General features: G+C 45.5%; 6 protein-coding genes across 23 annotated transcripts; 5 read left to right on the plus strand and 1 right to left on the minus strand.

Moving 5' to 3' along the window:
• Positions 1-2591: 2591 nt before the first annotated feature.
• URM1 (ubiquitin related modifier 1) lies at positions 2592-20198 on the plus strand. 2 transcript variants are annotated; one of them, XM_049895879.1, is made up of 5 exons: positions 2592-2670; positions 6777-6847; positions 17013-17094; positions 18692-18740; positions 19104-20198. In XM_049895879.1, the coding sequence occupies exons 1-5, from the start codon at positions 2636-2638 to the stop codon at positions 19170-19172; spliced, it is 306 nt and encodes a 101-aa protein (XP_049751836.1). In that variant the 5' UTR covers positions 2592-2635; the 3' UTR covers positions 19173-20198. The 2 variants fall into 2 exon arrangements, with proteins under 2 accessions (XP_049751836.1, XP_049751837.1); XM_049895880.1 differs by having other exon boundaries at positions 19555-20198.
• An 18036-nt stretch (positions 20199-38234) lies between these two features.
• Positions 38235-50407, plus strand: CERCAM (cerebral endothelial cell adhesion molecule). Of its 5 annotated transcripts, none has more exons than XM_049895875.1 (13): positions 38235-38251; positions 38820-39716; positions 41428-41545; positions 42125-42259; positions 42427-42631; positions 44639-44758; positions 45071-45147; positions 45233-45339; positions 46299-46431; positions 48158-48285; positions 48465-48668; positions 49069-49321; positions 49671-50407. In XM_049895875.1, exons 2-12 carry the CDS (start codon positions 39514-39516, stop codon positions 49319-49321), a joined length of 1683 nt encoding a protein of 560 aa, XP_049751832.1. In that variant the 5' UTR covers positions 38235-38251; positions 38820-39513; the 3' UTR covers positions 49671-50407. The 5 variants fall into 5 exon arrangements, with proteins under 5 accessions (XP_049751832.1, XP_049751835.1, XP_049751830.1 ...); XM_049895873.1 differs by lacking the exon at positions 38235-38251 and adding an exon at positions 41157-41267; XM_049895874.1 differs by lacking the exon at positions 38235-38251 and adding an exon at positions 41157-41267 and having other exon boundaries at positions 39641-39868.
• Positions 50408-68593: 18186 nt separating this feature from the next.
• Positions 68594-109209, plus strand: ODF2 (outer dense fiber of sperm tails 2). 6 transcript variants are annotated; one of them, XM_049895894.1, is made up of 21 exons: positions 68594-68757; positions 71633-71723; positions 72599-72715; positions 72996-73121; positions 78588-78758; positions 79749-79909; positions 80809-80938; positions 81495-81626; positions 84754-84825; positions 85985-86056; positions 86169-86285; positions 87156-87341; positions 87859-87968; positions 89836-89971; positions 95501-95611; positions 95766-95870; positions 96830-96988; positions 98328-98428; positions 99944-100106; positions 100518-100643; positions 106844-109209. In XM_049895894.1, exons 1-21 carry the CDS (start codon positions 68594-68596, stop codon positions 107030-107032), a joined length of 2739 nt encoding a protein of 912 aa, XP_049751851.1. In that variant the 3' UTR covers positions 107033-109209. The 6 variants fall into 6 exon arrangements, with proteins under 6 accessions (XP_049751851.1, XP_049751852.1, XP_049751854.1 ...); XM_049895895.1 differs by having other exon boundaries at positions 72996-73064; XM_049895897.1 differs by having other exon boundaries at positions 106848-106964.
• A 498-nt stretch (positions 109210-109707) lies between these two features.
• Positions 109708-153230, plus strand: GLE1 (GLE1 RNA export mediator). 2 transcript variants are annotated; one of them, XM_049896085.1, is made up of 16 exons: positions 109708-109880; positions 116465-116686; positions 123236-123346; positions 125131-125279; positions 125966-126026; positions 126282-126536; positions 132605-132839; positions 133383-133495; positions 133658-133727; positions 144533-144675; positions 144779-144969; positions 145614-145743; positions 147162-147266; positions 148747-148829; positions 149534-149597; positions 151801-153230. In XM_049896085.1, exons 1-16 carry the CDS (start codon positions 109782-109784, stop codon positions 151816-151818), a joined length of 2049 nt encoding a protein of 682 aa, XP_049752042.1. In that variant the 5' UTR covers positions 109708-109781; the 3' UTR covers positions 151819-153230. The 2 variants fall into 2 exon arrangements, with proteins under 2 accessions (XP_049752042.1, XP_049752040.1); XM_049896083.1 differs by lacking the exon at positions 151801-153230 and adding an exon at positions 149858-150908.
• Positions 153231-157236: 4006 nt separating this feature from the next.
• On the plus strand, positions 157237-218183 carry SPTAN1 (spectrin alpha, non-erythrocytic 1). 4 transcript variants are annotated; one of them, XM_049895298.1, is made up of 56 exons: positions 157238-157392; positions 167775-168014; positions 169339-169464; positions 173315-173455; positions 173837-173983; positions 175363-175496; positions 175705-175849; positions 175928-176082; positions 176759-176894; positions 178124-178225; positions 179102-179239; positions 179738-179848; positions 180631-180708; positions 180825-180980; positions 181221-181425; positions 181968-182149; positions 182479-182722; positions 182919-183041; positions 183608-183825; positions 184423-184515; positions 184825-184959; positions 186208-186356; positions 187406-187465; positions 188600-188798; positions 191001-191105; positions 191554-191577; positions 192089-192124; positions 193343-193390; positions 194414-194505; positions 194869-195013; positions 195128-195309; positions 196119-196218; positions 196370-196567; positions 196673-196819; positions 197499-197602; positions 197787-197949; positions 200014-200145; positions 200367-200504; positions 201416-201520; positions 203646-203854; positions 205368-205488; positions 205735-205856; positions 206233-206365; positions 207683-207781; positions 209407-209566; positions 210251-210327; positions 210961-211170; positions 211572-211868; positions 212333-212445; positions 212927-212944; positions 215467-215521; positions 215997-216193; positions 216325-216378; positions 216472-216618; positions 216710-216857; positions 217721-218183. In XM_049895298.1, the coding sequence occupies exons 2-56, from the start codon at positions 167778-167780 to the stop codon at positions 217844-217846; spliced, it is 7419 nt and encodes a 2472-aa protein (XP_049751255.1). In that variant the 5' UTR covers positions 157238-157392; positions 167775-167777; the 3' UTR covers positions 217847-218183. The 4 variants fall into 4 exon arrangements, with proteins under 4 accessions (XP_049751256.1, XP_049751257.1, XP_049751255.1 ...); XM_049895299.1 differs by lacking the exon at positions 212927-212944 and having other exon boundaries at positions 157237-157392; XM_049895300.1 differs by lacking the exon at positions 193343-193390 and having other exon boundaries at positions 157237-157392.
• Positions 218184-218185: 2 nt separating this feature from the next.
• DYNC2I2 (dynein 2 intermediate chain 2) lies at positions 218186-239027 on the minus strand. 4 transcript variants are annotated; one of them, XM_049895304.1, is made up of 9 exons: positions 239002-239027; positions 227868-228116; positions 221856-221965; positions 221157-221314; positions 220443-220552; positions 219741-219908; positions 219344-219576; positions 218845-219002; positions 218186-218584 (listed from the first exon to the last, which is right to left on the minus strand). In XM_049895304.1, the coding sequence occupies exons 1-9, from the start codon at positions 239011-239013 to the stop codon at positions 218346-218348; spliced, it is 1437 nt and encodes a 478-aa protein (XP_049751261.1). In that variant the 5' UTR covers positions 239014-239027; the 3' UTR covers positions 218186-218345. The 4 variants fall into 4 exon arrangements, with proteins under 4 accessions (XP_049751261.1, XP_049751259.1, XP_049751263.1 ...); XM_049895302.1 differs by lacking the exon at positions 239002-239027 and adding an exon at positions 238699-238899; XM_049895306.1 differs by lacking the exon at positions 239002-239027 and adding an exon at positions 235052-236776.
• Positions 239028-257266: the final 18239 nt, after the last annotated feature.

Here is a 257266-nt window from a genome sequence, read left to right on the forward strand (position 1 = left end):
AGCTAGAGGACCACTTGCTTGTTGAGATGTGCCATCTGCATCCTCACCTCCACCTCCCATAATACCCTGTAGACTTTAGCTTATGTGTCACTTCCTCTGGGAAGCTTTTCCTGATCTCAAGCCTGGAAAAGGGGCTCACAGGCCCAGTGCTGTCCCTTCATAGCACTGATTGCACTGTGTGGTCCATTTCTCTATGGCTTCTAAAACATCAGTCCTGGAGGGCAGAAACTCATGGGTCTTGTTTACTATCATGTTCCCAGCACCTGCACTGGGCCTGGCATGTAATAGGAGCTCAACGTTTGTCAAATGGATGAAGCTCTTCTAAATCCTCCATAGACCTCTTCTGCTCTGGGAGGTGGCAGTCCCCAGGGTCAGGGGAATATTCAGCTTACTTTTTTTTTTTTTATGGTGTGGGGTCAGGCTTTAAAGGTTTTTTTTTTTTTTTTTGGAGCACCTTCTAGGTAGGTTGGCCTTTATCTTGTTGGCAAAGGGAGGCCATTAAATGCCTTTGAGCAGGAGAGAGTGACACTGGTTCATCCATTCACTTCACTCATTCATTCAACAAGCATTTGTCAAACCCCTACAATGTGCAATTCCCCTTACTATGCATATTAAGGATCAAAGATGAACTAGGCAAGGTTTTTCTTTCTGGGAGGGGCTAAGAAGCCAGTGGAAGAATCTTAGAATATTTTTGCTGAATGGACCTTTAGAAATCACTTGGTTCCAAAGAGTTTTTACAAATTGGGGAAACAGAGTTCCAGAGAGGGGAAGTGACGTATCCACATAGCACGGAGAATGTGGGCCTTTCTATTTTACCACAGGATTCCTTTGTGCTTTTTGAGGACCAGGAATGTATCAATTTTGTCTTTGTTTTGCCAGTGCCTTGGAACAGTGCCTGGCACATGGAAGAGGCTCAGAGCTGTCCATGGAAGTGAACTGTACAATGAAGCCAAGGCTGGAGGGAGGAAACAGGCAGGCCGGAGAGGAAGCAAGTACAAGTGAAAGGTGATGAGCTGGTGGTGGTGGTGGTGGAAGAATTGGGAGTTACAAAATCAAGTTAGAAGGGTGGCTGATCGAAATTTGGTGACAGGATGTGGGAGGTGAGGGACAGAGAATTAAGAACAATGTCCAGGTTTCTTGCTTGTGGTGTCCCTGAGAGGGGGAACACAGGAGGAAGCCTTTTTCAGGGAAAGAGACATTGTGCTAAGAAGTCATTTAGTCCTCACTACAACCTTATGAAGTAGGGGTTGTTATCCTCATTTTACAGATGAGGAAACTGAAGCATAAAGATGTTAATGGACTTGCCTAAAGACACTTAGCCAGGAAGTGGTTGAACCTGGATATAAAACTGGCAGTTGAACTCTGGAGTCTTTGCCATTACATTATTCTGCCATTACCCACCAGGCTACACACCATCACACTCTAGCAATGCTGAGCTTTGGAATTGTTGCGGTATAGATGCCCGTGGAACATCCACTTCTCTTCACTCCATCATCATTTCTGTGTTGGGCTTTTGTAACAAGCTCCAAATGGCCACTCTTGTCTCTTTTCTTGTTCTCCAAACCATCTCCCACATTATAGCCAGAAAGGATATTTTAAAATACAGTTCTAATAATGACATTCCCTCCCAAAACCCTTCAATAGTCTCCCATTACTCTCAGAATAAAGATTGAAATACTTATGTGGCTTACAAGGTTTGCTCCCTGGCTACCTTTCTAGCCTCTTCTCCTACCAGGCTCCCTGTTCCCTAACTTCCACTTTCCTCTTTTGGTGCTCTAGCATGTTCTCCCACTCAGAACTCAGAATATTTGCACCTTGTGTTTTCCCCACTGGAATGCTCCCAGGGGTTTCTCTCCCCAAACACCCAGCTAAGTTACCTCTACTCAGACCTTAGATATCATCTCAAGCCCAGTCTGGTCAGTTTCCTTTTTGAAGTTTCTATAACTTCAGGTCTTTATATTTGAGATTTTACATTTAGTATGTTTATAGATTAAAGTTAGTCTCTCCAACTAAACTGAATGCCCTAAAGGCAGAAGCCCTTATTCTGTTCACTACTGCATTCATAGCACCGACCAAAATGCCTAGAACTTGGAGGAGGTGCAATAAGTATCTCTTGAATGAATGAAATACAAATCGACATCCAAAAGAATGGTTGGATAGCGAGTCAAGAGCTCAGGAGAAAGATTTTTGAACTGGAAATAAAAATGTGGGCGTCACTTATACTTTAAGTTAGAGAAGTGGACGGGCTCGCCCAAGGCAGAGTGTTGACTGAAGAGATGTGTAACTAATGCAAGGTAAACAGTAATGTGGCTCACAGTCATTTCGCAAGGATGCTGGGGGTTCTCCTCCGCCTAACTGTGGCGTTGTACAAGTCAGTTCCCACTCTGGGTCTCAGAGCCCTGTCTGCAAAAGGCGGAAGGTAGCCAACTCTGAAGCTCTCTTCAAGACTGTAACCTGCCCCATCAGCTACTCCCGTTCTCCTCCCCGCCCCGCCCCGCCCCAGCCTCCATCCAATAGCTTAGGAGAATGACTCCCTAGGTACCACCTCTTCCGGCTGTTGCACCAAGCGATGACCGGAAGTGGAACTGTGCGCCGGAAGTTGACGGGCGTTTCCTGCGAGCTTGGCTTCCCCAAGATGGCAGCGCCCTTGTCAGTGGAGGTGGAGTTCGGGTGAGTCACAGAGCTGGGGCGCCGTGGGGATGGACTGAAGTCTTCGGGCCTGGAACTCTCCTCTCTCTGCCTTGAGGCCTGTCACGACCGAATCGCTGAGGCTCTCGGTGCCTACCCTGAGCTACGCCGTTCGCCTTGGGGAGTTTGAGGGGCTCGGCCTCTCTGGCGACTAGGTCGTATGTCCAGGAATAGAGGCGCACGTTCGAGCGGGGAGGTGCGTTCTGGGTACTCCCTGAAGCCCTGCCGGACTCCAAAAGGCGTGATGGTTAGCAGGCAGCCTCTCTACTTTCGTTAACAATCCCATTAGTCTGGAATCTGAGACCCTAAAACCGAGAAAGCCTACCCTTCAAGCCCTGATTTCTTCTTTTGGGCAGCAGTTTCCGCTTACACGGTTTTGGGGGCCCTATTAGTCCTGGGATGTGTGGCCAGAATGGGACCCCTTTCTTCTCGTCCCCAAGACTTGGGTGCTAAACAGATCTGAGCCCCTTTCGGGACAGTCAGTAAACTTGCTCAGTGCCTTCTGCACACCTTGAGTCGCGTGGAGATACGGGGATAAATAAGATAACAGTGATGGAAACTAACACTGACCATATGGTACACACAAGATAAAAAGTGCAACCATTGGGGGAACATACCAGTTACTGAAGAAACACAGCTGGGAGGAAATCTCCTCGGGGCACTATTTTCTATCTCTTATAAACAGAAGCAGCCAGGGTTTATGGTGTTGCATGGTTTCAGAGCTGGAAGAAGTAGCAGAGCTCAGAGAGAAGGCAAAGAAACTGAGGCCCTAAGAGACGGGTGTTGTAACTTCCAGAGTCATATGGAAAATCTGGGACTAGAGTGTGAGTGTGTGTGCACGTGTGTGGGTGTAGAAGATACACAAGTGAAGCTTACGTGAAGGAATAAGTCTGGGATTGGAATCTAAAACCTCTGCCCATAATGCCTTTCCTTCCATTGGATGCCTGCAGTTTCTTTCAGTTTTCCCTTCGTTGGATAGTTCATTCACTATTTATTGAATGCCTACCATGTGCCAGGCAGTGAGCCAGACACTGAGAATACAAAGATAAATAGAACTCTGTCCATTCCTTCCAGTGCTCAGCGTTTCTGTCCTTTAGAAGAGAGTAGTCTCAAGAATGCTGAGTGTATTTTAGTTGATGGTATTGTCTGGTCCCTGGATCCGATTAGAACTATACTGGTCTGGCCTCCTGATTGTTTTGCCTCTCTAACCTTTGGCTCAGCTGTGCCCCCAAAGAACTGGGAGTTCTAGAAAGTTCGTTGCTGTCTTCATAGGCCTCAGCAGAGCTGGAAAAGGAGAAGGTGGAGACTGCCCATTCAGATTTATCTGTACTCAACTTGCCTTTCATCCTCACTCAGTCAGACCTTGTATTCGTTCATTAGAAATGTCTTTTATGTGCCAGGCACTATGCTGGCAGCTGTGAAGAAGTCATATGAGGAAGATATGATCCTTATCCTCCAAAACTTATAAAAAAAAAACTTATAGATCAGCATAATTGCCCCTTTTCTGGCTTGACCATCTCTACCCTCAAGTCTCCTTTACCCTCAAGAGCAATAGTGACCCCCAGCAAGGCAGGACAATATTCCTCCACCTACCACCACTGTGTCCCATGAGAACTGTAGCTTCTTAGGAAGCAAGAATACCCAAGATGTTTGCCAAACCCAGGTTCCTTTTCTCTTTATTCTTGTCTCTGTGCAATGTTTTTGCCCTTGGGCATTCTTTCATTTCCTATGTACCTTTGCACATTCTTTACCCTTCACTCTGAACTTCAGCAGATTTGCCAAGGTGATGCCCACAGTTCTCTCCCTTTTGTCTCCAAGTGGGCCTCTGGAGCCTCAAAGAATCTGGATTAGGACTTGGCGTCTTCCCCCTGAGCAGATGTAGCCCACTTGGCCCTACCAGCTTTGGTAGACTTTATAGAAGGCCTCTTACACCTTCCTGTATCTTGTTAATGACCAACTCTGCCATCCATTGTCTTGCCTTGTGAACTGCCCTCAGCAAAGCATTTTCTCAGGTCACACAAGATTCAAATATATACTACAGATGTGTTTTGTGTCTCTGAGGTCCAGGATTTAAAGGCTCAGATATAAGGTTCCCTCGCTCCCTTTCTTTTTCCTGTTTTCTGAGTCTGGGAGGTATAGATAAAGAGAGGGAATGCCATTGAGATCAGAGAATAGTGGGAGAAATGGGCATTTTCATTCATTCAGCAAATAATTGTTGAGTGTCTGCTATGTGCTAGACACTATTCTAGGCAGAGCTTGCATTTTAGCCACGGAAGGAAAATAAAAATATATAAGATGAAAAGAATGAAGATAAACTAGAAAAAGCAAAGGCAGTTTTGGGATTGTCTGTACCTGTCACTGGTACCAGCAAGCACTTTCACCAACAATTGAGGGGTGGAGGGAAGGTGAAGTGTCTTAAGACGTAATTCCTTAGTTGAGTTTGAATAGAAGATCCTGTAAAGCATAAGAGGGTCTGGCCTTGGGTCTCTTCAGAGGCCAGAACAGGCCCCGTGCCTGCCTCCGAGAACCACCCCAGAGGCTGGGCTTGTACCTTCCCACTTCTAGATGTACTGACAGCAGCAATGCCAACCTCTCCCTTGAGGGCCAGTGAACCCAGTGGTGATGGGTCACTCACTGAGCCAAATTGGTTCTTCCTTCATTGCTTGTAACGGAAAAACAGACTTGGCCTCCGAGCCTGGCACCACCAGGTTTGGCCACTCTTGGTTGTTTGCCTGGGTTCCAGTGCCTCCAGTTCCCACCCGTCTTCTCTGACCCCCCACTCTTGAGCCCCTAGACTGTCACCCTCCCCCACCCCAGCTGCTGTGTGTGCCAACCCCCACCCAGGAGAGAACAAGGCTCTTGGAAAGGAATAAATGGAGGCTCTGTGCAGGCTTGCAGCTGAAATGGCGCTGCGTGCAGCCACAGATGGGCCTTCTCTCCCCCTCCACATTTCTGCATCAACAAAGCGTGACCTTGTTTGGATGACAGTCGCCCCATGTTTCCCCCATGACAATGCTTTCCTTGCCTTTACCTCCCAGTGGGTTCTCTCAGGACATCTCTATTCCCTGAAATTGGGAAAGGGCAGTGGGGTGGGAAGCACTGCATCCATCAAAAGTCTGTTAAGGCCTCAGTTAAGACCCACATGAACTCTGAGATGGAAGTTAGAAGACTCAGAGGCAGAAGCAGCGTGGGACACTGAAAGAGCCTTGGTCTTACGAGAAGCCCTGGCTTCTGGACTTGGCTTGAGTATCTCCGCTGACCCAGCCTTCCCTTGACTGGTGCTAGACACAGACGTAAACCAAATTCTGCCCTCAAGGAGCTTTCTGACCTTTGGGGAATCTTGGTTTTTTTTTTTTTTTCTGCCAAGGCTGCTGGGGCTGAGCAGGAACCAGTTAGGATTCAAATGCTGGCTCAGCCATTGCCTGTGTGACCTTAGACAAGTCACTTAACCTCTCTGGGCCTCAGTCTGCGTCTCTGTCAGACGGAGTTCATAATGTCTATCTCCTTCCCTCCTTCCCAGGGATGCCGTGAGGATGAAATGAGATAAGGAACGTCTTGTAAATGGTGAGGTAATATGTGTAATTATTATTAGTTGGTACTAAGCCCAGTAGACTCTCTTGCATTTCAGACCCTCACCTGGCTAGAAGAAACCTCCAAAACACAGGGTCTCCAGTGTTCCTCATGTAACTTCTCAACACTTCTTGCAGATGAAAAGACTTGAGGCTTGAGAAGATTGAGTCACATGGCCAAAGTCTTAGAGTTAGGCAGCAGTGGAGCCCTGTCTCCATCTTGGGGCTCACAGACTCTAAAGCCTGTTCTCTGAGGAGTGAAAATGAAAGTCTGCAAATTTGGGTGCCTTGATTATTAGTAAAAATTATTTACATCCTACTTTTTTACCACATCAGGATGTCACATCTGAGAATCAGTCTCCAGTATCCACCATACGGGTACCCAAGGCGTTCTGAACCTTGGCGTCCAAGTCTTTTAGGCTTCTAATTCCGACTCCAGCCTCATTGTTCAGTTTCAGCTGCTTCCGCCTGTTTGCAGTAGCTCACCTGGCTGTCTTTTTCTCTGACCCTCCTTTCCAGAGGTGGCGCGGAGCTCCTGTTCAATGGTGTAAAGAAGCATCAGGTCACCTTGCCTGGGCAGGAAGAGCCCTGTGAGTATTGGCTTTCTGAGCTCCTTTTTGGGGGTATTGGGCAGGAGACAGTCTGCCAGGATCACTCCCTTCTGTTCAGGTGGGAAGGGGTAGGAGTTTCCAGGACAGACCGAGGAGAGAAAAAGAGAGATGATCACTAGGGTTCTCTCCACACCCCCTTCCTCTCTGGAGTCAGGCAGCTTTGCAAGAGGGAGGTAGTGTAACCTAGTGCTTATAAGTGTGGGATGTATAGTTAGACAGACGAGTTTAAACCCTGTTAGAACTTTAGGCAAGTACCTTCACCTCTCTGAGCCTTAGTGTTCTCATCCGTGAAGTGGGGATGGTAATGCCTATCTCTCAGGGTTGTTAAGAGGAGCAAATAAACTATAATATATGTCTCTATTGTTTTTACATGGCAGCAGAGTGATGTTCTCAAGAAGATGGTAAACTTTATTGAGAATGGAATAATGTGGATGAGGTTACTTTATGGCAAGAGCATTTAAATTAGAAGAGAAACCCCCAGCCAAAAAGGATACCAGTCAAGAATGGCTAGCTAATGTGGCAAAATGTTACAGTTACTAAATTTATATGAAGGGCATATGGGTGTTGTTCCTTGACTATTCCTTTAGCTTTTACATAGTTCAAAATAAAAAGTTGGAGAGTGGTTGATTATGGGAGATAATGGATTTTTTTTAATTGTTCATTCAAATGCTTTTTAATTTTTTCATTAACAAACATACCGAGTACCTCTTCTGTGGCAAGCCATGTACCGGGCACTGAGGGTTAAGCCATGAACAAGAGTCAGCCGCAGTCTTCAAATTGGGACTTTTGCAAAGACTTAACTTGCAGAGATCCAGCTGGGGAAATGTTGGTGTAGCCTAGAGGCAGGGGACTGGATATTTTGACAGTTTGAGATCCTTTGCAACCCTAGCAGTGGATCTCAGCAAGAGCAGAATGCTCAGGAATAGAGCCCAGTCTCCACTTATGGTTGAGATACATCCAGAGAGAAAACGGAATCAATCATGTGAGGAGGTGGAGGATGAGGTTTCGAAGGTGGGCAGTAGAAAATGATCAAGTGAGGTTTAATGGAATTCTTCTGGAACTGAACGTTCTTCTGCCAATTTGGGCAAACAGTTGTTGCTCAAATTCACTGACTGGCTGCCAGTGGGCCTCTCTGACCTTCCTTTAGGCCAGGGAGCAGTGGCACAGGGTAGGTCTCTCTGCCACACTCAGAAACTAGGGGATATTTACCAAGGAGCAGGGCACTGCCCACATTGAGCTAGGGATGGGATTGTGGGATTCTGTGTGTTTCTGGTGGGGGAAGGCATGGGGTGGTAAAGGTGACTGTGCCTTAGTTTGACAGGTGGCCACACAGCCTTAGCAGCCTTGGGAGGGAACAAGGAGATCTCAGAAGAAGCCTTTCAAGGATTCATTCTTAAAGGCCTCATTGGGAAGTTTATCACTCTCACTAAATCTGTTGCCGTCGAGTCAATTCTGACTCATAGTAGTGATTTATTTCCTCCTGAGTTTGGTTGGCATGAAAGTTCACAATTTTTCATAATTACAGCCCCATTTTCATTCATTCATTGACTGAGTGCTCACCAAGTGCCAGGTATGATAATAAGGACTTTAGTCTTTCGTTTAGTTGGCAAATATTTTCTGAGTGCTTCCTTTGTGCCAGGCACTATACCAGTTACTGGGTATTCAATGTTGAGCAAAACAGATGTGATTCTTGTGATAATAGAGCTTACAGCGTAATGGGGGTGGAACCAGGCAATAAACAAATAAACAAATGTGTAATTACATCATTACACATTGTAGTAATTGCTATGAGGAGAACAAAAGGGTGTTCTCAGTGAGACTAACAGGTGGTCAGGGAAGGACTATATAATGTGGTGATGTGGAAGCTAAGGTCTGAAGGACGAAAAGCCAGCCTAACGAATTGTGGAGGGAGAGCAAAGGTGCATGGAGGCTGTTTGCAAGCAAAGGGACAACACTTGTGGAGGCCTCAAGGGGCAGAAGGGTTTGGGGTGGCCAGAACTACAGGAAGGCCAGTGTTATAGGGGCACAGGCTGAGTTTCGAGCTGTAGTCAAAGCCCCAAATTGTTTAGCATATAATCGTCCCAACTGGGGATAAACCAAACCCATTGCTGTCAATAGCTACCATTATTATTCCCATTTGAAAAGGTGGAAACCAAAACTCAGAGATGTAAAAGGTCTTACCCCAAGTCATACAGTTATTTAAATGGCAGAGCTAGAATTCAAACTCAAGATTTCAGGGTCTCTGAAGTCCTTGTACTGTGCCTCTAACCTGTCATTATTTATGCCAGAAGGCTCCCCGAATCACTATAACATCTCATATCTGTAATATATTTTACAGTTTTTAAACTTTCATTCATTGGTTTATTCATGCGTTATTATTTATTTTAATTTCATAATGACCCTGGTAGGTATTATCAAGGAAACCAAACCTCAGAGAGAGAGACAGAGAGTGACCTATGTAGAATTACCCAGGTGGGGAGGGGTGGAAGCTGGGTAGGACCCAGGGTTTTGACTTCTCATCCACTATTCACTGATTAGAGGGCAGTTGGGGATCTATCCTTCCCCTTCTGGGATAAAAGAAAGGGAGGAGGGGAAGGAAGGCCGAAATGGCCCCTTTCCTCAATTGTTGGGTCCTTGGCTATGAGTCTCTACTCCTGGTTCCCATTTGTGCCCTGCTGTGCCCAGAGGCATAGGTCACATCGCAACCACAGAGCTATGTGGCAGCTGCCAGGCTCTACCCTGGCATGTGGGCCCAATGGGAGGGCAGAAGTCTTACTCTTCCCTCATGCTTGTGCCCAGAGCTCTTGTCTGGCAGCCTTCCCAGCTTAGGGGCTGCCACTTCGCCAAGCAGGTCTTGGAGACTCCAGCAGAAAAAATAGCAGCCATAAGATTATGGGTTGTGACAAGTCTCACAAACAAGGGCTCCATGGCCCTGGGTCCTGGGCCAGGAGAGAGCTTCCAGATGGCCAATTTGAGAGAAGAGAATGTGAGACAAGGAGGCCAAAGTGGGTGTGACTGTAAGAGAGGAGCCACGACAGTGTGGAATTGCAAATCAGTTATTTCTGGGAGCCTCTTTTTTCCCATCTATAAAATGGGGAGTTAGAGCTAAGTTAATTGTTTATTGAGCTAGATATCTGTCTGACATCTACATTTTCAAAAAGGTTGCCTCCAGCTCAAAAAAAAAAAAGTCCAGTTGCCGTTGAGTAGATGGCAACCCCATATGTGTCAGAGTAAAACTGCTCCGTGGGGTTTTCAGTGGCTGATTTTTCAGAGGTAGGTCCTCAGGCCTTTCCTCTGAGACACCTCTGGGTGGACTTGAACTGCCCACCTTTGACTCCCTTCAAGCTCTACGTATATACAGTTCTGTGAAGCAGGACATGTTGATCCAGTGAGAGGTTATTTATGTGTGGCCGGGAGATGTCTTGACAGCAAGCCTGATGAAACAGGCCATCCCCTTGATTGGTGGTGTTGGTAGGCACTTAGGAGGTTGGTGGGCATTGTGGCTTTTGTGACTCAGGGATCCCGTCAACTCAAGGCTTGCCCACCCTTGATATTCTGAGCTTCCACATGCTCTGCCCAGTGGCCTGGCACCCTGGGGACATGCTCAGATAGCGTTGAAGGGTATGGTACAGTCAACCAGCCTGTGGTTGTCAATGGCCTGAAGTAAATCCAAAATTTCGGAGGGCAGACTGTCCCGGTGGAGGGCATTACCTGCCTTGGCCCCCAGCAGAAGAAATGTCTCCTTCACCTTTCCCTGCCTCTTTCTCTGCCCTGCCATTGTGCCCCCTCTGCCAGCTCTGCTCACATTAAAGGGTGGCTGGCGGAGGAGGGGGAAAGCTGCACGGGAGCTCCTGGGCACTTTAAACTGCTTAGCATGCGCTTCACAGCCTCTCTGAGGCCAGCTGTTCCTTTTTCTGCTCTCAGGGCCTGTTTGCTGATCCCCTCCCTACCTCCCTCTCCCCCCCACCTCAGCCCCTGTGCAAAATTGCTTTTGAAAAGATCCACTTTCTGCTTAATTAAACAATGAGGAGCGTCCCCTCGCACATCTGTAAACCTCCTTCTGAGGCCAGTTTAGCCCACAAACTGCTCCATTCTTACCCCCATTCACTTGTAAATGGACCCTCTGATGTTCTCTCCACCCCCTCTTCTCTTCTACTCCCCTTTCCCAGCTCTTTCTTCTCCCTTTTCAGCTAAGGCCTGGGGTGTGGGCTCCTAGAAGAGCCCTGTCTTGGAGCCTGGTGGACTTGGTGGGACGGGCGGTTTAACCAATAGTAGAGAGGCTTAGGAGGTCAGTCTCTGTCTTCCAAATCTGAAAGGCCGTCCACATTTATTGGTGTGGTCCCCGTGGACCGACTCAGCCCAGTGGGTAGAAGTGACAGAAAGACAGAGTTTTGCTTGGGAAAAAGATCTCTTAGCTGTCAGAGCTGCTCCACAGGGGAGCTGACTTCCCTGTCCCTGGAGGTGTTCTAGGAGAGACTGGATGAGGACTCCCTGGGTCTCTTGCAATGGGGATTCAAGAAGGACCTTCAAGTTGTTCCCTTCCAGCTCCAAGGTGCTAGGTTTCACATCTTTGGGGGCCCTGCCATAGTGAGTGGTTGGTGTCCATCAGACAAGGGCACGTCCACTGGGGTGAAGGATTCTGGTGGAAGCTTTTGTAGATACTCTCTCAAACAGGCATGCCATGGTGCCCATTTGCCAGCAGCCTTTAAGAGAGGGTCTGGCAGCTGAGAGTAAGGAATCCAAAGTCATTGTGCCTATACAGCTCAAAGCACCCATCTGTAGAGCACATCCTGTGTTTGACGCTGTGGTGGGCGTGCTGCTACCATCCTCATAGCAACACCTTGGACTTCAGATCATTGTTTCCACTTGTCAGAGGATGACACTAAGACTCAGAGAGGTGAAATGGCTTCTAACCCAAGTCCTTCTAGTACAGCCCAGGTCTTTATGGCTCCAGAATCTGACCTCTTAGCTATTCTACCACAGAGCAGTAAGTCCTGTTATAAGTTCCACCCGAAATGGGCAGTCCAGGTCCCAAGGCTCCCTGCACTGAGAACCTCAGATTAGGGCTGTCGTGTCCCTCTTCTGGTGCTTCTTGTCCAGGGGCAGTCTGGCTTCCAGCTCTCACAGCCTCCAAATATGATTCCTTCATGGGCTGTCCTAGGAGCATTGGTCAACCCCAGACATATTGTGGGTCTGAGTGTCTAAAATAGAGGGAAGGCTAGTGTCTGGGACCCCCTCACCACTCTCTTAAACCCCCATTCCCTCTCCAGCTTCTGATGGGAAGGCAGTGTACCCCACAGAAAACACCAGTTGCAGTACTGTCTTATTAGTGGTTGACTGTACCCTGCCCTCCAAAGCTGCCTGAGCATGTCCTCAGGGTGCCAGACCACTGGGCAGAGTAGAGTATGTGGAAACTGAGGATATCAAGGGAAGGCAAAGAGTACAGGTTCCTCCTCCAGGTCATAGAATACACCTACTCCTCACTTATCAACACGGTTCGGTTCCAAAGACCAGGTCGTTAAGCAAAAATCAGTGTTATATGAAAATGGAGGATTTTTTTTCTGTTTTCAGACCATCTATTTGTCCAATTTTTTTTATTTAGAAAATGGGATGATAGAAATGATAACAACTAAGATTTACTGATGTGCTCATCACTGTGACGAGCCCTGTTACGGATTACCGCTCTGTGCAGAAGGAGACTGGGAGGAGACAAAGCTGGGGAAAGGTGGCCTGTGTGACTAGAGGGCTTATGGCGTAACCACTTCACCTTCCTCCCGTGCTGGGTCAGAGCGTCCCCCTCAGAGCCGTGTGTAGGGCTCCATTCTACCCCTACAAGCCCTACGTTCACGATTCAGGAGCCTGCTCTGCTCTCCAGGCCTGGTGAGTCACCAAGGCTTGGGGCTTCCTGTGAGTGCGCTGGGAGCCTGGCCTCGCACCTGGAGGTGGAGGCTTCAGGCCCAGTTTAGCTTGCTTTGGATTATTAAACTTGCAAGCATTTCTTCCAAACACCTCTCCTCTTTCTTTCTTCCCTTCCTGCCCTACAGCAATTTTGAGCTGCAGGGCTTCAGACCACATAGGAGCTGGAAACCCAGAACAGGCGCCCACTGGTTCAGTACTGCCTGCCCGTCCACCCAGCCCCTCAGCAGCTGGACCCCAGCGCCCTCGTCAGCAGGAGGGAGCGGAGGGCACAAGTCAGTGCGGCCCATCTTCCTGGAGGCCACCCAGAGGCTCCACAGCTTTTGTTGACGTTCCTTCCACCTCATTAACGTGCAAAATAATTGAATAGTAGTTTTTTTACTATTGTCCTAAATGCGAAATTTCACTTAAGGAGATAGTTGATGAGTGAGGAGTAGGTGTAATACAACATGGGTGTGCCAGGCATATAGCCAAGATCATCTTATTTGATCTATACAACAACCCTGTGAGGCATTCTTACCATCCACATTTGACAAAAAGGGAATCCAAGGCTTAGAGAGAATTCCTTACCCAAGGTCATAAAACCAGGAAGTGATAGAGTTGAACTCAAAACCAGGACTGATGCCAAAGACTGTGCTCTTAACCAGTCCCTCCTCCCTCTGCAGTCGCTCATGTATTCAATAAACGTGTCCGGCATTTAGTGTGTGAGGTCCTGTGCTGTGTGCTGTGGCAGGTGCTCAGAACACACTCAGCCTAGTACAGGCAGTCCCTGGATTACGAACGAGTTCCATTCCTAAGTTTGTCTTTAAATTGAATTTGTACTTAAGTTGGAACAGTTAGGCACGGTTCGTATCTAACAGTAGTTAGTCATATGTTTGTCTTAGGATATAGTGTACCTTTCTGTACATAAAAAACATTAAATACTTCTAAGTGTACTAAAACATTTTCAGCATAATAATATGGTAATGATGATGTTTGGACATGTGTGCAAAGTAGTGCCCACTTGTTTTTACGAACCATTGTATGTACCTCGATTTTTTAATATAATAGGCTTTACTGGGTTGGGAGCCCCGGTGGCAAGTGTTTAAGAGCACGGCTGCTAACCAAAAGGTCGGCAGTTCGAATCTACCAGCTGCTCCTTGGAAACCCTCTGGGGCAGTTCTACTCTGACCTCTAGGGTCTCTATGAGTTGAAATTGGCTTGACGGCAGTGAGTTTTACAGGCCTTGGTTGGACGTTTGTAACCCTGGGGACTGTCTGTAATAGTAATGCCCTGCATCTGAGCCGGGTCTTCGTACCTGTGTCGAGACAAAGGAACATGGGAGTACAGGCCAGGGCAGTGTGGGCTCGATGCCCAGGGAGCAACACACGTGGTAAAGAGCCCTGGCATTCAGGAGGAAGTAGAGGCCTCTTCCAGAAGAGACTCCTCCTCAAGGCCTGCAAGGCCCTCCATGATCTGGCCCCTGGCTACTGCTCTGGCCTTATCTCATGCTGATCTTCCTGCCCTCTGTGTCTCAGTGTCTTGAACCTGCCAATTCCACACTGCCTCAGGTCCTTCCATATGCTCTTCCTTCTGTCCGGAATGCTCTCCCGTCCTACCCCACTCATCCTTCAGTTCTCAGCTTCAATGTTAACACTCCCTGAAAAGCTTTTCCTGATCCCAGACCAAAGGCAATCCCTTGGTAAATACTTTCACTGTCCCTTGAATGTTTTTGTAGCATTTATTACAACTAGTTAAATAACTGAATGTCTGTCTCCTCTGCTGGCTTGTCAGCTCCATGAGGGTAGGCTCTGTGCCTGTCTTAATTCACTGCCATCTCTCTGGTACCTGACACCCTAGTAGTTGCTCAGTAAAGATTTGTCCTGTGAATGATTATGTGAGATCCCAGGAGGGATACCACCCTCAGTAGAAATGGGAAAGCCAGACACACGGGGAAGGTGAAAGAGATTCCCCAGCCCCCCATCTATCCCAGAGCCATCCCCAAGCCACCAGCCTCTGACTCTGCTTAACCCTTCCTCCTCCCCTGGGCACCTTTGGAAGCCGACCATCTGGCTTGAAGACTATTTGCATATTGTCTGGGCCTCAACAAGCCTAGCAAGAGGTCCCTGGGGGTGTGTTTTAGGCCAGGCCAAGTGGCCCTTGCAGTCTGTGAAGGGAGCCATGAGTTCTACCTCCCCCCACCCCCAAATCCAGGCTTGGGGAACAATACGGGTGGTGATGTGGTGGCCTCACCATGGTAACAGGCTGTCAAGAATGTGGGAAGGCCTTCGGAGGGTGGGGGCAGAGGAGGAAGGAGTGACCTCAGCAAATAGGAGCATCATGATAAATGAGCCAGCACCGGGCAGCAGACTCACCCCCAGCCCACCCCTCTGGGACTCCATGATCGTACCTTCGCTTGGATGGCCCCAACATGACCACTAGCTTTCCTCCTCACCATCCCAGCCCTATCCAGAGTGGAGCAAAAGTCCTTTCCTTTTGGAGGGAGCCAAGGCTGTTACTCAATGGAGTCCTGTTTCTGTTCGGGCCAGCCTGGGCCATGGAGGTACAGCTGGTGGCCCTCTGGACGGGCACTGCTCAGTCCTTCTCAGTGCCTCTGCACATACAGGCACCCCGCCCACCGAGGCTGGCTGATGGATGTGTCAGGCCCCGGCAGTTCTATCGAGTGGCCACAAGATGTATGAGCTGGCAGCCCACCAGACAGTGCCAAAATGGAGGCCAAGAGAAGACAGAGCCAAAGGGAAACCTGTGAAACCTAGGCCTCAGGGAGGAGCCCAGCCAGGAGTCAGAATGGACAGCAGCTAGGCGGATGCCACACTCCCATCCCTGCCTGCTCCAGGGTCCAGAAAGACCAATCTGCTTTGTTTAAAAGTAGAAATTAAGATTGAAAGGCAGCAGCCTCAGTCTGTGGACCCTTTGCCCATGGCCCTGTGCTCTGCTGGCATGCAATCAGGGAAGTTGGCACAGAGCAGAGTGGACTAGTCCATCCAGCATGCAGGCCTAATAGTACAGCCTGCCTGCCTGCCCAGGGGGCGCCCCACAGGCCCGTGAGAGTGCTTTAAAACACTGCTTGTGGCAGGTGCCGTGTGTATATGTGTGTGTGTGTCTCACACACACCGTCAGGCCTAGACCGGAAGCAGAGCCGTGGATGACCTACATCTCTCCTCCAAGCAGTCTTGCCTCTGCCGTACTCTAAGACTAGCCCCTAGGCAGGAAAACCATAGCCTGGGCCTTTCTCCAGTTTAGCCCCTGGGCTTTGTCTCAGCCATGGCTCCAGGACAGCAGGCCCCTCTGAGACACTGACTCAGAATAGGGGGTGATTAATCCCAAGCCCCTGCTGGTGTTCCTGAGCTAGTTGTCTCCTCAGGCTTGAATGACCAGTTTGAGGAATGGATAGGTGAGAGCCATGGGCTTTGAAGAGTTTATGGAGCCAGATCCGAGTGTACTGTGGCCTGCTCCTGAGAGTCCTTCAGACCAAAGAGATGTAACCCCAGGGACAGGTACCTCTGAGCCTCCCTACCATGTAGGAAGAGACTGGTGGCTGTCCCAGAACCACAGGGAGGCAGATGTTTGGGTTCTGCTGAGCAGGAGAGGCTCTTTCGACCCTGGGCCACTTGCCTCTCCAGGGAGAGTTTTCAGCAGCCCTAGCTTCAGGGTGGCCACCCCAGACCCAGAGGGTGCCAGGAGTAGTTGAGCTGTGATTTGTCAGCATCACTGGTGAAGGAGCCTCTCTCCCTCTGCCAGAGGAAATTAACTGATGCTATCGCCTCAGCAATTGTTTTTCTTCCTTCACAAAGGGAAATGTATGCAGACCCCTCCAAGAGCAGAGCCGAGTCCTCCCCATCTGGGACTGGCTGGAGATATAAAGGTGGAGGGGCTTTTCAGGGCCTCTCAGAAGCCTATCTGTAGCATTTTCAGACCATTGGGGGATCTGTCTCCCAACCCTTTCGGGTGCGACAGTTCCTCCTGTCTGCCTTGAGTCCACCTCCTATAGGTGAATGCCACCACCTCTTCTTCAGGCCTTCAGCATTGCCAGGTGCCACTCTTCTCCAAAGACCCCTCTGGCAAGTCCCTGGCCTTTCCTAACCCGTGTCCTCACCTTGGGAATTCACAAGTTTGTGGCCATCACAGCCTAGTCCACAAGAGGCCATATGAACCCCATATTCACTTCCTTTGGGTCAGGGGAATCACTTAGGGTTGACAGTGGTTTGTCCTGTGCCTTCCTCTCCAGGGGACATCCGGAACCTCCTTGTCTGGATCAAGAAGAATTTGCTAAAAGAGCGGCCAGAGTTGTTCATCCAGGGAGACAGCGTGTGAGTCCCTTTCTTCCGTTCCCTGAAGAGACTGGGAGTGGGGGAGGGAAGGATGTTTGAGCAGCTGTCTTTGGGCTCATCCCCTGCCTTCTCTGAGTTTTGTCCTCCCCTCACGTTTCTGAGGAAACAGCTTCTGTCTAGCTCTGTCTGAGATCTAATTTAGTTTTCTTGTTACCACACTGGACTGTTGGGGATTTTTAAAAAGCCTAGATGAAAGGAAATTCGTAAATTTCTCAAAAACTTGAGTTCAGCCATCTGGTGGCCTCAGATTTGCTGCGGACCCTTAAGTAAATTACTTCCTTTCTCTGGGCCTCAGTTGTTCTCTCTGTACGGTAAGTACTGAGAGGACAACACTACTCAAGGACCCTTTCGTCCCTCGATAGTCCAGGACAGTACTGTTCAACAGAATTTTCTGCGATGATGGAAATGATCTATATCTGTGCCGTTCAATATGGCAGCTACGTGCTACATAGGGTTATTGAGTCCTTGAAATGTGGCTAGTGTGACTGAGCAACTAAATTTTTTATTTTATTTCATTGTAATTTAAATGGCCACATGGGGCTAGTGGCCTCCATATTGGACAGCACAGGTCTAGGATTCCAGAGAGTCACTGTGTGCAGACATGCGTGTTTGCGTGCATGCGTGCACGCACACACATACACCCATATGTTCTTGCTCACTGTGGGCACCCCTGCCCCCAGCCCAGCACTTCTATACCTGTCCCAGGCCCAGCACAACCTCCTTAGAAAGGCACCAGATTCCGTGTACCAAGAAATAACTTTATTTCTAAAACAAGATCAGCCTAATGTGTGAAAAAGGTGGGCAGAACTTCTGTGGGACACGTTCACCTTTCCTGGATGCAAAGGTCACCAACAGGCCCTGTGAGCAAGAGCTGCCTTTCAGCCCCTGGTTCAGGTCATGGTCTAGCTGTCTTAGTGGCCATCCACCAGGGACAGCAATGCTCCTTGGGCCGCTGCCAGCAGGAGCCCGGCCATGCTGCCCTTCCAAATGTTGGCCCACCCTGCCCACGCCAGACAGGGCTGCTTTAGAGCATTCAGGTGCTTGGTGCTGCTGGCAGCCTCCCCTGCTCCAGAAGAGTTGAGATAGCCTCCTCTTCAGGATGGGGACGCAGGAGGCCTAGAAGCCAAAGTTCTTCATTTCTCAGGCCAAAGAGAGTGCAGTCAGACCCCTGGAGTGATACACTGCTACTAAGGGTTACCATGACACACATAGAGGCAAGCACGTGCCTCACAAGTGTCATGCATCTCATCCTTGCACAGACTTTGTGAGGAAGACAGTATAATTTAAAACACACTATTCTCAGAAGAGGAAACTGATGCTCAGAGAAACAGAGTGCCTTGCCCAGGGTCCACTGGTGGTACTAAATTCACACCCAGTTCCAAAGAGCACAACTATCTGAACTGGTTTCCTTTAGATGCAGACTGTAGCCTCTGCTTCCTGGGAGATCTTTAACTAGCCCCTCAGAAGGAAAGGCTCCCCACCACACTCCCCTTTGTCCCAAGGAGTCTAAGGCTCTCTACTCCTTGACCGCCTCCTGACCTTTACTCCCTACTACTCACCACCCTCTTTCCCACAGGCGGCCAGGAATTCTGGTGCTGATTAACGATGCCGACTGGGAACTGCTGGTCAGTACCTTGGGACATCCCTCCCCCATCGCCTACCCTCACTGCTTCAGCAGGAGAGCCTTGGGCCTCTTACCTGGCCCACATGAAGTGGCTGGGTAATCCTCTGCCCCACTCCAGCCCCCAAACTGAGGTGACTCAAGTCTCCTACCCCCAAGTTAGGAAGGAATGGGTAGCGGGGAGAAGAGGTGAGCTCTCCATCCCAGAGGTTTGCAGGTTAACATATAGGGTACTCATTTTTCTGGTAGATTCTATCTTTCTCTCCCAGAACAGCAGGCACCTCTGTCCCTTCCCCTCCTAATATCTGGGAGAGAAACTGGAAAATGTGCCCCTGATGGTCTCCCCCTCCTTTTTCTCCCGGACCAGGGTGAGCTGGACTACCAGCTTCAGGACCAGGACAGCGTCCTCTTCATATCCACGCTGCATGGAGGCTAAGGGCCCCTGTCTGTGCCTGGGCATCCTTGGAGTGGGGAGAACAGAACAATCAGATGTCCCCTTGGGCCCTGCTTCCAGATCTCATGTCCCTCTTGGCTGCTTTCTTCCCTGCTGTGTCCCCTGAGCTCCCTCAGGGCAGGGAAAAGAGGCCAGGTGCTAAAAATGAGCCTTTCTCAGGCACGTGAGCAGGGGAAGGGAGGCAGGTGCCTAAGCCCAGCAGTCCCTCTCCCAGCAGCTGAGGTGGGGGGAGGGTGTCCCTTAGGTTTGTCAGGAGTGGAGGGGGCTCTGTGACCAGGTTACCCAGCTGCACTGGGGCCTAAGAACAAGCCCTGCTCCGTCCACTCCTGTGTCTCAGTCTAACCATGGAGTGACTGCTCTCCAGGCCACAAGGTTTCCATGGGGAAGATGAGTGGATCTGAAGTGTTGATGGAGGCCCCTCTCTTCTCAAAGATCGAAGTCTCCGCCTCAGTTTCCCCATCTGGATAGCAGAGGGCTCCGCCTGTCCCCTACTGATACCATTATGGAACCCCAGCTGGGGTCCCCTATTCAGTGCTGACCCCCCCCCACCCAGCAGCTGCTCTTCCAACCACACCCCTCCTCCTGCTCCCCCAACCCCCAGCCCTTGACCCTGGCTGGCCTCCCCCTACACAGGCCACCAGATGGGCTCCTGAGACCCTCCCCCAGCAAAAGGCTGCCTGCCTGCCACTCATCCTGCTGGGTGGGGAGGAGGAGGGAGTAATCTAAACTTTGGGCCAATAAATAGAGGTCTGGCAGGCTCAGTGTGCCTCAGTTTCCTCTTCTATAACGATGTGGATATTTATCATTATAAATCAGCTCATCTGATACTTGATGGCACAAATGTAGACGATCTCCCTTCCTGCCTCCTTGCTGGAAGCAGGGTGGGGGCAGACAGTGCTGGGTAGGCAGGATGATTTGCCCCTCCTCCCTCCATCCCTTTTGGAAGTCTGGGTCCTCAGTGCCTGCAACAGCTGTCCTTGGGCAAATAAAAGACTAGGTTGTTCACTAGCCTTGCTTGGAGCTTCATCCTTAGAAACAAGTGGGCACCCCCACATTTCCCAGTCTTGGTCTTTGATGCAAGCTTTCTGTCCTCAGCCTAGGGCTCTCAGAGCTGCCTTTGACCCCGAAAGAAGGCAGGGGAGTTGTAACCCAAACTATCCAGGAAGGGGTGGTTTGGTGGAGAGGGTGTGGCAGACCAGCCTGGGTCCTGGAAATGCTTTCCTACCCAGCCAGCCAAGGCCATGCTTTGGCCCACCAGCTGCAGCCAGCAGCCCCAGAACCCAGAATGGGTGTGGCATAGATAAAGCTGGGGAGCCCCCTTTGCTTTCCATGACCTGGAGAAAAAAACCTTTGTTTGCTGGAGAGAGATCTCAAAAAAATTAGACTATTATTAACATCCCACTCAAAATGTTGCTTTTCATTAAATGTCAGTAGTTATAAGTTGGAATTTCTCTCACCCTGTGGAGATGAGAGCGCCGAATGGTTTTCCCAGCAGTATTGGGGGCACACTGTTCTCAGGGCTTAGAAGACAGATGACCCCCCGGCTGGTGAGCTGCTCTCCAGCACTGCTGTCAGTGGAAGCCCTCTGCTCATGTGTATGGGTAGGAGGGGCCGTGTTGGGACTTGGGTAGGAGCTGGCCTGGGTGCGAATTCGGGGCAGTGTTGGGCTCTGAGTGCTTCCCAGAGGGACTGTATGACCAACCCTAACTAGGTGCTGAGGTCAGCATCTCCATGTTAGGGAACAGAGCAGGGATTTGAATGGCCTCCCCTATGGCCACATTTTAGAGGGTCAGCCTGTCTGGATTATTGTAACCTGGAGGTCCCTCCCTGCCTCCAGCCCTCTTAAGGTGCCTCTGTGGCCCATCGCCCCATCTGGGATTTCTGGTTCTGAAAATCAGGTGCTGGAGCACCTTTCCCTTTCACTGCATGCAGGAGTGGTGGAGGGAGATGCAGGATATTCCTTCCCGCTGCGCGGCACCCCAATTAATGCTGAGAGTAGGGCAGGAGGACACACTGGGAAAACCCGGTTCTCAGCGCGCTAGGGATGCGTGCCCAGAGGCGGAAATTGGCAAGGGCCAGGTCACTTGGGACCATTTCAGGTCATTTTTAGACTTAAGCCCGGGATGGAGAGGGGTCAGGGACAGGTGAACCTCCTCAGCCACAGCAAATCCGAACTGCCCCCTCCCCCCAGCAACTCCTTTTGAGTTGGCCCTGGCTTTTGAGGAAATAAATAAATAAACCCCACTATCTCCGAAGATTTTTCTTTAATGAAAAGGATTCATTTGTCCAAGTTCTAATTCCAAAGCCAAGCCGACTGCCGGGCTGGAGCGCATCATTCCCGACTCTTCTCAGGCTTCGGGGCTGCTGCTGGAGGCGCAGCCCATCATCGGTCGGAGGGGCTGGCGGGAGGGGTCGATGTGCTTGGGATTTAGGGGTTGGCTTACGCTTTTTTTTGTTTTGGGGATATTGGTGAGGGGATAGGTTAGAACCAATTCAAAACGAGTTAGCGAGCGTATTCCGCTGGCATCTTCTTTTGCCCCCGACTTCCTGCGGCTCTGGCCAAGGCGGACTCCCCTGACCACGTTCGGCTCCGCCACTGCGTGCCAGCTTCGTTCCCAGACGAAATTTGAAAGGGGGACAAACGACGCGATTGACTGGAGAACCCCTCCAGCCGGGACCGATCACCCGCAGAAAAGAAGGAGGAGGATGAGGATGGCGGCGCTGGTGGATGGGTCGGGCGTCCCTCCTCTGTGCGCCTGGCGGGGGCCGCGATCCTCGCACTGGGGCCAGCCAGCCACCGCCCCGAGGGGTCTCGCCTGCTCTGAGCTCGGCCCCTGCCGACCCGGACCCTGTTGTGCCGGGAGCTCAACCACAGATGTCCAGCCACAATTCTCGGTTGGCCGCAGACTCGTACAAGAATTGCGTTTGGACAATCAGTGGCGAAGCCCCTGATTTAAGGGCCCCGGTTTCCTGCGGGGTTGCGTTTCGCTTCTTAAAAGCGCCGGACCAGGAAATATCCGGAGCCGTGTGTCCGACTACCTCGCAGACGCTCAGCGGTCGCGGCCCAATCCCACGGTAAGGTGGACGAGCAAGCACGCGGATCCCGACCCTGAGTGGGTATCCCTATACCCCTGGCGTGTGTTTCCATCAATCGCGGCCCGGGGTCCCTAGAGTTGCCCGCGTGAGGTCTCTGCGCCGCCTCAGGTCGGGCGGAATCTCTTCTGTCAGGCCCGGGGAACCCCGACACCCCTCTCCCTGTCCCCAGCCTGGGCTTCCCGGGCTCGCTGGGAATCCGGAAAGCGGGGGACAGAGGCCGGGTTGTGTTTCCGAACCCAGGGTCCAGGCTGCTGGACTCGTGGGTCCCCCGCCCTCGCCCAGCCCCGCGCACGCACCGGCTCGGGCGCTCTTCGTTTTCCTGTAGCTGAGTCCCGGCGGGTGTGCCTGCGGTGGCTGTAGCGGTGGTGGCCGCGGCGGCCCGGGCGGCGGGGAACGCTGGAATGCGCCGCCGGGTCACCTGCAGCGCCCGGGGAGCCGGGCTGGAAGCCGGGCGGGCTGGTGAGGCGCAGGGCAGAACCCGAGCGGGCGCCTCTGGCGGCTAGGGGCCGGGGCGGGCTTTTAGTGGGCCGCTCCAACAATACGGGCCTGGCGCGGAGAAAGGGGCTCGGCTGCAATTGGTACTGGATTTGAATAACGCCACGGGGCCATCAATGGTCATTGTGTCGGCGGGTAATGAATCTCCGCTGTCTCTCGGGCTGGCCTGGCAGCTGCAACCTGCGCTCAGGCAGCTCTTAAAGACATAGCGTGCCCCTCCCCAGGGGCCGCCCCCCACCTCTGCACCGGCCGGACCCCTCTCCCTCCCACCACCACCCTGAGCCCTTCATGCCTGCTGCCCCGCCTGCTCCCTTGGCCTGTCTCCTTTGCCCATCGCCCCCTCCCTCTTTCTGGACAGGCACCTGCATCTCTGCCCTGCACTTCTGTGGACCTGACTCAGGCTCCTGGCCTGGGCTGAGCTCCCCAGGAGTGCCCAGGGGACCCAGAGTCTTTTAAGGCCCAACCCTGCCTTCCATCTGCATCTAAACATGAAGCCTCTGGAGCCTTCCTTTCTCGAGCTCCTGACCCAGAGCCATCTAGCTAGAGGGTGAAGGGGAACAGTCTGGAGGTCAGAGGGTCACCCCGTTAAAAGGCTGTGTTGAAAAATAAGAGAGAAGGGGCAGCAGTCCCAAGCCCCAGGCTGTGGATGCCATCTCCAGAGACCACACCCCCACTGGGGATCAGGAGACTGCTCCCTCCCTCCACCAAGGACAAGGGCTTGATTCCCAGGCTCTTGCAGGCTCCTGGATACCTCAGCTCTAGCAGTGGGGGGTGGGGAGGGGAGCAGGTGGGTGTGAGGGGTTGTGGAATCTATTAATACTTGTCCGTTCATTGTCTCTTCCTCTGAACAGCACACACATCCTGGAGGGCAGCGGCTCTGTTGTAGATCTGCTGCGCTCCTCTACCCTCCTGGTCAAGTCTGGCACAGAGAGGGCGCTTGATCTACTGGGTGAATACATCCCAGTTTCTCTCCTCCAGAGCTCAGCCTGTCTTTCCCAGTGAACATCACATCCTGGAGGGCAAGTGTCTGGCCATTCCTCCCATGCATTCTCCATCCACCCAGGATTCCCCAAGCTCCTGAAGCACCCCTGCCTCCACCCATGCACACCGTGCTGCCCTTGCCCTGCAGTGCCCTCCTGGCGTACCTCAGCACACAAGTTCTAGGCAACATTCTTGCCATGGGCCCCTATGGAATTGTGATTGTTGTATCTGGTTCTCCTCACTAGGACAGGAAGTGGGTCCTACTGATCCTTGTGCCTCCAGGATTAAGTGCAGTATTCCCTCAGCCAATCATTATATTGTCAGTTGATTGGATATATGCCTCGTGACTTAAAAATAAGCCATATAACCTTAGAGTTTCTTTAGAAGTTGAGAAAATATGGCTTCTGGAGAGTAATAATTGAAGTCGGGATTTTATAGAGAGGGAGCCCCACTTATCAGATCTCAGCCCCTTGGAATGCGCTATTTTATAGTAATAATAACAGCAGCCGCAGCAGCCAAGCACTTCAAAGGCCCTCATGGACTCTTCACAACAACCCTGGGAAGTAGATACTATTATCAGTCCCGTTTTACAGATGAAGACACTGAGATTGGGGGCAGTTAAGTCCCTTTTCCACAGCTGGTAGGTGATGGAGTCAGAATTGGAACCAAGGTTTTCAAACTGTAGTTTCCCAACCTTTACTTAGCAGACACTGAGGGGACTGGTGTAAATGCACACTTAAAGTGGCGAGGCCCATGAGACACTCTGCCCCTTATAAATCCAGCCTCAGCCCCACGCCAGCCTGGCAGGAACACAACGATGACATGTATCTTGTTGTTTGGTTCCGTTGAGTCGATTTTGACTCGCAGCCACCCAGTGTGACAGAGTAGAACTAACACCAGAGGGTTTTCTTGGCTGTAATCTTTATTGAATCAGATCACCAGTCATAAAATATCAGTTGATTTTTCTCCCTCGAAACTGCTAGGTGGGTTCGAATCACCAACCTTCTGGTTCGCAATTGAGTGCTTAACCACTGCGCCACCAGGGCTCCCTTTGAGTATCTTAAACCCAACCAAACCCGTTGCCATCTAGCCCATTCCGACTCATAGTGACCCTGTGGGACAGAGTAGAACTGCCCCATAGAGTTTTCAAGGAGTGGCTGGTGGAATCGATCTGTCAAACTTTTGGGTTATCAGCTGAGGTCTGAACCACTGTGCCACCAGAGCTCCTAAAACCCATTGTTTTTCAGTCGAATCCAGTTTCCAAGGAGTGCCTGGTGGATTTGAACTGCCGACCTTTTGGTTAGCAGCCTTAGCTCTTAACCATTACGCAATCAGAGCTCCTTAAAACCCGGCAGTCCTGGGCAGAGAAAGTCGTTTCCCCTCATTCTCACCCTCAGGGAAATTGAGGCATCAAGAAGGATCCTACTGAAAGTCATTGAGCGTTTATAGAATGCCTACTGTGTGCTAGCTGGGAACTCAGTCGTGGACAGATACTCCGCAAGGAGAGGCACTGTGTGCAACAGAAGGGAATCGCAAGGAAAGAGGAGAGCTGCCCTCAAGGAGCAGGGAGTTAGGTGAAGGTGGGCGGGACAGTGAGGCTGGGCACTGTTCCAGGTGGAGGGAACAGCAAGCTCCAAAGCCAAAAAGCAAAACAGAGCTTGGTGACTTCTCAGGAAGGAAAAAAATTCGGTGTGGCTGAACGGCAGAGAGGAAGAGGAAGTACAAGATAAAGCTGGGGTCAACCCTGCCGGGCTCTGTAAGACTTTGGGAGGATTTGTGATTTTATCCTAAACGCAGTGGGGATTCTGAAAGGCCTGACAAGTTCAGATTTACATTTTTAAAGGTTCGCTAGGGCTCAAGTGTGGTGAATGGATTTGGGGGGAGGAGGGGGGTGGGGTAAAGGGACTTTGAACGCAGTGAGACCAGTTAGGCTGTTGCTGGTTTGCGGGTTGAGAGCTGGCGGTGGCCTGGGCTCAGGTGATGTCAGAGCAGGATCCCTAGCTCTACACTTGACAATCTGGGTGGCCTCAGACAGGTCACTTGCCGACCAAGCAACATTTGCTGAGCACCTGATGTATGCAAAGTACTATGTGTATGCTGGAGGCTGGTGGGCGGGAGGAGAAAGATGAACAGAATCTGATGTTGCCTCTCCAAAAGTACCCATCTGGAGGACAAGTGGATAGACAGACACACAAATACCCAGCTAACTCCAGTGAAAGGAGCAGAGCCACAAGAAAACTCTTTCGCTGAAGTATTAGCAAAAAGACCTCTGTGAATGTAGAAGACTGAGAAGTTCATTCCAAGAGGGAGGATACAGGACAACTTCCTGGAGGAAGCAGCATTGCCTTAAGCTTCCAGGGCAAAATTCCAATAGAATTAACCTTAGTTATAAACTCCGTGGAAACCCCTGGTAGTGTAGTGGTTAAGTGCTATGGCTGCTAATCAAGAGGTTGGCAGTTCAAATCAGCCAGGCGCTCCTTTGAAACTCTATGGGCCAGTTCTACTCTGTCCTGTAGGAATCTACTTGAAGGCAGTGGGTTGGGTTTTTTTATGGCCTCTGTGAAGTCAGGCCCTTATGCCTGTCCTGCCTCCCTAAAGGTGGTAGTCTTATTGTGAGGATCCACAAACACTTTTCATTTGCTTGGAGGGCGTAAGGTATTATTGCTTGTATGCACACGCACGTGTACACACATCCCTACCCTCCACTCTCTCCCTTTTCCCTTATTAAAACTAACTCTCGGGAAGAAGGTAACAGTCGCCACACTGCCCGGTGAGACTGACTACTGGTAACGTACCCTTCCCACCAGCACTGGCATTTTATCAAGGATTTGACCAAACACGGAGCCCGGCACAAAGGACATGCTCAGTAAATGCATGTTGAATGAATAAATGATCTGTTTATTGAGGTAATGATTAAGTGAATTGGCGGATGGACAGACAATGGATGAAAAATGGACTTGTGGATGATTGAATGAAAGATGAAATTAATGAAGAGTTGACAGTGGAGCATGAATGTCTGCAGCCAGTTGAGGTTGTGTCATGGAACTGGAGAAACTGCTGGGGTGGGCTCATTTGAAGGGAACTTCCATCAAGCTGTGGCCTCCATTCTGTGCTTTGAAGGCGGCCCAAGACACATGACAGACAGGTGTCTATGGAGCAGCTATGGTAACAGGTAGGTCAGGCTTCATCTCTGTGCCAGGTATTTCCAACTCTGGAGTCCTTTCCCCAAGTGCTCCCATCAATCCAGGTTTTACTGCGACCCGGCCCAACAGCCTGGAATGGAGGAAGGAGCCCTGTCTCTATTTAGTATGCATCCCCAGGCCAGATACCCACCTGCTCTGGGCTCCGACCTCCCCATTAATATGAAGAGAGTTCTCCAAGAGGTATCAGCAGGGCCTGCTATCCCAGCCCCCAGTAAGGTAGAAACATCGGGTTAAGGATTGGGGTTCAGATGCTGTAGGATTCTATTTATATAACATGTCCAACCCCCTCCCAAAAAAAAACCAAACCCCTTGTCATCGAGTCGAGTCGATTCTGACTCATAGTGACTCTGTAAAAACGTCGTGTAGGGCTTCCAAGGAGCGGCTGATGAATTTGAACTGTGCCACCACAGGGCCACCAGGGCTCCATGACAGGTCCAGAATTAGCAAATCTGTAGAAACAGAAAGCAGAGTAGTGATTACCTAGAACTGGGATCAGGGGGAATGGGGAATGACTGCTAATAAGTATGAGGTTTCTTTTTGGGACGATGAAAATATTTTAAAATTGATTGTGAACATACTAAAAACCATTGAATTTTACACTTTAAATGGGTGAATTGTATGGCATATGCATTACATCTCGTAAAACTGTTATTTAAAAAAAAAAAAGGGTTGGGCCTCAGGAACCCCACCTCTGCCACATACCTCCTAGGCACATGATTTCACATCCCTAAGCCTCAGTTTCCTAACCCGTAAAGTGGGAAAAATAAATGTTGCATGGGGTTAACGTGAGGATTAAATGAGCTAATACATGTTACTACCCCCCCTTTTATCAAGGAGAAAACTTAGGACTAGAGAAGGGATGGGCCTTGGCCCAGATCACCGAGCTGGTGACAAGTGGGGGGATTGGGCCCTTGTCTTTTGGAACTACCTCTTCTTTTATCATTATCTAGACTGGATCAATGTCTGTGCATCGCACCTCCCATCATCACCACCACTGTTCCATCTTCCACCTTCTCTCAGGCTCTGGGGCCCTGTCTCCCCTCTGCCCATGTCCAGAGCAGAGTCAAGGTAGTACGGTCCCTTGGAACACTGGATACTTTCTCCCCCAGCCCCCACCCTGCTCCCCTCCTGGGGCCATGATGCTGTCTTGCTTTTGCTTGTAATAAAGAAAATATCTCAGTTACCCTTCCACGGTTGCTTGGCAACCCCAAGGGGGGGTGGGGAGGGGGGAGGGAAAGGGAGGAGGAAAGGGGAAGGATTCTGGAGCCAATCTGGAGACAAAGAGTAGGATTTGGGTGACACGGAGCCAGTTCTTAGTGCTAACCTGGCCTGGCCAGGGTGGCGGGTGGGGGCGGGAGGCTTCCTCCCACCCCAGTGTCTCACACCAATAAATATGGATTAGGGAAATGGACAGAGTTTTTCCCACAGGCCTGAAAGGCCACATCTGACCTTTCTACCCCCTTTATGTACCAATGTGACAGTCACACCAAAGAGCAGGACCCCCTGAGATGCCCCCCTCCATGGCCTTCTGACTTTGAGAAACTTTTCACCCGCCTCCTTTCACCAGCCCCAGACCAGGTCACAGCCCTGCCTGAGCCTCTGTCCCAGTGATGAGGAGGAGGCTGGTTTGGGGGCTGGGGTCAGGAGCTCCCAGCCTCAGTGTCCACCTCAGGCCCTGCCCACCCTGACTGGCAGAGGGCCAGGCAGAAGGCCCTGGCCAGTGTCTGTAAAGGCCCTTCCTGCTCCACACATCCCCATTCCACTCCTTGGGCCCCATCTCTCCCTAAAGCAGGAGGGCCATTCTCCCACCAGCCCCTCTACCTCCCTCTCCTCTTTCCGGACCTTATCTCTCTCTCTCTTTTCCTACCACTTTCTTCTCCACTCTGTTTCTCTCTTCTCCTCTTTTCTTCTGGAATGGCCCCCCTCTGCCCCAGGCCTCCCTACCTCGGCATCCCCCCCCACCCATGAAACTAGGAAGCCCTGTGACTGATGTCCCAGAAGAGAAGATGGCAGGAAGGGTGGTGAAAGAGGGGAGGGGTGGTGATCTCTCTCCCTGGTGCCCTGGACTGCTGGCCGGTGGCTGGGGGTGGGGATCACAGCCTCTGAATGGAGTCAGTGTAGAGGCAGGAAAAGCAAACACCTCAGCCTGAGCTGGGCCGGCCTGCTTGGTGGGGGTGGGGAGGATGGGGCAGGGGCCTGTGCTCTCATCCCAGCCTTCCCCATCAGCCCTCTCCTGTTCCTGAGGGCCCCATAGCTTTTCGGACCCGTGTCCCAAAGCCTCCAGGATGGGAGTGGGGTTAAGGGTTAGGAATAAGCCCTCTAGGAGACACCTTCTCAGACCTTTCTCTGCCCCTCTACCCAATCCCTGGCCAGTGCCCTTCCTGCTGTGCAGATGCCAGGAAAATCTGTGCCTGGGAAGGGCGGGGGGGTCTGGCACCTGAGTGCTGGCCTGACCAGCCCTTCTCAGCAGCAGGAACGGCTAGTGCCAGAGACTCCCCAGCAGTGTTATTCGCCTCCTGGCCGAGGGGGAACCCAAGATGCTCTGCCTAGGTGAGTGCTCCTTCGGCCCCACTGCCAGGCAGGAAGGGAGGCGAGGCTGTCCTTGTGGGGGGGCTCCCCGGACCCCCTCACAATCCATGAGCCCCAAGAATCCATGACATTGTTTTGTCTGCCTTGCCCTCTGTCTGTGGCTCATGTGTCACTCATGAGTTTTGGTGAGGGGAGTGGAAGGGATGGTTAGAGAAGCTGGAGGTGAAGTCTGAGGACTAGGAGGGGCTGGAGTCTGGGGTGTAGAGCTCCCGGATGGCAAGCCAACTTTTTCATTAGACTTGTGGAACCACAGAGATTCCTATGATAGTTTCTTTTGAGCACTTCAGATTCTAAAAGACTTTGGGAATGAGCTCAGAAAGGGGCGGCAGCTCATCCTGGGTGGCAGGGCAAGTTGGTGGGAAGGCTGGGACTCAAACCAGCCAGGCTCCATTACACCCCTGAAGGCAGCACTGTTTGTGCAATGTGAGGCGCCACCCACGGTCATCTTTTTCTTCCCTCTACACATACTCAGTTTATTCCTTCTGGATTTAAGGGACCTAGGGTTGCAGGGAAGACTCGGCTGGGTGGCAGCACCTCCCAGGGCCTCCTTCCCTTCCCGCCTTTCCCCAGGCAACATGCCCAGGGCAGCAACCCCTGCCTGGGCATCAAAGAACCTGCAACTCTCCTCTGACTGTCCCTGAGAAGCCACAATCAGCCTTTGCCTTACATATCCCCAGAGAATAAGGCCTCCTTTGAACCTAAGGTCTAACCACAGTCCCTCATGCTGTAATCAAAGCCCAGCTACTGCCTGGAAAGCAGGGTCAACAAGTGATTGCATATCACAGCATCCCAGCAATTCCCACATTGAGGTGTCCTGGTATGTGGGACCTGACTTGGAGAACCTCACCAAATGGTCACAGGCAGCACTGAGCCCTCACTGAGTCAGGCACTGTCAGGCGTACCTCACTGAATGGTCACCACAGTCCTATGAGGTAGATACAGTTTTACAGATCAGAAAACTGAGGCACAGATAGCTGAAGTAACTTGCCCACAGACACCCTGCCAGGAGGAGTCAAAGCTGGGATTTGAACCTGTATTCTGGCTCTGGAGCCCAAGCCCTAAATGTTCTCTTATACTGCCTCTGATTCACAGGTGGTCTCCACTAGAGGTCATTGTGCATATTCGCCTGCATTTGGATATCCACCCAGCTCAGGCCAAGCATCAATCTAGTTTTTAAAGGCACCTGCTCCGAGGATGGAATCCCCCCTGGGAGTAATCAGACATTAATTTATTCATAGCCTTCTGGCTGGGGAGGGGAAACCCTCCCACCCAGAACTCACCAGTAGCCAGCTGCCTCAGTGCTCGTCACTCTTTCCCACTGGAGTATAATCAGGAGTGAACTAGTCTTGCCTCTAGTCTTGGCTCCCCAACTTCCATGTTGTGCGGCCCTGGACACATGATTCAACTTCCCTGAGTCTCAGTTTCTCAGCTGTAATTATACACCTGCTTTGTGAGGTTGATGAGGATTAAATGAGAAATGAGGATGAGGGCCAGGAAGGGCTTAGTTAGCACATAACTTGGCTTCTATGAAGTGCCTAGAACTAAGTGGTAAATAAATACTTCTAATCACCACTATCATCATCATCCTCATTATTATACACTACTAGTATATTGAAACCCTCTGCCCACGAGACCTTAGCCTCCTGCTTTCAGCCTTGTAGTTTAGCCTCCTTGTTACAGAGTGGGGAAGGACTTGCTCAGGGTCACAGAGCAAATTAGTGGTGGAGGGGGAAGTAGCTCTCTGGTCCTCTGATTCCCAGTTGGATCCCCACATTTCTTCTCTTTTGCCGCTTCTCACCTTGTGTCCTCCCCAGCTTGCCTAGGGGCCTGGGCGCTGGCACCCAGACCTGCCTGCCCAGTGGAGCCCCGGGAGAGAAGTGAGCAGCGCTGGAGATATAGGCTCAGAGGCCCGGCGAGCGTTCTCAGCCCCAGCCCTTTGTCTGCTGCTTTGTGATGGTAAGTGCTGCTCCTAAATCAGTTCTGTGACACTGTTATTGTTGCCCAGGGCGCGAAGAGTCTAAACTTTTCCCCCGAGGTCAAGAATGTGGCCGGTCCCCAAGCCGCCCAAAGCCAGGCCTGGGTGGCTGGGGGTGGGGCTGGGGCCTCACCCTGAGCTGGGGTGAGATATGGGGGGGGGAGGGGGTCAGCTGGGAACAAAACGCTTTGAAAATTCCTCCTCTCCATCACTGCCAACATTGTCCTCTGCCCGCGGGGGGCCTGGCACCGCCTCGCCGGAGCTCCGGCCCCCAGCCCTGGCCAGACCCTGCCCAGCATCAGAAAATGGACAGAAGGTTATTGTCCTTTCCCCCAGCCCTTTGTCTGCCCCAGTTCCAGATGTCTAGGCTGGGACCAGGGAACTGACCCATGGTGGGCAGGGGAAGAGGACAAAGGAGGAGAGCACGGGTCACTGAGTCCTACCTAAGGGATCGTTCCCAGATCCTGAGATCCCACCCAGCCGTGGCCAAGTCACCTTCTGGGCTGTCTCAGTCCTGGGATTGTCCCTGTCCCTATCCTTGCCCTCCCCTCACCAGGCCAGGGCTTCAGCCTTGGGAGAAAAGGCCGCAGGGGTACAGGGGTTAAGATCAGGGGGCTTGGGAGGCCCACAGATAGGGTCAGCACCCCAGCTCTACCCTGGTAACTGTGATCTTGGGCAAGCTGTACCCTCCCTCCGAGACTGCTTTCCCCATCTGGGGATCCAGGTACTCATTCACAAGTAATGACAGAACCCTCCTGTCTGTGAGCCCTGTTCTGGGCTGGGGGCAGGGGGGGGGGTGGGGGCGGCACAGTGGTGGGTGGGTCCTTTGGATCCTTCCAGATTGTTGTCAATAGTCCTAATAGCAGGAGGTTGCATTTCTTGCCCACTTCCTCTGTGTTGGGTACTGGGATACCCATTTTACCTGCATTATCTCAACCTTTTCATAACAAAATCAAAGACCCAGGTATTGCTGTTATCTCGTTTTCTAGCCTTCGAGACCAAGACACTTGCCCAAAGCCAGGCAGCCAGGATCCAGTAAAGCTAGAATTCTAGAATTCTAGCACAGGCTGGCCGCTGCCACCAAGAGGTGGAACCTGATAGTAACTATTTCGAGGTGTTGAGCACAGAGCCTGGGACGGATCAGGACTCAGTACACTGGAGCTGGTACTGTTGTTAATTCCATCCATCAGTTTCCCCATTTCACAGATGGGGTTGCCGAGGCCCAGACCAGGGAAAGAGAGCTTGGGCCAAGGAAGCACAGGGAAACAAATAGCAACACTAAGGCAATTCCAGAGCCACCACGGCTGGCCAGAGAGAGGCAGGCTGACCTAGGTTCAAACCCCAACTCTGTGAGTTTGGGCAAGTGATTTTAGGTTTGCCATGCCTCAGATGAGTCGGAATCGACTCGATGGCAGCAGGTTTGGCTTTTTTTTTATGCCTCAGATTTCTCATCTGTAAAATGAAAATATTCCCAACTTCACAGATTTAAAGTACTTAGCACAATGCCTGGAGCCCTGGCAGCTCACTGGTTAAGGGCTACGGCTGCAGTTAGAGTCCACCAGCCATTCCTCAGAAACCCTATGGTGCAATTTTACTCTGTCCTATAGGGTCGCTATGAATCAGATTCAACAGCAATGTTTTTTTTTGTTTGTTTGTTTAGCACAATGCCTGGCATACAGCAAACAGTTAATGAGAGTGATTATCACTACTGTTATTATAATTATCTGAATGGAGTTAATATTTACCCCTTTGAATTTCCCACTTGTCCCCTCACCTGGGGTCACCTGAGGACAAGGCTGTGTTGAGGGAATTTTGGCAGTTGTTAAGGGTGGTGGGGATAGGAACAGTCCTCTTCCTGGGGTCTCTAGAAACCTTGAGACAGGCTACCTCTGTGGGGAAGGGGTGAGGACAGAAGGGATCGATTGGGGCCGGGCGGGGGAAGGGGCTGCCTGGGCCCAGAGGAGTTAACAGTTCCCAGGCCCTGGCCCAGCAGGGCTGCCACGCTGCAGCCGCAGCGCAGCAACGGTTTTAGCAGAGGAGCCAGGACTGCTTCCTGATGGGCAAAACAGCTGGCTGCCCAGGGAGAAGAAAACAGCTGGCCTGGTCCCAGCCTCCTAAGGACAGAGGCAGAGCCTCAGAGGAGGACAGACAGCTCCACATCTGGGGTCCTGGAAGAAGAGAGCATGGCCGAGAGGGAGAGGGTGGTCCTTGGAAGTGTGTGTGGGTGTTGGGTGGGACCCCCGGAGATGAGGGGGGCGTGTGCGAATTCCTGCAGCAGGAGCCAGGGTATGCTGAATGGACAGGGATTCCTCCAGCTGGGATTGGGGGGTCTCAGTCTCCTCTCAAGTGGGAAAGATGAGGGGTAGGAGACCAGATGGGTCAAGTCTCTGTTCAACCTTGGGTTCTCTTGGACTGGGTTTGGACGTGAGGTGGGAAGGGAGCCTAAGCTGGCTTTTGGACTCCCATCTGTGGAGCTGCACCCAGAACCAGGAGTGGGACGTGGGCCCATCCTCTGGCCAGGATCCTGGGCTCCCTTGGCTACAAAGCAGGACAGGGGCCCAGAGAGCCCCCAACTCAGGAGCCGTGAAGCTGGCAGCTGGTAAGAGCTTCATCATAGCACTTCCCCCCTCTTGTACCCCCACTCCCAGCCTGCTTGGCTCTCAAGCTGTGAGGACTCGCAACCCCGGGGGCATCTCTAGGCTGGCCCCACCTATTGGTAAGGTAGCGTAGCGGCACCTGGGTCTTTGCATGAGAAGATAGATAGAGGGTTGATGAGGGTGTGGCCAGAGCCCACTGGACCAGGGCCACGGGCCTGGGTTCCGGACCCCAACTCCCACAGGCCCCAATACCCCTAATTTCTCTCCAACCAAAGGGGCTCCTCTTGCCCCCTCCTTAGCCTCCTGAAAGAGGGGGCTGGTCCCCCAACTGGGGGTATGCTAGCCTCAGTGTCCCTCTCCCTGCTGAAGGTCATGCTGCAGAGCCTTCACCAGTGGGCAGGCCTTGGAGCTGAGGCTCCCAGAGGGGAGAAGGCGCTGGGAAGGGGGTAGTTCTTTCTGGGTCTCTGGTTCTGGAAACCAGAGTAAAGCCTGAGGCGCAGGCGCCACCACCTGGCCTTGGCCAGAACTGCAATGGCCAAGGGATGGTTGTGGGGAGAAACCCAGAGCTAGGTTTGTCCAGTCTGGGTCCTACACAGCCAGACGGCCCCAAACAGTCATTTTTTCCAGGTGTGGTACCATCCATGACCTAGAGAATAAGGCCTTACACTCCATAGGCCAGGAGCTTCAGACTTGAGCCTGCATCAAAGTCACCTGAAAGGTGTATTAGATTGCTTGGTCTCCAACCCTAGAGTTTCTGATTCAGTAGTTCTGAGGCAGGACCTAAGAATTTGCATTTCTAACAATTTTCAGGTGAGGCTGATGCTCCTGGTCCGGGCACCATGCTTTGAGAACCACTGCCTTAGAATTCCTGTGAACTGGGCCCAATAAAATAACACCTTTGCAGTGTATTATTATTATTATTATGACAAAAAACGAGTGTAAGTGGGAGTATAGGTGCTTGGTCAGCCCACCAAAGCCAATGTCCAGTCACATTTACATCTGGAGCCCACTCCATGTGCACTGGGGGTCTGCTCTAGGGGTAAGGGATGTCATGGTGAATGAGATAGGATGGGTTAGGTCCCTGTTTCAGAATCCAGTCTAGCTAGGAGATAACCAGGCAACCAGGCAAGTATAGCATGTGATCCTTCCACCTGGAGGTATGAAAAAAACCTAACCAAACCCATTAGCATCGAGTCCATTCTGACTCATGGCAATCCTGTGGGTTACAGAGCAGAGCTGCTCCATAGGGTTTTCTTGGCTGTAATCTTCACAGAAGCAGATCATCAGGCCTTTCTTCCATGGTACTGTTGAGTGGGTTCAAACTGACAACCTTTAGTAGTCAAGAGCAAACCGTTTGTGCCACGTAAGGACCTGGAGGTCTAAAAGGCAGCTCAAAATAATGCCCAAAACAGAACCCAATTTTCACATCCCACCTGCTCCTTCTCAGGTGTTCCCCAGTCAGCAAACATAACACCACTATCCAAACCAGTTGCAAAGCCTAAGTAGGGATCATCCTTGATTCCTCCCTCTCTCTCCCATATCCGATCACACAAGGCCTGTCAGCTCTGCCTCCATTATACAACTCAGTTTTGTTCACATCGTCTCTTTCTGTCCGAGCATCTCCATCCTTGCCCCTGGGCCACCCTCTGCACTGCAGCCAGAACGGTCTTTTTAAAGACAGGTCATGTCACTTCTCTGCTTATGCTCAACAACACTTTCCTATTGTGTTTTTTTTTTTTATAAAAAAGTTCCAAAATCATGCTAGGCTTCTGGGCCTTATGTGGCCTGGCCCCGTCTACCTATTTACCCTTACCTCGTAGCACACTCCCTTTGCGCCTTTGCTCCAGCTATGCTTGCCTCCCTGCCTGTTCCCACTTCAGGATCTTTGACCCACCCATGCCTTCCATCTGGAATACTCTTCCCTCAGATCTTTCCTAGGCTGGCTTCTCCTGCTCCGGAATGTCTTCCCTGGCCCCTCTATCTACATGTTGCTTCCCACCCCCTACTCTCTATTCTTATTTACTTGTTTTGTTTTGTTCATAACACTTACCGTCCTTTGGAATTGTCTTATTTGCTTCTCCATTTGTTTATTTCCAGCCTTCCTCACCAGAATGTAAGTGTCCTAGGGGCAGAGACCATGTCCGTCTTGTGTGCCTCATATTCCCAGTGCCTAGAGTTGTACCTGCACATAGCTGGTGCTCAATATATTTTGTTGAATAAGTGGGATCATATAGGATGCCATATAGGGTCCCGCAGACATGACATCAAGGATGGCTTTCCAGAGGAAGTTTAAGCTGATACTGAAGGGCTTATAGGAGTTGGGCTGGAGGAGAAAGACCAGTCTAGGCATCGTAGGGACCAAAAAAATAAAAAAAGCATGCAGTTTTCTGGCAACTGTGAATAGCCCAGTTTGGCTAGAGCAGAAGGTTTAGTGGAGAGAAGAATGGAGAAGCAGAGGAGTTGGAGAAGCTGCAGGCCAGCCATGCAGGGCCTCCCTGCCCTTGATGGGTTTGAGCTCTATGCTGAGGGTGTTAAATCAGACATTTAGAAAGGGCTGCTGAGTGTGGATGGTTTCCAGGGAGAAAGCCTGGTGGTGGGGAGGCCTGGGAGGTGCAGTGGCCCAGGTGAACAATGCTGATGTCCTGAGCCAGGCAAGTGGCAGTGCAGAAGGAAAGTGGCCATGTGCAGGAGACACTGAGGAAGTGACCCTGCCAGGACAAGGTGATCGTATGGATATATAGGGTTAGAAAGAAGGACTTGTCATCAGTGACTCCCAGGTCTTCAGTTTGAAGGACTGGATGAGCGGAGGTGCTATTTCCTAGGGTGGAGGGGCACTGCAGGGGGAGCAGGTTTGGGGGAAAGGTGGGGGTTCTGTTTTGGACAGGTAGAGTTTGGGTCTAGGTGGGCAGTTGAGATACATGCTAAGTTTCCACAAAGAGGGAATGGCCCATGTGGTCAGCTGCTGTTAAGAGGCTGAGCCCTCTAGGATGAGGAGGACGTATCCCTTGGGGGGAGTGGCAGGCAGAAGCAGTTTGGCTGGAGCAGGCTTTGTGTATGTCAAGCAGTGAATGGAAGTGAGTCAGTGAGACAGGGAGCAAAGCACAGATCTCCCCCCACCCCCCACCCCTTCAAGATGTTTGGCCTAAAGAAAGGAAGAGAGTTAGGGCCACCACTGGGGGCAGGGAGGTAGCCTGGTATTTTCTTATTTTAAGTTGGGGAAGATTTACATCTTTTGGAATGCCGAAGGAAGGAACCAGAAGAGTGGGAGGTTGATGATAACAGGAGCTGTAAGGGGATGGCATTGTGGTCATTTCTTTGAGAGGAGGAAGATGCCTCTTCTGTTGTAACAAGTGGTAAGAGTGGAAGCTGGTTTGTGGGCAAGGGGTGGAAGACTTGGAGGCTTCAAATGAACGTTCCCAGGTGGTGGCTTCTATTTTTCTCCAAGAAGTAGCAGGGAAATTCTTGCTGAGGTGGGAAGTGGAGTTGGGCTTCAGTTTGGGGGGGGGGGTGTCATTTGAAATGCCACTAAGAGGGGCCAAGGAGCATAGGGAATCAACATGGTGGGCTTGGTGAGAATCCAGGTGAGGATGGATATCATGAGTTTGCAGTGGCCCCAACGTCCCCACAAGCAAGATGGTTATACAGTTGGGTCTTCTCCAGGAGGGTTGATGGGAGGACCCCAGGATAAGGGAGTCAGTGACAGGTTGGATCATTAGGTGGGCTGGGGAGGGAGGTGTAAATGGGAGGGGCTGATGCATTTGGGAGAAGGAAGAAGACTCAAGGCCAGGGAAGAATCTGGAAGACCCCATGACCAAGAGGATGGGCAGAGGCTCAAAGACATGGAGAACTCTGGGATGACTCTGGGATAAGTGAGGTAGAGAACACTGCTTTGCTGTGTCTGGGGTTGGGAGTGCCTTCTGGCCAGAGGCTACTAATGCAAGGGAGGGGATTCCTGAATCTCCCCAGGATGCTTTCTTGGGGCCTTGGGCCCTTCTCATTGTAGGTCACTGGCTGGGAAATGGCCTTACCTGGGAACTTTGACCTTGAGCCTGATGGAGGCCTTGGAGCTCAGCTGGAGGTCAGGACTCAGGAGTTCAACCCCCCTACAAGCTGTCCCATCACTAGGTAAGTCCATTCCTGGCTGGGCCCCATGGCTACCAGCAAAGATAGTGTGCCCAGGCCTAATCTGCCTACCTGACTCTGGGAGGAGGCTGAGAGAGAGAGTCAAAAGGTGCCTGAAGGAAAGCAGATCGTCCAGGTGAGATGGAAGGGTGAGTATGTGGGGGAGATGCCTGCCTTTCCTGGGGCCTCCTCCGCCTGACCTCTCTTCTCCTGAGCCCTCCCTGTGTTCTAGACTTCCCACAGAAGCTTCAAGTGCATTTATTCTCTCAAGGAATTCTTGCAAACCCTTCAGGTGTTATAGGCCCCATCTTATCCATGAGAATGCTGACGTTCAGGGAAGTGGCCTGTCTGAGATAGGCAGTACATACAAGGCTAGAAACCACCGTTAGTGCCTCCAGGTCCCTCTCTTTTTTGCTGCAGACCCATTCCCATCCCAGCAGGGTCCTAAGGACCAAGGCTCTGCTCCAGGGGAGGCTGGAGCCCCTGACTTGGAGGGGACTGGGTCGCTGTGAGGGGCTCTGTGGTGTTCAACAGTTCAATCAATCGAAGTGTGGGCTTTGCTCTCTTAAAGGGTCGAAGCAGCGGAGGTGCTGGAGCGGAGGACGACGACGCGCTGGGGAAGCCAGCCGCGAAACGCCGCGGGATGGCGCGCCCAGGCCAGGGAAACCCTCTTCCCGCCCTCCAAACCGGGTCTTCCTCTCAGACCTACGCGTCGCCTCTCTGGTCTGCGAAGCTCCCATCTGGACCCGCCAGAGGGCGCCCGGGGGCAGAGGCGGAGGCGGGCGCCGGGGAACCCCGGAAAGGTAGCGGCCGGGTCGGTGCTGCCCTGCGGGAACTGCAGCTAAAGTCCGAGGGTTGGATGACCAGAGAATCTGGATTCAGGCGCGTCAGACGCCCAGTGAAGCCGGATTCTGGGGGTCGAACGATCAGGGATTTGAAGAGTCGAGCGCTCTTACACGCTCGGGCGGCTCCAATGCCGTCACCCCAGGCCCTCCCCTTCCCTTCTCCCCATTCCAGGGTCCCGCGCAGGCGGGGGGGCCTGTTCCTGGGGTGCGTCTGGGGCGGGTCTCCCGGCCCTGGCCCTCCCGACGCCCCTGGCCCAGGGGCAGAAACTCGAGAATCCGGGCAAGGGGTAGGGAAAGGGGCTCCTAACCCTCCTCGGCTCCGCCCCGCCCCGGGCCCCGCCCGCCCGGCCGCCCCGCCCACTCCCCTCGGCCCGGCGGGGAGCTCCGGGGGCCGCCACTGCCGCCGCCCGAGCGCCCGCCATGCACGCTGCTCCCGCCGCCCCGCTGCTGCTCCAGCTGCTGCTTCTCCTGGGGTCGCGGCTGGTGGGTACGGGCACCGCGGAGCCGCCGCCGCCGCCGGCCGTGGTCCTTGTCATCCTGGCCCGCAATGCAGAGCACTCTCTGCCCCACTACCTGGGCGCACTGGAGCGGCTGGACTACCCCCGGGCCAGGCTGGCCCTCTGGTGAGAGAGACCCAGGCGTTGGTACCCACGGGACATCTCCCCCCAGCCTCCTAGATGGCTCCCGGCCCCGGTGGCCTCATCTGCTCCCTGCCCAGACAGGCCCCACCCTCGCAAACAGGCCCTCCAGAGTCCCAAGCCCCTGGCTGGCAAAGGTAGACCTAGGTCTAGGCCGTGGGGGTGACCCAGGGACACCCACCCCTTCTTCCAGCCCCCTTCTTCTCCTCTTGGGACCGCCTCTGGGTGTTAAGTTGGGCCCAGGCCCTCTTACCTCAGCCCTTGGAGCCCAAACTCAACTCTGTGGGACCTGTGGTTGGTTTGACTTGGAGACACTGGACCGGCAGGAGTCCCCTGAGGCTGGAATCCCCTGGGGCCTGACATGGCTGGAATCAGCAGGACTGGAGCTTCCTGGGGAGCAGGTGGGAGTGCTGTCAGCCCTGGGCTGCATGCAGTTCTGCAGGGGAGTCAGACTGGCTCTCCTCCAGCTGAGCTAGGCCCTGTCCGCCAAGGACTGCACAGCTGGGGACTGTCCCTTTCCTGGAGTCTCTCCCCGCAGGCATCTGCATACAGCACTGGTATCAGAGACCACAACCTCCAGTCTCTGGAAGCCAGAACAGGGAGGAGTCCTGAGCTGAGGCTGCGGATAAACTAAGAGAAATGACAAACTACCCCCCCACCCCCACCACCCAAGACACCAAAGTTGGAGGTGGAGCCGTGGCCTGGGGAGGCTGCCCACAATTACCACAGTTTGGGAGTTAGTTCCCACCCCTCCAAGACTTGACACGTAGTTAGTCTTCACTCCTGGGGAATTGGCTTAAAGGGGCAGCATCACTCAAGCTGGGGCTCTTGGCTAAGCCCTGCTTCTCTGTCACCGGAGCCCCTTCCCCAGGAGAAGAGACCTATGCTCTGAGGCACCTGGGCTTGGGCTCATCAGCACTTCTCCAGGAGCTCAGAGCATGGTTTGACCCTTATTACAATTTGCCGGTGGAGGGAAGCAGCACTGTTCTGTCCAGTCCTGACAGGGAAAGGGACTGACCTGTGGTCACACAGCAAGGAGAGAAAGTAACCAGGGAATGTAGCAGGTGTGCTCCTCAAAGTCGAGGTACCTTTCATTTTTCAAAACACATTTACCTTCTGTTCTCTCAGCCCATGACATGGTCAGGAAAGCTTATAGCAACAGAGGGAGAAACTGAAGTCAGAGAGGGAACAGGACCTACCTGAGGTTACACAGCCGGTCACAGAGCTGTGATTGGGACCTGGCTGTCCTGCCTCCAGCCCCTCTTCCCCCCGCCACTGTAGCACACCTAGCCTCAGTGCCACCCTCCCCTGTGGCCTGGGGTGACCAGCCTTATAGGTGTTGGTGCTCCAGGGGTCAAGTCTGGGTTTGGCCCTTCTGTCCTTCTGTGGCTGTGACCTCTCACCCTTCTTCCTCTCTGTCCCCAGGTGTGCCACTGACCACAACATAGATAACACCAAGGAGATGCTGCAGGAGTGGTTGGCTGCTGTGGGCAATGACTATGCAGCTGTGGTCTGGAGGCCCGAGGGGGAGCCCAGGTGGTGACCTGAGGGGAAAGGTTCTGGAGAAGATGGGGAACAGTTGTAGCCCAGAGAGGAAAAGGGATAGCCCAGGGCCAGCCCAGGGCTCTGTCCACTGCCCTACAGACAGGGAGAGATACCCACACCATGAGAACATGTCATGTCTTTACTCCCTCAGGTCCTACCCAGACGAAGAGGGTCCCAAGCACTGGACCAAAGAACGGTACCAGTTTCTGATGGAGTTGAAGCAGGAAGCTCTGACCTTTGCCAGGGACTGGGGGGCTGATTATATCCTGGTAAGGAAGCCTGGCCTAGGGTTGGCTTCTCACTGGTGATGGTATCTGTCCCTGGCAAAAATCTCGATGTGACTAACCACTCCTGTAGGCTGGATTCTTCGCCTGGCAACCTGGGCCAGAGCCCAGATCAGCTGTTAAGCTTGGATCCCTAGGCTGAGCTTGGACTAGGTACTAAGCCTGGATCTCTGAAATAGATCTTAGGGTATATAAATAAAAAAGTGGGCCTAAATTCTGGACCAGAGCCCAGGGTACAAACTGAGCCTGGGTTCATGGACTAGAGCTCAGAGTAGGTTTTTGGATTTGCTCCATAAGCCGTATCTCAGAAAACATTCTTAAATCGGCAACTCAGGTCCAGTCTCTGGACCTAATCCCTGAACCAGCACCCCAGACTGGATCTTTGGTCCAAAGACAGATCTACTGAGTTCATTGGTTAGACCTCTTTAAGGGAACTCCCACTGGATTCTCGGAACACTTTAGGTCTCTGGCAGCCTGGTGGGACCCTATTCAGTGAATTCCTTGGTGGTCTATAGCCCGGACAGGGCCAAGGCATGTGATACCCCTCCTCCCTCACCCTCCCAGTTTGCAGACACAGACAACATTCTAACCAATAACCAGACGCTGCAGCTTCTTATGGAGCAAGGGTTGCCTGTGGTGGCCCCAATGCTGGATTCGCAGACCTACTACTCCAACTTCTGGTGCGGGATCACCCCCCAGGTGAGGCCAAGGATGGGGGCCTTAGGAAGTCTGAGGTCCTGGGAGGAGGGACAGACCAGAGAGCAGAGAGTCTGAAGGTATTGCGGTCTGTGGGCCATGGCAGGAGGAACAGTTGCTGGGAATGGAGGGAGGGGCTCTTTACAACCTAGAGCACCCCCCTTCCCCAGGGCTACTACCGCCGTACAGCCGAGTACTTCCCCACCAAGAACCGCCAACGCCGGGGCTGCTTTCGTGTCCCTATGGTCCATTCCACCTTCCTGGTATCTCTGCGGGCTGAGGGGGCAGCCCAGCTCGCTTTCTATCCCCCTCACCCCAACTATACCTGGCCCTTTGATGACATCATCGTCTTCGCCTACGCCTGTCAGGCAGCTGGTAAGGACCAGCCCTCCTTGAGCATCCACTGAAGGCCTCTGGGTCATCACACATGCTGTTCCCCCTGCTTAGCATGTCCTTTCCCACTCCTCGCTTCATCCTATTACCTTCTGTTTGTCCTTCTTGAAGGTTGTAGCCCTTCTTAAGCCAGTGGGTTAGATGTCCCTTCTCTGGCTGTCCCCATCTTGGCACTTTCATTTATTCCTTCATTACACAAATATTTATGGAGTACCTACCATGGAAATCCTGGTGGCGTAGTGGTTAAGAGATACGGCTGCTAACCAAAAAGTCGGCAGTTCGAATCCACCAGGCACTCCTTGGAAACTCTATGGGGCGGTTCCACTCTGTCCTATACGGTCGCTATGAGTTGAAATCGACTTGACGGCAACGGGTTGGGTTTCTTTTCACCATGTGCCAGGCACTGGAGAGGCAGTGGTAAGTAAAACCAGGCAATCCCTGCCCTCCTGGAACCTCCAGTCCGGTGTGAGACAGATGTCAATCAAAGCATCAGACAAATCAATATCCAGTCCACAACTATGACAGAAAGGAGAGCTTCTCAGTTCTTGGTGCTTTGGGAGCTTAGACTGGAATCGACCTGCTCAGGGAAGTCTTCCTAAAAAAAGTGACCCTTTGGGGTGAGATCTAAACTATGAGTAGGCATTAACGACAAACAGAGCAGGAAAGAGCATTTCAGTCAAAGAGGCCAGCAGGTGCAGAGGCCCTGTAGCAGCAGGGAGCATAAGAAGATAGCATAGCTGGAACACAGTGAATGAGGAATACGGTGCAGGCCAAGGCAGGAAAGGTAGACAGGAGCTGGCATGACTGACAAGCACCTAGTCTTTTGTCTGAGAGCACTGGGTCACAGTGATTGGATTTACCTCAAAGGGTTACATGTTTGGATTTACACGTTGAAAAACCAGTCTGGTGTTAGTTATTTTTAAGATGAAAGTTACTAGAAAGTTTTGGGTATAGATGGGAGGGAGCCAGTCTTGAACAAGAATTGAAGTTAATGAGAGAGAGAGGGACGAGCACTGGAGCAAGGCTCTTGAGAAGGCCACAGAGAATGTAATTTGGGGTGTGAATTGAGGGTTGGCCAAGGGCATGAGGCCTATCTGGTGAGTGGAGAAGAGCGTTGATGATCAGGGTGAATGACCATTTAATCACGAAGTGTTGCACCTGCCCCAGCATAATAGGTTGCTTTGTGTACAAGGTGCAGTTTCTCTTCCTGGGAAAGTCTGCAGTGTGCAGAAATGCGAGAAGGAAAAAAAAAAATCATTTCATGTGCAAAAAGTGACAGTGGAACAAATAAATGGAGAAAATGAGAAGAGGCAAAAGTGTTCCCTTATATTTTCATTGCTACCACTATATCGAGTAACCCCTGCTGTTTCTTGGTCAGTGACTTGAAGGAATTTGGTGAACTGTAGGTATTTCTCCATCATTCATGCTTCCAACATCCAGGTATTGGCTCCCTGCTTTGAGCCAGGCACCTTGCTTAATGCTGGGCATGGGGTCAGCTTTTAAATAGATACAACGTTCCGGCCCCCGAGGAGTTCACAGTCTATAGAAGGTGAAGAGTAAATAAAGGTGATGGTGTGTGGATCAGGGCGAGGGCAGAGGGGATGGGCAGAGATGGGTGAGATTTTCTTTATAACAGGGCTTGGTGGCATCATATGGCTGTGGTTGCTGGGGGTTTGCTTCTTCTTCACTGTGGTCTCCTAAGGGCAGGGACTCCATCTGTCTTGCTCACCACCAGGTAGGGCCCAGCACAGGGCCTGGCACACAACAGGTGCCCTAGGCACATTTAAGTGAATAAGCCACCTGAGCAGAAAGACCCCTTAGATATTACTGGATCCAAGCCCTTTTGCCGTCTGATCACACAGGTAGGGAAAGTGAGTCCCAGCGAGGACTCACACATTGGGTCACTGGTACAGCTGGGCCTAGGACCTCTCAGCCAGGTTCTAAGTGCTCTGCCCCCCACTCCAACCAGAATTCGGCCTCTTTCCACAGGAGTCTCGGTCCATGTGTGCAACCAGCACCGTTATGGGTACATGAATGTGCCTGTGAAATCTCACCACAGTCTGGAGGACGAAAGGGTCAACTTCATCCATCTAGTCTTGGAAGCACTTGGTGAGGGCTGGGAGCCGGTGCCACCTGCCTGCCGGCATTGCTCCCTGCCAATGCCGCCATAGGCCCTGACCTTTGGGGGGATTGAACTTGGGGTCCCACCCTTGCCCCTAACTCGCTCTATGACTCTCCCTCCACCCTGGGCCTCAGTTTCCACATCCCTGTGGGGGGGTGGTTGGATTCTGTGGTCTCAGAGCACCCTTCTGGCTGGGCATTCTGCGAAGAGGGCAGGAGTGAGGTGGTGGAGGGGAGGCTCTAGGACTCCAGGATGGTGCCAGCAGGGACTTGTGACTGGGGCGGCGGTTCCCTCTGCAGTTGATGGGCCCCCCATGCAGGCCTCGGCTCATGTGTCCCGGCCCCCAAAGAGACCCAGCAAGATGGGGTTTGATGAGGTAAGTCCCCCCAACCTATGGGACTGGGGTTGGGAGGTGTGTAGGCCTCCCGCCCCTCCCAGACCTGTATCCAACCCCTGCCCAGGTCTTTGTCATCAGCCTGGCCCGCCGGCCTGACCGCCGTGAGCGCATGCTGAACTCGCTCTGGGAGATGGAGATCGCTGGGCAGGTGGTGGATGCTGTGGATGGCCGGTGAGGCTTGCTGCGGAGGGACTGGGCAGTTGCGGGTGCAGTGTGGTCCATCCTTGAGCAACCTGGCAGTAGGAAAAGCAGATGGCTTGGATGAGATTCCTGTTCTAGGAGGTATTCAGACAGGGTCTAAGTGATGTTTGTCTCAGGGGCCTTGAGGGAGGATGAATACAGGACAAGATGGCCCTCTAGTGGGAGGGAAAAGAGTAGGTAAGGCCCAGGATCTGGAGCTTCAGGGCTTGGGTTTCAGCTCTGCCACTTTCCAGCTGTGAGACCTTCAGCAAGTAACTCCCCCACTGCATCTCTGAGCCGTGTTTCCTCATGTGCAAAATGGCAAATGCTTGTGCCTTGCTCCTAGGGGGTTTTGTAAGGGCTCAGTAGAGATTTAGGTAGGGCCTGATACATAGAAAATATCCCAAAGTATTAGAAATTTTCCTTATTATTATCATGATGATTATTCTCTATTGTGGATTTAGGCCCCTGATGGGTGGGGGTGAGGCAGACAAAATATCTCCCTGGGGGAAGCCAGAGACCTGACCTATCCAGCCATCAGAGTCACACATGGCCCCTTGTGCCTGCTGCTCTTTGTTCTGAGCCCCCAGCCCTTTTGACCACCAATGTCCATCCTTTGCTTGGCCTCCTGCCCAAGAAGTATTGACCATGTTCCCCACATCCTTCCTAGGGTGCTTCCCCCTCAGGCAGCCACCCTGCCTTGTCCCACCCATACTGCTGCCCCCTCCCTGAGGGTCACCCCTTGTCTCTGTTACTGGCTTCCTGAGGTGACCATGGTTCTGCAGGTCTAGTCAATGATGATGTTAGGCCACATAAAGGAGTTCCAAGGCTGAAACCTTCAAACCAGACTCTAATGTGACTGTTCCCAACGTGCACAGACCAGACCCTTCTGGGGGGTTCCCCAGCAGGCACTCCTTACTCAAGCACCCTGTTACACCTGTCTCCCTCAGAACCCTCAATAGCAGTATCATCAGGAGCCTTGGCGTGGACCTGCTCCCTGGCTACCAGGACCCCTACTCAGGCCGCACATTGACCAAGGGAGAGGTGGGCTGCTTCCTCAGCCACTATGCCATCTGGGAGGAGGTGAGCACCCCCACCCCCTTGGTCATGCCCTTCGGGGTGATCAGGGACCGGGTTGTTCTAGCACTGCTCTATGCCCAGCGTTGGGTGAATGAAGGAGTGTGCTAAGATGTTAACGAACACCAGGCCAGTGGCTTTAGACCTCCTGTGTGTTCAGCACCAGACCAGGCTCCACTGAGGGGCACCCTTATTTATTTATTTTATTAGTTTCCTGGTTGCTGCTGTAACAAAACCCCACAAAATAGGTGACTTATAAGAACAGAAATTTATTGTCTCACAGCTCTGGAGGCTAGACGTCTAAATCAACACGTCGTCTGGGTCATGCTCCCTCCAAAGTGTCTTGTCTCTCCCAGCTTCTAGTAGCCCCAGGTGCGCCTTGGCTTGTAGATACCTCCTCGTGGGGCTATCCTTTCTCCGGTCTCATCTCTCTTTTTTTCAGTTTTTAGTTGTTAAGAATATGTACAGCCAAATGTATACCCATTCAACAATTTCTACATGTACAATTCAGAGACACTGATTACATTCTTCAAGCTGAGGGGCACCCTTATTTATTGTAGTCTTTCTTTATGAAGCACCTACTGTGTGCCAGGAGATGTTCCACTCTGAGAATACAGAGGTGAACAAGAAAAATACAGTCCTTGCCCTCCTGGGGTTCATGGCCCAGAGTGGGGCACAGAAATCAATAAAGAACCAAGGGCATGGACTGACACAGCTCCTGACCTGATGTGAGGTCAGGGCAGGTCTCGCCATGGAGGTACACGGAGAAGAGCCTTCTAGGCAACTGGGGGCAAAGGTCTTGAGCAACAAGGAGCTCAGTGTGTCCAGGACTGGAAAGAAGAAAGGCCTCGGAGTTGGCGCATGCTCAACACTTGGTCAGGAAGCGTCAGCCTGGGGTCTGGGGGCAGGAGACCCCAATGAGGGGTCACTGTCTGGACACCACTGGGGAGACCAAGTGACTGGGCCCTCAAATAAGTATCCCCTCTAGGAGACAGTGCAAAGACTCACTCCTTGTTTTCATTTTCTGTGTGTAGCCAAAATGTACATATATGTGTGTGTGTTCATGCTGTTTTTTTGCTGTCCCTGGACAAATTGAAAGACGATTCATATTTCATCATTTGCTGAGCTGATTTCATGTTCTTTTCACATTCTCAAAAGTTACAAAGTGCTTTTTTTTTCTTTGGGATGTTGGGGGTTGGAGTCTCCCCCGTTCCTTGCCCTGCCCAGCTACCTTAGCAGAGCTCAGGAGGCTGAGATGAAGAGCTGGGCCCTGGAGTCCAACAGATCCAGGTTCAATCTTGGTTCTGCCGCTTCCTGGCTATGTGGCCTTGGACAAGTGGTTTCACTTCTCTGCGTCTCTGTCTCCTTATCTACAGTGTGGGGATCATCATGTTTCCTGCCCCTTGAGGGTCCCTTGAGATAAGCAGTAGGACTGTGGCCCCTGGGATATAGTCATTGCTCAATGAATCGTAGCAAGGATTGTGCTTGTCATCATGATTCTAATTGGAGGCCTAGATTGGGGGCCTGGAGGGCCTTGAATGAGGCATTGGGATTTTAGTCCCCAGACAGAGGGAGCCACAGCAGGCTTTGGAGCAGCTGAGTGATGTGGCTAGGGTTGTGTCTTTGGAATATAACTGAAGTCACCAAGAGCCTATTGGCTTCACAGGTGGGAAGGGGACAGCCCAAATCTGAAGAGCCATCTCCCCTCCCCCACCCCCGCTGTGTAATACAGGTGGTTGCCAGGGGTCTGGCCCAGGTCGTAGTGTTTGAGGATGATGTGCGCTTTCAAAGCAACTTCAAGGGACGGCTGGAGCAGCTGATGAAAGAGGTGGAGGCAGAGAAACTTCCGTGGGACCTGATGTAGGTAGCCTGTGCCCCAGGGGCAAGGGAGGGGGTGGGCCTCTTGGGGTCTGCCTCATACTCTGGGAACGCTGGCAAGTCCCCCTCCTGAGTCTGGCCCTGTAAGGCGGAATTGAGGGAGGGGTCCTGGGATACCCCAGGGTCTTTGGTGACTCCTGAGACCCTTGCATCACCTACAGCTACCTCGGCCGGAAGCAGGTGAACCCTGAGGAAGAGGCAGTTGTGGAGGGGCTTCCACACCTGGTGGTGGCTGGGTACTCCTACTGGACGCTGGCATATGCCCTGAGCCTGGCGGGGGCTCGCAAGTTGCTGGCCTCCCAGCCCCTGAGCCGGATGCTACCTGTGGACGAGTTCCTGCCCGTCATGTTTGACCAGCACCCCAAGTGAGGCTTAGTCAGATCGGGGCAGGGCAGGGGGCATGACAGGGGCATCCCGTCCCAGGAGCCCACCAGCAAGTACCAAGTCCACGCCCCTTGCTGGGCAGTTCGGAAGACTGAGGCTGATGAGGCCAGGTCATTTGTACCAAGTCACCCAGGAATAGCCCACCCTAGCCCTGGAGTCAGACCGACCTAAGTGTGAATCCTGTGCTGCCCATATTCTGAGCTTCTGTTTCCTCACCTGGAAAATGGGGATAATAGAAATTCCACTCCCCAGGCTGCATTGGGGATAGCTAGGGTGGGCAGGGAAGTACTTTGGGCAGGAGAGGTACCCAGCTCCAGGCAGACATATGGTCTGGGACAAGGCCCTCCGTCAGTCCTCCTGAGCCATGCTCCTACCTCACAGCGAAAAATACAAGGCACACTTCTGGCCACGGGACCTGCGGGCCTTCTCGGTCCAGCCCCTGCTCACTGCTCCCACCCACTATGCGGGGGATGAGGGGTGGCTCAGTGACACGGAGACATCCTCCCTCTGGGATGACGACAGTGGCCGCCTCATCACCTGGAGTGGCTCTCACAAGACCTTGCGTGACTCCCGCCTGGACCTGGTCAGCAGCAGCGGGCACAGCCTCCATCCTCAACCCCGGGACGAGCTTTAGGTGAGGGCAGGGCTGGGCCCCAGCCCTGCGGGCCTTGGTTTTCTCTCACTTTCTGTGGTGTGAGTCTGTCAAGTCTCTGCTTTCCCCTCTCAGCCTAGCTTCTCTCCCTCTTTCTGACTCTACCTCTGGCTTTGTCTCTGTCCCTGCGTCTTTGCCTGTCTCTGCATCCCTCTGTCTACCTCTAGCTTTTTCTCTTTCTGCCTGTCTCCTCCTCCTCTGTCTCTCCCTGTCTCTGACTACCTTTGTGTCTGTTTCTGTCAGTGTGTCTGGCTGTCCCTGGCTGTCTCTGCCTCTCACTGTCCAACTCTATGTCTTTCTATCTCTCTTCCTACCTCTACTGTCCCACCAGGTCCAGCTGGTACTCACTAAAGGTATGCCCAGGAGCAGGCCAGCAGCTTCCCAGGGAGGAGAGGAAGAGATCATGGCAGGAGTTGCCCCCAGGAACCACAGACCCAGTAGAGACTTGGGACCACCATAAGCATGGCCGCTCTGCCCTCTGGACCTTTCTCCAGTCTTATAGAGGGAGATACCACTCAGAGATGAATCCCATTCCCATAGATCACACAGCAAAAGGGCAGGACCTGTGGGCCCCCTCACCCTGCCTGTCCTGTTTCAGGGCTTGGGGTGGGGGGATGGAGAGAGGCTCTTTTAGACCCCAGGAACCCTGTTCTCCCTGAGGACTCAGCCACTAGGGCTATTTTGCCCTTCTACCTCCACCTCACCTCCCCACTAGCTTGACACCTGGGTCCTTCCTGCCCAGGCCCACCCTCTTCCCTGGCCTGTGGGAAGGACAGGGAAGTGGGAGGAGGACTCTTGCAAACCTGGTGCCTACACACAGAAGGTCCTCAATAAAAGCTTGCTGGTATTTATACTTTATACTTCTTTAACTCCTGGTTGAGCTTTTTTGCATCTCATCTGGCCTGGAAAAGAGGCGTTTCTTGATGAGCAGTTGGAGGGGCAGAGAGGGAAAGTACAGCGTTGAGAGGAGTCAGGCCAACCTGGGCTCCGCTCCTGGCATCACTCCTCACTGGGGCATATTGGGTGGGTATTATCCCCTCCCTGGACCTCAGTCCACTCATTGGTAAGGTGGGGTAGGAAGAAAAGAACCATCTCATGGGATGGTGGGTACAAAGTGGCCTGGTCTGGAGCCTGGCCCATAGTGAGGGCATACCACATAGGGTGTTATAGTCGTCACCAATGCCATCTCCAGCCCAACTTGATTATCATGGTTACTACCAGGCTGGTCGTGGTGGACTCAGGCCCGAAACAGGGCTGCTGATGTCCCCCTCTTTGGATCTTCATCTGTGCAGTTGGAACCATAGCTTAGGCCCCAGGCCCTCAAGGAGGCCAAGAATGAGTGATCCCTCCACTGGGAAGGGCTTGGGAAGAGCAAGGGCTCCCGTCCGGCCCTAATTAATGTGGCCGCCAGAGGGCGCAGTATGGCCGAGCCTGGATTTTGTTGGCCAGGGCACCCTCTGCTGGGTGTGGGGCTGACAGCAGGGAAGAGAGCATGGCATGTTTGGAATCAACCCCATCCTGAGGGGCCAGCTACAGCAGCTTCAGGTTCTTCTGCTGGGCACTCCTGGCTCTCCTGTCATATCGGGCTTCAGCAACTGTCTCCGAAGCCTGCGCTCTGCAGCTGGGGGGAGGTGGTGGCCCCTTACCTTGGCCTCCACTGACCACAGGACCGTGGCACCAGCATCTCCAGGTTTCCTTCTTCAGAGGATCCCATTCCCAATGCTCTCCAGTGGCAGCCTCTCGACTGGTCTCCTGAATACCCTGGTCCTTGTAGAGTCTGATGGGCACCCCCAAGGTTGGGCCTCCATGGGGATGTCCTGGGGATAAAGTCTAGCTGGCCTGGCTCTGGTTCCAGGACCTGGCATTGCTGCGGGAAGGTTTCCAGGCCAAAGCTGTGGGCTTGGTGCTTTGTTTAAGAGTGAAAGCTATTGATTTGGATGGCTAAGACCTTGAGCAAGTCACTTTCTCTCTTGAGGTTTCTGATGCCCTCTTCATTCCGTTAACATTTATTAAGTACCTCCTCGGGGCCAGGTTAGTCACTGGGAATTAAGCAGTGAATAAAACTCACAAAAAATCCCTGGCCTTGAGCTGGCATTTTAATGCTGGAGACAGACAAACACAGGTAAGTAAACATTATCAGTTACCATTGAGCTGATTCAGACTCATGGCGACCCCTGTGTGTTGCAGAGGAGAAGTTAACTGAATGGGGAAGAATGTGGGTGGTGCTATTGTGGGGGCAGGTTGGGAACTCAGTTCTAGATGTGTTAAATTTGAGATCCAGGTGAGGGTGTCAAATAGTAGTTGGGGATGAGTCTAGGGTGGAAGTAGAAGCTTGGAATCCCCTTCCTCACCCAGAAGTCCTGGCCCCAAACTGCACACTCCACCACTGGTTACATGAGGAGCTTGTTAAAAGGAGCCGCAGCTAGGTTTGCTAAGCTCACTGTGTCTGTCCATGCTCCCTTCACCAGAGACTCGAACAGTTGACAAAAGTGAAGCCCATCACTTTATATGCCAATATAGAAATATATTTTTTTAAGTCAGGTGTACCGAGGTATAATTTACACATGGCAAAATTTTAAGTTTGGTGAGTTTTTTTTTTTGTTGTTGTTATAATTTTTATTGTGCTTTAAGTGAAAGTTTACAAATTAAGTCAGTCTCTCACACAAAACTTATATACCCCTTGCTACATACTCCCAATTACTCTCTCCCTAATGGTACAGCCTGCTCCCTCCCTCCACTCTCTCCTATGGTATCCATTTTGCCAACTTCTAACCCCCTCTACCCTCTCATCTCCCCTCCAGGCAGGAGATACCAACATAGTCTCAAGTGTCCACCTGCTCCAAGAAGCTCACTCCTCACCAGCATCCCTCTCCACCCCATTGTCCAGTCCAATCCATTTCTGAAGAGTTGGCTTCAGGAATGGTTCCTGTCCCGGGCCAACAGAAGGTCTGGGCGCCATGACCACTGGGGTCCTTCTAGTCTCAGTCAGACCACAAGTCTGGTCTTTTTATGAGAATTTGAGGTCTGCATCCCACTGCTCTCCTGCTCCCTCAGGGGTTCTCTGTTGTGTTGCCTGTCAGGGCAGTCATTGGTTGTATCCGGGCACCATCTAGTTCTTCTGGTCTCAGCATGATGTAGTCTCTGGTTCATGTGGCCCTTTCTGTCTCTTGGGCTCATAATTACATTGTGTCCTTGGTGTTCTTCATTCTCCTTTCATCCAGGTGGGTTGAGACTCACTGATGCATCTTAGATGGCCGCTTGCTAGCATTTAAGACCCCAGACACCACTCTTCAAAGTGGGATGCAGAATGTCTTCTTAATAGATTATTATGCCAATTGACTTAGATGTCCCCTGAAACCATGGTTCCCAAACCCCTGCCCCTGCTACGCTGGCCTTCGAAGCATTCAGTTTATTCAGGAAACTTCTTTGCTTTTGGTTTAGTCCAGTTGTGCTGACCTCCCCTGTATTGTGTGTTAAAGTTTGGTGAGTTTTATTGAACAAAATTGAGAATCCAGACAGAAATCTATCCACATACCATCGGCTGATATTTGACAAAGGCTCAAAATCAGTTAACTGGGGAAAAGACAGTCTTTTTAACAAATGGTGCTGGCATAACTGGATATCTATCTGCAAAAAAATGAAACGAGACCCATACCATGCACAAAAACTAACTCAAAATGGATCAAAGACCTAAATATAAAATCTAGAATGATAAAGATCATGGAAGAAAAAAATAGCGACAACACTAGGAGCCCTAATATATGGCATAAACAGTATACAAAACATTGCTAAAAATGCAGAAGAGAAACCAGATAACAGGGAGCTCCTAAAAATCAAACACCTATGCTCATCCAAAGACTTAACCAAAAGAGTAAGAAGACTACCTACAGGCTGGGAAAAAGTTTTTAGTTATGGCATTTCCGATCAGTGCCTGATCTCTAAAATCTACATGATACTGCAAAAACTTAACCACAGAAAGACAAATAACCCAATTAAAAAATGGGCAAAGGTTACGAACAGACACTTCACTAAAGAAGACTTTCAGGCTGCTAACAAATACATGAGAAAATGCTCATGATCATTAGCCATTAGAGAAATGCAAATCAAAACTACAATGAGATTCCATCTCACTCCAACAAGGCTGGCATCAATCCAAAAAACACAAAATAATAAATGTTGGAGAGGTTGTGGAGAGACTAGAACACTTATACACTGCTGCTGGGAATGTAAAATGGTACAACCACTTTGGAAATCGATTTGGTGCTTCCTTAAAAAAACTAGAAATAGAACTAGCATATGATCTAGCAATCCCACTCCTTGGAATACATCCTAGAGAAATAAGAGCCTTTACACGAACAGATATGTGCACACCCATGTTCGTTGCAGCACTGTTTACAATAGCAAAAAGTTGGAGGCAACCAAGATGCCCATCAACGGATGAATGGATAAATAAATTATGGTATATTCACACAATGGAATACTATGCATCAGTAAAGGCCAATGATGAATCCATGAAACATTTCATAACATGGAGAAATCTGGAAGACATTATGCTGAGTGAAATTAGTCAGTTGCAGAAGGACAAATACTATATAAGACCACTATTGTAAGAACTCGAGAAATAGTTTAAACAGAGAAGAAAATATTTTTTGATGGGGGGGAGGGAGGAAAGGAGGAAGAGGGGTTTTCACTAATTAGATAGTACCCAGTCCCAGTGCTGATAGTAGATAAGTTTTATTTTAGGTGAAGGGAAAGACAATACACAATACAGGAGAGGTCAACACAACTGGGTTAAACCAAAAGCAAAGAAGTCTCCTGAATAAACCAAATGCTTTGAAGGCCAGCAAAGCAGGGGCAGGGGTTTGGGGACCGTGGCTTCAGGGGACTTCTAAGTAAATTGGCGTAATAAATCTATAAAGAAAACATTCTGCATCCCACTTTGGAGAGTGGCATCTGGGGTCTTAAACGCTAGCAAGTGGCCATCTAAGATGCATCAATTGGTCTCAACCCACCTGGAGCAAGGAAGAATGAAGAACACCAAAGACACAAGCTAACTATGAGCCTAAGAGACAGGAAGGACCACATAAACCAGAGACATCAGCCTGAGACCAGAAGAACTAGATGGTGCCCTGCCACAACCGATGACTGCCCTGAGAGGCAACACAACAGAGAACCCCTGAGGGAGCAGGACAGCAGTGGAATGCAGACCCCAAATTCTCCTAAAAAGACCAGACTTAATGGTCAGACTGGGACTAGAAGGACCCCAGAGGTCATGGTCCCCAGACCTTCTGTTAGCCCAAGACAGGAACCATTCCCCAGGCCAACTCTTCAAACAGGGATTGGACTGGAATATGGGATGGAAAATGTTACTGGTGAAGAACGGGCTTCTTGGATCAAGTAGACATATGAGACTGTGTTGGCATCTCCTGTCTGGAGGGGAGATGAGAGGACGGAGGGGGCCAGAAGCTGCCCATATGGACACGAAAAGAGAAAGTAGAGGGAAGGGATATGCTGTCTCATTAGAGGGAGAGCAATTAGGAGTGTATAGCAAGGCGTGTATAAATTTTTGTATGAGAGACTGACTTGATTTGTAAACTTTCACTTAAAGCACAATAAAAATTAATTAAAAAATGTTTGGTGAGTTTTGACAAATGCATACAGTCATATCATCATCACTACAATGAAGATATGGAATATATACATTTCCCAGAAGAATTATCCGTGGGGCCCTTTGCAGTCAATTCCCTCCTCCCACCCCAGCACTTGGAAGTCATTGATCTATTTTCTGTCCCTATGGTTTTGCTTTTTTCCAAACTGTCATATAAATGGAATCATGAAGTATGTGGCCTTTTGTCTAGCTTCTTTTATCCAGCATAATGCTTTTGAGATTCATCCATGTTGCATGTATCAGTATTATATTCCCTTGTACAGCTGAATAAACCAAACAAACAAACAAACCAGTTGCCACTGAGTTGATTCCAACTCGTGCAACCCCATGTGTTTCAGAGCAGAACTGAGTTTCAAAGGGTTTTCAATGGCTGTGATCTGTTGGAAGCTCACCAGGACTTTCTTTGAACGTGCCAACCTTTTTGTCAGAAGTCGAGCACCCGAATAGTAGTCATTATGTGGATCTATGACAATTTATTCCGCCATTCATCACTGCTGAACATTTGGGTTGTTTCTATTCTGGGGCTGTGGTGAAATGAATTCCTTTATGTGGCATTTTGCCTTGTTCCTTTGGAAAAACAACTTGAGAGATTTTTCCCCTAAACCCTGAGGAGTTACCTTTGCTCTAGTTCTTGTCCAGGTTGATTGACTTTTCCTGGGTAAGCTGTAAACAACTTGTGGTTTGGTACTTTTTGTCTGGTCCTGGGCTGCATGCGGCCTGCCCTGTGATTGGCCTATTTTACACACCTGGCAGGAATTGGGCAATATACTTATGTAAATAAGGTAACTATAGCCTACTATACAAATGAAATGTCTGTAACCTACCGAGGGGGAATTGGTCAGTTTGTGGCCCTGGTGGGAGGGCCATGCCTTGAAATTGACCAGGAATTTGCTTTTATATGCCACCAACCTCATAGAGATTGACAAACAGAAGAAGGAAGAAAGAAGCAGGAAAGGAGAAAAGGCAAGAGAAGCAAGAAGAGAGAAGCAGAGAGAGAGGAGGCAAAGAACCTAAAACAGCTATAACACAGTCAAGGGCTGTAACAGTGAAAACAGCAAAAGGCCAGGAAGGGGCTCTGCGGCAGAGCTGGTGATGATGGCAGAAACCCGTTGCTAGGAATGCAGCTAAGAGAGCTGAACAAAACTGCTATGCTGGCTACAAGCTGTGTCAGTTAGCAGTGAAGAGGCCCATGGCAGGGAGGCTGAAGGCAGAGAAGTCTACAGGGCTGACAGGAGGTGTACATAGCCAAAAGGAGGTATATCCTGGAGGGGCTGAGAGGAAGCCTGTCCTGAGGGGGCTACGAGGAGGCCTGCACAACTGAGAGGGGGCATGTACATCAGAGAGAAGGGTCTGCTTGCTCGCACAGTCAAGAGGAGCTGAAAGAGCTGTCTTGCATGAAGAAGGGAGGGCCATGTTCTCCTCTTCAGAGGAGCCTTCCAGACTGCCTGCATGTTTCTTGATCCTGAGTTGTAGACTGTTGATCCTGACCCCAAGTTGTACCCTGGTTACTTCCTTAATAAACCACTTAACTATAAGTATGGTCTGTGAGTTCTTTGTGGCCATTGCGACAAATTATCAAACCCAGCAGAGAAGTAGAGAGTGCCATGGAGGGGAGAGCTGGTATCAAAATTGGTAAAAAGTTTGGAGAATGGAGGTATGCCTGTCATTATCCCCTGTAAAATGGTGCTAGTAGTAGCTTCTGAACCTGTCAGACTTCAGGGATGATAATATGAATCAGGAGCCCTGGTGGCATAGTGGCTAACCAAAAGTTGGCAGTTCAAATCCACTAGGAAACCTATGGGGCAGTTCTACTGTGTCCTATAGGGTCACTATGAGTTGGAACCAACTGGACTGGCAATAAACAACTAACGACAATGTAAATCGAGATCAGCCCAAGGCTGATCCCTATGAAGTGGAGGTCAGACATACCTCCACCCCCCAATGTTTTATCAATTCTGACACTAGCCGTACCTCCAGTGGCACCCTCTACTTCTCTTCTGGGTTTGATAATCCGTTGGAGTGGCCATACACAGAACTCACAGACCATGCTTACAGTTAAGTGGTTTATTAAGGAACAGGCTACAACTCAGGATCAGAATCAGGAAGCATGTAGGCAAAGTCTCCCTTCTTCAGTGCAGGACAGTTCTCTCAGCTCCTTTCAGCCATGGAGGCTTCCTCTCAGCCCTGTTGTCTTTTGCCACCAGCTTTCCTGTTGGGCCCCTTCCAGGCCTATCATTGCCAGCTCTGCAGCTGGCCCCCTTCTATGCCTCTCACTGTCTTCAGTGTTATAGGCTTTGACTGTGTTACAGCTCTTCTAGGAGGTTCCTGGCCTCTTTCTTCCTTGTCTGTTCTTTCTTCCTTTGGCTTCTTTCTGTCTCAAAAAAACCATTGCAGGGTTGGCTGTTTAAATATACAAACTCCTTGTCAATCTCAAGGCGTGGCACTTCCACCAGGGCCACAAACTGACCTATCCCTTACAGACACTTCATTTGCATAGTAGGCTACAACTCACCTCATTTGCACAGTCTATTGACCAATCCCTCTAAGGTACATACCAATCACAGGGCAGGCTGCAGATCAGGACCAGACAAAAAAGTGTCAAAACAGGTTGTTTACAGCTTACCCAGAAAATGTCAGTCAACCTGGACAAAAGTAACAAAACCTCCAGGGTAGAGAACTAGGGGAAAGGTAACTCCTCATGGCTTAGGGGAAAAAATCTCTTGAGCTGTTTTTCCAAAGAACCAAGGCAAAGGCCACATAAAGAAACTCGTTTCATCACGTCCCCCCTGAAGTTAGGCAGGTTCTGATGCTACTACCACTGTTTTACAGGGCTGTTATACCTAAAGCTAGAATCCCTGGGTGGTGCAAATGCTTGAGCACTTGAATACTAACCAAAGGCTCGCAGTTCGAACTCAGTCAGAGGTCCCTCAGCAGAAATCCCTGTCAATGTACTTCCAACAGATCACAGCCATTGAAAACCTTATGGAGTGCAGCTGTGCTCTGAAACCCATGGGGTTGGTGTGAGCCTGAATTGACTCAAGAGTAACTGGGTTACTGGTTTTATGAATTAAAAATACTATGAAGATTAGACATAGGTCTTCATGTGGATGTAAGTTTTCATTTCTTTGGGTAAGTACCTAGAGGAGAAACAGCTAGATCAAGAGGTTAAGTGTCAGTCTAACCTTATAACACACTGCCAAACCATTTGCAAATCTTTTAAAACTTATTTACATGATGGTTTTTCTAGAGTTTATTTCCTTGCCTTCTGAAATAGCAAATAGTACCGTCTCTGGTTGACTCAGAATGGTAAGTGCTTCTGGGCTCCTTTCTGCTCAGGCGTATGGGTTGTCTGTCCGTTTGTTAAATGGCCTTAAGCTGCTGTATTTTCTGAACTCCTTTGCTTTTAAAGTTCTCTGCCTCCTCCCTCAGTGGCATGTTGCCCAGCAGTGCATTGCCAGGATAAAAAACATGGTCTCTGGATTATGGTGCACATGGGTTGGACTTCTGGCTCCCTCATGGGAGTTATATGAACTTGGGCATGTTACTTAGCCTCTGTGAACCTCCATTTCCCCATCTGCAAATGGAGAAACACTGCCTTGCTGTATGCAGGTAATGCGTAGTGAGTGCCATTGTCATTTTATCATCCTGTCTTGTTGTGATTGTCTCAGAGCCATGAGTGAGGATGCTCTCTGTTGCAAGGAACAGAAAACCCAAACTCAAGCTGGCTTAAATAATAAGGATGTATATTGGTTGACATATCTGAGAGTCCAGAGGCGAGGTGGGCTTTGGGGTTGACCTCATCTCTGCTTTCTTGAGACTATTTTGGGCCCTCAAGCTGGGGGTGGATGGGTGTTGCCATTCCAGATATCATGTTCTGGTATAAAAATACATCCAGTGGAAAGAAGAAGGTTACTTGTAGAAGCTCTCCCAGAAAGGACCCCAGCAAACTGAGTCATGTGCCTATCTCTGAACCAATCATGGACAATCACCGACAACGGGATGGGATTACTCTTACACCAATCACATCCATCCTCAAAGCTAGGCTGGGGTCAGCTTCTTCTCAGGCAGAGTTCCCAGCCAGTGTGCCACAGCATCTATGGCAAGTGAGCCAAGAGATGTTGGTCTGCTCCCTTAGGGCAGCTGGGCAGGACCTATGGTAGCCCTGCATGTGGCAGGGTCCTATGACATGTGGCACCTGTGGAGTGAGCATGTTGTCCTGATGAGCTGGTGTGGCCAAGGTGGTGTTCTACCAGCCACCCTGGACAGAGGACCTATGGACTCTTGCTGAGGAGGAGTTCCCTTCCCATGTACCCAAGGAGCAGGGACTGCAACCGCAGGAGCAGCCAGTCCAAGGAGAAAGAAGCCAGGTGTGCTCCTCGCTTGCATAGCTCCAGGTGGCTCCTCACTTCCATCTTTACAAAGGTCAGATACTCCTGTCTATCTGCAGTTTACCTGTCCTCTTAATGGCATCTGAAGTGACTGCAGGTGACAGTTTTAGCAATGCATGCACATTCTGCAAATCCAAGCTTCATCATTATTTTGAGATTCTCGACAGGGAAAAGTGTCATTGGATGCACAGTCTGTTCATGGGAATTTCAGCATTCTATTTTTCAACTAATAAAGGGAAGCATTGTTTAAGTCTCAATAATTTTTGTTATAACTATTGGAAAATTTTGAATGGTTAATAATCATTTAAATTTTGAATCACCTTTTTATGTGAACAAAGTTCTCACTAAAAGTGACCATGAAGAATTTGAAGAGACTACATTTACAAAGTCTTTTCCCCCCATTAAAAAGTCATGAACAGAAAAGATTCTATACAAGAATCCTGATCAACAAAGGAGAAGGATGAACACCAAGGACACAAGGTGATTACGAGCCCAAGAGACAGAAAGGTCCGCATGAAACAGCGACTACATCACCCTGAGACCAGAAGAACTAGATGGTGCCCAGCTACAACTGATGACTGCCCTAACGGGGAACACAACAGAGAACCCCTGAGGGCACAGGAGAGCAGTGGGATGCAGACCCCAAATTCTCATAAGACGAGACTTAATGATCTGACTGAGACTGGAAGGACCCCGGTGGTCATGGCCCCCAGACCTTCTGTTGGCCCAGGACAGGAACCATTGGACTGGACAATGGGTTGGAGAGGGATGCTGGTGAGGAGTGAACTTCTTGGATCAGGTGGACACTTGAGACTATGTTGGCATCTCCTCCCTGGAGGCGAGATGAGAGGGTGGAGGGGGTTAGAAGCTGGCGAAAAGGACACAAAAAGAGAGAGTGGAGGGAGAGAGCGGGCTGTCTCATTAGGGGGAGAGTAATTGGGAGTGTGTAGCAAGGTGCATATGGGTTTTTGTGTGAGAGGCTGACTTGATTTGTAAACTTTCACTTAAAGCACAATAAAAATTATTAAAAAATAAAAAATCCTGATCAAAAGGGGGGAAATGCAGAACAGAATTTCAAATCACATGGAATCCAGGCTTTCTGGAGCAAGCTATTGTGTTTTCAGTCTCCTTATATGCATGCGAAAGCTGGATGATGAATAAGAAAGACCGAAGAAGAATTGACGCCTTTGAATTGTGGTGCTGGTGAAGAATATTGAATATACCATAGAACGAACAAATCTGTCTCGAAAGAAGTACAACCAGAATGCTCCTTAGAAGCAAGGATGGCAAGACTATGTCTCACACACTTTGGACATGTTATCAGGAAGGATCAGTCCCTGGAGAAACACATCATGCTTGGAAAAGTAGATGGCCAGTGAAAAAGAGGAAGACGCTCAACAAGATGGATTGACACTGGCGCAGGACTGGGCAGTGTTCCGTTCTATTGTATATAGGGTTACTATGAGTCGCAACTGACTCAACGGCACCTAACAATAACAACCAAAACTATTACCCTGAGATAATCTTTAAACCTTGAACCTTAAACCAAAAATATCCCCTAAAGTCTTCTTTAAACTATAGTTTAGCTTAACGAGTAAACAGTGTCCTTCTTGAGCATTGTGCTTTTTTAAGATTTACATATTTTTTACCTATATGGTATTTTCTCCCATAACTCCCATCAGATCACAGGGTCTGAAACCTCAGGGTCTTTTCTTCTCAGGTCACCTAAGAGGCAAAGTCACTGTGGGACACAGTTCCTTTTCCCCAGAGCATTGCTGTACAGGTTGTGTCAGGGCCCTAGAGGAGGCGCTCTTAGGTACAAATAACAGGTAATCAGGCCCTTGGGCAAGTGGAGAAGGCTGAGCCAGGAGGACTCAGCTAAACCTCCCTGTTGTGAGTTGTATGCAATGCTGGGGCCCTTGCTCTGGAGTTGACAGATCTTCTTCATGTGTGGTTCTTTATTTCTTCCTTTTTTTTTTTTTTTTTTAACATTTTAGCAGCTTTATTGAGATAATTCACATGCCACACAAATCACCAACTTAAAGTGTACAATCTAGTGGTTTCGTAGCATATTTAGAATTGGACAGCCCTTACCACAGTCAGTTTTAGAATATTTTCAGTGCCTCGAAAATGAACCCATAACCTTTAGCTATCACCCCCTATCTGTCTGTCTCTCCACCCAGTCAAAACTGACCACTAGTCTACTTTCTATCTCTATTGATTTGTATATTCTAGACTCTCATATGTATGGAATCATATAGTTTACAGTCTTCTGTGACTGCCTTTCTTCGCTTAGCATGTTTCCAAGGTTCATCCACATTGACATGTGGTTATTTCCAACAAAGGGGCCCTGGTTGTGCAGTGGTTAGGGTCACTACGAGTTAGAATTGACTTGATGTCAACAGGTTTTGGTGATTTTTGGGGGGTTTATTCCTAAATGGCAAGAGAAGCCCATGCTCATCATTGAAATTTAGAAAAATGAAATGAGGGAAATAAAGTAGCCAACGTTAACATTTTGAGATAGTGCTTCTGGTTATTTTCTTTGGTTTTATCCCTTTTATTTCTTAAGACGGATGGTAGATCCAGTGTTTGTTTTATAATCTTTAAATTGAACAGCTGCATTACATATACTTAAAAAAAAATTTGCTTCACAAATTAAAAAAAAATTCAAAAATACCAGAAAGAATATATATGAGTAATTTAAGAAACCCCCATATGCCCTCTATCCAAAATTTACAGTGTTTTCTCTATGTATTTATACCAACATCCCCCCCAACTCCTGTAAGCACGTAACTAGAGTTATACTTAACTTATTGTTCTATGACCTGTTTTTTTCAACCAATAGATCATGAATATCTTCTTTGACAAGTTTTCAATCTGTTAATTTTATTCTGACTAGAAATATATGCTTTTAAACAACTATTTAAACCTTATAGAAATTTATAATTTAGAAGTAAAAACCTCCCCATATCCAACGTCCAGAAATAATCAGTCCTAAAGTTTCAGTGAATATTCCTCCAAAATGTTATTACATGAATATATTAACATATATAAATTATTTTCATATAAAAATGACATCTTGTTCTACTTGCAGTTTTGTACTTTGCCTTTAATTTTTTTCTCTTTAATTCAGTGACAAAGATTTATTGAAATCTTGGAGATCTTTCTTTGTCTGAATGATAGACCTCTCTCATTTTAATGGCTGTATTGTATTCCATCTAATATATACAGCTTCACTTATTAGGCAACTGGAAACCCTGGGCATAGTGGTTAAGAGCTACAGCTGCCAACCAAAAGGCTGGTAGTTCTAATCCACCAGGTGTTCCTTGGAAACGCTATGGGGCAGTTCTACTCTGTCCTACAGGGTCACTCACTATGAGTCCAGCTCAAATGGCAACAGGTTTGGTTTTTTGGTTTTATCTGGCAGCTAGAGTTTTTCATCCTTTCACAAATAATACTCATTTTAATTAGGCCTCAGATTAGATAGACCATGAGTGTACTGGAACCTGGGATCCTGAGTCTGTCCCTGCCCCAACTACCCTCTGCTTTTTGCTGCACCGCACCACTCATCCTTGTACCAGGTTCCACAGACAAATAATATGCTCAGGGCATCCCCTGGGCAAATAAATGGTTATTGCTTGTTGTTAGTTATCTAGTCAGTGATCCCTACAACAGAATGAAATGTTGCCCAGTTCTGCGCCATCTTGGAGTCCATTGTTGAGGCCGCTGTAATTTGAATGCCTTCCAAACTAGGGAGCTCATCATCCAGCGGTATATTGGACAATATTCTGTGATCCATAGAGTTTTCATTGGCTAATTTTTGGAAGTAAATCACCAGGCCTTTCTTCCTAGTCTGTCTTAGTCAAGAAGCTCCACTGAAACCTGTTCACCATGGGTGACCCTGCTGGTGTTTGAAATACTGGTGGCATAGCTTCCAACATCATAGCAACATGCAAGCCACCACAATACGACAGACTACAGGTGGGTGCTGAATATTGCCTGGTGCTAAGAGGCTTTTGGCCCAAATCCTACAAAATCTCTGATCCACCAATCTGGACAACATGGAATCCTCTTTTTGCTTGGCTATCGAAAAAAAAAAAAACAAAATAGGACTTCTTTTTCCCTTTCCCCAAGTCTCCCACCCACTTGACTCTCTGAGGATGAGGAAGGGTCAGTCCAAGGAAAAGCACATTGAGGAAAACAAGGGCTGAAAGGGAATTTCTCTTTGGTTCCAAACCTTTGCACACATCCTTGATTATTTCCTTAAAATACATTTCCAGAAGTGAAGTTGCTGGGTCAAAGAGGATGATCATGTTCAAGACTTTTGCTATAAAGCTGTCCTGTCAACCCAAACCCAAACCAAACCCACTGCCGTTGAGTCGGTTACTGACTCATAGCAACCCTATAGGACAGAGCAGAATTGCCCCCATAGAGTTTCCAAGGAGCGCCTGGTGGGTTCCGACTGCCGCCCTTTTGGTGAGCAGCTGTACCTCTTAATCACAGGGTTTCCTGTCCTGTCAAAGGTTACATTAATTTTTAAACTTATCAGCAATATATAAGACTGCTTCCCAATCGCCTTGTCAGTGTTGGGTGTTGCCCTTTAAAAACAGGTGGCCAATCTCACATCTCAAACCTGATTTCATAGTGTGGGTTTCATTTGCATTTCTTTGGTAACTGGTGAGACTGTATTGGCCATTTGAATTTTTCTTCTTCTTCCTCTTCTTTTTTGGTGAATTACGTGTTGCTGCTATATTTGGCTCAGAGGAGCCCTAGAGGCTCAGTGGTTAAGTGCTCGGCTGTTAACCGAAAGATTAATGGTTTGAATCCCCCGGCTGCTCCACAGGAGAAAGCCGAGGGGCAGTCTGCTTCCATAAAGATTACTGCCTGGGAAGCCCTACGGGGCAGTTCTACTCCGTCCTATAGTTGGAATCCACTCCATGGGCAATAAGTTTATGTTTGGCCCATTTTCCTTTGCAGCTGTTTGTCTTTTATTTGTAAAAATTCTTTGTGCATGTGAAGGTTAGTGAAACTTTTTATATACATTAAAAATATTTTTCATAATTTGACTTTTACCTTTCATTTTTGTTTAAGAGGTTTTTTTTTTTAATTAACTTTTATTGAGCTTCAGGTGAACATTTACAAATCAAGTCAGACTGTCACATATAAGTTTATATACATCTTACTCCGTACCCCCACTTGCTCTCCCCCTAATGAGTCAGCCCTTCCAGTCTCTCCTTTCGTGACAATTTTGCCAGCTTCCAACTCTCTCTATCCTCCCATCCCCCCTCCAGATGGGAGATGCCAACACAGTCTCAAGTGTCCACCTGATATAATTAGCTCCCTTTTTTTTTTTTCATCAGCATCTCTCTCCTACCCACTGTCCAGTCCCTTTCATGTCTGCTGAGTTGTCTTCGGGAATGGTTCCTGTCCTGTGCCAACAGAAGGTTTGGGGACCGTGACCGCCGGGATTCCCCTAGTCTCAGTCAGATCATTAAGTATGGTCTTTTTATGAGAATTTGGGGTCTGCATCCCACTGATCTCCTGCACCCTCAGGGGTTCTCTGTTGTGTTCCCTGCCAGGGCAGTCATCGATTGTGGCCAGGTACCAACTAGTTCTTCTGGTCTCAGGATGATGTAGGTCTCCGGTTCATGTGGCCCTTTCTGTCTCTTGGGCTCTTAGTTATTGTGTGACCTTGGTGTTCTTCATTCTCCTTTGATCCAGGTGGGTTGAGACCAATTGATTCATCTTAGATGGCCGCTTGTTAGCATTTAAGACCCCAGACGCCACATTTCAAAGTGGGATGCAGAATGTTTTCATAATAGAATTATTTTGCCAATTGACTTAGAAGTCCCCTTAAACCATGGTCCCCAAACCCCGGCCCTTACTCCGCTGACCTTTGAAGCATTCATTTTATCCCGGAAACTTCTTTGCTTTTGGTCCAGTCCAATTGAGCTGACCTTCCATGTATTGAGTGTTGTCCTTCCCTTCACCTAAAGCAGTTCTTATCTACTAATTAATCAGTAAAAAACCCTCTCCCACCCTCCCTCCCTCCCCTCCTTGTAACCACAAAAGTATGTGTTCTTCTCAGTTTGTACTATTTCTCAAGATCTTATAATAGTGGTCTTATACAATATTTGTCCTTTTGCCTCTAACTAATTTCGCTCAGCATAATGCCTTCCAGGTTTCTCCATGTTATGAAATGTTTCACAGATTCGTCACTGTTTTAAGAGGTTTTTATATTCGGAAGTTTTAAATTTTTACGTAATTAAATCTCTATAGTTTTTTTCTGTATGGTTTTCGTCTTCTGATATGCACAGAAATGTCTTCACCCCCAAATATCCATTTATATTTTCTCCTGAATAGTTAAGTGTTTGTTTTATTTTATAGAGATATATATGAATTATATAAATATATTTATTTTAATCTATGTGGAGTTCTTTCTGCCTTTTTTATCTGCTCTGGGGGATAAAACTCATCCTGGCCTACCACACCCTTCATGATCTGGTCCTGCTGACCTGGCAGGACTTCTCTCATTACTATCTCTGTAACACTTCAAGGGATTGAAGTACTGATGTTGAATAAATGTGTTCTCTCATGCCTCGATGTAATAACTTTGCACCTGCTGCTCTCGGCTCATAATTCTCGCCTCTAATTGTCTGTATGGCAAATGAATACTCATCCTTCATGGCTAGCTCTGATACTGCCACCTCTGGGAACCCTTTTCTGCCTGCCCCCGGCAGACTTGGGCTCTTTTTCTTCTTCTCCTTGCCTTGGACCTTGTACACAACTCTATTAGCACAATTGCAAAGACACTGCAATACTTTGAAAGCCATCACTCACTGGCCAGGCACAGGGTGGTTAGCATTTAGAAAACATAGTCCAGCAATCCAAAGTAATGCCAGAATAACTCAAGTTCTTTACTTGGACTTCTCAAACACCACAAAAGGGACAAGACCACAGCTATACTTCTTAAAATTCCCCTGTCCCATCCTACATTCTTCACACACTACAGGTGCTTCTGTGCCTCTGTTTTCGGCAACCCCCTCCTAATATCTGTTCCTAGACTGCTTTCCTTTTCCTCTCTCTCACCCAGCTCTTCTGCGTGTGTGTGTGTGTGTGTCTGTGTGCGTGCAAAATGACTTCTCAGTCCTGTCTATTCTTGAATCTTCCATCGCGAAGGCCCCAAAGAACTGCAATAGCAGGCAGGACCCTTCTCAGAAGTGTGGAGAGGATGAAACCACATAAGCAAAACCCCTTTGGTGGGTGGGAAGGGGAAAACTTTAATCATTTTGTTTAGTTATATTAGAAAGGTCATTCATGAGTTCCTTGAGGACCTGGATGGGATTGTTGGTCTTTGTACTCTAAGCACTGGACTTGGCACATACCTAAACCGAATCCATTGCCATCAAATCAATTTCAACTCATAATGACGTATAGGACAGAGTAGAAGTGCCCCATAGGGTTTCCAGGGCTGTATATTTTTATGTAAGCAGACTGCCACATCTTTCTCCCATGGAGTGGCTGGCAGGTCCAAACTATTGACCTTTCAGTTAGCAGCCACATGCTTAACCACTGTGCCACCAGGGCTCCTGCTTTGCACATAGTAGGAACTTAATAATATTGGTTCAGCAACTGTAAGAACACTGACAAATCATCAACAATTCTGTCTTGGGGATGGAAGGGACAGTCTACAAAGATGTTTGACCTAGTCATTGAAGCAGGAAGTTTATCTTGGGCAGCAAGAAGCACATCTCTTCCTGTGATGGGCAGACTTAAGGATGAGGGAAGTTAAAGGTGGGGGAGGGGTTAGGAGAAGGTTGGGGGAATCCCATTTGATGGCTTAATTTTTCTCTGAAATGGGGAATTTGGGTATGGGGTGGAGAAGAGTCAAAGGTTTGGAAAAGGCACAATGGGGAGTAGGTTTCTAGAGAAAAAACAATTGCTGGGCAGTGTTGAGGACTCAGCTGAAAGTGGAGGTCATTGCTTCCACATTGTGGATTTGATCTTTGCAGAGCTCTAGATAGTTGGGTTACAACAGGAATTAGGGATCCATCATTTATTCAACAGGAAGAAAATGAAGGGGTCAAGGGAGTGGAGGGCTCCCTAACATTGAAGAACAAATATGGTAGACATTAGGCTGCAAGAAGGCAGAAAAGCGGTTCTGTTTGGAGATGGAGGAGCTGGAATTTAGGATTTCAGGTGAACAGTTGTGTGACCCTTGGGATATGTGTCTGGTGTGGTGAGGAATGTCAATGGAAATGAGTATTTCAAGAAACTAACAGGCCAACTATTGTTTAAGGGCTGTCCCTGAGAATGTTAAAAGTCTCCCAGAATCCAGGGCGGCACCTTGAGCCACGTGACAGTCCCCGCATGATTGGTTGGCTGTGATTCAGAGCTGAGAAGATGGCGGCCCAACGTGAATCTCAAAGGGACAGGTCTGTACACACAGCAGCACAATGTGCAGAAGGGCGGTGACAAGCAAGGGGAATGCTGACTCTTCCTCTTTTTTGGGCAAAGGCACAGGCGATGTGGAAGGAGGAGGGAGTCTGGGTGGTCTGCAGAAGCTGGCTCTTTCTCTGCACTGATAGCGAACTAGGAATGGGGCGGGATTTCCAGTGCTCAGCCCAGAGGGAACTAATCTGGCTAGGTGTGCTATCCGGCCCCTGTGACCCTTCTCTGAGCCTCAGCTTCCCAATATGTATCAGAGGGAACAAGTTCTAAGCGAATCTTAAGGCACCTTTAAGTTATAGGAATGAGGAGGACTGAACCAGTAGTTGTGGAGTCTATTCCAGCTCAAGGAAGACTTAAACCAAAAACCAAACTAAACCTGTTGCTGTTGAGTCGATTCCGACTCATAGCCACCCCACAGGGTAGAGTAGGACTGCCCCATAGAGTTCCCAAGGAGCGTCTGGTGGATTCGAACCGCCGACCTTTTGGTTAGCTGCTTTAGGTCTTAACCACTACAGCACCAGGAAGACGTAAGCAGGGGTAAAGATGGCGGACGCGGGAAGCCAGCCCTTGCGCGGCGGGACAAGACCCAGCAAGGTCCTGCTGGAGGCGTCGCTTTGTCTCCATGACCACGGAGCGCGTGGCCCGGAAGTAGGCGGAGCTTCTGGTGGGCGGGGCATCTCTGTGACGCCAGGGGCTGGGTCTAAATGGCGAAACCCGAGCGGCTCACGGGGGGGTTTGAACTGGCCAATGGGCGAGCTGCCGACGGGGTGTCGGAAAAGGAGGCGGAAGCGGGGAGGAGTCGCCGCTGGAGCTGGACTGCATCCGCCGCGGCGTCTCCATGGCACGACCCTGGCCTCCGACTTCAACGACTTCATAAGGAGGCGTTTCTGGGCGCAGCCGTGTCGTTCCTGGTGAGAGACCGCCGGCAGGCGGGACCCAGGGCGCTCTGGGGCGCCCCGCGGCCGCCGCCTGGCTCTGTCCCTGCGGGCGGGATCGTGCGCTCCCCCCCACAGTCGCCCTCCGCCGGGGTCGCCTGGTCCTCCTGACCCCGCCGGGGTCGCCCCCGCCTCCAGCCCTCTGGCGCGCACGACCCGCTCCTGTCAGAATCTGGCCCCCCTGCCCCGCCCACCGGCGCGGGGCTTCTCCTTCTGCTAACGGGCGGGCCGGCCGGCCTTCCTCCTCTGTTGCCCTCTGGCAGGGCTTCGCCCTTCTCTCTATGGGCAGAAACCGGTCCTCTCCTGCCTGCTGGTGGGTGGTCGTCCCTGCTCTCCACCGACGGAGACTGGCCCCTCACTGTCTTGCCCGCCGGTGGTCTTCGCCTTGTCCGTCTCTTCTTCCCAGCGGGCCTACGGCCCGGATTTCATCTCTGCACAGCAGTTATTTACTCGCTCCTCGTAGGCAGTGCTGTCCCCGCGACAGCCCCGGGAACCGCCTCCGAGGCGCCTCAACTTCGCTGGAGCGAGTTTACCCGTCCACGGGGCCTCGCCCGGGCGTCCGCCCCACTTCCTGAACAACCTTGGGTCTAACCCTCTCTGACACGGTTATTAACTCCCAGCCGGCCCTTGCTGAGCCCGAGAGGATTTTTCCCTCCGCCTAGCGCCCATTTTTCACTGGGAGTCTCTGCTCCTCCTTCTTTCAAATACCATTGGCCTTCTCAGGGTTTTTATTCTGCCGGGAACGCCCCTTCTCCTAGGAGACTGTTGCCCAGGCCCCGCCCCGAACATCTCTCCCGCTCCCTGCACGGGTCCCGGCCCCTTGGGGCCCACTAGGGGCCTAGTGGTTCTCACTCGCCCTCTTCGCACGACTGCTAGCAACTCAGGTTTTACCCCTTGTAGCCAACCACTTTACCTCCCGGTGGAGCTTGGGCGTGGTGGTCTGCTTCTTCTCGGTTCCACCTCTTTCCCTCCCTGAGAAGGGGAGTGACTCCCCCTCCCACTCGCCTACTGGCCGCCCACCTGCCGCCTCGCAGGTCGTTCAGCCTCCCCTATCTCCCCCCACTTTGGCAGGACAGTTGCTGTGCGACTTGGACAGTAGAGGAGCGCCTCCCAAGTTTTCATCCAACTGCCACTCCCAAAGCTTCCACCCTCCTCCCCTCAAAGAGGACGTTTGATGCGGGGCCCCTGAGATTCTCATTGACAAGCCCCTCTGGGTCCCTCTGAGCAGAGCGTGCTGACCCAATTGCCCACCTTTGCGGCTTTGATGCCTAGCCATGTCTGCCTCATCCTCAGGCGGCTCCCCCAGGTACTTACTGCCAGTGTGGGGGGTGCCCCTGCCTTAGAGCAGGGGAAGGCCAGGGACCCACAGGCCAGGCTCGGGGTCCTGGAGGCTTCTCTTTTTCAGCTTCCCTGTTCTGTGTTCTGAAATAATGGACCAAAACATTTAAAAATCACTTTTAAAAGGAAGGCAAGGAACACACACAATCCCAGGTCTGCCTCCCTCCCTCCCTAGGTGCCATAGTTTCTTGGTAGCAAACAGGTCGCCAAGGAATGGTTTGTCTCAATGGAGTACTAACCTCAGATCCTTTTTGAAAGGATGCCAGGTGTAAATAAATACAAGTGCTGTAGGAAGTGGATGCAGCAGTCAGCAAGGTGGTTTGACATGTAGCCCAAAGAGGGAGAGATTTTCCAAATCTTTTGGCTTTTAGTGAGCAGAAATATTGTGTGTGTATGTGGGGGAGACAGTCTGTCTTCTCAGATTTGATAATTCTCAGCTAACTGATTGGTAGGGCTCAATAACGATTTTTTTGTTTTTAATCAAGGTGTAATATACAGCAAAGTGCATAAAATGTTAAACATCTTTGTGTTGCATTATTTTCCCCCAGCATTTGCGGGGAGGGCAAAATAATATTTTGGGGCTATCAGGAGGCAAGGAGCCCTGGTGGCACAGTGGTTATGTGCTTGGCTACTAACCGAAAGGTCAGTGTTTCAAACCCACCAGCTGCTCCGAGGGAGAAAGATGTGGCAGTCTGCTTGCATAAAGATTTACAGCCTTGGAAACCCTCTGGGGCAGTTCTACCCTGTCCTATACAGTCGCTATGTGTCAGAATTGGCTGGACGGCAGCGGGTTTCGTTTGGATCAGGAAGCAATGGGATGGACTAAATGATCTTCCCAAATCCTTTCGTGTCCTGGAATTCTTAGCTGTGCTGCTGCCAAAATTTTGGAGCAGATTAAAATTTGCTATATTTACAAATCTCACAATGGGGCCTGTATGTGTATAAGCAAAGTGAATTATATGTTACATCAAAAACAAAAAGCCTGGTCCTTAGGAGCTTGAAGGACAGCGAGCGGAATATTTGGAGTAATACTTCATGTCCTGAGTCTTGCTTTTATGAGTATTAGTCGCAGTGACTTTTCGTTCCTGAACCTGCCAAACGCTCTGTCTTGTGTCAGTCATTCACTGAGCATCTCTCTAGGCACTGCCCTGGGTACCTTGACCCTTGGCCAGGCTAATACCTTGGCTGTTCCTCGTGTGCTGCCTGCTTTTTGTCACCTGACAGGATGACAGCTGGTCTTTTCAGCAAAAGGTCATAATACCTGTGATGCGATGGCAGGTTAAAAGGCCAGCCATGCCGATGCCCATCACCCCCTGTTTCCATCCCACTGCTGGGGACACCATGCATGTTTGTTGCTTGTGTAAAGGGATCCAAGTAATTCCAGACTCGTTCTCCTAGCTGTGAACTTGTTAGCCACCATATGCAGTATGTATTGTCAGGAGGTCTTAAGATCCAAGAAGTAGAGAGAGGCCTAGTCTTCTGCTTATAATCTGGTTCTTGTGCCCGGATGCAGGTTTCCATCGTGCGGGAAGAACGGAGTAACGAGTCTCACGCAGAAAAAGGTCTTGAGAACACCTTGTGGAGCGCCCAGTGTAACCGTGACGGTAGGTGACGTGCATACAAAGCAACCTTCTCTGGTTTGTGGCTCCATCAGACATGCTTCTGCAAATGTTTTCTAGAAGCTACCTTAACCTGCCAGGCACCTGTGATGGTCTGAATATTCTCCTAAGTGCTGTCATATATATTCTGCTGATATTTTTTTTTTTTGCCTGTGGTGAGGCTGCTGGGAGATGAGGAAGTTGTCTTAACTATATCTTTCCAGACAGATTCCAAAAATCTTTAGAACAGATTTTCCCTCTAAAAAAGGAAAAACAAACAACAAAGAATTGGACTATGGTCTGGTGGTGGGAGACAGGTGTGTCACTGGGGTTCTGCCTTGCTTGTTTTCTTTAGAATCTATACCACAACCTTCTCATCCTTGGCATTTCCTCCAGCTCTCTGTTTTCATAGTCCTTTACTTGTCTGCTGCCTGATTCATTTTGCATCCTAATTATTTTATGTGTTTCCCGTGCTAATTCTCATGTTCAGTTCAGATTACAGTGTAGAAGCCTCCATCTGCTTTCCAACCGTGTTGCGTCAAATCCCAGGAGGAGCTATGCATTCCAGCAGGCTTGAAAGGAGATTCAGCTCTGGGGGTCCTGGGGCCTGGCTTTGGGCTCTTTTGTAGAACCGGTGGACTCACTGACCCCTCTCTTGAGTGGACCTGATCTCCCTTGTGGTCCTCAGCTGAAATCTCTACAGGAGCCTGCTGAGTAGCACTGCTGCCTCAGTTCTCGCCTGCATGCCAGTAGTTGGTAGCTGTCCTGCTCGCTTGTTGGCTAGGCTTTCAGTGGCCCCCAGAGGCTGTCAGCTGATTTTTATGCCCAGTTTACTCATCCACAGATCAACCTTTTTTGTGTTGTCCTCCCCCGCCTGCCAGAAGCGAACCATGAAGGACCGCTCTTCAACTCCCCCATTACATGTTCACGTGGATGAGAACACCCCTGTCCACGTCCACATAAAAAAACTCCCGAAACCGTCAGCAACCAGCAGCCAGGTAGGAGCATGCCAGTGGGCCGAGGTAATGGCTGTGGATTAGGGCAACACTGCTTTGCTCAGCCTCCTCAAGCTCCTAACTTCAAAAGATTGGGAGACAAATGCACTGCCTTTTGGTGATCAGTTGTCCAGTTGGAAGGTAGGCAGAACTGTCATCCAGAACAGAAGTAGTAACCTTAATCAGAGGAGGCTCCCTTGCAGAGTTTGGAGGTGGACACCACTAGAGTGATGCCATAACCAGCCATGCATGGAAGTGACCCTGGGTTTGTCCATTTCCACAGAAATCTCATAAGCGCGGAATGAAAGGGGATACCGTGAATGTGCGGCGGAGTGTCCGGGTGAAAACCAAGGTACCTTGGATGCCCCCTGGAAAATCATCTGCCCGGCATGTGGGATGCAAGTGGGAGGTAGGCTCATTCTTGTTCAGGCCTTTCTTCTCGGACTGGTCAGATTCTAGCAGGCCTCAAATTCGGTATGATTCAGGGTCAGCTGTGACCTAGAGAGAGACCTCCCAGCAGGCCCCATTTATTGAGCACCACGTTAGACACTGAACATATGTTAGTCTTCTGAATCCTTACAGCTTTGCTACAGCATTGCTCTATGATAGGTTCTGCTATCCCAATTTACAGATGAGGAAACAAAGTTTCAGAGAGATGAAGTGGCAGAGGCGAGATTAGGACTCAAGGGTGTGTCATTCCAGGGGCTGTATTCTTAGCCACTCTGATTATATGTGAGGAGCCACAAAATGTCTTTTCCCATGTAATTGTTATAGTATCTGAAGTATAATTTAAAGAATATATGTATACCAGAAAGTACTTATCCAAGAAAGCATTGCCTCTCTTAAAGTAGTCATCCAAGGTACCTTGGTTTTCACCTGGACACTCTGCCGCACATAAGAGATCACGTATACATTCCATAGATACCATCAAGACTATTTTTGGAATAATCTCCTTGGGGAATTAGTGACTTCAGTATTAATTATCAAGGTGCCTAAGAGCCTGAATCTGTTTGAGTTGGAACTGACTTGATGGCACCTAACAAGAGAACTGGTCTCTTTTTTTAGCCATACCTCAACATGTATTTTCTTTCCTTCCTTCCTTCCTTCCTTCCTTCCTTCCTTCCTTCCTTCCTTCCTTCCTTCCTTCCTTCCTTCCTTCCTTCCTTCCTTCCTTCCTTCCTTCCTTCCTTCCTTCCTTCCTTCCTTCCTTCCTTCCTTCCTCCCTCCCTCCCTCCCTCCCTCCCTCCCTCCCTCCCTCCCTCCCTCCCTCCCTCCCTCCCTCCCATCCATCTTCATCCATCCATCTTCATCCATCCATCCATCCATCCATCCATCCATCCATCCATCCATCCATCCATCCATCCATCCATCCTCATCCATCCATCCATTCATCTTCATCCATCCATCCATCCATCCATCTTCATCCATCCATCCATCCATTCATCTTCATCCATCCATCCGTCCATCTGTCCATCTTCATCCATCCATCCGTCCATCTGTCCATCTTCATCCATCCATCCGTCCATCTTCATCCATCTTCATCCATCCATCCATCCATCCATCCATCCATCCATCCATCCATCCATCCATCCATCCATCCATCCATCCTTCCATCCATCTTCATCCATCCATCCATCTTCATCCATCCATCCATCCATCTTCATCCATCCATCCATCCATCCATCCATCCATCCATCCATCCATCCATCCATCCATCCATATCCATCCATATCCACCTTCATCCATCCACCTTCATCCATCCACCTTCATCCATCCACCTTCATCCATCCACCTTCATCCATCCACCTTCATCCATCCACCTTCATCCATCCACCTTCATCCATCCACCTTCATCCATCCACCTTCATCCATCCACCTTCATCCATCCACCTTCATCCATCCACCTTCATCCATCCACCTTCATCCATCCACCTTCATCCATCCACCTTCATCCATCCACCTTCATCCATCCACCTTCATCCATCCACCTTCATCCATCCACCTTCATCCATCCATCCATCCAACCATCCATCCATCTATCCATCCATCCATCCATCCATCCATCCATCCATCCATCCATCCATCCATCCATCATCCATCCATCCTTTATCCATCCATCCATCCATCCTTTATCCATCCATCCATCCATCCTTTATGCATCCATCCATCCTTTATCCATCCATCCATCCTTTATCCATCCATCCATCCATCCCTATCCATGCAGCATACATTTACTGAGAGTCTTCTCATGCCAGGCATTGCTGGGACCTGGAGTTACAGTTGTGAACCAGGCAGACATGCCCTCATTATGCTTACATTCTAATCAATTGCAATAATAAAACCCATGTTTTATACGAAGATCTCATTCTTGAGACAAATAAAGGACTTTGGCCTACTTTAAGATGATGATGCCTGATCTGTTTTGAAAGATTCAATCTTTTTTCTTATAGTGTATTACCTTTAAAATTAGAAATCAAAAGTAAAAGTAATTACTCTGAAGTTCACAGTTGTACTCCCCTGTTTTGATTTACCAATTTATCCCTAAGAGACAAAGGGAGAGTGGGGTATTCTAAGGAATAAACGCAAGTCTTCTGGCACATATATATGTATACGTACGTGTGTGTATATGTATGTACATACACATATATATGTATAAAATGCAAGAAGGATTGAAATAAAAATGCTGTCTTACACTGTTTACTATGTGAACCTCACTAATAATCAGTGAAATGTAAATTAAAAACAATTAACAATATATTTTAAAAACAAAAATGAGTTACCATTTTTATTGAATAGAAAAAAGTTTAAAATATTCCAAATACTCGTGTCGGCAAACATGTGGAGGCTCAGCGAACCTTTTTAGCAACTTTCGGCAGGTCTGTGAAACTGGTTCAGCCCTTCCAGGGGGTGGTTTGGCAGCATCTAGCCAAACATGGATTCTGCAGTTTTACTTCTAAGAATTTATGCCAAAAAAGTCGTAGAGGAATGCAAATGCAGGGGTCTGTATATACAGATGTTTGCTGCAGCATTGCTTATAATAGAGAAAAATTGGCAGCAACCTAAATGTCTCTCAGGAGAGTATTGGTTAAATTACGATACACTCATACAATGGAATACCTTACAGCAATTAGGAAAAGTGAGATATTTATATATGATGATGAAGCACAGAGCAGCCGAGCATGTTTGACCCTATCCGCAAGAAAAAGGGTGTTAATGTATGTGTGTATGCGTAACATTTTCTGTAAGGATATACCAGAAGTGGTAAGCAGTGATCACCTCTTGGGTGTGGGATATGGGGGGATATTTTTTATGGACTGTTTGAATTTCTTTATAGCAAGCATGCATTTTATAACAGTGGCTTTTTAAAAAGTGAAAAGACTTGGTAGTTTCAAAATGTAAATGAAAGATATGCTGCTATGGGAATTAACTTCCTGTTGACATGGGTTGCTAGGAGCTACGATCCCCTCTGGAAGGCTCAATACCAACTTTTGATCCTGAGGCTACAGAATCGTAGAGATGGAGGCCCCAGAGAGGTGACTTGTCCAGTCTCTCAGCAGCTTAGCCAGTAGCTGTCTTCCATGCTTTCTTTCTTGGCCAACACTTTTCCACCTCCCAGTGGCTATTGCACCTCCCCACTCCTGTGAGGCCCTAGCCTGATCCTTTCCATTGTGTAGACAAAGGGGAGAAAGACCCTAGGAGGTGAAAGTTTGGGGGTGGAGCTGGAAATGGAGCCCAGAATCCCCTGTGTGCATGTGTGGTTCTTGCTTGATTTTCTAAATCCCATCTGGTACCTCAGATTGCCTTTGGGAGAAGGAAGGTCAAGATTTTTTCTTCTCTCTATTATTAAAGGTAATCAATCTACTTTTATTATGGGAAGTTGAAAATACAGAAAAATAGACAATCACCTGTAATCCTATTACTCAAATCTGGCCACTACTAAGTTTTAAAAACTTTTTGCTGAAAAGTATGGAAAAGTACACATATCATCACACATTAATCAATGAATTTTTACAAACCGAATATACCCGATCACTGTGTAACCATCACCCATACAGAAACAGCATATCACCAGCTTCCCCAGAAGCTGCCCTCTGGTCCTGTTCCTGGTACCACCTACCCCTCCAACACCGAAGGGTAACCACTGTTCAAGACTATTAGTATTTTGTGATATTTACTATCACACTTTTTTCTGTGTAGTTTTTTCTTTTACTGTAGTGGTAATCATGGTATCCATAGATTTGTTATTATACTGCTTTTGAAAATTGAAAATAACTTTCTTACAAAGCAGTGTATAGTCATTGTTGATTTAGAGAATCAAAATCAGCACAAAGAAAGTAAAAAACACCTCTAATTTCACCCACGTAATAGACCCATGTAAACGCCAGGTGGGAAGCCTTCCTGAGCTTTTCTTATGAATAGGCTCATTCTTTAAATTTTTGTGAAAATGGGATTATGTTTTACTTATTGATGTACATCATTCTTTTTTGTTTCACATATTTTGATCATATCTGCACTGCACATGGTTTTTTAAGGCAGCATTCCATTGTGTGTATATTTGTACCATTATATATTTAACCAATACTATCTTGTTATACGTTTGGCTATATCCTTGCGTTGAATTTAGACATGGATTCACATTCTTAGTTACTCATAATAAATCCCTGGAAATAGAATTGCTGGGGCAAAGGGCACATGCATTTTTTTAATCATACCCAATGAGAGTCCTACTTGTTTGATTTAACAGTTACACTCTTACTGAACACTCTGTTTATTCCTGATAGCTATCATCTTCTGGAAATTGACACAGAAGGTTAGCCACCTCAACTTAAGAGGGCAAAGAGCTGTGCAAATAATGAGAAGTGGCAGTTAATGCATCAGAATAAATTTACAGGATGAGAGTCTAGTTCAGTATATCAAAAATCCATGGAAACCCTGGCTCCCAATTACATCCTTTTTTCCCCCCACCCAGTGGAATCTTAAAAGAAAAGTATTATGTAGCTTTACATAAACTTTACTGAGAGACGCATGCATTAAAAAAAAAACAAAAACTTTCTTTTAGGCTAAAGTATTTTAAAAGTATTTTGCAGACCATAATACCATTTTACCCCTAAATAATACAGTATGCATTCCTAATATTTTTCTATATAACCAAAATAACAGTAATTAGTCCTATAAACTTAATTTGTTAATATCGTATAATCCCCAAAACCAAACCCACTGCCATCAAGTCACTGCCGACTCATAGCAACCCTGTAGGACAGTGTAGAGCTGGCACATAGAGTTTCCAAGGCTGTAACTTTATGGAAGCAGACTGCCACTTCTTTCTGCCGTGGAGTGGCAGGTAGGTGGGAACCGACCAACTTTTGGTTAGCAGCCAGGCACTTTAACCACTGTGCCACCAGGGCTCTGTTAACGTCATATAATACCTGATCCATATTCAGATTTCCTCTCCTTTTACAGTAGATTGGTCCGTGCTTATAATTAAGCCACCATTGATCGTTCTTACTCATTTAAAAGACTTTTAGCATATTTCACTTCTACCCAATAGAAGACATCTATTGCCCCAACTTTTGCCAACTTTGGATATTATTTTTCTCAACTTATTATAATCTTTCCTTTTTTCAACTTAACATAGTAATGAAGCTTTTAAATTCTATGTAAGAACTTATTTAAAAATGTCATTTAAAAATGGGTGGGTAAATGGTCCATTAGGTGGGCACAGTGTGTTCTCCCCTGGGTCCCCGTGGTTGGACATTGAGCTGTTTTAGCATTTCCCACCTAGTAAAGAAGTGAGCCTCCAGGAGACAGCCAGGCGTGGTGGAACTGATGGCCGAGGTTTTGCCTTATGAGTTCATGTGTCTCTCCTGTATGTCAGAATCCACCTCATTGCCTGGAAATCACTCCACCATCTTCAGAAAAATTGGTCTCAGTGATGCGGTTAAGTGACCTCTCTACAGAAGATGATGACTCGGGTCACTGTAAAATGAACCGTTATGATAAGAAGATTGACAGTCTAATGAATGCGGTTGGTTGTCTCAAGTCTGAGGTGAGGGGTGTGGGGGACTGGGACAGCTAGTGTGTGAGGATGTGTGGGAATGCCTAGTGGGTTCCTAGTGGACCCTTCCCTCAGGCTGCCTTTGCTGCCTTCCATCCTCTTCAAGGTTGCTCAGGACTTTGGATGCCCCTGGGGAGGTAGTTGGAGGAACTCCGGATACCATCATGATGATAAATTGCCATCCTTATTGAGCACTTACCTCAAGGCTGGTACTTGTCTTACCTTGTGCTGCACATGGATGGCCTGTTTTGATTTTTTTACAACAGCAAATGAAGCTGGGGGTATTATTGCCCCCATTTTAGAGATGAAGTAACTGGGAAACTTGGGCCTTCACTTTTCCATTTTACATAAAAGTTTAACAACCACCAAAACAGCCCCAAAGAGGCAAAAAAAAAATTTGTCCTTAGTTGCTTAGCTGTCACTTCGATTGGGATATGGCAATGGAATTAGAAATAGAACCTGAATGTCCAAGGTCCCTAACTAGGAAGTTGATGGAGCTGGCATTAAATCCAGATCTTGACTGCCAACATGGCCCGTGTCTTTAATCCTCCACCCTGTGCTTGAGGCCCATGGAGCCTTCTGGAGAACCTGGGGCTGGCTGCCTGGCAACGGCCCCTCGTTTCCCCTTAGCCTACAGCTGCAGGGTACTTTTTATGACATCTTTCCTGCTGAGGTAGCTAGTTGAACCACACATGGTTTACCTCCTGGCTCCGTCCCCACTAGCTGAGTGACCTTGGGGCAAGTTGCTTACCCTCTCTGCTTGATCTCCTTGTCTACAAAATGAAGAGAGGAGTGGTATCTATCCAGAGAGGCTTCGTGAGGATTAACTTGAGATCGCTCCCGTAAAGGACCTGGCACAGGGCCTGTGTAGCAACATCGTTCTCAAAATTGAAGGTGCCCTTATTTTGGTTCAAAGTGATGGCAGTGGGCGAAGAGGAAGAACCTCCCCTCATTGGCCCCTGCCTTTATGGCCTTGTGCAGGTCAAGATGCAGAAGGGTGAGCGCCAGATGGCCAAGCGGTTCCTTGAGGAGCGGAAGGAAGAGCTAGAGGAGGTGGCCCAGGAGCTCGCCGAGACCGAGCACGAAAACACGGTGCTCAGGCACAACATCGAGCGCATCAAGGAGGAGAAGGACTTCACCATGTAAGGCAGCAGCCTACCCCACCCTGCAAGTTGATTCCTTCATTCCACACCTCTCTCAGGCCGGGCTGCCCTAAGCTGCGAGGGAGATGGGCGCAGCCACTGCATCTATGTGTTGGGGCACAGTCTAGCCTGGGGGACAGCTGTTCAGCACAGTCACACAGGGAATTACCCCCTTGCATTTGTGATTCACACTTTGAGGAAATAGGAAGACCCCACTGAGTGTAGTTGGCGGGGGAGGCTTTCTGGAAAAGGTGACATTAAGTGGAGTCTTGCAGGATGATGAAGTCGGGGACAGAAGCATGCTAGATAGTGGGAACCATCTCGTGTGAAGGCTCCAAGGTGGGAAGGTGTTTGCGATTGAGAGATGGAAGGTAGGCCAGAGCCAGGGAAAGAAAAGTGGGCAGAGAACAAGGAGTGCCACACAGGTTGGCAGGGGCCTGCTCTCAGAGGCCACTTTAAAGAGTTTGCATGGGGGCCAAGGAAAGGTTTAAAGCAGGGGAATGGTGTGACCAGACTTGGCTGCAGTGTGTCCGCGGTATGGAGAGCAGATGGGAGGGCTCAAACATGAATCTGAAGATAGTGGTTAGGAGGCTGTGGGAGTGGCGGGTGGGAGAGGTGACAGTGGTGAGAACTAGGATGGTGACTGTCTAAGAGAAAAACAGGGCCACAGGTAGCATAATGTCATCTGGTGTGGAGGCCCTGGTCTGATGCTTAGGTGGGGTGTAACTTTTGATCCTTGTCCTTGCAGAAGGTACTCGGGGCAGAAGGGCCATTTCTCCCCTCCCCCACTGTTCCTTGACCGGGATCTGAACCTCATAGACCATTGTGAGGCGAGCCTTGGAGCTCTGGCGGGCAGGGGCCCAAAAGGGCTCACAGAGCCCTATTCTTTCTGGCCCCAGGCTTCAGAAGAAACACCTCCAGCAGGAGAAGGAGTGCCTCATGTCCAAGCTGGTGGAGGCTGAAATGGATGGAGCTGCTGCTGCCAAGCAAGTCATGGCCTTGAAGGACACCATCGGGAAACTAAAAACAGTAGGTGGCAGGCAGGAGAGGCGGCAGCCCCAGGCTGGGGTGGAGTCTCTGTGCAGTCATCAGGCTGACTTTATGACATAACCAGGCTGGGAGAGGGCATACTTGACTCCTCAGCCCCTACTCCCTACTCATATTCCCCAGACCCCTATTCCTTGAAGATGACCTCTGGTGGCCACGGCCTCTGAGGAAACCTCATCATGGGTCCCCTGGGATCATACTGAGTCAAGGCATGCGGTCGATTCCCGCAAGTATCAGCCACCAGGTGTCGTCTTCCTCCCTCACGACCTCCAGGAAGCCTGCTCTGACTGCACCCACCCACACTGAGCTCTCCAGTTCTCTTACCCACCTCTTGCAGCAGACTCAGGTCCTGTCCATCCTTCTAGTTCTGCCTCCTCCAGGAAGCTTTCCCTTGACTACCTTGATCCTGCTCACAGTCCCAGCTCTTCTTACCTAGGCATCTTGGCACCCAGCACTTCTTAAGTACCCACAGCACCTCTCTCTGCTGCCTCCTCCCTTCTCCATCTGCACATTGTGAGACTGCCAGATTGTCTTTTAGGAGAAACAAATGACCTGCACGGACATCAACACCCTGACGAGGCAGAAGGAACTTCTCCTGCAGAAACTGAGCACATTTGAAGAGACCAACCGCACCCTCCGAGACCTGCTAAGGGAACAGCATAGCAAAGAGGTGAGCCCCTGGCCTCTGTCCACATCCTGGGCAGGAGGGTTCAGACTCAGCTGCACCCTTCTGGTGCTACGTGCCAATCCTGTTTGTGCCTCCGCCTCCTCACTTGTAAAATGGAGAGAGTATTTTAAAAAGAAAATAATACTGGTGCCTGGCCTGAGAGGCTGTAGAGAGATTTAATGAAATCATTCACGTAAAGCGCTAGGCACCTAATAACTAGAAACAGCCTTAGTTGTTGTTGAAGCTGAGCTGGGTGGCACGTGAAGGACCTTAGAAGTCAGAATACGTGCAGTGGGGAGTCAGGGAGGGGTTCAGCCCATTTTTGAGAGTGTGTCAAAGCTGGGAGAGTACTTACTGGACCCGAGTTCTGGTCCCTTTTTTTAAGTGGAAGCTTGTTGAAGATATATAACATAATGTAAACTGGTGTACGCATTGCCCCACTTTAGAAATAAAACCTGTCCGTGTGGTTAAATCCCGCTTGTGTCTTCTTTTTCCATAACATTTTCTCCCCCCCTTCAGAGGGAATGTTTATCTTGAAATTGATGGTTTTTATGACGTATGTATCCTTAAGCAACATACAGTATTGTTTGGCATGTTTTTAAACGTTACATAAATGATTATCGTTCCATATGTGTCCTGAGTTTGCTTTTCTCGCTAACATTATTTTTATTAACTTGATCCATTTTTATCCTTGAGGTCTAAGATCATTACCTTTCTCTGCTGTTATCCATTTATGACTATCAAAAAAACCCAAACTCATTGTTGTCGAATCGATTCCGACTCATAGTGACCCTATAGGACGGAGTAGAACTGCCCCATAGAGTTTCCAAGGAGCGGCTGGTGAGTTTGAACTGCGAACCTTTTGGTTAGCAGCTGAGCTCTTAACCACTGCACCACCAGGGCTCTATGTATATCTGTGCCACAGTTTATTTCTCCTTCTGTTGATCTATATGTATGTTTCCAGTCATTTGCTATTACAAGCAATATTACTTTAAGCATTCAAGTACACCGTCCTAGTATACTTATTTGAGAGTTTCTAGAATATTTCTATCAATTTTACTAGTTATGGCCAAAATATTCTCAAAAATACTTTTATGGTATCTGTATTGTTTCTGGCTCAGTGACCTGGGACAGATTTTTTCCTCTCTAGGTCTCCATTTTCCCACCTGTAAAATGGAAATTGCATTTTCTACATGGAGCTGATATGAGAACTAGCAATGATGTGTGTATGGATGAGGGACTTGGATGCTGCCTAGCACATAATAGGTGCTTGATAAGTGGCAGATGCTGCTGCTATTTGTGCTGAGACCAGTGCCTTCAGAAAACCCCTTCTCCTTTTAAACTTCCTGGCTTCCACCATCCTGGAATCCCAGAATCTCCAATTGGAGACGAAGGGTTAACTAATTTGGACTCACACCTAGAACAGGTGTTCCTGTTTGGTTCCAGGCTCTCATCTCCTCAGTGCCCATCTGGCACTCAGTACCCCTCCTACCCCCACCATCTGAGTGCTTATTGGGAAGCCCTCAGCATTATGGGGAACTACACTTAGAGCTGGCTTCAGGGCCCTGGCTCTGCCATTTCTACCTGTGTGACCTTGGACAGCTTACCTCACTTCTCAGAACCTCAGTCTCATCTGCAAAATGGGAATGGCGATAGGGCGTGGCTCTCAGAGTAGGGGATTTGGTGAGATCGTGCGCCTAGTGTTTCCAAGGAGCAGCTGGTAAATATGACTGCTGACCTTTTGCTTAGCAGCTGAACTCTTAACCACTGCACCACCAGGGCTCCATTTATGTCTATACCACAACCTAGCAGAAGACTCAGTTTGTTTCATGTCCCCCGGAGGCAGGGGAGGGCATGGGTAGAATGGGCAGTGAGAGCAGCTTCAGGCTCTGGGTCCTTGGCCTAGGCTTTCTGTTCTGTGCATTTTCTTGTTGCTGGAGAAACCACAATGCTATCTTCTGCCAGTTCTCAGGCCCCAGAGAAACTTTGGGATCCAGGGAGCCTTTTTTTCTTGACTTGTGAAGAGGGCACGTAGGAGTGAGGAGGGAATGGTAGGGTGGCCTCTTTCAAGGGACACTTTGTTCTGGTGCTCAGGAAGAACAGGGATGGCTTATAAAGACTCAGCCCTGTGGGCAAGGATGTAAGCAGGCAGTTCAGAAAAGAAGAAACTTAAATGAGTAGTAAGCATATGAAAAGATGCCAAACCTCACTGGTAATTAGAGAAATACAAATTAAGCAGCAGGACTGGCAAAGACTGGCTACAGGCAAAGGTTGGCTACTATCCTGTGCTGGTGAGTATGGGGAATCCAGTGCTCATGCCCTGCTTCGGGCAGTAAGAGTCATTGCAGGCATTTTGTTCAGCAGGATCTAGTACAGGCACAAATCACAAACCTTCAGACCCAGTAATTCCTCTTCTTGATATCAACCCTGGAGAGATACTTTGTACATGCCCAGTGACCATTGCTACAATGTTTATAGTTGCAAAACTTGGAAAACAAACCCAGTACTCATCAGTAAAACCAAAAACCCGTTGCCATCAGGTCGATTCCCATTCGTAGTAACCCTATAGGACAAAGTAGAACTGCCTCACGGGCTTTCCAAGAAGTGGCTGGTGGATTCGAACTGCTGACCCTTTGGTTAGCAGCCAATTGTTTAACCACTTTACCACCAGGGATCCCTTAATAAGGAAGAGGTAAAAAATGCAGGGCCATATCCATAGGTTGAAAAGCTGTGCAGCAACAAACGAGAATGAGGTAGATTGACTTTTATTGCTATGGAAGTGTCTCTAGACATATTGCTAAGGGAAAAGAAATCAAGTTGTAGCATAGAAATACAGTATGATATCATTTTTGTGAAAACACACATGAATTTCTCCTTACCTACCCCCCTAAAAGAGAGAACGTTTTTCTAGGTGCAGCTACATGTAAATGCATAGAGAAGAGATGGGAGGAAAACTCATCAATTTGATAGCAGTTGGAGGTGGCGTGAGGGTGACTTTAGTGTTCACTAAATATTTTAAATCGATGTATTCATTTATTCTGTAATTAGAGATACAGTTTTTGTGAAAGGAAAAGATTCAATACAATGTAGACATCTGAGTTTATCGCTTTCCTTTTGGCTTCCCTCGAAGGATTCTGAAAGGCTGATGGAGCAACAAGGAGCACTGCTAAAACGGCTGGCAGAGGCAGACTCAGAGAAAGCGGTAACAGAAAGCACCCCCCGACCCCTGCCTTAGTTTCATGATCTGTAAAATGGGCTGATGTCTCCTGTCTTGCCTGCTCCACTGGGTTTGTCTAGCTGATCACTTGAGAGCTTGGACCACAAAGCTGGACACCACATGAAAGATAGCGATAATGACAGTAGATTTATAGATCATCAGGGTTCTGTTACCTGGATTTCCTGGTTTGTATTAGGGGTTACAAGTCATCAAAAGTATATACCTTTTGACTCAACAGTTCCAATTCTAGCAATTTCTCTTGAAGCAGCATGCTCCAAAGACTGTTTCATATAACCCTAAGTTCCTCAAGATGTTAATGGGTGGAAGCAGCAAAAGGTCTGGAGGTTCCATGGCCGTATGAATTTGTGAAACTACTGGCTGGCCTGAACAAAAAGTTCAATAGGTTTCTTAAGACCTTTAGGAACCCTGGATATATTCATGCCCACTCTGAATCTCCAAGAGAGGAAAGGAAGATGGAGGCCATGTTTCCCAAGGTTTGGCCCTCGGCCCTTGATGCCTGGCCAAATATCACTGTCAAAATGTCGACTGGAGGAAGGCATGGTGATTCAGGAGTCCTGGTGATAATTCCTAAACCTGTATTCACAGCTCAAGAACTTTTTTTGTTTGTTTGCTTTTAATTGTGGTGAATATATAGATAGCAACATTTGCCATTTTAACAGACTTCACATGTACAGTTCAGGGACATTAAATATGTTCTTCATGTTGTCAAGAACTTGTTAAATTATGATACATCAGTAAATTGAAATATTAAGTAGCTGTTTCAAAAGATGTAGAAGATTTAATCACACTATGGTAAACATGAGATTGTAGGCTATCGAACAGAATATGTTCATGACTTATGTAACATTTATTAGCAGTGGTTATCTGGGTGGGGGATTATAGGGATTTCTGAGAGATTTTTGGGTCTTTTTCAATGTTTTGCACAATTAAGGCTTCTTTAAAAAAAATAGCAAAATAACATGCTTGTTAAAAAAATTAATACAGATGGGTTTCTGCAACAAGGGCCAATGTTCTTGGGACCTTGGGCCTTGGTAGGCAGACATTCATAGGAGCCTTCTTGCCCTCTGGGTTGGGTCTCTTTTCCCTTCCCAGAGAGCACATGACAGTGTGTGTTCTCTCCCAGCGCCTGCTATTACTACTGCAAGACAAGGACAAGGAGGTAGAAGAGCTGCTCCAGGAAATTCAGTGTGAGAAGGTACTGTCTCTTACAGTTGTTCCTTTTTATGAGCCAGTGAAGCCTAGTGTACCCCGGAGTTGGAGAGCTGGATTCCAAGCCCAGCTCTGTTACTTTCTCTGTTTCTCCAAAGGCTCAAGCGAAGACAGCATCTGAGCTTTCTAAGTCCATGGAGTCCATGCGTGGGCATTTGCAGGCTCAGCTTCGGTGCAAAGAGGCTGAGAACAGTCGCCTGTGCATGCAGATCAAGGTACCTGCTGGCCCTACAAGTAGGGAAGGGAGGAGACAAGGGCCTGGGAATCTAAGGAAGGTGGCCTAGCCATGAGTATCACTCCCAGCAAGGCTTTGTCCCAGAGGTTTATGGGGCAGCTGCTGTCAAAGCACTCATGCTTCAGAGACACTCTGGGGGCAGTGGCCAGAGCAGTGAACAGAGACCCTGGAGGCCTTGGGAGCCATGCCCATGGGCCAATCACTTAATTCCTTAGGCCTACAATTCACCTGACTATAATGCTGGAGAGCAGGATGCTCTCAAATGCTCTTTGTATCTGTGAGCCCGGTGATCTCTGAGGCCACAGCCTCTGTCTTTTGACTAATATAGCCCTGCTGAGTACCTGAGGGAGGGGAGAGGGGAGTGAGTACAGGGTGGGCTACCCATTCCTGAGTTGGCTTCTTTCCCTTACTGCCTGTGCTGTGGGCATTCACACATATGAACAAGCCTAGCATGGCACCTGCCCTCCCCTGGGGCAGACAGAACCCAAGCCAGCAATTACATCCCAGTGTGCTAAGTGCTGAGATGGAGAAGAAATGCCTGGGGGAAGGATTCCAGAGGTGTTCTGTCCTGACATTGAGACTCTGTGGGTTAAGAAATGGGAAGGTGCCAGGTGGGTGTGGGGAACTAGAAGGAACTGTCTGTGGTCTGCGTCAAGGGAGCCCACAGCTGCCACACAGCTGATGACTGTTTTCGCTCTCTTTCTCTCTCTGCTGTATTGCCTCCTTTTGCTTGTCTCTCTTTCTCCATTTCTCCTCCTGACTCTCTTGCCCTGCCTTCCCCCAACCTTTCTTGTCTCTTCCTTGCTTCCTTTCCCTTGCCCTCATTTGTTCCCTGGCCTCCCCTCCCCAGAACCTGGAGCGCAGTGGGAACCAGCACAAGGCGGAAGTGGAGGCCATCATGGAGCAGCTGAAGGAACTGAAGCAGAAGGGAGACCGAGACAAAGAGACCTTGAAAAAGGCCATCCGAGCCCAGAAGGAGCGCGCTGAGAAGAGCGAGGAGTACGCCGAGCACCTGCATGTGCAACTTGCTGACAAGGTAGCAGGCCTGGGGTGACCTGACTTCTGGCCTGCCCTGAGAAGGGTTGTATGATGGTGGAGGTGGGGTGGATCAATAGATAGGTAGCAGGTGGGTGGGTGAATGGAGTTGGTTTGGTGGATGGGTAGGTGAGTAGTGGTGGAAAAGCTAGACAGAAGTGACCAGGTGGTGGTAGAAAGGGGGCATGAGCTGGTGGGTTGGATGGTTGGCAGAGGGGGAGGTAGTTGGTGGAATCACGGTGGATGGCTGAGGATGATGGGAGGGGTGGCTGGACAATTTAACCACATAAATATTGTGATGGGTAAGGAAGGATTTGCAAACTGGATGTGTGGGATTGCTGGCAGTCTAGGAGCTGGGCTCCTTTTACCGCTGTCTGTGTTCTCCAGAAAGGTGAATTGCAGGAGTGAGATTTCAGCTGTTAGGGTCAGGGATCATTTGAGGCAAGGCCAGCTCCTGGCTCCCTGAGGCCTTGTTGCTGACCACCAAGCCGACAGGCCCCATTGTCCCATGTTCCCAGGATCTTTATGTTGCTGAAGCTTTGTCTACTCTGGAATCATGGAGGAGCCGCTACAACCAAGTTGTGAAAGACAAGGGAGACCTTGAGCTGGAAATTATCGTCCTGAACGAGTACGTCTTTGTGTTAGGAGAGGGAGGGTGGGCCAACTGAGAGCTGGGTGTACAGGTGGAAGGAGCCTGGTGGTCTGGCAGCTCACGTGGCTGCCATTTGGTCTCCGCTGGTCAGGGACTGCATTGGCTGAGATGTGGGCAGCCGTGAGCCAGGCTTGCTGGTTGAAGCTGGGGTGCAGGCTCTGGCCATGCCCTAGCAGGCACTGCGGGGAGGGTGGGCTTCTTTGGTCAATCACAGAGGCCTGAGCCTGACTTCAGGGCCTGGACCTGAGCTAGGCTCTGCAAACATTGCCTTCTGTTCCCATTCAGCACAGCATGGGAAACAGGCACACTGCTATTCTCATTCCTCTTTTTGGGTGGTGGGGCCACTGATGATCCCTGTGTCTTCAGTCTATTGTTTTGCCAATGCCGGGCAGTCAGTAGGTCAGTGCTCTTGGATAGGAGGGGGCAAAAGTGGCCTTCAAGTTGCAGGTGACTTCAAGTCACACCTTTCTTGCCACTTACGAATTGTCAGAAGTAACCATTCAGTCATTCTCAGTGTCACCTGTATTCATTTGTCCCTTCATTCATTCAGAATATTTATTGAGCATCTACTATATGCCAGACCATGTGCTGGCCTCTAGAGTTACAGCAATAAAAGACAAGTGTGGAGCTACCCTAAACTGTAGAGGAGACAGGGCTACAAGAAACCTAGACTCTCTGGGCTAAGGACGGATCACAGAGGGAACTAACGTAGTCTCCAGGTCAGGTAAATCTTCCCTGAGGAGGTAGATACACAGATATATCCTGAGAACCTGCTGTGTGCAGGGGCCCATAGGCAGGTGCTACCCTCAGGGTGTTCTCAGTCTAGTGGGATAAACCAGATAATTAAAGTAGAAGGTTGCATAGTACAGAGGAAGAAGGGTTGGGGAAGATGTCCTGAGGAGGGGAAGTCCTCAGAATCTGAGTAGGAGTTTGCCAGATGAGATAGCACAGTGTTTTTCTTCAGTCTAGTCAGTGTTCAATAAATATTTGCAGAAGGGTGAACTGTAATTGATCAACAGTGAGAGCACATACTATGCAAAGATTCTGTGCTGGGTCTGTGATCAAGAGAGGTCCAGAGGCCTGTGAGCCCCAATGATCTCTGAGGTCACAGCCTCTGTTGGGAGTGAGGATAGGGTAGGCAGCCAGCTCTTTGGTGACTTCCTTCCCTTTATGTATGTCTTCATGCATGCACACTCCTTGCAGTTCCTGCCAGTGCTAGGTGGACATTCACGCATATGAACTAGCTAAGCATGGCACCTGCCCTCCCTTGGGAAAGAAAGAAGTAAGCCAGCAATTACAAGTTAAGCCAGTGTAATTAGTGTTGAGATGGAAAGGAATGCCTGGGGGTATCCCTGACCACCCAGCCTGGGAGTTCAGGGAAGGATTCCAGAGGAACTCTGTCCTAACATTGAGATCATGAAGCTGACAGGCCCTATTGTCCTACATTCCAGGATCTTCATGTTGTTGAAGCTGAAGGGATTATAAGATCTCGGGAGGTGCTGTGAGGGGCTAGGAAGGAAATGTGTCCGAGGTCCTTGCCTTCAGAGAGTGTCTCAACCTTATTCTTATTGTAGAACAATAGAGGACTTCTTGGAGGGGGTGGTATGGGAGACAGATCTTAAAGGACATTATTCAGAGGTGGGATACAGACACAGGAATGCCACAAGCAGCAACACCAAAGAAGAGCAGTGCACCTACCTCTTGGGTGAAGATTGGGGAGCAGGCAGAGCACCAAGAGGCGTGACGTGGCATGGGTAGCAACACTTGGCCCCACTCCACACAAAGACCCTGGTTCTCAGAACCTGTGTAATTGATTCTCTCTGTCTGCTTTGTGACCTGCCAGCCGGGTGACTGATCTGGTAAACCAACAACAAACCTTGGAGGAGAAGATGCGAGAAGACCGGGACAGCCTGGTGGAGAGACTACACCGTCAGACTGCTGAATATTCTGCATTCAAGCTGGAGAACGAGAGGCTGAAGGTCTGTAATGAGGCAGGGTGTGGGACGGTGGGTTGGAGAAGAGGGCTTGAAGGCTGGGCATGTGTAGGTGGGCATCAGAGCTGAGCAAGAGGGGCTTCAGAGGACCTGGAGGCAGCAGCATGACTCTTGTAATTCAAGTCTTGTCTCTGCCTCTTACTAGCTCTGGGACCTTGCAGAACATTTCATCTTTTGTTTCTGTAGTTTCCTAAGTGGAGGAAATGAGGCCCTTTTGAGAATGTGGTAATACATGGGAAATCCTTAACATGACACACTCAGCACACGCTCATAAAATTGAACTGAGGTAGAGGTTCACATTTACGCTACTGGGGCACTGATGGGAACTTCACATGCATTGATTCTCACTTGTTGCTAGGTGCTGTCACAATCAGTTCCAACTCCTAGCGATTCAGTGTACACAACGAAACACTGCCTGGTCCCATGCCATCCTTAAAATCGTTGCTATGTTTGACCCCATTATTGAAGCCACTGTTAGAGTCCATCTCATTGAGGGTCTTCCTTTTTTTCGCTTACCCTCTACCTTACCAAGCATGGTGTTCTGTCCAGGGACTGGTCCCTCCTGATAAGATGTCCGAAGTATGTGAGACGAAGTCTCGTCATCCTCTTCCAAGGAACACTCTGGCGGTACTTCTTCCAAGACAGACTTGTTCGTTCTTCTGGCAGTCCATAGTATATTCAATATTTTTCGCCAACACCGTAATTCAAAGGCATCAATTCTTCAGTCTTCTTATTCACTGATCCGCTTTCACATGCATATGAGACAATTGAAAATACTATGGCTTAGATCAGGCACACCTTAGTCTTCAAAGTGACATCTTTGTTTTTTTTTAACATTTTAAAGAGGTCTTAGCAGATTTACCCAATGCAATGTGTTGTTTGATTTCTTGACTGCTGCTTTCATGGGTGTTGATTGTGGATCCAAGTAAAATTAAAGTTCTCGACAACTTCAATATTTTCCCCATTTATCAGGATGTTGCTTATTGGTCTGGTTGTGAGAATTTTTGTTTTCTTTATGTTGAGGTGCAATCCATACTGAAGGCTGTATGTAGTCTTTGATCTTCATCAGCAAGTGCTTTAAGTCCTCTTCACTTTCAGCAAGCAAGGTTGTTAATGAGTGTTCCACCAATCCTGATGCTACGTTCTTCATATAGTCCAGCTTCTTGGATTATTTGCTCAGCATACAGATTGACTAGGTATGGTGAAAGGATACAACCCTGATGCATATCTTTCCTGATTTAAACCACATAGTATCCCCTTGTTCTGTTTGAATGACTGCCTTTTAGTCTATGTACAGGTTCCCCGTGAGCACAACAATTAAGTGTTCTGAAATACTTATTCTTCCCAGTGTTATCCATAATTCATTAGGACCACATAGTTGAATGCCTTTGCAAAGTCAATAAAACACAGATAAACATCTTTCTGGTATTGCCTGCTTTCAGCCAAGATCCATCTGACATCAGCAATGATATCCTTCCTTCCAGGTCCTCTTCTGAATCCTGCTTGAATTTCTGACAGTTCCCTGTCAATGCACTGCTGCAACCATTTTTTAATTATCTCAGCAAAATTTTACTTGCGTGTGATTTTAATGATATTGGTTGACAATTTCCTCATTCTGTTGGATCACCTTTGGAATGGGCGCAAATATGGATCTCTTCTAGTTGGTTGGCCAGGTAGCTGTCTTCCAAATCTCTAGTGCTGTGTCTGTTTGTTGAAACATCTCAATTGATATTCCATGAATTCCAGAAGGCTTGTTTTTTGCCAGTGACTTCAGTGCAGCTTGGACTTCTTGCTTCAGTACCATCAGTACTTGATCGTATGCTACCTCCTGAAATGGTTGAACGTTGACTAATTCTTTTTGGTACAGTGATGCTGTGTGTTCCTTCCATCTTCTTTTGATACTTCCTGTGTCATTCAATATTTTGCCCATAAAACCCACCCAGTGCTGTCTCCTTCAAATTTGTGCCTCGAGACTTGAATTTTTTCTTCAGTTCTCTCAGCTTAAGAAGTGCCAGGTGTGTTCTTCCCTTTTGGTTTTCTAACTCAAGGTCTTTGTACATTTCATTATAATACTTTGTCTTCTCCAGCCACCCTTGAAATCTTCAGTTCAGCTCTTTTACTTCATAATTTCTTCCATTCACTTTAGCTACTCTACATTCAAGAGCAAGTTTCAGAGTCTCTTTTGACGTCCATTTTGGTCTTTCTTTCCTGTCTTTTTAATAACCTTTTGCTTTCTTCGTGTATGATGTCCTTGATGTCATTCTACAATTCGTCTGGTCTTTAGTCATTAGTGTTCAGTGAGTCACATCTATTCTTGAGACAGTTTCTTGTGAACTTGTTATAATTTTCTTCAGCTTCAGCTTGAGCTTGTGTATGAACAGCTGATGGCCTGTTCTGCATCAGCCCCTGGCCTTATTCTGACTAATGATACCGAGCTTTTCCATCATCTTTTTCCACAGATGTAGTCAATTTGATTCGTACATTTTCCATCTGGTGAGGTCCACGTGTATAGTCACTGTTTATGTTGTTACAAAAAGGTATTTGCAATGAATAAGTCGTAGGTCTTAAAAAATTCTGTCACGTGATCTCCGGTGTCATTTCTATCACCAAGGCCGTATTTTCCAACTACAGATTCTTCTTCTTTGTTTCCAACTTCTGCGTTCCAATCACCCATAGTTATCAATACATCTTGATGGCATGTTTGATCAATTTTAGACTCCAGAAGTTGGTAAAAATCTTCTTCATCTTTGGCATGAGTGGTTGGTGCGTAAATTTGAACAATAGTCGTGTTAGTTGGTCTTCCTTATAGATGTTTGACCATTATCTTATCACTGACACCATTGTACTTCAGGATACCTCTGGACATGAGGGATCTGGAAATGTTCTTTTTGATGATGAATGTGACTCCATTCCTCTTCAATTTGTTTTTCCTGGCATTTTAGACCATATGATTGTCTAATTCAAAATGTCCGTTACCAGTCCATTTCACCACACTAATGCCTAGGGTATCGATTTTTATGCATTTCATTTCATTTTTAATGACTCCCAACTTTCCTAGATTCATACTTCCACGTTCCGATTATTCATGGATGTTTGCAGCTGTTTCTTCTCACTTTGAGTCATGCCACATCAGCAAATGAAGGCCCTGAAAGCTTGACCACATCCACGTCATTAAGGTCAACCTAGTTTGAGGAGGCAGCTCTTCCCCTGTTGTATTTTGAGTGCCTTCCAACCTGAGGGGCTCATCTTCCACACTATATCAGACAATGTTCTGCTGCTCTTCGTAAGGTTTTCCTGGCCAGTTTTTTTTTTTTTTAGAAATAGACCACTGGGTCCTTCTTTCTAGTCTGTCTTAGTCTGGAAGCTCAGCTGAAACCTGTCCGCCATAGGTGACCCTCCCGCTGTTTGAAATACCGGTGGCATAGCTTCCAGCATCACAGCAATATGTAAGCCCTCACAGTACGACAAACTGGCAGATGCATGGGGGATTCTCACTGAAACCTCCCCAAACCAAAAAAATAAAACCAAACCCACTGTCATCAAGTCAATTCTGACTCATAGCAACCCTGTAGGACAGTAGAACTGCCCTATAGGGTTTCCAAGGCTATAAATCTTTATGGAAGCAGACTGCAGTGTCTTTCTCTCTCAGAACGGCTGGTAGGTTTGAACCACAGACCTTTTGGTTAGCAGCTGAGTGCTTAGCTATTGTGCCACCAGGGCTCCTCTTAAACCTCCCAGCCTCCTAATAATTTTGTTACATCCATTACATAGAATAAGAAAACTGGGTCTTAGGGAGAGATCAGATTTTTTGCCAAGATTTTGCCCTAGAATTTGAACCCGAATCTGACTCCAGAGTTCTCAGTCTTAATCCCTCAATATATACCCTTCCAGCGTGCTAGGGGTGAGAAGCACCTGAACAGAGGTTAACCTTCCAGATCCAGGTTTGTCTTGGCTTTTTGTTGATCTGGGCAGTAACATCTAGATTTTTTGTTTGTTTGCTATGATAGATTGATTTTAAGCAAATGTAATATGCAGAGATGTACACAAATGCTAAAATTTTCATAAAGTGAACCGACTTTGTGTATCCATCACTCTGATAAACAATACTAACCCCTCTTTGCAAAGATAACCGCTGCCCTGACTTCTATCATCACAAATTAATTTGCCTGTTTTTAAACTATTTATAGATAGATTTGTATAGTTCATATACTCTTGTACCTGGCTTCTTTTATTCACCATTATGTTTGTGACAATCATCCATGTAGTATATCAACCCAATATAGCAGTTTATTAATTTCCATGTCTCTGTGGTATCCTGTTGTATGAACACACCACAACATAGCTATCCATTCTACTGCACATGGACACCTGAGTTGTTTCCTTAGTACTATGAACATCTTTGCATATCTTTTGGTCCACATATTTGGTGCATTTTTATTGTTTATATATCTTGAAATAGAGTTGTTGTGTCATCAGGTAGTATGCATAAGTTTAGCTTTGGTAGATGTTGCCAAATAGTAAAGTAGTTGTACAAATTTACACTCCCATCAGTGGTGTTTGACAGCTACAGTTGTCCTTGTCTCCTCATCATCACTTGGTATTCTTTTTAATTTTATCCATCTTGGTGGGAATGTAATAATATGTCACTTGTACCCTTGTTGGGTAAATTGAAAACAACCTTCAAGTTTAAATTAGGGGACTTAGTTATATCATGATATATACGTATAGTATAATAAATACATTGTGCCCATTCAAAATGATGTTTATAGATGTGTATTTTCTTAAATATTATAATTATAAAAGTAAAATATGTTCATAGTAAACACTGAAAAAGTTGAAAACACTACAGAAATGTGATATAGAAGTGAAGGTATCTGGTAATCCCATTTCTTAGAGGTGAGCGTTATTAACAGCCAATGCGTATTTTTCGTTGTTTTGTTTCCTGATACTAATGTATGTATTCAAACACATACACATCAATCCATCCCTTATTCTGCAGCTTACTTTTCTCAATCATATTTCATGGGCATCTTTTGAGGTCAGTTTATAGAGCTCTATCTCTTTCTTTTCAATTACTGCTTATTATTGTGTTGTATGGAGACACCACATTTGATTTTGTGCCATCTGCTAAGGTGAGCATTTGGGTTGTAGGAGGGTATTTATTAACTTGAGAAGAGCATTTTTTTAAAAATAAAATAACTACACACCTATAAAGATAAAAAAAATAGATACATAGTCATATATCAAAGCACTACACATTATGTTTTCTTTTTTCTTGGTCTTCATTTTCTTTAATGATTATGTATTGCTTTTGTAATAAGAAAAAAGAAAACACAGAAGTCATTTACTTGGGTTGGTCAAGTCTTACCCTGTTACCTCTCGAAGCAGTATCAAACCCACAGTTGGGTTTGACTAGGGGGCTTTCCTCCACTAGCCCTTTGAGTAGGAATTAAGCTGGGATGGCCGTGTAATCCAGAACTTTCCTGCTGGTTACTTACAAGCCACCTTTTCTAGGCAAGCTTTGCCCCAATGGAGGACAAACTCAATCAGGCGCACCTTGAGGTCCAACAGCTGAAGGCATCAGTTAAGAACTATGAGGGGATGATTGACAACTATAAGAGTCAGGTGAGTCAAATGCCTTGCCCCTCCCCCCCTTTAAGGGCAGCAGGTACCTCCTCCACTTTCAGGCTGGGAGGCTTCCACATGCCTATATTTGGAAGGTGTTTTTGACCAAAACTTGGCTCTGCGGGAGATGGCCTGATACATTGTTGTTTCTTAGGTGATGAAGACCAGATTGGAGGCTGATGAAGTGGCTGCCCAGCTGGAACGCTGTGACAAAGAGAACAAGATCCTTAAGGACGAGATGAACAAAGAGATTGAAGCGGTACTCCTCCCTTCCCTCCCCTGACAGAGCTATCACCTTGTTTGCCTTTGACCCTCCCTCATTCAGACACAAAGACTCATTTCCTTATTGGTGGTCTGGGGCACTCTACTGTGTGTGTGCTCTCTTCTTTTCTCTTGTCTCCTCTTTCTGCTGCATCTTTTTCCTTCTTTCTGCTCTTCATTTTCCTTTTAAAAAAAATCTCAAATCTACAGGGATTATAGATTTTAGGCATGCCTACTTTATTCTGTGTGGTGTCTTTATCCTGTGCCAACCAAAAATTATGCCTCCTGTCCCCTTCCCTGAAGAGTGTTTTTTGCCTAGAAGCAAAGGGATTGTGTTACGGCAACCCTGGAGACGGGTTGAGTCTAGGTTTGGTTACTAACTTGTTGCATGACCTTGGGCAAGTCACCCCTCTTTAGTTCTCAGTCTTCTTGTAAGTATAATAAGAGTACCTTCACCTTTGACATTTGATTTGGAAACCCTGTAGCATGATGATTGCATTCCAAGTGGCTTTAGAGGCAGACGAGATTTTAATTCTGGCTCTACCAGTTTCTAGCTGAGTGACCTTGGGCAAATGACTTTGTTCCCTTGATCCTCAGTTTCTTTATCTGTAAAATGGGGATAACAACACCTACTTTATGAATTAAATGAGCAGTTGCAGACAGCTCTTAGCTCAAGACCTGGATCCTGGTGCTTACTACATGGTTGCTGTTGTTATTCAGTGATTGAACGAGTGGCAAGCTCAAGTGTCAAGTCACACCCAGTTGTGTCCCCTTCAGAGAGCAGCTGGTTACTTGCTCAGTGGTCTACAGTGAGGACAGGCCAGACTCCTGCCTGTAGATTTTGAAGGATCCTCTTTTGGGGACTGAGGGCAGCCTTTCCCTAACTCCAAAGGACTCTGCCTGGCTCCACGAGCAGCCAGGCCCTTCCCAATGGTGGGCATTTCTCCCCTACTCTAGGCACGTCGGCAGTTCCAGTCCCAGCTGGCTGACCTGCAGCAGCTTCCTGACATCCTCAAGATCACGGAGGCTAAGCTGGCTGAGTGCCAGGACCAGCTGCAGGGCTACGAGAGGAAGAACATCGACCTCACAGCCATCATATCAGACCTGCGCAGCCGGGTAAGGGACTGGCAGAAAGGGTCCCATGAACTAGCCCGAGCAGGGACTCGCATACCAAGATGAGCTGCAGGCCCTCAAGGGAGGAATACTTCCTTTTTCTTGGCTGCCGCTTTCTGAAAGGAGTGAACTATCATCAGTGCTGTGAAATAAAAGTCTGGTGTGCCAAATGCCTCGTGTTTGCACATAGTGATTGTAGTCATCGGAGCCGTCACTCGTTTGGACTTTTGGGCCCTCCTGCTATTGCCTGCCTGAGTGCTCCAAGTCTCTGCTTGCCTCCTGCCTTCGCACCCTGCTGCTGTCCTCAACCACACACCCACACGTGCAAGACACCAGCTGACCCCAAACTATTGAGTTTTTTTTTCAGGTTTATCTCTTGCTTTAACAAAGCGTTTCTTATTCTTAACAGATCCATTGCCTGAGATTCTGTCCTGAAAGAGGGCTCCCTCTCCCAGAAGCAACCTGCTTCGGGTTACTAGTACCATGCCTACGCTGGCCAAGAAATTATCTGCCACTCATTTGCAGTGTGACCTTGGGCAAGGCCGTTCCCCTCTCTTGACCAGTGTCCTTGTAATAAGGATAAAAGTAGCTACAGTTGTTGAGTACCAGCTCTGTGCTTCACGTTGAATAAGCAGTTTACCAGCATTTTCTCATTTAATTCGCCCATTCTACAGAAAAGAGCTCAAGGCATAGAAGGGAAAAGTAATTTCCTAAGGTCGCAGAGCTAATAACATGAACGCCAGCTGTATCTGGTTCCCACACCCCTGCTCTCTGTACTCTGAAGTTGCCAGTCTTCTCTGTTGCATCTGAGCATTCTCAGGGCCTTTCGAGCTCTGATGGCTGAGGCTTCTCCTTAAAGCAGCCCTCTGGATGACTTCTCAAACTTGCCAGCCTAAAAGTATCAATAGATTTCCTGTTGCCTTGCCTGCACTTGTCTCCAGTTAGGGGAGGAGGAAATCAGCAGTATTAACAACGTAATTGGTAAAGACAGCAGCTCTGTGGGGGTGTCATGTGGGCCACCTAGGCTACATCTGCTTCTGCCTTCTTACGTCTGCCCCGGATCCCAGATGGGCCTTTATGTGGCCCCTCCTCATCAAGAAAGCATCATTGTGGTTCTTTAGGATCAACCCTTGCTTCTCTCAGGGCGGGAAAGCCTTCAGCCTTGGGAGTTGGGCCTAACATTTCCCTGCTCTGCTCTCTTCTCCAGGTTGTGCACTGACACTTGGACGCCTGCTGAGGGCAGTGTGCCTCTTTCCTGGGTGTGGATGACAGGTCATAGGGAAAAGGGAGGGCTGTACTGGGAAGTTCTTTCGTAAACCAGTCTATGTTCCTGTCATTTTAGATCGAACACCAGGGGGACAAGCTGGAGATGGCGAGAGAGAAACATCAGGCTTCCCAGAAGCAAAATAAACAGCTGAGTCTGAAGGTGGATGAACTGGAGAGGTTAGAGGCACTTGGTCCCATCTCTGTCCTCTTCCTAGGACCTGAGACTTTCAGCCACTTAGCTGCTTTGTGCTTAGTGTGCTGAAGTGTTTGAGGGACTCAAGGCCCTGGAAGGTACTAGGCAGACCTCAGAGGAGAAGCTGCCTCCATTTCAGTGGTAAGCATCATGGGAGAGAGAAAGGTGGTCTCTCAGCTTGAGGGAATGCCGCACAACAGTGTGATCAAGATCAGACCACCTCTAGGCATCAGAAAGACACACTTCATCCAAGCGGGGCCTGGCCTGCGTGGAGCAGCCAGTACACTGTGCTAGGGGGCATTTCTCCCTCATTCTGCTCTTTGTTTCCAATCGTCCCTCCCTGATACCTTTTTGGTCTGAGTCTTCTGTTACTAAGGACTGTTGGAGCCAATCAGAGGTGAAGAGTTCACCTGTTCGGATCAGAAGCCCTGGCCTTGAGTCCCACCTCTGCCACTTAACCTGCTTTGTGACCTTGAGCAAATCATTTAACCCATTTGAACCTCAGTTTCCTCATCTTGAGAAAGGGACCAAGATAGGGGTAATAATCTAGCTTATTGTGAGTCTTCAAAATAATGCCTCGTAGAGACATGGAGAAATGTTCAATATATGCTAGCTGGTATTATTCCGATTGTAAATATGAGGAAACTAAGGCTTAGAGAGAGAGTGACTTGCCCAAGGTCACACAGCTGTACCTGGCAAAGTTGCGACTTAGACCAGTGACTGCCTTCCTTCAAAGTTTGTGGTAGCCTCTGTAAAATGCAATCTGGAGACCCCTGGCAGTGGTCTGGCCTTAATTTCAGAAATGAAGGGCCTGAGGTGGTAGGAGGCTGTAACTGCCCCGGCTGGTGGACTAGTGCATCTGAAGGCAGGGACTTGAACCAGGTGGTCTCTTTCTGGGCTCCACCTCTACTCTGCTATGCTGGTCTTGAGGATGCAGACAGATTCAGCAGAGCTTACAGAGCTCCTTCAATTGGAAGGTGCTGTGGAAGTGCGTCAGAATGGTCACTGCTGCTCCATGGCCAGTCACATGAGATGTTGAGAGGTCCAGCTGGAGCCCTTTTGCTGAGGGAGGCAGCAGCGAACAGTAGAATTTGAAAGCATGGGTTTCGGAGACAGACTTGCCACCTGTGCTGACCTCGGGCCAATGACATCACCTCTCTGAGGCTCAGTTTCTTCAGTAAAATGGGGGTAATAACGGTACCCACCTCCTTGAGCTGCACATTGCTGTATTACATGTGATGATACGCATGCTTAGCACAGCCCACGTCAGTGCTGCCTGCTTTTCCCACTTTTCCCACTGCACTCTAACCAGCTTTTCCAGTTGCACAGTTCCTTGGTCTTCTTGGTGATCTGCAGATCTCTTTGGCCTATTCCTCTGGCTCCTTGGAGATTCTTGGCACGATGAAAGCCCCGATCCAGGAGTGGCTGACAGCCCCCTGGTGGGGGTGGAACAGGACAGGTGGGGGTATGAGGAGATCTAATTGACTGCTTTCACCTAGGAAACTGGAGGCGACTAGTGCCCAGAACATCGAGTTCCTACAGGTGATTGCCAAGAGGGAGGAGGCAATCCACCAGTCCCAGCTACGGCTGGAGGAGAAAACTCGGGAATGTGGGACCCTGGCAAGGCAGTTGGAGAGTGCCATTGAAGATGCTAGGAGGCAGGTCAGTCTCAGTTCCATTACTACCTAGCTCTGTGTCCTGGGGCAAATCACCTAACCTCTCTGAGCCTATTTCACCATCAGAAACACAGGCATAATCATAGTACCTGCCTCATAAGTTTGTCGGATGAATGAGATGAGTAATTACTGTAGAGGGCTTAGCACCTTATTCCTGACGATTGTGATTTAATTGTTGCTCACTTGGGATTCAGGCAGGTTCCTCACATCTTAGGTGATGACTCGTGGGGCATTAGGAAAGGGCAGGTAAAGCTGGGTTGCAGAAGTAGTCCCTTTAGTTTGCTCCTACCCTGAGGCTCCAGGGGCTCTGAGCTGATGTGCAGATGCTGTCGGTGAGACCCAATAGTGGAAGTGGCCCAGCGTTCTCTTTGCCAGATATCCTCTGTGTCCTCTGCAGGTGGAACAAACCAAGGAGCATGCAGTCTCCAAGGAGCGAGCAGCTCAGAACAAAATCCTGGACCTGGAGACCCAGCTGAGCAGGACCAAAACAGAATTAAGCCAGCTGCGGCGGAGCCGTGATGATGTGAGTGGGCAGGGGAGGAAAGAGAAGAGAGAGTGAGATTTTAGTCTTCCTTGGTGCCCGCAGGGCAAGGTGGTAGTGGTGTTGCTTTAATGAATATGACATGGCACTTTCCCATCCCTTAATGATATCTTGGGCAGATACCCCTCCCCCTGTTTTAAACAATTTTATTAAGGTAGCTTTTACATACTGTAAAATTCACTCATTCAAATTGAACAATTCAGTCTTTTTTAGTGTATTTACAGAGTCGTGAAGTTATCACCACCATCTTAGGTTCAGAACGTTTTCAAAAACAAACTCTGTACTCATTTAGCCACGTTCTCCTCCCACAGCCCCTGGGAACCATTAATAAATTCTCTATGGATTTGTCTATTCTGGACATTTTACATAAATGGAATCATACAATATGTGGTTTTTTGACTGGCTTCTTTCGCTTAGAATGATGTTTTTAAGGTTCATCCATGTTGCTGCATCAGAACTTCCCTTTTTTTAAACTGTCACGTAATATATGGATATACCACTTTGTGTTTATCCATTCAGCAGTTGATGGACATTTGGGTTGTTTCCTCTTTTTGGCTATTACAAGTAATGCTGCCATAAATAATGCTGCCATGAACTGTTTTGTACAAGTTTTTGTGTGGACATATTTTTCATTTCTCTTGGTTATATACCTAAACCCAACCAAACCCAAGGTCATTGCCGTTGAGCCAACACTGACTCATAGCAACCCTATAGGACAGAGTAGAACTGCCCCATAGGGTTTCCAAGGATTAGCCGGTGGATTTGAACTGCTGACCTTTTGGTTAGCAGCCAAGTTCTTAACCACTGAGCAACCAGGGCCCCGGTTATGTATCTAGGAGAGGTTATATACCTAGCAAGGTCATATGAAACTATGTTTAACTTTTTTGAGGCGCTCTCTGTTTTCCAAAGTAGCTTCATCATTTTATGTTCCCAATAACAGTGTATGAGGATTTTAGTTACTCCATATTCTGGACAATACTGGCTTTCCATTATTTATTTATTATTATTTTTTTTATAATAGCCACCCTAGTGGGTATGAAATGGTATCTCATTGTGGTTTTGATTTGCATTTTCTGTAATGACTTACGATGTTAAGCATCTTGCTGGCCATTTGCATACCTTCTTTGGAGAAATGTTTATTCAAATCCTTTGCCCATTTTACAGTTGGGTTGTTTTTCTTTTTATTGTTGAATTTTAAGTGTTTTTGTTTATTCTGAATACAAGCTCTTATCAGATAAATGATTTGCAAATATTTTCCCCCATTCTGTGGGTTGTCTTTTTACTTTCTTGATGGTGTACTTTGAAGCACAAACATTTTTAATTTTGATGAAGTGCAATTTATTTTTTCTTTTGTCTCCTGTACTTTTGTTGTCACATCTAAGAAATCATTTCTTAACTCAAGATTATGAGATTATTCTTTCTTCTAAAAGTTTTACAGTTTTAGCACTTGCAGTTGGGTCTGTGATCAAGTTCGAGTTAATTTTTGCATAGGGTGTGCGGTAAGGGTCCTGCTCCCTTCTTTTTTGTTTGGATAACCAGTTGTCTCAGCACCATTTGTTGAAAAGACTATTATTTTTCCTTTGAATTGCGTTGGCACTCTTATTAAATATCAGTTGACCATAAATGTAAGGGTTTATTTCTAAAATCTCAAATTTATTCCATTGATACATATGTCTGTCTTTATGCCAGTACCACATGTAGTAAGTTTTGAAATTGGGAAGTATGAATCCTCTGGTTTTGTTTCTCTTTCTTCATGATTGTTTGGCTATTTTGGGTCCCTTGCATTTACATAGGAATTTTAGGATCTACTCATCAATTTCTGCGAATGAGCCAGCTGAGATTTTGCTAGAGATTGTGTTGTCTCTAGATTAGTTTGGAGAGTATTGTCATCTTAACAACTTTGTCTTCTAATTGATGAACATAGAATGTTTTTCCATTTATCTAGGTCTTTAATTTCTTTCAATGTTTTATAGTTTTCAGAGCATAAGTCTACTGCTTTTGTTGAATTTATCCCTAAGTATTTTATTCTTTTGATGCTATTTTAAGATTCCATATGTTTGATCAGTTTGATTTCATTTCCTCCCTTCACCTTAGCTTAGGCTTGACCTGAGGCTTAAGAGATCTGCATGGGGGAGGGCCTTTGGTCCATTCTTCCTTTTCCTGTTTCCTTTGGCTGTAGGTCTTCTTTTGGGTTCTGGAAGGAGAGAAAAGAAAGGGGGCCAACATGTCTGTATTTTGCTGGGCCTACAGTTCACCCTCTCCGGTGGTACCCCCCATCTGTCAGTTTATTGTACTGTGGGGCCTGTGTGTCTCTGTGGTGCTGGAAGCTATGCCACCAGTATTCAAATACCAGCAGGGTCACCTATGGCAGACAGGTTTCAGCTGAGCTTCCAGACTAAAGACAGACTAGGAAGAAGGACCTGGTGGTCTACTTCGGAAAAGAATTAGCCAGTGAAAACCTTATGAAATAGCAGCGGAACATTGTCTGATATAGTGCTGAAAGATGAGCCCCTTAGGTTGGCAGGCACTTAAAATACGACTGGGGAAGAGCTGCCTCCTCAAAGTAGAGTCGACCTTAATGACGTGGATGAGGTCAAGCTTTTGGGACCTTCATTTGCTGATGTGGCACGACTCAAAACGAAAAGAAACAGCTGCAAACATCCATTAATAATCAGAACCTGGAATGTACGAAGTATGAATCTAGGAAAACTGGAAATCAAAATGAAAATCAAAAATGAAATGGAACACATAAACATCGATATCCTAGACACTAGTGAGCTGAAATGGACTGGTGTTGGTTGTTTTAAATCAGACAATCATATGGTCTACTATGCTGGGAATGACAGCTTGAAGAGGAATGGCATTGTGTTCATTGTCAAAAAGAAAATTTCAAGATCCTGAAGTATAACGCTGTCAGTGATAATATCCATACACCTACAAGGAAGACCAGTTAATATGACTATTATTCAAATTTACTCACCAACCACTAAGGCCAAAGATGAAGAAATTGAAGATTTTTGCCAACTTTTGAAGTTTGAAGTTGATCAAACATGCAATCAGGATGCATTGGTAATTACTAGTGATTAGAATTCAAAAGTTCGAAACAAAGAAGAAGGGTCAGTAGTTGGAAAATATGGCCTTGGTGATTGAATATTGCAAGTCCAACGACTTCATTGTAAATACCTTTTTTCAATAACATAAACAGCGACTATACACATGGACCACGCCAGATGGAATACACAGGAATCAAATTGACAACATCTCTGGAGAAAGACGATGGAAAAACTCAATACCCTCAGTCAGAACAAGGCCAGGGGCTGACTGTGGAATAGACCATCAATTACTATATGGAAGTTCAAGTTGAAACTGAAGAAAATTAGAAGAAGTCCACGAGAGCCAAAGTACAACCCTGAGTACATCCCACCTGAATTTAGAGACCATCTCAAGAATAGATGCACTGAACACTAATGACTGAAGACCAGATAAGTTTTGGAATGACATTAAGGACATCGTATGTGAAGAAAGCAAGAGGTCATTAAAAAGACAGGAGAGAAAGAAAAGACCTAAGTGGATACCAGAGGAGACTCTGAAACTTGCTCTTGAATGTCACGTAGCTAAAGCAAAAGGAAAAAAAACGAAGTAAAAGAACTGAACAGAAGATTTCAAAGGGCAGCTCGAGAAGGCAAAGTATTATAGTGACATACACAAAGAGCTGGAGGTAAAAAAACAAAAAGGAAAGAACACGCTTAGCATTTCTCAAACTGAAAGAGCTGAAGAAAAAATTCAAGCCTCGAGTTGTAATACTGAAGGATTCTACAGGGAAAATATTAAACACAGGGAGCATCAAAAGAAGATGGAAGGAATACACAGAGCCGCTATACCAAAAAGAATTGGTCGATATTCAGCCATTTCAGGAGGTAACATATGATCAAGAACCAATGGTATTGAAGGAAGAAGTCCAAGCTGCACTGAAGGCAGTGACAAAAAACAAGGCTCCAGGAATTGAGGGAATACCAATTGAGATGTTTCAGCCAACAGGTGCACTGCTGGAAGTGCTCAGTCGTCTATGCCAAGAAATCTGGAAGACAGCTGCCTGGCCAACCGACTGGAAGATATCCATATATATGCCTATTTCCAAGAAAAGTGATACCACTGAATATGAAAATTATTGAACAATATCATTAATATCACGTGCAAGCAAAATTTTGCTGAAGATCATTCAAAAGGAGTTGCAGCAGCAAATAAACAGAGAACTGGCAGAAATTCAAGCCAGATTTAGAAGAGGACGTGGAACCAGGGATATCATTGCTGATGTCAGATGGGTCCTGGCTGAAAGCAGAGAATACCAGAAGGATGTTTACCTGAGTTTTATTAACTATGCTAAGGCATTTGACTGTGTGGCTCATAACATATTATGGATAACATTGCAGATTATGGGAATTCTGGAACACTTAATTGTGCTCATGAGAAAACTGTACATGGATCAAGAGGCAGTCATTCAGACAGAACAAGGGGATAACCAATTGGTTTAAAGTCAGGAAAGGTGTGTGTCAGGGTTGTATCCTTTCACCATACCTATTCAATCTGTATGCTGAGCAAACAATCTGAGAAGCTGGACTATATGAAGAAGAATGGGGGCATCAGAATTAGAGGAAGACTCATTAACAACCTGCATTATGCAGATGACACAACCTTGTTTGCTGAAAGTAAAGGACTTGAAACACTTACTGATGAAGATCAAAGACCACAACCTTCAGTATGGATTACACCTCAACATAAAGAAAACAAAAATCCTCACAACTGAACCAATAAGCAGCATCATGATAAATGGAGAAAAGATTGAGGTTGTCAAGGATTTCATTTTACTTTGATCCACAATTAACACCTGTGGAAGCAGCAGTCAGGAAATCAAAAGATGTGTTGCATTGGGCAAATCAACTACAAAAGACCTCTTTGAAGTGTTTAAAAGCAAAGATGTCACCTTGAGGACTAAGGTGCCCCTGACTCAAGCCATGGTGTTTTCAATCACCTCATATGCATTTGAAACCTGGGCAGTTAATAAGGAAGACCGGAGAAGAATTGACGCCTTCGAATTGTATTGATGAAGAATATTGAATATACCATTGCCTGCCAAAAGAACAAACAAATCTGTCTTGGAAGACGTACAACCAGAATGCTCCTTAGAAGCAAGAATGGCGATACTATGTCTCACATACTTTGGACATCTCATCAGGCGGGATCAGTCCCTGGAGAAGGACATCATACTTGGTAAAGCAGAGGGTCAGTGAAAAAGAAGACCCTCAACGAGACGGACTGACACAGTGGCTGCAACAATGGGCTCAAGGATAGCAACAATTGTGAGGATGGCACAGGACCGGATAGTGTTTCATTCTGTTGTGCCTAGGGTCGCTATGAGTCGCAACTGACTTACGGCACCTAACAACAACAGTGGTACCACTGACTGGTATTGATGCCCTTTGTATGGCTGAGCTCCTTGGGGGCTCGGCAGAGCCTCCGTGCTCCACAGTGCCCTGCTGTGGGAGACTCAACTCAGAGCTGATTATCTCTTTAGCTCCTGGCCCTCTGGTGTTACTCTCTCAGCTTGTCCTGATGGGCTTCCTGGCAGGCCAGTTTTTCACATTGTTCTTTCATAATGTCATTGCCATAATGATTATTAGGAATTTGGGTGTTTTAAGTGGGCTGAGTACTAAAGTTGTATGCCCATTTTACGAATACAGAAACTTGTGTCTTAGAGAACCCAGGCAGTATGACTGCACAGTTTACATTAATCATGACGATATAACTTCTCATTCAACCAGTATTCACTGAATCTTGTTTACCCTGGTCTTTACCTTTTTGCCTCTGAGAGAGGCTCCTTTGAGATTCTGATGAAGGCCATGGTACTTACTATCCGCCCCCCCCCGCCCTTTGCAAATATCCAAACATCTCCAGTTTTGTATATAATTTCAGGGCATTACATACCTCAGATTAAAGGCCCCTGGTAGGCCGGGCACTGAGGAATGTGGAGATCAGAGGTGAAAAAACCCAGTGTCTATGGGGAAAGACAGAAAAGTGAAACTGATCATTCCAGTCAGTGGATTAATGCTGTCATAGGGAGAAGGGACTGACCTCTGCCTGCACTCCCTGTACCTGACCCATGCTTTCACTGTTTCTCCTCTTAGGCAGACCGCCGCTACCAGAGCCGGCTGCAAGACCTGAAAGATCGCCTGGAGCAGTCAGAGAGCACCAATCGCAGCATGCAGAACTATGTCCAGTTCCTCAAGTCGTCATATGCCAATGTGTTTGGGGATGGCCCCTACACTACCTACCTGACCAGCTCTCCCATCCGCTCCCGATCTCCTCCTGCCTGAGGCTACCTGTCTTGGACCAGGAGTCGTAACTGTTGCCATGGACAGTATGGAGTTGCCAAGCCATATCTGGAAAGCCTGTTGGTTTTCCCCTCTCTTCCAGTGATGAAATGTGTTCAGGGTCTTGTCCTTAGCTACTGGCTCCAGAAAAGTCCCTAAAGCAACATGGGGATGAAGCAGTTCTTCATGACCCCACTTGGTTCTCTCTTCCCTGATACAGTCACCTGATGGAAGTTTTTAAATTACCGTGACAGGCCTTAAATTTACTCCTCTAGTGTACCAGATTTCAACTCACCATGACCTTGGTCATTCCTTTCCCCAGAGAATGTTTGGACTGAGCCTGTTCTTCCAGTCTCCTTATAGCCCTCCCCTCTTGAGGAATCTCCTTCTTCCTGGGTTTCCTCTGACTTGAATCAGTAGGAGCTGTTAGCCAGAGGTCTGCCTTCCTCCTCATTCCTTCTATCCCTCCTGGGCTATGAGCATCTTCAGTTGCTGTATTTCTTATTTCAATGGTGTGTTTTTCCCAAGGCTCCCTTCCCAAGCTCAGTGGCAACCTCTCATGCCTAAGAGTTTCCTTGAGGTCACTTGCCCACAAGCACTTCACAAGAGATACTCTAGGGCTCATGTCCTATTGGACTTTAAAAGTATAACCCCAATCTGATTGATTTTTTTGTTTTTCTTTTCCTGGTTTGTATCTAAGGAATGCATTTGTTCTTGAAAAATTTGTGTTTTACAAAAAGCTTTTATAACCAGTATTTAAGGCTGTATTGGATGATTTCCATTACATACCCCATCTCTTTTCTAAAAATGATAAATAAAACTCCAGGAATCCTTTCATAAAGTGCTGTACGTGAGCCAGTACACATTTTTAAAATAGTTGGTACATGGAACATTAGGTTTTTCATTTCACTTTGGCCCATGTTGGTTCTTTGTCCTTTGTGTGCTTTCACGTTATAATCCTATGAGATGTCTGGAGGAAACAAACTGTAAGGTATTGCTCAGTGTTTTGAGGCAGACCACTTTAGCTGTTAGGGGGAGGTAAGATGTATATATATTACTTATATTTAAAGAATGTTAACTGGTTTCTGAAAGTTAAGGTTATGGGCCATTTTTGTTCTCTTCATACTTCGTGTTTAAAACAAAGAAAGAAAAACTTTTTTTTTTTTTAAACAAAGAACAAATTTGGTGCTGCTGTGCTCAACTCTAACCTTTCCTTTCTAGCTGGTTTCGGCCTTCTGGGTGATCCAGTCATGTCCTCTCTTGTAACTCTAACCCAAGTCCAAAACTCTAGAGAATCCTTCTTGTGTGCTTGATGGCAATGGATGCCATTCAGATAACTGGATTTCATAGACCATAAAAATCCCTTTGCCCCCCAATTTTGGGAATATTTAGAGTTTTCTTTTTTTTTTTTTAACTTAGCCAAGGAAAAGCATTTAAAAAGCAATCTATCAGCTATCATTGCCACAAAATCAAGCCCATTTTCACACCCTTAAGGTAAATGGACTTAAACTTACAATATCTGAAAGTTCTTCCCAAGAAAAGATAGTTGGCAAACTTAACACAAACATGCGTACGTACCTGTGTAACTCATTTTTCCCTACTGGTGAACACCTTCTCAAAGGCATTGGTGTATGACTCTGTGTGGGAAACACCTCTCTTGGAGTCTATTGCTGGGACTCTTCTCAAGACATTCTATTTTTCTTTGTAAAATATTTTGTCACAAAAAGTCCAAGGAGTTTGTAAAATATAGGAGAAGAATAAAAAATGTTTATATTGCTTCAAACTCCAGAGAGAAGCCTTCCTACCTCAAACTGAGAGCCCATAAAATGTGGTGCGTAATAGAAGGGTCAGAATGGGTGGGTTCCAAGTTTAAAAAGCTGACTCTTGGTAGTTGTGAATTTATTTTATTTTTATTGAGATATAAAATAAACTCAAAGTGTACAATTCAGTAGTTTTTAGTGTATTCAAAGTTGTACAACCATCACCACAATCTAATTCCAGAACTTTTTCATAACCCCCAAAACAAACTCTCTTACCCGTTAGCTGTCACTCCCTATTTTCCTCTCCCCCCAATCTCTGACAACTGCTAATCTACTTTGTCTCTATGGATTTGCCTATTCTAGACATTTCACATAAATGGAATAATAAAATACGTGGACTTTTGTGACTGCTTTCACTAATGTTTTCAAGGTTCATTGTTGTAGCGTGTATCGGTATGTCATTCCTGTTTATGGCAGAATAATATCCCATTGTATGGATAATACCACATTTTGTTTATCCATTCATCAATTGATAGACATTTGGGTGGTTTCCATTTTTTGGCTAGTATGAATAATTGTTATAAACATTCGTTTACAAGTTTTTGTGTGGGTGTATTCATTTCTCTTGGGTATATACCTAGGAGTGAAATTGCTGGCTCATATGGTAACAATGGGTAACGTCTTGAGGCACTGCCAGACTTTTCCACAGAGATTGCACCCTCATACACTTTCACCAGCTTTGCCTGGGGGGAGCGAGGGGTTCCAATATCTCCACATCCGGGTCAACAACACTGGATCTTATACAACACCGAGCTAGTGCTCAGACGTGAGAGCGTGAGCAGCACACACTGCTGGGGGCGGGGCACGCAGCAGTTAGTAAAGGGGATTCCGGTCTCGCGCCCCGGAAGCGGAAGCGAATGTCCGTTTCCGGGCGGCTGATTCGAGGGCTGACTTACAAGCCGCTCCTCAGAGGGGCTGCATCCTGTAGGGTCATGCCCTCCGAAGGCCGATGCTGGGAGACCCTGCAGGCGCTGCGCAGTTCCGACAAAGGCCGCCTCTCCTACCACCGTGACTGGCTGCTGCAAGGCGAGGTAAGCAGATGGCCCGTTATGGGGTAGGACCTTTCGCCGCTCGAGACACCCCCCCGCCTCGAGCGGGACCCAGGTCTTCTCAGCTCTCGGCACACCCTGCCCCGCGGGTCCCGTGAGTTTTGTCTAACAATTCTGCGTTTGTTTCTTGACTCCGGTGTGTGTATCTCCCTGTCTAGGGTCCACGCCTTTCCCAGCTTATTCTGGCTTTTCGGGAAGCTGTCCTTCAGAGTTGCTTTTTTCCTTGAAGGCTTCGTTGTTAACCCCAGCTAGAATTATGCGCCACTTCTTTTCAAAGTACCTCTGTCCTCTCAGCGTCATTTAATTTACTGCGCGTCTCATATGGTAGGTTTTGTGCTGGGAGCTCTGGATTTAGCGCAACAATTAAACCCGAAAAAACCCAGTGCCGTCGAGTCGGTTCAGACTCATAGCGATCCTGTAGTACAGAGTAGAACTGCTCCATAGAGTTTCCAAGGAGCCCCTGGCGGATTCAAACTGCCAACCCTTTGGTTCGCAGCTGTAGCACTTAACCACTACGCCACCAGGAACAATTAGCTTGGTGTAATCCATTGCTGCCAGGAAGAGGACCAAATTTTTAGATATTGAACAGACCTGGAAAGTTCACGGGGCGTGGTCACTGTACCTAATATTTGCAGAGCCCTGTACTAGATAGCAGGGGTGTGTGTTTGGGGGTAGGGGGGACTTCAGTTAAAGCATATCTTCTGTTCCCGACTTGCTTGTAGTGTAGCGACAAATACGATGTTGTGTCTCTTCAGACTTCCCTGTAGAACAGTTCTAAAGTATTTCCCTTTTGATAGTTTTAGAGACTACAGGCCATACATTTTGTAGGATGACCCCAGCATGGATCTGTCTAATGTTTTCAAACGACCAGACTCAGTTTATACATTCTTGGCAAGAAAATCAGAGAAACGTGGTGTGTTTTTCTCAGGAGGCACATAGATGTCAACCCATGCCAACACTGGTGATGCATACTTTGATCACCTGCTCACATTGGTGTCTGCCAGGTCATTCCCTTAAAATTCATTATTTTTGTTTTTGTAATAGATTAGTGTTTTGTGGGGAAGTATTCCGAGATAACACCAATATCCTTCTTCTCATCATTCTTCCACCCACCAGCCTTAGCATTGGTTGATAACATCTGTGATGTTGCTAAATGGTGTTTCTTTATGGCCATCATTCTTTCTGCATTGTTAGGTGGCATACTTTAAGGGAGAGGTTTCTTTATTCCTCTGTTTATAGCAGTATGGACTCATGGGTTCCTATTCATTCAACGAGTTGTAATTCTTTACTATCATTATTTATTTTGATGCTCAAAATGTCCCAGATTTGGCCAGTGGGAGCCTCTTCAAGCTGCCTCTTGTGTCCCTTTGACATGTTGCGTCATTAGTCCAGCATTTCTTTACTTTTTGGCACAAAAGTGTCCCAAGAACATGTTGTACTTCCTCTGCCCCAACCCTGGAATCAGCCATTTCCCAAAAAGCTTGATTCCTTTTAAGTGGAGGATGGTATTTACAAACCCAAGATCTGGGAGCTCAGTGTGCTCATTGTTACTCAAGTACTATTGCCTTTAGGCCTTCTCAATGCACAGAGCTAGGAAATACATGTGTGTGTATCCGTATACATTTATATACATGCACACACTCATTTATTATCTATAACTTTTCATATCCATCTGTACATACATATTTTAAAACTATGAGTTCATACTGATAACCACCACTTGCAGTCCAATATCTCAGGGTTCTTTTAGCCTTCCCCCATCAATGTTCGTAAATATGTTATCTGGCAATAAGAACCTTGGCCCTGTTAACCTCAGTATATTTATTTATTTGCTCAATTAGTTTATATAGTTAATTGTAGCAGTCTCCCATCCACACTGGTTATTTCCTTCACCAGCTTCCCCCTGGAACCAACCAACCCACCCACCAAACAGCCCACCACCTACTTTGCTGCATCCTCAGCTGCTTTGCTGACTCCTCCATCCCCAGGGGAACGAAAAAGGGCCTCAGCAGTCTTTGAACATTTTTTTTCTTTCTGGCACAACAGGATGTTCCAGGCTCATCTTATGTTTCCTCACCCCCAGCTCTGGAACCTACCATTTATGCAGGGACCCCTGGTGTCTTTTTCATGTAAAATGGTATTAAGAAACTAATACATGGGAAGGCAGAAGGGGACAGGAAAGCTGGTAATAGGGAACCCAAGGTTGAGAAGGGAGAGCGTTGACATGTCTTGGGGTTGGTAACCAATGTCACAAAACAGTATGTGTATTAATTGTTTAATGAGAAGCTAGTTTTTCTGTAAACCTTTATCTAAAGTACAATTAAAAAAAAAAAGAAAGAAACCAATAATTAGGCTGTAGATGTGCCCAGTACTACTATAGGGGTGTCATTGCTTCTAGAAATATATGTATGTATTTATATACCTATATGTGCCTGTGTGTGTGTCTATATCACTTCTATATGTATGCGTGTATGTACACATGTATATTAAAAAATGATGAGTTTATGTTGATATACATACACACATCTGTATCTGTTTCTCATATATATGCAAGTACATGAATATGTGTTTATGTGTATATAAGAAGCCCTGGTGGCCAGGGGGTGTCACTAGGGTTCGTGTCAATGAGTGCAGTAACTCATGGTGTTACCCTCCCATGCTAGTTACCACAATATTGTAGCTAAAACACCAGAAAATTTGACAAAACCAGCAACTGTAAAAATACTGGCAACAACAGAAACAACTGTACATGTGTATAGTGCATGCAGATGGAACCATGTGATTCAAAGCATCATTATAATTGGGTAATAATTACAGCTCTGACTGGAACACATTAGAAGGTTCAAAAAGTAAATTAGTATAGAGTTTTATCCTTGTAGATATATTAATACATGTAATGTGGGCTTATGAAAAATTTTTTTGGTGTTATAGCTAACTACAGTGATAGTTTTATAGAAAGTAATAAATTTCTCCAGAAACACTGCACGAAACTTTATAGACAGTCATTTTGGTGTCACCCCCTCTGACAATGTCAACCGGTACAGTCCTCATCCCCCATATCTCCATGGTGACACCATTGCTGGTGACAGTGGTTGAACCCCTCTGACAATGTCAACCGGTACAGTCCTCATCCCCCATATCTCCATGGTGACGCCATTGCTGGTGACACAGTGGTTGAACGTTTGGCTGCTAACTGAAAGGCCAGCAGTTTGAACCCACCGGTGCTCGGTGGGAGAAGGATGTAGCAGTCTGCTTCTGTAAAGATTACAGGCTTGGAAGCCCCATGGGGCAGTTCTGCTCTGTCCTATAGGGTCACTGTGAGTTGGAATCGACTTGACAGCAATGGGTATGTGTATATACATACATCTGTATCTGTTTCTAGATTTGTATTAAAAACCCTGAGTTTATATTGAAATCTTCAATTTTTATCTAAAACCAGAGCATTCATTCTACCCTTCCCCCTTTTCCTTCTCTGACAGTGAGAAACCTGACCCCTGTATCCACAACATATTTGTTTACCCATTTTTTAGAATATGTAGAAAATAGCTTTTAAACTTTAGAATTTAGAATACCTCTGTGAAAAACACATCTACTAAGTAGAGTTCAGTTTTTGTTTACTGTTTGTTTTTTTTTTTTCTTTAGCCTGAGAGTTTACAGTCAAAATGCTCTGTTCAGAAGTTATTTAGATTAGTTCTACCTCTACTTCCACCTCCTGCCAATGTGGTTGTTTTATTCATTTGAAATATACTAGTTAGATCTGTTTGTTTATATTCCCGTCTAGGCTTTTCCCCCCGTTCTTGTTAATTTTCTTTATTTTGAGTATGTGAAACATTAAGATATTTATGAAATCAGAACTGTACAAAAAGATATACCCAGAAAAGTGTCACTCCTCCCATCTCTTTCACAGTTTCCCAGCTAGTCACTGCAGGTAACCAATCTCATTTCTGCTTGATCTTTCCTGTGTTTCTTTTCTTTTCTTTTTTTGCGTAAATGAGCAAATATGTGTATTTTGTCTTATTTCCCCGTCTTTGTACACAAAATAGGTAATTCTTTTGCACTTGTCATTTTTCACTTCACATAAGATTCCCACCCTCAGTTGCATAGTATTTCTTTGTGTAGAGGTACCACAGATAATTCAATTACTCTTCTATGTATGGGTATTTAAATTATTTCCAGTATTTTGCAATTGTAAGCAATATTACAATGAATAATCTTATGCGTGTATACTTTCATTTGGTAGGAAGTATATCTTCAGGGTAAACTCTGAGAAGTGAGATTACTGGGTCAAATGGTAAACACATATAGTTCTGTTAGCTCTTGCCAAGTTCCCCTGCGTAATCAGTGTACCAGTTTGTGTCCCAATCAGCAATGCCCATAGCCTTGCCAACAGAATGTATTATCATACTTTCTAGTTTTTTGTTAATCTAATGGACAAGAATGGGATCTCAGTGTAGTTTTAATATGCATTTCTCTTATTTTGAGTGAGGTTGAACATACTCTTACATGTTAATCAGTTTTTTATCTATGTTTGTGAATTGCTTGTTTATGTCTTTTGTCCGTTTTTCTATTGGAGTTTTGTTGTTTTTCCCCCCAATTTTTAAGTTTCTTTATGTATCAGGGATAATAGCCCTTTATCTGTGATCTGCATTGCATTTTTTTCTCCCAGTTTGCTGGTTGAATTTTTCTCTTAGTTTTATGGTGATTTCTGTATGCATGGCTTTATTTTTTTAATTTGAAACTGTGTCCTTGAAATTTATTTTGATGTAAGAAATGACTAAAAAGTGTTGTCTCAACATTATCTTTAATATGCTTTTAAAATCAACCTCATTACTGTATAAAGTGTGTGTATCAGCATATTTGCTTTCGTATCCAGATTGTTTGCTGTGGTATGGACATCTGTTTATTGTACAGGTGATATGTACCCATGATCTAGATCAGGGTTTCTCAACCAGGGCACTGTTGACATTTCGGGCCAAGCTGGATAATTCTGTGTTGTGGGGGACTGCTGTCTTGTACATTGTACAATGTTTAGCAGTATACCTGGCTTTTACATACTATATTGCCAGTAGCACCTCCCAGTTGTGACAACTGAAAATATCTCCAGACATTGCCACATGTCCTCTAGGGGGTAAATTTAGCACCGCTTGAGAACCACTGATCTAGATAAAATCATAGCTTGCAGTGATTGAGCAGTTGTTATGTACCAGGTGCTATTCTAAGTTCTCTACATTTATTAGTTATTAATCCTCCCACAAGCCTGTGAGGTGGGTCCTTTATTATCCCATTTTAGAAGTGATAAAGCTGAACCACAGAGAGGGTAGGTAACTTAAGAGGAATGCAGAGATGGAATTCAGACCTGGAAAGGAAGGTTTCAAGCTCAATGCTCTTAATCACTATAGTACTGTTTCTCTGAATTGTCCTTAGCCTTCTGTGTTATCCTGGTAATATTTCTTGACATTGAGTAAAGATCCCAGCCGAAATTTGCCGTGTACATTTTAATTAGAGTTAAAATGGTATAAGCTCTGGTTAAAAGCACCGTATACCAAACTAGTTACCTGGTACAGTTGAGTAAGTTGTCCACACAGATGCTAGAGACTATCTAGGACCTGTTTTAGACTTTCTATTATAAATCCTGTTTTATTCAAGCCATAGGCTTTTAATCAGTAAGCACATCTCTGTCTTTTTTGATATGCTTCTCATTTTCATTTTTAGAATCGTAGCATATTTATTAAAAAAATTAGAAGAAATACAGAAAATTAGAACACATTGTTCAGGCATAAGTTATGATATATTTCCTTTATGTTTTTTAATACAGTAGCATTTGTTTTTACTTTATGTAATTGTAATATTGTTGTATTTATGTTTTTTAAATTTAAATTTATTACATTGGATTCACAATCAGTGTTTTTAAATGACTAATTATTGATTGACACAATCAGTATTCTTTTATTATAGTATAATATTGATTTTGTATTTTTGGCGCCCTGGTGGTGCAGTGGTTAAGCATTCAGCTGCTAACCAAAAGGTCGACAGTTCAAATCCACCAGCCACTCCTGGGAAACCCTACAGGGCAGTTCTACTCTGTCCTATAGGGTCACGATGAGTTGGAATCGACTAACAGCAACGGGTTTGGTTTTTTTGGTTTATACTCTAAATTACTTTAAAATTCTTCTAGTGTTCCCTACAAACAGGAGACAAATCTAGAGATCCCAGGGCGCAGGTAAAAGGGGGCAAGACTACTACAGAAATAGCTGAAATATAGGTAGGAACCCTCAGGAAAATAAAATAAAAGGAAGTGAGAAAAGTTTTTTTTCTAGTGTTCTATTCATTGTTTATTTAGATTGTTTTCAGATATACTTTAATGACAATCTTTGTGCTTGTTCCTTTTTCTTAAAGTCAGGGTTAGTCTGATATTCTTTAAAAGAACAGTAGTTAGGGTCGTTATCAAGGGATCACTGTACTTTCTCTTCATCTCCGATTGTTATAATTACTTGGGTCTTTGGTATTTTCATAAACCTTAGGCTTTCAATAAGGCACATTGGGCTTAACTTTCTTTTTCTCTGTAGGATATTTTAGAAGAATGTATGTCTCTTCCCAAGCTATCCGCTTACTCCGGATGGGTGGTAGATCATGTCTTACCTCATACACAAGAGAACTCACCTCCCTCTGAGACATCAACATCATCTGGATCTACTTCAGCCCTAGACCAACCCTCCTGTGTTCCCAAATCTCCTGTCAGAAATGCTACATTCTCACCAGCCTCCCTCACAGCACCAGATGAAACCAAGGTAAGGTTTCAGTCATCTTAAGACCAAAGACATAGTGGCTGCAAAACTGAAGTGTTTTAATAGTGACATTGATCTTACTCTGGGGAAAATTGCTTCTTGTTGCACATGTTCTTAGGGACATTGCTTACCGCATCACCTAGTGTCCTCTTTATAAACACCCAGAGGTAGAAATTCCTGTTCTTAGTAACAGGAAAGTAATGAATTTCATGAGTGATAGTTTTTTCTCGTGAACATTGCAGTTGTTTAACTGATAAGGTCTTCCCTTTTATGTTGGCTGCTGGAAAGCTTAGAGTCAAATTTATAGCCCATTCTTAAAATTTAAGTACTTTATTATTGGTTCTGTATGAGTTTTTATCCTAGTGCTATGGTTTTTTGTCTAGGTTGTTATGTTGCTTTCCAAATGGATTATTTCAATATGTGATATTTGTATACTTACAAGTTTGGGAATTCCAAAGATCCTCTAACAGACTTCTGACTTGCTGTTGAAAAGTATGTTTTAGGTTATAGAGTGTAAAATACTGTATTCTTCCTTTTAAAAAGATGGGCTTCTTCATTCAGTTATTCATTCATTCATTTAATAGATTTATTAGTAAGTACTAGACACTGTGCTAGGTGCAGCAAACCCACTTTTAAGTATCTATTCCAAAGATAAAAACTGTACCCATTGCCATCGAGTCAATTTTGACTCCGGGAGAGACCACATAGAGTAGAGTAGAACTGCCCTATAGTGTTTACAAGGCTGTAATCTTTAAAGAAGCAGACTGCCACATCTCTCTCCTGAGAAGCAGCTGGTGAGTTCAGACTGCAGACCTTTTGGTTAACAGCTGACTACACCACCAGGGCTGCTAACCCGAAGGTCAGTGGTTCAAATCCACCAGCAGCTCCAGGGGAGAAAGTGTGGCAGTCTGCTTCTGTAAAGATTTACTGACTTAGAAACCCTGTGGGGGCAGTTCTACTCTGACATACAGGATTGCTATGAGTCAGAATCAACTTGACAGCAACAGGTTTGGTTTCTTTGTTGTTTTTACTCCAAAGATACACTGGTAGAATTACATAATAATGTACAGTCATGTGCTGCATAATGTCCGTTAGAGCATCATCTGACCACATATACATCCATGGTCTCATAGGGTTATACATACATGGTATATATTTTACCTTTCTATGCATATAAAATGGAAACCCTGGTGGCGTAGTGGTTAAGTGCTACAGCTGCTAACCAAAAGGTTGGCAGCTCAGATCCACCAGGTGCTCCTTAGAAACTCTATGGGGCAGTTCTACTCTGTCCTATAGGGTTGCCATGAATTGGAATTGACTCAATGGCAATGGGTTTGGTTTGGTTTTGGATGCATGTAAAATACTTAAACACTTCCAAACCTCACAGTATTTTCATCAGTGTCACAAAGTAATGCACGTGTTATTACGAACCGTTGTACTCAACTCAAAATTTTAATGTAATAGGTTTTATGGCAGTCCATTCTTAAGTATGAGTTGCCTGTAAGTCGGATGTTTTAACTCAGGGACTGCCTGTGTATAACATGGTGTTAGCACAATGTCCAAATCACATAACGTTCTATTTCATAGAACGTATCGTGGATATTAAGCAATGCGTGACTGTATACTTAAAGCTATCATAACAGCATTAATTGTAATAGCAAAAGATAAGAAGTGTCAAAAGTCCATTAAAAGGGAACTGGTTGAGTAAACTCTGGTACCTCTGTGTAGTGGGAGTACTATCTGACTGTAAAAAGGAATGAGAAAGATACTTCATAGTAATATGGAGTGATCGCCAGGATGTATTGTAAAATGGGAAAAAACAAGGCGCAGAACAATATTTTTAGAATTCTACTTTCTGTGCCAAAAAAAAACCCCTAAAAATTGATAACAAACTCAAAGAAACCTAAGTTTATAATAAGTTTTGATATAACCCACAGAGAGTGACTTTAAAACACAGTACTTAGTGACATTTATTCTAAAGACAGAAAGAACCACAAAAAATTAAGCTGCAATTGGTAGTCTTAGTAGTATTATTGTTATGACTTTTGATGCAATTATAGGAATATTATAGAACAAATAATGTTAATAATTTTAAAAACCAAGGTCTTCAGCATTAAAAGAGATACAAGTGTAAAAATCAAAGATGATAAGTAAAAACCACTGTAATCTTACATCTGCATTGAAAACATTACTATAAACTCATGATTTTTAAAAATTTTCTTTAAAAAAAAAGTATTTCTTATCTCTGTCCAATGCAAGACCAAGAAGTAATTATAACCCAGTAACAATGAACAACCTTCGTATCCACATCAAAAAAAAAAAAAAAAACAACAAACCGAACCCATTCCTGTTGAGTTGAATCCAACTCATAGCAACCCTATAAAACAGTAGAACTGCCCCACAGGGTTTTTGAGGAGCTGTAGCTTCAAACTCCCGACCTTTTGGTTAGCAGCCAAACTCTTAACCACTGCACCACCAGGGCTTCAGTATCCAGATGGAAGTCTTTGAGTATCTCAGATTAAGAGCAGCCAGAGATTTTTGGGTAGATGGTTGACTGCAGTGCTAAAGTGAAAAAATATACAAGATGAACCTGGGACATCTTGTAGTGCCATAAAGCAAGGAAGCTATCAGGGACCACTGACCACTGTTCTGTTTCCTTTCCAGGCTTATTTTCTTCTCTTGAATATTAACATTGGAGTTCATGAGGGTTTAGTCCTAAGCACTTTGCTTCTTAATGTATAGTGTTTTGTTATGCAGGTCTCATCCCTGGCCACTTTTCTATATATAGGTAATTCACAACTTTATTATCCTTACCCCAGAACCAAATGTCCAACTGTCTACGTGTTATTTCCTTTTGGGTATCTTAAAAGCTTCTTGAGTCAACATTTCTAAAACCAAACTCATAATCATCTATCCTTCTGTAGCATCACCCCTACCTTGGGAAAAAACAACAACGAACCCACTGGACCTCTGCTAGCATTCTCCATCTCAGGAGTTTCGCACTTACTGCCCACCAAATTACTCAAAGCAGAAACCTGGGTGTCATCTTTAGTGATTTTGTTCTCTTTATCCTCCAGATCATTATTAATATTATTTTAATTGTGTTTTCCAATGAAAGTTTACACAGCAAATTAGGTTCCCATCTGACAATTTCCGTACACATTATTCAGTGACATTAGTTACATTTTTCACAATGTGTCAGCATTCTCTTTAATTATGTTCTGGTTGTTCTGTTTTCAGTACTCTAGCTTTCTACTCCCTTATCTTCTCATCTTTGCTGTAGAGTAATTGTTGACCTTTTGGTCTCATACAGATGCCTTTTTTAGTGGAGCACTGTACTTATGGATAATATCCTTAATTTTGTGTGCCAATCTGTTATTTCACTAATAGGTTACCTGGGAATAGTTTCAGTTCCAGGTTTAAATAGGGCAGTAGTTTCAGGGAGTCCTCTAGTCTCAGCTGGTCCCATAAGTCTGACCTTTTTAAGAATTTGAGTTCTGTTCTGTATTTTTCTCCCATTCTATCAGGGTACATCTGTAGTGGCCCTGACCAGAATGGTCAGTAGTGGTGGCTGGACACCATCTATTTCTTCTGGCCTCAGGGTAGATGAGGCCATGGCTCGTGTAGGCTATTAACCCTATAGACTAGTTTCTTTTCTGAAACTTTGGTTTCCTTCTCTCTCTTTTGCTTCTAACGAGTAGAGACCAGTATCTTAGGTAGCTGCTGCAGTGTGATAGGTCACTTGTGGGGCCTTTCCCGCCATGGTCATGTAACTCCCACCTAAGTGATTCAGTGGGACTGTGCAGATAAGGTAATTGTGGCCCACCAAGGAGTTTGGTCAGTTTTGCCATCCTGCTAGGCTTAAAACGAGCCATCCCAGAGGCAGGAAGAGAGCATCTCATCACCACCAATGAAGAAGAGCCAGGAGAGGAGTGTGTTTTTTGGACCAGGGATCCCTGTGCTGAGAATTTCCTGGACCCAGGAGACAGAGAGGGAAGGAAAGAGCTGTGATACCTAAGAGCAGCAGCAGCAGAACCAGGAAACCGACAGGAGACTGCCCAACCCAAGGAGCAAGAAAGCTGAGTGCCTTCAGGCAGGAGGGTTGCTAGAGGAGTAGGGTACCTCTGGGCACTTAGCAGCCGAGCTAAAAGCTTTATAACACTTGGCTGAGCAGGGCAGAGGCTGAGGGGCCAGAGAGGCGTACCTATGGGCACGACTGAGAAAAGGCTGTCGAGATGGAAGAACTGTATCCTGAGCATTCCTGAACCTGAATTGCAACCTGTTACTTCCCTGATAAATTCCATAATTGTGCATATTGTCTGAGAGTTCTGTATGGCCGTTGCAATGAATTATCAAACTCAGCAGAGAAGCAGAGAGTGCTGTGGGAGGGTCATTTGGCGTCAGAATTGGTAAAGAAGGCAGAGAAAGGAGGCATATCTGACCTTGGCGTCGTAGGAATTAGCCTTGGGCTATTGGTTTTGATTCTCCCTGACCCTTGTGAAGTTAGAGGCGGTCGTTCCTGCGTTGTTTTTATAGCTGTTTGCAAGGTTTTAAGACCCCAGTTGCTACTCTCCTCACTAGGATGCAGAACATGAACTTTGTGAACTATATTATGCCAAATGATTGAGTTGTCCCGTGAGACCTAAGATCCTAAGCCTTCAAACCCAGAAAACCATTCTTATAAGGTGTTTGGTTATGTCTGAGAAGTTAATTCATTAAACCCAGTTTATTTTTATGCAGGACTTTTTTTTTTTTTTTTTTTTTAAACCTGTTGCAGCTATGGTTAGGAAATCTTTATTTTCTTTATAAATAAATATGATTTTATGTTGAGAAATAAATAAGCCAAACCTGTTGATGTTAAGTTGATTCTGACTGACAGCAACCCTATAGGACAGAGTAGAACTGCCCTATAGAGTTTTCAAGGCTGTTCTCTTTTCAGAAGCAGACTGCATATCTTTCTCCCTTGGAGCTACTGATGGATTTGAACTGCTGACCTTTGGGTTAACAGCCAAGCACTTAACTACTGTGCCAGTAGGGATCCTATTCTCAAATAGTTACATAATGTATGATTCCATTTATTTAATATTCTTGAAACAACAGAATTAGAGATGGAGAACAAATTAGTGGTTTCCAGGGATTAGGGATGGTGGGGAGAAGTTGGGTGTGGCTGTAAAGAAAGAGCATGGGGAGCCTGGTGGTGATGGAACAGTTTTGTGTCTTGGTTACGGTGACTTACGTGAATCCACACCTGATAGAATTGCATAGAACTGTACATACACACAAATGAGTGTGTGTAAAACTGGTGAAATCTCTTCAGATTGTGGATTGTACCAATGTCAGTTTGCTGTTTTTGATATTTTACTGTATTTATGAAAGATGTTACTGTTGGGGGAAATGGTGTAGAGAGTATGCAGTCCCTCCCTGTGTGTTTTTGTAACTTCTTTTGAATCTGTAATTATTTCAAAGTAAAAAGTTAAAGAAAATTTCTATGAACAGCCTCTCAGAGGAAACAGGGTGTGAAAGAGGGACCCAGGCTCTAGTTCGAATCTTGCCAGTATTGTGGCATGCCCTCGGACAGGCCTTTTTCCCTCATGGGCCTCAGTTTCTTCATCTGTAAAGCTGATAACTGAACTAAATTGTGGAGTTCTTCTCTAGGCGTAGAATTCCATAATTCTTGGGGTTTAAATAAAGTATTTGGATGGTTTTCTATAACAGATTATTATATCATTTAGGCACTTTCGGTGCGGAAGTAACAAACCCAGTTTATACTAGCTTAAACAAAGCAGGGGACAGGGGAGTTCATTGGCTTATGTACTAACCAGGAAGTCTAGAAGTGCGTCTGGAATTAGGCAAAGTTAGATCTAAAAGATCTGCATTATACTTGTCTCAGATGTTATTTCTGACTTGATCCAGTGACTTACACACAGGCTTTGCCTCTTTGCGTCCCTCCACTCTGCCTAACTCTTTTTGGTTTCATTTTTAAGATAGATTCTATGTGGTAAGATGGCTATTGGTAGCCCCAGATACACATCCTCTTAGGTTAGCAACTCCAGAAGAGTAGAAAGCCTTCCTAGATAGCTCCATTGGGAAAAGTTCAAGGATAAACTCCGACCGAGCCTGGGTCATGTGTTACATTCCTGAAGTAAATCTTGGGTACAGTGGGATAGAGTACTTGGATTGCCAGGTGGGTTATGTGCTTACCCTTGAGTCCAGGAGGGTGGAAGAATTGGTATGTGAGTTGGAGTTGGCGCCATTTGAATCACCCATCTAAATGGGCACTTACCAGAAGAAAGGAGAAAGATATGCTGGACAGAGCACAGCAAGCAAACAAGCAAAAAAAAAAAAAAATCTAAACCACTGAAAGCAACAGACATTAATTTACTAAGGAAAACAATTAGAACAAATTCACTATCATGAAACACACACTGGTTCTAACCTAAACCGTTTTATTGTTGTTGTTCGTAAGTAGGGATGTGGTCTTTGTCTAGAAGGGATAATAACAGCTTTACCACCTTAAAAGTTTAGTTCTTTTTCCATCTTCTGTCTATACAGGGCAAACATGAATCTCAACATACGGAATCTATGCTACTTCAGTCCTCCCGGGGAATCAAAGTGGAAGGCTGCATCCGAATGTATGAGCTGGTACACAGAATGAAAGGAACAGTAAGTGAGCCATGAAGTAAGGCAGACCTGACCCTGGAGAGCCATAGTTTAATGTAGTTCTCTAGGCTTTATGAAAGCTCACCTTATGCTATCATTATGCTTCGCCTCCTAGGAACTCAGAATTCAATCAGAGGGGTAGTATAATGTAGCGTTTAAGAGTGAATACTCTAAAGTTCTATCTGGCTTCAAATCCTGGCCTTCTATTCATGTGTGACTTTGGGAATATTACTTGGGCTTTCCTGGCTTCCCTTTATGGAAAATTACTCAGACTTTCCCGGCTTCCGTTTATTCCTCCAAAATTTGGAGATAAATATATTATGTGAAAATTAAATGAAATAATGTGTATAAAGCACTTAGCACAGGACTTGATTTTCAACATTTGAATGCTTGCTGTGTGTTGACCTATGTTCACGGCTATGGAGATATGGTTGTGAACAAAGCATAAGAATCCCTGCTGTCATGGAGCTGAGGCAGACTATGAGAAGTACTGAACTACTGATTCAGCCAATATGCTCTAGGAGTGTTGGGCCGAGTTTGTTTATGTAGATGAGCTGGAACATTTACTTTATTATGAAAAAATTTATTGGTCGTATGTTAGCAGCGTATTTTGAAATCCCTCATGATAAGGACTATACTAGATTCAGATGTCGTCCATGCATGTGAGGAAATTATAATAAAAATGGAAGAGAAGAAAGATGCTTTAGATACTTTCTGAGCACAGACTGTATAAGGAAATAGAGTTATAAAGCAGTGCTAAATACCTTCCTTACTGTTAGTCTGCTCACAGCCAACTGGTAAGGCGGAACATATACATAAAAAACTTGTAAGTGCCTACTGAGGAGAGGCATGTAGTTACTGCTGATACTTAGTAGTACTGTAGGAGTTCAGTTCAGAGTGAGATCAGGATGGGCTGTGGTTGTCAGATAAGGTTATACTGAGAAAATGGGACCTTAACAGGCTCTCGAGAAAAAGAATAGCACTGTTTTAAAACATTTATTTGGCTTTATTTGTTTTTGTAATTGGAAACAATGCACGCTTTTTGTAAAAAGAATTTTTCAAAGAGTATAGTTTATAAAATGAAAGCCTTCTAGCATCTTCCCTCATATATTGATTTATTTATACTATTTTATAATATATATTGAACACCTATGTACTGGACACTGTCCTAGGTGCTGTAAATAAACACAAATCCATGCTTTCCTGGAGCTTATATTCTTTTGGGGAGACAAAGACATAAACAAGAAAATAAATAAAATAGATAGTGTTTTAATTATGCTGCGTGACATAAGTCAAAAGGACAAATATGTAGAAACCAAAGTTTATTAGTGTTTACCAGGGGTGGGAGTGAGGGAGAAAGGGGAGTCATTGCTTAGGGGGCACTGAGTTTCTGTTAATGGCAGTGGAATACCCACCCTGTGATTACATTGGACCCATGCAGGTAATGCAGGATGATCTCCCTATCTCACAATTTTTAATCATGTCTGCAAAGTCTCTATTGCCACATAAGGCAAACATATTCCCAGGTTCCGGGGATTAGGACTGTCCATTCCCAGCTTATAGCGAAGTAATATAAACCATATTGGGTAAGTTGGAAAAGCTTCCCAAAACAGTTGAGTTTAAAGAGCAACTCGAAGGAGAAAGGTGACTCTTGGAAAGGTTCTGAGATAAGAGTGGATGATCCCTTGCCCTTGAGTATCTCTGATGGTGTCAAGGACTGCTGGGATGGTGACCCACAGAGGTAAATGAGCAGGGTACCCCCAAGAGCATGTGCTGATCCTTTTCAGGAGGGCCTGAGGCAATGGCAGGAGGAACAAGAGAGGAAGGTGCGAGCCCTCTCAGAGATGGCATCTGAACAACTGAAGCGGTTTGATGAACGGAAAGAATTGAAGCAGCATAAAGAATTCCAGGACTTACGGGATGCTATGGAGAAGAGGTGAGTCTGAGTTATGACTGAGAATATTGGTGTGTTAAACTGAAACACTTTCCCACGGGGAAAAACTTGAACTTCTTCTGAGTCCTTATCTATCAAAATAAATAGCCAAAGAAGCTTATTACCTAGAAAAATGAACAACCTTGGAAAGATGACCAATGTAAAACAAAGAGGGAGACTTTTAAAAAATTTTTATTGTGCTTTAAGTGAAAGTTTGCAAATCAAGTTGGACTCTTATACAAAAATTTATAAACACCTTGCTATATACTACTAATTGCTGTCCCCCTAATGAGACAGCACACTCCTTCCCTCCTCTATTTCTTTTTGAGTCCATTCGGCCAGCTTCTGACCCTCTCATCTCCCCTTCAGACAGGAGATGCCAACATAGTCTCATGTGTCTACATGATCCAAGAAGCTCATTCTTCACCAGTATCATTGTCTAGCCCATAGTCCAGTCCAATCTGTGTCTGAAGAGTTAGCTTTAGGAATGGTTCCTGTCTTGGGCTAACAGAAGGTCTGGGGCCATGACCTCCAGGGTCATTCTAGTCTCAGTCAGACCATTAAGTCTGGTCTTTTTATGAGAATTTGGGATCTGCATCCCACTGCTCTCCTGCTCGGAGGAAGCCTTTTAGGAGAGGTAAAACAATTTTAGGAAGCATCCCTGACTATTCCTCCTGTTTTTCATTCAGTACCAAAGAAGCCCTGGGGCTCCAGGAGAAGCTGAAAGCTGAGCATCGACATAGAGCAAAGGTCAGCCTGGGAGGATCAGTGTGGGTGTCAGTTTGGTGCCTGTTCGTAATCTACTGGAAGAGTCAGATTCTGGCAGACAGTCATGGAGGACCTGGCTCGTATGTTTCTGTGTGACTGCCTTGGGGAGTCCTTTTACTGCTCTGGGCCCATCTGCCTGTTTGTGAAAATACCTGCCTCACATAAGGCTTGAAGAATGTAGAAGGAGAAAGCCTAGGAGCCCTTTGGAAGAATTAAACTTAATGACCCTTTCTGTAGATTCTGAACCTGAAACTGCGGGAGGCAGAGCAACAGCGCCTGAAGCAAGTGGAGCGGGAGCGGCTTCGGAAGGAAGAAGGCCAGATTCGCCTGCGGAGCCTCTATGCACTGCAGGAGGAGATGCTGCATCTCAACCAGCAGCTGGACTCCTCCAACCAGCACAAAGACCTGCTCAAGATAGACCTGTCTGCCTTCTGGACCCGAGGCAACCAGCTGTGCGGCCTCATTTCAGGGATCATTCGGGCCGCTTCTGAGGTGAGGGGGGCTTCAGAATGACTCTTCTCTCTGTGAAGTGCAGAACATTAAAAACAAAATTGTTTTCTGATTTAAAAGTAATACGTGCATATTGTAGGAAATACTCAACATTACTCATCATTTTCATACTTAAAGGTAACTGCTGTTAATATTTTGGTATGATTCTTTCCTGACTTGTCTGTATTTGTCATCCCCATCCCAAATTGTATAGGTATAGTATTTCATATCTTGGGTTAAAAAAATGAATTCTTTCTGATTCCAAAATACTTTAGTTCATTCAGTAATGTACCTGCTATGCTTATGGTAAAAATTAAAACCTTACAGAAATGTATATTGTGTTTTTCAGCTAACATTGTATTTTGAACATTAAACCAGCCAGTTGCAAGTGTTGCCTTAACACGTAATAGGCATTTAGTAAATATTTGATGAACGGGTAAAATTGGATATCTCTAGTATATAACCGTACCAGAATTGATTGAAATGCCTGTTCATCGTGCCTGTTGTTGAACATTTAAGTCTCTGCATTTTCAATGCCACACATAACACTGCAGTGATGTTATTTTATATACATTTTATCTGTATTTCTGATTATTTCTTTGAGATAAACTCCTCAAAATGAATTTACTTGGTCAAAGAATTTTAAGGTTCTTGGTTCAAATCACTTTACAGAAAAGTTGTACCAATTCACTTTTACTAGCAGTGTCTGGGTGCCATTTTTCACAGCATAAGGGTATTACAAATTGCTTTTATCTTTGCCCTTTGAGTAATATACTTTTTGGTTATAATTTGTGTTTCTTGGATTACTAGTGAAATTGAATGAAATATTTTTCGTATTTTTTAGCCTTTTATGTTTATTTTGTGAATGCATGCTCTTGTCCTTAGTTCATATTTCTGTTAGAAAAATGTGTTTTAAAAAATTAATTTATATGAGCTCTAGATATTAATATTAATGATGTTAAGCATTTATCATATTTAAGACAAGTTTATTTTTGTAGTTTATTATTCTCTTCAAGTTTTCTTTATGGCTTTTGTTAACTTTTCTTTTTGTAAAATTTTAAACCTACACAAGAGTATAACACAATGAACCTTTATGCACCCATTACCAACTTAAACAAAAATCAACACAGCTGTCTTCTTTCATTTCTACCTCCACCTGCAACTTCAGTCTCAAATTGTTTCACAGTAAATCTCAGCTGTGTTATTTCACCTGTAAAATACTTTAGTACATAATTCTAAAAGATCAAACTATTAACATAACCAAGATACTAACATCACACCTAAAAAATTAATAATTTCTTTAATATGATCAAATATCTTGTCAGTGTTCAAATTTCCATGATTGTCTCAATTTTTTTTTTAAATGTTTTAGAAATTAGCATCCACACAAAAGTCAAACTATTATATTTGGTTGATAAATCCTTAAGTTTTTAATCTCCAGATTCTACATCTTTTTTTTTTTCACTTGCCATTTATCAGTGAAGAATCTGGTTCATTTGTCCTATAAAATTTCCCACATTCTAGATCCTATAAAATTTCCCACATTCTAGAGAATTCTAGAGTGCGGTTGCATCCCTGTGATGTCTTTTAATATGTTCCTTTATTCTCTGTACTTCTTTTGAACTGGTAACTTCATCTTGGGCATCACTGCCCAATAGAATTTTTGTGGTGATGAAAATGTTCTGTATGTGTGCTGTGCAGTACAGCAGTCACTAGTCACATGTGACTACTGAGCGCTGAATTTTAATTTTTAAAAAATGCAATTTACTTAGAAAAGTGTTTTAAAATTAATTTAAATTTTCATAGCAACTCGTATCTATCTTATTGGAAACCACAGATCTAGAGGCTTGATCAAATTCAGGTTCAGTTTTTTTTCTTTTTGCAACAGTACTTCGTAGTTGGTACTGTGTACTTGTTACTGCATCACATCAGGAGGCAAGTGATATCTGATTTTCCTTCCATTTGTCAGGTAAAGATTGACCAGTGGCTTCAGGTATTGTCAGCCTTATTTTCATTATAAATATCCCTCTGACCCTTTAGCTAAGGATTTAGCATCCATTGCTGATCCTTGCTTATATCTGTTAATTTCATTAAGGGTGGCAAAATTTCAGTTTTTCTGATTCTCTCATTTTTTCCTGAATTTATTAGCTAGAGTTCTACGAAGAAGAAAGTTTTCCTATGAACTATTTATCTTGATGTACAGTTTGTACAGGAAAGGCAGGATAAATGTTTGATTCTGTCCCCGTACCAGTTTTCAGAATATGAGTTTTCTAGCCTTCATCTTAAAGTGACCAATGAGGAATTGTTGTTTTTAATGTCATTGAGAGCTTACGGGTTTTTATATATTTGATGTGTAACACGTTTCAGTCTGTTACAATTTTGTTGTTCTTTAGATTGTCCCATCTTTGGCCAGTGGGATCCACTTCAAGTTGGCTCCTGTCCTTTTGACTTAGCCCTGGTAGTATTTATTGTAACAGAAAGCAAGTAAACTAAGATGTTCCTACCTCATCTTGAATATTTTCTTCCCCAGACCTGGAATTAGCCATTTCTTCAAGGAGTCCTAGTACCTTTTTAGTGGGAAAAGGTATTTAGAGATCATGGTCTAGTTATTAGGGTTTGTCATTGTTTCTAGACCTTTTTAGTGGACAGAGCTAAGAAATACCTATTTTTAAAGTGAAAATACATCATTAGCTCATACTAACCTTTTCCATTCAAAATATAGGATTACACCATTTTTTTCTTAACCTTTTTGATTTTATATTTCTATCACCTTCCTCCTATGCTATAAATCTTGATTCCTAAAGACATTAACATTATTTACTTTATCTTACTATATGTGTCTATACACACGCACATACACACGTATGTATTGCGTATTTTATATGTATATAGCATAACATGTAATTTCAGAATAATACCAATAGTAACAATATGATTGCTGGAAACAGTTTAAGATTTCTAAGTAGCTCTTTTTCCTTAAGGCTCTAGGTATGTGTAATTAAATTACTATTTCATTTCACATTAAAGAATTCTCTGTGTTGTTAAGCTACCAACTTCATAAATGATTGGGCTTATTTGTTTCAGTTTTAAGAATTTTTTTCAACAATATGAAGAAATTTTGTTTCATAATTACGAAAAATATTTACATGGTTCCAATATCAGAACTACAAAACAAGGTATTTTCAGGGAAGTCTAATTCCTTCCCTTTTGCCCCCCCCCGCCCAATTCTTGTCCTTTCTTTAAATGACCATTTCTATTAGCTTTTGGGTTTTGTGTCATTTAAAACAAAAGCAAATATATGTATCTCCCCCTCCCAAAATAAAAGGTAGTTTCCTATGTGCACTCTTCTGTGCCTTGCTTTTTTCCACTTAACAGCATATCCTGGAGATCCTTTTTAGCAACATATAGAATTTTCCTCATTCCTTTATATAACTGCATAGTACTCTTCTGGGAACATAACGTCATTTATTCAATCATAGTTTGACATTTTTGATATAAAGAAGTTATGGGTTTTTTTCCTTCCTTTAGCCCACCTGAAATTTATTTGATGTTTGGTGGGTGATAAAGATCTTTATTTTTAAAAATAGTTATACTATGTTTCCACCACATTTCCTTCCTGATTTGTAAATACTCTCTTACCACACTAAATAGTATCCTGGCTGTCCCTCAGTACTCATTTCTGTTTCCTTGATCTGTGTTTTTATTCTTATTCAGGATCATCAGATTTTAATTGCTGTGGCTTTATAATATATTTTAATATCTATAGAGAAAGCTTCTCATGAACTAATAGTTAAATCTTCAGACTAGAATTTACTAGATTAGAATTTTTTTCTTTGTTCTTTCATTATCTTGTGTGAGTTGGTTTAAAATCAGGTGTGAATGATTGTAAAAGCAAAACTATTAAACATTTGTGTAGGACAGAGCATAGGAAATGGTGCAGAACTTCTCATTTTATCTTCGTGTTCTGATAATCAAACCCTGACAAAATAACACATAAATAAAAGAAATTTGCATGTCAGTCTCAAATGCAGTCTCATTTATGAGCAGAAGTTCTAGATAAAAGATTAAACCAAAACAAAAAACACGTTCGTGTCCAATTCAGACTCACAGCGACCTATAGATAAAACATTAGGAAATAAAATTTATCAGTGCATCAAAAGAATAATCCATTATAACCAAAGAATTACTATTCTATGAATAATGTAAAACTGATTCAGTTGTTATGAAATCTAGTCAGGAAATTTATTTCACTAATAGGTTTAGGGAGCAAAATCATGTTTATCTCACCAGATATTGTAAAAGCGTATTCTAAATTTCAATATCCTTTCCTGCTTTTAAAAAAAAAAAAAAAATTTGAAGTAAACTAAGAATAAAAGTTCATCCCTCATTAACATGGTGAACTGTATTTATCCACCTAGAACTATATTTAGATATCTCATTAAAGTTGGGAAAGAAATAAAAATATACGGCGTTATTGCTGTTCCTCAACATTAGAGAAATTTTAGCCAACATGAGGTATTAGAAACAAATGAAGTATAAATATTCAAATGCGGCTACTATTATTTGGTGACAGTATGTGATTGTCTACCTAGAATACTAAGAAAAGTGAAACTATTAGATTTTTTTTAATGAGACTTTAGTAATGTGGCCAAAATTAAAAATATGCCAACCAAAAAAAGTTAAAAGTATAATGGAATATAAAATACCTAGAAATAAACTAGCATGAATTGTATGACATTTATATAAAGAAAAGTATAAAGTTTTATTGAGTTTATAAAATGAGACTTGAATAAATGGAAGGATTTACTATGTTCCTGAAACCTCAATATAGTAAGCTATCAAATTTCCCCAAATTTAGTGAAATTCTAATGAAAATCTGTTGGACTGCTTCAAAAAGAATAGTAATGGAGGACTTAAACATTAGCAAATACAAAAACATTTTCTAGCACTACATTTGAAATGGCTTGTACTTGCCTGGGAACACAGCATGATTAGTAGAACAGAATAGTAAGTCCAGAAAGACAAATTTTATGTGAGTGATTAATATATTATAAAGGCATCATTTCAAATCAGTGAGGAAAAGATGAATTATTTAGAAAGAGGAAACCATAAAAATAAAGACTGAATTGGTACCATATTTTCATCTTATTAATTCCATATTACTTAGATATTTGAATGTAAAACAGAAATACTCAGAAGGAAATGATTAAGGTCAATGGAGAAAATCTAGGTGAATATTTGAATTATATTACGGTAGGAAAGACCTGTGTAAGTATAGCAATAAAGGCAGAAGTTATAAAGGAAGAGTTTGGTAGATATGAGTACTTGAAAGTTAAAGACACATTATAAATTAAGGAACATTTTTTGGGGGTTATACAGCAGGTAAAAATTTAATATCCTCAATTAAAAGAGAGCTCATGGAATTTATAGGGAAAGAGATAAATAAATCATTTACACTCTCTACCTCCATCCCACTAGTGGAAAAATGATCAAAGTACAGGACAGGCAGCTTGTAAAAGCAGAAATATAATTGTCCAATAAATGTGAAAATAAGTTCAAGATCACCTCTAAGATATAACGTATTAAAACAGTTTTTTTAATGTAGTATATTATCATACATATATTTTGTAATTTGTGTCGAACAGTCCATACTTAAATGCTGTGGATGTGATACTAAAATGCTATTATCTTTAAGAGAACAGTAAAGCAATAGGTATCAGCATGTTAAATGTGGACATTCCATTGGTGCAATTCTAGGAATCCATCCTAAGGCAATAAGTATGCAAAAATGTGTAAGTAAAAGTATTCATTTTAGGGTTAGCTATGATAGCAAACAATTGGAGACAAATGCCCACTGTAAGGGCTGTTTAAATCATTTATGGTATATCCATACAGTGGTTCATCATATAGCTATTAAAAACGACCGTGATGTAGGGGTGGTCGTGCGTGGGCGTGTGTGTGTGTGTGTGTGTGTTGTATACACTATAATTATTGATTTGTGTGAGGTATAATTTAGCCCCACAGGGTACCTAGGAAAAGGTCACTAAGCTCTGCCTCTGTAACTTTGGCAGAATGACTTTCCTACAGCAGAGGACCAAGCTATGGCTGAGCAAGCTCTGCAGGAAATGCGGGACCTCCTTACAAACTTGGATCAGGAGATCACCAGAACCTGTGAAGACAAGCGAAGGCAGGATGAAAAGGAGGCTGTCCAGGTAAAACAGCGAGAATCACAGGCGCAGCAGAGGCCAGAGGCCCAGAAGGAGTCCCCAGCTCCCAGCCAGGGCACAGGAGGGAAACAGAATGAAGGTGGGTTTTGGTGTGGCGTGAATATGGTCGTTTAAATCAGTATACGTTTTAGAATGTGAAAGGAAACAGAAATCCATTTTGAATATTATGTTAAGCTACAGTACAATTAACCAACCAGGACCTTGACACAGTACATTACATTCAGTTTTGGTTGATGTAGGGCCTGACATCAGATTCTAACACTTTTTATGAGGACATGAACTTCTATATAATTCTAGTAGGATGTATTGTTCATGTATTGCTGCTGAACGTTTTAAATAAATATATATGTTCATTTAATATATATGAGAGTCAGTATAGCATACTGGCTGAGAATGCTGGCTCTGGAGCCCAGATCAGTGGGAATCTAATTCTACTTACTAGCTATGTGATGTTGGACGAATCACTTAACCTTTCCGTGCCTGTTTCTAGTATCTACTTCATAGGGTTACTGTCACACTAAAAGCAGTTAAGACATATGTAAAGTGATTAGAAGAGTGCCTGGCCCATATTAATTGTTTGACAAATACTAGCTATTATTAAAGCCTCTCTTCTATTCCTCAGACCTCCAGGTGAAGGTACAAGACACTACAATGCAGTGGTACCAGCAGCTGCAAGATGCTTCCAGTCAGTGTGTGTTGGCCTTTGAGGGACTGACCAGCAGCAAGGACAGTCAGGTAGGGGAGAGATACACACTGGGAATTCTCTGAGCCTGGAGTACTCCCCACAGCCTCATATCCCGAAGAAACGTAACTGGAATGTCACATTCCCTTATCCTAAGTGGTGTCTGCTCATCTCTTCAAAACACTACCTACCTTCTCACTGTTCTCTTCTGGCAGACCAAAAAGATAAAGATGGACCTCCAGAAGGCTGCCACCATCCCCGTGAGCCAAATCTCCACCATTGCAGGTTAGTTAAAAGGATTAAGAATGTGGCTCTTCATTTTATTTTTTAAGACTCTAAATCTATTCGTATGTAAGCATCCTATAAACAGCATGCTTGAACAAATGTTAATAATTGGAATAGGTATATATGTTATACGTGTCCTGTTTTACTCTGCTCTGTTTCTTCTTCAGTGCCTAGAAGATAATCAATACATGTATGTTGATTCATTTTTTAAGAAAAATTTTTATTGTGCTTTAAGTGAAAGTTTACAAATCAAGTCAGTCTCTCACACAAAAACCCATATACACCTTGCTACACACTCCCAATTACTCTCCCCCTGATGAAACAGCCCGCTCTCTCCTTCCACTCTCTCTTTTTGTGTCCATTTTGCCAGCTTCTAACCCCCTCCACCCTCTCATCTCCCCTCCAGGCAGGAGGTGCCAACACAGTCTCAAGTGTCCACCCGATCCAAGAAGCTAACTCCTCACCAGCATCCCTCTCCGACCCATTGTCCAGTCCAATCCATGTCTGAAGAGTTGGCTTCGGGAATGGTTCCTGTCCTGGGCCAACAGAGGGTCTGGGGCCTATGACCACCGGGGTCCTTCTAGTCTCAGCCAGACCGCCAAGTCTGGTCTTTTTATGAGAATTTGGGATCTGCATCCCACTGCTTTCCTGCTATCTCAGGGGTTCTGTGTTGTGTTCCCTGTCCAGGGCAGTCATCAGTTGTAGCCGGGCACCATGTAGTTCTTCTGGTCTCAGGATAGTGTAGTCTCTGGTTCGTGTGGTCCTTTCTGTCTGCTGGGCTTGTAATTGCCTTGTGTCCTTGGTGTTCTTCATTCTCCTTTGATCCAGGTGGGTTGAGACCAATTGATGCATCTTAGATGGCTGCTTGCTAGTGTTTAAGACCCCAGACACCACTCTCCAAAGTGGGATGCAGAATGTTTTCTTAATAGATTGTATTATGCCAGTTGACTTAGATGCCCCCTGAAACCATGGTTCCCAAACCCCTGCGCCTGCTACACTGGCCTTCGAAGCGTTCAGTTTATTCAGGAAACTTCTTTGCTTTTGGTTTAGTCCAGTTGTGCTGACCTCCCCTGTATTGTGTGCTGTCTTTCCCTTCACCTAAAGTAGTTGCTATCTACTATCTAATTGGTGAATACCCCCTCCCACCCTCCCTCCTTCCGCCCTCTCGTAACCACAGAAGAATGTTTTCTTCTCAGTTTAAACTATTTCTCAAGTTGTTATAATAGTGGTCTTATACAATATTTGTCCTTTTGCAAGCGACTAATTTCACTCAGCGTAATGCCTTCCAGGTTCCTCCATGTTATGAAATGTTTCACAGATTCCTCACTGTTCTTTATCGATGCATAGTATTCCATTGTGTGAATATACCATAATTTATTTATCCATTCAACCTTTGATGGGCACCTTAGTTGCTTCCATCTTTTTGCTGTTGTAAACAGTGCTGCAGTAAACATGGGTGTGCAAATATCTGTTTGTGTAAAGGCTCTTATTTCTGTAGGATATATTCCAAGGAGTGGGATTGCTGGATCATATGGTAGTTCTATTTCTAGCTTTTTAAGGAAGCACCAAATCGATTTCCAAAGTGGTTGTACCATTTTACATTCCCACCAGCACTGTATAAGTGTTCCAGTCTCTCCACAGCCTCTCCAATATTTATTATTTTGTGTTTTTTGGATTAATGCCAGCCTTGTTAGAGTGAGATGAAATCTCATTGTAGTTTTGATCTGCATTTCTCTAATGGCTAATGATCGTGAACATTTCCTCATATATCTGTTAGCTACCTGAATGTCTTCTTTACTGAAGTGTTTATTCATATCTTTTGCCCATTTTTTAATTGGGTTATTTGTCTTTTTGTAGTTGAGGTTTTACAGTATTTTGTAGATTTTAGACATCAGGCACTGATCAGAAATGTTGTAGCTAAAAACTTTTTCCCAGTCTGTAGGTAGTCTTTTTACTCTTTTGGTGAAGTCTTTGGATGAGCATAGGTATTGGATTTTTAGGAGCTCCCAGTTATCTAGTTTTTTTCTGCATTCTTTATAATGTTTTCTATACTGTTTATGCCATGTATTAGGGCTCCTAACGTTGTCCCTATTTTTTCTTCCATGATCTTTATCGTTTTAGATTTTATATTTAGGTCTTTGATCCATTTTGAGTTAGTTTTTGTGCATGGAGTGAGGTATGGGTCTTGTTTTATTTTTTTGCAGATGAATATCCAGTTAAGCCAGCACCATTTGTTAAAACGACTGTCTTTTCCCCCATTTAACTGTTTTGGGGCCCTTGTCAAATATTAGCTGCTCGTATGTGGATGGATTTATGTCTGGATTCTCAATTCTCTTCCATTGGTCCATGTATCAGTTGTACCAGTACCAGGCTGTTTTGACTACTGTGGTGGTATAATAGGTTCTAAAATCAGGTAGAGTAAGGCCTCCCACTTTGTTCTTCTTTTTCAGTAATGCCTTACTTATCTGGGGCCTCTTTCCCTTCCATATGAAGTTGGTGATTTGTTTCTCCATCTCATTAAAGAATGTCGTTGGGATTTGGATTGGAATTGCATTAAATGTATAGATAGCTTTTGGTAGAATAGACATTTTTATAATGTTAAATTTTCCTATCCACGAGCCAGGTATGTTTTTCCACTTATGTAAGTCTCTTTGGTTTCTTGCAGAAGCGTACTGTAGTTTTCTTTGTATAAGTCTTTTACATCTCTGTTAAGATTTGTTTCTAAGTATTTTATCTTCTTGGGGGCTACTGTAAATGGCATTGATTTGGTGATTTCCTCTTTGATGCTCTTTTCGTTGGTATAGTAGAGGAATCTAACTGATTTTTGTATGTTTATCTTATATCCCGATACTCTGCTGAACTATTAGTTTCAGTAGTTTTCTGGAAGATTCCTTAGGGTTTTCTGCGTATAAGATCATGTCGTCTGCAAATAGAGATACTTTTACTTCTTCCTTGCCAACCGGGATGCCCTTTATTTCTTTATCTAGCCTAATTGCTCTGGCTAGGACCTCCAACACAATGTTGAAAAAGAGCAGTGATAAAGAGCATCCTTGTCTGGTTCGCGATCTCAGTGGGAATGCTTTCAGGCTCTCTCCATTTAGGATGATATTGGCTGTTTGTTGGCTTTGTATAAATGCCCTTTATTATGCTGAGGAGTTTTCCTTCTATTTCTATTTTGCTGAGAGTTTTTATCATGAATGAATGTTGAACTTTGTCAAATGCCTTTTCTGCATCAATTGATAAAATCACGTAATTCTTATCTTTTGTTTTATTTATGTGGCAGATTACATTAATTGTTTTTCTAATGTTGAACCATCCCTGCATACCTGGTATGAATCCCACTTGGCCATGGTGAATAATTTTTCTGATATGTTGTTGAATTCTATTGGCTAGAATTTTGTTGAGGATTTTTGTATCTACGTTCCTGAGGGATATAGGTCTATAATTTTCTTTTCTTGTGGTGTCTTTACCTGGTTTTGGTATCAGGGATATGGTGGCTTCATAGAATGAGTTTGCTAGTATTCCGTCCTTTTCTATGCTCTGAAATACCTTTAGTAGTAGTGGCGTTAACTCTTCTCTGAAAGTTTGGTAGAACTCTGCAGTGAAGCCGTCCGGACCAGGGCTTTTTTTTTGCTGGGAGTTTTTTGATTACCTTTTCAATCTCTTCTTTTGTTACGGGTCTATTTAGTTGTTCTACCTCTGTTTGTGTTAGTTTAGGTAGGTAGTGTGTTTCTAGGAATCCATCTATTTCTTCTAGATTTTCAAATTTGTTTGAGTACAGTTTTTCATAGTAACCTGATACGATTCTTTTAATTTCAGTTGGGTCTGTTGTAATATCGCCCATCTCATTTCTTATTTGGGTTATTTGCTTCCTCTCCTGTTTTTCTTTTGTCAGTTTGGCCAGTGGTTTATCAATTTTGTTACTTTTTTTTCAGAAAACCAGCTTTTGATCTTGTTAATTCTTTCAATTGTTTTTCTGTTTTCTATTTCATCTAGTTCAGCTCTAAGTTTTATTATTTGTTTTCTTCTGGTGCCTGTGGGTTTCTTTTGTTGCTCTCTTTCTATTTGTTCAAGTTATAGGGATAATTCTTTGATTTTGGCCCTTTCTTCGTTTTGGTTGTGTGTGTTTATTGATATCAGTTGGCCTCTGAGCACCGCTTTTGCTGTGTCCCAAAGGTTCTGATAGGAAGTGTTTTCATTCTCATTGCATTCTCTGAATTTCTTTATTCCATCCTTAATGTCTTCTATAATCCAGTCTTTTTTGAGTAGGGTATTGTTCAATTTCCAAGTGTTTGATTTCTTTTCCCTGCTTTTCCTGTTATTGATTTCCACTTTTATGGCCTTACGGTCAGAGAAAATGCTTTGTAATATTTCAGTGGTTTGGATTCTGCTAAGGCTTGCTTTATGACCTAATATGTGGTCCAGTCTAGAGAATGTTCTATGTGCCCTAGAAAAGAAAGTATACTTGGTTGCTGTTGGGTGGAGTGTTCTGTGTATGTCTACTAGGTCAAGTTGGTTGATTGTGGCATTTAGATCTTCCGTATTTTTATTGAGCTTCTTTCTGAATGTCCTGTCCTTCACCGAAAATGGTGTGTTGAAGTCTCCTGCTATTACTGTGGAGCTGTCTATCTCACTTTTCAATGCTGATAGAGTTTGTTTTATGTATCTTGCAGCCCTGTCATTGGGTGCATAAATATTTAATATAGTTATATCTTCTTGGTGTATTGTCCCTTTAATCATTATATAGTGTCCTTCCTTATCCTTTATGATGGATTTAACTTTAAAGTCTATTATGTCAGAAATTAATATTGCCACTTCTTCTCTTTTTTGATTGTTGTTTGCTTGATATATTTTTTCCATCCTTTGAGTTTTAGTTTTTTTGTGTCTCTAAGGTGTGTCTCTTGTAGGCAGCATATAGACGGATTTTGTTTTTTAATCCATTCTGCCACTCTCTGTCTCTTTATTGGTGCATTTAGTCCATTGACATTCAGGGTACTTATGGATAGGTATGAATTTAGTGCTATCATTTTGATTTTTTTTTTTTGTATGTTGTTGACAGTTTCTTTTTCCCACTTAATTTTATGTGCTGAGTAGATTATATATTGTCCTTTCCTCATATTTGTTGTTGTTGATTTTGTTTCTGCTGAGTCTGTATTTTTCCCTTGTATTTTATTTTGATGAGTAGGATAGTGTGTCTCCTTTGTGGTTACCTTATTATTTACCCCTATTTTTCTAAATTTAAAACTAACTTTTATTTCTTTGTATCACCGTGTCTTCTTCTCCGTATGGAAGGTGTATGATTACATTTCTTAGTCCCTCTTTATTATTTTAATGTTGTCTTCTTTTATATAATAACATTGCTGTTACCCTGTTTTGAGCTTTTTTTTTTTTTTTTTTTTTTCCGTAATCTTGCTTTGTTTTTTTTGTATATCCCTGTCTGGGTTGAGTTCTGGGTGCTCTGCCCAGTGTTCTAGTCTTGGGTTGATATGTGATATTATTGATTTTCTAACCAAAGAACTCCCTTTAGTATTTCTTGTCGTTTTGGTTTGGTTTTTACGAATTCCCTAAACTTGCGTTTATCTGGAAATGTCTTAATTTCACCTTCATATTTAAGAGACAGTTTTGCTGTATATATGATTCTTGGCAGGCAATTTTTTTCCTTCAGTTTTTGAAATGTGTCATCCCATTGTCTTCTTGCCTGCATGGTTTCTGCTGAGTAGTCTGAGCTTATTCTTATTGGCTCTCCTTTGTAGGTGACTTTTCGTTTATCCCTCGGTGCTCTTGTAATTCTCTCTTTATCTTTGGTTTTGGCAAGTTTGATTATAATATGCTTTGGTGACTTTCTTTTTAGATCTGCCTTATGTGGAGTTCAGTGGGCATCTTGGATAGATATCTTCTCATCTTTCACAATATTGGGGAAGTTTTCTGCCAACAAATCTTCAACAGTTTTCTCTGTATTTTCTGTTATCACTCCCTGTTCTGGTACTCCCATCACTCGTAGATTATTTCTCTTGATAGAGTCCCACATGATTCTTAAGGCTTCTTCATTTTATTAAATTCTTTTATCTGATTTTTCTTCAGGTGTATTAGTGCCAAGTGATTTATCTTCGAGTACAGAAATTCTGGCTCCTACTTGCTCAATTCTGCGCCTCTGACTTTCTATTGAGTTGTCTAATTCTGTAATTTTATTGTTAATCTTCTGAATTTCTGATTGTTGTCTGTCTATGGATTTTTCCAGGTTATTAAACTTTTCATTATGTTCCTGAATAATCTTTTTGAGTTCTTCAGTTGTGTTATCTGTGTGTTCCTTGGCTTCTTCTGCGTATTGCCTCATTTCCTTCCTGGTGTCTTGAAGGGTTCTGTGTATAAAACTTTTGTATTCTGCATCTGGTAATTCCAGGAATGCACTTTCATCTAGAAGATCCCTGGATTCTTTGTTTTGAGAGCCTGTTGAGGTGATGATGGTCTGTTTCTTTATGTGACTTGACATTGACTGTTGTCTCCAAGGCATCTTATAAGTTATTGTATTAGCTTATGCTTGCTTACTATGTCGTAGCTGCTTGCATTGTTTTATTTTGGTATACCCCATGGGTTACTTGAGTGAGCCAGCTTGATTATTTTCACCTTTGGAGCTCTGGTATCCAGTCCCCAGCTGGCTACAGCTGTTACCAGGTATATCAGTTTAGGAGTCCATTCAGTTTTCTTGTATGAATTCAGCTCAGGTTTCCAGGTAGCTGATATCAAGTGTGTGGTACAGGCTCTTTTCTACAGTCTTAGAGGGGTAGGGGTGATTGGCGTATATACGGGTATCTGATTGCAGCAGGGGGTCATGCTCTGAACAAGGCAGGGAGCTGAGAGCTGACCCCCGAGTTTCTCTGAGGAAAACACATCCCTGTTCCCTAGAGCGTGCTGGTGGGTGGGTTCTGCAGACGGACCATGGGCACCCAAAATTTTTGGTTGTAAGGACTGGGAGGTACCAGTTATCTTTGGACCCCTGTCATGGGTGGCTTGGTGACCTGAGTGGAGGTACCAGTCCTTAGGTCCCTGATGTGGGTAGGTGAGGACCTTGTTTAATAAGCAAAGCAATGTCACACGTCAAACACCCACCTCTCCATATGGTTGGAGTTTGCCAACAAGGGCCTATTCTCCCGAAATAGGTCCACACAGGTCCATGCAGAAGGGAAAGGTGCTCAAGGTCCTTGGACAGTTTATGCCTGGACAGGAGCCACTTCTGTCCTGAGCTCCCCTCGTTAATGGAGCTAGCAAATTATCTTTTCCCCCAACTGCAAATTTTTTCCTTCCCCAAGGCCAGGAGGATGGCTCTAGGTGCTCAACGGGGTCTATTTCAGGCCCAGGGATTCAGCTACTGAAGCTGGCTTGGGGATGGGACGGCGCAGTAAAATGTATGCAAGTACTTAGCTTTTGCCAAGAGCGCCATTCTTCTCAGGTTCCGGAGGTGTGAGTAGGCTGTGTGTCTGGCTGCTTCTCCCTGAGGAAACGGCGGCTGAACGCTAGTACCAACCCGCCACCTCCGCCGCCTCTCCGGGAGTGGTGCCTGAGGGCTCCCCACGATTCAGGTCCGGTAACTCCTCTCCACTTCTGAACGGTCTCTTCCTCCCCCTGCCCCTCAGTTTGTTTTCTAAGCTTGTCTTTGATGCCCAGGGCTCCCAACTTGTCACAAATATATTCATTTCACTTGTCGGGTCTTTGTTGTAAAGAGGGCTCACTGGAAGCGTCTGTCTATTCCGCCATCTTGGTTCCACCTCCCTGATTCATTTTTTATAAGCTATATGTTAGCAGCTTTTAGGATGGGTCTTAACTTTAAAGTTCAAAGTTATTGCTGCAGACATAACTAAGGGACTCTAGGATATGACTTAGATTCTTTGCTTTTTTCTTTCAGCATTAGCTTTTCCAAACATGAAGCTTGTTTATGCTTTAGGATTTGTTTTGTCTCTAGAGAGTGAGATTTAGAGAGTGAAAACCAGACGGGGGTGATCCCTCCCTCCCTTCTTTAGAACAAGAGGTTTATTTTTTGGAGCTCCAGATCTGGAAGCCTCGAAATTACAGACCATGCTGCCAGTTGGCTAGGGAAATGTGTACAACTGGCAAGCTTCTCTAGCTTATTATGGGTTCCGATTCCCCCATTGAACTTGCATTTATTGTTGCCTAAAAAGTATAGGAAAGTTGGCAGTTCCTGCCCTTTCAAAGTTATATGACAAAATATACATATCACTTTGCTGCCTGAAATTCTTTCTGGAACAGGCAAGTTATAAATAAATAAACGCATATCAGTTTCTGGAATTTGAAGTGCAGTTTCCTTTGATAGGAACACCAAAGGGAGAGATCGACAGTCATTTCAAACCTTTACTTTGTAGTCTCCTCAAGCCTATCCTGGATCCTTACCCCCTGGTTAACATCAGACAACTTTGCCTCCTCCTTCATCAGGAAAATGAAGAAATCAAACGTGAGATCCTCAGATCCTGCCCCTCCTACCTATACATAGCTGTAATTTTCACATCATCTTTATTTCCTAGCCTCCCTTTCAACAGATGTTAAGGTGTCCTTCCTGCTCACACTTACTCTTCTGCCTCTGCCCGTCTTATCCTCTCCCATCTCCGTCAAGACTTTGGTTCATCATTTAATACCTCTCTCTTCTGTTTATTGCAATTACTCTCTTTTACAGGCTCCTTTCCCTCAGCCTTTAAATGTTCGGAGTCACTCACATCCTAAAATACTTTTCTCTTAATTTTGTATCCTCTGATTATTTTCTCATCTCACTCACATTTCCATTTGGCACTTTAGATTATTCCTTTCTTTTTGAAACTCTCTACTCCTTTGGTGTCCATGGCAACTTTACTTTCCAGGTTCTCCTCCTACCCCTCTGAGTCTTCTTTCTCTTTTGTGGGTTCCTCAGTCTGTTACCACACTCTAATTTTAGGGACCCATTCTTACCCACCGTTCTTTTAATTCTACATACCCCGTGACATTGAACATTACCTGTACGTTTGTATGATTCCCAAATCTACCTCTGGTTCATTGCTCTTCCCTGAGCTAAAAGTTCTTTAGCTCCAGCTACCTCAAAGACATTTTTGCCTAGATGTCTCTCAGATGCCTCAAGTTTAATGTGTCCAAAAATATAAACTTACCATCTTCCTTATGCCTGCTTTTTCTCCTGTTTTTTAGAAGTAGTACCTTAGCTAGAAACCTGGGAGTATCTCCATGACTGCTTCCTGTGTTTCATTCTCCACATCACCTTAGTCTGTAGTTTTGCTGTTTTTCATTTTTCTCCATATTTTTGGAATGTGTCCCTTTGTTGCCATTATATTGTAAGACCCTTAAGACCTTACAGTCCAGTTAAACCTAGAGTATGCTCTAGAGTTAGTGCTTAGTAAATGTTGAATAAGTGAGAGAAAAAAATGACCTATTTCTTGTCTCCCTAAGACAGGTGGCTGTCCACAAGCAGATAGATTTGGAGGAAAATTTAAATAAGGATGTGTTGCTGGTGTGGCAGATGGGAAGTAGGAGGCCATTTCATGCATGGAGCTGGGAGCTGATTTTCCCAACTGAAACGGAGTGGAGAGAAGGACTGGGGTTGGGAGGCAGGGATGTAGCCAATGGAGTCCTTTGAAACCTTCTGTAAAGTAGTAATAGAATGTGACTTAGTAGGAATATGAGTTAGATAAATTTTTATGGAACTGTGCATATTTTAACATCCCAGTAAGGTTTCGGTCTCTTTGTGTTTCTGGAATTCCTAGCCTTATTGGAGTTTCTGTGGTGTCTCTTTACTTAGTTCTTGGTTCCTTCCTGCTTTTTTTTACTTCCTAAGAAATATGGTTGGCTTTTTTTTTTTAATGAAATTGGTGATTTTGAGAGGATATTTCTGAGACTTGTAACATTTCTTGAAGTATTTAGGAACTTGATAGGGTGTTTCGAAACTGGAGATGCAGTATTAATTAAAACTTTGATTGCAGGTGATGATAATTAATTCAGGTCTACTTATGCAAAAAAAAAGGACATTTATCCTAAAGATAAAGGGGTATTTCATACAGCTCAATGGTATGAATGGGTTTAGGTCTTAGGAGCTAGAAACTTTAGGCCCCTTTTTCTCTCTCATCTCATCTTCCCTCTGTACATCTCCATCCTTATTTTATAGACTGTTGTTCCTCGGTCCACATGGCAAGGGCAAGATGACTACACCATTGCCCATGAGTGTGCGTGTCACAGGGCCAGCCGCTTCTAGGAATTGACTCTTAGTCAATTGGCTGATTGCCTCAGCTTGACTACCCCTAATCTAACTGTGGCCACTGTGGGAATGGGACACACAGGATCTTGTAATACCAATATAGCTGTTAGGATTCATTCTATGTCTCTGAGGATGGAGAGAGATATAAAGAGGGCCGGGGGGGAATCATTATGAGATAGGAAGATTCTTTAAGAGGTTTCTCCTAGAGATGCAAATTACTCCTATAGGAATATCAGCTGCAGCTCTTGGGATCTGTACACACAATGCCTGTTTCTATATTATTGGTCTCTTTGTTTTTCTGTGTCTGTTTCAGAATTATTTCATTCCCAAATGGGTTGTAAACTCCTTTGAAATACTATCATGACTTATATTCTTTTGCATCCCACAACATATTTTTGATTGTCATGTATTTTTCTGCATTTATGTTTTGTCTTTAGGCTCTGAACCTCTGTAGGGCTGGATAGCTGGATTTATATGGGTGCTTTGCTATTGCAGTGATGAAAAGGAGAGTGAGCTGTAGTTGTATCTTTTGTGGCTGTAACTTTGTTTCTATCATACCCAGGCTCTAAGCTGAAGGAGATCTTTGACAAGATCCACAGCCTGCTCTCTGGAAAACCTGTTCAGTCTGCTGGACGCTCTGTGTCTGTCACACTTAACCCACAGGGACTGGACTTTGTTCAATACAAATTGGCAGAGAAATTTGTGGTAAGGGACTTTGTTGCTGGAGACATGGTAAGGAGAGGTTGGGGTACAATATTTAAACCTTTCTCAGATACTGACTTAAAATTGTACCCATCTCTGTTTCCAGAAACAAGGAGAAGAGGAAGTGGCCTCTCATCATGAAGCAGCATTCCCCATCGCAGTTGTAGCATCTGGTATCTGGGAGCTCCACCCCAGAGTGGGGGACCTCATTCTTGCTCATCTACATAAGAAGTGTCCTTACTCAGTTCCTTTTTATCCAGCTTTCAAGGAGGGAATGGCTTTGGAAGACTATCAGAGGTAGAGTTGTTTTTCTCCTTACTCACTATCCCTAGGGTGACTGATGAAATATAAATAGAATCGGAAAGAATACTGGTTCTGGGATCTGTGCATCTTCAAATTTTATTCCTTGCTTTGTCATTTCGTAGCTTTGCAAAAATGGGTAAATCATTTCACCTCTTTGAGCATCATTTTCCTTATTTGTAGATGAGGGTAATGATATCCATTATCTCCCGTGAGTTCACCTCACAGGCCTTACGGGAAGTACTAATTAGGTAATAGGAGCCCTAGTGGTGCAGTGGTTAGCCACTCAGCTGCTAACCCAAAGGTCTGCATTTTGAACCCACCAGCCACTCCACAGGCGAAAAATGTGCCAACCTGCTTCCATAAAGATTATAGCCTTGGAAACCCTGTGGGGCAGTTCTACTCTGTCCTATAGGGTCACTATGAATCAGAATCGACTTGAGGGCAGCAGGAAAAATTAGATAAGGGTATGGGTGCTTTGTAAACAAAGTATTCTGCAAACGTAATAATACATAACAATGTGCTAATAATAATGCTAAAAGTAATAAAAATATGTTGTTAACTTTTAGCCATAAAAAAGTAATCTCAGGTTTGTTACCCTCACTTTGGCTGTATCACATTGAATTTTATCTTTCACATAGGATGCTTGGCTATCAAGTGAAGGATTCCAAAGTAGAACAGCAGGACAACTTTCTAAAACGCATGTCTGGGATGATCCGTCTCTATGCCGCCATCATCCAGCTCCGGTGGCCATATGGAAACCGACAAGAGGTGGGTAGAAAAGGCTTACTATCAGTAACGAGGATGGACCAGAATCTGTATTAGTGTACTCCATCAGCAGGAAAAATTTATCGTCTTTCAGAGAGGGCAATCTAGTTAAATAAGGTGAGAAGCATAATGCTACTTTGTAGGTGCTCTTTACAGAAGTTGATATTGATAATTAGGAAACTTCTTTGGATCATCAGAGTCATTTGTTCAAGGGCTGATTCTTTTTGTAAAGACCTGTATTCATAACAGAGTCTTCCAGAGGAGAATCTGTTAGAAATTGTCAGGGATTGAATTATGTCCCCCCAAAAATGTGTGTATTAACTTGGTTAGGCCATGATTCCTAGTATTCTGTGGTTGTCCTCCATTTTGTGATTGTAATTTTATGTTAAAGAGGATTAGGGTGGGATTGTAACACCCTTACCAGGTCATGTCCCTGATCCAGTATAAAGGGAGTTTCCCTGGGGTGTGGCTTGCACCACCTTTTATCTCTCAAGAGATGAAAAGGAGGTAAGCAGAGAGTTGGGGACCTCACCCCACCAGGAAAGCAGCACTGGGAGCAGAGCACGTCCTTTGGACCTGGGGTCCTTGTACCTGAGAAGCTCCTCAACCAGGGGCAGATCAATGACAAGGAATCTTCCTCCAGAGCTGACAGAGAGAGAGAAAGCCATCCCCTGGAACTGACACCCTGAATTTGGACTTGTTACCTACTAGACTGTGAGAGAATAAATTTCTCTTTGTTATTAAAGCCATCCACTTGTGGTATTTCTGTGATAGCAGCACTAGATGACTAAGACATTAATCATTAAGGTAAGAAGATTTTATTAGGAGAGGAATAAGCAAGAAACTGGTGTATTAGAGGTAGTTGGGGCTTAGAGGCCGTCTAGTTCGTATACTTTACTTTTCAAATGGACAAGTACAGGCTCAGAAAGCTGAAGTGATACACAGCTCTTAATGACGGAGTGATGACTGGGGTTCAGGGCTTTGACCTGCTAGCCCAGTTCTTCTCTCAAGGAATGCTGGGTAGAGGGACTGAGAAGTTAATGGACTTGGAAACCTGAAGAGAAAGGAATATTAAGTTGATTGAACCCAGGAAGTTTTTATTGTGTACCTGTTGTGGCCCAGGTTCCATGCTGAGGTGCCAAGAATAATAAATAAAATATATATAAGGGTAACTGTTGGCCTGTGAATCTCTGAACTGACACGTATGTATTGAAGGGATCCTGAAAAGAATATGTGGGAACCAGTGTATTGAACATTTAAAAACAGAGTTCAGTTAGCTTTTGTTGTTTCTGCCCTTTGGCAGGTGCTTAGGTTAGATGATCTAGGGTCCGTGTCGACTTGGTAATGGCTGGATGATGATACTGGGAGTTTAGACCTCTGAATAAAATGATCAAATCATGACCAAGTTTCTTTCCTCCCAGAATCATCCTCATGGCTTAAACCATGGCTGGCGCTGGTTGGCACAGATCTTAAACATGGAACCCCTGTCAGATGTGACAGCTACCCTACTCTTTGACTTCTTGGAGGTATGTAATGCAGTTATTACATAAGAGAAAGCCAGTGGTTAAAGCAGCCTTGGGCCACTGGATGACATGAATGGGGAAACATTTAGAAATAAAACCTGTTGCCTTTAAGCTGATTCTGATGCATAGCGACCTTATAGGACAGAGTAGAACTGCCTCATAGGGTTTCCAAAGAGCAGTTGGTGGATTTGAACTACCGGCCTTTTGGTTAGCAGCCAAGCTTTTAACCACTGTACCACTGGGACCCCATTATAGAAATGGAGTCATACGTTTTTTCCTTAACCCTAAGACAAACCTGGAGCCCTGATGGCATAGTGTTTAAGAGCTTGGCTGCTAACCAAAAGGCTGGCAATTCAGATCTACCAGCTGCTCCTTGGAAACCGTGTGGGCAGTTCTACTCTGTCCTATAGGGTCGCTGTAAGTTGGAATCAACTTGATGGAAACAGGTTTTTTTCCTGGTAAGGCAAACCTAGCTTTTGTTTTTTCTTTCAACTGTTCTTCTCTGTGTGAATGTCTTCTCATTGCGGAGAACAAAAAACTGTATATCTTAGCACAAGTAAAAAGGGGAATTTGAATTTGTTTTAGCAACGGAGAAGTGACCCCAGAATCAAGGTAGGATGCTCAGTTAAATCTCATGTGGGCCTGAAACCAGGAACTAGAATGTCATCAGGCACCAAGATAGTCTCTCTCTGAGGCCACATGACCTTTCATATCTGTTCTCCTTGCAAGTTGCCTCATTCTTGCTTAGTAGACCAACTTTCTCTATTTCTGTGTACACGAGAAGAAGACAGCCACCCTGGACTATATCACTCTCAACCTCAGTGTGGTCATCCAACTGGCTAGCATCTCCCTGTCCTGATTCCTAACTTCCAGGAGAGAAAATACGATTAGCCCACGAGTCAGTTACCTTTCCCATCCCAAATGCTTTATATAGTCCTGTCTGCTTGTGGAAGACTTACTATTTTAAGGTGAAGGTAAAGGTTTCTATGGAAACGAGATGTTTAAGAAAGGCATGAGGCACATGTCATAGCAAATGTGGGACCATTTAGCTATAATGCCTATAGTTCCTAGTCACCTTAATACCCCTGAAGTCGCAATACATTACCATGATCCTAAATCATGGAGAACACAAGTAGTATTCTGTGTACTGTATTTACTAAGGTTGAGAGGTATATTCATACCTTTAGAAAGGTTTCTGTTCATTAGAGTAAAATAAAAATAGGTAAATCAATTTGCTTTAATTTTCTGGTTTTCTGAACTACCTGGCCATCTGGCAGGCTGGCTAAATGGGGGTATTACCATACATAGCGGAGTGCTTTAGGAGAGAGTTGGATTTTTCCATTTAAATCCCTTGGTTAGCGAGCTAAGTGGCATTGTGGCTGAAATTCTTATATGGAGGTGAAAGGCAAAGGACAAATTGTGGGTCTCTCCTATGAGTGTGAATTTTCATTTTCTATTCTGACAGTGCCTGTTTTCCTTGTAGGTGTGTGGCAATGCCCTCATGAAGCAGTACCAGGCCCAGTTTTGGAAGATGATACTTCTCATCAAAGAAGACTACTTTCCCAGGTATTAAACTTGTTGAGTAGACAACAAGGGGGTTCAATAGGTAAAACTCATTTAACGAGGCATCACATACCCTTGGGTGCTGTTACTTACTGTTTTTGACTCAGGTTAAAAACATCTGGATTAAGTATGACATCTACCTACTCCTGTCCTCCTCCTCTTTGATATTTAAATATATACTTTTGAAGTCTAATTATAGTATTTCTTAAATATTCTTGGCTATACAAACAAAAACAAATTAGGAAAGTCTTGGATTAAGATGCCTGGTGTTTTTTGACTCTCCAACTCCCCCAGATAATAATCTGGAATGATGATTTTATGTAGTCATGAATTAAACCAGAGTCAAGACCCCTCGACAAATATGCTGTAGAAACTGATTTACCAGCCACTTCGCTTGACTTTGGTGTGGCAGTTGCCTCTAAGTACCCTTCTCTTTTCCTTTCAATTTACTGACATTTCAAGTTAGGGGGCAGGAGAAGCCTTGGCAAAACCTACTCCACCTGATCCCAAAGACTTTGGAAATAAACAGAGCTCTCTTCTTTATCACCTTATTTAAAAAGAGGGTTGGGACCATTTGGAAGTGCGACAGTGTTGTTAAGACATCTCTGTGAGACATTTGATCTCCCCTTTCACTCATGATCAGCAGTGTGCATAACTCCCCTCCAAAAGGTAGGTCTGATTCATGTGTCTCTCTTTTCTCCTTATAGAATTGAAGCCATCACAAGCTCAGGAGAGATGGGTTCCTTCATACGCCTCAAACAGTTCTTGGAGGTAAGATACCCATAGATCAACCTGTCCCAAGCTGTTGTTGGTCTGGCATGCACCTGTGTCTGAAAAGTCTTAGACCCTTAGGCTCTGATTACAGTCCCTTCCTCTTAGTTTTCTGAGCCCTCTTTTTTTGTCCATAACTCTCCCTTAAGCTTTGGACTAAGGGCTGCCCTTTCATCTTCTTCATACATGTCATTCCCCTATTAAGTGTTAGAAGCAGCGTTAATCAAAAAATCATTCTCTTTTCATCTTTCCGTGACCAGAAATGTTTGCAGCGCAAAGAGATTCCTCTCCCCAAGGGCTTTCTGACATCTTCCTTCTGGCGCTCCTGATGTCGGCTCCACCATCGCCCGTCGTCACCATTACGTTGCTCTGTTTACAAAGAGACAATAATAAAGCAACTGAAGACAGCTATATTTGGGAGAAGTCATGTCAGATTTAGAAATCTGCCAATATATGTTTTCATATACTTGCGACCAGGAGAGGGGATTTTCATGGGTCACAAAATCTAGGAGGTCCCTTAGTAAATTTGGTAGCTTCTCAAGAGATTCACATGATAGAATAAATTGTATTGGCCTTTTTCAGGTCTGTGAAGAGGAGAGGAGTTTAGAAGTTAGTGTCATCCTTTGTTTCAAGTATCTTTCAGAAGATAGGTGATAACCTTAACTATTTAACTCTGAGCTGGAGTCCACCACTTTCACTCTTGTCCCCACCCCTGTTCAAATGAATTCTCAGGAAGAGCAAAGACTCATGAGATCCCCCCTTTAAAATATACTTGAATAGTTGAGGCCTAAATCTTGACATGCAAATTTGGGTTATGGTTGGTTTGTCTTCCTCAGCTTGTGAAGTGTTTGTAAATCCAGAGGGAAAGTGTGATGTAGACATGGACTACAGCCAGACTGCATCAGGGATGGCTGAGTGTCTGGGATTAGGACTGTTAACACATGTTGAACTAAGAGGCACTGTTTGTCCTCTTAATTTGGATTTGGTCCCTGGATGCTAGGGATTCATGACCCAGGGCAGATGCCATTTTTTTTGTTTTTCAGTTTGCATTAAGATGGGCTGAGCTGGAGCTTTCAACATTATACATGAGCTGAGCATCTATAAGTAATGAATCAGGGTTAAATAAGGATGTTAGGGAGGAACTGAGAACTGCATTACCATTTTTCACATGTTTTGAGTAATGAAAGGTGATAAATTTGCCTGACTAAAGCCACTGAAAAATCCAGAGCTTGGCTATTCAGCTAAGAGATGAGGTTTGTTTTATCAGAGGCAGCAGCCATGGATGTTTTCCTCTATGCTAAATGTCATGTATTTGGGTGGGTGGGTCCGTGGGTGGGTAGGTATGTGGGTGGGCGGGTGTTCACTGGTACTCTAGAGTGACTTGAAGTTAGCCATTCTGTGAATTGTTGACTACAGTGCCAAAAACTGAGTAATAAAGCTTGATCTTTCAAAAACCCACTGCTGACATATAGTTGGTTTAATATGATCAATTTCCTGTGCCTTGAGCTGTGTAAATTATTAGAGTCATGGTAGTGCATAAGACTAGGTATGGAGTAGTATACGTTTTTTCCTTTTTTGTCTTCTTTGTCTTCACCTTGGGCAAACTGTCATTCTTTTTTTTTGGAATTACGCAGCAATAAGTGACCCTATTTTATCTAACAGAGATGTGATAGTCTTGTAATGTAGACAACAGAATGAACACTGTGGAAGGAGTCAGGAGAGCTGTGCTCAATTCACTTTTAGGTTTTGTGGCCTTGGGTAGCTCATTTACCCCCTCTGAACCTTAGTACCCCCACCTGTAAGACCAAAGAATTGGACTAATCACTAGATCAGTAGTTTTCAAATTGTTCTCTATAGCAGTGCTAGGGCTGAGCTTCCTAGCCCATGGGGCTCCCAGAAGCGGCCTTCAGTGGATGGAGCCCCCAGGGACAGTTGCCATTTCCACTTTTTCTCTTTATTTGTGCCTTACAAATAGCATCATTTTCTGTGTGTATCATGTCAGGGAACAGATTGGGAAGCATTGACTTAAGGAAGAGAAGGGTGCTGGGGGTTGCGTGGTCATGGCTCAGCCCTACTGTCAGTCAACATATGGAGACTTTGTGCAAATTAGAAAAAAGCACGCCTTCCTTCAAGATACTACTTCATCTGCTGGCATATTATCATATTAATTATAAAAATCTATGATTTTTTTTTTTTTTTTTAGGTATGTGGTACCCATTAGAGTTGTGCAGTTCACATTTTACACAGCCATTAAGTGGGGCCCTAATGGAGCCCTGGGATCCTCTCTGCCGTAGCATTTTTGCCTTATGTGCAAGATTACATAATGGGCCAAGTTCTGCTGCTAAAAATGAAATGTGAAAAATCACTGGACAAAATGATCTCTGAAGCCACTTCCACTTTGAATTTCTACCACTCCATAGAAAACGCCTCTCATAATATTTGAATATCCTTTCTCTAGACATATTTAACAGTCTTGTACGTGTCATTCGATGCTTGGTATTCCTCATGAATCTCAACAGTAAACCAAGAAAGGAGAGCATTGGGGAGGCCAGTTTTTTTGATACTGACAGTGTCACCCTCACAGATAATGATTTCTAGCGGATAGATGTAACTCCTGATGGGTAGTAGCATCAGATCATTTAAAGTAGAATACTAAGGATGGCATTTAGTTTTTAACTCTAGTACTCGTCTGCTTGCTTCCTTTTGAGCTTGACCTCATTTCTTGGGCTGAGTACCCATATTTTTGTCATATCGTTGTCCTGTATCATCTTAAGGTAAATTTGATGATGAACTGAAAATTCCAGTAGGACAGAAATTCTGCACATCCCTTGTAAAGAAGAATTGAATTGTTCTTCTGGGGATTTCCTACCCAGGCCCTGGGAGCCTGCCCCTACTTCTCAAGCTTTCTATAATGATGATAGCAGTGACATAATTAGGTTTGGATGTCTTATCTCAGTGCCAGGAGAGCCAAAACAGAGCCACAGAACTTCTTAGAGGTACCTTGTCAGAACTGGTCATTCACTTCTCTTTTCTCCGTTTTGTAAATCCCTGGTGTGAGATTTTCTGTGGACCTGCAGAAAGGAGATGAAAGTTGTGGGCCTCCACCTCTGATTAATTTACAAAAACACCCACTATACAGGGACTTATCCTCTAGTTTACAACCAGGCTCCGTTTTATTTTTTTATATCAGTTTACACAGATTTATGTTTTCAAGAAACTATTTTTTTTAACTCCTTCAGGATGTTTATACTAAATGCAATTCATGGTCCTGGGTTGGAACCTGGACCAGAAAAAAAAATTTTTTTTGTTTGTTTTTGCTGTGAAGAACCTTGGGATAATATGCAAAACTTGCATATGGTCTATATATTGGATAATAGTATTATGTAAACATTAATTTCCTGATTTTGATAATTGTAATGAGGCTATGAAAATAAATGTTCTTAGGAACTGTACATTGAAGTGCTTAGGAATAAATGGACATAACTGTAACATAGTCTCAGACGGTTCATGGGGAAACATACGTCAAACGCATACATATATACATACATAGAATGACAAAGCAAACAGTCAAATGTTAACAGTTGGGGAACCTGGGTGAAGGGTATATGGAAATTCTTTCTACTGTTCATGTAACTTCTATGTAAATTAAAAATTATTTCAAAATTAAAAGATACTCCTTTTCCTTCCCACCCCCCCAAAAAAGATTTTTACTTTTCAGAAAAAGTTCTGATGAGATAACAAAATCAAGCTCTAGAACCTACAACCCTGAAAGCAGGACCCTGGTGGCTACAGAAGGAGCCTAGCGGGTGCAGTGGTAAGCTCTTGGCTGCGAACCGAAAGGTTGGCAGTTTAAACCCACCAGCCGCTCCATGGGAAAAAGATGTAGCAGTCTGCTTCCGTAAAGATTTACAGCATTGGAAACCCTATGGGGCAGTTCTGCTGAGTCCTGTGAGGTTGCTATGAATCAGAATTGACTCCACAGCAATGGGTTTTTGGTGGCTAATATTACCTTGAAGCTATCAACCTATAGCAGGGATGGAAAGTTGACTCTAAAGATGCTTTGCAAAATACTTCCTACTTAAAGGGAAATAGGTGACATGGAGGGTAGAATTTCAATTCAATGGGGAATGTAATTTAAGTACTTAGAATACTTGGCTGTTTGAGCAAAACGCTATGGGAACACAGTAGATAGATGCATTTTCAACTAGGGTAACTTTTCCCAGAGTGTTTTTCTGCAGGATCCTAGAAAAGGGTTCTGTAGTCAAATAATTTTGGAAACACTGTTTTAAAAGTAAACTGGGTTCAGTCACTGCCCTGGAGCTGTACTTCTCAAACCTAAGTGTGCATCAGAATCACAGCACAGATTGCTGCCCTTCCTGCCTCCCTGAGCTTCTGATTCTGTGGGTCTGAGGTGGGCCTGAGAACTTGCTAATGCTGCAATTTAGGGCCATACTTTGAGAACCGCTGCCTTTAGAGAGGAACTAGGTGAGCTGATGGATATGAAACACTGACACGGTGCCTAGCGCAAAGGAAGCCCTCAATGAATGTTGGTTACTCTTAGCTCACTGCTCTGCTTCCAGGGAGTTACCCTGGCGCCCATCTGATCCCAGCTTTAGACAGCTCTGCCACCTACTATTTGTTCCCCAGAAATGAATCTCTTAACCTTTTTTGCCAGCCTGGCAAGGCCATATCCCCAGCTGCTGCCAGGCATCTTTTTTTTCCATCAGCTTCTATACTAGTGTGGTCCCTACTTTCAGGAGCAGTCATTGTATTTTAAAGATCTGTGGTATTTCTTGTCAGCGCTGACACTGCAAAATGTCACCTAGGAAGAAGTACAGTCCATCTGCCAGCCCAAGACCTTTGCCGTGTGTGTGCGTGAGAGAGACTTGGAAAGATACTGGAACTACCTAGATGCTTAAGTTTAGGGTGCATATCAAACCTTCAGAGGACTGCTGGAGCTTAGAAAGGAGCTTAGAATTCAGTCCTAACCCACTGCCATCAAGTCGATTCCGACTCACAGCAACCCTGTAGGACAGAGTAGAATTGCTCTATAGGGTTCCCAAGGCTCTAAGTCTTCACGGAAGCAGACTGTCACATTTTTTTCTCCCACAAATTCAGTCCTAGCCCCTGCTTTTCAGGGAGCCAGGAGAGATGCGACTGAGAACATGGACTCAATTGATTACAGAGCTGCTACACTGTCCTGTACTTTTTTTGTTGTGTGCGGGTGTGCTTTTTTCAATGAGTTTCTCTCAGAAAACAAAGAAGGTCATTATCTGCTTTATCCTCTCCCTGTCCCCACACCTAGCAGAATGTTTGGCATATGGTAAAATTGGTGGGAGATGAGATAGGCAGATAATGGAACACATGAAGAATTGCTTTTTAAACATCTGATTTCCAGTGCCAAATGCAGAACAGGGTGGGTTAGGAAGTGGGAGGTAGGGAGGGCTGGGGATACTGTTTCTTGGCCATGTCTCAGATCGGACAAAGGATCAACAAATATGATCTCAGTTTCTGTATCAATATACACGCCCTCTCTAAGGTCTCCAATCTGTTTTGCATCTGGCAAAGCAGCAAAACCCCATTTCACAATGGGGCCAGGGGATTTAAAAGAAAAATCCTCCCTTTTTATAGCTTTTGCCCACAGTCCTGAGACCTGTTCTTTGCTGGAGCGGAGGGTCTTGGGAATTTTGGAGAACGGCAATGCGTTAGCCATTTTGTACCCAGAGTTGAATATTTGATTAAACATTTTGCTACCGGCTGGAAAAGAGGCAATTCAAGCACTCACGCCCATCAGCTGTTCCCAGTAATACACACCCCAGGGAGGAGTTACTTGGCCCTGTTTTCTCTACATAGAAGATTGCAGGAAATGCCTCTCAGAGCCTACGTTTTTCCTCCACATTCTGTAGAGCTGTTTCTGGGGTGTGGCCACGCCTTTTCCCTCCACTCTGATGGAATGAGAGAATGGGGGACTTTTTCCTTGCTATCATGGCTACAGCCAGGACAGCTTAGAAGCCAGACTGCAGATCCCAGGCACAGGGGAAGAAGCCAAACTGCAGAGGAGCAGGAAGTCCAGGCTGGGCCTGGGCCCAAGTTTTGGTGCACTGCCCCGTGCCTTTATATTTATTTAAAGAGGAGGACTGCTTGGTAACCAGGCAGCTGAGACCTTCTGGGTCTGCCTTGACTGCACAGGAATGATCTGGGTGTTAGACCCAATGGCTGTGACCCAGCTGTCACTGGAATGGGGGTGGGGAAAGGGTTTCCTAGTTACGGAGTTTAGAGCCAGGCCCTTAAACTGCTAGACTGTAAAAAAAAAAAAGACTGTAAGGGACAGAAATTCCAGGAATCCTCTTATTTTTGTCTTCTCAGCACTCAGGCATCCACCTGCATCACAATGCCTCCCTTTCCTATGAAAACGCAATATAGCATACTGTTTAAGAGAGCAGGTTCTGACTGCTTGGATTCAAATCCTAGCTTTTCTGCCTGCTGCCTACCTCACTTGGGCAAGAGACCTAGCCTCTGTATCAGGGTGCTTGTTTGTAAAATGGGGAAATAATATCTACTTCATACAATTATTGTAAAGATGAATGCAAAAAAGGTCATAGACACAAAGTGCTTAGAATCGTGCCTGGTATATACGCTAGGCTATTAGTGGAAACGTCGAACCCACCCAGAGGCGCCTTGAAGACAGGCCAGGCTTCGGCTTCCGAAAACCCCATGGAGCAATTCTACCCTGCACACATGGGGTCGCCGTGAGTCGGAATCAACAACATATTAGGAAGGTTCAATCGATTCTGGCAGAAAGAATCTTAGTGTCTTGTTTATAAAATAAGAGGAGTGCACCCTACTTCACTGATGACCTGAGAGAAAGCTTTTGCTGTTAAGGCTATTAAAAACCTATTTAGTGCTTCAAATCCCAGAATAACAGGCTTACACCCTAGTCACCTAAGTAGCTGACTTTATTTTTTTATTATCTGTATTTGGCCTTTTCCCCTTACCATCTCTTCCTCAAACCCAGAGCCCAACATCATCTCGGTTTCTTTTTTTTTTTCATCTCGGTTTCTTGATCCCAGCCCCCATCAGGGTAGGGCTGGGGGAAGAGCGGATAGATTTGGGTCCCCAGCACCAGCCCTGTCCTAGGGAAACTGGGCAGGAAAAGAAGCATATAGGTGATGTCACCCTTTGGGACTCGGCGTTCTTCCGGCCGGGGTGCATCTTCCCTAGCCAGACTGCAACGATGGCCCCTGCCCCGCCCTTCGCTGCAGTGCTGGAAGGGCTCCCAGGGGCGGAGGGGTGCGGTGCAGAAGATTCTCTGCAGTGTGGGGAGGGACAGGATTGGAGGATCTTTGCTGCGGGAAGGGAGGTGCGGCTCAAGCATCTGAGCCCAAGAGGGCGGAGGCAGTGACTACACTGCACCGTCATCCCCCACCCCCTGCGCACGCCCTACTTCCCCATTCGCTCGCTTCCCTCCCCTCCTCCCCGACATCGCTGCTTCGGCTCCTTCCGGGAGCACTCGGCCCTTTCCGCCAGGCGAAAGCGAGGCGAGACTGCGGGAGCTCCGCCCCCTTTGCTCCGCAGGCGCTCTCCCCCGCCCATCGCGCCGCGCCTAGGCGCTTTCCCCCGCGCTCGTGCCCGCCCGCCGCCGGAACGCGCTTGGCCGCCTATAAAAGAGGCAGGGCGCGCGCGCCGCCACTACCCGCTGCGGAGCGAACGGCGAGGGAAGGAGGCCGCGGAGGCACGTTGATCCCTCGCTGCCCCTCAGCCCGACGCACATACTCCTCTCACCCCCCAGGAGCTGGTGAGAAGGGTGCGGGGAGCTCAGAGCGGGAGCGAGGCCCGAGGGCAGCCGACCCCGAGTTGGAGAGGCGGGCCACAGGGAAGGGGCGAGTGGGGCCACCCCTGGGGCGGGGCCGGCGCGCGGACAGGTGAGCCGGGCGGGTCTTGCAGCTGCCTCCAGTTGGACGAGGTCGTGAGCAGCCGGGCGAGCCGGCCGCGACCGGCTTTGTGGCGCGTGGGCTGCAGGGGAGCCGCCTAGCAGAGCCCTGGGCGCCGGCGGTTGGAATGTCATTGACTGTGGCGCGGGGGAGGGGTCCAAAGCTGCTGGATCCCTCCCCACCCCCTCGGCCCGGCCTGGCTGCAGCCCCGCCCTGCCCCATCCGGCTGCGGCAGGTGGGGTGGGGACTCCCGCTTCAGGATCTGCACCATCCCCCCGCTCCTTGCAGAGCGCTCCTCGCCGCCCCCGATCCCTTCTGTCGGTGGGGAGCAACTCCTGCAGCCCATTTTTTCTAAATCACCGCAGGACTGAGGTCCAGCAGCCTTGCCGGTGCAACCCTTGGGGAAGAAGAGCCCAAAGCATAGAGTAAAGGGCTCTTTGACCCTGATTTCATCCTGTGTGGCGATTCTTGGCTCTCTCTCCAGACGCAGAGAACCCCGAGACTTGCCGTCTCGTTTTCTTTCCTTGTAATAAACATTTCTTTCCTCCCCAATTGTGACTTGCGTGTAAATAATAGGTAGATGCGGCGCTTGCTTTGTATGAGACCTGCATCAAATAATAGCTTTTTTTTTTTTTGAGAACGGCTCTTTTTGAGTCGACTGTAGTATATATTATTTGTCAAAAATTTTACAGCCATGCCGTGTTGAATGATAGAGAGCAGTCTTTTGTTTGAAAGATGTCCCTGCGAATTTGATTAGATGCTTCCCGAAGAAAATGGCTCTTAAAGGTCTCTTTAGTGTGTTGGAATAAAATCTATTTTCAATAAGGGGCTTTGTATTAAAGTTTGATTATATTTTAAGTGAAAGCCTGAATAGTCCAGAAAACTGGGCTGTGATGATGTTTGAATTGCTACAACACCTTGTCAGATCTCTTTTATATAATAAATCCTGAAATATATAGGCCCTTTGTGCTGTCTTCATCATGGTATTTTAGAAAAGGTTACAATTATGATGGTGAGAGAAGGATAGAAGAGAGACCATATGAAGTATTTTCATCATGTGTTGAGAAATTGCGTTGTCATAGCAATTGGACTAAAGTAAAACAGAATGTATCAAAGATGGAAGGATGGGGGTGTCTTGCAGCCAGGGAACAGAAAACCTTAAGAATAACTGTGGGAACACTCAGCCGTATGAAACTATTAAGCCAAAATTCCAGCTCCTTAAACCAGTCATTTATTTTCTGTTTCATTGCAGTTAATGACTTAGATTTTGAGAGGTCACATTGAAGTCAGAGTTAAAAAATGTGCTGCAGTAAAAGTGGCTCTGTGCAGGAAATTAACAATAATCCTTTTTTAGTAACTGGGCCAATAATTACTCAAAGGGACCCTCGAAGTATGTTAGCTGTTATCCAGGGACCGAGATGGAGAGAATCAAAACGAGATTTGCTCTGTACTGGACAGGTGTGAAGCAGTTCTTTTCGGTAAACTGTCAGTTTAGGAACTAATTCTCGGATATGCTTTTGTCTTCTTGGCAGTGTGTTTTGTAGCAATTCAATAATTGGAGAAATCTGGTATGTCACAGGCTCTAACCTGAGCTTGTCAAGCAATCTGATGAACAGGTTTAGGTGGGGAGAGCTGTTTTACGCGTATCTTTTGGTTCCCTGGCTAGAATTTTCTCTGTTTTTCCTACCTGCCTTCATCCCAAAGGGGCGGGGGGCCAACTGCAGATCCAGAGAAGTGGATCTCAGGAACAATCTGCCACAGCCCTGTCATTGCTGAACCTGACCTTGTAATCAATCCTCTGTGGGCTATGCGAGGACTCCGCTAGTTGTGCACTCCTGTCTGCTGCAGCCTATCAGCTGTGGCTAGCCAAGTACAGTAGAAGAATGCAAGGCCCTGATGACAAATGCTGACTTCAGGAATGCTGAGGAGGAACGCGTAGCTGATCACCTGGGCCATTTGACTGGAGCAGCTGTGCTGGTGAACCATTACCTCCCTTCCACCTTTTTTGCATATTCCTCTTGTACAAGTTTCGAACAGGAAATACTATTTTGGAAAGAAAGTTTGCCAGCAAAGTAGGCCCCAGTCAGATCTTTGTAGCCTGAATTCTTTCTTGTTTCTGATGGCTTCATGGAATCATGCTGTTTTGTTACTGAATGGAAGGGAGTTTGGGAATCATCTGGTCCTGGGATTCTCGGTTAATTTATCAGAGTGCTGTTTAGGGGGCGGGCACGTTTAGTTTTAAAAAGTATATTCAGTATTACAACTTTATTTGACAAGTAGCGAAACTGAGGTACAAAAGGGAGATGTGACTTGGCCGAGGCAGCATGCCTAGATAGATAGTAACCACTAAGATCAGAGAACCTTAGTTCTCTTTCCATATTTTAAGTCCCTGGTGGCATTTAGAAACTGTATAGAATGTCAAAGAGACGCGGGATGGGAAAATATCTGAAAATGGATTTTTACGTGAATTCATGTATTTTTAAAGATCTACTTTATTCATTTTGAAATTACTTTGTCCAGTTTGCCCTTAGAAGCTTGTTGTCTTGCTCTTCCCCCTCCCTCTTTAGACTCCACATTCCTCCATCATGTTGTCATCGTTTCGTAAACGCAGAGTCCAGGTATTTGCCCAGCATGCAGGAAATGTGTTGCCTTTTCGGTTTTGCCTGGCTTGCTGTGAAGACACGTTTGTGTCAAAGAGGTCGAATGATCCAAAGAGAGGGGGAAAAAAACCCTGTCTGCATGACCTTCTATTAAGCAGATTGGTTAGGGGTTTCCCCCCTCCCTCTTTTTTTTTTTTTTTTTGGTTTACGTGATCAGAGGTCTTAGTAAATGTACTCTGAAATTTCCAAAGCCTCCCGTTTTTTACCTTCCTCTCTTTAAGGCATGAACATATTAATTTCTTCCCACCCTACTGGCGTTTGCATGTAGTGTTGCTGATTTTTTTGATGGTTACTTGGTTCTTAAGAACCAAGAGACTAAACAGATTATCCCAGAAATTTGGGGGAAAAAAATCTGGAAACATGTAGTAAAAATGCTATTTTAAAAAGTTTGACAAATATTGTAAACTTGGGTTTTTTTCCTGGTCCCATTGTTTTATTTCTTCTGCTACAACCCCTGTAATAAAATGGAGCTTGCATTTTCTTATTAAAAACAAAAACCATATGTGTGTGTTTTATTGGTGTACAGTTTTTTGAGTGTTTGCTAAATTGGACCTTTTTCAAAAAGAAAAAAATCCTTAAAATTAATATGTTGATCTCATGAGAAAAATAAGCTTTGCAAATTTCTAGTGATTATAGGTGATAAATCAAAGACAGGCCTTTTTATAAACCAGACGGGTTAATTATTTAAATGAGGTTTATAAAAATTGGCCATGTTACACCCGTTTCGTGTTTTGAATCACAGTAACAATATGATGCACTTAAATACCTCTCATCTGAATTTTACAGGTTAAAAGGTAAGTAGCAGCAAGATAGTATTTGGGAAGCATTCGGAAGTAAGTTTTCTCAACGTTGCTCTGCATTTCTGGATTTTGATGGAATGCAGTATGGATCTTTTGCTTTCTTAGAGCTAAGTCCCTGCTCACCCCTGCAGAATTGTGCTAACGAGTTGAAATGAATTAATCAATTTGAAGGCTGAAATGTGACTCCACAATCCTGATTGGAATGTGATTTGAGCAAAAACATTTGTTTCTATTCATGGCATTAAAAGTCTTAATTTATGTATAATTTACCTCTGTGCTTATCAAATCTGCCACTAAAATCTGCAACTAAGCTGGTTTTGAGTTAATTTGTTTGATTTGAGAGTCAGTTGGTATAAAATTTTATGGGTGCTAACCAATTCTTGGGTGGTTTGTTCTGATGGGGGAGCCCTTCGACGTTCGTGGATGTAGTTCTCTTGCTTTGCAAATCTAGTGGTAACAGGCTGGCTTTCTAAGCCATGGTAAAATAGCATTTGTTGGTTCTGCACATTTGGGCTCTGACTAAGCAACAAAAACAAGACCGATAAATGGCTTCTGTGACCTTTTGCTTTGGGTGATGATCACGAATTTTTCCATAGAGCCAGAGGATCCGTTCGTCCTTTCTTTCCAAAGCAGTTTATCTGGTGTCCTCCCTGAAGATTGAAATTCGTATGATACTTAGTGTTCCAAATGCCTTTTACATCCCAGCATATTCCCCTTGCTGAAAGAATGGCAGTCCCAATGCTTTTGTTTTTAATAGACTTCTTCCATCTTCACTACATTTTTTTTTTCTTGGGTTCCATAGAGAAACTGTAATTGCTGATTTCTTCCGCTGTCCAAGATCTGTTTGAGGGAGTCCTAAACAACTCACTTTAGATGCCAAGTTTGCAGAGTCCAAAGCATTTGACCTTTGGTTTGAAAATGTATCTGTAGTCTTTTGTATTGCTTAACGCTGTATAATTCCCACCACTGCCCTCCCCCCCAAAGATAGAGACATCCCCTTACATAATGGGGCATATAGCTTCTGTAGATTAGATTATGGCATTACAAAATTTCCTAAGCATAAGAACTGCCTCAAACAGTTGTCTTTTGGCATTTATCAAGAAGACAGAGATATTAATTAATGTCTAGTCTCTTTAGGGAAACCCCAGTGATGCAGTGGTTAAGTGGTACGGCTGCTAACCAAAACTAACCAAGCAGTTCGAATCCACCAGGCGCTCCTCGGAAACTCTATGGGGCAGTTCTGCTCTGTCCCTGTACAGTCCACTGTAAGTCGTAATCGACTCGACAGCAGTAGGTTTTCAGTCTCTTTAGAAGGAATCCATTTTCAGTTGATAACGTTTATAAATTTATGCTGGATATAAGGAGTCATTCTTAGGCATGCTAAAACTTTGGATTAAACTAGAAATTTCTAGCCAACATTCCTATCTTTAGGCCCCTCTCTTCCCAGAGATTTGGCAGTATTGTGAGAACACTGACAAGTCCTTTTTATTTATTACAATAGACGACATAGTTAAAATCAGTGTTTCATCCCCCTGAGATCAATTCGTGTTCCTTGCTGTATAATGGAGCCAACATTTTGACTGCTGCATTGCAGCGTGTATAAATAGCTTGCATCTTCACTCTTCTCCAATAGTATTTGCAAAAATGTGACCTTTTTGTTTGTTCACCTTAAATGGGAAGCTATCCTTAAACAATGGAGAATACAGTTAGCACTTTGTTTTCCCTCCTTCATTCTCTGGGTGCATGGACTTAATTGACAAAGAAAATCAAAGTTTGTCTGCTGGTTTGAGATAAGCAATTGGTGGATTGTATTCCTAGGAAACCTCAGTTGCAGTTTTCAGGCAGTTGGTGGGATAGATAGAGGTCTAGTAAGGCGTTTTTAATGACACATTTCCCAAGTTCTTCCTTTCTAGGGCTCTCGAAAGGCATTAATCCCGTTAGGGCTGGGAAAGGCTTGGAGGCCTGGAACTTTCTCTGTGAAGTCGGCCTTATCAGTCGGCTGCATATTGCCAGGGCAGGGGTGGAGCTTTGCAGTGTGCAGCCTCAGTCATGAAAGGAATGTGGTATGTGCAGGCCGGGTCCAAGAAATTTCAGCTCCTCTGACATAGCAGTACTTTTTTTGGGTGAGAGGTAGTAGCACCTTTGGGTGGTAATAGCTCTTGGGAATATTTATGAAAAGTTTTCCCGTGTTTAATTGTAGTGTGTGGAAATTACCTTTTTAGGAGCAGAAAGAAACTGAAACTTGTGTAGATACCATTAAGAGGGTTAAGACAGTTACTGGATTAAGAGGAGAAAACTCCTCTTATTAACCCATAACCTGAGGCCCCTGTGATCATGCAAGTGAAAATCCTGAATGCCGACAGCAGTGGGAGAGCATTGATGACTTTCAGATGCCCAGCTCCCCAGAGACAGCTAGTTGTGCCTTGGCAGAGCTCCCACCTGCAGACGTCAGCAGATCTACTGCAGGAAAGAAAAGTCCATTATTGCTTGACCAAAGCACTTGGTATAGAATTGACTCATTCTACTTCACTGGGGCGACAAAGAGGGCCTTTTAGGTTGGTTCATTTCAGCAGGGCTTCGCCGGACTGTCTCCCTGGATTAAACCAAAAACCAAACCCATTGCCATCTAGTCGATTCCGACTCATAGCGAGCCTATAGGACAGAATAGAACTGCCCCATAGGGTTTCCAAGGAGCTCCTGGTAAATTTGAACTGCCAACCTTTTGGTTAGCAGCTGTAGCACTTAACCGCTACACCACCAGGGTTTCCCCTCTCTGGATTGGTAGGGTCAAATTAGCAAACTGGGCCCAAGCAGGGGTACTGGCTTAGGCGAAACCTTTGCAGTACTATGATAGGGATTTTTTTTCATCGTAAAGGGCTGCTCCACAAATGTGATTTCTTAGAGGTTTCCACAGCAGTTAAAGGATTTTAGAAATATAGTGAATCCTATGAATCTCAGGAGGGACAGACCCTGTAAACATGAATCCTAAAGATTTAGACATCTTTCAGGAACTCACGTGCAGTACAGTTACTGCATAACTGTATATTCCTTGAAAGTTTTCTTATAAGAAATGTTTGTAAGCAAGCAAATATGATATAATTTCCTGCTATTTTTCCATCTTAACCATTCCCCCAAGGATGAGATCAAAAGAAATACATAGATAAGTGATTCTTAATTCCAATTCTTTACTAATTTAATAAGACTCAATATTAAAAATAAAAATAATTTAAATTTTTTAATTAATATATTCTCTCCATCTTTATTCTCCTCCAAGGTGGGAATGGAAAAGATAAGAGGCAGCGAAAGGAATTAGTAACCAAATAGCCATCAGTAAAGTGTGTGTCAATTCCAAACGTGTTAGGAATCACTGGTTGCAGTGAGCTCGTGTGGGAACTAGAGGATCCCAGATCACCGTAGGCTCCATGACTGATTTGCTTACTAGATAGATGACCTTATGTCTCTTGACTACTTATTTATAAAGTAATAGCAAACAACCAAACAAAAAAAAACTGTTGCTGTCGAGTCAGTTCTGACAGAGTAGATTTGCCCCATAGGGTTTCCATGCAGCAGCTGGTGAATTCGAACTGCCAGCCTTTTGGTTAGCAACCAAGCTCTTAACCACCGCGCTACCACGGCCCCAAAGTGATAGCAGTTTATTTATTTATTTCCAAGTTGAGAATATAATTGATTCTCTAATATATGCCGAATCCTGAAGTCTGTGCTAAGAGTGGTTCCGCATAACAGTAAGATATGATCTGCCCTTAAAAGGTAGGAAGGAAACAGCAATTACATATTACAGAATGTGGGAAGCATAGAGGGAGTGAGAACTTCTGCTTCAGAAAGAGATCATTCAGGACAAGGTATTTGCTTAGGCTTTGCGGGATTTGTGTGATATTAAACTGTAGAGTTGGAGTGGGAGAGATGATAGCGTTCCTGGCAAAGGAAACTTTTTAAGCATAACTGGGGAATGGACCCTGCCCAGGGCCTGTAAGTTGGGGTTAGTGAGGGAGTTTGATGTGATGTGTACTGGAGGAAACAACTAGAAGGCGAATGAATGAGAGCGTGTTTAAACTCTAGTAAATGTGGCTGGTGATGGTAGCGATCCTTGACAAGATCCGCCCGGTATAGGCTGATGCAGTTAGGGAAGCGCAGTGTAAACCGGAACTGTCTTGCTAGTAATTACTACAGAAACTGCTTTGATCAGACATTTAGTTTTTCAAAGCTACCCTCAGTTTTTGGTTTTAAGAACGCTTTAAACCCTGTTTTAAGAATAGAAAACATTTTTTTCAGACACAGCTGTCCTTTGATGATGATATAAAGTCGTGCCTTCTAGAGCTTTATTTCCCTAAGGTCCCACTCTACCATGGTGAAAAGAGCAGCTACTTACTCAGAATAGATTACCATGTGGTCTATCCAAGATAAGTAATTCAGATTTACTCATTAGGTTGACACCTAGTTGTGTAAGCTTCAGTAAGTACATTCTTTGTTTGCCATTCTTGTTTTGCATTCATCTAGCTTTTACCTGGATGGAATTCCAGTTTTACAATCCAGAAAATGAACGTGGGTAGATTATTGAGCTCTCCCCCCACCCCTTACAGATGAATTCAAGGCTGCTGTGTAGCAGCTCCAACACTCAGCGTGTACTCGATCGTTTATTCAACAAACATGTCTTAATGACCTCTGTATGCTAGAAATCGGGGATACAGAGATTGGCTTACTCAGTCTAATTATGCCCTGGGAAGTATACACAAGTGTTCCTGTGAATCTAGAGGAGAATGTGATTAAATCAGAGGAGGCGGAAAGGAAGGAGCATGGAGTACAGCTTAGTAAGGAGGCAAGATCCTGCAATTTACTCCTTTTAGCTGGGTGTTGGAATATAAATAGGAGTTACCCACGCAGAGGAGAGACAGAGGACAAGCCAAACAAAGGAAGCATGTGCAATGGGTTGGTATTTTTAAAGGGGATTATATATTTGGGGGAGAAAATATTTCCATTTGATGAGAGGCTAGAGGGAGCACAGGTGAGAGAAGATACCAGTCAGGTGTGTCAGGCCAGGTGGTGAAGGACTTTAAATGCCCTGATAAAGAGGTGGTGGACTGCTCTATCAGACGGGAGCCATGAAAGGTTTCAAAGCACCGGAGTGACATGGCAAAGATTATGATTTTCTTTTTTTAAACGTTGGACTTTGTGAAAAAACAATGCTGCAGTAAAAATAACTGGTTAATATGGGAGAATAATTTGGAAGAAATGGTGATACACCTAAAATCACCCTATGTACCCTTCCCTAAGAAGACAATCTATTCATAGAAAGGTAGCCCTCAGAGTTGATCAGGTGCAACAGTGCTTTTTCACTCCTCTCAGGGAGCTGCTTTAATTAATCCCCTGGAGAGCTGGAATGAACTAGAAACTCTAACCTCATCCAGGTCTCACCAGTGTTTATCTCACAGCTGAATGTGAGTGAGCACTCACTGATTTCCCATTTCTCGTGCATGGCTGGTTTATCCTTTTCTGTTAGCTGGAAAAGTCTTAACAGGATAATGGGATGAACGCCCAAATGTAACCCAGGTAACACAATTTTTATACCTTTTGTAAATTATAGCTGGAAGGGACCATAAAGCTCGCCTGGTCTGCTTCCTTGCCAAATCTCAGAACCCCTTCTATATGATGTAATTTTAATGTTGGAAGGAACTTGAAGCCATCTCACTTTTACCTGCCATTTTTAGTCACTCTAGGAAAATGAGGCATAGGGAGGGAAAGTGGCTTGTGCAAGGTTACACATTACTGACAAATTCAGAAGCTTTTTGTCATTCGTCTGTACCTGTATTCTTCTATGGTCTTCAGTTGGTCAGAGGGTAAAGTGACTTATTCTTGATAAGAGCAGATAGCATATCCTGGGTTTCTCACATAACTAGGTCAGGTTTTCTCTTTGACATTCAAATCTGGTGAAACTGTCCAGAAATTTGAGGGTTTAAAGTGCTACAAGGAAATACCACCTGCCAAGTTAGCCTGCATTTGTGGTTAACTTGAAATTGATGCTGAATTTATGTAGTCTCTGTGCTTTCCAAAATAACAGGAATAAAGTTGGGCAAATCTTTCAACATTTTTTTTTTAAGAAACTGTTTGGTTTGGCTTTCTTTTAATTACGCACATTCTAATAAAACCGAGTTTATTCATTGCCCAGGCTCTCTGATATTCTGAAGACTTGGCAGGTGACATTTTGGGGTAACTGAGAAATCAGTTACTTTGTCTAGATAGATTCTGTTGGTTGATGTTATTATAAGGATGGTTATTTTGTAATCATCCCCTTTTCTTTAATGAATAATAGGCTGAGATCTAGAAAGACAGAAAATCTGATGTAGGTAAGCGTAAATTCTAATTCACACACGATGAAATGCAGAGACCAGATAAAAGGAGTTTTGAATGGACTTGTCAGTAATTCTGAGTACAAAAGTTGATTTTTTTTTTTATTATTATTCACAAAGCGCCTCCAGAATGAACAGTATAAGCCGGTCTTCGTCTGTGTTTTTCACTTGGTTTCGTTGCCATACTGGTTAGGCATCCTCTGGGGATCCCCTGTAGGCAGTTGTTGTGGGGAGTGGATAGCTGTGTTTTATAAAGGAATAGGACCTGGGTTTCATTATTAGATCCTTAGAAGGGGCTACTACCTTCTCAGTTCATTGGTCTGGCTAGGACAAGCTGTTAATTCTTTCTCTTCAGAGAGATTGATTCCATTGAATTTGTTTTTGTGTCTTATAGTGCTTATCTCAGGGCATTCTGTCGTTACAGAAAATGGACCCAAGCGGGGTCAAAGTGCTGGAAACAGCAGAAGACATCCAGGAGAGACGCCAGCAGGTCCTAGACCGATACCACCGCTTCAAGGAGCTCTCAACCCTCAGACGCCAGAAGCTTGAAGATTCCTATCGATTCCAGTTTTTCCAAAGAGATGCTGAGGAGTTGGAGAAGTGGATTCAGGAGAAACTTCAGATTGCATCTGATGAGAATTATAAAGACCCAACCAACTTGCAGGTATGTCTCATCTTCCTGAGATTTCTGCCAAATTTTGGAGAGCCCAAACATTCTTCCCCTAAAGTCAGCAAAGGAAGTCAGTTATGACCTTGGCAGCAGGAGGAATGTACATCAGACGTAAGGAAGGACTAAGTCACTATTCTGAAAAGCCCTAGTGTAGTAGAGTGAGTATGAAATCTTGCAGGCGTTTATTTATCTTCTCCAGATGCTTTAAGCCAGTGGTTCTCAAACCACTGCCTTGCAACTGTTGGTGATCCTTATGCATTTTTCAGGGAAGGTCTAGGTTGATCTCTTAGGACGTGTTTTTGAGAAGGACATGCTAGCAGTGTTGTTGCTGGCAAAAATTCAGTTATGATTTATTAAAGCCCCTTTAAGAGACTCATCGGTAAGTCTTGTCTGAAGCAAAGCCTTTAAAAATCATTGACTTGCACACTTAAGAGTGGATTTTATGGTATGTAAATTATACCTCAATAAAGCTTTTTTAAAAGCAGACTTTTCATTGATTTTGATCAAGAAGAGACTTTTCTCAGTTGTGTTCATAGCTAGTTCGTGGAGCAGTAGTTGGGCCCATGGGTTCTTTTACCATACCAAAGTAATCTAAGAACAGAGAGTGACGAGCATTAGCTTGGCTGCAATTCTTATGCCCTTTCCCAGCTCAGTACTTGGTAAAAAAGAGGTATTGAGAAATGGAATGTATGCAGATCAAAGCGTGTGGCTTTGAAAGCAAGCTGAACAAAGTCTCATGAGTGAACGTGGATGGATTATTTAATGGTAAACATCGAATGCTAAGAAAACTTGATTAAAAACCCATTGCCATCATGTTGATTTCAACTCATAGCAACCCTGTAGGACAGAGTAGAGCTGCCCCATGGGGTTTCCAAGGCTGTAATCTTCACGGAAGCAGACTGCCACATCTTTCTCCCGAAGAGGGGCTGGTGGGCTCGAACTGCTGACCCTTCAGTTAGCAGTCGAGTGCTTAACCACTGTGCCACCAGGGCTACTTAAAACTGTTGATATAATTCTGTATTTCTAGAAGGAATTAAATATCCACATAAAAGCTAATTTCCTGATGAACAATAAAACTAGGATATTTTGTAGCATCTTCCTATCTGCAAAGTTGATGGTTCTCAATGGTCAGGCTGAGCTTTCAGAGGATCAATGTAGATGCAATATTTGAATAATTGAGTAGATCGGGAGATGGGTAAGATGCTGAGTGATGTGTTCGTAAGAAGGGGTGCGGTTAAGGAGGGGAGGAATAAGTGGGGGGAAAGAGAAGATGAGTGCTGTGGGTTGCATTTTATGACTCTTCATGGTCCACCAACAGGGAAAGCTTCAGAAGCACCAAGCCTTTGAAGCTGAAGTACAGGCCAACTCGGGAGCCATTGTTAAGCTGGATGAAACTGGAAACCTGATGATCTCAGAAGGGCATTTTGCCTCTGAAACCATAAGGGTGAGTATGAGTTAAGTGCCTGGTTGGATGGCTTTCAGCTGGTTGGTGGAGTACCTTGGATTAATGTTTACATGTCAGTTTGGGTTTCCTAAAAAGATAGATTTCTTCAGCCTTTTAAAAGAATTTATGACGTTTCTTAGAGGAGTTACTGAAATCCTGCCTTTGTAATATAATTCAGCATGAATATAAACAAGTCTTTGTATGCTCAGTGAGGAAATTAATGTTCTTTTTGTAGAACAAACTAGAATGTGATTACGACCTAGTATTCTAAAGAAGATTGAGTAAATTTAACTCTAACATTTATATGTGGTAGTTAGCTTGGAGAGCATATTGGTGTAATTGGTGAATTTAGGGAGTAGGGTACAAGGATAAGATCAATCACAGACAGTCTAAAGTTCTCTGTTGGGAAGCTTACTATTAAATCTGTGGTTTGCCCTGGAACAGGTTTTACTGAGCTCTAGTCAGCAAGCCAGCTAAAGGTCTGGCTGTAAGGAATGCTTTTTGGCACCTGTGGACACTGACCATGGTGATATGACTAACTTTAAGGCAGCCCTCAAACTCTGGTTCGAAGTAGTTGGGGCAATAATTGCTCTATGTCTGCTGTGTTGCACATTTCCAATACCAAGGTATTAAGGGAAAACAAACCTCTTTAGAATGAGGTGTGCACACTGAGTTTCTCATAATTGGATGCTCTTGTCTCTTTGATATACCTCGAGCTACGTGTTTTATTTTGTTCCACTGAGGGACCAAACTTTTCTAGTCCTTTATCTGTCAAAGTGATCTGAAGATACAGATGAAAGCAGTATTCTTAAGCCCCAGCAGAAATGTTTTATCCCCCAGTCTTCCCTGCTACCAGATTTGGAGGTCTCATGCCCTCGGGATCTAGCCTAGTGGTCCTGAATAAATTTTGTTTCACTTTTGCTCTGCTATAGTCTGCAGTTCTACTCTGTCCTATAGGGTCGCTATGAGTCGGAATCGACTCGACGGCACTGGGTTGGGTGTTTTATACTCTGCAGACTTTAAAGACTTGCAATTAGCCCTAAGTTAGTTATTATTAATTACTATTACTAGCTATGATAAATAGGAAATAAAAAGTAAACTCTCTAAATCATAAAAGTAAATTCATATGACTATTTCTTGAATTACATTCAACCCTCTTGGGTGGCATTACATGTATCTCTACAAATAAATATTTATCTACCTATTTTCCACTGGAGCCCTAGAGGCACAGTGATTAAGAGCTTGGCTGCTAATCAAACGGTCCACACTTCGAATCCACCAGCGGCTCCTTGGAAGCTGTGTGGGGCAGTCCTATTCTGTCTCATAGGGTTGTGATGAGTCAGAATGACAACGAGTTGTTTTGTTTTCTCCTGTTTTGTATACAATCTTATACTAAATGAAATCAGCATTCCTTATTGTTTCCCTGATAGAAGTTATCTTATGGGAGTGAATGGCGCTACTTTGGAGTGGTATAACCAGGTTGCAGATGGGGAACGTGGGAAATAGATGTTTGGCTTCAGTCATTAATTGGTGGTGGGGACCCAATGCTTAATCCATCCAGATCTGTTAATACCCTTTGCCCTGTTTGGAGCTCTTATTAAAGCAACGTTTAAAAAGTACCACTAGTTTCTATTTGTTGCATAGCTCTTTATGTGCAGGCTCTCTAGTACGCATTTTACATGTTATCGCTGATCTTTACAATAATTTTGCAAGGTAGCCATTATCCCCACATTATAGAAAGATAGAAACTGAGGCTCAGAGAAGTTTGAGTAACTTGCCCGAAGTCACACAGCTAGTAGGTGACAGAGCTGGAATTTCAATCCATTCCTTTCTTTCTCTAGTCATAATTATTTGCTTATTTTTCCAGCCTGCATTTCATTCCTTAATTTTTCTCTGACTGCTGCTCTCACGGTTCCTGCTGCTTGCTCATGTCCCTATTGAGTCAGAACCAAGATTTCTTCCCCACCCTGTCAGCTTTCAGTGTGTTTAAATGCACCTGTGGTGGTTAGGGACTCTTTTTTTTCCTTTGATCAGACTAGAAACCTGCCTCCCTGCCCACTCAAACTCAAACAATAGCAAGCTTGTGAAACGGAACTCTCTCTAACCTGGAATGTTTACAAGATCAGACACACCAGGAATGGGAAAATTGTTCCAGTATTGGAACAGGCCTTGCCCCAGTTCTTCACTTGAGAGTATGAAAATGAAATTTGTGAGAGATCGACAATTGATTTCAGGGTCAGATTTTCTCTCACCTTCTGTGGCCTCATTTTTAATTTGAGGAAAGGGCTCTCGTTTAATCTTTTGTGCACACGTTTCCATGGAGATCTTGCATACTTATCTGGTCCCATAAGTTGCAACTCAGTTTGGCAGGCAGTGTTAACATAGAGAGAGGTGGGGGTAGTGCGAAGACTATTTATGTGTCCTGGGTAACCTGTCTGTCACTGGTTTAGACTTTCACACCATACCGGACAGCGTGGCGCCCCATAGTCACCGCCACCCACGTTGGGTCCCACATCCGAGTAGGTGGAGTATTGACTTGCTGTTGATTGCTTTTTCCCCCTTGCTTTGGAATGCCTTTCACTTCCTTCTCAGTGGTGGGTTACCGTTTTAACAAGCAGTGGTGGAAGTGATTGCAGTGGTAGAAGTGAGTGGGGTGAGCATTTATTCCCCCCCACACACACTACTTTCTCCTTTCAAATTGAACAACCATACTAGTTTCTAAGAGAACTCACCCATGTTGACTACCCCATGGCTTTCAAGTCTTCATTTTGCTAGGTGTGGCATCTCAACAATGGGTGGATCCCAGACTTTTCTGTTAGTGTTTAAACCTTTTGTGTTTGTTTTTCTTATGTCTGTCAGTGTTACACAGAAACTCCCAGTATCTTGGGTAGGCATAATCAAGGGTTTGAGGTTGGATTGGAATACCAAAATGCTTTACATAAGCTTGAATTGATTCTCAATTTATACCACTTCTTGACAAGCCCTTACTGAGCCTATGCTGTAAGAACCCATAGATGCTGGGAAATGAAAATGTTTGGGCCTGTGGGTTGCCACTTGGGTGACGTTCGAAATAAACTTAAGATATATTTTACCACAAACTATCTTTTCACAGACAAGCTAAAAGTTTTTTTCTGCCAAGAATCCTTTTTGATAGTTTATTACATTTCAGAATTCCATCTTCCCTCCTTTTAAAAATATTAAGGTTTTCTTTAAGGAGCCCTGATGGCACAGTGGTCAAGTGCTCAGCTGCTAACCGAAAGGACAGAGGTTCAGCCCACCAGCTGCTCTGTGGGAGAAAGATGTGGCAGTCTGCTTCCATAAAGATTGCAGCCTTGGAAACGCTATGGGACAGTTCTACTCTGCCCTATAGGGTCGCTGTGAGGTCAGAATCAACTCGATGGCATGGATTTTTCTTCTTTATTTGTGCCTCATAATTATTTTTGTATGATGTCTATAGGACCTTTTTTTTTTTTTTTTCACTTACCTGTGAATTTGGAATACGCCCTCCAGTAATTTCTGCTCAATTTCTGTGTTAAATCCACATCTTTCTCTGCACAAGTTTTCTGGCCTAAGAATCCCCTTTGGGAAATAATTTCCTAAAGTAAACTAGAATAAATCTACCTATGGAAGGGTCAGTTATTTTGTAACTTTAAAACCTACCAAACTACTAGGAAGTGTGTACTTTTTTGCTCTTTCAGTTAAATCTATGATTTTCTCTCAGTTTAAGGATTATCTTTTTAAAAGATTTTTATTCAGAGCTCCATGAGGTCTCTAACTCATTGGAACTCCGTGGCAGAGCCAGATCCCACAGAACTGGTTGTAATCTACAGGGTTGGTTTTTAACTTCCAGACTCGTTTGATGGAGCTGCACCGCCAGTGGGAATTACTTTTGGAGAAGATGCGGGAGAAAGGAATCAAACTGCTGCAGGCCCAGAAGTTGGTGCAGTATTTACGAGAATGTGAGGATGTGATGGACTGGATCAATGACAAGGTATGTTTGGGAAGGAAGGTTAGCTAAGCCTTAACAAACTGAAGGGAAGAGAGCGGCTGCTCTGAGACCTGTAGCCAAGAGCCAGTGTTTGTGGCAGGTGCAGCCAGTTAATCAAAAGGGGTGGAAGTGGGATTGCTGATCTCCAGCAGCTCTCTAGGTGTGCTCCATTCTGCAGCTCTGAAACCTGGAGCCTCTGGGACAGTAATGCTGTGAGCTCACCTCTTAGCTGTGAGAGTACTGAGAGCACAGGCCACACAGAAGGTGCATCCCCTGAAGCTGACCAGCCCGGTCCCTCAGGTGTCTGTTCCACGGGAAGCATCAGGGAACCACGGTTCTCGTGTGCTGGTTGGTGACTCGCGCTCTGTTACGGTCCCTGATTAGGAAGCAATTGTGACTTCTGAGGAGCTGGGCCAGGACCTGGAACATGTGGAAGTTTTACAGAAGAAATTTGAAGAGTTTCAGACAGATATGGCTGCCCATGAAGAAAGAGTTAATGAAGTGAACCAGTTTGCTGCCAAACTCATTCAGGTAAATAGCAGAGGAGGGGTCTGTGTGCTTCTCACCACAGCATTATATTAACTCCCTAGTGCACACAGAAGAAGGTCTGGAGAAGCAGTTCCCTAATTTCTGAGTGAGCAAGTGTTTGTGAGCATATCTAAGAGTTTTTTTTTAGATCTAGGTAGGGCAACAATACTGATACTCCTAAGTTAGAGAATGCTTTTTAACTTGTTGCCATGGGCAGGAAGGGCGGAGCTCATTTGATGTTTTCTCCACCCAGTTTCAGTTAGGGTGTGGTAAAGCTTTTATTGGACTACTGATGCTAGGTCTCAGAGTTTCTCAGACAAGGGTGTGGTAGTAAATGCTTTCTTAGGATTGGTAGACGGCCACCAGTGCCTGATTGCTCCTCCCTTTCTTTTCAATTCGAAGCTTCCCTAAGCTCTCTCAGGGGTCTGGGGGAACTTTGTAATGAAAAGGCTCTCCGCCAGTAGACCTGGAGCCCATGAAGAAGGGACCGACTCACCCTTCTCTTACTGCCCACTGCAATTTGCAGTTCTGTAATCTGCGTCTTTACTCCCACCTCCCACTACAGGGTTCAGAGTGTTTCAGGGACATCAAGTAGAGGAACTAGAGTTATTTTTAGGGAAATTTGATTTTAAATGTATGGTTCTGCTTCAGGGCTGGTGGGTCCCTTTCTGGTGTCCAAAAGAAAGAGTAGCCAACATTCCTCAGAAATACCTGACCCTTCCACAGTGACAGATATGCCACTTCCCACAATCCTGAGCCATCCCGAGGTTATGTTTAAGAAAAGCAGTCAAGCCAAACCCATGATCTTACAAATGGCTCTAAGAACCCTGAAATGCTTAACCTTTTTACTTTATATATGCATGTTGTTTTTAATTAAAACAATAAAATGTGCTTGGTGAGGAAGGATACTTTTAAAGAAACGTCTCCAGTCTGAAGCCAGGAACAAATGAACAAACCCATGGAGTCCTGAAAACCGTGTATTTGGGCAAGAATGCTTGACAGCCTCATGAACTTTTGAAATAACAAATTTTTAAGCAGTTGGGCAGATGGTTGTATCGATGAAGGTACCACAAAGTTGTGGCTGAAGTGTTTAACATAAAGGCTTTTGGTACTAATGTCCATGGCTTCTTTATAGAGTAACCACGCTGCTCCAAGGGATAGAGAGTGGCTCCTTCCTTTTTATGTAAGAGGAAACAGAAGTTCTTTTAAGATGTAGTTCACTTCATTTCACACAGAAGACTAGTGTTTCTTCTGTCACTGATTTTCATCAGAATGGGGGAGCTTTTGCTAAAGCAGATACTTCAGGAAGCCAACCATCGGGTAACTAGCTGAGGATCAGAGGTTATGACCAAATTCAGTTTCTTCTTCTCCTCTTTGTTTAGGAACAGCACCCAGAAGACGAACTGATCAAGACTAAGCAGGATGAAGTAAATGCAGCCTGGCAGCGGCTGAAGGGTCTGGCTCTTCAAAGACAGGGGAAGCTTTTTGGGGCAGCCGAGGTTCAGCGCTTTAACAGGTAATAAGCCAGAGTGGGCTTCCAGAAATGGACATCCACTTGGAGGGGCTTGTTAAAATATGGCAAATGCTAATCACATGCCGTAGATGACTGGGTCTTGGCCCAATGTGATAGTCCCAGGTCTCCTAGAGAATCATCATAACCATGGATTAACTGGTACCTTTATCTTTTTTTTTTTTTAACTTTTTTTTTTTTTTTTTAACTTTAGGGATGTGGATGAGACTATCGGCTGGATTAAGGAAAAGGAGCAGTTAATGGCCTCTGATGATTTTGGCCGAGACTTGGCAAGTGTTCAGGCTCTGCTTCGGAAGCACGAGGGTTTGGAGAGAGATCTTGCTGCTTTAGAGGACAAGGTAGGTTTTGAAAGCAGCTGATTCTTGAAATAAGTTACCAAGGATCAGGAGAGCAGTTCTGACAGTGTGTGTGTCTAGGTCAAAGCCCTGTGTGCCGAGGCTGACCGCCTGCAGCAGTCCCACCCTCTCAGCGCTACTCAGATTCAAGTGAAGCGAGAGGAGCTGATTACAAACTGGGAACAGATCCGCACCCTGGCGGCGGAGAGACACGCACGTCTCAATGATTCATACAGGTAGAAATAACCCTCCAGTGCTCAATAACCTGCATCCTTTGACTGTTTTTAGACAAGAGGGAAGGCAGGAGTTAAAGGTCGTTGCTGTAACAACAGTTTTCTGTGGCTTGCCAGGTTTCACCTACTAAGAAGATGCAGGTGACTTTGCTTACCTATATTAGTTTTGAGAGTGGCAACTTTATGGTACTGTAAATATTTTTCTTCTGTGTCACTGCATTAAGACCGATAGAAATATCCCATAATATTTGAATGAGAAATTAACTTGAGCTATGAACCTTCACCAAAAGCACACTTAAAAAAAAAAAAAAAGAACTATCCCGTAAGCTATCTGAGCACCATGTGAAATATCCTGTTAAAACTGAGTAAAGCAAGGATTGGAAAGGAAAGGACTGCCTCTTACTGGAAGTTGAACCTGAGAATAACAGGGAAGATGAAAATTTGGAACAAGATTGGGGCATTATAGGATAGAACCTACGTTTTAAAGGGCTGATTTCAGCCTTCTTTTGCTTTCCTTTATAGCCTAGATGGGGAGAATTCTGTATTTCTCAGGACGAAAGTTTGTATATAGTTCGTTAGACTTTTGAGAGCATAGAATTCAGATATTTAGAGAGGACACTTTCCCTCCTGGGACCTTCACCGGCAAAGTCTTAATAACTTTACCTTTGGTTTTCCCAAGACTTCAACGCTTCCTTGCTGACTTCCGTGACCTCACCAGCTGGGTCACCGAGATGAAAGCCCTCATCAATGCTGATGAGCTTGCCAATGATGTGGCTGGGGCTGAAGCCCTGCTGGACAGGCATCAAGAGCACAAGGTAATGTCTCCAGGGTCTTCCAGAAATAAAGATACTGGCTTATGAGGCATCAATAAGTCACTATCCAGTGAGGTCTATAGTTAGAGTTGTTGAAGCCTTGTTCACAGGTAGCTCTCATAAGGATTGTTGTTGGTTTTGTCTTTGGAGATTTGTTCCACTTGCTTCCAGTAGGTAGGAGAGATCTTGGGTTAAATGTTAGGAGGTTAACTGTGATCCATAAAAGCAAAGAGACTATCTCTGGCAAGTTAGAGGTGCTACTTTGCATACCCTTCTTGTACTGTATTTAAAAAGTCTTTGTTTAAATGATGAATTTCATAATTGGTTTGAGTAAATCCAGATTTATTTTTGTATTTCCCCAAAGTGTGTTCCATGAAAAACTGGTAATATGAAGTCTTAATAGGTCTTACTCTGAAAAGGAAGGGAATTTTCTGTGGTTAAGTAATTTTGGAAAACACTGTTAAACAGAATTTTTAAAAAATCTTCACTGTAGACCTTCTGAGAGGTCTTAATGTGCTAGGTTTGAAGTCAGTATACAAAAGTCAAGTATGTTAAAAAAATATGTAGAATCCTGCTACTTAGAAATAAACATCATCAAAGTAGGTTAAAAAAAAAATTCTGTTTCTCTACACCAGCAACAAATAATCACATCAGAAGGTGTAAGGTTCTCAGGAATAAATTTAACAAAAGTTGTACAGGACATTTATGGAGAAAACTATAAAAAATTTTTTGAAAAACATTAAGGAAAAACAATAAACGAAATGGTTTGTCTAGTTCATGGATGGAATAGTCTTTTATAAAGGTATAAATTCTCCCCAAAATATATAAATTTAGCGCAATTCCAGTCAAAAGCACAGTGGGGTTTGTTTGTTTTTGGAATGAGACAAGCTGATTTTAATATTTATTTGGAAGAAAAAAAAATCCAAAGATAACTAACACACCTTTGAAGAACAAGGTTGAGTTGGGGGAGGACATACTCTACCAGGCATGTAAAGTCCTAGTAAACAAGACCATTTTGCACGAGAAAGATACGTAAGCCAGTGAAACAGAAGAGAGCCTCAGACCCATGTGAATGTATGGAAACTTTGTCTCACAGGGGTGGCGTGAAAGCCAGTAGGGAAAGAACATATTAATAAGGGGTGTTCTCAGATTTAATGACCTAGACTGGTTATTTTCCTTTTACAAGGTACTTGACATAAATTGTGCCTTTTTTTTTTTTTTTTTGTCCACAGGGTGAAATTGATGCTCATGAGGATAGCTTTAAATCTGCAGATGAATCTGGTCAGGCTCTGCTTGCTGCTGGTCATTATGCCTCAGATGAAGTGAGGGAGAAGGTAAGAGAGAAGAAAAAGAGCTTTTGAAGAGGTGATTGGGTTTGTTTTTTCTTTTTGGCCCCTGTAAGCTATTATCCATCTTTAAATATCTGGACATGCATCTCACTGTGATATGTGAGCAAACTTATATTGAGATTCTACCTGAGAGTTAAGGAGCAGCTTCTCCAGAGATTTAAAGAAAAGGTGTTTGTACAGTGTGGTGATAGGTGTCTGATCAGAGAGAGAGCGACATTGTTTGGGAAACATTTTCTCCTTGGAATTTTGTAGGGACCTGAGTCCTGCATTAGTAGGTGGAGCCAAGAGGCAACAAACTTTAATAAAACTATGTTGCCTGAGTAACATGTATATAAATAATGATTTTTATACTGTATAGACTAAAAGGAGACACTTCATAGACTTTGTTGTCAATGACTTTAGAGCCTAAAAATTGTGTCTAAGGTATTTGTGAATTTATTTAACATCGTAGGGGTACTCCGCTCAATTGACTTTTCTAAATTGAGAGTCCCTACTTCCATTTACACTGCCTCATTTTTGGATAGATACCCTTTTTTCTTTCTACCTAGGAATTTACTTACCATTATATCTAGAATCATTTGTGATAATGTGGCAATAAATTAAGTCTAGATTACTTAGACCAGGAGTATCCCTCTTACATTCAGCATAAACATACGTACAACCCGATCAGTGTTTTCGTATTCCTTGTGATGTGGCTTACACATACAAGTGAATGTTATTCTCCTTTTGCAAATAAAAAAAAAATGGCCTCAAGAATAGCATTAGGATGAGAAATTTCATGGCACCTCTGACTAGAAGGCATTTGGTTAGGACTGACATTTCATCCCCATAATGAACTAGACTGTTTCCTGTCTCCTCAAGCTGACAATCCTTTCTGACGAGAGAGCTGCCCTGCTGGAGCTGTGGGAGCTGCGCAGGCAGCAGTATGAGCAGTGCATGGACCTGCAGCTCTTCTACCGAGACACTGAGCAGGTCGACAACTGGATGAGCAAACAAGAGGTAATTTGTGAGCAAAACCTTTGCCAAATGAATGAGAAGTCTTTGTTTTGTCTACTTTTCAGATAGTTTGTTTGGTTTTAGGAAATCAGTACCACTGTAATTCTGAATCAGGTGAAGAGGGGAAGCTGAACGAGCTTCCTATGTGTCAGCTCTGCCAGCATCTCCCCCTACAGAGTTTACAAGGGACTCAGAAGAGGCCCCAGTGTTGTAGATGGGTATGATGATGTAAAATCGCTTTTTATTAAAGAGAATAGTAGGATCAACAAAAGCTATTTGGGGAAGGTTTCTGTATAATGTGGAATAAGGATTTTCTGATACTGAATTGGTTTTTAAGTGAATCCAAAAGCACTTCAGGCTTTCCAGAAGAAGTCTTAGAAGTTTAACGGCCATGGGATCTCTTTCTTCCTTTCTGTATTTTGGCCAAATTATCCTTTGTTTCCAGTCTTAGAAGATCACAGGATAGGATGGTATTCTGAACACTTTGCTCCCTTTTGCAAGGCATTCCTGTTGAACGAAGACCTGGGAGATTCTTTGGATAGTGTGGAAGCACTTCTCAAGAAGCATGAGGACTTTGAGAAATCCCTCAGTGCCCAGGAGGAAAAGATTACAGTAAGATCCCTTATTGTCATCAGTGTCTTCAGATGATTCTTAAAATAAGCCAGAGGTCTCTTCTTTTCCTAGGCTTCTCAACAGATTTGATGAAGGATCTGTGTAAAGGGACTTAAAGTGTCATGATGATGATACACCATCTTACTGGGAACGTATACAACTTTGTAGAATGAAGTAATTGACTTGCTTTAAATCTCCAAATTCAACTTTACCTTTCACTAAAAGTACTTAAAAATTAATGTAAGAGGTGCTCTTCCCATTGAAAACAGATCTTAGGAGTGGTAAGGCTGTTAACCTGCGTCGACCCCTAGGAGGTGGTCTTGCCGAAGCTAATGTCTGCAATCTTGGATGGGGCTAGAATAATATTGTTACATCTGACTAATAACATCAAACGAAAACTCAGAAGTTAGAGGGGAAATGTTGTCATAACAATCCTTAGAGTAAAAACTTTGACCTGCGCTAAGATTTAAAGTGTTTCGTGACCTGTTCAGCAGTTACTTTTCTCTAATAACCAAGTTACAGAATAGCGTGCTTCCAAAAAAAAGTCCAAACCCATTGCCATTGGGTCTATTCATAGTGACCCTACAGGACAGAGTAGAATTGTCCCATAGGATTTCCAAGGCTGTAATCTTTACAAAATCAGACCAGCACATCCTCCTCCTGCGGAGTGGTTTGTGGGTTCAGACCGCCAACGTTTGTTAGCAGCCAGGTGCTTAGCCACTGCACCACCAGGGCTTCTAAGTGTATGCTTACTAGAGAAGAATTTTTATTTTCTTTTGTAGGCATTAGATGAGTTTGCAACCAAGCTAATTCAGAACAACCACTATGCGATGGAAGATGTGGCTACTCGCCGAGATGCTGTAAGTTTCCAGGTTCTTTTTGCTCCATCCTTTCTATCCATGGATATCCCTTCTAAGGCAGATGTTGAATCAGCTGGAATGTTGTTGGAGATTCACATGGCCCCTTGTCTTTTCAGCTGTTGAGCCGCCGCAATGCACTTCACGAGAGAGCCATGTATCGCCGCGCCCAGCTGGCTGATTCCTTCCACTTGCAACAGTTTTTCCGTGATTCTGATGAGTTGAAGAGTTGGGTCAATGAGAAGATGAAAACTGCCACAGACGAAGCCTATAAGGTATCGTACTGGTTGCACTGCCATGAGGCTCTTGGCTAATAAAATTAAGCTCAGAGTATTTATCTGAAGCTCTCACAAAAATAAATTGTTGCTAAAGAAAGAAATATGGGATTCCAAAAACCATGTCATTTAACATAAGCTGATTATTTTATAAATCCTCCCTATGTAGAGAGGTATGAAAGTAACACAAGAGTAACTGATATATGGGTACAAGATAGAACTCCCTTCTTTTATTGGCAGGACCCATCCAACCTACAGGGAAAAGTACAGAAGCATCAGGCTTTTGAGGCTGAGCTCTCAGCAAACCAGAGCCGCATTGATGCCCTGGAGAAAGCAGGGCAAAAGCTGATTGATGTCAACCACTATGCCAAGGATGAAGTAGCAGCTCGTATGAACGAGGTCATCAGTTTGTGGAAGAAACTACTAGAGGCCACTGAACTGAAAGGTAAGAGAAAATGTTTTATTGGATTCTAATAGGAATGTTGAAGAAATAAATATTCTTTCCTAGTTAAGTGTTTTAGGGACATATACTACCCAGTTAAAGTGAAGTAGACGACCACGTGGGCATTAGGGCTGTTTTCCTGTGGAGGAGTTACTTTGCTTAGGTTCTGATTGCTGATTTGGTAGATGGTGGTTGAGTGTACTGGTTAGTGGAGGGAAGCCTGAGAAGAAGGAATGACTTGGCCAAGCTTTATTGAACGAATTGGGCCCCGTCAGCGAAAATCGAAGTTCGGCTTTGATCCAAGGGCATTTCGTAATTTTCACATGCTCCTATCTTATGGAGGTGAACATGCTTTTCAGACAACTTCCAATTCATCCTCTAGAAGACAGAGAAGTAGTTGGATTTGTTTTCTTTAACTGTGTGATAAAAATGAAACTAACTAAATTCTAACCCATAGTTCTTTACTGAGATACCATTGTTTATGAGCAGTGTTGGTAAAAGGATAATGTTAAGAAATGGAAAATTCAACTTGCCTCTTTGAATAGGAATAAAACTTCGTGAAGCCAACCAGCAGCAGCAATTTAATCGCAATGTCGAGGATATTGAGTTGTGGCTGTATGAAGTAGAGGGACACCTGGCCTCAGATGATTATGGCAAAGATCTTACCAATGTCCAGAACCTCCAGAAGAAGCATGCCCTGCTAGAGGCAGATGTGGCTGCACACCAGGTAGAGTGTGAATTAGGGGCCTTTGTTAGGCAAGTGAACACAAGTAGTAGGAGTGAAGAGCAGTGAGCGATTTTAAGACCAAACTAGCTTTAGGAAGGATGTGGTGTGTTCATTTTCCTAGATAACCCTATATGCTCATACTCAAATTAAGCTGTCTTCCCTCAAGGTTTCTGGGAGCCCAGGAGGGTAAGGAGATTGCAAAAAGAACACTTCCAGGGATGGGAAGAGGACCCCTGACCTAGACACAACTAGACCACATCTAGAAATATCCAGAACATGGTTCCCCAACACTGGTCCAAGCTTTAAAGAGTGTTCTCTCCTATTCCCAGGATCGAATTGATGGCATCACCATTCAGGCCCGCCAGTTCCAAGATGCTGGCCATTTTGATGCAGAAAACATCAAGAAGAAGCAGGAAGCCCTCGTCGCTCGCTATGAGGCTCTCAAGGAACCTATGATTGCCCGAAAGCAGAAGCTGGCTGATTCTCTGCGTTTGCAACAGCTCTTCCGTGATGTTGAGGATGAGGAGACATGGATTCGAGAAAAAGAACCCATTGCTGCGTCTACCAACAGAGGTCAGTCTGCCTCCATCTGATAGGAATCAAGTCGAGAAGGCTGTAGCCTTGTAATGTAAAGATGATGCATCTCAAAACCACACAGTAAAGCTTAAGTTACTAAACTGGAGCCATGGTGGGAACTAAGAGTAAAACTAAGAGTGCTGGCTTTTCTCTTCATGGCTTGGATGACTAGGGAGTGGTTTCTGCCTTTCAGGCAAGGATTTGATTGGAGTCCAAAATCTACTAAAGAAACACCAGGCCCTACAAGCAGAAATTGCTGGCCATGAGCCTCGCATCAAAGCAGTTACACAGAAGGGGAATGCCATGGTGGAGGAAGGTGAGTGTGTGGAGATGAGTCAGTGAAAGCGGCTTTACTTTGCTCTTCAAACCTCCCTTTAGCTAAGTTTATGGAGTTGAGTGAGGCCAGGCTTGAGTACCATCCCCATTCTTTTCCTAACTCTGTGACTTTGGCTAGACCTTCAACTAGCTGCGCCTGAATTTTTTATCTGTAAAAAGGAGATAACGATACTACTCCTGATGTAGCTGTGAGGATTAAATGAGATCAAGTAGCTAAAGAGCCTGATAACAGTACCTGGCTCCTGTAAGGCTCAGTGGTACTACAGTGGTACTATTATTTTATTATTTCTTTATGATAGCATTACTAATGCCAGCTGGTGATGTCTGCTTCTTAGAATCTGGACAGAGGTCATGACTGGACGAGGCCAAAAAATGAGACAGTCTGTTAAAGGATTGAAGCTGCTCTTAAAACTGGATTATGAAGGGGCCTGGCTTACCAAAAGCAGTAATGAGAGTTCTGTGAACACAGAACATACCTCTTTGTAACCTTCTGTAACGTATTAGCATGCGTCTCATCACCCTCTCTTCCCCCTGCCCACCCTCCAGGCCATTTTGCTGCAGAGGATGTGAAGGCCAGACTTAATGAACTGAACCAGAAGTGGGAGTCTCTGAAGTCCAAAGCCTCCCAGCGTCGGCAGGACCTCGAGGACTCGCTGCAGGCCCAGCAGTACTTTGCCGATGCCAACGAAGCTGAATCCTGGATGCGGGAGAAGGAGCCTATCGTGGGCAGCACCGACTACGGGAAGGATGAGGACTCTGCCGAGGTAGCCTCTGAGCTTGGGAAGCATTACGCTTGCCTGGGAAACTGGCTAGGGCTTGGACTGGGAACATGTTAAGAAAAATGATGATGTGTGGCATTACTTTTTAAGGTGTATTTATAAAGGTCTAGGTGTTGTTCCTGAACTCTTCTTGCCACAGTCTTAACAAAAACCAAAAAATGGGAGAACAGAAACCCTTTGAAAATGGTAGTGGTAGGAACTGATGAAGTACCAAGTGTTGGGATAGACGGGATGCATCCTCAGGAAGGGCAGTCTGGATCCAGCTTCTACTTGTTAGTAATGTTTTATTTCTTAAACGATGTGTGGTGAACTCACTGGTATGTGTGATAGTGTTGTATATTTGAAGTATTGCATGATTTAAGTACATAAAAGTAGAGTGAAAAAAAAAAATACTATATGTCACAAGTACAGTTTCCCCCAAATGTTTATTTAGAAAAAAGGGGAAAGCACAGAGTGGAAGGTGATGAAATCACTGTGTAATTGAACAAGATTTCAGAGGCCAGTTGGTGTGTTAGGGTGATAACCGATGGCAACAGGCTCAGACTCCTCTTGCAGGTGCTCCGTGTGTGATTTTGGTTTCAGGCTCTGCTAAAGAAACACGAAGCTTTGATGTCGGATCTCAGTGCTTATGGCAGCAGCATTCAAGCTTTGCGAGAGCAAGCTCAATCGTGCCGGGTAAACTTGGCTTTATTTCAGCATTTGTGGGTTATCTGGGGGGCAGGGAAAGTTGAGGGACTTGGGATATTACCAATAGGTGTTACGGCCCTACTCAATATTCTTGTGACACAAGGGTTTATAATTTAAAGCAAGATTTCTTGATGATACCAAGTAGCTAAAGTTCTTGAATAAGATTATATGGATAGCTTCCAGGAAGAACTCTTGTAAATATGTATTTAGTAAATTTGAACTTGGGATTTGTTATGTCCTTAGGTGACACACCATGGACATCCTTTAATCATGTTTCCCATTCCTTTGGATTTTTAGCAACAAGTGGCCCCTATGGATGATGAGACTGGGAAGGAGTTGGTCTTGGCTCTTTATGACTATCAGGAGAAGAGTCCTCGAGAGGTCACCATGAAAAAAGGAGATATTCTTACCTTACTCAATAGCACCAACAAGGCAAGACATAGAAAATGATTGTATGTGTGTTTCCATCAGCACAAGTTTGCTCAGTTGGGTGCCTTCAGGTGGTTATGTTGCCCCAAAATGAGGCTGGTTTAGAATTTGAAGAGAGGTTAGATTTTCGTAGTCTAATCTCCCATTTAGTACAGGCCTATCCTATGGTCAAGAACATAATCTGTCTTCTTTAATACCTGCAAATAGTATAGATTCATACTCTGCAGAGAGAATTCCTTCCCTTTTGAGCCAAAGTCTGCTTCTGTATAACTTGTACCCGTTAGCTCTTAACCTAGACTGTACATCTACATTTCAGCCCAGCAGATGGTTGAAGACAGCTGTGATATTACCCCATAGGCCTTGTCGTCTCCAGGTTCAATACTGCTTGGTTCATCAGTCTTCCTTGACATAGTCTGGTTTGACAGTGACTTGAGATGAGGCACGTGGTACTCTACATATTATCTGACTAGTCCCAAAGGATACTGCCTCCCCACATGGTTAAGGCTAGAGAAATGTTCTCAGCCATTGTTGAGAACCACCCTATTCCCACACCCCCAGTTGTCTACCCTAGTCATGAGAGTTTGAGGAAACATGTGATTCATATCTTTCCTGAGTCTAATTTCAACTTAAACCAACCCTGCTGGTCTGACTTTGATTTATTCCAGAACAGTGTTGTGCAATAGAACTTTCTGTGATGGTAGAAATTGTTCATGTCTGTGTTACCCATACAGTAGCTACTAGCCACAAGTGGTTAGTAAGCACTTGAATGTGGCTGGTGTAACTAAAGAACTGAATTTCTTAACTGTATTTAATTTTAATTTATATAAATTTAAATAATCACATGTGACTACTATATTAAACAGCACAGTTCTAAAGTGTCTAAGCCAAGAGAAGGCTGCCCTTCATGTAGGGATGTCATCTCTGCTTCACTCGTGACTTTCTCCATGCTTGGCAGATCATGAAAAGACAGGGCCAAAATTTCAGTCCTTGTCCAGTGACTTTAGCGGTCCTGGGATTCTCTTAAAACGATCAGCGCTCTCTTTAGCGTGACTGTGCAGACACACGTGCCTTGGATTCTCCCTTCTCAAGAAAGAATTTAACGAGAATGGCCATACAACTTGAAGAACGTAATCGATATCACAGAATTGTACATGTAGAGATTGTTGATTGGTGTATGTGTTGCCGCATATATTTTCAACAACATAAAAGAAAGAATTTTATTTTCACTTCTCTCCCCTTTTTTGTTTTTAGGACTGGTGGAAAGTGGAAGTGAACGATCGGCAGGGTTTTGTGCCAGCTGCGTATGTGAAGAAACTGGACCCCGCCCAGTCAGCATCCCGGGAGAATCTCCTGGAGGAGCAGGGCAGCATAGCGCTGCGGCAGGAGCAAATTGACAATCAGTAAGGGCGGTAGGGTCGCATCACACAGGCCCAGGCACCACAAGAGCCTTAGCCGGCATCACGTGTGGTTTAGGCAGGGTGTCCTGAGGCTTCTAGAACGAATGTGATTCTGGTGCCCATCTGCACTCAGGGCATACGCTTCCTGCTTTTCCCAAGTCATTTTTAACCCACAGAATGCCCTGTTTGGAGCTAAAGTCATGACTGATATTTTACTGCCCTTTGTTTTTTCACCCCTGTGTTCATGGGTTTCTTTTTCTAAACAGCATTTTTCTAATCATTATCATCTTAACCTTTGTCCTCTGATTTTGCGCTGCTTTCTGAAATTGGACCCTTAGATGTTCTACAGCTGCGCCTCTCTTAAAAGGCCGCTTAGAGAGGCTCTCTCTACCACGGCTTTGTGTGCTGGGAATTTATTTTTTATGAAATAGTTCTGTCTTTCATATAGCTAAACTATGTTGATGTGTGTCCTTCCTTTGTAGCATATCTTATTACACTCATGAAATCAGCAGCTTTGGATACTTGAGAAATATTCTGAAAATACATTCCCACTAGAGTTTAGAATAACTGAATTTTTCTGACCCTGGTGATCCCTGGAAAGATTAGAATTATTTGCAGAATGAGAGGTTTGGGTTTGTTTTCTTTCTTTCCAGTAAATTGGATCATGAACGTGAAAGCAAAAACGTGGCCTAAATACATGGCTAAAGTTGTTGTTAGCTCTCAGTAAAGTTTTTCTAAGGGTGATCATTTTCTATTCTCTGCCCTTGCCCTGTAAAATCAGCAGTGTTTCCAGTACAGGAAAATCCACTGCCTTAAGCATGGCAGACTTTCTCAGGAAAATGAAGGTGAACTCCCCCTCCAATTTAATTTTCCTGTTATTTCATTACTGTGATCTCATTCCTGGCCTGCTCCTAATAGCTTTTGAATGACTCCCTAATTTTCCCCCACTTAAACCATCCACCATCATGGCACCGGGCAGAGCTGCCGCTTTCCATCCCTGTGGATTAATCCCACTAATTTGTGCGTGCTTTTGCTGTGCTCCCTCTGTGCAGGACACGCATAACTAAGGAGGCCGGCAGTGTATCTCTGCGTATGAAACAGGTGGAAGAACTGTGAGTAGGCGGAAAGCCTCGCTGAGCACCCCGTGTCCATTGCTCTACCTGTCCATTACCCTCTGCCGCTTCTCTTGAAGCCAGTTGTTCATTCAGAGGAGATGAGGTGGTGGGAGCAACTGTGTTTCTGTGCCGCAGCTTTCGCTCACAAGGGAAGAGGTTTTGGTGAAGCTGTGCCAGTTGATGGCTGTTTACCTCATTGGTTGCTTCCATGTGCAGCTGTGTGTTCAGAATGTTGTTGGTTCCCCCTCCTGGTGCTTCTCTGTGGTGGACCAGCTATTATCAGTAGCAAACCTAAGGGCTGATTCTAAAGTGTTCCTTAATAGGAAGGAAATTAAGTAGCTCTTAAAGAGCTCTGATTCTTAGCAACTCATTGCTTTTTTATTTCAGTTTGGGAAGCTTAGATTTGATGGTCATTCTAGACTTTTTAACTTTTAGCTCAGTTTTATTGAGTGTCATTGCACATCTCCAGAGGTAGTAGGAATTCAGCCTTTTGTATTTTAGTTTCCAAGGGTTAGAATAGCCTTCAATTCTCCTTAAGAAATCTTCCAGATGACAAATGACACGGGTACTCTGTGCTCTACCTGATTTTCCTTCCGAAGTTGTCAAAACTTTCTGAGAAATAAATACTATCATTCCAGAAATTTCCTACTTATCCAGAGATACAGACATCCTATACCAGGCTATAAAACTCAGTGTACTCTCTCCCACCCCCCTCATTTGGGGCCTGTTTAGGGAATTATGAGAGGAGAAAAAAAATCTCTGCTCAGCAAATTCATCTCATCTCTCAGCTGTAGTCGCATGAACCCTGTGTTGTGCCAAACGCTTGTTTCCAGCCATTTGTGGTTGCTCTGTTGTCAGTGCAGAACTGGCCTGGGGATGTGTGTGCCTGACTGTTTCAGCTACCCAGTTGTGAACCATACAGGATACGCTTGCCCTGAGGCTGTAGTGTGGATACTTAGGAGCTTCATCTTCATCTGCGTTCTGATACTTTGTCACTAGGCATCATCATAACAAACTCATAGCCTTGGATCCACATGTTGGAGACACCTGGTGGTTTGCCCTTGTGTTAGCATCTGCAGAAAGCTAACTGCCTTCCTTGCCCCTTCTTGTCATCCTCTTGAATTACATCAGATACCATTCTCTGCTGGAACTGGGTGAGAAGCGTAAAGGCATGTTGGAGAAAAGTTGCAAGAAGTTTATGTTGTTCCGTGAAGCCAATGAACTACAGCAGTGGATCAATGAGAAGGAAGCTGCTCTGACGAGTGAGGAGGTCGGCGCAGACTTGGAGCAGGTTGAGGTGCTACAGAAGAAGTTTGATGACTTCCAGAAGGTATGGGAAGTCCTGCAGCTGGGCTGAGAAATAATTTAAAGACTTGATTTATTATTTTAGATTACTAGAATGAAGATGTGTTACATAGGTTATGTTTCCACCATTTTAGATTACCTTAATTGAAACTTTTCTTGGACCAGTTTTTAGTTTCATAGAAAGGGATGCAATTGTCTTTACATGCTCTTTTAAGAACTTTTCTAAACCTAAAGTATAAAAAGGTATAAAAATAGTCTTATAACCAATTAAAATGTGGCTTTTTCCCCATAGTGGCTAGGCATCAAAATTTCATCACGTTTTATGTTCACAATCATTAGCCATTAGAGAAATGCAGATCAAAACTACAATGAGATTTCATCTCACTCCAACAAGGCTGGCATCAATCCAAAAAACACAAAATAATAAATGTTGGAGAGGCTGTGGAGAGATTGGAATGCTTATACACTGCTGCTGGGAATGTAAAATGGTACAACCACTTTGGAAATTGATTTGGCGCTTCCTTAAAAAGCTAGAAATAGAAATACCATATGATCCAGCAATCCCACTCCTCGGAATATATCCTAGAGAAGTAAGAGCTTTTACACCAACAGATACATGCACACCCATGTTTATTGCAGCACCGTTTACAATAGCAAAAAGATGGAAACAACCAAGGTGCCCATCAATGGATGAATGGATAAATAAATTATGGTATATTCACACAATGGAATACAACGCATCGATAAAGAACAGTGAGGAATCTGTGAAACATTTCATAACATGGAGGAACCTGGGAGGCATTATGCTGAGTGAAATTAGTTGTAAAAGGACAAATATTGTATAAGTTAAGAACTTGAGAAATAGTTTAAACTGAGAAGAAAACATTCTTTTGTGGTTACGAGAGGGGAGAGGGAGGAGGGTGGGAGAGAGGTAGAGGTACTCACGAATTAGATAGTAGATAAGAACTACTTTAGGTGAAGGGAAAGACAGCACACAATACAGGGGAGGTCAGCACAACTGGACTAAACCAAAAGCAAAGAAGTTTCCTGAATAAACTGAATGCTTCGAAGGCCAGTGTAGCAGGGGCAAGGGTTTGGGAACCATGGTTTCAGGGGACATCTAAGTCAATTGGCATAATAATCTATTAAGAAGACATTCTGCATCCCACTTTGAAGAGTGGTGTCTGGGGTCTTAAATGCTAGCAAGCGGCCATCTAAGATGCATCAATTGGTCTCAACCCACCTGGATCAAAGGACACCAAGGACACAAGGCAATTACGAGCCCAAGAGACAGAAAGGACCACATGAATCAGACACTGCATCATCGTGAGACCAGAAGAGCTAGATGGTACCCAGCTACAACCGAGGACTGCCCTGACAGGGAACACAACAGAGAACCCTTGAGGGAGCAGGAGAGCAGTGGGATGCAGACCCCAAATAGTCATAAAAAGACCAGACTTCATGGTCTGAGATTAGAAGGACCCTGGTGGTCATGGCCCCCAGACCCTCTGTTGGCCCAGGACAGGAACCATTCCCGAAGCCAACTTTTCAGACATGGATTGGACTGGACAATGGGTTGGAGAGGGATGCTGGTGAGGAGTGAGCTTCTTGGATCAGGTGGACACTTGAGACTATGTTGGCATCTCCTGCCTGGAGGGGAGACTAGAGGGTAGAGGGGGTTAGAAGATGGTGACATGGACAGGAAAAGAGAGAGTGGAAGGAGAGAGCGGGCTGTCTCATCAAAAAAAAAAAAAAATTTTTTTTTTTTTTTTGGGGGGGGGAGAGTAATTGGGAGTATGTAGCAATTTTTTTTTTTTTTTTTTTAGCAAGGTGTATATAGATTTTTATGTGAGAGACTGACTTGATTTGTAAACTTTCACTTAAAGCACAATAAAAATTATTTTAAAAAAATTTATCACATTTTAAAGACATTGTTTCCTCCCTCCCCCCCCAAAAAAAGGTTAAAAAAAAAAATCTCCACTTGACCAGAATAGTGGTTTATTAACTACAGTTAATTAAGTGAATTTGAGACAGACTGTTGCCAATACCCTATGGTTGTTTCCTTCTTACTGGCAATCAGTACTCCCTGATTTAGGTCACTGTCAAGGAATGGAGAAACCAACTCAGGGTATCTATTGAATGGAAAGTGATACAACTATCAGTTCAGAATATAGGTTGTGAAAATCTGTTACCCTCTTTTGACTTGCTGTTACGACTTTTGCTCTAGGATCTGAAGGCCAATGAGTCACGGTTGAAGGACATTAACAAGGTGGCTGAAGACCTGGAGTCTGAAGGCCTAATGGCAGAGGAGGTACAGGCAGTACAGCAGCAGGCGAGTGTCTTGATCTTGGATGAAGTTTTGTTGCCATGAGAAAACAAATATGGTTCCTGTGTCCTTCATAGCCCAACAAGCTGCGATTCATAGTATGAAATTGTGCCAAGGGTATAGGCCAGGTACCCTATGTGACGTAAACCATTTTGTTTCGCTTCCTTAGCCAATATCCTTAACCTTCATATAGTGGAGAAGAACAACTCCAGTCTTCTCCTTAAGCCCATGGAATATGTAAAAGCTGTTTAATGTTTATAATAGCCCTTAACTAATAATAAGCTCTGAGTTCCTTATGAATAAAAGGTATTTAGCTATAAATACTTAGTCCCCTTTGATAGACTTTAAAAGCTGTAGCATTTTTCTATGCCTTTTGTAATTCTGTGTGTCCAGGTTTGACAATGAGTATTTCTGAGAGGTGTGTAATAACACTGATTTCCCTTTCTTGTTGTAGGAGGTGTATGGCATGATGCCCAAGGTAAGTCCCACGTGCTTCTCTGGAACTTGAACGTGAGAAGGGTTAGATTTTGGGAAGACTAGAAAGTCAACTGTAAAAACCTGTGGAAAAGAAATACAGAAGTTGGTTTCCATTTGTTGTTCTCCAGAAGACCAAAGTTTTTTTATTCCTTCAGTTTTCTCAAACTTCTTCCATGCCTATCAGCCTCTCAGTTGGGCTTGTTTATTACCCCTTTTGAAAGGGTCCTATGAGTGTGATGTAAAGAAAAGTTGATAGTTTTGTTGTATTCATTCTCATCAGTTTTACTGGAGTAGAAAATTGGAATTTTTCTCTATTTGCTTGATCTCTCTCAGTCAGCCTTGCAACTTGCTACCATCCAATGGTAAGCCCTAGATTACGGAGGCAGAAACGCCCTTCCAGTAGTTACTTTATCTGTGCGTTTCCCCCAGGGAAATAATAGGGCATTTGAAAGGAAAACTGGGGTGCCGCTTTGTCTCCTGCTGCCTAAACTCCTCCTCCTCTTTTGAATTAGGATGAAAGTGATTCCAAGACAGCCTCCCCATGGAAGGTAAGTATTCCTTGGCAAATTATTGTTTCCAAAGGTTTTGCAGGAACATAAAAATGTTTATGTCCTTTTCCTGAGTATTCATTTTTGTTTGAGCCTTTGGTGATTTCTGGACTTGTTTCTGTCCGAACTTGGCATTGGATTCTTTGAATCTGTTATCTCTTGAAGTGTGGTGCTTAACATACACAAGTAAAGTTATCACTTTTAAGTGCTCAGGATGGTTAAGAAGCCCTGGTGGTACAATGGTTAAGTGCTCAGCTACTAACTAAAAGGTCAGCAGTTCAAACTCCCTAGCTGCTCTGTGGGAGGAAAGACCTGGCAATCTGTTCCTGTAGCAATTACAGCCTAGGAAACCCTATGGGGCAGTTCTGCTCTGTCCTGCTCTGTCCTGTAGGGTCACTGTGAGTTGGAATTGTGTGGTTGACATTTTTTGAAGAGTCTAGGCCTGTTGTCTTGTAGACTGTGTGGGCGTGACAACAATAACAACACGGTCAAATTGCATCTATTACTCATATTGGTGCCTGAGTGTACTTGTGGGGGTAGTGCTTCATGGTCTGGCATGGTCCCGCCAATAAGGGGTGAGTCCCAAAAGGCCAAGAGGACTTTCTCCCAGATAAAGCTGGGTGGGCTCTCAGGTCCCAAGGGAATTTGATTTTTGTAAGAGGTAATGATATTGTTGAAAAGAAAGCTGTTGCACTGTTTTTTCTTTTTCATCTGGTAAGGCTGTTGTCTTAGTTCAAGGGGACACTGTTAAAATGAACAGCAGCCTAACAATCATACACAGAAATATAATTGATTGGTTATTAGTGCACTTGTTGGTATAAATAATCTCAGCTGCCAGCACTTACTAAACTGAGTGTATTTCTGAAGTGTTCTTCCTGTGGTATGGCCAGGAAAAAAGCACTAAACATTAGTTTGGAACTGGCTTTTCTGTCCATCCCAGAGGTTATGGTTGGGGTCTACCGCTCTCTTTTCACTGTTCGCTGGGGAAAATTAATCAGTGAGCTGGGTCTGATTTGTGCACTTGGGATTTTTTTCATGACTTTCTTTTGGTCAATTCTTTTATTAATGCCTCTGCTCCGAATTTTGACAGTATTCCTTTAAGATCATTTTGGTTGAAAATTGGGACCTAATTAATGGCACTTACATCTCAGATTTCTGTCTCTTAATTGGCAAACACTTGATTAGTTTTGCTCTCTGCTTGCCTCCCTATGTATGTAGTCTGCTCGCCTGATGGTTCACACCGTGACCACCTTTAACTCTATCAAGGTAAGAAACAGTGGCCAGGTCCTCTTGTCTTCCTCCTTGGCTCTTCACCACTCTCCTTCCTCTGACTGTAGGGGAGCTCTTGCCCTATTTCATTGTAGTGCTTCTGGGCCCAAGAGTCTCCCAGGCAAATGTCAACACTCTTCATGGCAGCAGGATGGCTTGGTTGCTTTCCTGGTCAAAAAATTGCCAGTTCTAAGCCACAAATGGAGCCCTGGTCGCTCAGTGATTAAGAGGTCGGCAGTTTGAATCCGCCAGCTGCTCCTTGGAAACCCTATGGGGCAGTTTTACTCTGTCCTGTAGGGCTGCATGCTACTCTTGGAGGTATTAGCATTTTATAAGATTGGAGAAATAGTCTCCATTATTTTATTATGTCTTGGGTCCCCTTTTTTTTTTTAATCATTGACATTTTCCATTTTGAAAAAATCTAATTCCTAACAGTGAGGTCATCTCCCCTTTGGTTTCCAGTAGGGCTGGGACCTGTGAGGAGCATATTCTCAGGAAAGCAATGAATGCCTTCTTTGCCCCCTTACAGACTCTACTCTTTCTGGACCTTAAGGTGGTTTGCCTTATTCTCTATGAGGTCCTGTGACAATCTAGCTTTTTCAGGCCTGCTTTGGCTAAATGATGTAGCTGTGCTAAGTGTTTAAAGGCAGTAGACTCTTTGAAATGTATTCACTCAATGATTACTTATGAAGAAGTTGCTACACTGCAGGTACCAGCATAGGAGTTGGAAGAGAGGACAAGTCAGCCATGCCTTCTGCTGTTAAAGGCAGTTCCTAGAATGGTGTTTGTGGAGTATCCAAGCCACTGGATACAGCAAGCTTTGGCTTGGTTCTGATTTTCTGGAATTTTGCTGTAGTTGTATACTAATTTATTCAGTTGGAGACAGGAAATCATATGTACCCTAACATGTTCTTTCAAGTTAAGCCTCAGTCTCTTGTCCCTTTCCCTAAAGTCCTCTTCTGTGTGGGTGTGACAGAAGAGGGATTGCAGCAGAGCTGACACTTGGCTATCATCTTCCAGGAGCTGAACGAGCGCTGGCGGTCCCTGCAGCAGTTGGCTGAGGAGCGGAGCCAGCTCTTGGGCAGTGCCCATGAGGTGCAGAGGTTCCACAGGTAAGGAGGCCAGCTCAGTGCTGGAAGAGGGAGAGATGGCCGACTGTCAAGTTTGCTGAATTTACGCTGACCAACTAGTCTTCAGACTTGTTGGCTGAGAGCAATCAGAGTTTAACAGCTGGGTCTTACTGATACACGTGCTCTCCAGCACCTAGGATGTATCTGAGATGGGGAGGGGGGCTGCTTGGTAAATACTGCTGAGTGAAGGAATAAGTGTTCTTTTGCTTTCTAGGGCTATTGGTGGTAGGAACTTACAGATATACAAATGCCAACTAAATAAACTACATCCCTGCATTTATCCTGTAATCAGGGCAGATGTACTCAGCATTTCTTAACTTGAATGTGTGTCTGTCTCACTGATAGAGATGCTGATGAAACCAAAGAATGGATTGAAGAGAAGAATCAGGCTTTAAACACTGACAATTATGGCCACGACCTGGCCAGCGTCCAAGCCCTTCAGCGCAAGCACGAGGGCTTCGAGAGAGACCTTGCTGCTCTTGGGGACAAGGTGAGAGGATGCAAAGTCATTTTCTGACATTCTTGTCCAAGGCAGAGCAAAGTCTTACTTTCTTTAGAATGGAACTCCCTTATTTCTTGTGTTCTTACCACCTTCTTTCTGTAGGTAAATTCCCTTGGGGAAACAGCAGAGCGCCTGATCCAGTCTCATCCTGAGTCAGCAGAGGACCTACAGGAAAAATGCACCGAGCTAAACCAGGCCTGGAACAGCCTGGGAACACGTGCAGACCAGCGCAAGGCCAAGCTGGGCGACTCCCATGACCTGCAGCGCTTCCTTAGTGATTTCCGGTAAGAAGCAAAGTATTAGCTCAGAGTTCTGGAGCATAGGATCGTCTTTTTAATGGTTGTTTTCATTATGAATGTAATGTATTCTCAATGTAAAATATTCAAACAGTACAGAATTCCAAAAAGTCAAAAATATGTCTCTACTTTCCTATCCAAGCACGTGTACACACACACACATCTTCTCTTGCCCCTGACAAAAGGTACTTTTTTCTTAGACATAATTTTCACTTAATCGATATAGGTAATAACCTCAGTCTTTTTCTGCCAACTATTTTTATTTAGGAAAAATTTAAGTCTATAAAAAAAATAGGTAGACTAGTCACCAGTTAACTTTTTGTGACATTTATTTTATCTCTGCATATACATAACACTTTTGTATGTTTTTGTGCTATCTGGTGATATTTTTACACATATATTTTTGTACCCTTGTGTGTGTACATTTGGTAAGAAGCTGGATTAAATGTATGCACAGGCCTTTGATTTTTAAGGCTTAATCCTGATGAAAGCCTTTTTCATTTGAATCTGTAGAAAATTTAACCATACTATTGCCTATGTTAGAGTCTGTTACTCTGCAGAGTAAAAAGGTTTTAGTAATAAAGCTATTCATTTTTTCCTCAAAGGAATTCTTTATTTTTTTAATACCCCAAAAGAAGAAACTTTGAAATATTTTGCCTGGAGATCTAGCCCCATTAGGTTAGATTAACCCAAAGTAACCTTCTGAGGCATGAATTAGGTAGTTCTCTCTTTTCCTGGGCAGAAGGCCTGCTTGCCAAGTCGTGTAATGGCTATTCCTCTGTGGATCTGGTTTCCAGGGACCTTATGTCTTGGATCAATGGAATACGGGGGTTGGTATCCTCAGATGAGCTAGCGAAGGATGTCACTGGAGCTGAAGCTTTGCTGGAGCGACATCAGGTGGGTAGACCTGCCTGCTGAGTAGCAGAAACATGGCTGTTCTGCTGGCCCGTGGAAGGCCTCACTCCCCTACCCTTTGTTGTATATTGGTGCTTGACACTAAAGTGGGCATCCACTGCCAGTTATTTAATCCCTTCTCTCCTCTTGGCAGGAACACCGGACAGAAATTGATGCCAGGGCTGGCACTTTCCAGGCATTTGAGCAGTTTGGGCAGCAGCTGTTGGCTCATGGGCACTACGCCAGCCCAGAGATCAAGGAGAAACTAGATATTCTAGATCAGGAGCGTGCAGATCTAGAGAAGGCCTGGGTTCAGCGCAGGATGATGTTGGATCAGTGCCTTGAACTCCAGGTACATGTGCTCTGGACAATAGCTTCCTGTTTGCTCAACAGCATTTCTGACCAGCTATTCATTGCCAAAGACTCCATCTTCTCACCTGCCTCTCCCCTTCCTTAGCTGTTTCATAGGGATTGTGAGCAAGCTGAGAACTGGATGGCTGCCCGGGAGGCCTTCCTGAATACCGAAGACAAAGGGGACTCACTTGATAGTGTGGAGGCTCTGATCAAAAAACATGAAGACTTTGACAAAGCAATTAATGTCCAGGTGAGGCCCTTTGTGCCTTAGAGCCTGAATGTGAAATTTTCCAGATTAACCTCATCTCCTTTCCTTAGTCTAGTCTTCCTTTCTCTCTTCACGATTAGAATCAGAAGTAGACTTGGTAGCCTACTTCTGGATATTGGCCATACCAGAAAAGCAACATACTTATTGTTACATCTCAAAGGAACCTTGTAGTCTAGGAGAAATGAAACGAACATAAATAGAAAAACTGCTTAAATATAAATTCTGGTATTTCTTAGGTGTTAATAAAGGGAATGCTACAGAAAAAAAAATACTGTGAAAGAGGAGAAAAACAAATGGGTAGTTAAGGAATACAGGAACATAAACTCAGAAAAATATAAAACTCTTTGATTTCTAAACTATTTTGTTGAAAATCTGACAACCTTTTCAGTGATTCAGCCAAGTTTTTTGTGTGACATCTATGGTATTGTAACCTCTGCGCCACCCCCGTGTGACCTGGAATCTTCTTGAGTTAAACTCTAGTAATGATTGAAATCAAGCTTTCTTCTGGCTTTTTACATGCTTGGTTCTAAAGTGTCAGTGTATTCTGATCCTGTCACCAGCTAGTTCTCAGTCACCCAAAGTAACCATTCTCTACTCAAAACCTGCAGTCCAGGCAGAGTCACTTTGCCCACCTTGACCTCCTGCCTCTGTTTGCTGACAGGAGGAGAAAATAGCCGCCCTGCAGTCCTTTGCCGATCAGCTCATCTCTGCTGGCCACTATGCTAAAGGAGACATTTCAAGCCGCCGTAATGAGGTTTTGGACAGGTAGGTGTTCCAGGGGGCTGATGTCTGTCACTGACTCCAAGAGAACATGCACCCTTTGTGTAAGTGCTGCTCTGCCTTGTCCCGAGGATTGCTGGGGGAAACAAGTGGCTGTTTCCTTGTTTCCAGCTTACTCCTCCACAAGGTAAGGAATGGTCACATTTGATTAATGGTTTCACTTTCTCAGGTGGCGACGTCTAAAAGCCCAAATGATCGAGAAAAGGTCAAAGCTAGGAGAATCTCAAACCCTCCAGCAGTTCAGCAGGGATGTGGATGAGATCGAGGCTTGGATCAGTGAGAAATTACAGACGGCAAGTGATGAGTCCTACAAGGATCCCACCAACATCCAGGTGAGCTGAACTGATTGGATGTTTATCTCTGAAGTAGTCTGGTGCTGTTGAGTAGATTTTGTTAAACAAGGCATCGTTAAAAGGGGGATATGTAAAAACAATCTACTTGTCTCCCTGGCGAAGCCAATGAAAATTATTTTAGTAAACTGAGCCAGCAGAAAAGCCCTAAGAAATCGTCAGAGCCATTTAAAAGTTGCTTGCCTTATTTGCCTATTGAAACCATGTCTGCTATAAAAGTCTATAAAATTCCCCTTTTATTCACAGTCCCCAAATGCTGAGCTTCCCAGCGGAAGTATGACAGCAAAATGGGTTTCTGTTTAATAGCTGATACGCATGTTCATGTCAGTGTACTGAACTCTTGTTCTTTTTAATCTATTTTTGTAGCTTTCCAAGCTGCTGGTAAGTTGTCTTTTTTTTTTTTTTTTTTTAAAGAGTTTTAGTTAAATGAGCTCCAGTATTTGTGTTCTTCTGTAGAGATTACTGTTACTGTGGTCACACACAGTCTGCTAGTGTTTCTTCATCCATCCTTTTCATTTCTAATCATCCGTCACACTTCATTCACGTGTCCCTGTGGGATGTGGCTTTCTCTATTTTAATTAGCCTGCAGCCCTCCACTCCCCGCTCCCAGTTTATCACTGAGGCAAGTTCTGTACAATGTTTGATTTGGGGGCAGTAGTTGACTGCTTCGTTTCAAAGAGTGCTGCTTTAGAAAAATGCAGTCACCAGCTTGCTGAACAGACTTTGGTCTATTCTTGCGGTGGGTTCATGGTATTCTGTGGCTCAGGGTGGGGACTCTAGCAGGGTGGGAACATTTGGTCGCACATCTAGTCTGGCACCCAGAGGTGCTGATTACTGGAGTGGGGCAGCTAGGGAACTATGGAGAAGCAGATGATCTACCTCCAAATCTAAGTGTGAGAAGGATAAGAGGGGGTGTCACCCAGGGAGCTGTGAAAGGGCCTTTTCAGTTAACACGTAGCTCAGAAGTTGCTTCCACGGGTGAGAGAAATGAAGAAATAAAACCAGAATGAATGGGATGTGAACCAAAGAGAGATCAGAACATGAAACAGAAGGAGAGGAGAATTGGACTTTCATCAGGGCATATGGGTATTTTAAGACTTTTTTTGTTTGTGTATTTTGGGTCAGGTGATTGGAATTACATAACAAGGAGACTTTACGTTAGTGCCAAGTTTAGCCAACCAGACGGCTCTATCCTTTGACAGTTGCTGCCTCTGAAATGAAACATTTGATGCAGAATTCTTCCCCAACTCTACTGCTTTTTTTCTTTTCGTTTTTTTCCCAAATAATACTACCCCGAGACCCCGTGTTTCTCACCCAGAATTGTGCCACAGCTTCTATGTCCTTGCAGTTGTCTCTTGCTGGCAATGTTTTGACACCTTCTGTTTCTATATGATTCTTAAAAATTATTTCAGGTCCCCAGGGTCAGGATTCCATCATTCTTAAATAGCCCTCTCTTTTCCTAGCAAAAATAAATAAATAAATTTCAGCTTACAGTCAAGTCTGGGTTTGACAGATTCCAGGAGTTTTGTTTAATGACAGCTACCAAATGGTAACCGGCAAAGCCTAAGGCCTGTACCAGCTGTAGCTGTTTCCTGTCGAAAGAGGTGTAAGACAGACCATCACATTGCTTAATAGTAGATGTTGCCTTAGATGATGAAATATCCCTGTGTGTTATTTGTGAAAGCTATAATAAGAAGAAAGCCATAGATGGAACTTGATGTACAAGTAAATTAAAAACTGAAATTGGCCATAACTGTTTTCTGCAAAAATGTTGGAAAGTATATAATTCTAGGGCTTAGCTCCCAAAAAGCAAGTCTAGCTGATTGAGGAGTCAGTTTTCAGTTCACCTCCTGGACTCCCTACAGACTGACCCCTAAATTATTTCACACAAATTCTCTGATTGCCATCTATAAAAAAGGTTTTGACCCTTACCCCTAGTTGTTTTAAGTTTTTACTACTGCTCTCTTGCTTTTGAGAATCTCTTCCTTCCTGATAAATGTAACCTAGCAGAACCTGGTTTTGAAAGGTGGCTTTTGGTATTTCCAGAGCAAGCACCAGAAGCACCAGGCCTTCGAAGCAGAGCTGCACGCCAATGCTGACCGGATCCGTGGGGTCATCGACATGGGCAACTCCCTCATTGAGCGTGGGGCCTGTGCTGGCAGCGAAGATGCTGTCAAGGTATGGTCCACTAGCTACTCTTCTCCTGGTCCCCACGTGTTACTGTCAACTTAATGACGATTTTGAAATTCAGTCTTAAGAAAATTGACAAATTAGAAGACTTTTGCCCACATTACAGATAGCTCCTATGAATCCTTCCCATTCTTCTCTCTTGGATCTTATCAAATCAGGCTCTAGGAGAGGAGGGAGGTTCCTCATGGATTTCGTCTTCTCTCCCCCAGGCCCGGCTGGCTGCCTTAGCTGACCAGTGGCAATTCCTGGTGCAGAAGTCAGCTGAAAAGAGCCAGAAATTGAAGGAAGCCAACAAGCAGCAGAACTTCAACACTGGGATCAAGGACTTTGACTTCTGGCTCTCTGAGGTAATGCTAAATGGTTTTCCCTTCCCACCAGTAGCGGGTTTCTAGTCATTTGGGTAGTAGGTCAGTCAGTGAGCCCAAAACTGACAAGGCAGGCCCACCAGGTGCCCCTTTCGACAGAAATGTTTATTATCAAGATATAAGTTGCATATTGTAAGGGATTTATACACAGAAGGGTAAATGTTTAGAGAAGAGAGAGTTCATTTTTGGTGGGACGTGGAGCATGGGTCACTCATCTCCATAGGAATTGCAAACAGGAAGAGATTACAGAGTGTGTGTGGCAGGCAGCTCTAACGAGTCTATGCTGAGATAAAATAGCAGTCAAAATACCAGTGAGTTAGTAGTGCATTCTCCCTGTAGAAAATGTGGATAGTACAGAAAATACAAAGAACTAGAAATGCTTTAGAGGCGACCACTGCTGACATTTTTAGAATATCTTTCCATTCTATACATATTTTCATTAATATTGGTGTAGATACGTTTTTTCATATAGTTGAGCTCACAATGTAAGTTCTCATTTCAGGTATTCCCAGCTTTTTGGTGATAATAATTTTGCCACAGTGAACGTATCTGTGTATTAAACTTTGTCCATACCACTGGTTCTTTCCCTAGGGGGTGTCCCCTTGAAGTTGGATTGCTGTGCATTTTGACATTATACCACGGTGAAGGCTCAGTGACTGCTGCCTTTAGCTGTTGTATTTAAATCAGTAGGCTCTTCAGTCTGCATTCACTTGACCTTGGGAGAAGGTGTCTTTGGCTGTGCAGGCTGGTACAAGCTGAGTAGGCAGAACAAGTTCGTGATTGAGAAGAGTGTTCAAGCAAGGACCTGGAATAAAACTGGGGCATCCTGGATTTTCCAGAACACTAAAAGTGTACTGTACAGTAGCCTTTCTCTTTTGTGTTTCCACTGCCAGGTGGAGGCCCTTCTGGCATCTGAAGATTACGGCAAAGACCTGGCTTCTGTGAACAACCTGCTGAAGAAACATCAGCTGCTGGAGGCGGACATCTCTGCCCATGAGGTTAGCAGAGGGAGGAGGCCAGGCCATAGGTGTCTGGGACACAACATTGCATAACTCCCAACAAGAGCTGGGACATTAGAGAAAGGAGAGTAGTTAGTGTCCATCATTTAAAGCAGCAGTTCTTAAACATTTTGGTCTCAGGAGCATTTTATTCTCTTAAAAATTATTGAGGACCCCAAAGAGGTTTTGTTTATGTGTGTTCCGTCTGTCAATACTTAAACCATATTGAAGATTAAATAAGTTTTTGAAGTTAAATTTTAAATCTCAGGGGTTACATACTATATGATTCCATTTATAGAACATTCTTGAAATATGACAAAATTATAGAGATAATGAGGGATGGGGGGTGGGTGTAACTATACAGGGGTTGCCAAAGGGAGCCTTCCTTTGTGCTAAGGGAACAGTTTCGTATTTTGATTTTTGGTGGTGGTTACACAAATATGATAAAACACACATACAGAGATGCACAAATGAGTGCATGTAAAAATGGGTGAAATCTGAGTAAGGTCTACGGAATGTTCCAGCATCAATTTACCTGTTTGGGTATTGTACTATAGTTATGTAAGGTGTTACTACTGGGGAAGGGTATACAGAAACTGTACTGTTTTTGCAACTTCCTGTTAATCTAATTATTTCACAATTAAAAATCAGACTAAAACTGGAAATTCAAAAAATATTAACTCCTTTAACATATATAAACAAATTATAAGTAGCATAAATAACATTTTTATGAACAATTTTTGAAAGAAAAAGTCACGAGAAGAGTGACATTGGTTACCTTTTTGCAAATCTCTGCAATGTCTGGCTTAATAGAAGCAATTAGATTCTTGTAGTTACTTCTGAATTCCATCATTGTGATAGGTTGTATGTGATGAACGGTCTCACACAGGCAGGTAGTTAGAAAAGGTCGGAGTATTTTAATTCAGATAATTGTAGGTACTCTTCTTTGATACTATATTGAGCTAAGTAAGTTGTAGTTTCTTAAAAGTTAGCTGTAATGTGGACTCTGAAACCATATCGATCAATTTTTCATACTGTATTATATTAAAATCTGCTGGTCTATTTTTGCACTTTAAATCGAGATCTTTTTCCCACACGTGATTTTGTAACATCATGCATTAAATCATTTGGAAAATATTGGTTCCCTGAGTTACGCAGACCTTCTAAATGTTGACACTTCCATCGCACGGTATCAAAACATCAGCATTTGTTTTATCACCACCAGTCTCGTGAGAAAAATCTTTACAAATCGGGAAGCTGTCAAGCTCGTGGTGGATGTAAATTTTCCAAAAGTTTAATTTTCTCTTGAAAGCTTGAATATTATTATTAACAATAAACTCTGTCACTTTTCCTTAAAGTAGGAGGCTCACTTCATTTTAACAAAGTATCTGCAAATGCACAAATCTGAATGACTGTAGTTAATCAGTCAGTTCTTCCAAATAAAATTGGTGGTCCATGAAAAAAGCGGCTGGTTCCACTCCCAACAGGAGCTTTTCTTCAACGCAGACATTGTTCGGTGAACAGCAGAAGGCTTCGTGTGTCTTTCCCAATTAAGCACACAGGGTATTTTATCACATAACCAAAACCAAAAAAACCCAAACCCACTGCCGTCGAGTCGATTCCGACTCATAGCAACCCTGCAGGACAGATTAGAACTGCCCCATAGAGTTGCCAATTTTATCACATAGAATATTAAAATGACATGTTTTATATCAAGGATGGATATTTAATAAACTTAACAATTTTTGCTGCCTTCTTAAGGATGTTCTTACATGAAAGCAGCATTTTTACGGCAAGTCCATGGCAGTGAACGATCTGATTGCTGCAGTACAGTTTGGGGCTAAGGCACCAGCAGTTTGCCCCCAGGGCTTTTGCACCATCAGTGGCAATTTCCACACAGGAAAAACGGCGAATATCTTAGTATTGTTAGAAAGTAGTTTCAACTTCATAGAACCCCAGGGCCCATCTCACTCAGAGAACTGCTGCCTTCAAGAATTTACCCCTCACAGCAGACGGTAAACTGTGTCCTGTTGTTAAACCAACCTGTTAAACCTCCTGGTGCCATCTTCTCAGTGAGGAATATGCTTGGGAGACCCAGATTTATGACCCTCCCTTTGTGCCCCAGGATCGCCTGAAGGACCTGAACAGCCAAGCAGACAGTCTGATGACCAGCAGTGCCTTCGACACCTCCCAAGTAAAGGACAAGCGGGACACCATCAACGGTCGCTTCCAGAAGATCAAGAGCATGGCAGCTTCCCGGCGAGCCAAGCTGAACGAATCCCATCGCCTGCACCAGTTCTTCCGGGACATGGATGATGAGGAGTCCTGGATCAAGTATGTGTTCCTGCAGCTTCACGTTCTGGGTCCTTCAGAATGCCTCTTGCACCTTTAATTGCACGTGATAGGGACCTTGGGACTGATTTTGTGGATCAAGAGGTCTGGGTCGCCTCGTCCATGAGGTTTTGCGTTTCAGAGTTTAGTGGTGAGACAGGGAAGTGTGGCAAAAAGGAGCCAGGCTCGGAAACCACCCTGGGTTGGGATCTCAGCTCTGCCACCCACTGACTGGGATGCCTCAGTTTCTTGTTCTGGAGTCCAGGCATGCAGTTACAGCAATCAATTATGGACTCTAAAATGGTAGTGGTTACACTTGACCTTGTCTAAAAACCTGCTTTTTAGGTCACTGGGAAAATTAGTGAGTTTGTATCTGGAAAACAGTCTGATCTTCTGGGGAAGATCTGAAATCTGAACTTCTTTTTGTTGTTGTTGTGCTTCAAGTGAAAGTTTACAATTTAAGTCAGTTTCTCATAAACTTATACACACCTTGTTATGTGACCCTAGTTGCTCTCCCTGCAGTGTGACAGCACACTTCTCTCTACCCTGTATTTCCCGTGTTCATTCAACCAGCTCCTGTCCCCCTCTGCCTTCTCATCTCACCTCCAGACAGCAGCTGCCCACATAGTCTCATGTGTCTCTTGAGCTAAGAAGCACACCCCTCACCAGTATCATTTTATGTCTTATAGTCAAGTCTAATCTTTGTCTGAAGAGTTGGCTTCAGGAATGGTTTTAGTTTGGGGCTAACAGAATTTGGGGTCCCTCCAGTATCAGTCACACCATTAAGTCTGGTGTTTTTACTAGAATTTGAGGTCTGCATCCCACTTTTCTCCTGCTCAATCAGGGATTCCCTGTTGTGTTCCCTGTTGGGGTAGTCATTGGTGGTAGCTGGGCACCATCTAGTTCTTCTGCTCTCAGGCTGATGAACTCTCTAGTTTATGTAGCCCTTTCTTTCTCTTGGGCTTATATTTTCCTTGTGTCTTTGGTGTTCTTCATTCTCCTTCGCTCCAGGGGGGTTGAGACCAATTGATGCATTCTAGATGGCTGCTTGCTAGCATTTAACACCCCAGACGCCACTCACCAAAGTGTGATGTAAACTGAACTTCTTAAAGGAGAGTTTAAGGATAAAATCCTTTTTTCTCGATTTCTCACTTCCTTAAATAAACATATGTGTGTATTTTTTTTAAATATATTTACATACATACGGATATGATAGAATTCATAAGGGCAGCGTGAGTGGTGCCACCTTGTTCTCCAGTGCATCCCCAACCCTCTACAGTCAGGATAACAGTAGGTGCTCATGGATACGTGAATGGGCAGAGGAGATTCTTGGACACTGTTTATTTGGGAAATAGAGGCTTTTGTTTTCCAGAAGACTGGCAAGGGTTTTTCTGGAGAGATTGGTAGACGTAAGATGAGGGCATCATAGGGCCTGTAGGTTTTGCAGCTTTTGACCAAACTTCTCAAATTGAAAATGGGTAGAGGTGGAGGCTCACCCTTGGCCTGTGTCGTCCAGGGAGAAGAAGCTGCTGGTGAGTTCCGAGGACTATGGCCGAGACCTAACGGGTGTTCAGAACCTGAGGAAGAAGCACAAACGGCTGGAGGCAGAACTGGCTGCTCATGAGCCAGCAATTCAGGTGAGGAGGGCTTCTTCTGGCTGAGAGGACAGAGGGGTTTGAATGGGGCCCAGATGACAAAGAAATCCTGTCGTCTTGTTTATTTCACTGAGGTCTGCACAATGTTCATGACTCCTCAGCCCAAACAGAGAAGGGGAAATTCTGAATTTGACGTTAAGGTCTTTTTCTGGAAGTGTTGAGGCAGGAATCTAGAAGCAGATGACAGAAAAACCGCCCACTGTTAACCTAATCATTCTTGCCTGTCAGGGTGTCCTGGACACTGGAAAGAAGTTGTCTGATGATAACACTATTGGGAAAGAGGAGATTGAGCAGCGGCTGGCACAGTTTGTGGAGCACTGGAAAGAGCTGAAGCAGCTGGCAGCAGCTCGGTGAGTGGTCAGAGCGCTTGCTGCTCTTCAGTGCAGTGTGGAAGGCTGACACTCGAAGGCCGGCTGGCCAGCCACTCAGAGCCCCCTGCCAGCTCCTGAACCATTTTCTTGGGCATGCAAGCACCAGGTGGGCTTGCTCCAGAGCCACCTCCTACAGACCAGCACTGAACTTGTCCCGTTATGTGAATCTGGACCCAGTGTATGGTTCCAGAATTTCATGTTTGAAGAACACTGTCTCTCATGAGTGGTAAACAGGAGGCTTAATTAAAACATTTACATACCACCCTCTTCATGAATATTTTTAAGCGTATGTTAACTGTCAGGATTAAAGTTGGTGGTGACCATGGCTGATTATTTTTTCCTATCTCCTGTACAGGGGTCAGCGGCTAGATGAGTCCTTGGAATATCAGCAGTTTGTAGCCAATGTGGAAGAGGAAGAAGCCTGGATCAATGAAAAGATGACCCTGGTGGCCAGTGAAGATTATGGAGATACTCTTGCTGCTATCCAGGTCAGAGAGAAACTAAAGATGCCACCTGCTTCCCTCTTAGCAGCTGCCTGCTGTTCACTCTTCTTGCGTGTTTGTTCAGTGGACCTGCTCTTACCATTAGAGGTGTGCACACAGCCAGCAGCCAAGGCCTCGTCAGTTGATCTTACCCTCAAGATCTCCTGCGAGGGAGGTTGCCTCTCTCAACAAAATTGCCATGACTTTGTCAGCCCCAGTTCACGGAGTCCTATTGTCAGTCAAGTAGTATCATTACCACACAGAGTAGTATTCCCTAAGTATATTGGCTAATTAATGCTGTGAAACAACCCACCTACCTGAGCAGTTAAAAACCACAGCAGTGTACTCTTTCCCAGGATTCTGTGAAATGGCAGGTATCCCTCTGCTCTTTGCACTTGGGTCACTCCTGCAGCTGTGCTCAGGTTGAGGTGTGGCTCAGCTGAAAGACCTGAGACGACCTCACCCAGCTGGTCCTAGCTGTTGGCTGGGATGTCTCAGTTCTCCCATGGCCTCTCATCCTCTAGCAGACTTGACCAGCTTCCTTATGTGGCCCTCTCAAGGCAGTACTCAAAGAGGCAAAGGTAGAAGCTGAGAGGCCTCTTAAGGCCTGATCATCACACAGCATCCTCACTGAGTTCTGTTTGGCAAGGCAGCTTAGACCTGCCTCTCAGTGAGCAAAGCTACAAAACATCATGGTCATGTTTTTCAGTTTACCATACCAAATGTATCTAAACATTTGCCACCAGGTATAGAAGCAGAGTTTGCATTCCCAAGAATGGGGATCACCCAAGCCACACTCCTCACAGCCGGAATCATTTCCGACTAGTTCAGGATGATTTAGGCAGAATTCAGGTGAAGTAAATGATTTTCCATCTTATATGTAGTTGAGCTCCTTAGAAGCAAGCAAAAAGGGTATTGTCTCCAGTGGTTTAATTGTACTGAGGAAAAGACATGAGATGAGCTCAAGTGATGTCTTAAAAATAAGTGTCATTGTTTTGTTGGGAGATTATCTTCAGCTTGCCTTGTGTTCATTCTCGTGGTCTTCTAGAGACAACGGGGACACTATACAGATTGATTAATGAGTGCTCAAATGTTAACCCCTTCAGAAAGGCCTTCCTGACTGTAGCTTCTCAACCACACTCCACCCTCCCCCCCGCCACTACCAGTTATTTTCTGCATCCTATTCTTACTACCTTTACAATTACACATTTATTTGTATACCTGTAATGTGTGTGAGAGCGGGGACCGTATCAGCCCTGTCCCCTCTGGCCACAATGGCGTACAGTAGATTCTCAACAGCTGGCCTTGTCGGTTCCACGCTAGGGGTTGCTGAAGAAACACGAAGCCTTTGAGACAGACTTCACTGTCCACAAGGATCGCGTGAATGATGTCTGCACTAATGGACAAGACCTCATTAAGAAGGTGAGCCTGGCCCACTGGTAAACCCTCGGTTCCCACTCCAGGGCACCAGCCTGCTGGTACCATAGCGCCCCGTGAAGTTCATCTCCTGGGAGATTGACCAAACAGAGGCTTGCATGGAAACCAGTAACAGTACCATTTCTGTGCTTCATAAAGAAGAGACAGATTACATAAGTGGATATGTCTCCCTTTTTGAAGCCAGTTAGTAAAGTTACTCTGCATTGGTTATTTTTTTCTGCCTTAATTAAGCTAACAGAGAAGCATTCCTGTTGTCATCTCTGCTGGCCCTTCTGTGACACTGGACTCCCAAATGGTTGCTTTCTTAATTTTCTATTTCTCAAGCAATACAGGCTCATTATCGAGATATTAGAAAATACAAATAAGCAAAACAAAATAAAAATCACACATAAACCCAGCACCTAGAGATGACTACTAATAAGATCTTAGTATCTAACCTTCCAGACTTTTTCTCTCCACATTTATAGAGCCACCCACTAAATACATGCATGTTTATAGGATTACACTGCTCTATAAAATTATCAAAAGATCTGGCTGCTATACAGGTCGTTGTATCAGTTAGAATCACAAGGTTTATTTCATTTAAACAGCACTTTAGGGAGAAAGCAACAAATCAAGGAGCTTGGTACTTTCTCACCTGCAGGTGAAGTCAGCTCGCATACATATTGAAGTTCAGCCGGTGTTCACGAACTAATCACCACCATAAACCTCATGCTGCAAGACAAACATTGTAACAAGTATAATTTTCTATAACAAACATAGTGAGTAATGGAATTTCTCATCACAGACTGCACTCAGTAAGCATGCATACAAGATTAGGGTTTTGTTCCATGGGAGGTAACAGTGTTTACTGGAAACGTTTTTATCCTTGTCTTTATCAGCAAATAAACTAACAAGAAACTAATTTCAGATCCAGGCTGTGTCCAGATGTGAACATAGCCATAGGTATGACTGCCCGTCCACCCACCACCCCATACACCTGGACAGTGCTCACTCTCACTTATTGTGAGACAACTGGTTTGGGAATGTTCTTCAGCCTGCGAGCAAAGAGCCTAGTACTTTCTTCTTAGTGACACTTGGTTCAACAATCTTTGTTTCCTCCCAAAGTTTTTCTTTAAATTCTGCTGTAACTTGTCAGTGGTTTTAACTACAGACTTAACCAAGACTGAATCAGTGTTTGGGGCTTAACAGTTGTCGATATCCACAGTGTCAAAACATTTTTTTGAGCCATTGTTTTTATTTCATATGCATAGTAGCCATTGTTTGGATGTACAGATTTTTATTTAACTGATCGTTTTCTAATTTTTTGCTCTCAAAAACGATACTAACGAATATATTATTGTAACTTAACATTTGAACACATTCCTCATTATTCCTTTAGCATAGACTCCTACAAGTAGAATGGCCAGTACAGAGGGTGCTGGTCTTTTTAAGGTGTTTACTCTGTTTCTCTTAGAGAAGTTTTGCCCGTTATTCTCCCCCTGGCAGTGGACAGGGGAGCAAAGGGCCCATTTTAGAGAAAGCAAAAGCCTTCACAGGGAGGGCAGAGGTGGGGCGGCTGCAGCAGGAGGCGAGGCTGACCCGTGCTTGTGCTTCTCTTCGTGGCCTAGAACAATCACCACGAGGAGAACATCTCTTCAAAGATGAAGGGCTTAAACGGGAAGGTTTCCGACCTTGAGAGAGCTGCAGCCCAAAGGAAGGCGAAACTTGATGAGAACTCTGCCTTCCTTCAGTTCAACTGGAAGGCTGACGTCGTGGAGTCCTGGATTGGTAAGCACTGTTTCTCCAAGGCCTGACGTTTCTTGTTCCTCCAGGCCAGGAAGATTGTTCCCAGAGCCACATCTCGTCTGTTTCCCATGCAGGTGGTTTTCTTCCACAGAGAAGAAACTGATTAGTTGCAGGCATTTCAGGGAACCCTGCTACCAACCAGGGCAGACCACTGGCCACCATGTACAAGACAGTTTCCTGAGGCCAAAGAGCCAGGGCCACAGCAGTGCTTGGCACTGGGCTAACAAAACAAAGGTCCATAGACACTGAAAGCAGCAGACATCGCCACACAAACAGAACGGGCACACTAAAGGGGACCAGACTGTCAGCACTGTCCCATTACCTACATGGGTCGAGGCTGTAACCCAGCTCCTTGGTGATGAAAAATTAGATCCTGATACCAGGACTGACAAATCCTTAGTAGTCGCTTTTACATAAGTGGCAACTGAATGACATCTGGGACAGCCTGGAAGGCTTCTGGGATGGTACCGTCCAGGCTTTCCACAGCACAGGTAGAGAACAAGGCCTGGGTGCAGGGAGGAGCCCATGGATGTGAGTTCAGAGACTGCTGTTAGTGACATCGGGGTTTAAATGTAAACAAAATCATAGTTTGCCCCAGTTGTCTTGTTTGTTTTAATCTCACTATACTGAGAAGGGGTGGTGTACTTCGCATGCTTGGTTTTCTAGGTGAAAAGGAGAACAGCTTGAAGACAGATGATTATGGCCGAGATTTGTCTTCTGTCCAAACTCTTCTTACCAAACAGGTCAGTTGTTGCTGATTTATTAATTGAAATGTATTCAAATAGTATTTCCTGCTAGACAAGTGGTGGTCAGCATCTTTCATTGAGATATTCGACTATTTTATGCAAGGCACTAGAGATCAGCATGAGTAAGGCACAGTCCTGGTCCTCAGGGAGCTTCCAGACTAACTGGGGAAACAAGTAACCAGGCTTTTATGCCATGTGATGGGTGCTCACAGGGATGAGCAAGGCAGAGAGCTCTGTGGGCCTCTCTCAGAGGAGATATCTGGCTCGTTCTTCAGCAGGAGAGGGTTGATCAGGAAAGTCTCTTAGGGGAGATGACATCTAAGCTAAATTAGAAAGGATAAACTGGAACTGGTCGGGTGAAGAGGCTGGGCGTGTGGCCTGGGCTGGAGGAGTAGAGAGCCCGGAGTGCCAGGGCAGGGGGCGCAAGGCTGGAAGCAGGAGACCAGGGGGAAGCAGTCATCTGCAGGGGAGAGGGAGGTGGTCTGAAAGATGCGGAAGAGCGGGCAGGTGTCAGGAAGAGGGGGAGACTATAAGCGGACAGATGGTGCCATTCTGAGCTCTGCACTCAGGACGAATAAGCCCTAGTTGCACTGCAGTCGCTGCAAGTTGGCTTATCCCTCCTTGCTCCAGGAAACCTTTGATGCTGGCCTGCAGGCCTTCCAGCAGGAAGGCATTGCCAACATCACTGCCCTCAAAGATCAGCTGCTGGCTGCCAAGCACATTCAGTCAAAGGCCATTGAGGCCCGGCACGCCTCCCTCATGAAAAGGTGGAGCCAGCTTCTGGCCAACTCAGCCACACGGAAGAAGAAGCTGCTGGAGGCTCAGAGTCATTTCCGCAAGGTGAGGATGGGACCAGGAAAGCTCAGCTGGGCCAAAACACAGGAAGGCAAATCCAACTTCTGTTTGCTATGATCTGCCATCGTTGTTAAGAAAAGCACCTCAGCAAAATGGTCTGGACAGGGCAAATGAAGGTGCCATTCAGAAGCACACAGGACAGACTGAATTCGCATGTACCAAGGTACAACAGGAAGAAAGGGAGGAAAGGTTGGTGAGGATGTACAGAAGTGGGAGTGAGAAAAAGGAGCAGAAAACAGAGCCCAGCAACTAGCACACCGTACTCACCTCTGGTTCCCTCTAAGCTAGCCTTTGCCATTCAGCATACCCACCACCCGCTCTCCTGGCCAAGGAAGGCAAGTCCAGGCCTAGCAGCTCTCTTAAATCGGTGTCTCCTTTGCTTTCAGGTGGAGGACCTCTTCCTGACCTTCGCCAAAAAGGCTTCTGCCTTCAACAGCTGGTTTGAAAATGCAGAAGAGGACCTAACAGACCCCGTGCGCTGCAACTCTCTGGAAGAAATCAAAGCCTTGCGTGAGGCCCATGATGCCTTCCGCTCCTCACTCAGCTCAGCCCAAGCCGACTTCAACCAGCTGGCCGAGCTAGACCGCCAGATCAAAAGCTTCCGCGTGGCCTCCAATCCCTACACCTGGTTCACCATGGAGGCCTTGGAGGAGACCTGGAGGAACCTCCAGAAAATCATCAAGGTGCACCTTCTCCCCTGTTCCCCATCTGTTCTGTACTCCACTCCTGCTCAGAGCTTTCAGCCTGGGGCCCCTTGTCAGCGCAGCCCCTTCTTGCTGAAGGATGACAAGACTTAGGAGGAAGTGGAGGAGAAGGAAAAGGCCTGGATTTGTGTATCGGAAGTTACCATTCGTATCAGTTCACTGCTTGACTGTGATCCATCACTTCCCCTCTATGTCTTCCCTGGGGAGCTGTGAGCAAAGAGGACTATTTAATCTTCTGAGCTCAGTTAATGTCTCCCAGACTCCTTCCCATACCATCTTTGGGTTGAGGTTAATCCACAAGTGATTCTTGTTCAGCTTCAAAAAATTTAGTTCCTGCCCCTCTCAAATTTTAAAGCCAACGAGTCCATTCTAAGGGTAGAGCCGTCTCCATGCCAAGCTCATCCATGAAGGAGTCCGCAGCATTTGCCTCCCTTGGTCCTTAGGAGAGGGAGCTGGAGCTGCAGAAGGAGCAGCGGCGGCAGGAGGAGAACGACAAGCTGCGCCAGGAGTTTGCCCAGCATGCCAACGCCTTCCACCAGTGGATCCAGGAGACCAGGTGCCCTGCCCCTGCACAGCCCCAGGGAGGCAGCCAGCAGGTCCCTGCTGTGCCCAGGCCTGGGGAATGCTCTGGTCCCCATGGCTGAGTCCCAGGCCTCCAGCCCCGGACTTGATGCAGAGGAGGACCGAGGTGTCACCACAGCTCCAGGGTGTGGTGTCTTACCCAGAAGGCATGCTAGCAATAAAGAAGGGTTAGGGGCACAGTCCACTCTGGCTCTGCAGCTGGAGGGGGTGGGCAGAGTCAAAGCAGCCTTCTTGCATGTCCCCCCAGAGTCTGTGGCTAGAGATCCCGGGCTGGGTGGGACTGTGCTTAGGCCATGGTCAGCCCCCACAGCAACCCAGTGACAGATCGTACAAGGGTTGAATGCTGATGTTCTTGGTTTTGCCTTTTCTTGTGTCTTCTTGCCATACCCCTCCTCCTGACTGCTGCTGCCCCGGACACCACCTCATCTTACGCTGCTGGGATTTCATCGCCACAGAACGTACCTCCTTGATGGGTTAATATCGTCTTATTTCTGGGCTCATGGTGTGGTGGTGTCTCATGCTTGTCCCTCCGTTCCCTGGCTTGCAGAGGATTCCAGGATGGGCCCTCCTACCCAGGGCTGGCTGTACTCCCCTCGGCCTGTGCAGCCCCAGCCCCACCCCATGCCCTCTCTGTCCCTGTCACCTTACAAAGAGTGTGTGTCTTGCTCCACAGCCCACTGTCCCTGACAGCCTGCAGTCTGGGGAGGGGAGCCACTCCTGCTTTTCTGCTCTGATTCCGAGGGTTCTCCTCGGGGAGGGTGTATGATCATGCAGGAAGTCAGAGCCGGAGTCCAGAGCCTCTGAGAGTTCTTAAGTTTGTTGAGCCATTGTGATTATATTGGCCTTTTTGCCTCTACTTCCCCAGCATGTCCAGAGGGATATTCAGCTCCTAGGTGATGAGTGGGCATGAAACTAGACCACAGAATTAGGGTCTCAGGCTGGGTGCAGTAAGTCCACAGCTGAGAGAAAGGGCTGTATGTTGGCCTCAGTGCCCCACATGGAGCTCTCTCCTGGCTTTCCGGGGGCCGAGAGACAACGGAATGCACAGCGCGATGGAGACAGGGCTTGGAGGAGCCAGCCAGCAGAGCGGAGCAGGGCTGCCCCTCCTAGGTCCCAGTCAGCCACCTTTGGGTTCTTGCCAAAGCCCACTGTAAGACCCTCTCTGATTGAAGGGACCAGCATTTCTAGGGGTTTGCAGAGTAAATAGAACATTTAATGGTGGTGATGGGAAAAATATGTCCAAACCAATCAGACTGCACATGCTAACGACAGAGCAAGAGGGACCGGGGACTGTGGTTTCTAAGGAAGTCTGAGGCCCCAAGACACCCTGGCCCTCGGCTCTCCTCCTTAGCCCCCGTTGCTGTGCCTGCTGGTCTCCGTCTGTCTCCACGAGATGCCACGCTCCCCTTTTCCTGTGGCTCCTCCCCAGCCCTGTCCCATCTTGCCCAGCCCCAGCGTGAGCTGCCCAAGGCTACCTGCCCTCCCAGGCCAGCCCTTGGGTCTCCCACCATGTACTGCCTGGGTGCCGGGTAGCCGTCTCCTGTGCACTGCCAGCTTGGACCTCGTGGCATGTGTCTGTCTCAGTGTGCTCTTGCCCCCCCCCCACCCCCCTTTGGTGTATTCATTTGGTTTCTTTTCTTTGAATAGCATAGCGTATCGTCGGGTCATTCGTGTCTATCAGTATGAAGTTGGGGATGATCTGTCTGGAAGGTTTTTCTCCTCTTATTTCTCTTATCTCACTGTGGTTTTACCAATGCACTCTTGACTTCCCCAGGCGGCTCCGCTTTCTGACTAACCCACCGCCCTCGGCCGCTTGGGAAGGAGGGGTCTGTCCTCCTCCCACTGCACCGGCACCCAGCCTCCTGCCCCCAGATACTGGGGGTGTGCTTTTCCCTTGGGGACATGGCGTGACTGTGAGTCTGATCTGCTGGGGTAGGAGGAAGCTGGGTGCCTTGCCTTGCTAGAGCACTTTGAACTTGGGGAAATTTCAGAGCTAACCCTGGCTCACTGGGCTTTAAAAGGGTAGACTGGGGAAAAGGTGGGTACACGGGAGGCTGGGCTAAAATCCCACCAAGGACATGAGCACAATGTGAACTTGTCCCTGCACGATAACCCCAACTTGTTTGTGTCGCTGTTCACTGGTAGCCTTTTGTGGTCTCACACTGTCATGATGGGAAGATGGCGGCTCCCGAGGGCCTACCTGCTCTCCATAACCTGACCCTGGACAGGAATCTCTGGCCCTGGTTGTCTCTAGATTATGCAACATGAATCCCTGAGCTTAGTCAAAGCCATCTCCTCTTTGGGCAGCTGATTAGTACTATTTTCAAAACCCAAATCTGGTCCTGACTCGTAGCACTCCGAGGGGTCATCTAACTATCACCCTCCCCCTACCACCACTGTCGTTCACCCTAGAATGTGGCTCCCCTTCTCAGGGACCTGCAGGGAGACTCCAGGGGTTTTTGGGGGTGGCTTTCAGGTTGTCAGCCTCCCCTCCTCCCTAAGGTCTCTGGCTTTTGGGTGTCAGGCCTAGATGGAGTGCCTCAGTCTCCCCATGGCTGCAGAGAGGGTGTGCTGTCGGTCAGGCCTACAGCTCTCTGTTCCCGTGAGGAAGCTTAAAATCAATTCCTGGGTCACCCTCTGAGGGCCTAGCTTGGCTTGGGTCAGGTACCATGTCACACCCTGGCCGAGCCCAAGGAGCCACATGAGAAACAGGGTTCTGCTGGGAGCAGGGAACAGGCTAGGTGGGGCTCAGCCCTGGCTCACCAGTTGGCCTTGGGCAGGTGGCTCGCCACAGCAGATGGTACCTTCTTGTCTGAGATAGGGAGACGTTTCCTGCTCTCCCCGGCTCACGGAGCCAGTTAGAAAGAGACCACCAAGAGCACGTGGGGTTTTTATTCTGTAGTGAAAGGAACTGGAGACTGCCAGGCATCCTTATCGAGAGGTAGTTACTGGAGCTCTTGATCAGGCCATAGTCTCACTGTGCTGCTGTGTTTAGGTCCTGCATGGTGGAAGAGTCAGGGACCCTTGAATCCCAGCTTGAAGCTACCAAGGTGAGCGCCCCTGGGCTTGTGGCCCAACGAGACCTTCATGTAACCCCCCAACCCCCCACCTCCACCACAAGCAAGCCTGCCTGTCCTTGGTTTCAAGTCAGAAATGAGATGGCTGGTTGGTTACCCCTTTTTTCCTGGCTTAAAGCAGCCTGAGACCTCGTCATTTTAAAGAAAGCCTTTGTCTTTAACCGTCACCCTACTTGTAAATAGGCTCCTTTTGTCCTTAGTATGTGCTGTTTCCCTGGCAGGTCTACCCTCTGGTTTGTGACTTCTCTTACGCTGAAAGTATCCCTCTGCTGTGAGGCCATTCTGGATTTCGCCCCCACCCACTTTTCCCTCTTTAGTCAGAAGCCACACGTCTGGCCCTGGAGGGCTCAGGCTGGGGGTGAGGACACAGGAGAGAGCTGAGCAGGCACCCGGGCCTGGTGGCTGAGGTCAGAGCTCCATCCCACACAGCTCTGCTCTCACCCGCTAGCGCAAACACCAGGAGATTCGAGCCATGAGGAGTCAGCTGAAGAAGATTGAGGACCTAGGCGCCGCCATGGAGGAAGCACTTATCCTGGACAACAAGTACACGGAGCACAGCACCGTGGGCCTGGCCCAGCAGTGGGACCAGCTGGACCAACTGGGCATGCGCATGCAGCACAATCTGGAGCAGCAGATCCAAGCCAGGTACCTGGGAGGGCACTGTGGGGAGACAGGGCTCAGCCCCCTGCCGGAGGTCACCCCAGAGGCATTAGAAACCAACATGTCACTGTGGTGCAGGGTGAGCACCTGGGCCCTAATTCTGCTCTTCTGTCCAGGAATACAACAGGTGTGACCGAGGAGGCCCTCAAGGAGTTCAGCATGATGTTTAAGTGAGTAGTCCTGGTCTTCCTGGGGGCTGGCGGGGGGGGGGGGCACCCAGCAGCAGGCCTGTGTGCTGAGCCGCCTTCGGCTTTGTGCTGCAGACACTTTGACAAGGACAAGTCTGGCAGGCTGAATCACCAGGAGTTCAAATCCTGCCTGCGCTCCCTGGGCTATGACCTGCCCATGGTGGAAGAAGGGGAACCTGACCCTGAGTTTGAGGCAATCCTAGACACTGTGGATCCAAACAGGTGAGCCTCAGGGAAGGTGTCGGGAGGATCCTCTGCCCTTGGCTCCTACTCTGTCCTCCCTGCTCACTCCACTTGTCTGCCCCTCGCCCAGGGATGGCCATGTCTCCCTGCAAGAATACATGGCTTTCATGATCAGCCGTGAGACTGAGAATGTCAAGTCCAGCGAGGAGATCGAGAGCGCCTTCCGTGCCCTCAGCTCAGAGGGAAAGCCGTACGTGACCAAGGAGGAGTTATACCAGGTATGTGAGCTCTGGGACCTGGGAAGTGGTTTAGAGTAAGGGCTTTTCCAGGACCTTCCCTTTCCTGTTGGGAGGCTTCACTTTGAAAACTGAAGCCAAAGGTTTCCAGTGAATCAGCAGTGCTAGTCTAGTCGAACAGTCCCACTTTAAGCCCTACCCTACGCCGGGTGCTCAAACCAGACAGCTTACTCCATCCTTCCCAAACCACGCAGGAACGAGTTTTAGCCCCATTTACAAATGAAACGCAATACAACTGTAACTGCTAGTAGCAGATGTGGCCTTTACACCCCAGGTGGACTACAGACACTGAGCACACAGGTCTTCCTGAAACTTGTTGTTGCCCAGTCAGTTCCAGCTTGCGGCAGGGTAGAACTGTTCCTCAGAAGTCCCCTGGGTGGTGCAAATGGGTTAAACACTCTACTAGCTGAAAGCTTGGCAGTTTAAACTCACTCTGAAATGCCTCAGAAGACAGGCCTGGCAATCTGCTTCTGAAAGGTCAAAGCCTTGAAAACCTTATGGATCACAGTTCTACTCTGACACACACACACAGGGGCGCCATGAGTCAGGATTGACTCGACAGCAACTAACAAGAGACTTTAAGGAGAACTGCAAATCTTATTGTGTAGACATAGGGTTTTCTTGGCTATAATCTCAACAGAAGCAGATCGCCAGGCCTTTGCTTCCATGGTACTACTGGGTGGCTTCAAACCACCAACCTTTAGGTCAGCAATCAGGCACAAACCGTTTGTGCTACCCCAGAACCTTCCCTGAAACTTGGGGGAGTTAAACTTTTGAAGTCAGGCTCTCCCATCCCTACCACAGTGCAGGGGTGGCTGGGCTGAAGGTGCCATCTTTTCCCTCAGAACCTGACTCGGGAACAAGCGGACTACTGCGTCTCCCACATGAAGCCCTACGTGGACAGCAAGGGCCGCGAGCTCCCCACAGCCTTCGACTACATTGAGTTCACCCGCTCGCTCTTTGTGAATTGATCCTCAGCTCCTAGCCTGGCCCCACGCTGCTTGTTGTCGCCTGCCTGCATGTCAGTTTCGTGCCCTTAAAAAATATTCCAGACAGTGTTACTTCCAATGTAACCTTGAACCTGCTTAGCTTGGGATAAGACTTAGTAGGAAACGGTGCTTCAATAAAACGCTTCTGGTCCAATCACAATTGCTTTGTTGATGTGGGGACCCAGATTCATGTCTTGAAGCCAGCTGTCCTCATTCCACATCTGAAAAATCTAAGCAGCCGGATAGCTCCCTTGTTCTCCCTCCACCCCCAAATTTTCTGTTTTCATGTAAACGACAAATAAATGACTTGACTCCCCCCTCTAAAGGCTTTGCTTTTCTTTATTCAGCTCAACACAGACAGATGCAGCCTCATGCCACTTGCCTCTGGATTTGGGGACAAGCCCTCCTGTGACCTGTCAGCCACGTCCTGGCTCTTCCCCTTGCTGTCTACCCTGAGGACAGCTGGAGGGACAGGGGCACTTCAGGTGGCCACCTCCGTTGCCAGCTGGTCCAAGTCCTCTGTTTCTCGGGGTGCCTGTTCTGTGAACTCTGTGCTCAGTTGCCAGACCTTCACAGTGCCCTTAGCATCCCCGGCAGCCAAAAGCTGAGTCTGTTGGCTGTTAAATTCCAGACAGTAGACAGGGCTTTCATCCTGGGTTTGCTTGATACAAACTGTGGGTTTCTGGGAGCTTTTCCGGAGATCAAACAGCTGCACATCACCTTCAGGGAGAGAGAGTCATGGGATGAGAGGGGTTCAGAGCAGCGGCCTCTGAAAACAACTCACACGTGCACTTGGTAAGGAAAATTCTGAGTCCACAGCTCAGATAAAGCTAATACCCCAAGCTCAGTCCTCCTCGCTGGTGGCAACCATATTTTTCACAGTTGAGTTTCTGGAGGAAAGGCATCTAGCACCACATGAAGTTTCTTCCCAACCCAGAATTCCACTTAAATGGGTCCAGACCTGGTGTCCCGTTTCCTACCTTCCCCAGAAGCAGCCGCAAAAACCAAGGGACGCACTGGGGACCAGCGGACAGCAAACAGGTACTTGTGAGACAACTGCAGTGAAGTCAGGGGCTGGGCCTGCAGCATGGAGTACAGGTGGACATGGCCATCGGTCCCTGCACTCAGGAAGAGGTTCCTGGATGGCAGGCAGGGCAGAGAGAGGGCAGGGAATTGGGGCCCGGTGTCTGGTAGGGCCACTGGGGCCTGCCTCCAGACTCCTCCTGGGCTGCTGCGCTTTACAAAGCTGCCCTGACCCCTAACCCGGGATGTGTCCTTTCCATCCTCAGTAGAGGGGAGACTCCCCAGGGCCATGCCACCAAAGCTCTGAATACTGGGGCTCGGTGGGGAAGATGGGGACTTGGAGATTTAGAGAAAGACAAGTCCTGGTGGGCTAGGGGTCAGCATTTGGGGACACCCCCTCCCTATGGCCCTTTGGCTGAGGGAGGAAAAGGAGCCCCAGGTCTGAGCCATCCTTACCTGTGGTAAGGGGAGCAGCTCACAGAGTAGATGGGACCACCGTGGGGGGAGAAGGTAAACTGTGCTGGTGCCCGCAGGGGCACAGAGCTGGGCAACCGCGTAAGGGCTGCCTCCTCGGCTGCCAGGGAACACTTGAGTGGGAAGCCGCCTTCCGTGCCCAGAACAAAAAGGCTGGGGTCAAAGCTGTTGAAAGCCACAGCTGTGACACCCACCTCGGTCTCACCCCGGGTAGGCTGTGGAGAAACAGCAGCAAGGTCAGAGCCACGGAACTGAATCATGTCCACCAATGCCAGTGTACAGGAGGGAAGCAGATACTTCTGGGCCCCGAGTTCCACAGGCCCAGCAGCTGCCTTCAGAGCCTGTTCAATGGGTAGCGACAGCCTTGGGCCCCACGCACCTTCTTCAGCTTGGTGTTCCGAGGGAGCTGCTGCACGACCAGGGCAAAGCCCTCCGTGAGCTGCAGCAGGCCGGCGCTGAGCCCCTGCCAGAGCAGCACCTTCCCGTCAGTGGCTACACTCAGCAGCTGGAAGCGGTGGCTGTGTCGAGGCACGGGCAGCCAAACCACCTAGGACAACAGGGTGGCAGTGCAAGATCTAGAGAGGGGATGCCCGGCCCCCACCCACCCCACACCTCCCAGCAAGACCAGATGTCTTACGTGCATCCCAGGCCCCTCCCCACCTCCCCTTCTCTTCTGGGGGTGGTCAGGGAGAAGCAGCCAGCCTCACCCTCCAGGGGACTGATGGGGGGTTCGAGGTCCCTCCCCTAGTCCAGAATCCCAGTGCTAGCAGAAAGCAAGGAGAATGGGAGACACTCCCTGCAGCTCCTATGTAGGGGCTGGAAACAGCCACAGGGCCACGGAGGTGGCTCCTGTCACTGTGGAGGGGTGGTAATGACTCAAGCCTTGGAGGCTTCAGGAACCTCGAAGGCAGCTGTCCAGCTACCAGCTCCTGGTAACCTCCTTCCTAGGAGAGTGGCTGGCTCTGCCACACGGGTGCCTTCACTCCTGCTCTGCTTCAAGGATGAGGCCCACGACAGCGAGGGCAGGTCAGAAAGAATGCGCGAAGATGGCACCCTGCCCCAGCAGGCCCACCACTCTGACCTGGTACACGGGGTCTGTGTGCGTGTCGTCTGTCAGTCCCGTGCGCCACAGCAGCGAGTCCTCAGGGCGGCTCATGTCCCAAACCAGCACCTCGCCACTGTACAACCCACCTGCAGAGACCAAGCGGACAGGCCTGGGGCACTTCCGTACCCAGAGCTGGGTTTCCCCGCCAAGCACCTGCCCCCTCCCACTCTCTGGGGCAAGACCTGAAGTCAGTTCCCCAAAATTGGTCCCTGAGGACTTGGAAAAGTCCTAGTCCTCAGGTCTCAGGCCTAGTCCCCCTCTGCTTCACCCCAGGAAGCCTTCCCCACGGCAACCCTCCATCCCGCTGCCAGGCCATCTTCCCCTGCACTGCACCTGCTAACCCCTCCAGCGCCCCTGCCCCTCCCCTATGTACACCAGCTCATACCACACGTCCCACAGCTCCCGAGACCCCAGCTTCCTCCTGCCTGCTGTCCTGACCAGGCTGCTTCCCTGCTAGGGTGGCTCCTTGGCACTACCTCTCACCCACACCCGCTCTGTGACTCAACTGAGGGCTCTGCCTCCTTTCCTCTGAGCTCGCCCAGCCCAGTACGTGCCTAGCCCACTACAGCGCCTTCACCTGGGCTGCCAAACTGGGCGCATCAGGTGGGGGATGGCCTGGTTCACCACCACCTCCCAGGAGACCTGCCCCTATGGTGGTCCCGGGGGAGCAGAGACCCCCTGGCAGCTTACCTGCGATGTGGGCCGGCTGCAAGGGGTGGAAGGCCAGACACATGACAGCGCTGGGCACCTCGACCACCGCCGCCGGCTGCTGGGGGTTCAGGCCTCGGCTGTCCAGGTTCCAGGTACACACGAAGGACTTCAGCGTGCTCCAGTCCCCATCATCCAGTCTGTGCAGGGACACAGCTGGCTCTGCCCTGAGCTTCATCATAACCCCACCCCCACCTTGCTTGTAACACCTACCCCACCTCTCTGCCCACTGACCTAAACGACAGTAACCTGAGTCCTCACCACACCCAGGCCCTGAACTCCGGGTATCAAACTGCGCGGGCTCCTCCATGGCACCCCAAGGACACGGCTTTCTTTGGAAAAGTGTCCCCAGGAACCAAGGACGGGTCCACCTACCTCCACGGTGGTGGAGAGGGTGGGGGCCCCACCCTGTGCATCAACCAACAGGCAAGAGATGCTCACAGAGAAGGTGAGGCAGGGCCCAGGTGGGTTGCCCAGTGCTGGCAGGTGGGCACTGGAGTCCTGGGCTTCCAGGCCCTCTCGCCCACTGCCAACCCTGCCCAGACAACCTTGAGACACTCCCAAAATGGCCAAGGTCTCTGGGCCAGCCCTTTCCTGTGCAGATGGGGAGACAGAAGCCCAGACAAGGGTGCTTGGTCTTAGAGTCTCCCACTGCCCACTTCCCACACTGCTGCCACTCACCGGCCATAGGCACAGGCCACCACAGAGCCAGTGGTGTTCCAGGATATGCTGGTCACATGCAGACCCTGCCCTTGGGCTGGAGGGTAGCCCAGGGTGTGCAGACAGGACACCTGCAAAAGACAGGTCATCCCCAACCCTAAGCTCCAAGAACCACCCAGCGGGTGGCCTTACGGCCTCCTAACAACCACCACACAGTCTTGGGCAGCCTGAAGGCCTAAAAGCTACCTAGTCTACTGCCCAGCCCTGGACGGAAATGTGAAGCCTTCATCCCATCATCTCCCCTACCCAGATGCTTCTGGAAACCCAGAAGGAAAGGCCTTGAGAATGGAGCACACAGCAGGCTCCAAACCAGAGCCTGTCCTGTTCTTACATCTGTCCTCCATACAATTTCAAAAGCTTCAGCGTCATTTCCCAATAGCCCAGAGCAGCCTAGAAGCAGCAAATGAGAAGGGCTGGCAATGCTGGCCCCACCTTTCCAGGAGGGAGTTTACACCACAGATCAAAACTCACTGGAAAAGCTTCATGTCTTTTGACCTCACTAAAAAAAAAAAAGTTGCCACTGAGCAGACTCTGACTTATGGTGACCTCAGTGTGCACAGCAGAACTGCTCCATAGAGGCTGTGACCCTTCAGAAGCAGATTGCCAGGTGCTTCTTCTGAGGCGCCTCTGGGTGAGTTCAAACCTCCAACCTCTTATGGTTGACAGTCAAGCATTTAACTGTTTATGCCACCCAGGGACGCCATTTTTGACCTTACAACTCCATGAAAAGCAAGTATCAACGGAAAGAATTCAACATCTGTAAAAGGCTACATGGTAGGAACCCTCACATGCTCCTGGAAGGAACATAAAAAAGTGCAGCCACTTTGGAAAACAGTCCGGCAGTTCTTCAAACAGTTAAAGATACCATATGACGTAACAATTCTACTTCTAGGTATACACCAAGAGAAATGAAAACACATGTCCACACAAAAACCTGTCCATGAATGGTCACAGCAGCTTCGTTCACAATAGCCAAATGGTGGAAACAACCTAAGTGTCCACCGGCAGATGAACAGATGAACAAACGGTGGCACATCCATGCAGTGGAGTATCACTCAGCCATAAAAAGGAAATGGAGCACTGACACATGCTACGAGATGGATGAACCCTGAAAACATTATGCTGAGTGAAAACAGTCAGTCAGAAAAAGTCACATATACTGTATGATTCTATGTATATGAAATGTCCAGAATAGACAAATCCAGAGAGACAGAAAGTAGACTGATGGTTGCCAAAGGATGGAGGCCAGGGAATGGGGAGTGAATGCTAATGGCTACAGGGTTTCTTTTGGTGGTGATAAGCATGTTCTAAAATTGATTGTTAATGATGACTGCACAGTTCTAAAAACCACTGAATTGTACACTTTAAATGGGTGAATTGGATGGAATGTGAACTTATTTCAATAAACCAAACCAACCCCACTGCCATCAAGTTGATGCCGACATAGCGACCCTATACAACAGAGTAGAACTGCCCCATAGGGTTTCTAAAGAGCAACTGCTGGATTTGAACCGCCGACCTTTTGGTTAGCAGCTGAGCTCTTAACCACTGCACCACCAGGGCTCCATATTTCAACAAAGCGAGTATTTACAAACAACCCCTACAGTGGGGTAGAAGTAGAGGGGGCTCAAGGAGGCCTTCAGGGGTCCGGTAATGTTCAGTTTCTATCTGGGCTCTGATTCCACAATTGTTTTCACTTTGTGAAAAATTATGGACCTGCACACTTGTAATGCGTGTACTTTTTTTTTATAGCACAGTAAAAGTTTACATTAAACAGAAAACTATATGCATTGTTATTATCATAAAATCATAACTGCAACGATTAGATACAACTTAAAATCTAAGAATGAGGCTATCGAGGGGCACAAGGGAATTTTGGGACAACAGGGGCAGTTCTAGATCTTACTTGTGGTGGGTTATGTGTTTGCCCAGACTCAGTACAGTCAAAACCGTGTATTGTGCTGTATGTAAGACAGACCTCAAAACACCTGATCAAGACCAAAAAGGATAAGGATGAAATATTACGTGGCATTTCCAAAGGACAAGTGTGAACTGCATGTAGCGCCAATACTGGACAAGCTTTGTTTCTGAACAGAGGCGATTACAAGACTGCCCACTGTGACCCCAGCTCTGTAAGGACCACACGTGTGGAAACCAGGGAGGAAATGCTCAGAAACGGACAGCGAGGGCTGGCGTGAGGACTGGGGGTAATCCTTCCTTATGTATAATTTCTAAGCATTCAGTAACGCTGTGACACTGTGTTTAGAATTTGAAAATTATAATTTTTCCTTAGGAGCAACACCTCAGCCTTTCTCAACCTGCTAGAGCAGCACCAAGAGCAGTGGTGAGGTGTCAAGGCCAGCACCATGAGAGCAGGACACAGGAACCCAACATCGGTCCAGACGGTTACTCCACTCTGGGAAATAAAAACTAACTCAAAGGAGAAAAACAAGAGAGAGAGATGCACAGGAGTTCTGTTAGATAACAGGAAGTTTTGCAAGCAGCCTTCTGCCCGACATTAGGAAACAACTAAGAAGCATCAGGACAGTGGAGAGACAGGCACAGCCACTCAAAGAGAAGCTGCCCGGCCTCGTGCCTCGTTCAGATGTTTCTGTAGGATAAACTTTTGAAAGTGAAGCTGCTGTCTGGAATGTCCACCAACAGGAAACCCGGATGAAGGATGGTGTGTCCGTGCAGTAGGACGTGATGCAGCTGAAGACTCCACAGGTCCTGAAGTAGGAAGCTAGCACAGTACGTTCCATTTTTGTTTGGAACATTCTTAATGACAACAGCAAGCACAGAAAAACCACGTGTTGGTCTAGCACAGAAAAAATTCTTCTGTTGTTGTTAGGTGTCATCGAGTCAGTTCTGATTCATAGCAATCCTATGTACAACACAATGAAACACTGCCTGGTCCTGCGTCATCCTCACAATCGTTATATTTGATTGAACCCGCTGTTGCAGCCACTGTGTCAATCCAACTCATTGATGGTCTCCCTCTTTTTCGCTGACCCTCTACCAAGCACCATGTCCTTCTTCAGGTATGTGAGATGAAGTCTCGCATCCTCCCTTCTAAGGAGCATTGTGGCTGTACTTCTTCAAGACAAATTTGTTCATTCTTCTGGAAGCTCACTGTATATTCAATATTCTTTCCCAACGCCATAATTCAAATGCATTAATTCTTCTTTGGTCTCCCTTATTCATTTCCAGCTTTCACATGCGTATGAGGTGACTGAGAATGCCATGGCTTGGGTCAGGCACACCTTAGTCCTCAAAGTGACATCTCTGCATTTTACCACTTGACAGAGGTCTTTTACAGCAGACTTGCCCAATGGAATCTGTCATTTGATTTCCTGACTGTGGCTTCCATGGGTGTTGATTGTGCATCCAAGTAAAATTAAATCCTTGATAACTTCAATACTTCTCCATTTATCATGATGTTACTTATCGGTCCAGTTGTGAAGATTTCTGTTTTCTTCATGTTGAGGTCTAATTCACAGTGAAGGCTGTGGTCTTTGATGTTCATTAGTAAGTGCTTCAAGTCCTCTTCACCTTCAGCAATCAAGGTTGTGTCATCTGCATATTTCAAGCTTTTAATAGGTCTTCCTCCAATCCTGATGCCACATTCTCCATATAGGCCAGCTTCTCGGATTATAAACCAAAGCGATAACCTTCACTGTCTGTATATTATACATTATGTATTTCTGTGAAAATGAACATATTACTTTGTAATCCGAAAAAAATAAAGACAAAAAAGGTGAAGGTGACACACATATGGAGCAAATGGATCCACAAAAATGTCGAAAAGGCCTAATAATACGAAATAAAAGCTTAACATCACCGAATGCAACTGCGCAATGCGTATCAGCAATGAGGCAGAGAGAATCTGGAAGGCAAAGGACGCGCTGAGATTTTAACGATTATTAAGCTCTTTTCCTTGTGCCTTGCTTGAAATGACACAGTGGCTCCACACTTTGGTGTGGCACCTGGCAACTGTTTTTCAGAGCAATTTTGATTTCTCTCAAAATACATCAACTCTCGCGCCTAGCCTTTGTGAACAAGCGGCTATCTATCACTGCAAACAGATGGGAGGGAAGGCACAAGAGGAGGAAGAAGAGAAGTGGACTAGAACTTCTGAATACATAATTACCTCACCTCACTGGGCAAATCTGCTGCAAAAGACCTCTTTAAAGTTTTAAGAAGCAAAGGTATCACTTTGACGGTTAAGGTGCACTTGATCCGAGCCATGGTTTTTTCAACCACCTAGTATGCATGCAAAAGCTGGACAATGAAAAAGGTAAACAGAAGAACTGATGGATTCAAACTGTAGTGCTGGCGAAGAAAAGTGACTATACCATGGACTGCCAGAACAGCAAACAAATCGGTCTTAAAAGAAATCCAACCGGAATGCTCCTTAGAAGCCAGGATAATGCGGTTTCAACTTGCTTACTTTGGATATGTCATCAGGAAAGATCAATCACTGGAAAAGGACATCACAGTTGGTAGAGGGTCAGCAAAAACGAGGGTAACCCTCAATGAGATGGACTGACACGATAGCCACAAAAACGGAAGCAGCAGGCAAGAAATCCAAAGACGCACTGCACTGGGCAAAATGCCGGCAAAGGGCCTCTTTGAAGTGCTGAAGAGCAAAGATGTCGCCGTGAAGACTAAGGCGCGCCTGACCCAAGCCATGGTGTTTTCAGTCGCATCATATGCATGTGAAAGCTGGACGATGAATAAGGAAGACCGAAGAAGAGTTGACGCCTTTCAGCTGTGGTGTTGTTGAAGAATATTGAACATACCACGGACTGCCAAAAGGACGAACAAATCTGTCTTGGAAGAAGTGCGGCCAGAATGCTCCTTAGAGGCAAGGATGGCGAGACTGCGTCTTACATACTTTGGACGTGTTGTCAGGAGGGATCAGTCCCTGGAGAAGGACATCGTGCTTGATAAAGTAAATGGTCAGTGAAAAAGGGGAAGACCCTTAAGGAGACTGACTGACACGGCGGCTGCAATGATGGGCTCAAGCACAACGAGCGTAAGCAGGGCGCAGGACCCGGCAGTGTTTCATTCTGCGGTCCACAGGGTCTCTATGAGTCGGAACCAATTTGACGACATCTAACAACAACGACAACACGAGTCAGAGCCTACTCTACAGCAACTAACACACACCTCTTCAAAGTACACCTCGGAACTCAAAAAGCTGAGCTGCCTGGGGTGCTCTGCGCCGGGGCGAGCGGCCTGCCCCGGGGCGCCTGGTGAGGGGGCACCAGCTGCGTGAGACCCCGCATGGAGCAACGACAAAGAACACGATCACAGGCCCCCTGACCTCGAAGCCTAGGATGTCTGTCCAACTCTGAACTGTGCTTGGAGACAATGAAGTCATAGAACACACAGTGAAACCAGACAGACCAGGGTTCAAATCTCAGCTCAGCCAGTTGATAGCTGTGTGACCTTACACAAGTCCCTTGGCCTCTCTGAGCCTATTTTCTCATCTCTAAAATGGAGATCTTAATAGTACTACCTTTTTTCAAGGAATACTTGAGATAACATGGGAGAAGCCCTGGGACCATGCCTAGTTCCTAATAGGCTGCACAGCACCTGGGAGGCAGCCCAACAGAGTGGCTGACGGAATAAGATTCAGAGTTAAACTACCCAGGTTCAAATCCTGCCTCCATCACTCACTAGCTCAGTTTGATTCTGGAAAAGTTACTTCAGCTCTGGGTCTTCACTTTCCAACTGTAAAGTGGAGATAATGACAGAACCTACTTCAAAGGACAATAAAGCAAAGGTTAAATGACTTCTTACAAAGCAGCTCAGAACCTGGCAAAAAGTACGAGCTCAAGAAATACCAGCTGTTATTATTATTGGTGTCGTTTGGGTGGAACAAAAGAAAGATTTAAAGATGGGCAGGGGCTTGGCCCCAGAGCTGGTGAGAGGGGCTCTCCGTGCCTGCGCCGCCTCATTCCTCACCGTCTGCTGCTGTTCCGTCCAGTTCACCTCAAAGCCATCAAACGCATGGCTCTGCCGATTCTTGTTCAGCTCTTGGATGACCATGCCCTCTACCCTCCGAAGGAAGGCTGCAAGCCGGGGGCTGTCCTGCTGGGATACAGTCGGCATGCAGAGCGGCACTGGGGGCTCAGTTTGCGCCTCGGCATCAGCACACTCCCGGGCCTGGGCGGCCGCCTCAACTGTAACAATGCTGGCTGTCTGACAGCTTTTCTGGAAGGAGATCAACACACAGCAGTCACCATCCAGCTGTACCCCCAGCATCACCCATTGATAGCCCAGTGCACTTGCAGCAGCCCCTTCACTGCCGCTGTCTGTCCTCCTCGGGCTGACGGACCCGTTTACTTTGTCTGCCTAAAGTTTGCCCCCTTCCTCTTGGAACAAGCCCATCTTTCTTAGGAGAAACCCAATCTATATAGTTTGGGTGAACAGGGTCCTTCAACCCTCCTATGTTCCACTGAGGCGGACACATGACCTCAAACTAGCCAATCAGAGTATTGTACCCCTTCCTGAGCCCCAATAATTGGCTCAGGGATATTCGCATGAACCAAACAGGCAAGGAAAAGCCAGCTCAGGGATGTTGGAGAAACTGTGGGCGAGATGCAGGAGGGCCCTTTTTTACCTTTTTAATTGTGGTAAAATCCATAGTAACAAAACATTTGCCCCTTCAACCATTTTCACATGTACAACTCATGGACAATTACCATGTTTTGTAACCATCCTCACTACCTCTTTCCAAATCTTCGCATCATCCTAGATAGGTACTCAGTGCCCCTTAAGCAAAAGCTCCTCCTTTCCCCTTCCCACCCGTCCCTGGTAACCGCTAATAAGCTTTGGTCTCTATGCATTTGCCTGTTCTAGATATTTCACGGAAGTGGGACCATCCAGTATTGGTTCTTCCGTGTCTGACTTACTTCACTCAGCGTATCTTCCAGGCTCATCCATGTCACAGCAGGTATCAGAGCTTCAGTTCTCTTTCAAGGTAAGTAATGCTCCATTGCATGCCCATATCACGTTTTGTTTACCCACTCACCTATTTGTAGACATTTGTGTTGTTTCTACTTTTTGGCTATTGTGAACAGTGCTGCAATGAGCACTAGCGTACAAGTATCTGTTTTCAAGTCCTTCGGGTACACACCTAGGAACGGGTTTGCTGGGCCATGGGATAATTCTGTGTTTAACGTTTTTAGGAACTGCCAAGCTGCTTCCCACAGCAGCTGCACCATTTTACCCTCCCACCAGCAAAGGATAAGGGTCCAAATGTCTCCCCATTCTCGCCAATACTTGTTTTTCTGGTAACAGCCATCCTAGTACAGGTGAAGTAGTATCCTGCATTTGATGTGCATATCCCTCATGACTAATGAGAAGTCCTGGTGGTGCACAGGTTAGGCGCACAGGTTAAGAGCTCAGGCTGCTAACCAAAAGGTTGGCAGTTTGAATCCACCAGCCGCTCCTTGGAAACCCTATGAAGCAGTTCTACTCTGTCCTATAGGGTCACTATGAGTCGGAATCAACTTGACAGCAACGGGTTTAGTTTGGGTTTTAATGACTGAAGACTTTGAGCATCTTTTTACATTCTTACTGGTGATTTGTAAATCTTCCTTACTAAAAAGGAATGCCCTTCCTAAAGATACTGACAGCTACAGGAATCATGTAATCTTAGAGCCAGCAGTAGCCATCTCAGTCAGCACAGGGGAAGAACCGCAGATCTGGCCACTGCAGAACACCTCACAGCTTCTTCCTACTCAAGCCCCTCACTTGGCAGGCAGCCCTCTGGAGCGGGGTACCTTCCAAAGTGCCCATGTGATCAAGGGAAACACATGTGTCCATGGTGGGCTAAGGAAGGGGAGGAGCAGACTGCTCCCCAGGGCTCCTTCTCTCCCGCCTGCCATTTGTCTCCAATTCCTTTTCCCTGCTCAGCTGGGCACAGGTACAGACCCAGAATCTGGGAAGAAGTTGCCCGCTGCCCTTTCTTACAAGGATAGCCAATCTTTGCCATATGAGGGGTTCTCTGGCTGGGAGCCATCACTGTGATCACTGTTGTTGCCAAGAGAGACTCTCCTCACCTGGCCACTCCTCTGGCACCTGCACTCACCAGGCAATGACAAGCCCCGCTGGCTCTCTCCCTGCCTCCAGCTCACTCAGGCTTAGGGGGGCAAGGCCGGGGTGACAGGGGTGATGGCCAGTAGCAGGACCAGTCTGGCTGTCTCCTAGTGAGCCTGAGGGAAGGTGGCTGCCCCACACAGGGACAGCTCTCTTCAGAACGTAGTGTACTCAGCAGCTGTACCCTAGGCTTACCTGCAGGCACTACTCTAACCCTCTCTGCTTGTTCATCGCCCTGCTGCACTGTGAGTTCCTCCAGCCCAGGAACCCCATGTGCATGGTACTTGGCACAGAGTGGACGCTCACCTTGACACAAAAACATAGGAATGGAGTAGGGGACAGATATTTAATAAACAAGAAAAAAAAATCAAACAAAAATCGAGCTAAGTGCAATGCAGAATTACAGGAGGGAAAGAGAGCGGCCAGAGAGGCCTCCCTGGGAAGCCAGTATCTGAGCCGGGGTGTGAAGGACAAGGAGGAGATGGACAAGTGGAAAGCTTCAGGAAGGAGCGTCCCAGGCAGGGGTGCGAAGACCTAATCAAAACCTTACAGTAAAAAAGGTCCACGTGCTCAGAGGCTAGACACCCAGCAGTGTGTCCAGGTGTGTGTGTGGGGTGGGGCACCATGGACAAGACCCAGGTCATGAGGAGCCTGAGAGCCAAGATGAAGGGCTGGGATTTCCTTCTAGCATAACCCACTGGAAGGCTTTAAGCAGGGGCATGGCATTGATGGAACACCATGGAAGATATCTCTGGCCGCTCTGTGAAAAATGGACGGCAGGAGGGCAGAGCCCGGGGGGAGGGCGGGGGGGAGGTCTGCAGTCCAGGTGAGGGTGACGGTGGTGGTGGTAGGGGTGAAGCTAGGAGAGATGGGAAGACACAGGCAGCTTCAAGGTGTTTTGGAAAGAGTGTCGAAAGGACATGACAGATTAGGAACCAGGGATGGGATGCAGAAAGGAAGGGATCCAGGGTATATTAAGGGTGTCCACCTTGAGAACCAGGTGGATATGACGGCAGACTCTGGGAGAAGAGAACACTGGGGCAGTTGTGCTAGGCCACACTGAAACTCAGATGCCTCTTGGACACCCACGTAGAGGCGTCAAGTATTCCCAAGAGGTCAGAAGACGTGAGGTCCTGGAATGCACTGAACAGAGATATGGCTTGAAGCCACAGGCCCAAAGGAGCGTGTGCACAGAAAGGCCCCCATAAATGTTTGCTGAATTAACGGATAGACCTCGGGATTAAAAATACACACACCAAGCCAGAGCTTTAAGAGATCACAGGCAAACCTCACACGTGCTGGAAGTCACAATGGTGATAGTGTCCATTACAATGCTAACTGGTAGGCACTGTCCCAGGAGCTTTACCCATTATCATCTTATGCATCCTGGCAACCACCCTATGAAGTAAATTACATGACAAATGCTGGCACTGAGGCACAGAGAAGTTAAGTAATTCACCCAAGGTCACAAAGCAAAGAAGCGATAGCAATGACTCCAGACCTTCATTGTGGCACTATGTTGCCTCCCAAGTCACAGCGTTCTCTCCCAGGCACTATAAAATCCTGGCCCTAAACACATCCTATGAATGCAGAACGTTTCTAACAGAATGCTACGTGAATATCTTAATGCAAAAATTAATGTAAAATCACAACCATAAGCAAAAATATCCACTGAAGATCGAGTTCTCAACTAACAATTTTCAGGTATTTTTATTAATATGCTTTTAAAACCACTTGCTTACTAAGGCAAATAACATATGCTAAAAAAAAACTAAGGAAAATTTATAGTGGGGAAAAAACAACAATCCTGAAATGATGACACTGTACCCACAAGTTTTTTCTGTGAATTGATATGAAACCACCATTATTCTCTTTTGCTCTGGGACACCTAAATCAACTTCTCACAGTTTGAGATCTGCTTAACTGGCCTGACTCTAACCCCTATGGGGATGAGGCCCAAGGCCCACAGAAGGGAAGGGCTTGCTCAGGGCCACCCAGGCAGAGTGGCACCCTCCATGTCTGGTGACCCCCCACATCAGGCAGCATATGGCTGGGGCAAGAGTGAGGCTGAAGTAATAAGTACCCTGAGAAGTCAGAAGAAGGATTTGGTGGTAAGTGGGCTCCTTGCTTCCTGTGCCTCGGCAGCACTGGGACCCAGAGAGGGACAGTGTTGAGGTGGCTAGGACCACAGCCTCCCTCAGCTCCAGAGAAAAGCAGAGGACTGGGGGCCAGGCTTGACATAATCACACTGAGAGGTCAGGCAGAGGAAAACAGGAGAGAAGCTCTCAAACCAAGCTCATCAGGCTCCATGCCCCTGAGTTTGAAGCTCTGACAGCCTTCAGAAGAGTGGGAAGGTGGCAGGACTCACGGAGCAGAGACCACAGGGGAGGCCTGGGGGCCCACGGTTGGGGGATGGATCCGCCACAGCCTGAAGCCCAGCTCTCCTGTCCCAAGAGAGCCTGCATACATGAGGAATCCCGGAACAGGAAGACGCTCTCTAACTCCTGCATCTTACTAATGAAGGAAACTGACGCCCGGAAGGGGGAGGTATACCTTCTGGAGAATCTTCCCACCCCAGAATGGCCCCTTTCTTGGAAAACCTCCTATCCAAGCTGCAGGCTGGGCCCCAGCAGCCATGTTTTACTGGGGACCCTGCACCCAGGCCATGGCTACTGACTGGGTAAGAAGTAGACACTAACTCAGGCTCGGCCAACTGCATTCTCTTGGGGAAACTCAGAGCTGAAACAAAGATTCACCAGGTTAGTCTGTACATGCCGGGAACTGAAACACGTAAACCTGGGGCCTGAGGATCAGCCAGGCTCCACAACGTGGGCAGAGGAAGCAAGCAGAGAAAGCCCATCTGCGGAGACAGGTCTCAAGAGGATTTGCGAGAAAAGCAGAGCTGGGAAATGGAGCGAGCCCCCCAAGCCTTCTAGACTCTGGTCCCTCCCTCCTCAGGACCAGCCACACCTCCTGGGCTGAGGTCCCTGAGACACCTCTGCAGCCCTACGTGTCTGTCTGACGCTGGCTTATGTTATTTGCTATCGAAGTGTCCTCAACCAATGCCAAAGATTGCCCAGCAGGTTATCTGGGCTCCTAGACTCCCAAACTACCACCCAACAAGGCTTCCCTTCTGACAGCACTGGCCGTTCTAGGAACACTTGTCACAGCAGAGGAAATGGCCCCACTGGGTCAGGAGACTACCCACACAACCCAGCACTTCGCTGCCAATAGTGGCCTGAGGAGTGTGCTGTGACAGACTTGGGGTCTTCCTTGCCTTCAGCCTCAAACGTTAAACAGACCCTAGTACCTCCTTACAACCACGAGTGACTTAGTCAGAAACTGTCCAGCCAGAGAAATCCATTCATGAAGTGTCATTATTGGGCAGATGAATTTCAGAGTTTCTTTTTTTTTTAAGTACAATATTTTTGTTTGGTTTTAAGTACAATGCAGTCACTTTCTATTAAAAAACACACATTCTGGATTTCCTTGATTCTGATGCACTGATTATAAAACCTACCAGTTGTTTTGTAATAGCTCTTCAGGAGGAATCTACATTAACTATACACATCAGTTGTGAGACATATCCCTTTTTAAGAGCTGTTAAAATGGATGGGGGTGGAGGGTAGAGAATGTCCTACAATTGAAGAAACACAGTACCACACAGTGCGTGTGTGTAGGTCTAGGATGATCCATGTTTGATTACATTCCCTGCTCACTACCACCACCAAACACTGGGCACTTACTTGGAGCCAGCCTTTGGGCTAAGCTGACAGATGTCATTTCATCCTCCCATCCAGCCTGAGCCAGCACAACTATCTCCACAGGGGAACAGGACCTGAGACTCACCTGGAGGGCTTGTTAAAACACAAATGCTGCTCCGCACCCCGCCCCCCTCAACCAAATACAAGCCTTCTGATTCAGCAGGTCTGGGGTGGAGCTCAAGTTTGCTCATCTAACAAGCTCCAGGTGATGCTGATGCTGAAGGTGTGGTAACCACACTCAGAACCCCTATGTAGGCAAGCTCCTCATATGTATGCTTCCTAGGCCCAGGGAAGATCGCTGGGTGGTGACTAAAGCCAACTGCCGTCAAGTCGATTCCGACTCATAGTGAACTTTATAGGACAGGGCAGAACTGCCCCATAGGGTTTCCAGGACTGTAAATCTTTAAGGAAGCAGGCTGCCACATCTTTCTCCCATGCAGCGGCTGGGGGATTAAAACCACCAACCTTTCAGTTAGCAGTGGAGCGCTTAACTACTGTACCACCAGGGCTCCTAGGCACTCGACTTAAAAAAAAACAAACCACTGTGTCAAGTTGACTACTAACCTAAAAAAGGTCAGCAGTTCGAATCCACTCAGCAGCTCCTAGGAAGGAAGACCTAGCAATCTGTTTCCATAAAGATTACAGCCAAGAAAACCCTATGGTGCACAGTTCTACTCTTTAACACATGGGGTCACCATGAGTTGGAATCAACTCAACAGCAGCAGGCTTGGTTTTGGGCCCAGGGACCATCATCTCTAAAGAACCAAAACCAAACCCAGTGCCATCGAGTCGATTCCAACTCATAGCGACCCTACAGGACAGAGCAGAACTGCCCCCATAGAGTTTCCAAGGAGTGCCTGGTGGATTCGAACTGCCGACCCTTTGGTTAGCAGCCGGAGCACTTAATCACTACGCCACCACAGATTCCCATCTCTAAAGCCTCCTCTTTAACCTCATGCCTGAACCCCATGCCTAGCATGGTACAGGCAATGCTCACAACATCACCCCCCTTCTGACTGCCTCCCCTTACCACACAACAAGCCTACTCTGTGGCACAGGGTTCCACCTAGAGTGGCGGAGGGCTCCTCCCTAAAGGCTGAGGAATGCTGGGAAGGAGAGCCTACCAAAGGAACACTGTGCAACCCTGCAGGAGTGGCTTGTCATTACCTTGCCACTTCCATTCAGGTGCCCTTGATCCTCTGTCCCAAGATTTCCCTTTTCTTCAGGTTCCCTTCACTCCCAAGTCCTTCCTTCCCTTCAGAGTACCTGATGAATACTCACGTGTACTGGGGGTGACAATGACTCCCCACCTAATTCAGCAGCTCTTTATCAGCACACAGCAAACCTGCGGACAAAATCTGACTGAGGTATAAAGTACATGTGATGCGAATGAGCAGACAGATGGTATGATGGGAATGCCCTGTCAGATGCAACGGTGAGCTGAGCGAGCTCCGTGATGCAATCTGGACGATTGTTTCTCTGAGAGTGTGGGGTAACGCTGAACCAGCACCAAGATACAATCTCCTGTTTACCTCGACTTGCCTCTTGAGAGTATGAAGACAGCACAAAGCTGCTCAGGGAATGACTTGGAGTTGAAAGGCAATCGAGGGCAGATGGCAGTAAGCAGACGTTTTCACAGAAGCTGGGAGATGCTGTTACACTACAGCCACTCTGGTGCTGTAATTCCTGCAGGCTATTTGGGTGTTGTCTCAGTCTTTTAATTCCTTCGCGTGTGCCTTGAAACAAATCTAGTATCAAAACTGTCCAGCAAACTCGAGGTTGAGAACCGTGGATTTCATTCTCCTTTGAAAATCTCTAAAAGGCCAGACCCGACGTTAAGACAAACACACTCCAGCAGGGGGTGCCAAATGCTGCAAAACCCACAGAGGCCAGGAAGGTGCCAGCGGTCTATGATGAGGGAGGGCCTCACCTTAAAGGACCTACCGTCTCCCCCGCAGTCAGGCAGCTAAGTTTCATTCAAAGCAGAAGGGGAGAAATTCTACTGAAAATTATTCAATGCAGCACTTCCTGGGTGCCTTTGGAAACCCTGGTGGTATAATGGTTAAGTGCTACGGCTGCTAACCAAAATGTCAGCTGTTCAAATCCACCAGGCTCTTCTTGGAAACTCTATGGAGCAGTTCTGCTCTGTCCTATAGGGTCACTGAGACAGAATACTCAAAGACAACGGTTTTTTTCCTTTTTAAAGAAGATCCCAAAATACACAAGACCCACTCCCAGCCCTCGGGGAGCTAACAGTCCTTAGGAAACAGCCCTGAATGTCAAGAATGCACCCCACATTTTGATAACATCAGAATAAGGCTTTAGAAGAACTCTGCTGGTCACAGATGCATTGTTAGTGTTTCTAAACTTCGCTACTCATTACAATCACCTGGGGAGCTTTCCCAAAACCAGGTTCCAGGGTCAGGCCCAGAGCAATGAAGTCAGAATCTCTGGAGGTAGGACCCATGCATCCTTATTTTCCAAAACTCTCCAGGGCATTCGTTGTCAGCCAAGTCGGAGAGACAGTGGATGAGCAGGGTAAGGGGAAGTTAGAAGCCCTCTATCTCAGACACCTGGACTCAAAACCTCTTCCACCTGTGCTCTCTCATTGCTTTTTTTTTTTAATCAGTAATCTCATTTACTCCCACAAGAAGTATAAAATACCACTTTGCAGAAGAGATGCCATGACTGACCCAAGGCCAAACCTGTAGATAGGGTCCATACAAACCCAAGTCTCCCAACTTCAAATCCAGAACCCTGTCCCTCTGGGAACAAATCAGATGACAAAAGTTAAGTGAGGTCAAAGGCCATTAGTATTTTTTTAAAAGTCCACCGCTGAAATATGCAAGTACATTCCAATGCTGCACTGCTACATGTGCTAAGACCAGTGTTTGACTTTTCCAAAGGATCTTAACAAAATAATCCAGAAACCACATAAAAATTTAGCTGCAACAGTCATCCTAGGATTCTTGACAACAGAGAAAAGATGGAAACAATCATTCACCAAAAAGGACTCATTAAAAATGAAGATACAGAAAAATAATTTTAAAACACTAATGTACTTTAAATGTATTAGGGGAAAAGATGCGTTTACAAAATGTTATACACAGTGATTCCATTTTTGTAAAAAAAGTAAGGGAAGATGGACCAAAAAATAAATGAACAGGGTGGACAGGTACAAACCAAATGGTTAGCAAATGAGACTGGAGGGTGATTTTTATTTCCACTTTTATGCTTATCCAGATTTTTCTAAATTTTGGACATGGATTATTTTTATAAACAAAAAAAGTAAATTTGGAAAAAGCAATTTACCACTTTATTCCAGCCCCTGCAATATTCTTAAAATTTAAAGAATCTGTCCCTCCCTCAGTTAGACAGGTCTGATTCAAGTGAACCACCCTTATATCCCAAATATTAGAATCAGTTCTTAAAACTATAGCAAAAGCTGGAATCTGTGTAAGGCGGAAACCTGTCAGAGAAGGAAAACTCAAATATTTCCACTAAAACAAGTGACAGATTTAACCTAAAGGTCCACTGTCTTTGATTTTGATTAAACCAAAAAAAACCAAGCCCATTTCCGTTGAGTTAGCAACCCTCTATGACAGAGTAGAACCACCCCATAGGACTTCCAAGGCTGTAAATCTTTACAGTTAAAGAATGCCATATCTTTCTCCCATGGAGCAGGCGGTGGGTGTGAACCGCTGACCTTTTGGTTAGCTGCCGAACGCTTAACCACTGCAAGACTAGGGCTTTTTTGCTTTTGATTAGAACCATTTTATACAGCATGGTGAAATGAGAAGTGCTTTGAGGCCAGAACAAATTCTGGCTTCAGACCTAGAGAACGTTCGGCCTGAGGTAAGAAACACGTCTTCTCTTTTTAAGACTTCAGAAACCTCATTAGTGTCGGTGAAGATTTGCACTCTCTACAAGTTCCACCACCTGTGTGACAAGCTAAGCCTGTTTTCTCTTTTTAAAAAAAAAAAAAAATGCCACATCCTGCAAGGCTGATTTTTCACTCAGGAAAAGCCAAGTCTTTACAATGATCTATGAGTCCTACTTGACCTGCTTCGCTGACCTTATCTGGGGTCACTCTCCCCTTCCCTCCAGCATCTACTCCAGTCTCACCTGCCTCCTCAAACTAGCAAAACTGCCCCAGCCCCAGGGCCTTTGCACTTGCCATGCCACTGGCTCTGGCCTAACCCATTCTATCCCAGGTATCCACTTGGCCAACTCTCTCACTCCTCCAAGCCTTTGCTCAAAGATCATCCTCTAAATGAGGCCCATCTTGGCCACCCCACAACCCACCTTCCCATTCCCCCAACGAACCCTCTCACTCCCTCACCCTTCTTTTTCTTTTGTCCATGGCATATTCACTTTCTAACACACTACATAATTTACTTATTATATATATTGTTTATTTTTTGTCCCCTGCAACCGCCCCGTGTAAGCTCCATGAAAGAAGAGATTTCTGCTTTGTTCACTCAAGAATCCCCAGCTCCTGAACAGCACACTCACACAGACGCCTGAGGAGGGAAACTAGCACCCAGCAGGCCCGACCCTCATCCCATTAGAGCACACAGTTTCGTGCGCTTTAGACTAAACAACTAGAAAACTGGCTTATCCAGACCTTAAGATGGAGTTCGGTCATTTTTTAAAAAAAAGAAAAATTAGTTTGAAATACCTAAAAACTGCAATTCACACAAAATCTTTTAAAACGTAAGATCCTGGGAGCCTTAAAAATAAACACACAAAAAAAAACTTTTTGTTGCTGAAAGCCTGGGAACTTCTAGACGAAAGTATATCAAGGGTTAGTGTCTGTGGATCAAAATATAAAAACAAAACGGTGGGACGTCAGAACCTGATCAGGCAGATGCACGGCGCCCCCGCCCTCGCGCCCGCGTCGCCCCGCGCCGAGCTCGCGCCCTCACCGTCTCCCCGCGGATGCCCTGGATGCCCCTCCACTGAGAGGGCACCGACACCACGCCCAGGGTCTCGTCCTGCAGCGGCCCGGCCCGGCCGGGCCCCTTGCCGCTCGCAGCCCCGCCAGTCGCCAGCGCCACAGCTCCCGCGCACCCCGCGGGACAGAGACGCCTGAGCCGCACGCGGGTTGCCATGGAGATGGCTCCGCCCACTCACGCAAACGCACTCCGACCCGACTACCCCCCCCGCGCCTCCAGTACAGCAAGAACAAGGATGTGAGGCTTGCGGCGCCATTTTTTAATTGGTCACACCTCGTCTTTCATGGCCAGGAAGAAAAAGGTGGATGATTCTCTTGAGCCAGTTCGACAAGCTTGACCGGTTTTCGATACCATGTCCCCAAAAAGGGCACGCTTGAAGCAGGCTTGGATGCTCCTTGGCGGAGATGAGCGCGGGAGAAAGGCGCTGGTGCCAGGCTCAAAGATGGCGCTGAGCGGAGGTGCAGAAGCGAGGGCGGGAGGCTGCGGCCGCGGCGGACCGGCAAGTGCTGGGCCCTGGGGCGCAGAGCCGGCTACTGTTATCAGCTGGCCCAGGAACCGCGCAGCTCCAGTTCGCCGCCGCCTGGAAGCCAAGTGATTTCCCCCCGATCCTCAGTTTCTCTCTGAAGAGAATGTTGTTTAAAAATACCTATATATATGGATTCCAACTATGGTTGAATACTTGAAAGCCAAATGAGGTTGTTTACAAAAAAAAGGAAACCACTGTTAAGTTGAAATTAGAACCCCGAATAACTTCCAGTTATTGAGTGCCTACTGTGTGTCAGGCAATAAACCCAGAGCTTTATGCATGTTTATTTTATTAAATCCTCAGAATAATGCCCCAGGAAGAAACTAACACGGATGTCGCATGAGGGTGCTGATGGTCAGAGAACAGTCCTCAGTCACCCACTAAAGCTGAAGTAGCATTTGTCTGAGACTCCACAGAAGGGCTGCCTGACCCCAAAACCCTGTCCGGAGCCTCTCGGTAGAAGTCCCCAGCCAGATTCTCTGGACCGAGTCCTCTCATCCCTGAACTTTCATGCATGGAAACCTGCCCAGTTGGGGGCTCCGCTGCACGGAGTTCTCATCAGGACCCTGTTTCAGCCAAGGCCAAGAGGACCGATTAGATTAGCAACACTGGAAAGAATGGAATGCAACAGAAATTTCTTTCTAGAAAGTAGAAATAGACAAAATTCTCCTTGTGAGGCCCTCTTAACCCTAGAAGAATTTGCAAACATCACCAAGAATTCCAAAGATCACACTCAAAAAGAAGCTTAAGGCTACAGGAATCCGGAAGCCTGATTTGAAGCCTGGACAATACTACATCTTTCAATATTATGTCTTTTTTAACAGGCTTGGTACTTCTCTGGGCTGTGGTTTCCTAGCTGAAAAATTAGGGTAACAAGACTAGCTTTACCTGACCAAGAAAGGAGAGCATTTTGGGAAGAGAAGCATGGTTCAAAGTATTAAATGCCACAAGCAGGTAAATAAAGATAAGGCCAGAAAAGAGATCACTGAAATTGACATTTTGGGTGATAATCTAGTGGCTATGGAGAAAGTAGTGGGGACAAAAGCCAGACCACAGAGGGCTGAGGTAGAAAAAGTAACAGCCCTTACTGTATTGGGAAGCTAAACACAGGAAGCAGGTGTGAATGTAAATTGGTAAAACTAAATTGGAGAGTAATTTAGCTTTAAAGTGTACCCGATCTTTAATTCAGAAAGCCCATTTTTGGGGAATTTTCCTGAGGCAATAGTTACGGATACACAAGCAAATTGAGCTACCCCAAGGATATGAGCCATCCCAAGAATGTTCATTAACGGTAGTATTACTATGAAACACCCCCAAACTATTGCCCTAAAATAATCTTTAAATCCTAAAACAAAAATATCCCCTGAAATCTTCTTAAAACCAGATAACAGTTTAACTTAATTAGTAAAGAAGGTCTGTCTTGAGCATTATGCTCTTTTAAGATCTATCTATATGGGAACAAATTAACAACAGTAACTCAAAAGATTAGATAGGACGCTTAAGGGGCAGTGAGTTTATGCTTATGGGGGAGACAACTCAAAAAAGGATGAGAATGGTTGCACAACTTGAAGACTATAATCAGTGTCATGGAATTGTAAGTTTAGAAACTTGAATTGCTGTATGTTTTTACTATATACTCAACAACAATAAAAATAAATTATAAAATAATAACAATAATAGTGTTACTATTATAATTTTTTTTTTTTTTCTAAAATAGTAAGATACTGCAGTCAGCCTTGACATCTAAGCAAAGGTCTGGAACCCAACAGGTTCTCACTAAATATTTGACAATGAATGGGCAGTAGGCATTTGTGTGCATATTCCTGACACATGGTACAATTTCTGGTTGCCATTAAAAGTGTTGTTATATAGATGTTTAAATGTAGCAAAATATTAGCAGCATATTTAGTTTTTTTAAATGTGGTTTACAGTGTATCCTGTCCTTTTAATGCATGAAAATATGTTTCACGTCACTGAATTGTACACTTAAAAAATGGTTAAAATGGCAAATGTTTGTTATATATATTTTACTACAGTAAAATAAAATTTAAAAAAGAGGAATGAAGTATTGATACATGCTATATAACATAGATCAACTTTGAAAACATGAGAGAAAGTGAAAGAAGCTAGTCAAAAGGACAAATATTGGGTGATTCCATTTATACGGAATGTCCAGAATATGCAAATCCAGAGAGAAAGTAGATCAGTGGTTGCCTGGGGCTAGCGAGAGGGAGAAATGGGGAGTGACTGCTGATAGGGTTTTTTGTGGGCAATGAAAATCTTCTGGAACTAGATAGAGGTGGTGGTTGCAGAACATTGTGAACCTACTAAATGCCACTGAATGGAACACTTTAAAACAGTTAATTTTATGTTTAGGTGAATTTTACCTCATTAATAAAAATTAAGAAAAAAGTTTTAAAATACATACATATCAAAGAAAACCTGAAAGGATAGATCCAAAATTTAATAGTGGTTGCCTCTGGGTAATTCAAATTTTTATTTTTCTCTCTTTCTTATATTCAAGTTTCATGTGCCTTATTTGTGGGTAGGAGCCCTGGTGGCCCTGGTTAAGGGCTCGGCTGCTGAGAAAGACATGGCGGTCTGCTCCCATAAGGATTATAGCCTTGGAAACCCCATGGGACAATTCTACCCTGTTCTGTAGGGTCACCATGAGTAGGAATCGACTCGACAGCAATGGGTTTTGGTATTTGTGAATAGAAAGGAGTGAAGGAAGGAAGAAATGAATGAATGGCTTAGCTGTGCTGGAGAGGAAAAAGTTTATACCTTGGGCGCAGGACAGTCAGAGAAACGTTTCCAGCGTGGCAGAACCTTGAGCAAGCATATGTGCCAGAGAGGAGGAGGTGGAAGGGGAGAGCAGGGCTTACCGAGAAGCATCAGCCAGGCAGGAAATGGCCCTTCAGCATTTCTCCAGCCCTGATCTCTGCCACTTCCAAGCAGCAGGTGCGCTGGTCCATTCCTGATTAATGTGACAGCAGGCCAAGCTTCTCCTTCTCATCTGGCCTTTGACCTCCACACATACTTCCTCCACCTGAATTGTTCCTCCCTGTCCTCTGTCCACCCGGGTCTTCAGGCCTTCTAGGCAGTATTTCTCAGGGGACCAGATTAGGAGCCCCTGTCGGTATTGGCTGTCAGTGCACTGTTTTCCTCTCCTCCGGGACACTCCTCACAAGTGTAATTAACGACGTGTCAATACCTGTCTTTACTTCCATGGATCAACACCAACACAGGGACCACAGCTGTCCCCAGAGCCCAGCACTGTGTCTGGCACACAATAAAGACTAATTGAACAACTGACTGACCATCAGTCAATACAGTTTCTGGCCTTAATAGCAGGGCAGAGCCCCTTTCAAATCTTGACTCTCAGGCCGTTTCCCGGAGGCCTCCTACTCCTTATGCCACATCTCCTTACCTCACAAAAATTCCGGTCAATGTGTGTTCAGAGAATGTTCAAATACTTTCAATGAGGCTCTTGTGAGGTGGGTACAAAAGAAGGCATCCCCATTTTAAAATACTGATAGCAATTATTTTAGGCATACCCAGTTCTATTACTAGACAATCTTTGAATGTCTATGCCATGGAACAAAGGTGAAAGAACTAATTATAGTTTACAGTATTATAATAACATCTACTAGTGTATGGAATTGGTACCATGTGAATGAATTCTCACAATAGTCTGATGGATCAGGTATTATTAAAAAATATAATTTTTTTTTTATTTACCCATATTTCACAGATGCGGGAAAGAACAAAGGCTCAGAGACTGCTAGTGACCAAGGTCACCTATAGCTGGTACATGGTGGAGACTGGATTAGAACCCAGGACTGCCTGATTCAAAAGCTCCTACTGAAATAGGATTGAGCAAGTTAACATATGGGACACACACAAAGTATTGCCTAGTATGTTATCAATACTTAATATTTCTTAATTATTAATGTTATTATTACCATCCGTGCCATAGGGGATTAGGGAGACCTCACAAAGGGAGGCTGGGCCTCAAAAGATGATAAGAATTAGGCCTGGGTAACACTGGGCACAGGTTAGGTTCTCTCTCTCTCTCTATATATATATGTACAGCTTATAAATAGGGGCATTCTCCCCCTAAATTACTAGGCACTATGCTAGGTACTGGGGACTGTGATGATTTCTACCCTCAATAAGCTTACAGTTGAACAAGATAGACAAGTATTCTGGCAGTTACAGTAGTCAGGCTGCTCTAGGTGATAGACTGGGATGCAGCTGAGGTTCAGAAAGGACCTCCAGGAGAAGAGAGGTTTGAAGAAAGAGAAGTCAGCCAGGCAAAGACTACTTGAGGGTGAAGATATGAGTGAGGGCAGGAGGAGAGTCTTCTAGGTAGAAGGGATAGCACTGTGAAAGCTCCAAGGACAGAGAACCTGATGCCTTTGATGAGTCAGGTGGACAGGGGACAGATCATGCGGCTACATAAAACACATAAATCTGATTAAGTCCCTCCCTCCTTACTGAAAACCCTTGAATGGCACCTAGTACCCTGGTGATAAGGAGTTTGGACTTTATCACCAGGACACTAGGGGACCTTTGAAAGGTTTTCAGCAAGGGAGTGACTTAGATTTATGTACAGTCATGTGCCACATAATGTCCATTCGGGCAATATCCAACTGCGTATAGTTCCATGGTTCCAACCCCTGTAAAGCCTATTATATGAAAAATTTGAGCTACATACAATGGTTCATAATAACAAAAGGGCATATGTGATGCATATCAAAACATCATTATTATTATTACTGTATTATTATGTTAAATTATTTTTAGTGTATCTGGAAGGGTTTCTTTAATTTTTTTTAATGCACAGAAAGGTACACTGCACTACAACAAAAAGACAAATAATCCAATTAAAAAATGGGCAGAGGAAATGAACAGACACTTCACCAAAGAAGACATTCAAGCGGCTAACAAACACATGAGGAAATGCTTGCGATCACTAGCCATTAAAAAGAAATGCAAATCAAAACCACCATGAGATACCATCTCACCCCGACATTACTGGCACGAATCAAAAAAACAGGAAATAACAAAAGCTGGAGAGGCTGGGGGGAGATGGGAACTCTTATGTACTGCTGGTGGGAATGCAAAATGATACAACCATTTTGGAAAACAATATGGCACTTCCTTAGAAAACTGGAAACAGAAATACCATATGATCCAGCAATCCTACTCCTAGGAATATATCCTAGAGAAATAAGAGTCATCACACGAATAGACATGTGCACACCCATGTTCATTGCAGCATTGTTCACAATAGCAAAAAGATGGAAACAATCTAGGTGCCCATCAACACATGAACGGATAAACGAACTGTGGTACATACACACGATGGAGTATTATGCAACGATAAAGGACAATGATGAATCTGTGAAGCATCTCAACATGGATGAACCTGGAGGGCATTATGCTGAGTGAAAGAAGTCAATCACAAAAGGACAAATATTGCATGAGTCCATTACTGTAAAAACTCATGAAAAGGTTTACATACAAAAAGAAACAATCTTTGATGGTTACAAGGGAAGGGAAGAGTAGGGATGGAAAAACACTTAATAGATGATAGATAAGTAAAACCTAGGTGAAGAAGGGTAAGACAATACCCAATACTGGAGAAGCCAGCACAACCTGTACAAGACAAGGTCACGGTAGCTCCATAGACACATCCAACTCCCCAAGGGACCGACTTGCTAGGCTGAGGGCTGTGGGGACCACGGTCTAGGGGAACATCTAGCTCAATTGACATAACATAGTTTATAAATAATATATTCTACATTCTACTTTGATGAGGAGCGTCTAGGGTCTTAAAAGCTTGTGAGTCGATTGGACTAAACCAAAAGCAAAGAAGATTCCTGAATAAACTGAATGCTTCAAAGGCCAGCTTAGCAGGGGCAGGGGTCTGGGGACCATGGTTTCAGGGGACATCTAAGTCAATTGGCATAACAAAATCTATCCAGAAAACATTCTGCATCCCACTTTGAAGAATGGCGTCTGGGGTCTTAAATGCTAGCAAGCAGCCATCTAAGATGCATCAATTGGTCTCAACCCATGTGGATCAAAGGAGAATGAAGAACACCAAGGACACAAGGCGATTACGAGTCCAAGAGACAGAAAGGGCCACATGAACCAGCGACTACATCATTCTGAGACCAGAAGAACTAGATGCTGCCCAGCTACAAACGATGACTGCCCTGACAGGGAACACAACAGAGTACCCCTGAGGGAGCAGGCGAGCAGTGGGATGCAGACCCCAAATTCTCATAAGACCAGACTTAATGGTCTGACTGAGACTGGAAGGACCCCGGTGGTCATGGCCCCCAGACCTTCTGTTGGCCCAGGACAGGAACCATTCCCGAAGCCAACTCTTCAGACATGGATTGGACTGGACAGTGGGTTGGATCAGGTGGACACTTGAGACTATGTTGGTATCTCCTGCCTAGAGGGGAGATGAGAGGGTGGAGGGGGTTAGAAGCTGGCGAAAAGGACAAGAAAAGAGGGAGTGGAGGGAGAGAGCGGGCTGTCTCATTAGGGGGAGAGTAATTGGGAGTGTGTTTTTTTAGCAAGGTGTTTGTGTGAGAGACTGACTTGATTTGTAAACTTTCACTTAAAGCACAATAAAAATTATTTAAAAAAAAAAAAAAAAGCTTGTGAGTGGCCATCCAGGATACTCCACGGGTCATACCCCATTGAGAGCAAGGAAGAATGAAGAAAATTAAAGACACAAAAGAAAGATTAGTCCAAAGGACTAATGGACCACATCTACCATGGCCTCCACCAGACTGAGTCCAGTAAAACCAGATGGTGCCCAGCTACCACCACTAACTGCTCTGACAGGGATCATAATAGAGGGCCCTGGACAGAGCTGGAGAAAAATATAGAACAAAACTGTACTCAAAAAGAAAGACTAGACTTGCTGGCCTGACAGAGACTGGAGAAACCCTGAGAGTATGGCCCCCAGACACCCCTTCAGCTCAGTAATGAGGTCACTCCTGAGGTTCACCCTTCAGACAAAGATTGGACAGGCCTATGGAACAAAACTAGACTAAAGGGGTGCACCAGCCCTGGGGCAAGAACTGGAAGGCAGGAGGGAACAGGAAAGCTGGTAATAGGGAACCCATGGTTGAGAAGGGAGAGCGTGGACATGTCGTGGGGTTGTTAAACAATGTCATAGAACAATGTGTGTACTAACTGTTTGATGAGAAACTAGTTTGTTCTGTAAACCTTCATATAAAGTACAATAAAAAAAAGAAAGGTACACTATAAAAAAAAAGACAAATATTTGGCTAACTGATATTAGATATGAACCGTGCCTACCTGTTCCGACTTACGTACAAATTCGACTTCAAGACAGATTTAGGAACCAAACTCTCATAATCTGATGACTACCCATACATAACATGGTGTGCCCACACGTTCAAATCACATGATGTCCTCTTCCACAGAATGTAACATGGACATTAAGCAATGCATGACTGAATTTTAAGAAGACGCCTAGCTACAGGGTGCAGAATGGGTTGTGAACAATGTAGATCCCCTTAGCCCACCACAGCCCCAGGGCCTCTAAGGTAAGCTCTGGGACCTCAGTTTCCTGGCTGATTCTTTTGTGCTCTGAGGGCTAAGAGCCACTTACTCCAGAGGAATTCTAGAACTATTTACAGTAAAGGTGGTATTAGTGAAAAAAGAGCATAATCACCCCCCTCCCTCAGAACTGCTTGGAAAAGGAAAATCCCATACTGTTTGGTCAGTTGGCTTTACCTGGAAGTCATGAAGCCTGGCTTCCCAGTTCAGCTCTGGAACACCCTGACCAGCCCTCTATTTATCCATTCGCTCTCTAAACAAGTGATTCACCAAGCCTACTATGTGTCAGGAGTCTCTGGTCGGTATAAACGGTTAACACGCTTGACTCCTAACAAAAGGTTAGAGGTTCAAATCCATCCAGAGGAGCCTCAGAAGAAAGGCCTGTGACCTGCTTCACACGATTCTACTCTGACACTCATGGGGTTGCCATGAGCTGGAATCAACTCGATAGCAACTGGTTTTCTTTTTCACTATGTGTCTGGAAGGGGCTGTACCACAGAGTAGTCCTGCGTTCTTAGAATTCATACTCCGGGGATTGATATTGTACAGATAAATAATGACAGGATGAAAAGTGCTTGGAAAAAGCATAAGCAATCACTGTGGATTCTTACTCATGGCGACCCTACGTGTGTCAGAGTAGAACTGTGCTCCATGAGGTTTTCAAGGCTGTACCTTTTGGAAGCAGATTGCCTGCCCTTTCTTCTGAGGTGCCTCAGTGTAGCTTTGAATCATCAACCTTTCAGTTAGTAGTCAAGCGCCTAATCGTTTGCACCACCTTGAGACTCTTGAAAGAAGTACAGCATCATTCCAACAAAGTAGTGTTCACCGCGCGGAGGTGGAGGGTGGGTGGGAAGGAAGGGATGAAAAAGGCTCAACCTTGTGCTTCTCATATAAAAGGCACGAACAAATGTTTAACTCAACAAATATTAATTAAATGCCTATTATGTGCCAAGCTCTGGAGAAAAAATAAAGCAGGAAAGGGGACAGAGAAGGAAGGGGTAGCTGGGGACAACCGTTTTATCCAGAGGTGTTGAGGAAGGCTTCTTTGAGGAGGTAACGTTTGAGAAGTGAATTCAATCCCTCCAGGGCCCAAGGTGAGTACTAATGTGTGCCTGACTCAAGGGATGGTATTTTCAATAGTCTCATATGCATATGAAAGCTGAACAATGAATAAGGAAGACCGAAGGACTGAACCTTTGAATTAAGGTGTTGGCAAAGAATACTGAATATACCATGGACTGCCAGAAGAATGAAAAAAATCTGTCTTGGAAGGACAGCCAGAATGCTCCTTAGAAGCAAGGATGGTGAGACTTCATGTCATGTACTTTGGACATGTTATCAGGAGGGGCCAGTTCCTGGAGAAGGACATCAAGCTTGGTAAAGTAGAAAATGAGTGAAAAAGAGGAAGACCCTCAATGAGATGGATTGACACTGTGGCTACAACAATGGGCTAAACATAGCAATGGTTGTGTGGATGGCACAGGACCAGGCAGTGTTTCTTCTGTGATACATAGAGTCATTATGAGTTGGAACCAACTCCACAGCACCTAAAAACAACAGGGCCCAAGACTCTCTCCCTGCTCCCGCCCTCTCTCCACCCCTAGGCCTTTGCCTCTACGGCCCTGAGCACTACCACCAGGCCCCAGCCCACCCCCCACCGGAAAGGCCCGAGCTCAAAGGTAGACTGAAGACAAAGAAGCCCTTAATAAACTCATTAAAAAACTTTGCAGAGCTGGAGTTTGAGAGTTTGACCAGGAAGGAAGGGAAGGACAATGGGGTAAAGCTCCCTTTGTGGCATCTCCCACCTCCTTTCCCAACTGGAGCCCAGAAAGGTAAATTCTTCGAATCTCACAAGCTTGGCTGTAGGCCGAACTCCAGTCCTCAGCAATCATCTGTCCATCGAGGATCAAGTAAGAATGATTTTTATTCCGGACCTGCTGTGTATGAGACCCCACTGGGGAAGAGGAGAATGCAAGGACATGAACGGTTATGACAATGATGTGGGTAGGAGTTTGGCTCTGGTGTTAGGTCACTGGATTTCACATCTTGGCTCTTCTGTGCAGTTGCTATGGTGTTGCCGTTCCTGACCTTCTCTGTGCCTCGGTTTTCTCAACCTGGAACTCTTGCCTCCTAGTTTTGCCATGCCTTGGCTCCTTTTCATCTTTTAAGTGTGAGATTAGACCAACCCTCCCTGAAGACTTTATTGAAAGAGGCCTTCTTTGTTACACTCCACTGCAACTCTGTTAGTGGCCTTCTCTACTGGCCATTACGCATTCGCTGTTCATTTCCCACGTTGTGGTCTCAGTCTTCCCACTTTACTGTGGGCTGGGACCACTATCTCCTTTGCCTCCAGTTTACCTGTGTCAAGCCTGTGCCCACTCAGTGTTACTGTCGTTCGCTGCCGTCAGTTTGGCCCGGACTCATGGTGACCCCATGCACAGCGGAAGGAAACCATACCAGGTCCGGTACCATTCCCATGCTTGTTTGCAGATCAGACTGTTGTGATCCATAAGATTTTCATTGGCTGGTTTTCGGAAGTGCAGATAACACTAGCTAGTTACCATACTTAGTCCTCGTGAAGATGAATGTTCCTGGCCCTGGAATGAGCTCAGTAAAGGTCGTTATTATTGTTGTTAGTTGCCTTTGAGTCCATTCAGACTCATGGCAACCCCATGGCCGTAATTAAAGTGCCTGTGTGCCACGCTCTTTGTGTTGGGCCCTATAGCAGGCCTGATGGCACAACAGTTAAGTGCTCGGCTTATCCCATCCAGCAGCTCCAAGGGAGAAAGGCCTGCCTATCTGCTCCCATAAAGGTTTCAAAACCAAACCAAGCTCATAGCCATTGTATCGATTCCGATTCATAGCAACCCTATAGGCCAGAGTAGAATTCTGCCCCATAGGGCTTCCAAGACTGTAAATCTTTACGGAAGCAGACTGCCACATCTTTCTCCAGCAGAGGGTTCAAACCACCAAACTGTTACAGCCAACCACTACATCACCAGGATCCCACCCATAAAGGTTCAACCCACTGCCATCGAGTTGGTTCCAACTCACAGGAACCCCATATGGTTACCAAGGCTGTAAATCTCCACAGAAACAGACTGCCACATCTTTCTCTCATGGAGCCGATGGCGGTTTCGAGCCTCTAACCTTTCGGTTAGCAGTTGATCCCTTTAATGACTGAGCCACCAGGGCTCCTTACCCATAAACGTTACAGCCTAGAAAATCCTATGGGGCAGTTATACTCTGTCACATAGGGTCATTGTAAGTCAAAATCAACTCGATGACACCTAACAACAACGGATGGGTAGTGGATGAAAACCAACTAGATATTCTTGGGTCCAAGACATAGATGTTACAGTCTCCGTTATACAGACTAAAAGAACAGAGGTTCAAAAACAGTAATTTGCGATGCAGCTGAACCCTCATCTCTTAAAGAGAAAACAAATACCTCACAAATACTCTCCCCCGACCAAAACCTCCTTCTAACTAAAAGTACATCTTCCCATTCTGCTTGTGGCTCTGACTCAATATTTCTTTCTATCTTTAATATTTTGCATAACATACACTCCACTCATTTGAAGTGTTCAATGATTTTAAGTACATTTGCAGAATTGTGCAACCATCACCACAAGCAATTTTAGAACATTTTTATCACCCCAAAAAGAAACCCTGTGATCCTTAGCATTGACTCACGACCCCACTTAAACTTCATCTGCTCTGATTTCTGTCATGCCTTGCTGTTTCTCTGTCTAGAGTTTTCTTCCCGCTAAAGGTCACAATGCCTGTTACCTACTTCCTTAGGACTCAGCTCATCATTAAAGCCTTACCTTATTATCTGTATTTTGTTCATACCGCTTATCAAAATCATCACCGTCTGGCATATATTAGATACCTGATGAATGAAAACGAGTATGTTTCTATATACACAAATTTTCTCCTAGATATATCTGTCTTTTGTAAACATTATAAATTGTAGTGCCAGTCCCACTGAAAAAATGCGATCTGTTAAACAGTTATTTGGGCAAAATTGAACCTCACGAACCTCAGTTACTCAGTGAAAGATGGATCATGTTCAAGTCCGTCTTAACTTGCCACTGCCTTTATCAAGGGTTTTCATACGAGAGGAGCCCTGGTGGTGCAGTGGTTAAGCATTTGGCTGCTAACCAAAAGGTTGGCAGTTTGAATCCACCAGCTGCTCCTTGGAATCCCTCTGGGCAGTTCTACTCTGTCCTATAGGGTCACTATGAGTTGGAATCGACTCAACAGCTATGGCTTTGATTTTTTTTTTTCCATATGAAAAGTACTGAATAAGTATTGAATGAAAAATAATTGTGTTGTACTAACTAACCAACCATTTGGAAAAAGACTCAACGTGTATCCCTGCCTCAGATCATACTCCAAAATGAGTTCAGATGTGTGATGTTAAAGAGGTAGACGTACCAACATGAGAAGAAAACCCAGGTGGTTATTTACACCATGCTGAGATGGAGGAAGTCTCTCTGAGTGTCACGAAAGGTAATAACCATTTTTTTAAAAAGAAAGAAAAGATCAAAAGCTTTGATGAAATAAAAATAAAATATACTTTCGTGAGTCCAAAAAAAAAAAAAATTACTAAATACACATAAGAAGCAAATAACAACTTAGGACAAAAGATTTTGCAGTGTATAAAAGAAAATGCTTGCATGCTTAACATATAGAGTTGCATATTAATAAAGAAAAGAGATACACCCCAACAGAAAATTGGGAAAATTGACATGAATGAGCAATTTACAAAAGATGAGATAGAATCCGTCAAGAAGCATATGAAAAGCCGTTCAGTGCCACTAGTGATACCAACTCTAAGATATAATTTTGCACCTATTAAATATGACGTTCAGGGAATGAGGGTGGGTTCAATGAAATACACGCAAACACCATGTAAATAAATCCACTATATTGCAGGAAATAACTGAAGAAATTGGCAACGCCTAAAAAAAAAAATGAAAAGCCTCATTACTTTACATAATTTTTCACTCAACATTATCATTCTAGGAATGTAGTCTAAGGAAATATTCACGTACGTATGCCAAGATTTAGCTGCTAGAAGGTTCATCACAGCATTGCTTATAACGACCAAACAGCAGGAGTATCTTAAATTTCCACTGTGGGGGCTTAGTTAAATGAATTATACCATGTTTGACAGAAGGAAACACTGCCCGGTCCTGTACCATCCCCACGATGGGTTACAGATCGGGGTCTGAGAGCAGATTATGATCTGTAGGGTTTTCATTGGCTGATTTTCAGAGGAGATCACCAGGCCTTTCTTCCTAGTCTGTCTTAGTCTAGAAGTTTCACTGAAACCTGTTCAAAATCATAGAAACACGCAAGCCTCCACTGACAGACTCTGGTGTGGCAGCTGCCCATAAGGTGCATTGGTCAGGAATCCAAACTGTATCTCCAGCATGAGAGGTGGGATTTCTACCACTGAACTACCAATGCCCCGTATAGCACATTTACACAACTAAAAAAGAGCCCTGCTGGCTCAGCGGTTAAATATGAGGCTCCTAACCAAAAGGTTGGTGGTCCAAACCCACCCAGTGGCTCCATGGGAGAAAGCCCTAAAGCCCCTGTAAAGATTACAGCCTAGAAAACCCTATGGGGCAGTTCTACTCTGACATACATGGTTGCTATGAGTCGGAATCGACTCGATGGCAGTGGGTATGAGTAGGAATCAACTCAATGGCACCTAACAATAACAACAACCCAACAGAAAACAATGCAAGTCACAGAAGAATGTATAACGGTAGGAAAAGATGTTAAAGAAAAATTGTGAATGGGAAAATTTAGATTTAAAAAGTTTTATACTATCAACATTTTAAAAAATGTACATGTATATATGTTATACACCATACAAGTTACACTAGTAGTTGCTACCTCCGAGTGACAGGATACCTGTACTGAGTGATGGGATGCCTGAAATGGCACTATGTTTTTTCCTATGCATAACTACCTATAAAATGGTAAGGTTTAATTTATAAATTAGGCACAGTAAGAGATTAATGACAATAACTAATAATAAAATAGAACAATTATAACAGCATATAGTAATAAAAGTTATGTGGCTGTGGGCTCTCTTTCTCTCTCTAAATATCTTATTGTACTGTGCTCACTCTTGTGAAGATGTGAGATGATAAAATGCCCTCACGATGAGATGAAGGAGGTGAACATGACGTAGGCATTGTGGCATAATGTAAGGCTACTATTCAGAAGGAAGATAATTGAGCCGTGACAATGTCAATGGTTAAGGGTTTCTTTTTGTTGAAACTTTTGGAAGAACATTGCAATCAGAAGTTTTTGGACCAAGGTTGACCCCAGGTAACTGAAACTTTTATGATCTGTAGGGTTTTCATTGGAAAGCCAAATGGTGGACAATGAGGGACTACTGTATATTTTTTCTTTGTTTTTTTACTTATTTTAATTTTCTAAATGTTAATAAAAATGCTATTATAACTTTTTAATGAGTACTAAGGAGCCACAGTGCAGTGTGGTGTTCTTCAGGCTCTGGCTCTGTGCGGAGAATTGCAGACGGAAATCTACCAGGAGATGGCCAGGGCCCTCTCCTAGTGATCTTCTGGGCTTGTGCAGAGTCTCAGAGACCCTCTGTGGTGCAGTCACGTCTTTGGTGCACTTGGGAATGGCTTTGGCCACCAGGCTGTTAGCATTACATACGGCCAAGGTGATGCAGAGGAGCCAACTGGAGTCCTGACTCCTGTGCTACTGTCATTGTTGTTAGTTGCCATCGAGTCGATTCTGACTCATGGCAACTCCATGTGTGCAGAGTAGAACTGTGCTCTATAGGATATGTAAGCCTGTGACCTTTCAGAAGCAGGCCTGACTTCCAAGGTGCCTCTGAGTGGGGTCGAATCACCAACCTTTCAGATAGTAGTCAAGCGCTTCACTGTTTGTACCACCTAGGGACTCCGCTGTACTCTTAGCCCTTTGATTTTTGGGCTATTCACGTCTTTGAGCTTGACTCGTCATTTGGTTTGGCGTAAGCCTTGATTCTCTCATCTGTAAAATGAATCCACAGTACTATCCTGGAAGGTGGCTGAAAGAGTTCAAAGACATACTGTCTCCTAAGCGCCTCACTCTGGAGCCCTGGTGGTGCAGTGGTTAAGCACTCTGCTGCTAACCAAAAGGTCAGGTTAAAACCCACCAGCTACCCCAAGGGAGAAAGATGTGGCCGTCTGCTTCTGCAAAGATTACAGCCTTGGAAACCCCGTGGGGCAGTTCTGCCCTGTCCTCTAGGGTCGCTATGAATCAGAATCGACCGGACGGTACTGGGTAAGTGCCTCACTAACAGCTAATGCTCCGTTGTCATTGTTGTTATGTGACTTTTTGAGTTGATTCTGACTCAAAGCGACACCATGTGACAGAGTAAAACTGTCCCATAAGGTTTTCTTTGTTGTAATCAATAAATGGTAGCAATTTACAGTCATCCTGTGTGCTCACAAGCAGACAACTAGACAATAGGATGTTTTTGAAACTTCTGGTTCCCAGAGGGAACCTGTCCTCAGGTTTACAGAACATCTGGCCTCCTCAAGAAGTCTGTCAGCTTTTAGGTGAGGTGGAGGGAAGACATTCCCCTTGCCCCCAACTCAGCCTATAGCAGGTTCTGGAATGAAATGGAGTTGCCACCATTGCCTATAATACCCCTGGGAATCCAGGAAGTTAACATTTTGGAAACTGTAGAGGAAAGGAAAGGTGGGGCCTTGCATGTTTGAACTTCAGTTAACATGTGCTGGTGGGTTCTGCACTAAGTGATCTCAGTGACTGGAACGCAGGTAAATTTTTTTTTTTTTAATGTAACATATTTACAGGTTTCAAAATTCAAAATGTGCAACAGGGTAGAGAGTGAAATACTTCCCTTCTATTCTTGTCCTCTGACTACTCATCACCCAGTCTCCTTCCCAAGGACAGTCATATTATCAGCTTCTCGGGAGTTCCTCAACAGATGTGTTATAGGGTCTCTGAGTTGGAATAAACTTAATGGTAACAGGTTATAATACAAGTAGAGAGGCATTAAAGAGCTCTGGTGGTGCAGTGATTAAGCACTCAGCTGCTGACCAATAGCTCTGTGGTTAAAATCCACCAGCTACTCCTTGGGGGAAGATGTGGCAGTCTCGGAAACCCTGTGGGAAAGTTCTACTCTGTCCTATAAGGTCGCTATGAGTTAGAATTGACTCCACAGCAACGGATTTTTTTTTTCTCTTATTATTATAAAAATATTTTTTAAAAAACATTTTATTGTGCTTTAGGTGAAAATTTACATAGCAAATTAATTTTCCAATCGGTGATTCTTACACAAGTTGTTTCATGACCTTGGTTGCAATCCCTGAAATATGTTAGCACTCTCCCCATTTCCTTGCTGGGGTCCCCATTTCCATTAGTCCAGTTTTCCCTGTCCCTCCCTGTCTTCCCGTCTTTGGTTTTGGGCACATGTTGCCCTTTTGGTCTTGTATAGTTGATTGTTCTAAGGATTACATTCTTCACGGATGTTATTGTTGATTTTATAGCTCATCTATTATTTGGCTGAAAGTGGATTCTGGAGTGTCTACAGTTTCAAATCAGAAGGTTGTCTTAGGGCAGTAGTCTCAGGGGTTCCTCCAGTCTCTTCCAGACCAGTAAGTCTTTTTTTTTTTTTTTTTTTTGAGTTTCGTTCTACACTTTTTATTCATTCTACCCAGGACCTTCTATTGTGATTCGGGTCAGAGTGGTCAGTAGTGACAGCTAGGCACCATCTAGTTCTTCTGGTCTCAGGTTAGAGGATACTGTGGTTCAGGTGGGCCATTAGTCCTTTGGGTTAATCATTTCATTGGGTCTTCGGTTTTCTTCATTCTCCTTTGTTCCTGGTGGGAAGCAATGGTTTTCTTTTTTTTTAAGAGGCATTGGTAGTTCAGTAGCAGAATTTTCACCTTCTGGGCAGGAGGCTAAGGTTCAGCTTGTGGCCAACGTACCTCACGTGCAGCCACCACCATCTACCTGTCGGTGGAGGCATGTGTGCTGCTGCAATGCTAAACAGGTTTTGGTGGATCTTCCACACTAAGAAAGACCACGAAGAAAGGCCTGGTGATCTACTTCTGAAAAGCAGCCACTGAAAACCCTATATACTATAGATCTGATTCCCTCCAACCACGGGGGTGGCCCAGGACCTGGCATTTTGTTCCATTGTGTGTGAGGTCTCCAATGAATCCGAGCCAATTCCACAGCAGCTGCTAACAACAACATAACACAGGTATAGTATATGAGTACATACTATAGGTATGTTGTTGTTTGTTGCTGTTAGGTTGTTTCCAAGTCACAGTGAACCCATGTGTGCAGGCAAAGTAGGACTGCGTCATAGGGTCTTCAAGGCCGTGATCTTTTGGAAGCAGATTGCCAGGCCTATCTTCCAAGGCACCTCTTTGTGGGTTCAAACCATCAACCTCTTGACTAGTAGTTGAGTATTTAACCATTTGCCCATTTACACCACACAGGGACTCCTATGATAGGTGTACCCATTGCCATCAAGTAGATTATGACTCATAGCTACCCTATAGAACAGATTAGAACTGCCCTGTAGGGTTTCCAAGGTTGTAAATCTTTACAGAAGCAGACGGCCAAATCTATCTCCAGTGGAGCAGCTGGTGTATTCGAATTGCCAATCTTTCGGTTAGCAGCAGAGTGCTTAATCACTGCACCACCAGGTATCCTAATATAGGTATAAACCAAACTCTGGCGGATTTGAACTGCCGATCTCTTGGTTAGCAGCCTCAGCACTTAACCATTATGTCACCAGGGTTTACAATATAGGTATACCCCAAAAAACCCACTGCCGTCGAGTCGATTCGACTCATAGCGACCCTATAGGACAGAGTAGAACTGCCCCATAGAGTTTCCAAGGAGCTCCTGGCGGACCCGAACTGCTGACCTTTTGGTTAGCAGCCGTAGCACTTAACCACTATGCCGCCAGGGTTTCCAGTACAGGTATACGGGCATATAATAAGTGAATATATATTTCTTTTTTCTATCTTTTTACACAAATGGTACCACATGGTTTTGGACTTTGTTTTTTCACTTCTGCATGTGCTCTGGGACCCCACTGGTTTTTATGGCTGCAGAGTATTTGACAGTATGGATGTATGCTTTGTTCCCAGCCGCCTGCTGAAGCTCTGCTAGGTGTTTTTCCTTTTACTTTTGTAAACAATGTTGCAATGAATTGCTTTGTACAGGTGCCATCTCACAGCTGTGCAGTGATTCTGTAGGATAAATTCCTAGAAGTGGAATTTCTGGGTCAAGGGTATATGCTTTCCCACTTTTGACAGGTATTCTGATTGCTAAATCGCCCTCCAGAGGGACTGCATCCATTTAGGCTTC

This window comes from Elephas maximus, chromosome 9 (assembly GCF_024166365.1).
Source record: "Elephas maximus indicus isolate mEleMax1 chromosome 9, mEleMax1 primary haplotype, whole genome shotgun sequence".
Taxonomy (NCBI): Eukaryota; Metazoa; Chordata; class Mammalia; order Proboscidea; family Elephantidae; genus Elephas; species Elephas maximus.

Coding starts and splice junctions, on each gene's coding strand:
- ODF2 (XM_049895894.1), top strand. CDS start 68,594: ATGGGCGAGCTGCCGACGGGGTGTCGGAAAAGGAGGCGGAAGCGGGGA. Junction 87,969..89,835: donor GAAATTATCGTCCTGAACGA/GTACGTCTTTGT, acceptor GTGACCTGCCAG/CCGGGTGACTGATCTGGTAA. Junction 100,644..106,843: donor TGCGGCGGAGCCGTGATGAT/GTGAGTGGGCAG, acceptor TTCTCCTCTTAG/GCAGACCGCCGCTACCAGAG.
- URM1 (XM_049895879.1), top strand. CDS start 2,636: ATGGCAGCGCCCTTGTCAGTGGAGGTGGAGTTCGG. Junction 2,671..6,776: donor TCAGTGGAGGTGGAGTTCGG/GTGAGTCACAGA, acceptor CCTCCTTTCCAG/AGGTGGCGCGGAGCTCCTGT. Junction 17,095..18,691: donor TTCATCCAGGGAGACAGCGT/GTGAGTCCCTTT, acceptor TCTTTCCCACAG/GCGGCCAGGAATTCTGGTGC.
- DYNC2I2 (XM_049895302.1), bottom strand. CDS start 238,884: ATGGCAACCCGCGTGCGGCTCAGGCGTCTCTGTCCCGCGGGGTGCGCG. Junction 220,553..221,156: donor GCAGCCGGCCCACATCGCAG/GTAAGCTGCCAG, acceptor TGGTCTCTGCAG/GTGGGTTGTACAGTGGCGAG. Junction 218,585..218,844: donor TGCGGCTGCTTCTGGGGAAG/GTAGGAAACGGG, acceptor CTCTCCCTGAAG/GTGATGTGCAGCTGTTTGAT.
- CERCAM (XM_049895873.1), top strand. CDS start 39,514: ATGCACGCTGCTCCCGCCGCCCCGCTGCTGCTCCAGCTGCTGCTTCTC. Junction 48,286..48,464: donor AAACTTCCGTGGGACCTGAT/GTAGGTAGCCTG, acceptor CATCACCTACAG/CTACCTCGGCCGGAAGCAGG. Junction 48,669..49,068: donor ATGTTTGACCAGCACCCCAA/GTGAGGCTTAGT, acceptor CCTACCTCACAG/CGAAAAATACAAGGCACACT.
- SPTAN1 (XM_049895298.1), top strand. CDS start 167,778: ATGGACCCAAGCGGGGTCAAAGTGCTGGAAACAGCAGAAGACATCCAG. Junction 176,083..176,758: donor CGTCTCAATGATTCATACAG/GTAGAAATAACC, acceptor GGTTTTCCCAAG/ACTTCAACGCTTCCTTGCTG. Junction 206,366..207,682: donor ATACTCTTGCTGCTATCCAG/GTCAGAGAGAAA, acceptor GTTCCACGCTAG/GGGTTGCTGAAGAAACACGA.
- GLE1 (XM_049896083.1), top strand. CDS start 109,782: ATGCCCTCCGAAGGCCGATGCTGGGAGACCCTGCAGGCGCTGCGCAGT. Junction 126,537..132,604: donor TCATTCGGGCCGCTTCTGAG/GTGAGGGGGGCT, acceptor TAACTTTGGCAG/AATGACTTTCCTACAGCAGA. Junction 147,267..148,746: donor TACTCTTTGACTTCTTGGAG/GTATGTAATGCA, acceptor TTTTCCTTGTAG/GTGTGTGGCAATGCCCTCAT.